Below are 288,232 nucleotides of genomic sequence, written 5' to 3'. Positions count from 1 at the left end.
CCCAATGTGCCATTCCTTGGTTATGTTATCTCTGGCTCCAGTCTAGAAATGGACCCCAAAAAGGTGCAGGCAATTTTGGATTGGTTCCGTCCTCAAACTTTGAAAGCCATCCAGAGATTGCTTGGGTTTGCCAACTACTATAGACGTTTTATTAAAGAATTTTCATCATTATTGGCTCCCATTACCGCGTTGACCCGAAAAGATGCTAACCCTGCCCTATGGCCACCTGAGGCAGAGACTGCCTTCCAACTTTTAAAACAGGCATTTATTTCAGCTCCAGTCTTACGACAACCAGATTTGGATAGGCCGTTTCTAGTGGAAGTGGATGCGTCTTCATAGGATGTGGGTGCAGTTCTTTCCCAGCGTTATGACGATAATCGAGTTCATCCCTGTGGGTTCTTCTCCAAGAAGTTTTCTCCTGCCGAGAGAAATTATGCCATTGGTGAGCAAGAACTTTTAGCAGTAAAGTTAGCATTAAAAGAATAGAGATACCTGCTGGAAGGGGCCAAGTTTCCCTTCACTGTCTTCACGGACCATAGAAATCTTCTCTTCCTCAAGAATCTTCAGTGCCCTGTCCAGATCTTTCCGCTGTAATGACAAATCAGAGAATCAACAAAATACCCCTGTTTTGGAGACAAGAGTCTTCGCCACCTTACAGCTACAGCCTCCTACAGGGAAGTCCTTTGTGGCCCCGGAGTTAAGGAAGCAGCTCCTCACCTGGGCTCGTTCCTCTCACATTGCAGGTCACTCAGGTACACGGAAGACCTTGGAATTTTTAAAGAGAGGCCATTGGTGGCCATCCATGAAAGCAGACGTGTCGGAATTTATTTCTTCATGTTCTTCCTGTGCCAAGCATAAATCTTCACGTCAGGCAACAGCTGGTGAGTTATTGCCACTACCTATTCCATCACGTCCATGGACGCACCTCTCCATGGACTTTGTCACGGATCTGCCGAATTCTCAAGGGTTCACTACCATCTGGGTCATAGTATGATTCTCTAAAATGGTCCATTACATACCACTAAAGAAATTGCCTTCTGCCCTTGACCTGGCTCACTTGTTCGTTCAACATATTTTCCGTCTCCATGGTCTTCCAGCTGAGATAGTCTCTGACTGTGGTGTTCAGTTCACAGCAAAATTTTGGAGAGCCTTATGTTCTGTATTGCAAATAAAGCTAAATTTTTCTACGGCTTATCACCCACAAAGCAACGGTTCCACTGAGAGGGTTAATTAAGACCTTGAGACCTTCCTGAGGATTTTTATGACATCTTCCCAAGACAATTGGTCTGCATTGCTGCCATGGGCTGAATTTGCTCATAACGCCTCCTACCACTCTTCCACGAACCAAACACCATTCCAAGTGGTCTACGGCCTTTATCCTCGGGTCCCTGAATTTCAAAAGACGATGGAAAATGGTATGTGCGCTCTAATGATCAATCCTGGTAGTATTAATGGGAGCAGCTTACTGGTTGGATCACCACTAACCCAAAAGTATTCACATAAACAAATAAGCATAAATGCTTAGACCAGCGAGCGCTCAATACTAAACAATAAATGATGTAACACTGTATAAAAGGTCAACCCTATGTCTCTAGCAATTCCCCACAATAACCAGCAAATTGCCAGTGCTGAAATAAATGTGGTGTATATTGATAACAATAACTGATCAATCAAGAGTACTAGAAAGAAAACACATTTATTTCTATGGTATGTTCACTAATGGTGGGTTGGTCCAAATGTACAGTACTATACAAAGATTAAATAAATAATAAAATAATTAAAATAAGCAGACCAAACTAAACAGAAATAAAAATATAGCTAGCACAATCTATTCTGGTTGTAGGACTAATCGATGTATATCAATCTACAATGTGAATATCAATAAAACCAATGAATAATATAAAACAAATAAATACACATGACACACTAGGAAAGGGGGAGGGGAGTGAACAAGTGGGGGTGATATATTCGATTATATATCGGGGAGCAAGTATTTAAATGATCCAAAATTGATTGCAATTTTTAAAATATTAAAATACCGAAGATAGTTGTGGTGTAAAAAATGGTAATCAAATAACCATTAATCTGAAAAAATCTAATTGTTGGAGTGCTGCATGAGTCTTAATACATGGTATGGTATCAATGTCCTGTAAAGGTCAGGCTGATGTGTCTAGCACAGTCCGACGTGAACATAAAGGTCAGTCCTGAGTGGCACTCTGATCCGGATTGCCTGGTCTGTGAGATGGTGAATGAGGATGACCTCGGCTCTGCAGTAGCCATGGCCCACACAGAATCGGCTTCACTGCTGCCCGGATGTGTGCTGGAGGTGCCCTAGGGCAGGAGCATTCCTGGTCAGCCTGGAGCAGTCGCGAGTGGGAACAGCCCTCCGACACCCTCAGTCGAGATGGTGCGCCCGCTGATGGTGCGGTGGACGTTCTCACTCACCTAATCCCCCGTGTGCGTACAGGCTGCTGGGGTGCACCAAACGCCGCCACAGCTGAGGGGATGAGCCTCAGCGGCCGCAGGGCAGGCGGGGACCGCAAGCTAAAGATGGAAGGGGGATATGCTTACCGGCTGATGTGGTAGTACACACCGCTACTAGGGGTCCTTACCGGCTTCCTCCGGCAGCTGGAGGCGATGAGCATGCGACACGATGTTCTTTCCTATTGCAGGATCCCACAGAGGCTGATGTTGGCTTGATGATAGGTGTGTTATCCCCAACGCGTTTCGGCTGGCAATGTTGGCCTTTTTCAAGGATATTCGTCAGTTGCACTGTCTGTTTTTGTGTACTTGGAAGACACTCCTCCAGTCTTCCAATTGCAGGAAGCTACTAAGCTGCGCCTCCTGTCATTGTTCTGGAAGCTTTCTCCAATTAGAAGACTGGAGGAGTGTCTTCCAACTACTCAAAAACAGACGCAGTATCCTTGAAAAAGGCCACCATTGCCGGCCGAAACGCGTTGGAATTAACACACCTATCATCAAGCCAACATCAGCCTCTGTGGGATCCTGCAATAGGAAAGAACATTGTGTCGTACGCTCATCGCCTCCAGCTGCTGGAGGAAGCCGGCAAGGACCCCTAGTAGCGGTGTGTACTACCACATCAGCTGGTAACGTATCCCCCTTCCATCTCTGGCTTGCGGTCCACGCCAGCCCTGCTGCCGCTGAGGCTCATCCCCTCGGCCGCGGCGGAGTTTGGTGCACCCCAGCAGCCTGTACGCACATGGGGGATTAGGTGAGTGAGAACATCCACCGCACCATCAGCGGGCGCACCATCCCAACTGAGGGTGTCGGAGGGCTGTTCCCACTCGCGACTGCTCCAGGCTGACCAGGTATGCTCCTGCCCTAGGGCACCTCCAGCACGCCTCCGGGCAGCATTGAAGGTGATTCTGTGCGGGCCACGGCTACTGCAGAGCCGAGGTCCAGGGAGACTGAAACCCCCCCTGCATTTGCCTATGCAAGTGCCTCAAGTGTGCAGGTCTGTGATATAATCCACTGCTTAAAGGGAAAACTTTCAATTGGATTCTCTTCTAGTATATTTTCCAATATGGTCCTCAACTGACCACATCCTGGGCATTCAACACATTCTTGGAAGAAACACTCTATTTTGAATGGATTGTATATCATATTTGCCAGATAGTGTTGGTAAGTGGGTAGGTGAAAATCCTGGTCCTCCATTAATCTATTTAATTTGTACTCTTCTATTAACAGTTTCACATTCTGATGTTGAGCACAAACACATGTAGAGTGTGTACCATTTGCTCCCACAAGGACACTGTTTGGGATGCAGAGAAACAAATTTTGAAAACTCCACTTTTATATCAGAATGCGAATGTTGGAAGTGGGCATACATTTCTGAAAGGTTATTCAAAATTACCCTCTTTTGTATGTGTTCTCTTTGATACCACCACTTCTTACTGTCACAAAGATTTTTTTTACCAGGCATAATCCTGCTGACATCATCACTGCAGTAGAAGTTCTTCACAGTCTCAGCAATATCTGGGTCCAAGCTTCTACCTGGTTTAGTATTTAGACAAAATTCCAGACTCTCGTACTAATTGCTTTGCTTTTCTTATCATGTAGTTCCTTGCCTGAGGAAATTGTTGTTCAATTTTTCTAATACTCCAGTCATTTGGAAGAAGTGTCAAAATAGTAACTTTCTCACAACTTATTGTGGTCTCCATCACAACATTAACTATTATCAGGCACAGGCTCCTCAGCTGGAATATGGAATATTATTCTATTTTACAACTTCTGCAATTTTTACAGCTTTCCTTTTGCAATAGTTTCCTTCTTTCCTTCTTTTTCTCTTGATAGGTCATGCTCCCACACTACTTAAACTTTCATTTAATGACTGCAAAGCTGATTCAGTCCTGCATGTTGCTACTTCTGTGTCACTTTCCTCTTTAATTGATGTGCTTGGTCCTTCCTCAGCAGTTAAAAAAATCCCTTTTAATTTGTTTCCTACAGTTCTCACATATCATTTCATCACTATTGACATGTGGCAGTATTTCAATCATCTATGGTAACACCTTCCTTAATTGTTTCCTACTGCTACTTTGTCCTTAAATATCAAATGGGTTGCAGCACTGAGTCGTAATGTACTCATAAATTTGTCACGCTTTTTTATCAAACTACCACTATTCACTGATAAACTGTAATAGATAAACTGTCTTAGTCCCTTGTATTACTAGTTCTCAATGCAGAAGCTGCAGCCAGACTGAAAAGAACACAGGGCCTGATTCAGAACCGCTCGCAAGCATGTTGCCCAAGTGCGCATGCGCACAACGGAGGCGGCTCCGTCGTGCGCATGCGCTAGACCCGAATAACGACGGCCAAGCCGTTGTTATGGGTCTCGCACCAAAGGGGGCATGCTGTCGATGGTGATTGACAGCACACCCCCTTTGGTGGGCATGCCGGGGGCGTGGCTGCCCAGACGGAGGCGTTCTCAGTGGGAGTGCTTTTGAACGGATAGAGCCAAAAGCACTCCAGGGCTTGCGGCAGCGAGACCCTACCGCAAGGGTCTCGTCGCAAGCCCGATGGTCTTTTTTTGTCATGTTTGCAACCCTGTAGCATGAACACCGTGTTTCAGTGAGGGCTACAATTTTACATATGATACTTTGTCATCTATCATCCTACCAAATTTCATGAAAATCCGAGACGGTCGGTTTGCAAGCTGTGATGATTTGGCATGGAATGACTCTAAATTGTAAAGATAATATAAATGTTTTAATAACAAAAATTGTTACAAAATCTGTGTTCAATTTTAAATAAGTGACTACAGCTGGCCACACAATAGACCAACTTTCATCCAACCAGCCAACTAGTTGATTGGTTGGAATGAAAATCTGGTAACGTATGGGAGTAAATGATGATCAGCAATTTGCTCCTAAATGCCAGAAAACAGATGAAAATGGTCGTTAAGACAAGTTTGTTAAATGTTTGATCTAAACAATTTGTTCAAACAACAGTTTTTGTCCATTTTCCGGCGTTTGGGAGCAAATTGCTGATTGTCATTTGCTGTCATACCTTACCAGATTTTCATTCCAACCAATTAACTAGTTGGCTGGTTGGATGTAAGTTGGTCTAGTGTGTGGCCAGCTTAAGACAGAGGTTCCCAAACGCAGTCCTCAAGGCACCCTAATGGTCCAGATTATAAAGATAACTAGCTTGGGCACAGGTGAATTAATTAGTACCTCAGTCTTTTGATTTAGCAACCTGTGCTCAACTATGACTATCCTTAAAACCTGGACCATTAGGGTGCCTTGAGGACCGAGTTTGGGAACCTCTGGGCTAAAACTAAATTTAATATCCTTGTCAAAATTAACACTGATTAATACATACACTACTTTCTATTTTTGAAGTAGGGTTATTTTACATTTTTAAAGAACAAGTTTGTTCTAGATATATGCAGAAAATAACTATAACCTTTATGAAGGAAATATGATTGTGTATTCCACTTGTTCTAACAAACTTAAGGCATTAATTTGGAAATGCTATATGGGAGTATGGTAAGTCAGTATGTATATGATATATGGGAGTATGGTAAGTCAGTATGTATATGATATATGGGAGTATGGTAAGTCAGTATGTATATGATATATGGGAGTATGGTAAGTCCGTACGTATATGATATATGGGAGTATGGTAAGTCAGTATGTATATGATATATGGGAGTATGGTAAGTCATTATGTATATGATATATAGGAGTACGGTAAGTCAGTATGTATATGATATATGGGAGTACGGTAAGTCAGTATGTATATGATATATGGGAGTATGGTAAGTCAGTATGTATATGATATATGGGAGTATGGTAAGTCATTATGTATATGATATATAGGAGTACGGTAAGTCAGTATGTATATGATATATGGGAGTACGGTAAGTCAGTATGTATATGATATATGGGAGTACGGTAAGTCAGTATGTATATGGGAGTACGGTAAGTCAGTATGTATATGATATATGGGAGTATGGTAAGTCCGTATGTATATGATATATGGGAGTACAGTAAGTCAGTATGTATATGATATATGGGAGTATGGTAAGTCAGTATGTAACACATTCTCACAGCCTACTGAGCCTAGATTTCTAATTGCATAGGTAAAGGTATGCTGGCTTTAAGTTCTCAAGGGAAATTTAAAGAATAGTTCTTCAGTAAAATCCATTATAGTATAATTAAACTATTTGCAAAAATTATGCCTAAAACATTGACTAAAATGAAAACTGAGGTCCACTGACTAAATATGGACTAAAACAAAGCACAAAAGAGAGATTAAAATATGACTTTAAACCAACTTTAAATAAGCGACTAAAACCGGGTACACACTAGACAATATGTCATCCGATCCAGCGGATCGGATAAACATATCGGGCACATCGCCTAGTGTGTACCCACTATGTCGCTGACAATGCGTGCTGCCGCGCATCGTCAGCTGCATCCTCTGTCAGCCCTGCATGTAGGTCCGACGGGCGATATAGCTAGCATTCTGCAGCATGGCCCCCGCCGTCTTTGCTGGCATCGGCAAAGGTGTATGCACTTGCCGATGCCGGCACCCCTGCCGGGTCCCGTCGCTGCTGAGGTTGGACGATGTCTAGTGTGAACCGGCCTTGAGACTAAACTAAATTTAAAATCCTTGTCAAAATTAACACAGATACTGACAAAAACACAGATTGTGGTTAGGCAAGACACATTTACTTAACACATTACAACAGAGGTTGTTAGCCTGTTTTGTTAAAGTTGTGATAGAATTTACTTCCTTTCAATTATATTGCTGTTTTCTACGAGTTAAGCAAGATTTGTTGTTAAGTTGGGAACAGCAACATCTCCATTGAGAAAGAGATAATTTGTAACTTTTAGGATAGGGAACATTGTTTATTTTCCTCAAAATTACATTAGTTTATATATATATTCCTAGTTAGGAAAAAAAATATTAGTTTACAAGCTATTCAATGCTTAATTATCACTTTTTCTTGTTTTTCAGATTTGGCACAATCGTCTACACACTATCTGCTAAATCACCTTGCTTAGATTTTTTTTTTAATTCAATAGTTTTTATTGAAATTTTAACATCTAAAAAATAAAATGGTACAGAAAAACATAAAATATTTGTTCACAGACATATTGGCATGTAATAAAAGAAAATATATAAACACCAGAATGTGTGGTCTCGTTCCTAGCTTCACAAGCATTAGACATAACAAACATACAATAATGTAATTCGATATGTCATAGTCATAACAAAATATAGAAGAAAAGTGTGACTTACATAGACAATATCATATGGGAACAAATAGCAGGGCAAATGATATACAGTACCCACAGTACAAAAGCATATACAAATCTATCCTATGCTACCAATAGCATATAGATTAGGATCAGAGGTCCCTCACCCTTGACGATAGTAATGGTGGGTACACACTATACAGATATATCTGCAGATGATGGTTGTTCGTACACACTGAACAACCATCATCTGTGTCTGCCTGCAGTTCGTGATGTCTAGGAGGCATGTCCGGGCGGGGGCATGTCCCGCCCCCCTCCTCACAGCTGCCGCTCTGTGTGTATGGGCGGTCTTCCGACCGCCCGTACACACTTGCCGATGGACAGATATGTCTACAGACATATCTGTCCATCGGCTGTGCAGCACAGCCAATGCGATATGTCTGTGAACGCCGATCTTCACCGACATATCGCGGGTACACACTGCCCGACGGGCAGCAGATACATTGGCCGATCAATTGATCGGCCAATGTTTCTGTCAGTGTGTATGCAGCTCAAGGCGAGTCTAGCCACCTTGCCCAGATGTCAAGATATTTTTTCACTGTTTTTCTAGCCGCATACACATATTTCTCATGGGCAGCGTCTGCGTTAACCAATGAAAGCGATGTCCCTAGGTCTGGGCCATTTGTCGCCATCCACATTCTTGTTATACACACTTTGGCAAGCATACATAGAATAATAACGTAGCGTTTGTGTATTTGTCAACTACATCATCATCTATTACAGCTAGTATACATGCCAGAGGGGTAAATATGTCCTGAAGTATGCCTGTAGAAACAATGACACAGAATATTTCTTCCCAATCGAAGGTAACTAAAGGGCAAGACCATAATTAATGCCAAAAGGTTCCATCAGACTAATTGTATTTAGGACAGTTTGAATCCATCCTTCCCCCCCATTCTCAGCAAACGTTCAGGTGTCATATATACCCTGTGGACTAAAAATAATTTAATCTGCTGGTATCTGACAGCTGTGGTGGCTGATCTGGGACTAACTAAGGCTTCCGTCCATACATCTTCTGTAATTACCCCTATATCAGCTTCACATTTCAATTTAATAGTCAGCAAATCCGTAGTATGGTGCAAATGTCTAGAGCCAGCAGATTGTAGTAAACTTTCAACAGGGAACTCCAGTAGAACCAGAGGAGCATCTGTGAATTGGGCACTAATAGCATGTCTGAGTTGGAGATAGTGATAAAAAAATGTTTTGGGTATATCAAACTCTTGTTGGTGTTGCTGGAAGGACTTCAAATAGAATGTAAGCTCTTATGAGCAGGGCCCTCTAACCTCTTGTACTTCTCCCTACTTTAGTTTCATCTACTTCTTACTCACCACTAGGGCACCTAACACTTGGCTGCTTACGCTCTGTTGCTTATCTGGGTGTTATGGTCACTAATGTAGCAATATATATTATCCATGTCCTGGTCCTGTATTGTATTGCTCTGTAAGTCGCTTGTCTACAACTTGTTTATGTGCTTTGTATGGCGCTGCGGAACATTTGTGGCGCCATATAAATAAATGATAATAATAATAATCCCTGTATGGTACAGTTGTCCAAGCGACACAACACCACATTTTCCCCAGGCCTCTCTAACTTTCAACAAAGAAAGTTCCTTAAGTCTATGAGCATGAGAGAGGGGTGTATCTGGGTCTTGGCCCTCTGCTTGCATTATACACGAGACCAGCCTCCAGATAAGAATAGCCTGTCTAATCAGCGGGATATCGACTATCTTTAAATTATCACTTAGCAGTAATTGACAAGGTGATAACCCTGATGAGGATTGTGCTATCAAGAGAGCAGGTAATGAGTCAGCTGCAGTATCATTAATCGATTCCCATAGATGCGCTAATTGTGCAGCATAGTAATAGAATTTGGGGGAAGAGGGGAAGCGCCATACCTCCTAAATCGCAAGGACCTAGTGAGAGTGTCTAACTTGATTCTAACCCTTTTTTAATCCAAAGCAATGAAGACAGTAATCCATCTATCTGTTTAAAGACCGTCTGAGGAACATATATTGGGGAGTGCTGAAGCACATACAAGAGCTTGGGCAGCAAAACCATTTTAACAAGATTAACTCTGCCCATTAGGGTCAAGGGTAATTTTCCCCATATGGTAATACGAGATCTGAGATAATCTACCTGAGGAGTAATATTCTGCTATACATAGCGTTGGGGAACATTGGATATCCAAACCCCCTAAATATTTAAATGAATCCACCCATTACAATGGAAGAACTACAAGGGCATTAATAGGGCATGTTCCTCTGATGGGAATAATTCACGAATTATCCCAATTAATCAGTAATCCTGAATACTGGCCAAATGAGTCAATAATATCCAGGACTTTAGGCTTTGAAATGTCATATTTTGTAATAAAAAGTAATATGTCATCGGCGTATAGTACAATTTTATCAATCCGAGAACCCAATCGGAATCCAAAAATATCAGGACTAGATCTAATAAGATAAAATTAGTGGGAAGGATGAGGAGATAAAGCCATTTACAGATACTCTCGCCACCAGAGTTGAATATAATAACTTGACCCACCTCACATAGCCTGGACCAATGCCAAAGCAGTCCATAGTCTCCCACAAAAATGCCCATTCCACAGAATCAAATGCCTTGGCGGCATCTAACGATACAATAATAGAGGTCTGAGCATCCTCGTGGGAGACCTGCAGCTGAGTAAACAAACAATGGAGATTAACCAAGGTGGAATTACCCATCATGAAGCTTGTCTGATCAGAGTGGATCAACTGGGCTATAACCTGAGTAATCCTAGAGGCCAGTACTTTTGCAAGTATTTTAACGTCCGTGGGGAGAAGAGATCTGGGGCGATAAGATTCAGTCCGTGTAGGATCTTTGCCTGGCTTTGGTAAAACAATTATTAGTGCCTCTGACATAGAACTTGGGAGGGTGTTACTTTCATAAATTTTGTTAAAGAGCTCAAGCAACTGGGGTACATAAAAGTTTTCGTGTTTTTGATATAGCTCTCTAGTGGAATCCCATCGACCCATGGGGCCTTTCCATTGGGGAAGGAATTTATGGCCAAGTCAATTTCCTCAAGAGTTATAGGGAGTCAAGAAACTCTCTTACCTCTGGGGAAAGTGTTGGAAGAGCTATATTCTGCTAAAAAGTTCAAAAGTCAACGCCGTTCCTGTTGAGTACAAACTAATCTAGCACTATATAGTTGTTGATAATATCTCACAAACTCCGCTGCTATATCCGGAGTCCGCACATGAGTGAAATTGTCAGCCAACTATTTCGAGCACCGTATTCGACAGGCACGCAGCCAGTGCCAGATGGGCCAAATTGGACCCAGGTCTATCACCAGACACATAATGCAAATGTGAGTTAAATTACAATTTATATTGTATATTGTCAGTTAAACAGTACTTCCATGCCTTCTGGGCAGCTAACCAAGCCAGCCTATTTAAATCTGAATTTTCAGAGATATAAGCTATTTCTAATGATCTGCAAGAAGCCTCCAGCTCTAACTCACACTTTTTATAGAAAGACTTCAGGCCAGCTACTCCCTGAATTAAAGTCCCTATGAGGAATGATTTAAAGGTATCCAAAAGAATTTAAATAGAGGTAGTGCCGCTATTTAAGTAGAAAAATTATTTCCAAGCTCGGCGCCAGTGCTCATACGCGTCAGCCAAAACTGATTGAGCTTCCAAAAAGATTGGTCCCTTTGGCCTTCTAAATTCAAGCTAACCGTCAGTGGGGATTGATCGGAAATACCCCTAGTTTCATACTGAACCCTCGGGAGTAGGTCACGCGTGAGCAGTGCCAGGTCAATCCTAGAGAACGAGAGATGAGTATGTGAAAACATGAAAACTGTTTCACAGCAGGATATCTCACCCTCCAGGCATCGACCAGGCACAGCCCATCAACCATACCCGGAAAGCCAGAACCCTTCACACGAACCCCATCAGTGGACACACTATGCTTATCTAATACTGGAATATAAACAAAAGCAAAAAAGTTCCAGCGCTTCCTTCTAAGCTAATATGGAAAATATGTTTCCTTCTTGAAGATTCTTTTTTATGGCGTAATTCTTCTCTTTTTCCACAGTGGTTGCCACCAAACGTATATCAAGGGTGCATACAAAGAGATATATTGCCAAATATAGTGAAGTACAGTCTTTTAATATTTAAAAATAAATTCAAATAGAACACAGTATGCACCAGCACTAGGGGTATAGGCAGCGTACCAGATATAGAGATGTATGTGTACATCAGCAAACTCATGTGATAACCGGGAACAATCTCGGAAAAAGCACCTTTTTTGCTTTTATTTGTATTCTTGTGGTTATAGAGTTTGTGACCTCTATTAATACTGTTCTAGCTGCATCGAGTATTGAAGCGCATTTTTATATATAGCTTTCTTTGGTTTATCTAATACTGGGTCCAGGACATTATTAAAATCTCCTACACATATTGTGGGTGCCCCCGGTGACAAAGCCAAGAACTCAGCCACCTTTTCAAGAACATCATGAGAGTAGGGGGGAGGAATATACACCCCCAAAAACAGTAAAGAGATCAAATTAATCCTACATTTTAAAAACATATCTACCCCAAGCATCGCATTGCACTGGGTCTACGGCAAATGGAACAGATTTACGCACTAGTATGGACACACCCCTAGACGCCGAAGTATGCGTCGAGTGATATGCTCAACCAATCCAGGGGTTTTTAATGACAGTAGTTTCCCACCGACCAGATGAGTTTCCATAAGACAAATTATATCAGATGCATACTGCTTGACATGTCTAAACCAGGCTTGCCTACCCTCCCGATTTTCGGGTGCCGCTCCCGGCCCCCCGGAAAGGCAGGCAAGCCTCCCGGCATCCCCCAGCATAAACCTGAAACCCTCGCAGCAGGGGGGGCAGTGACGCGATTCTCGCTGAATCGCATCATCGTGGCACCACCCCCTGCTTCACAATGCCCCACTCCCTGCTTCACAATGCCAAAAATAACTGACGCGATCGTGCAGCCCCGCCCCCGGCTCCACCCCCAATGTGATGTCAGTGACCGGCCCCCCAGCTGTTAGCCGACAATCAGCTCCCTCCCGGAAGGAGGGAGCTGATTGTCGGCAAGTATGGTCTAAACACTAAATATGGTTGAACCTTGTCATTCAATCCCCTCATGTTCCAAGTGAGACACATTAATATTGCTTGACACCAAAACTTAATATCATATCTTGGACATCGTAGCAACCAGGAGAGCCCACACCATATCCAAATGTAAATAAAATTGGACCATATCTTTGGCCCTCCACTATTTCTTCATGATTGAAGTGCAGTGCCAGAACAAAATACAGGTGGATTATATTCAGCCTTAAGCACTTGGAATGCTAAAGACTGTGTGAAACCAATTGTCCCAACTATTCTTATGCCTGCTTGAAACTCCACAATTTTGGATACAGTGGAAGGAGCCCTAGGTCCCTTATGTACTTATTCTCAATACACAGGATCAGAGATTTTTATTGTGCATACTACTGTCTGGAACTTAGACAATAAGATTGTTGGACATTCATTTATTATGTGTGGCCCACTGCTGAATTTATTGGCTTTTTTATGAATAAATGGTATTTATTTTATAATCTACAGAATAACCGTCCATCTATTTTAGCGCTGGTTTTTGTGTGTTTATAAAACCATACCATTTCAAAAACAGTGGAATCAGAACAAAGTAACCTCCCCTAAAAAGGAACCGTGTAGTCCCACCCCTTAAAACACCCCCACCCTGTACACCAACCCCTACCTTGGCATACCTTTCACCTAACTACCTTTATCCCTTACAAATAAAGTAAACTAGGCAAGATAAATACAAATTACCTTACCTTAAACAAAATGTCGGAGCAATATATACAGCGACTACAGAGCATGACGCAGGGAGCTCTCCAGATAGGGATTCGCTCCCCGGGCCCAACACACACAAATCTGAAAAACTTTATAAAGTATATATTAAGCATTCAAAAATGTGTCATACAGTATTCCCACCATATATAAACTTTTAGCAGATCAGCCAGTAGACCACAATAAATGTAAATATGCAGTGTGCACTCAGGATCAGACATCAGAAATAGCAGCCCTGTGCTTACATAGTATTCCATTAACTTTTTTGGCAGATGTAAAATACCAACATAGAATAACTCACATATATGGGTACCTAGGGCAGTATAACAGCTGAAACAACAATACACATGACCCATCACAAAAATGAAATAAAAGCACGAAAATTGCTTATTAGCAAACTCTGGAAGCAAAGGTGAGAATTGGAGCATCAATCATTGGCCATAGCAAGCCTAGACGGCCTGCGGTGATCCAGCCAAAGCTCCGCTTCTCTCGGAGTCGTGAAGAATTTGGTTTCTCCGTCAGCAACTACTCGGAGCTTAAATGGATATAGCATGGCGTAAGAAATGTTCAGCTCACGGAGGCACCTTTTAATTGGGAGAAATTGGGCCATGTCCTTCTGGAAAATAGAATTATTTACAGTAACTTGCCGGCCGCTAGCTTAGATCCTCCGCTAGCTTAGATCCACCCTGTCCAGGAGGAGAATTTAAGCTAGCGGCCGGCAAGTTACTGGGAGACACGAGGTTGTGGGCGGAAGAGAGGATCACATGAACTCTGGAGGGTACTGGGCGGAAGTGACCCCTATGCTACACGCACAGACAGCGCTTGCAGCAGATGATATCCGGCAGTGGAACCTTATAGAAAAATGGAAGTGACACTTGTGAACTGGCATCGTCCGCAAACCGGAAGTGACACTCCGCCGCCGGGCAGACGTGACGTATACTGAAGGACCCGGGCGGAAGTGACGTCACCGGAAGCTACCGAACGGGAAACCGGCGGAAGTGAGGGGGAGGACCCCACAGTCAATAGGTACTTAAGGAGGAACAGAGGGATGTTCTCACCATGCTGACGAAGCCCGAGGTGCGGGTGAAACGCGTAGATCAAGTGAGGTAAGGGACATCTAGAGACGTGGTTCACACGTTCTCCACCCTTACAAGTTTGCCGGCAAACGACCTCTACCTCTACAGACACCCCTGACATACAAGGCATTGGGCTGTTTAGCCCCTGATTAAGGTACCGCTTTTATTGACTTTCTTTTACAATAAGACATTGGACCAATACACCCCCGGAGGGTGTTACACACTATCTGAGAGACCAAGAACTTAGCGCTATAAGCGCACTTCCTCATTGCCGACCCACTGAGGGCTGCAACTCATAATTTTTGTTTTATGTGGTTTGTCTTTATATGTTGTCTACTAGTAGTAGCTGTTTTATATATTTACTTATAATTTTTGAATGCCCTTCTATCTAATTGTGTAATAAATTTCATATACATTTTTATTTACGGTTACTGATTCATTTTTTTACGATCCTCATACTGAAGCGCCAGGGATAATTCTATTTACCAATTAATTCATACAGGGAAGGTGAACCCCTGTTATTTCATCCCCAGGCAGCATCCCAGAGGTGTTTAGGGGTTATAGCGCAGCCATATCAACCCCTATTTTTGTTCTCATGTCCTTCTGGATCTCTATAGTAAAGTCAGGGAGTACCGATATCCGGGTCCCATTCCATTGTAGAGGACCATTAGTGCGGGCCAGTCTAAGAACAGAGTCATGATCACGGTAGTGAGGAATTTCGCTATGAGAGTGCGCTGCGGGGCTTCAGAAGGTAAGACTCTGGAGGGCACACGGTGAGCTCTTTCCACAGCAAAGAATGATGAAAAGGAATCAGCCCCAAAGGTGTCAATCAGCCAGTTTTCTAGGAATTTCTCAGGGTTTGTACCTTCTTCCTTGCCCAACAAATCTTACATTATTTCACCTAAGACGCCCTTCCATATCGGACATTTTCCTCTGTATAGATAGTAGTTGAGAATCGATGGAATCAACACAAACACCTAATGGTGAAATTTTATCCTCCACTCTCTCCCTAACACATTGTAGATCATGTTGTCTAATGGAGAGATCCGATTGTATTTTGCCAATTTTGTCTGAAAGCTATTATCAAGCTGTCACTGCTTCAAGAACATGCTGAAGTACATCCTCAGAGGAATCAGCTGAGGCTGAGGATTCTGAAGCAGGTGCAGGAGGAGAATTGTCATCCTGTCCAGCGGATGCAGACTGGTTCCTTGGTGTTCTAGAACATTTCTCGAGCTTGGCTGCAGCAGCAGGGTGGTGATGTTTCACCATTGTGAATTATATACGACTCCCCAGTGGTATAGAAAATAAATTGCAACAGTAGAATATAGCAGAGAATGTCCCCTGTATCTTCAGTACAGGCACTGTATGACTGAGCACAACACTCTGGGAATAACTAATGTCACCAGCAATAAAATGCAACACTGCTTAAGATCCAGAAATGGTGAAAGCTGCAGACTCCTCATGCAGATATGTAGGAGACCACCAGTAAAACAAGCAGGAGGGGGGGAGTGAGTGCACTCATCAGGCTGCAGGCAGGATAACTGGACTCTGAGGGCACAACAGAGCTTATTTCAAGCCTCCGGAGACCAGCTGGTAGATTAGCACCGCACCGTGTGGTAAATCCACAGCCCTCTGATACAGGACAATGGCGCCAGCGTCCCACGTGATCAGGACCTGCCGCCAAAATCTCCCCGCAGCCACAGCTCCTGGCCACAAAGCTAGCTGATCACCATATGCACTCACAGCGGTAGGCTGAAATCTGGCCCCAGAGGAATGAGCAGGATATATAAGCAGGATGTCCGTGCCAGAGAGCACACTGATATGCGTGTTACTCCATGCTCTCCGTGGCCATGCTCCCCACCTTGCTTAGATTTGATACATATTAGTATGTCTGCTCCATTGTCCTCGCTAGTAGTTTCTCCGTAATGCATTCAACAGTTGGGCCTTTGGAAGTTTTTATGTAAAAATGACCCCTGTTGGACTTCAAGATATACATTTCCATCCCAAGATTACTAATATGTGGAAGTTCTCTATACATTCATTACCAGTCCCTTTTACAGCAGGTTTTGGACAAGTTCAGCACAAGACCTCTCCCACTTCTTAGAATCTAAGTTTATTACAGTGGAGTCTTATTCTGTTGGACAATTTCACAGAAACAGGGTACTTTCCCCTAGTGCTGTCCACCTTTTACCTGGAGAAGAGGGGAGGGTATTTTACTGTCCACATAGCTTGTATACATTAAACATTGGGCCTGATTCAGACCCACTCGCGAGCGGCTGTCCGCTCGCAAGTGGGTTGATGGTGTGCACTGCATGCGCGAGACGCATGTGTCTGATCAAAGGGGGCGTGCTGTCGATGCGTGCTGTTGATTGACAGCACGCCCCCTTTGGTGGGCGTGCCGGGGGCGTGCCTGCCAGACGGAGGCATTCCCAAGGGAACGCCTACCGTCAAAAGCCGGCCCCACTGACATCACTAGTGATGTCAGTGGGAGTAATTTTTGCTCTGATAGAGCCAAAATCACTCCTGGCCTTGCGGTTGAGAAACTCAACCGCAGGCTACTGCTCGCACTGGCGATGGTCGCGATGGTCAAGACCATTGCGACCATCATCCTGCACGCTCGTATAGGCTGTGGGTGGTGACCCACAGCTATACGAGCGTCCAGGAGGACGCTCCATATTTATGGAGGTGGGCCCTGATTCAGAGCGAGCGCTCTGGTCAGAGCGTCCGGCTCTGAATCAGGGCCTTTGTTTTTACTCTTTTTATAGTGAAAGTGATTATTAAGATGTAAACCTACATCAGTGAGTTTAATGCATACAGCACTACAATATGCAGCTATTATATTCCTCGCTCCATACTAAAAGTAATAGAAATTTATTTTTTTCTTAAGAACACTGGAAAAAAATTGTTTTCAATGGCTTACAAAAATAGTCTTTTTAATTTACAGATGGGTCCTCATATATCTAGCCTCAAAACGCCACACAGCGCGACTTGCCTGGTGTGAGTGAGCCGCCAGGTCCTGTGGAACTTGGAATGAAGATAGAAAGAACCAAAGAAATACCCGCACCGATAGATGTATAGCATACAAAGGTCCTTCCTTATAATAGCCACATCAGTTTACATCTTGCGTGATATTGTGCAAGGAGGTGCACCCTTGAATAATATAATAGTATAAGAAACAAACAAAAAGACACAGTATTCCTTTATGGGGCACTCTCAGACCTATGTCAGTTCAATATGACAAAACCCTTTTGATACACTATGGATTATTAAATTGTCACGACATAATATTCATATGAATAATACGTACTTGATGTGGTAACATAATTTTTATTAACTGATTTCATTTTATACTATTTTATTTTCATTGTATACTTTATATTTCGCGGACAACATTTTGTATACAATAATATGAATAAAGGTTATATTTTAATATAATTTATATTTTCCCAAATACTGGATGACAACATTTTGTCATATTGAACTTGGAATGAACAAAGCTGCGGCCTCTACATTGTATACAGTGTAATATTGTTGGATATTTAGCTCGGTAGATGGGTCAGTGGTGCAGTGTTAGGTGCTTGAATTAGGGTCCACACATAGCTTTTCAAGTTATAAATAAAAGAAATGTGCATTTTTTGTCAGCATAGAAAGATTTAATAAACGCCTAGCCGCCATTCAGGGCACTGACCCACTTCTTCGCCCCTGACTAACCTTGGGCAGCTATGGGCAGCTAGTCTACAAAATAAAGTCCAAAGTCTCTCAGCCTCACACTCTGCTTCCTGCAGAGTAATACTGGGATAGTTAGCCTGGCCTGGCCTCTGGCTTCTCAACTATCAGCTGTCCTGACACAGGCTCCGGCCTGGTCTTTAGCTGGTTGGCTGCCACAGCCTCACAGTTGCAGTCTCAATTCACAGTCTTTTATAAGTTTAGGGTTTTCCCTCCTGCAGGTCTGAACCCCGGCTTCCTAGCCACCAGTGGCTTCTCGGCACACACTGGTCTCCAATTACAGTCCTACCTGGACTGTCTAACTGCTCCAGCCAAACCTGGGCTCTGTGCAAAGGGCAGCAATTAGGTGCGCTCACACCTGGCTTTTCTTCCCTGTGTGGGCAGATCCCTTCAGCCCCACGCAGAATCCATGGCTCACTATCGCCATCTTTGGTGATACTGCCACAACAGGTACAGAGACTCAGTCGCACACAGATATACAAGTTGATAATGTAGTGAAACCACTACACTTCCCGGCACTAATAATATATAAATTTGTATAATTGGATACCACCAGTTGCAAGTAAAGGGTCTAGTTAGGACCCTGGGGAATAAAAAAAAATTAAAAAATCTTTATTTAATGCGCATAGTGGTATAGAGTAGTCACATTCAATACTTAAAATATATCAGTTTTTGCTTTCTATTTAAACACAGGAGGCTTGTATATAATTACACAAAAATAGTTTTAATCACAAACATCTAGACTATAAAATCATTGATAAAATCACAATTAGTATAGCAGCATACTTCATAGGAAAACAATGTTAATCCGAATATAACAAAATTGCCATATAAATACGGATTGAATAAAGAACTTTACATACAGGGAATGGGTATGAAATACCGCCGGCCGCATGGCCGGTGGTTCGATTCCCGGCAGTGACAGCCTGACAGGAGCAGAGTTCGAAGCAGCGGAAGCCCTACAGCGCTGGAAATCCCGATCATGGATAGGTAAGTATACACTAACCTAACCCCCCTAACCCTCCTTAGGGGTGCCTAACCCTAACTTCCCCCCCAAGTGCCTAACCCTAATCCCCCCCTCTAAGTGCCTAACCCTAACCACCCCCTTCCCCGCTGCCTAAACCTAAGTCCCCCGGGGGGGTGCCTAACCCTAAGTCCCCCTCCGGGGGGTGCCTAATCCTAACCCTCCCTCCCCATAGCCTAACCCTCCCGGGGGGGGTGCCTAACTCTAAGTCCCCCCCCGGGAGCCCTAAACCTAACCCTCCCCCCCCGCGGCTGTCCGCTCGCGGCGCCCGGCATCAGTACGATCGTGATGCCGGGCGCCGGTCTCCCGGCGTCGGGGAAATGCGAGCGTCTACATCTAGACGCCCGGCATTTCACCATTGCCGGGAAATGACAGTCGGGAAGCCGGCTGCCGGTATTTAGGCAGTCGGCTTCCCACATACAGATCTGTTTAATCACCACTCCTACAGTATGTGGAAATAGTCAATGTTCCCAGCTCATTAGGTGCTAATTGCTACAAGTGAATCTTTAAACCATATAGTTGAAAGCAAGTAACCATTAAGTTGCAATTTTAATGTTCTCACAGAACAAGCCTGAAGAAATACACTCCGTAGCTGTAAAGGTGCCCACACACATAGCGATGTGTTCCCGATCAACCGATGTACATGATTTCCCCCTGAACTCTTCCCGGGAGCTCCCCGGCAGACCTGCACACTATTTGGTATGAAAAAGCTGCCAATGTGACACACCATCTATCGTACCTCCTAACTACTCCAGTGCATCCTGACTTGAAATTGTCAGATCTGCCCTACAGCACGGCAGATCTGAAGATGCGATGTGCGACCTGCGGGGACGCGCATTGTGATTGTGAGTGGGGACTCACGATTTCCTCACGATTTTGGCATATTTTACATGATCTGTCGTTGGAATGCGTCGGAATCGGGCAGATCGGGTAAAATATCGCTTTGTGTGTGGGCACCTTTAGTGATAAACTGACATCCCAGTTGTAATCACATTAATCCTGCACCTTGAATATAAATATATTAACGATACTGCCTTTGAACCTTATAAATACCCCTGCCTATACCTTCTAATATCCTTCTTATAAACCTCTAAGGATGACGCTATTTTGGGTATGCAGTCATAGGGTAAATAAAGACTCCAGACCTAGAACCTGTGGTTCCAAAGCACAAAGTATTATTCAAGTAAAAGTACAGCAGTTACACGCTATGATCCTCATATAATCTTAGCGCAAAGAAATTATACAGACCCAAGTACAGTTATACATACGCAGCGCTCTCTGGTCCAGATGTAGGCATCAGCAAGAAACCCCCGTCAATCAGCATTCAGCACGAAGACTAGGAACCCAGGGTCAGAGCACACATATTTATACCCCCAGGAATAAACAATGCAATAGAGAAGTTTGTTGCTAATACCATTGGTCCTAAAGGAGAGGGCATATGTTACAAGGGATTTAACAGGTTGGTTCAAATAGACACAGTCCAGCCTCTAACAACTGGTGGGTGGTCTCTGGTTTCCAGCCTCATTCAAATCCTAACAGCTGTTCATATAATGTACATTTTGTTGCTTGAAGTCTCTGCGGTCCATAAGTTGAGAATGCATGTTGCGATCTCTCCATCGATATTACCAGAATACTGTTGAGAGAGTACGCATCAGTACAATACCAAACATGGCTTACTTATCACGTATAAAACCTTAGTTACGAAATAATCTTTATTTCATAGCAATTATAGTAAATGTGCATACTTGAATCTTATACCTTAAAGCTTATGGAACTTTGTATGTGAATATGTAATGTGTGAGTATGTGGGGTTTGATGTAAAGACGCTAGTTAACTTGGGGCAGATGCGTGTGCATGAAGCTAATATTCAGCGTTTTCATACAGGATCTTATGCATTCGCTAATATGCGACTAGTTAACAGCGCAATTGTGCGTATTAATGTGTGTATGAGAAATGGTGAAAGATGCAATCGCATGATGCTAATAGTAATATCGCCTCATGTACTAAAGTGTGAGTTTATCTAAAATGGCGCTTAGGCGGCCATTCGCAAAATGGCGTCTTGCGATCTCATTTCCAAGATGGCATCTTGCGGCCAGTCGCAAGATGGTGTCGCTGCGATCCAATTTTAAACTGATCTTGTCTCAGCCAATTATCCAGCTTCGACAGTCCACCCTTTGATAGCAAACAACATGCTATCACAATCTGATTTTAAAATATAATTTAGGCTTACATTTATATACTATTTAGTGTTATTATGCGATGGTACAAGGTGGTTCTTAATCCATCAATAATGTGTCTCTGAGTGGGGACATAAAACTACTATTATACGCACACCGCGGATCTTGGAAGATCATGTGAAAGGTGTGAGGATACACCAGTCCTATAAAGGCAGTCTTGAAGAGGAAATTTGAGACTTTACATTATCTGAAGTGTTTTAAAAAATAACATTTCAATAATACATTCTATGCAGGTCTAAATATAATACATTATTTGATGGTATTTCCTAGTTCCGGGTTGTAATGCAGTTCTGTACTTACCTCAGTATTCATACTGACCACCATCATAATTTTGTTCTTTCGTTTTACTCTATTTTTACATTTTCCACACTTCAACACAATAGGAACACACCGGACACATATACCAATTATTATGATGAAAATCAGTATAAGGATTAAGAATTTGCCTATGCTGGTGATCACTTCTTGGACCCATTCCCCTAGACCTGAGAACCATTTCACTGGGTTCAGCCATGAAACCCATCCTTCTATCTTCTCCCCTACTTCAGCCACTGAAGCATTATGGTTCTTATGAAATTCCCATTTTAGCTGCAGAATTTCATCCATCTTTCCGTCTATCACCTCCTTGGGGTCTCTGGTATCATTGGTGACATAGGTTCAACATTTTACTCCAAATTGGGTGGCCAACATTACGTAATACCCTCCAGTAACAGCAGTTAAATAATTTAACACTAGCCTGTGTTGCACCAGTTCTTTCTTGTACGCTTGCAATTCTCTCTCTGTATACCTGAATGTGTCATCGTACATCTCGGTTATATTATCTATCAATTTAGCAAGTTCCTGAATATATCTGAAGTTTAATGTACCCCGAGCGATCCTGGTGGGATCCAATGCGACTAAAACTTGAAAGCCAGTTGTCTCACTAATTAACTGAGTGGCTTTGTGCACGTCACCAGGTATCATATTTCGTTTGCCTCTGTGTTCATATTGTGTGTGAAGATATGGTGATGGTGTGTTTTTATGTATACCAAGCATTTCAACATGTGTGAGGGTCATAACTTCTGGGACTACTCTTCCAAGGTAACACAAACCTTCGGAACTCGGGGAGAGCCACTTATACGCTTTTCTTCCACATATAAAATATACATTATCAGGAAGAACATAAGGAATGGTATGCATCATTATCATTAAGCACATTTCCCTTGCAAACAATCCTATTTCTGGGTCTTCCATCTGGTACATGCAAGTCTCTGGCTGTATTATTTTAGCACAATAACCATATGGCACCTTACCAATAATTTCTTTGGTGGCACTCAATGCATACCGGTACCTAAAATGTCTCCCACTAGATTTAATTGAGCGTAACAGATCATGGTTTATGGACTCATTATCAGCTCTTTGTGAGAAGGTCATCGTCTGATTATTCCCTGTCACTTCCCAACTCCTGGATTTATTGGGGTTGGTTATGTTTAAACACAAAAGTGATCTATCTACTTGGAATTGATAGAGTTTGAAATGAGGTGGTTTGGATGAGAGGAATTTTCCATCCAATGTTATCCCTTTCTGTAATTCTAAAATTTCCATGATATTCAGCGGAAATGGCACCAACCCTACATTATGCTGTCCCTGTGGCACATGTGAACACACCCAGCAATTAGTTTGATTTAACACTTTGCCTACCATGCTATGATAATCCTCTAAAGGATACTCACCCCAGTACGGGTTATATTTAGGCTGGCACCATTGGATACAATTCTCATCAACTGATGAGACCCACAAAGCTCACAAATACAGGAATCTTCAGACGATAAACCTCCACACCATCCCCGAGTATCCGGAATAACAGCTCTCTTAACAATAACAGTACTAAGATTGGTCAGACACTCCCCTGATTGGCATTGCACTCCTTCTGACGCCACTCCATCAGCACTGCCATCAACTCCCCTCTCCACAATCGGTCCCGCTTCACAGAAACCGGACACTCCCGAACCGACCAGGATCGTGAACACTCTAAAAGAGAACATGAAAATGAACACAGCAGGCCCGTCCATTGCCATAACAAGACCTGCAGATTTCTATTAGTTCAGGTATCTCACTACGACCTTTTCAGTCCTCCCCAAACAAGATCGTGAGCGACAGGTCCACGCTATCAGCCTTGTCTCCGACTTGTTTCTCCACCGGTTGATTGACCTTTTTGCAGTGAGTGGAATGGACCCAGATATCTCTCTCAGCCACCTTCAAAGATGTAGTACTTGTCAGCAGCACCTGGTATGGACCTTCCCACCGATCAGTCAAACAACCTGAATGCAAGAAATTTCTGATCATAACATATTCTCCTGGTTCAACATCATGACAGTTAGTTTCAGGCATATCAGTGGACAACAATTTCAGTTTCTGCTGCTGTTGTTTTAACTGCTTACTCATTGATATAAGATACTTTACAGTTACCTCGTTGTTACCCTTCAAGTCTTCCTGTGGACTTATAATCAAATGAGGTTGTCTACCGAACATACAAATTCCTGAACTATTTTCTTGGCAGTAAATGCAGCAGTATTAGTGGCCGCTGGGTAGGCCTCAACCCAATTAGAAAATACATCAGTGCACATTAATACATACTTGAGATTCCTGCAGGGTGGTAATTTGATTAAATCAATTTGTATCACCTGGAAAGGTCCATCAGTCGGTGGAATGTGGGACGGTTCGGTAGGGATCGCTTTCCCTATGTTCTTCCTCAAGCAGGTCAGACAGGACATTGCTATCTTTTCTGCTTGTGAAGAAAAACCTGGTGCACACCAGTATGCTCTCACCAACTTGCACATACCTTGCTTTCCCAGATGAGTCAGACCGTGTGCTGCCTCAGCCAGGCTGGGGTAATATGCCTTGGGGGCTACTGGCTTACCTTGTCCGTCCCTCCAGAGCCCGGAGGACTCTTGCCCACATCCCTTGGACTTCCAAATGGACTTTTCCTGAATTGAGCACAAATTTTGCATCTCAATTAATTTCAGCATATCAATTGTTTGGAAAGACATAATTTTTTCAGTGGGAGAAAACATTTTTAACCCTGCTGCCCATTTTGCAGCTTCATCGGCTCTGTTGTTGCCCAGTGACACCGGGTCATCGTCACATGTATGGGCTTTACACTTGATTACTGCCACCGCTTTGGGCAGTTGGATTGCTTCTAAAAGATGTTTTATGTGTCGGGAATGTGCAACTAGTGTGCCTGCTGCTGTCATAAAATTTATCAGACTTCATAGAGCCCCGAAATCGTGCACCACCCCGAACGCGTACCTCGAGTCAGTGTAAATGTTAGCAGATTTGCCTGCTGCCAGTTCACACGCTCTAGTTAGTGCTACTAACTCTGCCACCTGGGCTGAGTGAGGAGGACCAAGAGGTTTGGCTTCTATGATGTCTGTGTCATTTACAACAGCATAACCTGTACATAATTCACCTGTGTCACGGCCAGGGTATTTCAGCATGGCGCTAGGCGTGTGTTACCTGTGAGGTCATTGTGGTGCAGTCTGTCTGGTGGCGGAGCTGGTGTCTGGCGGGGGGCTTTGGCTGCGTGCATTGTTGTGCGGGCCTGTTGTCACTCTGCACTGGTAAGGCCTGGCGGCGTCTCCATTCCGTTTGGCATGGGCGCCGCCATCTTGCCTTCTGGCCATGTGATGCAGCTGGCCAATCCTGGTGAGTCACATGTTCCCTCCGGACAGTAACAGCACGGCATGGGGTATTTAGGAAGGGTCAGTGCCTTCCTTCTTTGCCAGTGCAACGTGTATCTCAGCCTAGCTGAGAGGGAGTTCTTTGTGCTTATTCTGTTCCTGTGAATACGCTGTCTGCCAGTCTGCCAGTCAGCTCCTAGCTCCCACTGGACTACCCCGCTTCCTCCATCACCCTTGCCCATACCTGAGTGACTGAGCCTGCTGACATCCTGCGCTTCAGTTCACTACCTGCATACCTGGCTTGATTATTTTCAGTTTCACTACCTGCACACCTGGACAGCTCTAATTGTTTCTACTTGGACATTAACCCTTTTACTCCCACCACAGAACTCTTGAGCACATTTATATATTCCTGGACTTTTATTTACTGCCACATTATATGTCTACTCAAGCACTTATTAAAAATCCTAGTTTTATTTTCAAATCTGCTTCTGTGATTGCTCCTGCTACCACCCCGGGTCCACAAACAACCCAGAACATAACAGTTTGCACTGGCTCCATGGAGCCGGCCACGGATCAGGAGTCAGGAGTGGATTTGTTCCGATGCATTTCTGGTCGTTTAGAAAATCTGGAAAACATGCAGCACCAGATGGCTCAATTTCTGCAAGAGATGTCCAAGCGACAGGATAGTTTGCAAACTTCCTTTTCTACCCCTGGAGTACCAGCATCTACATCCGCTTTAGCGTCTGGGAATACAGGAGGCAGATCATCTCCCCGCTTACATCTTCCTTTACCAAGTAAATTTGACGGCAACCCTAAACTCTGCCGAGGATTCCTAAATCAGTGTGACATACATTTTACCCTGCAGCCTGACAACTTTCTAACTGCAAGAACTAAAGTGGCTTATATAGTCTCCCTGTTATCCGGTCAGGCCTTGGAATGGGCTTCCCCACTCTGGGAGCGCTCTGATCCGCTGCTGGATAATTACGCAGGCTTTGTGTCATCCTTCAGGAGGATTTTCGATGAACCTGGGCGTACTGTATCAGCATCATCAAACATCATGACACTGAGACAAGGGGTCCGTCCTGTCAGTCAATATGCCGTGCAATTTAAAATTTTAGCATCAGAGCTGAAATGGAATGAGGAAGCCCTCACCTCGGCCTTCTGGCATGGTTTGTCAGACCGACTAAAGGATGATCTAGTCACTCGAGAGCTTCCTACAAATCTGAACGACATGATTTCGTTGTGTATCAAAGTTGACCTACGCTTCAGGGAACATCAGGCTGAAAAACACAGAACTGACCGGCAAAGGTCATTTACCCCCTCCATTTCTACCCGTCCCATTCATTTTCCTACTGAAGAGGAGCCTATGCAGGTGAATCATACACACCTCTCCAAAGAAGAACGTCAAAGAAGAATGCAAAAGAACCTCTGTCTGTACTGCAGAGAGTCCAGTCACCTGCTGATCTCCTGCCCCCGTAAACCGGGAAATGCCAAATCCTAACTGACCCTGGAGACATCAAGTTAGGAGTTATGAGCCCGTCTCCAAAAATTAAAGACTTCACGATTACCCTAGCTTTGGATCTTAAACCCAAACCTGTCTTTGCTACTGCTCTCCTTGACTCAGGAGCAGCCGGAAATTTCATAACGTCTAGTTTCTTAGATAAATTTAAGATTCCTTGTTTGTCTCTCAACCATGCCATCTCTCTGACCTCTATAGACGGACGCCCTCTAACTAACGGGATAGTCACCAAAGAGACTCACCCAGTATTGGTCTGAATTGGGGCACTTCATTCTGAGTCCTTAAAATTCCTGGTGATATCAGAGGCCTCTCAAGAAATTGTTCTTGGTCTACCCTGGTTACGTCAACATAATCCCAGGATTGATTGGAGTTCTATGCAGATTCTGTCATGGGGCATGGACTGCCAGAAATCCTGTCTTCCAAAAATTCGACCTGTGGGAAAGACAGTTCCATTAGTTTCTTCTGCCATTCCCAAGGAATATCAGATGTTCGCCGACGTGTTCTCTGAGCAACAAGCAAATATCTTACCCCCTCATACGGAATGGGACTGTCCAATTGAATTGATACCTGATAAGATACCACCTCGTGGTTGTACCTATCCGCTGTCCTTGCCTGAGACTCAAGCCATGATCGAGTACATCCGGGACAACCTGGCAAAGGGGTTCATTCGCCCCTCTACTTCACCTGCCGGAGCTGGGTTTTTCTTCGTTGGCAAGAAGGACGGTGGTCTAAGACCATGTATCGATTATCGAGGCCTTAATGACATTACTGTAAAGAATCGATACCCTCTTCCCCTGATTACTGAGTTGTTTGATAGGGTCAAGGGCTCTGTCATTTTTTCTAAATTAGATCTGAGAGGGGCTTACAACCTCATTCGTATCCGAGCTGGTGATGAATGGAAGACCGCTTTTAATACCAGAGATGGACATTTCGAATATTTAGTAATGCCTTTTGGATTGTGTAATGCCCCTGCTGTCTTTCAAAGTTTCGTTAATGAGATTTTCCGGGATCTGTTATATGTTTCGGTTGTTGTCTATCTGGATTACATACTGATTTTTTCACCCTCTATGGCTAAACATCAAGAACATGTTAAAGAAGTTCTGACCCATTTGAGAGAAAACCACCTTTACTGCAAACTGGAAAAGTGCATCTTTGGAGTGCCCATTGTACCTTTTCTCGGCTATGTAATATCTGGCTCCAGTTTAGAAATGGACCCCAAGAAGGTACAAGCAATTCTGGATTGGACCCGACCTCAGACACTGAAGGCCATCCAGAGATTGTTGGGCTTCGCCAATTATTATAGACGCTTCATTAAGGGATTTTCTACACTGCTGGCTCCCATTACAGCCTTGACCCGCAAAGGTGCTAATCCTGCCCAATGGTCACCTGAGGCAGAGTCTGCCTTTCATCTTCTAAAACAGGCCTTTATCTCAGCACCAGTTCTTTGACAACCAGATCTGGACAGGCCTTTTTTGTTGGAAGTAGACGCATCATCTGAAGCTGTGGGAGCAGTCTTGTCTCAACGTTATGAGGACAACCGAGTCCATCCGTGTGGGTTCTTTTCTAAAAAATTCTCACCTGCCAAAAGGAACTATGCCATAGGTGAGCAAGAACTACTAGCTATAAAGTTGGCGTTGAAGGAATGGAGATATTTGCTAGAAGGCGCCAAGTTTCCATTTACTGTATTTACGGACCATAGAAATCTCCTATTTCTCAAAAACCTCCGATGTGTGAGTCCTCCTGCTCTGATTCCTCTGTGTGTATGACATGATCGGACTTTGAGGAAGAGATTAAGGGCCTCATTCAGAGGCGGTCGGAGGATGCAAGCGGTCACTCAGAAACTGGGCGGCCGCTTGCATCCTGACCGGCCGCCTCTGTTTCGGTCATTAGGCTGTGGGTTAACACCCACAGCTCTAACGACCGCTAGGGTGATGGTCGCGATGGTCAGAGACCATCGCGACCATCGGGGCTTACGACGAGACCCTAGGGTAGGCTCTCACTTGTCTTAAGCCCCGGAGAGCTTCTGGCTCTGTCAGAGCCAGAAGCTCTCCACTGACATCACTAGTGATGTCAGTGGGGCCTCCCCCAAATGGCCCACCACCCCCCCGGCCTGCCAGTGGGGCTGCCACCCCCACGGCCCACCTTCCAAACGGGCGAGCTGTGAATCAACATCGACAGCTCGCCCCCTTTGGAAAGAGACCCGCTACGACCGGCGCTGTCGGTCGTAGCGGGTCTCACGCATGCGCATGAAGGAGTCGGCTCCCTCGTGCGCATGCGCACTAGACAAACATCGAGGTGGCTGTGCGGTCGTAAACCGTCCGGCCGCCTCTGAATACAGCCCTAAGTCCTGTAAAGGCAAGGCCAAAATAGAAAAACCTAGGATCCACATTCTACAGTATCCACACATTCCCAAGAAGGTATGAATTTGCTGTTGATTCTGTGGCAGTGTCATGTTCTGTATGGCCTGGATTCTATCATTTGTGAGATGTCTTAACTTTTGGGTTAGGCAGTGTCCCAAATATTTTACTCTGGACTGGCATGGCTGTAGTTTGTCCTTAGCCACCTTGTGTCCTGTATGCGAGAGATGAAGCAATAAAAGTTTAGTATCATTCAAACATGACAAACGAATCAGAACACAGCAATAAATCATCCACATATTGAATTAGAACAGATCCATTTGCAGGTTGAAAAGATTGTAAACAGTCATGCAATGCCTGGGAAAAGATACTAGGGCTGTCTATGAAACCTTGGGGCAACCGTGTCCATGTATATTGCACACCTCTGTATGTAAATGCGAATAGATACTGACAGTCAGGGTGGAGAGGCACAGAGAAGAAAACAGAACAGCGGTCAATGACAGTGAAATGGGTTGCATTTGGTGGGATCTGCATAAGAATGACAGCTGGATTTGGCACTACGGGGAATTGGCTCTCTACTACCTAATTAACACCTCTAAGGTCCTGTACCAGCCTATAACCCCTCCCACCACTCTTTTTCACTGGAAAGATGGGACTGTTGGCTACACTAGATGTATGAACTAAAATTCTCTGTTGCAATAATCGCTCAATTATTGGAAAAACCCCTAATTCTACCTCCTGTTTTAGTGGGTACTGGGGAATTTTTGGAGCTTGCCTACCACCTTTTAAATTCACCATTACGGGGCTTACGTTTGCCATTAATCCAGTGTCCTCTCCATCCTTAGTCCAAAGGGAATCTGGAATTTGGGACAACATTTGATCTACCTGAGATGGATTTTCATTTAAACTGGTAGAGTGATACATTATCCTTTGGGGAGTGTCCAACATATCCCGCACCTTGTGCGCAACTCTCTCTGGGATATCTAGAAATACACCATCAGGGGTGCAATATATGACACATCCCTCGTTGCATAACAAATCTCTACCCAGCAGGTTAGTAGGAGCCGCAGCAGTCAGAAGGAAAGAATGCCTGGTATGCAACGGCCCAATAGTAACCTCTGTGGAGTTTGTTAAAGGATAATGTTGCACTTTACCTGTTACACCCATTGTTGGTACTGTCTCGTTGGTCACCTGTAAATTAACGGGAGATTTTATCACTGACCTGGTCGCCCCGTGTGTCTACAAGAAAAGGATATTCAGTACAAGCTACATCAACCATTATGACCGGTTCTTCCCTAGTACTTCCCGTTAACCTGACTATCTGTAGACTACAGGTATGACCTGACCCCTAGCATTGGCTACCATTCTCCAATAAAGCATTAACGGCCACAATTGGAGCTGGTGCTTGCTGGATATTTGCTGGTCTCTGTGCATATCCCTTATGGCAATATCCAGGTACTCTCTGGTTTGGGGGTCCTACCCTTTTTACTCTGCAGGTTCTACTTAAATGTCCTGGCTGGTTACAATTAAAACATATTCGTGGATCGGATGAAGACACGGGTTGTTGTGAGGTTTGAGCAGGGGGAAAAGGTGGTGGATATGGAGGATAAGGGTATTGTGGGGGATATGAAGTTTGTGAGTAGTGTAGGACCTGTGGTTGTGTAGGGTTAGTAGAATAGAGCTGTGTTTGCTGTTGCGTGGGATTAGTGAGGGCATATAACTGTTCAGGTGTAGGTGTGTGTGTAGATGCAAGTGTGTCTGTTGGCTGTGATGTTACCGTCATCCCTTCCAGAGCTTGAATACTGACAGCCATTAGTTTTTCGCTCTGGGTCTCTCTCTTCTTTGAGATGTTCTTATCATGTTCGATGGCAGATTCTATTGTGATTCCCCTCCAGCCAGGTTGTGAGGTCTGAACCCGAGTCTTTAAGTTTTCCTTAAGACCGTCCATGAGTACCGTGACTATCATTCCCCTGTGGTGAGTGCTATCTTTAATATCTTCTATCCCAGTGTACTGGGTGATAGCCTGCAGAGCCCGGTCGCAATACTCTTCTGCAGATTCACTCTCCTTTTGCTTTATGGTGAAAATTTTGTTCCAGTTAACTACTACCGGAAAATATATACCCAATTGAGTTACGATGCGGGAAATGTTACCTTGGTTCACTTGGTCCGTTAAGGGAACGCCACCATCCAATACACAATCCGTGATAAATTTTGTCACGTCGGTATTGTGTGTACATGTTGTCTTTGTTGTAGAAAGGTGCGTGGAAGTAGCCGACTTAAACTTCCATAGGTGTGGAAGTTGCCTTCTTAAATCTTATCCGGGTGTGTGGAGTAGCCTTCTTCAAATCTTCACAGGTGTGTGGGTGCTGCCGTTTAAATCATTCACAGGTAAGTGAAAGTATCTTGACTGTCTTTCACCAGTTTAAATCTTTATTGAAAAATGTAGGAGTTGTCTCAGAATGGGAGCCATGCAAACAATAGAGATGTTAGACAATGATGTGCTGCTAATGGAAGCGCCGTTTTGATCGGCCCATTGTATTATGCATACTAAGTACGGTACTTATGCAATAAGGTATTGTGATGTATGGTTTAAAATGATGATGAAGAGTGTTAGACCGTTTCCCAGAATTGGCAGTTTTGATAAAGATGTATTAGATAATGTCCGGGATCACATCAGTCTGATGCGCTCCCGAGAGAAAAAGGTCAAATATTATGAATGTTTAAAGTTGTGGCAGCATGAAGGGGATGCATGGCTTAAAAATGCGCAAGCGACGCAAACTAGCATTGCGAGCGCATTGCCAGAGAATGAATCTGTGACACTGAATTGCAATGCAGGCGAGCCGCAAAATGGCGTGTACGTGCAGCAAGGTAGTGTTGCGGAAGATATTGCCAGCAGTTCACACGCACCACCCCCACCTTATGTGGATGGAGGTGCAAGTACAGTTATCAAAAATACCCATAACAATGTAACAAGCAATTTGTACCCTCTCTTAAGCAACTATAAAGAAAATGTTCATGATGTGGATGATGAGCCTATTGTAATGTCTGCCATTTCCCATGCTGTACAAATGGAAGATGGTACGCCACGACAATCACGAGTGGTGCTGCCATCTCCATCGGTAACAGCAAGGGAAGTGCTAACACACTCTACACCCATAGAGGAAGTTGATAATACCATACGTAGCAGCAACAGATTAAACCCCCAGCCAGGTAACAAGGTCAAAGGTAGCAGCGCTACCGGTCTGCATCCCATTCGGACAATAACTGTTCCGAATGGAAATGCAGATGCGAACGGTGTAGTGCCCACGAGGGAAGTGGTAATGCATTGTCCTTTGACAAGAGCAGAACTAAATTCCATCATAAATGATTTCCCTGATCCCAAAAAGGAACTAGCCAAATGTCAGAGTTTTTTGAGGAATTTGGGTAGTTCTAATGAGCCAACTAATAAAGATTGGCATGTGGTGTTAAGGGCCTGTCTACCACACAATACCGACGTGACAAAATTTATCACGGATTGTGTATTGGATGGTGGCGTTCCCTTAACGGACCAAGTGAACCAAGGTAACATTTCCCGCATTGTAACTCAATTGGGTATATATTTTCCGGTAGTAGTTAACTGGAACAAAATTAGAAGATATTAAAGATAGCACTCACCACAGGGGAATGATAGTCACGGTACTCATGGACGGTCTTAAGGAAAACTTAAAGACTCGGGTTCAGACCTCACAACCTGGCTGGAGGGGAATCACAATAGAATCTGCCATAGAACATGATAAGAACATCTCAAAGAAGAGAGAGACCCAGAGCGAAAAACTAATGGCTGTCAGTATTCAAGCTCTGGAAGGGATGACGGTAACATCACAGCCAACAGACACACTTGCATCTACACACACACCTACACCTGAACAGTTATATGCCCTCACTAATCCCACGCAACAGCAAACACAGCTCTATTCTACTAACCCTACACAACCACAGGTCCTACACTACTCACAAACTTCATATCCCCCACAATACCCTTATCCTCCATATCCACCACCTTTTCCCCCTGCTCAAACCTCACAACAACCCGTGTCTTCATCCGATCCACGAATATGTTTTAATTGTAACCAGCCAAGACATTTAAGTAGAACCTGCAGAGTAAAAAGGGTAGGACCCCCAAACCAAAGAGTACCTGGATATCGCCATAAGGGATATGCACAGAGACCAGCAAATATCCAGCAAGCACCAGCTCCAATTGTGGCCGTTAATGCTTTATTGGAGAATGGTAGCCAATGCTAGGGGTCAGGTCATACCTGTAGTCTACAGATAGTCAGGTTAACGGGAAGTACTAGGGAAGAACCGGTCATAATGGTTGATGTAGCTTGTACTGAATATCCTTTTCTTGTAGACACACGGGGCGACCAGGTCAGTGATAAAATCTCCCGTTAATTTACAGGTGACCAACGAGACAGTACCAACAATGGGTGTAACAGGTAAAGTGCAACATTATCCTTTAACAAACTCCACAGAGGTTACTATTGGGCCGTTGCATACCAGGCATTCTTTCCTTCTGACTGCTGCGGCTCCTACTAACCTGCTGGGTAGAGATTTGTTATGCAAGATGGGATGTGTCATATATTGCACCCCTGATGGTGTATTTCTAGATATCCCAGAGAGAGTTGCGCACAAGGTGCGGGATATGTTGGACACTCCCCAAAGGATAATGTATCACTCTACCAGTTTAAATGAAAATCCATCTCAGGTAGATCAAATGTTGTCCCAAATTCCAGATTCCCTTTGGACTAAGGATGGAGAGGACACTGGATTAATGGCAAACGTAAGCCCCGTAATGGTGAATTTAAAAGGTGGTAGGCAAGCTCCAAAAATTCCCCAGTACCCACTAAAACAGGAGGTAGAATTAGGGGTTTTTCCAATAATTGAGCGATTATTGCAACAGAGAATTTTAGTTCATACATCTAGTGTAGCCAACAGTCCCATCTTTCCAGTGAAAAAGAGTGGTGGGAGGGGTTATAGGCTGGTACAGGACCTTAGAGGTGTTAATAAGGTAGTAGAGAGCCAATTCCCCGTAGTGCCAAATCCAGCTGTCATTCTTATGCAGATCCCACCAAATGCAACCCATTTCACTGTCATTGACCGCTGTTCTGTTTTCTTCTCTGTGCCTCTCCACCCTGACTGTCAGTATCTATTCGCATTTACATACAGAGGTGTGCAATATACATGGACACGGTTGCCCCAAGGTTTCATAGACAGCCCTAGTATCTTTTCCCAGGCATTGCATGACTGTTTACAATCTTTTCAACCTGCAAATGGATCTGTTCTAATTCAATATGTGGATGATTTATTGCTGTGTTCTGATTCGTTTGTCATGTTTGAATGATACTAAACTTTTATTGCTTCATCTCTCGCATACAGGACACAAGGTGGCTAAGGACAAACTACAGCCATGCCAGTCCAGAGTAAAATATTTGGGACACTGCCTAACCCAAAAGTTAAGACATCTCACAAATGATAGAATCCAGGCCATACAGAACATGACACTGCCACAGAATCAACAGCAAATTCATACCTTCTTGGGAATGTGTGGATACTGTAGAATGTGGATCCTAGGTTTTTCTATTTTGGCCTTGCCTTTACAGGACTTAGGGCTGTATTCAGAGGCGGCCGGACGGTTTACGACCGCACAGCCACCTCGATGTTTGTCTAGTGCGCATGCGCACGAGGGAGCCGACTCCTTCATGCGCATGCGTGAGACCCGCTACGACCGACAGTGCCGGTCGTAGCGGGTCTCACGCATGCGCATGAAGGAGTCGGCTCCCTCGTGCGCATGCGCACTAGACAAACATCGAGGTGGCTGTGCGGTCGTAAACCGTCCGGCCGCCTCTGAATACAGCCCTAAGTCCTGTAAAGGCAAGGCCAAAATAGAAAAACCTAGGATCCACATTCTACAGTATCCACACATTCCCAAGAAGGTATGAATTTGCTGTTGATTCTGTGGCAGTGTCATGTTCTGTATGGCCTGGATTCTATCATTTGTGAGATGTCTTAACTTTTGGGTTAGGCAGTGTCCCAAATATTTTACTCTGGACTGGCATGGCTGTAGTTTGTCCTTAGCCACCTTGTGTCCTGTATGCGAGAGATGAAGCAATAAAAGTTTAGTATCATTCAAACATGACAAACGAATCAGAACACAGCAATAAATCATCCACATATTGAATTAGAACAGATCCATTTGCAGGTTGAAAAGATTGTAAACAGTCATGCAATGCCTGGGAAAAGATACTAGGGCTGTCTATGAAACCTTGGGGCAACCGTGTCCATGTATATTGCACACCTCTGTATGTAAATGCGAATAGATACTGACAGTCAGGGTGGAGAGGCACAGAGAAGAAAACAGAACAGCAGTCAATGACAGTGAAATGGGTTGCATTTGGTGGGATCTGCATAAGAATGACAGCTGGATTTGGCACTACGGGGAATTGGCTCTCTACTACCTTATTAACACCTCTAAGGTCCTGTACCAGCCTATAACCCCTCCCACCACTCTTTTTCACTGGAAAGATGGGACTGTTGGCTACACTAGATGTATGAACTAAAATTCTCTGTTGCAATAATCGCTCAATTATTGGAAAAACCCCTAATTCTACCTCCTGTTTTAGTGGGTACTGGGGAATTTTTGGAGCTTGCCTACCACCTTTTAAATTCACCATTACGGGGCTTACGTTTGCCATTAATCCAGTGTCCTCTCCATCCTTAGTCGAAAGGGAATCTGGAATTTGGGACAACATTTGATCTACCTGAGATGGATTTTCATTTAAACTGGTAGAGTGATACATTATCCTTTGGGGAGAGTCCAACATATCCCGCACCTTGTGCGCAACGCTCTCTGGGATATCTAGAAATACACCATCAGGGGTGCAATATATGACACATCCCATCTTGCATAACAAATCTCTACCCAGCAGGTTAGTAGGAGCCGCAGCAGTCAGAAGGAAAGAATGCCTGGTATGCAACGGCCCAATAGTAACCTCTGTGGAGTTTGTTAAAGGATAATGTTGCACTTTACCTGTTACACCCATTGTTGGTACTGTCTCGTTGGTCACCTGTAAATTAACGGGAGATTTTATCACTGACCTGGTCGCCCCGTGTGTCTACAAGAAAAGGATATTCAGTACAAGCGACATCAACCATTATGACCGGTTCTTCCCTAGTACTTCCCGTTAACCTGACTATCTGTAGACTACAGGTATGACCTGACCCCTAGCATTGGCTACCATTCTCCAATAAAGCATTAACGGCCACAATTGGAGCTGGTGCTTGCTGGATATTTGCTGGTCTCTGTGCATATCCCTTATGGCAATATCCAGGTACTCTCTGGTTTGGGGGTCCTACCCTTTTTACTCTGCAGGTTCTACTTAAATGTCCTGGCTGGTTACAATTAAAACATATTCGTGGATCGGATGAAGACACGGGTTGTTGTGAGGTTTGAGCAGGGGGAAAAGGTGGTGGATATGGAGGATAAGGGTATTGTGGGGGATATGAAGTTTGTGAGTAGTGTAGGACCTGTGGTTGTGTAGGGTTAGTAGAATAGAGCTGTGTTTGCTGTTGCGTGGGATTAGTGAGGGCATATAACTGTTCAGGTGTAGGTGTGTGTGTAGATGCAAGTGTGTCTGTTGGCTGTGATGTTACCGTCATCCCTTCCAGAGCTTGAATACTGACAGCCATTAGTTTTTTGCTCTGGGTCTCTCTCTTCTTTGAGATGTTCTTATCATGTTCGATGGCAGATTCTATTGTGATTCCCCTCCAGCCAGGTTGTGAGGTCTGAACCCGAGTCTTTAAGTTTTCCTTAAGACCGTCCATGAGTACCGTGACTATCATTCCCCTGTGGTGAGTGCTATCTTTAATATCTTCTATCCCAGTGTACTGGGTGATAGCCTGCAGAGCCCGGTCGCAATACTCTTCTGCAGATTCACTCTCCTTTTGCTTTATGGTGAAAATTTTGTTCCAGTTAACTACTACCGGAAAATATATACCCAATTGAGTTACGATGCGGGAAATGTTACCTTGGTTCACTTGGTCCGTTAAGGGAACGCCACCATCCAATACACAATCCGTGATAAATTTTGTCACGTCGGTATTGTGTGGTAGACAGACCCTTAACACCACACGCCAATCTTTATTAGTTGGCTCATGAGAACTACCCAAATTCCTCAAAAAACTCTGACATTTGGCTAGTTCCTTTTTGGGATCAGGGAAATCATTTATGATGGAATTTAGTTCTGCTCTTGTCAAAGGACAATGCATTACCACTTCCCTCGTGGGCACTACACCGTTCGCATCTGCATTTCCATTCGGAACAGTTATTGTCCGAATGGGATGCAGACCGGTAGCGCTGCTACCTTTGACCTTGTTACCTGGCTGGGGGTTTAATCTGTTGCTGCTACGTATGGTATTATCAACTTCCTCTACGAGTGTAGAGTGTGTTAGCACTTCCCTTGCTGTTACCGATGGAGATGGCGGCACCACTCGTGATTGTCGTGGCGTACCATCTTCCATTTGTACAGCATGGGAAATGGCAGACATTACAATAGGCTCATCATCCACATCATGAACATTTTCTTTATAGTTGCTTAAGAGAGGGTACAAATTGCTTGTTACATTGTTATGGGTATTTTTGATAACTGTACTTGCACCTCCATCCACATAAGGTGGGGGTGGTGCGCGTGAACTGCTGGTAATATCTTCCGCAACACTACCTTGCTGCACGTACGCGCCATTTTGCGGCTCGCCTGCATTGCAATTCAGTGTCGCAGATTCATTCTCTGGCAATGCGCTCGCAATGCTAGTTTGCGTCGCTTGCGCATTTTTAAGCCATGCATCCCCTTCATGCTGCCACAACTTTAAACATTCATAATATTTGACCTTTTTCTCTCGGGAGCGCATCAGACTGATGTGATCCCGGACATTATCTAATACATCTTTATCAAAATTACCAATTCTGGGAAACGGTCTAACACTCTTCATCGTCATTTTAAACCATACATCACAATACCTTATTGCATAAGTACCGTACTTAGTATGCATAATACGACGGGCCGATCCAAACGGTGCTTCCATTAGCAGCACATCATTGTCTAACATCTCTATTGTTTGCATGGCTCCCATTCTGAGACAACTCCTACGTTTTTCAATAAAGATTTAAACTGGTGAAAGACAGTCAAGATACTTTCACTTACCTGTGGATGATTTAAACGGCAGCACCCACACACCTGTGAAGATTTGAAGAAGGCTACTCCACACACCCGGATAAGATTTAAGAAGGCAACTTCCACACCTATGGAAGTTTAAGTCGGCTACTTCCACACACCTTTCTACAACAAAGACAACATGTACACCTGCTACTGTGTATAGAACGCTAAGCTGCTTATCGAGCGGCTAGCACTTAGCCCTTAAAGGTCATACGGTACCTCTAACTTTAGGGAACAAGTTACCCCTACCAACAAATACTCACTGTTACACACTTTTTTTTCCTGCACAGAAAAATACACTTTAACCCAGATATTGACAACAATTGAAATGAATGTAAACCTCAAGGGCTTTGTTTAAACATGTGGCAGCACAACCGGAAGTACGTATACGCTATTGTGCGACCATTCGCATACAGAATAATGCAACTACCACACAACCGTATGACAACCTTTAGCTGCGTACACAAAAGTGCGTCTTTACTGTGGGCAAAACTGCGACTCAGCCGCGTGTTCAGTACTGCGGCACCCCTTTAAATGTTAGGTTCTATCAACAAAGGAAAATAAACTTTTTCCTCTCTTGTCCCTGGATTCTAGTCAGCGTCCCTGTCTCACACGAAAACGGGTAGTGATCTCTCAGCACCGAGCAGTTGCAGGTAAACCCTGCATGTGGCCACTCCACCCTTTGGTGAGAAATCGATAACCGTAAGTGCCGTGTGAGTGGGTAAGTGACTTCACTACGAGCCCCCAACTAACGATACTGCCTTTGAACCTTATAAATACCCCTGCCTATACCTTCTAATATCCTTCCTATAAACCTCTAAGGATGACGCTATTTTGGGTACGCAGTCATACAGTAAATAAAGACTCCAGACCTAGAATCTGTGGTTCCAAAGCACAAAGTATTATTCAAGTAAAAGTACAGCAGTTACATGCTATGATCCTCATATAATCTTAGCGCAAAGAAATTATACAGACCCAAGTACAGTTATACATACACAGAGCTCTCTGGTCCAGATGTAGGCATCAGCAAGAAACCCCCGTCAATCAGCATTCAGCACGAAGACTAGGAACCCAGGGTCAGAGCACACATATTTATACCCCCCAGGAATAAACAATACAATAGAGAAGTTTGTTGCTAATACCATTGGTCCTAAAGGAGAGGGCATATGTTACAAGGGATTTAACAGGTTGGTTCAAATAGACACAGTCCAGCCTCTAACAACTGGTGGTCTCTGGTTTCCAGCCTCATGCAAATCCTAACAGTTGTTCATATAATGTACATTTTGTTGCTTGAAGTCTCTGCGGTCCATAAGTTGAGAATGCATGTTGCGATCTCTCCATCGATATTACCGGAATACTGTTGAGAGAGTACGCATCAGTACAATATCAAACATGGCTTACTTATCACGTATAAAACCTTAGTTACGAAATAATCTTTATTTCATAGCAATTATAGTAAATGTGCATGCTTGAATCTTATACCTTAAAGCTTATGGAACTTTGTATGTGAATATGTAATGTGTGAGTATGTGGGGTTTGATGTAAAGACGCTAGTTAACTTGGGGCAGATGCATGTGCATGAAGCTAATATTCAGCGTTTTCATACAGGATCTTATGCATTCGCTAATATGCGACTAGTTAACAGCGCAATTGTGCGTATTAATGTGTGTATGAGAAATGGTGAAAGATGCAATCGCATGATGCTAATAGTAATATCGCCTCATGTACTAAAGTGTGAATTTATCTAAAATGGCGCTTAGGCGGCCTTTCGCAAAATGGCGTCTTGCGATCTCATTTCCAAGATGGCATCTTGCGGCCAGTCGCAAGATGGCGTCACTGCGATCCAGTTTTAAACTGATCTTGTCTCAGCCAATTATCCAGCTTCGACAGTCCACCCTTTGATAGCGAACAACATGCTATCACAATCTGATTTTAAAGTATAATTTAGTCTTACATTTATATACTATTTAGTGTTATTATGCGATGGTACAAGGTGGTTCTTAATCCATCAATAATGTGTCTCTGAGTGGGGACATAAAACTACTATTATACGCACACCGCGGATCTTGGAAGATCATGTGAAAGGTGTGAGGATACACCAGTCCTATAAAGGCAGTCTTGAAGAGGAAATTTGAGACTTTACATTACCTGAGGTGTTTTAAAAAATAACATTTCAATAATACATTCTATGCAGGTCTAAATATAATACATTATTTGATGGTATTTCCTAGTTCCGGGTTGTAATGCAGTTCTGTACTTACCTCAGTATTCATACTGACCACCATCATAATTTTGTTCTTTCGTTTTACTCTATTTTTACATTTTCCACACTTCAACACAATAGGAACACACCGGACACATATACCAATTATTATGATGAAAATCAGTATAAGGATTAAGAATTTGCCTATGCTGGTGATCACTTCTTGGACCCATTCCCCTAGACCTGAGAACCATTTCACTGGGTTCAGCCATGAAACCCATCCTTCTATCTTCTCCCCTACTTCAGCCACTGAAGCATTATGGTTCTTACGAAATTCCCATTTTAGCTGCAGAATTTCATCCATCTTTCGGTCTATCACCTCCTTGGGGTCTCTGGTATCATTGGTGACATAGGTTCAACATTTTACTCCAAATTGGGTGGCCAACATTACGTAATACCCTCCAGTAACAGCAGTTAAATAATTTAACACTAGCCTGTGTTGCACCAGTTCTTTCTTGTACGCTTGCAATTCTCTCCCTGTATACCTGAATGTGTCATCGTACATCTCGGTGATATTATCTATCAATTTAGCAAGTTCCTGAATATATCTGAAGTTTAATGTACCCCGAACGATCCTGGTGGGATCCAATGCGACTAAAACTTGAAAGCCAGTTGTCTCACTAATTAACTGAGTGGCTTTGTGCACGTCACCAGGTATCATATTTTGTTTGCCTCTGTGTTCATATTGTGTGTGAAGATATGGTCATGGTGTGTTTTTATGTATACCAAGCATTTCAACATGTGTGAGGGTCATAACTTCTGGGACTACTCTTCCAAGGTAACACAAACCTTCGGAACTCGGGGAGAGCCACTTATACGCTTTTCTTCCACATATAAAATATACATTATCAGGGAGAACATAAGGAATGGTATGCATCATTATCATTAAGCACATTTCCCTTGCAAACAATCCTATTTCTGGGTCTTCCATCTGGTACATGCAAGTCTCTGGCTGTATTACTTTAGCACAATAACCATATGGCACCTTACCAATAATTTCTTTGGTGGAACTCAATGCATACCGGTACCTAAAATGTCTCCCACTAGATTTAATTGAGCGTAACAGATCATGGTTTATGGACTCATTATCAGCTCTTTGTGAGAAGGTCATCGTCTGATTATTCCCTGTCACTTCCCAACTCCTGGGTTTATTGGGGTTGGTTATGTTTAAACACAAAAGTGATCTATCTACTTGGAATTGGTAGAGTTTGAAATGAGGTGGTTTGGATGAGAGGAATTTTCCATCCAATGTTTTCCCTTTCTGTAATTCTAAAATTTCCGTGATATTCAGCGGAAATGGCACCAACCCTACATTATGCTGTCCCTGTGGCACATGTGAACACACCCAGCAATTAGTTTGATTTAACACTTTGCCTACCATGCTATGATAATCCTCTAAAGGATACTCACCCCAGTACGGGTTATATTTAGGCTGGCACCATTGGATACAATTCTCATCAACTGATGAGACCCACAAAGCTCACAAATACAGGAATCATCAGACGATAAACCTCCACACCATCCCCGAGTATCCAGAATAACAGCTCTCTTAACAATAACAGTACTAAGATTGGTCAGACACTCCCCTGATTGGCATTGCACTCCTTCTGATGCCACTCCATCAGCACTACCATCAACTCCCCTCTCCACAATCGGTCCCCCTTCACAGAAACCGGACACTCCCGAACCGACCAGGATGGTGAACACTCTAAAAGAGAACATGAAAATTAACACAGCAGGCCCGTCCATTGCCACAACAAGACCTGCAGATTTCTTTTAGTTCAGGTATCTCACTACGACCTTTTCAGTCCTCCCGGAACAAGATCGTGAGCGACAGGTCCACGCTATCAGCCTTGTCTCCGACTTGTTTCTCCACCGGTTGATTGACCTTTTTGCAGTGAGTGGAATGGACCCAGATATCTCTCTCAGCCACCTTCAAAGATGTAGTACTTGTCAGCAGCACCTGGTATGGACCTTCCCACCGATCAGTCAAACAACCTGAATGCAAGAAATTTCTGATCATAACATATTCTCCTGGTTCAACATCATGACAGTTAGTTTCAGGCATATCAGTGGACAACAATTTCAGTTTCTGCTGCTGTTGTTTTAACTGCTTACTCATTGATATAAGATACTTTACAGTTACCTCGTTGTTACCCTTCAAGTCTTCCTGTGGACTTATAATCAAATGAGGTTGTCTACCGAACAGTATTTCAAAGGGAGACAGATTTAGAGGGGGTCTGGGAGTGGTCCTTATACTCTGCAGGACCAACGGTAATGCTTCTGGCCAACCTAGTCCAGTCTCTGCCATGATTTTACTTAACTTATTTTTAATAGTCCCGTTCATCCTCTACCTTGGCACTGGCTTGCGGTCGGTAGGGGTGTGAAGTTGGCTATTAATACCCATCAGCTTACACATATTTTGAAAAACATCACCTGTGAAATGGGTACCCCTGTCACTCTCGATGATTTTAGGGATACCGTATCTGCATACAAATTCCTGAACTATTTTCTTGGCAGTAAATGCAGCAGTATTAGTGGCCGCTGGGTAGGCCTCAACCCAATTAGAAAATACATCAGTGCACATTAATACATACTTGAGATTCCTGCAGGGTGGTAATTTGATTAAATCAATTTGTATCACCTGGAAAGGTCCATCAGTCGGTGGAATGTGGGACGGTTCGGTAGGGATCGCTTTCCCTATGTTCTTCCTCAAGCAGGTCAGACAGGACATTGCTATCTTTTCTGCTTGTGAAGAAAAACCTGGTGCACACCAGTATGCTCTCACCAACTTGCACATATCTTGCTTTCCCAGATGAGTCAGACCGTGTGCTGCCTCAGCCAGGCTGGGGTAATATGCCTTGGGGGCTACTGGCTTACCTTGTCCGTCCCTCCAGAGCCCGGAGGACTCTTGCCCACATCCCTTGGACTTCCAAATGGACTTTTCCTGAATTGAGCACAAATTTTGCATCTCAATTAATTTCAGCATATCAATTGTTTGGAAAGACATAATTTTTTCAGTGGGAGAAAACATTTTTAACCCTGCTGCCCATTTTGCAGCTTCATCGGCTCTGTTGTTGCCCAGTGACACCGGGTCATCGTCACATGTATGGGCTTTACACTTGATTACTGCCACCGCTTTGGGCAGTTGGATTGCTTCTAAAAGATGTTTTATGTGTCGGGAATGTGCAACTAGTGTGCCTGCTGCTGTCATAAAATTTATCAGACTTCATAGAGCCCCGAAATCGTGCACCACCCCGAACGCGTACCTCGAGTCAGTGTAAATGTTAGCAGATTTGCCTGCTGCCAGTTCACACGCCCTAGTTAGTGCTACTAACTCTGCCACCTGGGCTGAGTGAGGAGGACCAAGAGGTTTGGCTTCTATGATGTCTGTGTCATTTACAACAGCATAACCTGTACATAATTCACCTGTGTCACGGCCAGGGTATTTCAGCATGGCGCTAGGCGTGTGTTACCTGTGAGGTCATTGTGGTGCAGTCTGTCTGGTGGCGGAGCTGGTGTCTGGCGGGGGCTTTGGCTGCGTGCATTGTTGTGCGGGCCTGTTGTCACTCTGCGCTGGTAAGGCCTGGCGGCGTCTCCATTCCGTTTGGCATGGGCGCCGCCATCTTGCCTTCTGGCCATGTGATGCAGCTGGCCAATCCTGGTGAGTCACATGTTCCCTCCGGCCAGTAACAGCACGGCATGGGGTATTTAGGAAGGGTCAGTGCCTTCCTTCTTTGCCAGTGCAACGTGTATCTCAGCCTAGCTGAGAGGGAGTTCTCTGTGCTTATTCTGTTCCTGTGAATACGCTGTCTGCCAGTCTGCCAGTCAGCTCCTAGCTCCCACTGGACTACCCCGCTTCCTCCATCACCCTTGCCCATACCTGAGTGACTGAGCCTGCTGACATCCTGCGCTTCAGTTCACTACCTGCATACCTGGCTTGATTATTTTCAGTTTCACTACCTGCACACCTGGACAGCTCTAATTGTTTCTACTTGGACATTAACCCTTTTACTCCCACCACAGAACTCTTGAGCACATTTATATATTCCTGGACTTTTATTTACTGCCACATTATATGTCTACTCAAGCACTTATTAAAAATCCTAGTTTTATTTTCAAATCTGCTTCTGTGATTGCTCCTGCTACCACCCCGGGTCCACAAACAACCCCGAACATAACAGTTTGCACTGGCTCCATGGAGCTGGCCACGGATCAGGAGTCAGGAGTGGATTTGTTCCGATGCATTTCTGGTCGTTTAGAAAATCTGGAAAACATGCAGCACCAGATGGCTCAATTTCTGCAAGAGATGTCCAAGCGACAGGATAGTTTGCAAACTTCCTTTTCTACCCCTGGAGTACCAGCATCTACATCCGCTTTAGCGTCTGGGAATACAGGAGGCAGATCATCTCCCCGCTTACATCTTCCTTTACCAAGTAAATTTGACGGCAACCCTAAACTCTGCCGAGGATTCCTAAAAAGAACTAAAGTGGCTTATATAGTCTCCCTGTTATCCGGTCAGGCCTTGGAATGGGCTTCCCCACTCTGGGAGCGCTCTGATCCGCTGCTGGATAATTAGGCAGGCTTTGTGTCATCCTTCAGGAGGATTTTCGATGAACCTGGGCGTACTGTATCAGCATCATCAAACATCATGACACTGAGACAAGGGGTCCGTCCTGTCAGTCAATATGCCGTGCAATTTAAAATTTTAGCATCAGAGCTGAAATGGAATGAGGAAGCCCTCACCTCGGCCTTCTGGCATGGTTTGTCAGACCGACTAAAGGATGATCTAGTCACTCGAGAGCTTCCTACAAATCTGAACGACATGATTTCGTTGTGTATCAAAGTTGACCTACGCTTCAGGGAACATCAGGCTGAAAAACACAGAACTGACCGGCAAAGGTCATTTACCCCCTCCATTTCTACCCGTCCCATTCATTTTCCTACTGAAGAGGAGCCTATGCAGGTGAATCATACACACCTCTCCAAAGAAGAACGTCAAAGAAGAATGCAAAAGAACCTCTGTCTGTACTGCAGAGAGTCCAGTCACCTGCTGATCTCCTGCCCCCGTAAACCGGGAAATGCCAAATCCTAACTGACCCTGGAGACATCAAGTTAGGAGTTATGAGCCCGTCTCCAAAAATTAAAGACTTCACGATTACCCTAGCTTTGGATCTTAAACCCAAACCTGTCTTTGCTACTGCTCTCCTTGACTCAGGAGCAGCCGGAAATTTCATAACGTCTAGTTTCTTAGATAAATTTAAGATTCCTTGTTTGTCTCTCAACCATGCCATCTCTCTGACCTCTATAGACGGACGCCCTCTAACTAACGGGATAGTCACCAAAGAGACTCACCCAGTATTGGTCTGAATTGGGGCACTTCATTCTGAGTCCTTAAAATTCCTGGTGATATCAGAGGCCTCTCAAGAAATTGTTCTTGGTCTACCCTGGTTACGTCAACATAATCCCAGGATTGATTGGAGTTCTATGCAGATTCTGTCATGGGGCATGGACTGCCAGAAATCCTGTCTTCCAAAAATTCGACCTGTGGGAAAGACAGTTCCATTAGTTTCTTCTGCCATTCCCAAGGAATATCAGATGTTCGCCGACGTGTTCTCTGAGCAACAAGCAAATATCTTACCCCCTCATACGGAATGGGACTGTCCAATTGAATTGATACCTGATAAGATACCACCTCGTGGTTGTACCTATCCGCTGTCCTTGCCTGATACTCAAGCCATGATCGAGTACATCCGGGACAACCTGGCAAAGGGGTTCATTCGCCCCTCTACTTCACCTGCCGGAGCTGGGTTTTTCTTCGTTGGCAAGAAGGACGGTGGTCTAAGACCATGTATCGATTATCGAGGCCTTAATGACATTACTGTAAAGAATCGATACCCTCTTCCCCTGATTACTGAGTTGTTTGATAGGGTCAAGGGCTCTGTCATTTTTTCTAAATTAGATCTGAGAGGGGCTTACAACCTCATTCGTATCCGAGCTGGTGATGAATGGAAGACCGCTTTTAATACCAGAGATGGACATTTCGAATATTTAGTAATGCCTTTTGGATTGTGTAACGCCCCTGCTGTCTTTCAAAGTTTCGTTAATGAGATTTTCCGGGATCTGTTATATGTTTCGGTTGTTGTCTATCTGGATTACATACTGATTTTTTCACCCTCTATGGCTAAACATCAAGAACATGTTAAAGAAGTTCTGACCCGTTTGAGAGAAAACCACCTTTACTGCAAACTGGAAAAGTGCGTCTTTGGAGTGCCCATTGTACCTTTTCTCGGCTATGTAATATCTGGCTCCAGTTTAGAAATGGACCCAAAGAAGTTACAAGCAATTCTGGATTGGACCCGACCTCAGACACTGAAGGCCATCCAGAGATTGTTGGGCTTCGCCAATTATTATAGACGCTTCATTAAGGGATTTTCTACACTGCTGGCTCCCATTACAGCCTTGACCCGCAAAGGTGCTAATCCTGCCCAATGGTCACCTGAGGCAGAGTCTGCCTTTCATCTTCTAAAACAGGCCTTTATCTCAGCACCAGTTCTTTGACAACCAGATCTGGACAGGCCTTTTTTGTTGGAAGTAGACGCATCATCTGAAGCTGTGGGAGCAGTCTTGTCTCAACGTTATGAGTTATGAGGACAACCGAGTCCATCCGTGTGGGTTCTTTTCTAAAAAATTCTCACCTGCCAAAAGGAACTACGCCATAGGTGAGCAAGAACTACTAGCTATAAAGTTGGCGTTGAAGGAATGGAGATATTTGCTAGAAGGCGCCAAGTTTCCATTTACTGTATTTACGGACCATAGAAATATCCTATTTCTCAAAAACCTCCGATGTGTGAGTCCTCCTGCTCTGATTCCTCTGTGTGTATGACATGATCGGACTTTGAGGAAGAGATTAAGGGCCTCATTCAGAGGCGGTCGGAGGATGCAAGCGGTCACTCAGAAACTGGGCGGCCGCTTGCATCCTGACCGGCCGCCTCTGTTTCGGTCATTAGGCTGTGGGTTAACACCCACAGCTCTAACAACCGCTAGGGTGATGGTCGCGATGGTCAGAGACCATCGCGACCATCGGGGCTTACGACGAGACCCTAGGGTAGGCTCTCACTTGTCTTAAGCCCCGGAGAGCTTCTGGCTCTGTCAGAGCCAGAAGCTCTCCACTGACATCACTAGTGATGTCAGTGGGGCCTCCCCCAAATGGCCCACCACCCCCCCGGCCTGCCAGTGGGGCTGCCACCCCCACGGCCCACCTTCCAAACGGGGCGAGCTGTGAATCAACATCGACAGCTCGCCCCCTTTGGAAAGAGACCCGCTACGACCGGCGCTGTCGGTCGTAGCAGGTCTCACGCATGCGCATGAAGGAGTCGGCTCCCTCGTGCGCATGCGCACTAGACAAACATCGAGGTGGCTGTGCGGTCGTAAACCGTCCGGCCGCCTCTGAATACAGCCCTAAGTCCTGTAAAGGCAAGGCCAAAATAGAAAAACCTAGGATCCACATTCTACAGTATCCACACATTCCCAAGAAGGTATGAATTTGCTGTTGATTCTGTGGCAGTGTCATGTTCTGTATGGCCTGGATTCTATCATTTGTGAGATGTCTTAACTTTTGGGTTAGGCAGTGTCCCAAATATTTTACTCTGGACTGGCATGGCTGTAGTTTGTCCTTAGCCACCTTGTGTCCTGTATGCGAGAGATGAAGCAATAAAAGTTTAGTATCATTCAAACATGACAAACGAATCAGAACACAGCAATAAATCATCCACATATTGAATTAGAACAGATCCATTTGCAGGTTGAAAAGATTGTAAACAGTCATGCAATGCCTGGGAAAAGATACTAGGGCTGTCTATGAAACCTTGGGGCAACCGTGTCCATGTATATTGCACACCTCTGTATGTAAATGCGAATAGATACTGACAGTCAGGGTGGAGAGGCACAGAGAAGAAAACAGAACAGCGGTCAATGACAGTGAAATGGGTTGCATTTGGTGGGATCTGCATAAGAATGACAGCTGGATTTGGCACTACGGGGAATTGGCTCTCTACTACCTTATTAACACCTCTAAGGTCCTGTACCAGCCTATAACCCCTCCCACCACTCTTTTTCACTGGAAAGATGGGACTGTTGGCTACACTAGATGTATGAACTAAAATTCTCTGTTGCAATAATCGCTCAATTATTGGAAAAACCCCTAATTCTACCTCCTGTTTTAGTGGGTACTGGGGAATTTTTGGAGCTTGCCTACCACCTTTTAAATTCACCATTACGGGGCTTACGTTTGCCATTAATCCAGTGTCCTCTCCATCCTTAGTCCAAAGGGAATCTGGAATTTGGGACAACATTTGATCTACCTGAGATGGATTTTCATTTAAACTGGTAGAGTGATACATTATCCTTTGGGGAGTGTCCAACATATCCCGCACCTTGTGCGCAACTCTCTCTGGGATATCTAGAAATACACCATCAGGGGTGCAATATATGACACATCCCATCTTGCATAACAAATCTCTACCCAGCAGGTTAGTAGGAGCCGCAGCAGTCAGAAGGAAAGAATGCCTGGTATGCAACGGCCCAATAGTAACCTCTGTGGAGTTTGTTAAAGGATAATGTTGCACTTTACCTGTTACACCCATTGTTGGTACTGTCTCGTTGGTCACCTGTAAATTAACGGGAGATTTTATCACTGACCTGGTCGCCCCGTGTGTCTACAAGAAAAGGATATTCAGTACAAGCTACATCAACCATTATGACCGGTTCTTCCCTAGTACTTCCCGTTAACCTGACTATCTGTAGACTACAGGTATGACCTGACCCCTAGCATTGGCTACCATTCTCCAATAAAGCATTAACGGCCACAATTGGAGCTGGTGCTTGCTGGATATTTGCTGGTCTCTGTGCATATCCCTTATGGCGATATCCAGGTACTCTTTGGTTTGGGGGTCCTACCCTTTTTACTCTGCAGGTTCTACTTAAATGTCTTGGCTGGTTACAATTAAAACATATTCGTGGATCGGATGAAGACACGGGTTGTTGTGAGGTTTGAGCAGGGGGAAAAGGTGGTGGATATGGAGGATAAGGGTATTGTGGGGGATATGAAGTTTGTGAGTAGTGTAGGACCTGTGGTTGTGTAGGGTTAGTAGAATAGAGCTGTGTTTGCTGTTGCGTGGGATTAGTGAGGGCATATAACTGTTCAGGTGTAGGTGTGTGTGTAGATGCAAGTGTGTCTGTTGGCTGTGATGTTACCGTCATCCCTTCCAGAGCTTGAATACTGACAGCCATTAGTTTTTCGCTCTGGGTCTCTCTCTTCTTTGAGATGTTCTTATCATGTTCTATGGCAGATTCTATTGTGATTCCCCTCCAGCCAGGTTGTGAGGTCTGAACCCGAGTCTTTAAGTTTTCCTTAAGACCGTCCATGAGTACCGTGACTATCATTCCCCTGTGGTGAGTGCTATCTTTAATATCTTCTAATTTTGTTCCAGTTAACTACTACCGGAAAATATATACCCAATTGAGTTACAATGCGGGAAATGTTACCTTGGTTCACTTGGTCCGTTAAGGGAACGCCACCATCCAATACACAATCCGTGATAAATTTTGTCACGTCGGTATTGTGTGGTAGACAGGCCCTTAACACCACATGCCAATCTTTATTAGTTGGCTCATTAGAACTACCCAAATTCCTCAAAAAACTCTGACATTTGGCTAGTTCCTTTTTGGGATCAGGGAAATCATTTATGATGGAATTTAGTTCTGCTCTTGTCAAAGGACAATGCATTACCACTTCCCTCATGGGCACTACACCGTTCGCATCTGCATTTCCATTTGGAACAGTTATTGTCCAAATGGGATGCAGACCGGTAGCGCTGCTACCTTTGACCTTGTTACCTGGCTGGGGGTTTAATCTGTTGCTGCTACGTATGGTATTATCAACTTCCTCTATGGGTGTAGAGTGTGTTAGCACTTCCCTTGCTGTTACCTATGGAGATGGCAGCACCACTCGTGATTGTCGTGGCGTACCATCTTCCATTTGTACAGCATGGGAAATGGCAGACATTACAATAGGCTCATCATCCACATCATGAACATTTTCTTTATAGTTGCTTAAGAGAGGGTACAAATTGCTTGTTACATTGTTATGGGTATTTTTGATAACTGTACTTGCACCTCCATCCACATAAGGTGGGGGTGGTGCGTGTGAACTGCTGGCAATATCTTCCGCAACACTACCTTGCTGCACGTACACGCCATTTTGCGGCTTGCCTGCATTGCAATTCAGCGTCACAGATTCATTCTCTGGCAATGCGCTCGCAATGCTAGTTTGCGTCGCTTGCGCATTTTTAAGCCATGCATCCCCTTCATGCTGCCACAACTTTAAACATTCATAATATTTGACCTTTTTCTCTCGGGAGCGCATCAGACTGATGTGATCCCGGACATTATCTAATACATCTTTATCAAAACTGCCAATTCTGGGAAACGGTCTAACACTCTTCATCATCATTTTAAACCATACATCACAATACCTTATTGCATAAGTACCGTACTTAGTATGCATAATACAATGGGCCGATCCAAACGGCGCTTCCATTAGCAGCACATCATTGTCTAACATCTCTATTGTTTGCATGGCTCCCATTCTGAGACAACTCCTACATTTTTCAATAAAGATTTAAACTGGTGAAAGACAGTCAAGATACTTTCACTTACCTGTGAATGATTTAAACGGCAGCACCCACACACCTGTGAAGATTTGAAGAAGGCTACTCCACACACCCGGATAAGATTTAAGAAGGCAACTTCCACACCTATGGAAGTTTAAGTCGGCTACTTCCACGCACCTTTCTACAACAAAGACAACATGTACACCTGCTACTGTGTATAGAACGCTAAGCTGCTTATGGAGCGGCTAGCACTTAGCCCTTAAAGGTCATACGGTACCTCTAACTTTAGGGAACAAGTTACCCCTACCAACAAATACTCACTGTTACACACTTTTTTTTGCACAGAAAAATACACTTTAACCCAGATATTGACAACAATTGAAATGAATGTAAACCTCAAGGGCTTTGTTTAAACACGTGGCAGCACACCCGGAAGTACGTATACGCTATTGTGCGACCATTTGCATACAGAATAATGCGACTACCACACAACCGTATGACAACCTTTAGCTGCGTACACAAAAGTGCGTCTTTACTGTGCGCAAAACTGCGACTCAGCCGCGTGTTCAGTACTGCGGCACCCCTTTAAATGTTAGGTTCTATCAACAAAGGAAAATAAACTTTTTCCTCTCTTGTCCCTGGATTCTAGTCAGCATCCCTGGCTCACACGAAAACGGGTAGTGATCTCTCAGCACCGAGCAGTTGCAGGTAAACCCTGCATGTGGCCACTCCACCCTTTGGTGAGAAATCGATAACCGTAAGTGCTGTGTGAGTGGGTAACTTCACTACGAGCCCCCAACTAACGATACTGCCTTTGAACCTTATAAATACCCCTGCCTATACCTACTAATATCCTTCCTATAAACCTCTAAGGATGACGCTATTTTGGGTACGCAGTCATACAGTAAATAAAGACTCCAGAGCTAGAATCTGTGGTTCCAAAGCACAAAGTATTATTCAAGTAAAAGTACAGCATTTACACGCTATGATCCTCATATAATCTTGGCGCAAAGAAATTATACAGACCCAAGTACAGTTATACATACACAGCGCTCTCTGGTCCAGATGTAGGCATCAGCAAGAAACCCCCCTCAATCAGCATTCAGCACGAAGACTAGGAACCCAGGGTCAGAGCACACATATTTATACCCCCCAGGAATAAACAATACAATAGAGAAGTTTGTTGCTAATACCATTGGTCCTAAAGGAGAGGGCATATGTTACAAGGGATTTAACAGGTTGGTTCAAATAGACACAGTCCAGCCTCTAACAACTGGTGGTCTCTGGTTTCCAGCCTCATGCAAATCCTAACAGTTGTTCATATAATGTACATTTTGTTGCTTGAAGTCTCTGCGGTCCATAAGTTGAGAATGCATGTTGCGATCTCTCCATCGATATTACCGGAATACTGTTGAGAGAGTACGCATCAGTACAATACCAAACATGGCTTACTTATCACGTATAAAACCTTAGTTACGAAATAATCTTTATTTCATAGCAATTATAGTAAATGTGCATACTTGAATCTTATACCTTAAAGCTTATGGAACTTTGTATGTGAATATGTAATGTGTGAGTATGTGGGGTTTGATGTAAAGACGCTAGTTAACTTGGGGCAGATGCGTGTGCATTAAGCTAATATTCAGCGTTTTCATACAGGATCTTATGCATTCGCTAATATGCGACTAGTTAACAGCGCAATTGTGCGTATTAATGTGTGTATGAGAAATGGTGAAAGATGCAATCGCATGATGCTAATAGTAATATCGCCTCATGTACTAAAGTGTGAGTTTATCTAAAATTGCGCTTAGGCGGCCATTCACAAAATGGCATCTTGCGATCTAATTTCCAAGATGGTGTCTTGCAGCCAGTCGCAAGATGGCGCTGCTGCGATCCAATTTTAAACTGATCTTGTCTCAGCCAATTATCCAGCTTCGACAATATTGTTACCTAAGTGAGCAGGTATAATTCCACCTTTTGATATCCCCAGCTCACTGTGTAAGCGTGGCCACACAGAAATATCCAAAACCGGATACTTTCCTCCATGTGAGGTAATGGATTTCTAATAATGGACAGTGGTAAACGCTGTGTGTGGTGGTAAGCAGCGCTGCTGTTAGTGTTCCTGCGGACCAGATGGTACTATCCGTGCAGGAACAAATGACCGGCAACAGTGAAGGGGAGCGGTGTTTGCGGCAATGGTGTCCGCTGTAGCAGTTGTTCTCAGCCCATGGTGAACAGACTCTTGAGTATGCAATGGCTGTTATGGCTTGTCTGGAGCAACGAACGTAGTTGGAGGGTGAAAGGTCATCATGTTTCGTCCCGTAGGATGCCAGGTCTTTCTCAAGACTTGAGAAATGCAGGGAGCAGCACACTTGCGGCAGTCACCATGGTGCAGGAGACCACCACTAGTGCTAGTTGTGAAGGCACTGGTTGTCTCCACGCCACTCACTAGACCACCAGGATTGTAACTGGAATGGGACACTGTTTAATAGTTGTGCTGACCAATACCATGGGGTCCATGCTAGACTGGTGTTAGAGACTGTGTTATGTACCCGGGGTGGTAACAGGAGTAGACACCAACACAGGTTTGAACTGAAAGGTGGGTTGTTTAATGTGAATGTTGGTAGACATGATGTCACGGCCAGGGTATTTCAGCATGGCGCTAGGCGGGTGTTACCTGTGAGGTCGTTGTGGCGCGGGCTGTCTGGTGGCGGAGCTGGTGTCTGGCGGGGGGCTTTGGCTGCGCGCGTTGTTGTGCGGCCCTGTTGTCACTCTGCGCTGATGAGGCCTGGCGGCGTCTCCGTTCCATTTGGCATGGGCGCCGCCATCTTGCCTTCTGGCCATGTGATGCGGCTGGCCAATCCTGGTGAGTTACATGTTCCCTCCGGCCAGTAACAGCACGGCATGGGGTATTTAGGAAGGGTCAGTGCCTTCCTTCTTTGCCAGTGCAACGTGTATCTCAGCCTAGCTGAGAGGGAGTTCTCTGTGCTTTCCTGTTCCTGTGTATTCGCTGTCTGCCAGTCTGCCTGTCAGCTCCTAGCTCCCACTGGACTACCCCGCTTCCTCCATCACCCTTGCCCATACCTGAGTGCCTGAGCCTGCTGACATCCTGCGCTTCAGTTCACTACCTGTATACCTGGCTTGTTTATTTTCAGTTCACTACCTGCAAACCTGGCTTGATTATTTTCAGTTTCACTACCTGCACACCTGGACAGCTCTAATTGTTTCTACTTGGACATTAACCCTTTTACTTCCACCACAGAACTCTTGTGCACATTATATATTCCTGGACTTTTATTTACTGCCATTATATGTCTACTCAAGCACTTATTAAAAATTCTAGTTTTATTTTTTAAATCTGCTTCTGTGATCGCTCCTGCTACCACCCCGGGTCCACAAACAACCCAGAACATCACACATGAGCAATAAGATAAACTAAAGTCCAGTAATAACAAACTAATATATTTGGTAGGAGGGAACTGTAGTGAGTGGGAATAAACAAATGTCCAGATCAGTGACAGAGATGAATGAGGTGAATCCAGTTAGACTGTAAGAGTGAAGTGGATATCCTGGTATGCTGAATAGTGGCTAAGAGAGATATCCGGAAAAGCTGTGATGATGGCTGAAAGGAGAATCCGGTAATGCTGTGATGATGGTTAAAAGGAGAATCCAGTAATGCTGTGATGATGGCTGCGCAGGAATGGGTTAACTGCGGAGACAGGTTCAGGCAGGAGTGGGTCTGGTGGAAGGTGCAGGGCTGATCTCCAGCGGAGTGCAAGGCAAGGCAGAGCGGTGCAGGGAAGTACTGTGCCACAGCGCCCTCACCGGTAAGGACTGCAAACCTCCACGCTGCGAAACCCTGGTAGTGACAGTACCCTGCTCCTTACGGGTGGCCTCAGGACACCTAGGCTTTTTGGGATGAGCCAAGTGGAATTTTCTGATAAGTTTGGGAGCATGGACGTCCTCCGCTCTGGTCCAACAACGCTCTTCCAGACCATAGCCTCTCCAATCAAGCAGGTATTGCAAATGACCATGACGGATACGAGAATCCAGAATCTGAGACACCTCAAATTGCACCCCCTTTTCAGTTTGGATCCTGGGGGGAACAGGGAGAACACTGAGGAGTTTATTGAGAACTAATGGCTTAAGCAGAGATATATGAAATGAAATAGGAATTTTTAAATAAGACGGGAGCTGAAGACGATATGAGACTGGATTGATTATCTCTGTAATGGAGTATGGTCCAATAAATCGGGGAGCGAACTTCATAGACTGTACCCTGAGGCGAAGATTGTGGGTAGAAAGAAAGCCATACTTTATCCCCGACCTGCATCTGAGGAACTTTTCTTCACTTCCTATCAGCCTGATCCTTGTACCGCAGGGAGGTTTTAACAAGAGCAGCCCGCACTTGAGCCCAAATTGAAGCAAAGTTCCGTACAGTGGTATCCACAGCTGGTACATCAAAGGAGGGTAAACTTCGGAACTCAGGGACCCTAGGATGAACACCATACACGATGTAGAAAGGAGTTTGGTTAGTAGAAGAGTGGTATGATGCGTTGTACGCAAATTCGGCCCAGGGAAGGGATGCAGACCAGTTGTCCTGGGATGAGGACATAAAGATTCTCATGAAGGTCTCGAGATCCTGGTTCACCCTCTTGGTGGAACCATTACTTTGAGGGTGATAGGCCGAAGAAAAGTTATGTTTTGTCTTGCAGAACAGAGCAGAGGGCTCTCCAGAATTTTGCCACGAATTGGACACCCCGGTCTGAGATGATTTCTGAAGGAAGTCCTTGAAGGCGAAATATATGGTGAACAAATATGTGAGCCAAATCAGGTGCCGAGGATAACTTTTCTAGTGGAATGTAATGGACCATCTTTGAGAAATGATCCACTACAACCCAGATGGTGGTATATCCATTAGAATTTGGCTGGTCTGTCACAAAATCCATGGACAGATGTGTCCACGGATGAGATGGTACGGGAAGAGGCACCAATTCACTGGCTGGACTCTGTCGAGGAGATTTATGCTAGGCACACAGGGTACAAGACGAGATAAACTCGGTTACCTCGGTTTTCATCGATGGCCACCAGTAGGATCTCTTCAGGACTCCAAGGTCTTATGAATGCCTGAATGACCTGCAAAACAAGAAGAGTGGGCCCATGTCAGCAACTGTTTTCTCAACTCCAGGGCCACAAAGGTCTTCCCAACAGGTGGTTGCAGTTTTATAGTGGCGAAAACCTTTGACTCCAGCACGGGATTATTCAGAAGGGTTTCTGGACCACTATCAGTGGACAGTAACCATGACAAGGCATCGGCCTTCAGATTGAGAGCCCCAGAGCAATAAGTCAGGGTAAAACGAAAACGGGCAAAAATATTGCCCATTGGGCCAGACGAGGAATTACACATTGAATATTTTTTAGGAAAAGAAGATTCCTGTGGTCTGTAAAAATGGTGAAAGGGAACTTAGTGTCCTCTAGGAGGTACCGCCATTCCTCTAAGGCCAGTTTGACAGCTTTTTTGCTCCTGTTGCCTATGGCATAAATTCTTTCAGCAGGGGACAATTTCTTTGAGAAGAAATCACACGGGTGAATCCAGTTATCCTCGAGGTGCTGGGTCAAGACAGCTCCCACTGCCTTAGATGAAGCATCCACTTCCAGTGAAAAAGGCCTGTTGACATGCAGTTGTCTCAAAACTGGAGCTATTATAAAGGCTTGCTTGAGAAGTTGAAAGGCTGTCTCCGCCTCAGGAGGCCATACAGCAGGATTGGCACCTATGAGTTAGGACCGTGATGGGATCCATTAAGGAGGAGAATCCCTTAATAAAACCTTGATAATAATTGGAGAAACCGAGAAGTCTCTGGATGGCTTTCAAAGACGTGGGACGGGACCAATCCAATATTGTTTGGACTTTCTTGGGGTCCAAGATCCTGAACTGATATATTCAAGAAATTGAATACTTGGTACACCGAACACACATTTCTCCAATTTACAATACAGTTGGTTCTTCCTCAGATGAGACATGATTATGGTGTTCCTCAGGAGAGCATGAAAAAATCAAAATGTCATCTAAATAGACGACAACTGAGACATATAAGAGATCCCTAAACATCTTGTTAACAAAACGGTAGGTGCATTATACAGCATGATCAAGTATTCAAAATGACCGTCCCTTGTGTTGAATGCTGTTTTCCACTCATCACCTGCTCGGATACGGATGAGATTGTATGCACCTCGGAGATCTAATTTAGTAAATATAGTGGATCCCTTGACTCTGTCAAATAATTTGAAGATCAATGGTAGAGGGTATCTGTTCTTTACTGTAATATCATTCAGGCCTCTATAATCTATACACGGTCTCAGGCCTCCATCTTTTTTAGGAACAAAGAAAAATCCCGCTCCAGCAGGTGATGTAGATAGTCGGATAAATCCCTTTTTTAAATTCTCTTGGATGTATTCCGACATGGCGTTGGTTTCTGATAGGGACAACGGATAGGTCCGACCATGGGGAGGCGTCTTCCCAGGTAACAAATTGATAGTACAATCCCATTATCTATGACAAGGTAAGACGTTAGCTTGTCTCTCAGAGAAAATTTGGTAAATGATTGATATTCTTTAGGTATAGATGGAACCTCTAACGTCTGAATTTTTCTCACAGGTCGGATTTTCGGGAGACAAGACCCCTGGCATTCCTCACTCCATGACTGAATCTGCATAGTGTTCCAATCAGTTCTGGGGTTGTGTTTATGCAGCCATGGGTATCAGAGTATAATCTCATGGGAAGCCTTGGGTATGACTAAGACGCTGATATGTTCAACATAAAGGGCTCCAATACGAACTAGAATAGTTTGGGTTATTTTAGACACAGTTCCATTAGAAATAGTTCTACCATTGATAGAGGTCAAGGAGATAGCATGATTCAACGTGACGCAAGGAATTTGTAATTTATCTGCCAAACAAAAGGACATTAAATTTTCTGCTGTCCCAGAATCCAGGAGGGCAGATATGAATACAGGACTAGACTTAATGTCCAGAGCTATGGACAAGACAGAGTCGTTCTGCTTTGGGGACGGAAGTATTACTCCTGAATGTCCCCGGGACTAGTTAGGAATGGGTGTTTCCCAGCTTACGGGTACAGGAAGCCACCAGGTGACCCGTGTCTCCACACAATAGAAAAAGATTCTTTTGAATGCGTCTCTGTCCTTCTTTAGAAAGACAGGTATGATTAACCTGCATGGGTTCTTCATCTGTAAGAGAGGGAGGAGAATTGGTAGGAGAAGGTTGAGGATGCCTAAAACGATCAGCTCTGTGCTTCTCAGCCTTGCACTCTCTAAAGCGTATATCAACCTTGTTGCAGAGGGAAATTAGATAATTAAGACAAGAGGGTAAATCACGAGTGGCTAGATCACCCTTTATACGATCCGATAATCCATGCCAGAAGGCCTATGTTTGGGCTTCTTCGTTCCATCTGAGCTCTGATGCCAATGTCTGGAACTGAATGATGTACTGACAGACAGGACGGATACCTTGTTTCAGATTCATAATACTGGATGAAGCAGAAGTGGTTCTTCCGGGCTCATCAAAAATCCTCCTGAATGATGTTAAAAATTCTGGATAGTTATCCTGTAGCAGATCTGATCGCTCCCAGAGCGGAGAAACCCAATCTTATGCTGGGCATACACGGCCAGATAAAATGTCTGTCAGACCGACACACATTTTATCTGGCAGCCTGCCAGCCGCAGACGTCGCCGGCATACACTGTGAGATTTCTCTAACAGTGTATCAGCCCGACATCCGCGCTCCATCCCCGGGGGAGGAGACATTTCCCTGTTCCTTCCGTAGGAAGGAACTCAGGAAATGTCTGTCTGTCGGCCGCGGCTGGGCATACACTGCCCGATGCGGCCGACAGTTTACCGGTAAACATCGCATCGGACGGGCATGCTGGACAATCCGGCATGCCCGACCGAGCAATATTTAACCCTCTGTCGCCCCCCACACGCTACAATTATCGGGGCGATCCGCCAATATCAGGCGGATCGCCCCGATAATTGTAGCGTGTATGGCCAGCATAAGGCTGAGATGGACAACAACACTATATAGGCCACTTAGGTTTTAGGAGTAGCGAAATTGGGCGGTTGTAAGGTAAAATGTACATCACACTGGTTGAGAAATCCACGACACAGTTTAGGATTGCAAGCAAACTTGTCAGGTGTAGGTAAATACAAACCCCAGAGGCAGATTCCACAGAAGTGGAGACAGAAGTAACTGCAGGCATGCTTGGAGTAGTTTGTGTAGCTTGTAAGGTCTCCTGACGGAGTGCCATTTCTTGTACATACTGTGCTATTTGCTGTTGCATTGCCTCCAATCCTTCCAGGCAGGAAGCCATGCCATGAATTAAATCTGTTCTGGACTCATGTTCAGTAGCCCGAATCCACTGGACCAGTGCAAACTGTTAGAGACTGTGTTTGTTGTGGACCCGGGGTGGTAACAGGAGTAGACACCGGAACAGGTTTGTACTAAAAGGTAGGTTGTTTAATGTGAATGTTGGTAGACATGAGCAATAAGATAAACTAAAGTCCAGTAATAACAAACTAATATATTTGGTAGGAGGGAACTGTAGTGAGTGGGAATAAACAAATGTCCAGATCAGTGACAGAGATGAATGAGGTGAATCCAGATAGACTGTAAGAGTGAAGTGGATATCCTGGTATGCTGAATAGTGGCTGAGAGGGATATCCGGAAATGCTGTGATGATGGCTGAAAGGAGAATCCGGTAATGCTGTGATGATGGTTGAAAGGAGAATCCGGTAATGCTGTGATGATGGCTGTGCGGGAATGGGTTAACTGCGGAGACAGATTCAGGCAGGAGTGAGTCTGGTGGAAGGTGCAGGGCTGATCTCAGCAGAGAGCAAGGCAAGGCAGAGTGGTGCAAGCTATGCAGGGAGCCGGAGGCTGACTAGGAGCTAGGGCAAGCACCGGAGCACAGGTCTCAGGTTCAGGAGCGCAGAGAACTCGCTCACATCTGACGCTGTGAACATGTTGCACTGGCAACTACAGGGCGCTCCAAACACCTTAAGTACCCAGTAACAGAACGTGATAGGCCAGAGAGAGCAGGTAACCCACAGATGATTGGCCTGCTATGTCACATGGCCAAAGACAACATGGTGACGCCCAGATAGCCAGGACTGGCAGACCTCTGCATACACGCAATGCCAATCTCCACATGCCAGCTCCCACAACCAGAAGGACCGCGCCACAACGCCCTCACCAGAAAGGACCGCAAACCTTCATACCGCAAAACCCTGGCCATGACAACTGGGAAGCAGAGCTCCTCCTGTTAGTCCCTTCCCCAGTCCTGGCCGCGCTTCCTCGCTGCATACAGCACATCCCAGGTTCAAGTCTCTCCCTCTCCACATCCTAAGGCCAGTTTGTGTTGCCCGCCTCAGCACAGCTCAGGAAGAGACATTTGGGTTTCTGTCTCCTCTATATCTTGTTTTTCTAAGCCTGATTATGTGTTTAGCTCCTGCCTGCTATTAATAAGCTGGTTTGTTGAGCATTATTAACCCACTTATTTCTGCGACTCTCAGGATGTCCAGAAATAATACTACCAAGGAGGTAGGTGCTACAGTATTGCGCACATATAAGAAGTGTCTTACTGTCATTTCTCCTCAGGATCCAGAGCATGATGGCCTTTATGTCTGCTGCTTTACGGCCCTGCAACAGCTGAATTCGCCCATTGAATGCTGTCAGGAACCAGTTTGGGTATCCAAGTAACACTGATAATGTTACAGTTTGTAGACAGAATGGCAGTTTCAGTGCTTCCTATCCCTGTCACTGGGTCTCAGCTTCCCATGGCTGAGCCACCCTGGATGCAGACTTTCCACAGTCAGTCCAGGGGTCAACTAACGTGTCCACATCCTTTCAGCAGATGCTAGATAAGGATAAGGCTCCTAGACGTAGACCTACTGCATGCGAAAGCCCTACTCCTTTATCTGGGTTATGTCCCCAGTACACGTAGTGGCTCTTGTCAGAGCAGTACAGTCCCTTCTCCTAGTGGAGGACTCAGAGCAACCTCCCAGATCCAAAGCACCTGTATTTAGAAGGCAGAAGAAGACGGTTATAGAATTTCCGTCTTCCGCTCAGCTACAAGACCTCCTAGAGGAGGCATTGCTACCTTTTGCCCTCTCCCTGCAGCGGATAGGGCAAAGTAGGAGTCTCCTCCCCCTTGGATGCCCATATTACTCATCTAATTCGGTCATCCCTCCTTAATACAGCATCTCTTAATGATCCTACGGATAGGAAGCTAGCAAATTTATTACTATTTATGTGAATGCAGGAGCTCTAGCTCGTCCTGCCCTTGCATCGGCTTGGGTGGCTAAGCGGTCGGCCGCTAGGCAGGTGCTTTGGAGGAAGGGCTTTCCTCTGGCGCACACAGAGGTGACTTGTTCATTATGGTTACAACGTTAGAGAAGCAGCTTCTTATCTCTCTGAAGCAGCTATACGTTCAGTAATGTTAACTTCTAAAAATTCAGCACCTTTCTAATGCAAGGGAAATTAAAATGTCAACAGTTTAAACAGCTATTTATGTACTTTTTCCTACTGATTTATGGATATAAGTTTATAAACATGTTGATGGTTAATTATAATTGTCAAATAAGACACTACTACTCGAGTAGATAGATGGAGTTGTTTAATTACGTTACAACAGACTACCACAATGTCTACTGTTTCTTTAACACAAAACCTATGCAATAATAATATATTGTACAAAATAATTTTACAACGTTGTAATTCTTTGAACTGTGTCAATAAATAGAAAAACTTTATTAAAAAAAAAAAAATCAGCCCTCTGGCAATGCACCGGACACAGAGGGCCTGATTTTGACCCGCTCGCGAGTGCTGGGCGCTCGCAAGCTGGTCGATGGTGCCAAAGTGCGCATGCGCACGACGGAGGGAGCTCCATCGTGCGCATGCGCGAGACCCGGCGAGCGACGGGGAATCCGTCGCTCCGGGTCTCGCTACAAAGGGGGCGTGCTGTCGATGGTGAGTGACAGCACGCCCCCTTTGGTGGGCGTGCCGGGGGCGTGGCTTCCAGATGGAGGTGTTCCCATGGGAACGCCTACTGTCTGAGTCCAGCCCCACTGACATCAGTAGTGATGTCAGTGGGAGTGATTTTGGCTCTGATAGAGCCAAAATCACTCCTGGGCTTGCGGCAGCGAGACCCTACCGCAGGGTCTCGTCGCAAGCCCGATGGTCGCGATGGTCTTGACCATCGCGACCATCATCATGGACGCTCGCTATAGCTGTGGGTGGTAACCCACAGCTATGCGAGCGTCCATGAGGCCGCTCCAAAATGAGGTAGGAGGGCCTTGATTCAGAGCGTTCGGCTCTGAATCAGGCCCAGGGTCCAGAATTGGGCAAGATAGTGGCCACGTTGGCAGCATCTAAATCTGCTTTCTTGCCATCTGTTGCCATCTCGAGTCCTAAATCTTCAGTATCTTGTTCCTTTCTTCCTCAGGGGAAATCCAGAGGTCAGCCTTTTTCCAGAAGCCAAGGGTCAGACTCTAATAGCTCCAAGCCCAGAGGTAAGCAACCCTGGTCCACTAAACGTCCAGCTGCCAAGCCAGCAAACAAACCTGCTGAATGATGGGGCGAGCTTCCTTCCGCGAGACCTCGGTGTGGGAGGTTGGCTTCTTAATTTTCGGCAGTGTGAATGCAGACAACTAGACACTTGGGTCAGAGATGTTGTGCCTCAGGGCTACTCTCACTTTCAAAAGCGTTCACCCTCCCGGTTCATTTCCACCCGCCTTCCAACACAGCCAGAAAAGACAGAAGCTCTCAAGGCATCTATTCACTCTCTCATGGCCTCAGGGGTCATCATTTGGTTCCCCATCCCAAAGAGGTTTAGGCTTTTACATAAATGTTTCTGCTTCAGAAGCCGGACGGCTCTTTTTGACCCATTCTCAATCTGAAGCACCTGAACAATTTTCTCCGGATTACCAAGTTCCATATGGAATCCCTTCAGTCCATCATTCTAGCATTGGATGCTGGGGATTTTATGGCATTGTTGGATATCCTGGATGCCTATTTAAAATACGCCCCAGTTACCATCGCTTCCTCAGGTTTGCAATACAAACCAGCCATTGTTGGTTTCAGGTGTTACCCTTTGGTCTGTCCACGGCCCCTCGTGTGTTTACGAGGGTCATGGTGGTAGTGGCAACAGTCTTCGATGCAAGGGTGTCAGAATATTACCTTACCTGGATGACTTACTTCTCCTGGCTTAGTCTCCGACAGTCCTCACAAATATCCGTCTGACAGTAGAGCTCCTACAGTCCCACGGCTGGGTACTCCACTGGAGGAAATCTCTGTCCCTGGAGATGCTCCACCTGAGTGCCTTGTTGGATTCCAGAGCATAAGATTTTGACCTTACAAGCCAAAATACGCACCTTTCTCAGTCCATACACTTGTGCATGCAAATTCTGGGGTAATTCGTCTCAAAGTTCGACATGGTGGAGTACAGTCAGTACCACTCCCAACCTCTCCAAACAGTCATTCTGAAGTGATGGTTTAAGTCTCATCCCAATCTCTTATTCTTCCCAGGAGGTAAGTCTCTCCGTGCTGTGGTGGTCCAGCTCTCACATCTGGACAAGAGACATCCCTTTTGGATCCTGGACTGGATCCTAGACTGGGTCCTACTTACCACCGATGCAAGCCTTTGGGGTGGGGGGCAGTAACTTGTTATCTAACTTTTCAGGGTCGTTGGACGCGTCAGGAGAGCCATCTTTCCATCAACATCTTGGAACTTTGTGCGTATACAGGGCTCTGTGTCAGACACAGCCCCTCCTTCAGAGACGTCCGATGACTGTACAGTCAGACAATAAAACAGTGGTGGCCTATATAAACCACCAAAGCGGCACTCATAGTCAGGGAGCCTTGTAAGGAATCAGCCAAATTATTCTCTGGGTGGAACGTCATCTTCTAGCACTGTCCGCCGTTTTCATCCCGGGTGTTCAAAATTGGGAAATGGACTTACTAGGTGGTTAAGACATCCATGAAGGCAAGTGGGTGCTGCATCCAGAAGTCTTCCAAATATTAGTCTGTCACTGGGGCCTACAGCACATCAACATGATGGCGTCTCGCTACAATCAGCAGCTTGTCATTATTGCTCCTGCACCAGGGATCGAGAAACTCTCCTGGTCGAAGCACTAGCGATTCCTTGGACCTTCCCTCTGATTTAGGTCTTCTCTCTCTCCGATCTCAATGATTCCTTGGGTCCTTTGCAGGCTCAAACTAGAAGAAGGCACTCTGATCCTGGTGGGCTCTGGATTGGCCACGGCGGGTGTGCTGGGCCTCACCATAGATGCCCCTCTGCGTCTTCCACTGCAGCCAGATCTGCTGTCTCAAGGCCCATCCAGATCTAGCCCATCTTGCTTTGACGGGGTTGCTCTTGGAATGTTCATCCTAAGAGCCAAACGATTCTCCAGGAGGGTTATTCGGACCACGCTGCAGGCTAGGAAGCCTTCTTTGGCACGTATTCATCACAGGGTTTGGCTTACCGATTTTTCTTGGTGTTTGACTAGGGGTTTGAACGCCAGGTCTTTCCGCCTTTCCTGTATCCTTTCCTTTCTGCAATCAGGTCTGGATTTGGGCCTCCGGCTCTCATTCTTCTAGTTCCAGGTTTCGACCTTGTCCTTCCTTTTCAAACGGAAATAGCTCTGCTACTGGAAGGGCAAACCTTTTCCAGGGGGTTCTTCATGTACAAATGCCATTCATTTCTCCTGTGGCTCCCTTGGATCTTTCTTTAGTTCTCTGAACTCTCCAGTCGGCTCATATTGAACCGTTACAGATGATGGATTTGCGTTTGCTGAGGGAGAAAACTGTGTTTCTACTAGCCATCGTGTCATCCCGGAGCTTGTCGGAGTTGAGCTCCCTCTCGGGTCGCGCCCCAGTTCTGCTGTTCCTTTCCCGACAGGGATGTACTACGGACTCGCCTGGGTTTTACCTTCCAAAGGTGGTATCCCGCTTCCACATTAATCAAGATAGTAGTACCTGCAGTCCAGACTACGGATTCTTCTCAGCCGGAGGCTTCATTGGATGTGATGAGGACTCTGTTTCTTATAAGATGTCCATAACAGAGGCTGGCCGGCTGCTCAGCAGACCTTGGCCTGCTGGCTTTGCCTTACCATTCGCCAAGCTTACTCCATGGCGAACCTTCCTACCCCCTGCCATGGTGACGGCCCGGTCAGCGGGGACTTCGTGAGCAGCACGCTGTGGGGCTTCTGCAGAACAGCTCTGCACAGTGCTTTGTTGATAACTGGGGTCCATGGGCTCACGGGGTCTGCACTATGCCCAAACCCTGCCATAAGCCCGAAACAACTGGGAACATGACTCATCGGACCACGACACGTTGCCAGTCCTCCAGGTTCCAATTAGCGATGTCACGAGCCCAGGTGTCCAGTGTCGCAGTGTAAGCAGGGGCACTCTGGTGGCTTTTCTGCTCCTATATCCCAAGCAAGCTAAAGAATACTGCACTGACCTGCTGGATTTGCGTCTAGTAACTCCTGCAGTGAATGTGGATGTGATTTGAATCCGTGTCGCTTGTAACCACAGACAATTCTGGCCAGACGCCGCTGGTCACAATCATTAAGCACCTGTGGTCGGCCACTGTGCTGTCCAGGGTGGGTGGTAACGCCTTCCATGAGGTATTCCCGGCATATGTGACACCATCATGGCCGGTGCTAGGTGTCTAGGCGCCCTAGGCAAAGCTTCACTCTACCACCCTGTTTACCCCAGTGCATGTGCTGTAGTCATGTACCACTTATCTCCCACCCGGCAACATAAAACAGTATTTCCCACACACGTCTTCTGCATGCCTATGGATGCCAACACACTTGGCAAACAGACTGACTACCAGCAGAATCACGAACAATGGTGCCACCAGTGTATAACAATCACAAAAATAATTTGCATAAATTTAGCGGCAACCTCTCAACCAGGTCCCCTGTATCAAGCTGAAGTTGTGAGTAACCCTTTATCAGACAGAAGCAGGTTTGAGCTATCGATGGACATGCTACAGAGGGGGTAGGGGCCATAATAGACACTCATACACATTCATATATGTGTACATAGTTACATATATTCATATAGATAGATACACACACTCACATTCCTTCTTATAGTGAAAAACATGCTGCCACTTGTTTATACTGTACAGCATAGGTACAAATACTAATATACATACACTTATATACAAAGATAAACACCCGCATAAAGATCGTCATATACATATTTGCACATATACTGTAAACAGATGCATAGGTACATACTCAAACATATACATAGAAATACACACACTAATTATATATATATATATATTATATATATATATATACACACACACACCTGTGGCATATGCTGTATATCTATCTATATAGTGTCCAACATGCTTCTGCTTGTTTATTTATTTATACTTTAGTACATAGATAGGTACACAACTCCTACTAAACATATGTAAACACACACACAGAGTAGATACTCACATACTAAATATAAGTACACATACACATATATTTACAAATACAGAAAGTTTGAAACACTTTATGCAACGGGTATGTACTTATGTAAATGCCAGCTTTTCATTCTCATCCATGCCTCTCCTCCTCGTTGTCAGTTATATTTTCCCCAAAGAAAGGGCAGAGCTGCCAGGGAAGGACGCCCACACTCATATCACAGCGGATATAAGCGCTATGACAGTCTGGCTCTAAGGACAGACGTGTGATGTGATGGGTCATAGTGTAGTCAAACAGGGCCACAGCCGTCGCTGATAAGACATTTAGCCGCCACCAATGCCATGTAAAGGAAAGATGTTTCTTTCAGAGACATTCTTTATTTTTGCTGAGTGAACTATGCGGCGCCCTCTGGTAGCCACATCATAGGAAGCTACCCAATGGTAGCGCTGGCTCTGGACACCGTAGATCGAGGAATGTTGCATGTCCTAACAACTTCAGAAATGAAATGTCCCATCCGTTGGGCACCCACTATCATGCCCCATTCGAACTCCAATAATTCACGCCACCTTACCATGAGTGTTCAAACTGACTCACAAGATGTCAGATTACAACTGCTGCAGGTCTGGGTATTTCTAAGACGTCACAGATGAGCAGTTCAGTTTTACTGGAATCTCAAAAACAGCAACATATTGGCTATTTGGCTCTCACATATTTTGCATAGCCAATAAGATAAATCTGAACTAATCCGAACTTGCACTAATTTGGCGGAAAGAACAGTCAAAAATGAACCGCTCATCTCTAAAGGGGGCACATCCACTAACAGACTGTGAAAAGATTGAACGATTACGACATTGTAATCATGCAGTCATTTCAGTCTGTGCTGTGCCTACACTGAACATTCAGTCGTTCAGTGCAGGCACCCTCCCTCATCCCTGAACATGGCCAATCTGTTATCGGCAGATTGACCAGCTGTTCAGGCGATGATAGATGTCAAAAACGACGAGCGGGAGTCAGCATCGCTTGTCGTTTTCGACATTTTCATGGCCGAATTTGTGAATGATTAATGAACGATAACGTTATTGTTCAATCGCTCTTTTTATTTGGGTAGTGGATACCAGCCTTCAATCACAGTATGGTATTCCATTACATACTGCTATCCCATGACTTTTGGAACTTCAGTGGAGATATGTGTATATAAACATGCCAACTCCACACAGATGTAATTCACACCCCATAGCCTCTTACGAGTGTGGAGGTGGTAATATATTTTCACGAGCTTGACTAACCAAACAGAAGTTAAACTATTGTTTGGAATGTGTGTTTATCTTGGTTTGCATATGTTGTGTGGTACAGTGGTTGTTGTGTACAGATGCCACTGTTTCTTACACAGCAGTGCTATGTCTGTGTATAAGTGGCTAGTCACGCCCCATCAGTGGGCTCCTGCCTTTGCATTCCCCTGGTGGGCCCTTCGTGCCCTAGTCTGACAGGATGGTACCCCTCCCTCCAACTTTTCTTCCCTCTTCTCTTTTAAAGGTTTTTTTTTCTCTTGTTCTTTTAAACTTTTGTCCATCCTCTCTTTTCCCAACATACAGTAACTAGAAATCTTGTACATATAGCCGTAGGAACATAAAATGCTTATATCTTAATGTCATTGTTATTTCACTGAATAACCAATACTATACGAGAACTCTTGAATAAATAATTAAAAAAGCAATGTAAGGTTACAGAACGTAAGATGATTAGACAAATACTACACAGGAGAAAATTTAGGTATGAGTTTATTACAAGTTGCTTCATTCTATAAACAGATAGCATATGTCATTAAAAATAGTCTACTATTGCTCTTTCTATTTAGGACATTAGGGGGTAAGTTTATTAAAAATAGTTTCTGGCCAAGATGCCATTCACAGGGGAGTTTAGCTTGTTCTTCTGACACGGAGATTTACTAAAGGCAGTTACGGGAATAAAAAGACTATTCAAACTGAAAAACACAGGAAACAGAATTAAATACACCATCGGCCAAACTCGGAAGTAACTTCCAAAGAAATACTTCACCGGGAAGTTACCAAGAATCACGTTTTTAAACACGTCCATAAATCGCTATACTTGGGTCAAAACACACTTTTCAAACACACTGCCCAGTGAGCAGCGTGTATGCAGAAGCCTGCACAGATCAGCGCGATCTGTGCTGGCTTCTGCGTGTGTTTCAGTGTAAAAAATAGAAAACAGCGCGGGGTCCCCTTCCAAAGCACTGCCAACACCGGGCTTTTAGAGCTGATCCTAAATACTGGGGAACAACGGGATGGGGGTCCCCTGTATTTCAATAAACCAGCACAGGACTCCTGAGCCGGTCTTGGTTGAGAAAATATGGGAAAAAAAATGCATAGGGTTCCACCATATTTCCTTTAACCAGCACCGGGCTCTTACTAGCAGGGGGATAATGCCACAGCCAGGGGACACACTTGACGAGGTCCCCCGGCCAAAGCATAAACCCCTCTAACTACTCATCCCAGGCTGGGAATTCCTGGGGAAGTGGGGACCCCCAGTAAAGGGGTGTCCCCTCTCCAGGTAACCCCAGGCTATTGCTGAAGATCGGAGCTATTCCCCGCACAACTGGGCGGTGGGTGTGGGGTTGATAGCAGTGTTGCTAAAGTTAGATTTCAAGTTATATTGAAATCTAACTTTAACATACTTTACTTGGAGATCCCAAGTACCAGCATGCGGGGCATTAAGGGGCCGCTGGTACCTATAGTCCTCCTGTAAAGGAAATATTAAAATAAAGACAATACACGCACACTGTACAAAGTAAAAATGTAAAACATACTCACACTACACTCACCTTGTCCTCGTTGCTGATCGGTCCTCTTCTCCAGTAGAATCCACTATATGGTAAAAAAATAAATAAATAACATACTCACCTAACCCTTGTCACAGGTTGATCCTCTTCTCCAGTAGCAGTCTCGGGACATAAAAAGAAAAAAAAACGCAATCCCAATCCATCCGGACACAGAAGAGCTGTAGGTGTATACACATTACAGCTCTTCTTCGCAAGCGACAGGACCCACGATGATTGTTGCACTTGGAGGGCCGCCAGCCAATCAGCAGCCGCTACCATAGTAACCGGCCACTGACTGGCTGTGAGTAGCCTGGCTGTCAATCCCTCCAAATGCAGAAAACCTCTTGACACTTGCGGAGAAGAGTTGTACGTGTATACATATACAGCTCTTCTGTGTCCGGATGGATCGGAATTGCGGTTTTTGTATTTTTTTCTAATGGCAGGGGCTACTACTGGAGAAGAGGACCGACCTGCGACATGGGTAAGGTGAGATTTTTTTTTTTTATTGACCATATATTGGGATTCTACTGGAGAAGAGGACCGATCAGCACAGGGGACAATTTGAATATAGTGTGAGTGCATGTATTGAATATTTACTTTCTACGGTATGCGTGTACTGTCTTTGTTTTAATATTTCCTTTACAATACTATAGGTACCAGTGGCCCCTTAATGCTTTGCATGCTGGTACTTGTAGTTTTCCAAGTATATACATGTGGGGGAGGCTTGCAGGGACCTATAGTCCCTGTGTAAAGAACAATATTACTTGAAATCTAACTTTAACAAAACTACTATCAACCCTACTCCCACTGCCCAGGGGTGCATGTGATAGCCCTGGGCTTCAGCCCTGGAGAGGGGGGACCCCTTTATTGATGGGGTCCCCACTTCCCCAGAAAACCCTGGCCTGGGCTAACTAGTTAGGGGGTTAATGCAGTGGTTCCCAAACTGTGTGCCTCGGCACCCTGTGGTGCCTCGGGACACTTGCAAGGGTGCTTCAGGTTGGTGGTCCAGCACCAAACCAAATATGGTCAATGTAATTTTAAATATGTGTACAAAAAAGAAGCACAAACCTGTCCACCACTATATAACCAAACCTAAGGATGACAGGTAACCACAATTTAATTCACTGTACTACTTCCTTACATTTTTTTCTGAATTTCTCAATAACAAAGTTTTGGCTTAGGGGTGCCATGAAAACATTGCTGATGCACTAGGGGGCCATGATTCAAAAAAGTTTGGGAACCACTGGATTAATGCTTTGGTCGAGGGATCCCGTAAAGTGTGTTCCCTGGCTGTGACATTACCCCCCTGCTAGTGGAGCCCGATGCAAATTCTAAAAATACGGGGGATCCCTATGTCATTTTTCCCCGTATTTTTTAGAACCCTACACATTATGTTGCCTGCAATTTTTTTATTACGCAGTCAGACAGACAACACAGGGGAGAAAACAAGGTTAAACATGATTATATACACCATCGGAAAACACGATTCTTAGTAATTTGAGTGTTTGATCTTGAAAAACTCACAAATTCCAGCGATGGCAATCGTGTTTAAGCTCGGCCAAAACACAATTCTTATTAATTACCCGTAGGACTCAGACATCTAGGATCATAATGAATCAATGTTAAATCAAAATACCCATAATTGTATTCATAATTTCATATTTGCTCAGTGCACATAACTAGGAACTCGCATACAAATAATTTAATGTTGGATAATATGGGATAATGTATGCAGAACATTTAGGGGCTTATGTATCAAGCTTTTATTCATAAAATTATGTAGAAATTGCAGTTTCTGCATAATTTTATGAACTGTTTCTATGTACTATTAGCACAATGCAGGAGATTTCACAGATCAATGGGGACTACAAACTCAGCCCTATGTACCAAACTCCAAAAAGCAAAGCATTCCAGAGTTTGGCCCCATTGGTTAACATCATCTTCAGATGGTATAAACTGCTTTAAGCCTATAGAGGTTTGCGAGCAGGGAAGAGATCTTCCAATATCTCTCCCGCAGCGAAAACTGACACTGTGCATGCATGCATGACGCATGCACAGTGCCAGCTTCCCCCGGAGAGGTCTGTGACAAACTTCAACAAAATGCTGGGGAAAATACTCTGTTCCATGACTATTAATACATAGGCCCCTTAAGCGGCCCATACATGGTGCGATATGCATCGTGCAACGCGACGGGAGATCTGACGTCCGACATATCGGGCAGTCCCCACACATAGCGTTGCATGGGTTCGCACATCACATCCCCAGATCAACTGAACCTGCAGTAAGATCTAGGGGTGCCATGTATGACCCCACGGGTACGCGCATTGGCCGATATCATGCCCATACACGGTGCGATATAGCAGCCAAATTGTACCAATCCGTCGGATCAGCTGATTTATCGCACCGTGTATGGGCTGCTTTAGTTATACAAATATTGTAGTGAATGTACATGTGAAATTCATCTAAGAGTAGTGTGCAGCGAGAGGATTGCAGCTACCGTTTCCTTTACCACACCTCTCTCGTCATAGTCATAAAATACCTTTAATTGCTAGCACAGTATATTTCTTATAGGAGATGGGGTTTATGTATCAAGCAGGGAAAAGCACGGAGCAGTGGACCAGTGGAGAAGTTGTCCATAGCAACCAATCAGCTTTGCAGTAGCATTTATCAAGTACAGTTTATAAAATAATAGGTAGGAGCTGATTGGTTGCTATGGGCAACTTCTCCACTGGTCCTTTTCTCCACACTTTTTTCACTGCTGGATACATAAACCCCAAAATATTATGAAAAAATTAGGTGATGGTTTTAATGCACTAAATGATTTGAAGTAAAATCTCAGAAATTGAGGCCTTGGTTAATGCACATCTATACTGTTCGGGTGCTCAAGGTTTCTGTTTGTTTGAAAGTATCTTTTAAAGAGGATGCTGTTGGTCTTTTCTCATAATCTCTTGACAGTACTTGCTTGATATTCTTGTCCTGTGGAAGTAAATAAAAGTAATTATGAGAAGGAAATACATGATGAAGCGGAGAAGACTGAACTTGTAATACTGATATACCTCCATGGGGTTCTTCTCTGCAAATTGCGTAGGCAATTTACCTTCCCGAATTTCCTTCCATTTCTAAAAGTAAACAAGGAAATCTGCATGAAACACATCCCAATGACTATTGTGGACTAAGAGCATGAAGTGTGTGGGAGCATGTACTGTGTGGGAGCATGAAGTGTGTGGGAGCATGAAGTGTGTGGGAGCATGAAGTGTGAGGGAGCATGTCGTGTGTGGGAGCATGTCGTGTGTGGGAGCATGTCGTGTGTGGGAGCATGTCGTGTGTGGGAGCATGAAGTGTGTGGGAGCATGAAGTGTGTGGGAGCATGAAGTGTGTGGGAGCATGAAGTGTGTGGGAGCATGTCCTGTGTGGGAGCATGTCCTGTGTGGGAGCATGAAGTGTGTGGGAGCATGAAGTGTGTGGGAGCATGAAGTGTGTGGGAGCATGTCCTGTGTGGGAGCATGAAGTGTGTGGGAGCATGAAGTGTGTGGGAGCATGTCCTGTGTGGGAGCATGTCCTGTGTGGGAGCATGAAGTGTGTGGGAGCATGAAGTGTGTGGGAGCATGAAGTGTGTGGGAGCATGTACTGTGTGGGAGCATGAAGTGTGTGGGAGCATGTCCTGTGTGGGAGCATGTCCTGTGTGGGAGCATGTCCTGTGTGGGAGCATGAAGTGTGTGGGAGCATGTCCTGTGTGGGAGCATGAAGTGTGTGGGAGCATGTCCTGTGTGGGAGCATGTACTGTGTGGGAGCATGTCCTGTGTGGGAGCATGAAGTGTGTGGGAGCATGTACTGGCCAGTTGCAGATATAACATTTGACACCTTTGCACAAGACTATTATGTATGAACGTGGTCTTGTTTGATTTTTTTTTTTTTTAATTCCATCCATGTTCCAAGTGTTATGTGACAGCAAAATCAGGGTCGGAGAAAGAAATACTGAGGGACAATTCTGAAAATAGCTTTGGGTTACAACACATTTTTGCAACAATCATACATTTGTATTCATTTTGTAAACTGTATTAAAAAACAATACTTATAATGTGATTGCTTGGTATCTATATAATAAATCTCTAGGGTCTGTCCCATCTCCTACACGCATGCACAGTGGAAGCCCTGCTAGAGAGATGTGACAGGCCTAGCCAGAGAAGAGGGTGACCCTGGGGCAGGACGTGGCAAGTACAGGGGCAGGACAGAGCAGCAGAGGGGGGAGGTGGCAGATGAGGGGCAGAACTATAACACAACATACCCAACACTGATCTTTTTATTTCCCCAGGTGTCCTTATTATTTCGAGTTTGGGACACCCACTGCAGGGTCACATCATCTGAACTAATCTATGTGTGAACAAGATTTTTTATAGCTGGGGTATTTCTGTTTTTTATATATTTTATATATTGATTGTATATGATGTCTATTAGATAGAGTTACTGTGTGTGCTGTTTAATAAATATCTTAATATCCTATTTAGCTGTCTCTTCTAATGGGCATTAGGCAATCAGTAGTCATCCAATTTACTAACATAGATGTGTCCTGCTACATAGTTGTTGCGTACGCAGCAAATAGTGCCATGCATGGTGTGAGGCTTGCGCACTGATAGGCGCACTGCATTCGCACACGTGCCATGCAGCGCTATGGAGGGGGGGGTTTGGGGGCGGCGTGGCATACCGGGTGGTCGGCCACCCGATCGCACCGTGTGTGGGGACCGCCCGATGTCGTCCGTCGGTTCCCTCGTCACTTCGTAAGGTGCATATCGCACCATGTATGGGCGGCTTTAGAGCAGAGGTTCCCAAACTCTGCCATCCACATTTTATGGATATCCATGCTTGAGCTGATGTTCATTAAATTAATTTAAAATTAAAATAATAAAATTTACACTTTACTTCTGAAAAGTGTTCACACAAAAACACTTCCTTTCTTTTTGTATTATGTTTACACAAGTTGTATGTCTTAGCATCCCATTGTGCCATAATACGGTATATATGATTCTATGTATACATAGGGGTACCTAATGATGCTAGAACTATACACTGGTGCACAGGGTCACTCCACTGGTGTCCTATCATGCACAAGTTTCCAAGTACAAAGTACACAAAATTACGCAGCAACAACATTGCAATGAATATTGAATTATTGCAGCCATTTCTTTGCAGATGCTTGAAACACATATACATTCACAGCACAGAGGTAACGACTTTCACTGCTGGGAAAGGGGTAAATATTTATTTTTAAGTATGTTTGTAAGAAGAACCACAGATCGCAGAACGTTACATATATCTAATTTATTAGTAACCTACATCTGCTTTCTCATGTGTACTGCCAAATATCCACAGAAGTTCAAATACTATTAATCCTAAAGCATAGATGTCAACTTCATTTCCATAGTTTTCTCCCCTCTGTTGAAAAAAGCAAAGAGAATTTTATAAATTAGTAGACACGTACATTTTGTTCTGCTAACATGTAATAAAGAGATAGAAAGCAACTAGTCATCTCTTTTCTGTTATACATACAGGATATACAGTGCTAACTGCTTAATGCCCATCCAATGTAAATCTACATGCAGGGTTCTTTGGACATCACTACATGATGTAAGCTGCTTATGTATTATCCACTACGCCTCATTTAAAATTGATACATTTAAATAATGAATGCTTGTTAGAAACAGACAGCATTATTATTATGAGCCATGGATCAGGTCTTCTATAGAAAAGGTTAAGTAAAAACTTGTATACCTTAAAAAGGTAAAACAATGTATAAAAGAAAATTGCTTACAAAACAGTTTCTGTATTGTAACAGCTTTCTACCTGCACACAATGCAACTCATGTTAGCAAGGGCCTAGATGGCAAGGAAATGGATGGCCCCTGCTTTTCCCACTATTATGGACTGGATAGCATTAATAAATAACACGGTCGTGCATGAGCGATTTGTTTACAGGGGGGAACTGAACTGTCTACTCTTTACTCGTGGGTTCAGAAAGTCGTAATTTTATACAGATATGCCCTCACTTGTCTTTGATGCAGTCTCACCAAAAAGCCCCTCTTGGTGTGCCTGGTCCCAAGAAACTCTGTTAGCTGGGGGACTTCTTTTGCCAAAAATGCGTCTAAGGGCCGTATTCAATTAGGTGCGAAATAGCGGTAAATTATCGCACCAGCGATAATCGGATAGTGTAAAACAGGCGAAAATGTCACATACAGGAAAAGGAGACTTATGTCTTACCTGTTAAGTCCTTTTCTTTGACCTCCATAGAGAACACAGGGACTACACTGGGGTATAGGGTGGCAGGTGGCGTCTGGGCACCAAACAGTCCATTTCTTCAGAGATGTGCAGCTCAGGCTCATCCTCCTCTATACCCCAGCCCAGGTAGGCCAGTCAAGTTAGCAAGCCCAAGACAGGAGCGGGAAGAAGGAGAAGGAAGACCATCACACACAGAAACAAACACCCAAAGAGACAGGGAAACCAGAAAACGAGGAAAAAAACCCAGCCAGTCAGACGCGTCAGGGTGGGCGCCCTGTGTCCCCTATGGAGTTCGAAGAGAAGGACTTAACAGGTAAGACATAAGTCTCCTTTTCTTCTTCATCCTTTCATAGGACACACAGGGACTAATCTGGGGATGTCCCAAAGCAATCCCCCTAAGGGAGGGGACGCTCCTGAGCTTCACTGAGTACCCATCACTCAAAGGCTGCATCCGCAGAGGCAGAGGTATAAAACGCATAAAAGCGAATACACGTCTGAACAGAAGACCACGTGGCCGGCTTGCAAAACTGCTCCGCAGAGGCGCCGAGACGAGCTGCCCAAGAGGTACCAACTGACCTCGTGGAATGAGCAGTCACCACAGCCGGGGCCGGAAGCTTCGCCGCCACATACGCGGGGTGGATAGTTAAGCGGAGCCACCTGGCTAAGGTCTGTTTCGTAGATGGCCAATCACGGTTGTGGAAACCATAGAGTATGAAGAGGGAATGAGACTTCCAGATATCCCTGGTACAATCAACATAGATGTGAAGGGCCCTTACAACATTTAAAGAGGCCTCCTCCGCCGTATCCTCTAGAGACTGAAAGGCCGAGACCACAATCTCCTGATTGAGGTGGAATCTGGAAACCACTTTCGGAAGGTAAACTACTGTAGTCGAGTCTGAAGAACGGCCCGTTCCGAGTGAAAGACCAGAAAAGGAGAGTGACACGACAGTGCACTCAGGTCTGACACACTCCGAGCCGAAGCAATAGCCAGGAGGAGAATAGTCCTCCACGTGAGCCAACGAAGGCCCACTGAATCCAAAGGTTCGGAGGGAGGTGCCTGAAGAGCCCGAAGCACCAGGGACAAGTCCAACGGAGCCACCGGAGAAATAAACAGAGGCTGCATGTGGAGAATACCCTGAAAGAAGGTACGAACATCCGGCATCAAGGCAATCTGTCTCTGAAAGAGTACCGAAAGGGCAAAGACCTGTACTTTTAAGGAAGACAAACGAAGACCCAAATCCAGGCCGGACTGTAGAAACAAGAGAACTCTGGAAAGCCGAAAGGATCTGGGCTTAAAACCTCTGGAAAAACACCAGGAGAAGCAAGTGCGCCAAATCCGATTATAACATTTGGTGGAAGGTTTCTGCGCATTCATCATGGTGCGAATAACTGACCACGAAAAACCTTTAGCTTTCAAGACGGATGTCTCAAGAGCCACCCCGTTAAAGTGAGGGGAGTCAGATCTGGGTGGAAGCACGGCTCCTCAGACAGAAATCCGGCCATGGAGGAAGACACAGCAGGGCATCGATGGAGAGGCTCAAAAGATCTGCGTACCAAGCCGTCCGCTGCCAATCTGGAGTTACCAGAATCACTGTGCCACCTTCCAACTTGAACTTGCGGAGAAGCCTCGACAGAAGTGAGATCGGAGAGAATATATACATTAGATTGAAAGTCCACCAAACCGTCAAGGTGTCCACCAGAAGAGCCCCCGGGTCTGTGGTGCGAGATCTGTACTTCGGTACCTTTTGGTTGTACCGTGACGCCATCATATTGACTTCCGGCAGGCCCCAACGATGAACTAGATGTCTTCACGACTTAGAAAGTCCACTTCCCAATTTTGGAACCCCCGGAATGAAAACTGCCGACAGAGCTGGAACATGATGCTCCACCCAACGGAGTATGCGCCTGACCTCTGATGGTTTATGTAAGTGACGGCCATCGCATTGTCTGATTGTACTTGGACTGGGCAATGCTGAAGTAATTGCTGAGCCTGACAGAGGGCTCTGAAGACAGCTCGAAGTTCCAGGACATTGATCGGGAGATGGCTCTCCTGAGCCGTCCATCGACCCTGGAAAGACTGCTAGCAGATTACAACTCAACACCCGCAAAGACTGAACCCAATCCAGAAGGGGTGATTCTTGTAAAAATGGGAGCTCTGAAGCCACCACGCAAGGGAGAGACTAACCTCCCGAGATAGGACTATTGTCTGCAGCTTGATCTGGAGAAGGGATCCGTTCCAATGAGTCAAAATCTCCGCCTGGAGAGGCCAGGAGTGAAACTGGGCGTACTCCACCATGTTGAAGGTGGAGACCAGAGATCCTGGGATCCATATGCAGGTGTGAATTGACACCCAGCGATGAAGTAAGAACCCTCGAATCCTGTCCTGCAGATCACAAATCTTGTCCACTGGGAGAAACACTCTCTGAACTCATGAATCTAACAGGGTCCCCAGGTGGAGCATCTCCTGGGCCGGAGTCAGGCAGATTTCTTCCAATTGATAACCCACCCGTGCGACTGTAGAAGATCTATTGTGAGGCAAAGGTGCTCCCTGAGCATATCCGGAAATCCGGCTAGGATAAGAAGATCGTCCAGGTAAGGGAGAATTCTGATACGCTTGCACCACAAGTGAACTTCCATGACCTTCGTGAACACACGAGGAGCCGTGGAAAGACCAAAGGGCAAGGAACAAAACTGGTAGTGCTCCTCCTTGACTGCAAACCGGAGAAAAAGCTGGTGACCGAGGGCCTGATTCAGCAAGGAACGCAAAGGAGAGAATGTGCACACTTGGCCGATGTGCAAACTAGCCAGTGCGATCGGGTTATGGGACACAGACTACACGCAATGTGTACACAAACCCTTCCGAAATTGATTGACAGGAAGTACAGTATGTGGGTGGTGATGGGGAGTGGTCAGGAGAACGCAGGCGTTATAACGCCGTTATAGGGGCATGCATAATTAAGGCAGTGCGGTGGCATACGCAGCCATACCATAAGCTGTACACAGGAAGCAGCCAAAATCCTGTGGCAGGTCAGGTCAACCACTATTGTGTGTATGGGTCCGATGGTTCTCGATGTTACTGATGTTTACTCTATCTTGCGTGTTGATCAGGCTGTGAGTAAAGGGAGACAGGCAGCTTAGTATGGGGCTGGGCATCTGCATCTTGTGCTGCAGTCTCCATGCGTATGCATTGATTAGCATATTCTCGTATCGGACGGGTGTGTGCGTCTGCTAGCGTGCATCTGCTAGCGAGTGTTCCTTGCTGAATCAGGCCCTGTCAGATAGGCACATGTAAATAAGGATCCTGGATATCTAAGGAGGCCATGAAATCTCCCGGTTCCAATGCCAAAATGATTGAGCGCAAAGACTCCATACAAACGTGGGAACCCGCAAATACTTGTTGAGGGATTTGAGGTTGAGAATTGGGTGGAAGGAGCCTTTCGGTTTCTGAACCAAGAAGATATTGGCGTAGAAGCCAGAGCCCCTCTGATCCTAAGGGACAGGAACTATAAGAGAGCGAGTTGACTCCCGCAGTGCTTTTGCTTTTCCCGGATTTCCCAGACGGCCTGTGGTAAAAAACAGTGCTGGTGGAAGCCTCCTGAAAGTCAGAGCGTAGCCCTGCAAGACTGCACCGCAAACCTAGGCATCTGACGTTGTTGCTATCCAATTATCAGAGAAAAGCAGAAGCTGGCCTATCTGTAGGCTTGTTGGCTGGTTTGGCAGCCGGGTGTCTGGTAGGCCAGGACTGCTTGCTTCTGGGTTTGGAGGTCTTAGCAGAAGAATTCTGGGACCTACAAAAAGACTGCCCCTTGGCTTTCCCTTGCGAGCAAAACGAGTGAAAAAGAGGATGATCGAGCTACAGGGGCTACTGCTGAAGGCAAAAATACTGTCTTGGAAGCCGCCACTGTGACAACAATTTTATCCAATTCTGGTCCAAACGTCACTGGAATAAGGAAGGGCCTCTAGGGCCTTCTTAGAGTCCGAGTCTGCGTGCCAGGAGTGCAGCCAGAGGGCCCTTCTGTCCGACATTGAAGCTGACACCTTGGAAGTTAAGATGCCGGTGTCAAGAGCCACTTTATCCATATAGGAAGCAGCCTCCTTGATATGCGCCACTAGGGATGTAGTTAATATACCGGCGGACTAAAGTAGGTTAGGGTTGGGCACCCCCCCCTGGGAGAACTAGGTTTAGTATGAGGGGGAGTTAGGTTTAGGCACCCCCGGGGGGGAATTAGAGTTAGGCACCACCCCGGGATTTTCGGGTTAGGCACCCCTAAGGGAGGGTTAGGGGGGGAGAGGGGAGGGTTAGGTGACTTACCTGCTGCTGTTGGGATTTTCTCCTGTCGGGCTGACGTTGTCGGGATTTGATCCAGCATTTAAATCCTATTCCGCGCCACCATAGGTAGTAGCTGATCGCCATGGGCCCCCGACGTAGGGCCCTCCTCCAGGGCATCTGCCCAAGCGCTAATTGTCTAAGCCACCCATGCAGATGCCATGACCGGACGTCCGATAGCTCCTGCATGTGTATAAATTCCCTTAAGGAAAGTTTCCAACTTCCTGTCCATTGGATCATCGAGGGAATCCGTATTGGAAATAGGAAGGGTAGAACGCTTGATGATACGGGCAATTTGCACATCAACAGGAGGAGGAGGAGACCCTCAGCAGGGAGTGGGTAACAGGATGCAATGCGCTTGGATGCCCTTGTTAGGAGTGGTCTAAGCCTCCGCAAGAATTTCCTTAAGTTCAGATTTAGGAAACTCCACTGAGACCTTTATCTGATGTTTGAAAACCGGTGCCTTGAGTCTAGGAGCCAGTTCCTCGTCTTCAATAGAAAGGACTGATCTGACCGCCCTAACTAAGGTAACAACAACTACTTGAGGGGGAGGCACCTCCTGAACGGACGAGGTTTCATCCTCAGAGGCACCGGAAGAATCCTCCTCTTGGTCCGATGAGAATTCTGAATGAGAAACCTCAACCTGCCGGGGGACAGAGCCTTCACGCCTGGATGGTTTGCATCCGGAAGTGCGGCCCCTATCCAGCATTTGCTGAAAGGAGGCAGACACCTGTGCTAAGCCCTGCACCGATTGTGAGGTGGTGCTCATCCATGGGGGTGCGGGAGCCAACAACTGCGATATTACCTGCAACATTATTTGCCACAAGTTGGCAGCCCATGTCGGTTCCTGGTTGGAAGCAGTAGAAGGGACAACTCGCTGCGTGTCTGAGTAACACCGAATACAGAGGCCATCCTGGACTGCATCCTGTGGGAAAGTTTGTCTACATGTACGCAGCACTGGAGCCTCCTTCTCCTTGGGCGTTTTTTTCTTGGAAGACGTTACCGTGTTCCAAGAAAAGTCCCACACACCAAGGGGTGTGCAATAGGGAACACTGAATGTAGGGGCCACACAAATTTAACAATGAGTGAGGTAACAGAGGGGGAGACAACCACTTTCACAGCTATAGAAAGAAAGACAGAGACAATAGTGTGAAAAATGAGAACAAGCACACAGTCACATTCAATGCAATAACAACAATAGGCAAATAATGCTCAACAAACCAACCCCAGTCGGTTGGATGGAGCTAGACTGTATAATCCTCTCTGAAGACTAACTGCAGGCAGCACAGCTTTTAAATGGCTGCTCAGCATCTGTGCAAGGGTGGAGAGAGGAGGAGTAAGCCCATGGCGGGAAGCCTGTACATCTCTGAAGAAAATGTTCCACCCCCACCCTATACTCCAGCGTAGTCCCTGTGTCCCCTATGGAAGGGTGAAGAAGAAAATGCATTGAAAGAATACCTGCTGCAACCTCGTGCAATGTTTAAAACACCTGTCGCATCCATACAGCCCCCCACACACGAAATACCAGACCCAATATGGTAAACGCATTTTATTTTGTTCAGCAAAAACTTGACCGGTCGTTTTTGCACAAATTACAAAAAACTTTAGGGTTCATTTATCATCAGGGGTGGTGTCCAAAGGGTTCTTGAAAGGGAAAATAGGGATTTAGCATTTTATTTCACCTGGTCTGAGATGGTGAAAACGTTTCGCCTGTTTTACACTATGCGATTATTGCGGGTGCAAAAATTGACCACGATATCACGGGTGCGATAATTTATCAAGCAAAATAGCGGGTGCGATAATGACAGTGATTGTCACTTACCGCACCTAATTGAATACGGCTCTAAGTCACAAATGCCACTAGGACGCACCAGGAGATTTTGCTGACTAATTTAATATGTGACACTTGTATATCTGTGTGCGACGGAGTCTCTCAATCAGCATACATATGATGCAGCCTTTTTTCCAGGCCAAGTTACACTGCATCACACTGCAACTTAGATGCATTTTCGGCAAAAATAGACGCAAAAAAGATGCCCGGCGCTAGCAGAGTCTCACAGGACCAGACGGCCCACTCACGCCAGGCATATCGCACTCCATGGTGTATTGACATTAGACGAGAAAAGACACATCTGTATGTGTTCCCATGTTAATCTGTTATTAGACCCTATTGGATGGAAGATGGAAATGTTTAAATCTGCTGTTAATGACAACTTCATTGTTTGCCTTTATTCTATGAGAGGTTCTCTTGTGTTTGTTTATTAGAGACCTTAGCTGTAGTTAGCCATAATCAGACTTACTATTTCATTAGAATCAGCAGGGTCAGCTGGACGTGGAAAATACAAAGTGTGGAAAATACAAAGTGTGATTTGCATAACAGTTAATCAAACAGTTGAACAGTTGAACAAACATTGAACAACATCTGGGCCCAGGTAATATCATCTAAATCATTGTCATTCCAGAGACGCCGGCAATACGGATCCACATTCATTCATATGCTGAAAATAACGTTTAAGGGTACCCGCAGAGATTGATTCACAAGTGCAACAGCACAATTAACAGGGGTGTGTAGCCGCAGTAAGCTGTTTGCTTGGAAGATCCCCAGACGCGGCAGACTTACATCCCGGTAAAAGGAACATTTTCTATCTTCTTTTTATGCTATACTCCTTTTTATTTTACATGGCCATGTTGGACATAAGATCAAGATTCTATTATTCATTTTTTGAGAGGAATCCCTTGGCTCTAAACGTAGCTTAAGGCTCATGAAGGAGTGTGAATTGAGTGTACCTATAATAGCAGGGAATAATACTGCTCAAAGGAACAAACATACTGTTCAAATATATATGTTTCTGTTTTCAAACTAAAGAGTATTTTTTTGGAATGAAGACTGTTAATAGTCTAAAATAATATATATATTTTTCTTTTCAACTAAGGAGTATATTTGAATCAGGACTGCTGAAACAACACACTGCCCAGAAACTGATCTTGACAGTGAGGTTATATGCTGTGTATCAATTTGGATTTGAATACATGATTGTTACAATTGTATCTGTATAACTATACAAACAGTGGAGGGTTCCCTTCTGAATGAACATCTATGGTCTAGATCTAAGACAGATTTAAATGATATGTGCACATTGTTTTATGATACAGGTTAGATTAAGGTTTAAATTCATTCTTAATATTTTATATGTGTTGTGGGCCCATTATTTGTGATGTATGTTGAAATAATGAATATATAATTGTCGGCTTATATCTGGTATATGGTTGTAACACCATTATATATTTTTATTTGAACCAATAGGGATATATTAAAATTTACTAAACTTTTTAGCTGATTCATCGCTTTCTTTTATATATATTTTTTTTATTATGGAGTCATATCTTGGGTATTCTCCCCAACTGGACCTCGGTGACCTGACCCTAAGTATCTGTCCACGTACCCTTTCCCGAATACCAATACCCAAACATTCTTAACCCTCGACCCTAAGAAACCTTTAACCCTATTACCTTAACACTAACCACTAACTCTAATACCCAAACAACCTTAACCCCCAACTCTAATACCCTAACTCCCTAGCACTAACACTAATACCCAAACAACCTTAACCCCCAACTCTAATACCCTAACTCCCTAGCACTAACTCTAATACCCAAACAACCTTAACCCCCAACTCTAATACCCTAATTCCCTAGCACTAACCCCTAACACTAATACCCAAACAACCTTTAACCCCTGACCTTAACCTAACCCATCCCTAACCCAAAAAGGGCAGACTAGATGGGCCATATGGTTCTTATCTGCCATAAACTTCTATGTATCTGTGTTTCTTTTCTTTTTAGTGTAGGAACTGTGAAGTCTCCTGTTTAAAAAGAAATCTTAATAGACATTATTGAATAAAAAAAAAAAAGTTGTGCAAATAAAATAAGTATTTCACCTGCTCTGGGGCCATATAAGACGATGTGCCAATGGCTTTAGTTCGTTGAAGTGCTGCGCCATCTTCCCCAGTCATCCGAGTCACCAAGCCAAAATCTCCTATTTTCACTATCATTTCTTTAGTAAATAATATATTTGAAGGCTGTAACACAAGCGTAACCAAAGATAAAAAATAATTTTGACCCGCAACAAAGTATTATCTTGACAAATGAAAGCACTAGCAGCATTTTGTTACACCACATAATGTGACTGTGAAATTTCTGTAATAGTAGAAAGCCTCTTATAGGTGTGCAGTAGTGTAAATACTGATACTCAGAAAGAAAGATGGGATAGATGAATGGCAAGCTTCATGCAGGAGCATCTTGCAAAAATAACCCTTTCCTCACTTGATATAAATGGACACTTACCACAAAAATGTCTATTTATTTGTGTCTAGCACAGCGCATATACTTCACGTAGTGGTAAGTTTACTAAGCGCTGGTTTTGGGTTATCCAGTGGTTTTTCAATCCACTGAGGTATCAAAGGCAAAGTGGTCAGGAATCCGCCAAAAATACAGACTTTAGAAAATTTAGAAAATCGTCTCACTCACTGTCTATTTTTTTTTTTTATTAGAAGTATAGAAACCACTGGATTTACTAAGCGTAGGGTGCAGAACCCACCACAAAACCACCCGAATAATTGACCTGTTTCTGGCAGATGAGTTTGAGTCAAGCACTGCACAGATCACTTGGATCTGAGCAGACGTCGCTGTGTAAAAAGTGTATAACTGAATAAAAAAAAAAATGTGTTGGGTTGCCCCCCCCCCCCCCATCAAAATCATAACCAGCCTCAGGCCTCTTAGCCTAGAGCCGTAAATAGGGCTCTGAGTGCCCTGTGTCGGCCCCGCCCCTTTGCGTGTGACATCATGACGTTGCGCATAAGGGGACGGGGCCGCTGGGACCTAAAGCTGCAGCAGTGCCGCAGCTGTAATTATGGTAGGGTGCCTGCCTGTAGCAGCCAATGGACGCCAGAAGCAGGGGCCGTAGGGTGGCAATGGTGCCGCCCCCACAGAGCACTGCACTCTGTGCGGCTGCACCAGCCGCACACCCCTAGTTACGGCTTTGTGTTAGCCTAAGCTGGTCTTGAAAAATAGGGGGACAAACTGCTCAGCCTAGGAAAGTGAGGGACAAAAAAATAAGGTCCCCTCTCCCGAAGGATAACACAGGCCAAAAAAATATATATATATATAATTGCCAAATATATTTGAACAAATTCAGGGTATTTTGAGGCTGCTTATTTGAAAGTATTTATTCAAATTGGCTGTAGTTCTTGAGATAATGGATATTCTCAACTAATATGGAATTTAGCCATAACATGCATATATGGGAATCTATTGGAACATTCTAGAAGGTGAGACACGCAAATATTCTAGGTGCTCTCCCTCTGTATACAAATGATCGGCGCCCCCAACCAGAAGTCAGTTGTCTACTTTGTTCCTCTTGTTTCTTGTGTATCTGAAAATTGAAAACAAATCTAGCAAAATCAAAGTCATATTCGGAATCAGCACCACAACGTTACCCCAAAATCGCTCTAATATGATTGGTAATGCAAGTATGGATCAGTGTAATCAGCCCAGGGATCTTTTCTCTCCCCCCAGGCTTTGGATGTGGAGGTAATAGTGAAGAATATTTATAAATAAGATTGCTCTTTACAGGCAGAGTACCACACGTGCCAGCATGCCCTTGCATCAACAAGCTACTGGCACTTCTACAACAAGAGTTGACCTATAAGCAAATTCTCAAGCCAGGGCTCCGTGAGGTACAATCACATCTTCTGAAGTGGTTATAATTTTGCCAAGACCAGTGGATTACCTACATGAACCCAAGAAGACGCATCCCTACGGATTGCGTGAGTAATAAATGGGATCTGCTAAAGCTGGGTACACACTGTGCCGACGGATCCGCCGATCAGGTAAGTTTAACAGACTAATCAATTGGCCACTCGATGTGTTCTTGACATCACAACTAGGTGGGCATTTGAATTTGCTGCCCAGTTGAGTTATCAGTCACCAGAGGTCCTTGCTGCAACCGTACGGCAATCGGTTGACCGCCCGTACACACAGCTAGATGCACCTATACACTACCATTTGGGGTCACTTAGAAATTTCCTTATTTTTGAAAGAAAAGCACTGTTTTTTTTCAATGAAGATGATAATATATTAATCAAAAATACACTCTATACATTGTTACTGTGGTAAATTACTATACTAGCTGCAAACGTCTGGTTTTTAAAGGAATATCTACATAGGTGTATAGAGGCCTATTTCCAGCAACCATCACTCCAGTGTTCTAATGGTACATTGTGTTTGCTAAGCGCGTTAGAAGACTAATGGATGATTAGAAAACCCTTGTGCAATTATGTTAGCACAGCTGAAAACGGGTTTGCTTGTTAGAGAAGCTATAAAACTGGCCTTCCTTTGAGCTAGTTGAGTAACTGGAGCATCACATTTGTGGGTTTGATTATACTCTCCAAATGGCCAGAAAAAGAGAACTTTCATGTGAAAATCGACAGTCTATTCTTGTTCTTAGAAATGAAGGCTATTCCATGCGAGAAATTGCCAAGAAACTGAACATTTCTTACAACGGTGTGTACTACTCCCTTCAGAGAACAGCACAAACAGGCTCTAACCGGAGTAGAAAAAGAAGTGGGAGGCCCCGGTGCACAACTGTGCAAGAAGACAAGTACATTAGAGTCTCTAGTTTGAGAAATGGATGCCTCACAAGTCCTCAACTGGCAGCTTCATTAAATGGTACCTGCAAAACGCCAGTGTCAACGTCTACAGTGAACAGGCGACTCCAGGATGCTGGCCTTCTAAGCAGATTGGCAAAGAAAAAGCCATATCTGAGACTGGCCAATAAAAGGAAAAGATTAATATGGGCAAAAGAACACAGACATTGGACAGAGGGAGATTTGAAAAAAAATGTTATGGACAGACGAAGTTTGAGGTGTTTGGATCACACAGTAGAAAATTTGTGAGACGCAGAACAAGTGAAAAGATGCTGGAAGAGTACCTGACGCCACCTGTCAAGCATGGTGGAGGTAATGTGCTGGTCTGGGGCTGCTTTGTTGCTGGTAAAGTGGGAGATTTGTACAAGGTAAAAGGGATTTTGAATAAGGAAGGCTATCACTACATTTTGCAACACCATGCCATACCCTGTGGACAGCGCTTGATTGGAGCCAATTTTCTCCTCCAACAGGACGATGACTCAAAGCACACTTCCAAATTATGCAAGAACTATTTAGGGAAGAAGCAGGCAGCTGGTATTCTGTCTGTAATGGAGTGGCCAGCGCAGTCACCAGATCTCAACCCCCATTGAGCTGTTGTGGGTGTGCTTGACTGTATGGTACGCAAGAAGTGCCCATCAAGCCAATCCAACTTGTGGGAGGTGTTTTAGGAAGCGTGGGGTGACATTTCTTCAGATTACCTCAACAGATTAACAGCTAGAATGATAAAGGTCTGCAAATGCCAAAGGTCTGCAATGCTGTAATTGCTGTAAAAGGAGCATTCTTTGACGAAAGCAAAGTGTGAAGGACAAAATTATTATTTCAAATAAAAATCATTATTTCTAACCTTGCCAATGTTTTGACTATATGTTCTATTCATTTTGCAACTCATTTGATAAATAAAAGTCAGTTTTCATGTAAAACACAAAATTGTCTGGGTGACCCCAAACTTTTGAACGGTAGTGCATATCGGCCATCTGCTGTGCTGCAGAGCAGATGCGATATGTCTGTGAACGATGTAATTCACAGACATATATGGGGTACACACCCGCCGTTGCGCTCACAATATATTTGCCATCCAATTAAAAGGCCAATATATCTCCCAATGTGTTACCCAGCTGAAGGCAAGGTAGGGACAGACAGTAAAGAATAAGAGCGCCAATCCTGTATTGGACCAATAAGATACACAAATATTAAGATATAAAAATATATTTATTAAATCACAAAATTTATTTTGTGGTTTAAAAACAAACCAGGAACCAGGTGAGCCTGAATAGCCTATTTACGGCTTTGTCTCAATGCAAGATCAGACACGCTGGTCTCCAGAGGCCCTATTAACAACGGGTCTCCCGTCACTGTTAACGATGTAGGAGGACTATTGCGGCCAACATCAGTGGAACAGCATACATCTATTTAGGAGCCGCTCACAATATAATACACACATTGTGTATATTTTTATTAAAGGCACTGGGAGAAGAATACTGTAAATCAAACACCAATGTTGGGAGGATAAACTTGTGGAACTTTTGTATCCATTATCGACTGATTTGAGGTTTACACTCCAATTCATTGTGAAAGGCTACTTTGTTCATTTATTTGATCAGATACAATGTGTATGCATATGTTATTATGAGCTAACAGTAGCCAGACAGGTACTACTGAACAGTTATAGCAATAAGGATTGCATCAGTAGGGACAACTGTTGTTTTTTTTCTAGTAGAGGATTTTATTGTTCAGATAAATTAGTTTCTGCATGCAGATTATACCATATGTCATTTTATGATTATTATATTGATTGGAGCATCAAAATACATTTTGTGATTTAATAAATAAATTTTTATATCTTAATATTTGTGTATCTTATTGGTCCAATACAGGATTGGCGCTCTCATTCTTTACTGTATATTGCCTTTGGTTTAGGGTGTTGGTGGACCCCTGAGAGAGCTACCAAGGTAGGGACAGACTTCTACACGTACAGCCTGATGTAGGTGGGAGGGCATCGCACTCTCTCAAAAATGAGCTATATACATTCTTTAGTTTCTCATGTTCATTCTTCTGATTTAAATATTTGTTTATATTTAACAACCACTATAACTAATTGCATTGTAAATTCATTTGCAAAGTTTCTTCTTTATAGTAACTTTTCAGCTCTTTCATCTATGTAATTATCAATTTACATTGATATTGAAAGCTGCTTAGATTCTTAGGGGAGCTTTTAGGTTAATTTACATATTCATACAGGACACAATCGAGATTCTTAGCCATGCACAAATATAAATTGAATATTGCAGTTGGACAAATCAGTCCTCTACAGCAGTGGTTCTCTAACTTCTACAGCAGTGGTTCTCTAACTTCTTTCTGCCGTGACATGCTGACGAGTGACAACCACATACGTGACACACAATTCAAAAAAATATAAAAATGCATGCAAAATAACCTTATTGTATTAATAAAATATGTTAGACATACCTGAGTAAATATATTTCAAGATATAAACATTTACATTTGTGAATTTGACATATACAACCACATCAAAAAACCCCACTTACCTACCTCCCACCCTTACAATCCAAAACCCATACTCCCAGTATAAAACGCCTATCCCCCTGGTCTGAAAACTGTAAAAATGGTACTGCTGCTCTCAGTATTTGGAGTACTTTGTACAGATGTGTCCTCATACACCTAACCTCGCCATACGGTGTGTGACGTCCAGCGCAACTGAGCCAATGCGAGAGATGTAGCGTACAGTCTTCTTTACATTTTGTGGCTTATTTGCATCACAGATGCAGCGAAAAGACGCTCTGTGTACCAGAGACGCTGGGCTGTGACTGCACAGGAATTAGTTTTAAACATGTACAAAGTGGCAGATGAAGCACAACAGGACTTGGCGTGAGAATAAGCTGCTGCATCGTAGCACTTTGTATACAGATTGAGACTCATTTTGAGCGAAAAAAGTAGCTTGGCGCAGCCAAGTCGCCCAGTACTTGGTGCGTCAAGAGGGGCTGAAGCCACAGTCTATAAGGACACATCTGTAGGTGATCAGTCTCATGTGTACAATGACACGGATCTGAAACAGTGCCAGTTTTTTTGTTAGACCTCATAAAGGAATGTATAGATTGTGAGAGAATCATCACACCTCAGTGTTACAGTTCCCTAGGCTGCTCCATGTAAACCTCCTAGAACCCAGGGTAGCGAGGTCTTCTGCCACTAACAGCCACCTGCTGTTCCCTTAGAACTAGAAACATTCACCGGTACTTAAGTAGCCGCCTGGACTTAAAACTCGGAGTAGTAGTAGTTTACACAAATTACCTATGGGAACCAGAGAATAGCATGAGATACTGGATACCAGTAAGATAGTGTCACAACTCCCGGATGGTTATGGATGCGGCCCGTATTAGGGAGTTGGTTAGACCTAAGCCTGAAGCGCGGAGTCTAATGTGCCGGCGGTATTCACCAGGGACCCTCGCAAGAAGGTATGGGCTTGGCTGCGAACGACACACAGGTCGCGGCCCTCAGGATAGGCTCCCTTATACAGGTGCTGGTAAACTCTGGATGAAGCGGAGAAGACGTATAGCTTAGTCAACAGGCCGGGTCAGAACCAAACGGACTTAGACGGTACCAGGGAGCAGGCGTAAACAGGTCACAGGGAATAGCCGAAGTCAAAACCAGATATCAGATGAAGTTCCAGGGGTCAGGTGAAATCAGGGTCACAAACGAAACCAAGGTCAGGAACAGGTAACGGAGTATCACAGGAATGCTGGAGTCTGGTAAATGAGCCTGATAGCAGTGGTGGTTTTCTGCACAAAGGAGCCACAGATTAGAACTGAACTCTAGGAAGCAACACTTTGCTCAGGCACCAGTGGGAGTTCTCAAAGGGGATATGACTCTGCTGCAAGTCCCTGATAGGCTGCTGAGGTCAGCTGAGGCAGGAGCACTCTCACTGGAAGAATGCTATCAGCTGACATAGTGCATGATGGTGATGTCACTGCATGGTTCCCGAACAAGGTCAGACAGAAATCCTGACCTGCATCAAATGACAAGGTAAGTCACACAATTTGTGCAGAGTGTGACAGATAGTCAGTGGAATGACAAGAGCTGGTAGTACAACTTGGAGAGCTGGCGGTGCGGCTTGAGAGAAGTTAGTGCAGCTTAGAGCCGGAAGTACAAGTTGGAGAACTGATGGTGCAGCGTGAGAGCCGGTGATGTGGCTTTGAGAGCCGATGGTGTGGCTTAGAATCGGTAGTACAAGGTGGAGAACTGATGGTGCGGTCAAGAGCCCGTTGCAGTTTGCAAGCTGATGGAGTGGCTGGATGGCCGATGGAGTGGCTAGGGAGCCTGTAGCAGTTTGCAAGCTGATGGAGTGGCTGGGGAGCCGGAGAAACAGGGTTCATTACAATCTGGAACAACAGGAACGCTGACCATGCAGCAGAGCCATAAGGAGCGCTATAGTCAACGAGGCGGCAAAAGGCCAGCGTGCACAAATAAGAGAGGGAACCAATCATGCAGTGTTGTGGATAACACGTGACACCCTGCGGTGTACGGATCGCCTAGCAACCGACGGAACTCGAACAATACTGCCAGAAGGAGGTAAATTGCTTCAGAGGAACAAGTCCTGACCGCGACTTGTAACAGTACCCCCCCCCCTTTGATGCGGAGGGAACCGTCCTTCTTCTCAACAAAAAAGAAACCAGTCCCGACTGGCGATTTAGAGGGGCGGATAAATCCTTTTGCTAATGCATCCTCAATGTATTCCTTCATAGCTCTGTCTTCAGAAACGGACAAAGAATACAACCGGCCTTTACGTAACTTGGCACCAGGGACTAAATTTATGGTACAGTCATATGGGTGAGGAGGAGGAAGGGCATAAGCCATTTGTTTTGAAAATACATCAGTGAACTCCCGGTACTGGATCAGAATGGCGGAAGGAGTTTCGGCACCTGCAGGTTGAACCGCTTGAACTGGTGAAGCAAGACAACGAGAATGGCAAGCATTATAATTTCCCCAGAGGACCAGTCAAAAACAGGATTACGATCCCTGAGCCAAGGGTGACCAAGAACGATGTGCGCTAATGGACACTGGAGAAGAAAGAACGAGATGACTTCCGAATGTAGAAATCTTACTGACAACCGGATAGGAGGTGTTTTGAATTTAATAAGACCGTTGGAGATAGTCCTCCATCCAGTCCGCAGATGGGGATGTCTTGATCCAAAGGGACAGCAAGAACACCCAGAGCTTAAAATAAAGAACAGGATTTTGGTACTTACCGTTAAATCCATTTCTCCGATTCCACAGGGGACACTGGAGCTTCATGACAGTGGGGTATAGACGGTGGGTTGAGTTGAGCCTGGCACTTTCAAAATCTAAAAGTGTAACTGGCTCCTCCCCGTCTATGTCCCATCAGCCCCAGTTTTAAGAACTGAGCCTGAGAGGAGACGGAGAACAGACAGAACGACAGAAACAGGAAAAAGAAACGCAGTCCAACATACTGACGCACTGCAGGAACACAACAGGCTGCAGGAATAAACAGTCACACAACTAGAACAGACCAAAACTGCAACAGAACTGAAGCAGAACAAGGAACTGGTAAGCAGGCAAGAAGCACTGGGCGGGCGTCCAGTGTCCCCTGTGGAATCGGAGAAATGGATTTAACGGTAAGTACCAAAATCCTGTTTTCTCCTTCATCCACTAGGGGACATTGGAGCCTCATGACAGTGGGGACGTCCCAAAGCCACCCTCCTGGGGGGGGGGGGGAGAGAGTGCTGAACGCCCTGCAAGACACTGCGACCAAAACTCGAAGCAGAAGCTGCAAAAGGGTCAAATCTGTAGAAACGTACAAAGTATGTACCGAAGACCACGTAGCTGCTTTACAAAGCTGTGAAGCCGAGGCACCTCTACGTGCCGCCCAAGAAGTACCCACAGAGCACGTAGAATGCTCAGAGATGGATACAGGTGGAGGTCGAGCAGAAGCAACATATGCCTGACAAATAGTCAGACGAATCCACCTGGCCAAAGTCTGCTTAGACGTAGGCCAGCCACGCCGATTGGCGTCATAAAGGACGAATAAAGCCTCTGATTTACGTAGTCCTTCAGTACGGGGCACATAAATTCGAAGTGCCCGAACAACATCCAAGGAGTGAGAATCCCCGGAAGAGTCCGACAAGGCTGGCACCACAATCAGCTGGTTCAGGTGAAATGCAGAGACCACCTTGGGCAAAAAGAAAGGGCGGGTACGAAGTTCCACCCGATCATCGTGAAAAATTAAGGGGAACGGCAGGACAAAGCTCCAAGTTCCGACACTCGTCTAGCCGAAGCCAGGGCCAATAAAAGGATCATCTTCCAAGTTAAATACTTCAATTCCACGTCCTGCAAAGGCTCAAACGTGGACGACTGAAGGAAGGATAAAACTAGGTTCAGGTCCCAAGGAGCCGTGGGTAACACAAAGGGGGGCTGAACTATAAGCCCCCTCTTGAAAAAAGGTATGAACCACCGGAATCAGAGGTAGGCGACACTGGAAAAAAATAGAAAGAGCAGAAATCTGCACTTTAAGCGATTCCAGACGTAGGCCCGAAGAAAAAGAAGAAGACGCGGTAAATGAAAGGATGAAGTGGAAGATCCACGACCTTCACACCAGGAAATATAAGCCTTCCAAATGCGATGATAATGCGATGATGTCACCGGTTTCCTAGCCCTAAGCATGGTAAGAATGACCACCCGAGGGACACCATGGCTTCTTAGGATGGCGGTCTCAATAGCCACGCCATCAAACGAAGCCGCCGTAAATCCGGGTACACAAACGGACCCTGCTGTAGAAGCTCCAACCGCAGTGGAAGAGGCCAAGGTTCGTCTGCCAGAAGGAATAAGAAATCGGAGTACTACACCCGACGAGGCCAATCCAGAGCCACTATGATGATGGTGGACGACTCTCATTTGATCCGCTTGAGAACCCAAGGGAGAATCTGAAATGGTGGGAACAGGTATACAAGGCTGTACGGCCAAGGAAACAGTAAAGCATCCACTCCCACCGCTGCCGGATCCCTGGTCCTGGAGCAGTACAGGGGTAGTTGATGATATATCCGGGACGCCATCAGATCTATCTGTGGACTCCCTCATCGGTGAACTAGTTGAAGGAAGACCTCGGGATGAAGGGACCACTCCCTGGGGTGAAGATCTTGACGACTGAGGTAATTCGCTTCCCAGTTGTCGACTCCCGGAATGAATACTGCGTTGATGGCCTCGACATGTTTTTCTGCCCACAGAAGGATGCGGCTGGCCTCTCTCATTGCCAGATGACTGTGGGTTCCCCCTTTTCGATTTATGTACGCCATGACCTTGGCGTTGTTGGATTGTATCCGAACCAGAAGTCCTCGTACCAGAGGACCTGCTAACAGATGGTCCGTCCGGAGCCACCAGAGCAAGGATATGCGGGTCAGGGGAGACAGACGCACCAGCCGATGCATCTGTAGGTGGGACCCGGACCATTGAGATAGAAGATTCAATAGAAAAGTTCTGGAGTGAAATCTGCCAAATTGGTTGAAGGAGGTCACCATCTTCCCCAGGAGACGATTGCAGAGATGCACAGACACTTTTCTGGGTCTGAGCACCAAACGAACCAGCTCCTGTATGGCTATGGCCTTGTCCATTGGCAGGAAGATACGAAGCAGAACAGTGTCTAGAATAATACCCAGGAACTGAAGTCTCTGTGACGGCATCAACTGAGACTTCTGGAAGTTTACAATCCAACCGTGTTGTATGAGAATCTGATGTGTAAGGGACACTTGGCATAGAAGGACTTCTGCTGTCGGAGCCTTGATGAGCAAGTCGCCCAGGTACGGGACAATCGTCACCACCCGAGAGCACTTGGTGAGACACCATGACGGCCATCACCTTGGTGAATACTCTGGGAGCTGATGAGAGACCGAACGGCAGGGCCTGGAATTGGTAATGAGTTTCCTTGATGGCAAATCTGTGGAAAGCCTGGTGAGGCACCCAAATCGGAACATGCAGATAGTCGTCTTTGATGTCTATCGACACCAGAAACTCTCCTGCTTCTAGTCCCGCAATCACAGAATGGAGGGACTCCATCTTGAACCTGTGACAGGAAAGATACTGGTTCAAGGATTTCAGATTTAGAATGGGTCTGACTGACCCATCCGGCTTCGGAACCACAAAGAGGTTTGAGTAAAACCCCTGTGTTCTTTGAGCAGTGGGAACCGCAACTAGAACCTCGGCCAGCAAAGTTTGTCGATCGCTTGACGCAAAACTAGTTGCTTCAAAGGATCGACAGGAAAACCTGTTATAAAAAAATGCACTGGAGGAGTGAAGGCGAACTCGATCTTGTATCCCTGAGATACCAGATTCCGAACCCAAGTGTCGGGACAAGTCTGCCTCCAAGCCTCCGAGAAACGCTGGAGACGAGCACCCACCTTCGGATTTCCGAGATGAGATGGGAACCTGTCATGCCACAGGCTTGTCTGCTGGCTTGGGATCTGGACGGCGGGCATTAGTCACTTGACATCTTCTAACGCAACCTCCTCGCCTTGCTGAAGACGAAACTCACGGTCGACCCTGAAATCTCGCTGGAGCTCAAAAGGAACGAAAGGAAGGTCCTTTAAACGATCAACGTAGAGGAGGTGCTGGTGAAGATAGAAAAGTACACTGGCCAGCGAGATCCACTTGTCCAACTCCGGACCAAATAAAATATCACCTGTGAAAGGAAGAGCTTCAACCGCTCTTTTGGACTCAGCATCCGCTTGCCAGGCACAAAGCCAAAGGGCTCGGCGAGCAGCGACTGCCTAAGCAGAGATCCTAGCGCCTACTTGGCCGCTATCTCTGGAGGTGTCTCTCAAGTATACTGCGGATTCCTGAATATGCTCTGCCAAGGTAATCAGATCTGCCCACGAAGTGTTGGACTTTAGACCCTCGGTCAATTGTTCTGCCCACTTCTCCTCTGCCTTGTTGACCCAAGAGCCTTCCAAGGCCGGCCGGAGAAGTGCACCTGCAGCCGTATAAATGGATTTCAGAGTGGTTTCTAATTTTTCGCTCTGAGCTCTCCTTCAACGTAGTAGCTCGTGGAACGGGTAATGTGGTTTTCTTTGACAACCAAGACACCGAAGAATCCACAGGTGGTGGAGTCTCCCATCGTTTTCTATTTTCCGCTGGAAACGGATAAAGGGAGAAAAAAAAAATCCCTAGGAATCTGGAATTTACGGTCTGGTTTCTGCCAGGCTACCGTCATCTGTTCGTCTAACTGGAGAGAAGCAGGGAATGTGACAGAAAACTTCTGTGTCTTGGCAAACAAGGAGTCTTCTAACGATTCTGGAGCTTCAGGGCCAGAAATCTTAAGTACTTCCCTCACCGCCAGGATGAGTGCATCAATACCCTGCATTGCTTCAGGTTCCGGTGAGGAAGTTTTATATTCTTTTTTTTACTATTATTAGGGCTGGAGACAGCCCCATGTGCACCGGCTCTACTCGGGCACATTCTAAAAACTGGGGCTGATGGGGCATAGAGGGGGAGGAGCCAGTCACACTTTTAGATTTTTAAAGTGCCAGGCTCAATTCAACCCACCGTGTATACCCCACTGTCATGAAGCTCCAGTGTCCCCTAGTGGATGAAGGAGAAAAAAAGATTTCTATAAAATTGCCGTCTGCACCACTATCCAATAATGCAGAAGTAGCCAGGGTAGAATTGGAGAGTTGGATAGCTGCAGGAACTAGTACGGAATTCTTGCAGGAAATGGGAGCCAGGCCTAAATGGAATTCCTCCAGATCACTTAAGCCTTGCCTTTTACTGACTTCAGTAGACAATTACTCAAGGAATTTTCTGCGTCTCTCTTCTGGAGGTAAAGAAAAGGCACCAATTTTCATAGGTTCCTCCGGGTCCGAAGATGGAACCCAGATGGGAGACCGAGGCGATCTTGTAGGAAGATTCTTTTCCCGTCTACATTCACGGAGAAGACGATCAATTCTAATTGATAAGGATGCATGAGATCATCCAACGACTCAGATGGAGGATGCAGGACGAGAATATTTTTTATGGCCTCAGAGAGTCCGAGATGGAATTAGCTGCGCAAGGCATTCCAACCAGAGTCCACTGCCCACCTACGAAATTCAGAAGAGTAATCCTCCGCTGCCTTTTGCCCTTGCCTGAGGGACCGTAATTTTGACTCATACAAAGCAGTTCTGTCAGGGTCCTCATACAATAGCCCCATAGCGGTAAAGAAGGCATCGACAGATTGTAGAGCTGCATGTGTTGGGGGTACCGTAAAGGCCCAAGTCTGAAGGTCTCCCTTGAGAAGAGATATGACCAGACCCACTTGCTGAGACTCAGACCCAGAGGAGACAGGACGTAACCTGAAGTAAACTTACAACTCTCTCGGAAATTGAGGAATTGTTTGCAATCCCCAGAAAATTGGTCCGGCAAGTTCATCTTAGTTTCTTTTAGAGCAACTGGAGCTGCAGGCGACAAGATATCCCCGACTCGAAGAGTAAGCTCTTGAACCTTTTGCGTGAAAACTTGAATCTGTGCAGCAAGCACTTGCAGTTGGAGGACTGATGTGCGGCTTGAGAGCCGATGGTGCGGCTTAGAGATGGTAGTACAAGTTGGAGAACTGATGGTGCGGCTGAGAGCCGTTAGCAAGCTGATGGAGTGGCTGGAGGGCCGATGGAGCGGCTAGGGAGCCTGTAGCAGTTTGCAAGCTGATGGAGTGGCTGGAGGGCCGATGGAGTGGCTAGGGAGCCTGTAACAGTTTGCAAGCTGATGGAGTGGCAGGGGAGCCAGAGAAACAGGGTTCACTACAATCTGGAACAACAGGTGCTGACCATGCAGTAGAGCCGAGAAATCCACAAGGAACGCTATAGTCGGCGAGGCGGCAAAAGGCCAGCGTGCACAAATAAAAAAAGGAACCAATCATGCAGTGTTGTGGATAACACGTGACACCCTGCGGTGTCCGGATTGCCTAGCAAACGACGGTACTGGAACAATACTGCCAGAAGGGGGTTAACTGCTAGAGAGGAACAAGTCGTGACCGCGACTTGTAACACTCAGACTGACAGAAGACTGGGGAGGACAGATATAGTAATTACTTCACAGGTCGAATGCTTATATATAGGACACAGAAATTACATTCTAATGTATAAAATACATATTAATGAAATGGACCTCATTCAGAGTTGTACATAAGTGCAAGTTGCAGGATTTTTATGTACATAAGCCTATCCATTCGCATTGTGTGTCTTTTGCCCTACTGCATTGTGTACTTATGGGTGCCTGCACCAAGGGGGCAGAGATGGGTGTTCGAGGGGGCATGTGGACGCAAACGAAATACAGTAAGGGTGTGAAGATGCAAACTGTTTCCCTAGATGACCACCTGATATGCAAATTCACCTGTTTGGAGGGGGATGACTTGCGGGTCCTCGACCTTCAAGTTGCAAGCAAATCATGATGATGATGACGTACAATTCGGCGAGCATATGTAAGATATTTGTTTACCTGCATTTTATTGGAATTTACTCTAGAGGGTGCCATTTCTAACTTATTATTTTCATCCCTTAAGAAAATAATTTACTATCAGATAACTAACAGACTTTAGAAGTGTATGATTATCACTGCTCTCTCTCTCTATATATATATATACACACACAGACACGTATACCTTTTCAGAATTGTTAATTCAATGAATCAGAGGCGGCACTATGGGTCTTTAATTAAAGTAACAACGTGTTTTTTTTTAGTATAAAAACTTTCACCATTTCACCAGGAATATGTCTGTTATAACTGTCACAGTGACTTCAGATGATGTAGTGAACATTGGTAATTGGTTTTATGTTGAAAATGATGGAAAGATTTACCCAAGTGAGATCAAGGACATCAGAGATGGTGAATAATTAGTGACCACAATGGAGCAAGCTGGCAGCAACTAGAAACAGCCATCATCACCAGATGAAACATTTTCTACATCTACACAGTTGATCAGGAAGATAAACAGACCTATTTTGATTAATTCACATGGATTTTACAGGTTTGAGTAATTTGTATGGGGACATAAATGTAAATTGAGTCACATTTGTATGTAACATGAGTCATATGTTAAAATTGATTTTCAATATAGGTTGGTTAACATCACTGGCGGCTCCAGAGGTGGGGATGCAGCACAGTCCAAAAATCAAATAGAGGAGCCACACCAACTGTCACCCGAAACGCTGCTAAACATCCCCAATCGGGACTCACTGGCAGTTGGTGTGGCTCCCCTATTTGAATTTTGGACTGTGCTGCAGCCCCACCTCTGGAGCCGCCACTGGTTAACATTCAGTTTTTTGTTTGTGTGTCAATCATAAGTTTTGGGCCTTACAAGTGTATAGTATAAGAATCATATTGTAAAAATAATTAGGAAAGCAGGTTTAAATAAATATGTAAGTACCCTCAGTTCCTATGTCCATTCTGTTGTGATATGAGTCACACATATAAACAATAAAATGTAACTACTACTAATGCTGGGCATACACGACAAGATAAAATGTCTGGCAGACCGACAGACATTTTATCTGGCCGGCTGCCAGCCGCAGATGTCCGCGGCATACACTGTGAGAAAAATCTCACAGTGTATAGCCCGACATCTGCGCTCCGCCCCCGGGGGAGGAGACATTTCCCTGTTCCTTCTGTAGGAAGGAACACAGGAAATGTCTGTCTGTCGGCCGCGCTGGGCATAAACTGCCCGATGCGGCCGACAGTTACCGGGTAAATATCGCATCGGACGGGCATGCTGGACAATCCAGCATGCCCGACCGAGCAATATTTAACCCTCGGTTGCCCCCCCACGCTACAATTATCGCGGCGATCCGCCGATATCGGGCGGATCGTCCCGATAATTGCAGCGTGTATGGCCAGCATAAGAATGTACATTTTTTTCCTATATTATTGTCATATTTTTCAAATTTTTAATTTCAGCTTCATTTTTGTGTGTGATGCATTTAAACTGCTAAAAATTAACATGAAATGTAACGTGAGTCACATGGAATGACCCATATACTCACTTTCAGGTCTCTGTGAATATATTTTTTGTAATGAATATATTCTACTCCATCAATTATCTGCCGAAATATCTCAAGACTTTTGTTCTTGTTCACAATCTTAGCTAAATTCCTCTTCTTGATCCATTTTTCCAAGGTCCCATTCTCGCACAGTTCCATTTGAATAAAGAGAGTCTCAGGGTTTTCACCCAAGTCACTGCCAAATACCAAGGTATATATATTACATTTTACAGTAATACTGCCTGCTGATTATAATCTTACAGTTAGAATGGCATTTTCAATTGTATCCATAAGCTGCTATTTTGGAATTCAATGTACAATTGTGAATGTATGTATTAGAATATCACTTCTTTACAATGAAATGTAACACAATGGGCCTGATTCGCGCCCAATGCCGATCTTTACGGAATTCTGTTACTTTTTGCTACTTTGCATTATGCATCTAAGGGGTCTATTTACTGAGCAGTGTTAGGAGAAGTGAAGAGTGAAAAGTGATAAGGTGCCAGCCAATCAGCTCCCAACTGTCATTTTTCAAGCACAGCCTGTGAAATGGCAGTTGGGAGCTGATTGGCTGGCACCTTATCACTTTTCACTCTTCACTTCTCCTAACACGGCTTAGTAAATAGACCCCTGTGTCTCAATGCACTCCATTTGTTACACAAACCTTTCATTCGTAATCCTACTTTCTTGGATGGCATGGCTGCTCACCCTATCACTATTTGGAGAATAGTTAGCATCTCTAAATTGTGCTGTGGCCCTAACAGTTCTAGTTATGCCCCTGCCTCTCCCAAATATAATTTAGGAATATCTGTGGATCATAGACTGGATGACTCTGTCCCTGGACTACTATGTATACTTCTGTGACTATTTTATTTTCCCTTGAACTTCTTATTGAAAACACACATGGTTTCTTGTATAGGTTTTTCTTTACTATGTGCATGTTTTGATTTGTATATTTAAACTCATCTACTGAAACATATTTTATAAGATGATGTTTTTCTCAATAAAAGATAAAAAAAAAGACAAAATTCAGTTATATAACAGTTTTAAATACAAATCACATATTTTCTAAGAGTGCCCCTCAAAAGTCTTTTTTTTTCTCTCTCTCTCTCCTTCTATTGCGACAGTTACAGTAACTTGACTCTGCGGAGCACCACCAACCTATGAAACATTTAACTATTGATTATATGCTTCCATTGTTGGTTTTAACTATCTTTATCACTATTATTAGTCCTGTGCGGTTTTCTTAATCCCAGAATATTAACCCAGACTGCTTTGTGTCTGTAAAAAAAACAGGAATACCCTTTTCTTTTGCTTCCCATCCAAGCACTGTCTACTAGACATAACTGGGATCTCTAGTTCCCAAGCAAAGTGCGAATATCTTGGTGCTAAACACAGCAGCTAGATAACAAGCAGATGCGATAATCAGCCGATAAAACATATTTAAATTATTTAATTAGACTAAAGACTGCAGAGTGCACAGAATTGTTAAAACATGAAACAGGACAAGAGATTAAAGGAAAAATAATCTGTATCTCGGCAAGCTGCTTATAATACATTGTATAGCACATTGAGCACATCATAGCAGCAGGGCAGTAGAGCCCAGGGGACAGGGATGACTGTCAAGGTTGGTATGTTGGTCAGCCAGTGATCACCCAGGTTTCAGGGATATTCTCTCTGGTAACCTTACTTTTCCCAGGTCACTAGGAGCTGGTACGTGTACAGTGTTCTCCCTAGAATTTTTTTTCCAGCCGGGTGGCATCCAAAAGTAGCCGGGTGGGGGTCTTCACAATTATGCCTACGCCGGGAAAAGGGGTATCTCCCTTACCAATCCAGCCCGACAGGTCTCAGGCTGCTCCCCCACTGGATCTCAGTCAAAAGTGCTCATTATACAGTGCCCCCTGTAATTTTCCCCTTTATGCATTGCCCCCTGTAATTTAACTTTGCCCTTGTGCATTGCCCCCTGGCTGAAGTAGTTCCCCTATGCAGTGCCCCCAGGCTGGCCCCTTATGCAGTGCCCATAGGATTAATAGTGTCCCTTAAGCAGTGCCCCCAGGCTGGCCCCTTATGCAGTGCCCCCAGGTTTAATAGTGTCCCTTATGCAGTGCCCCAGACTTAAATAGTGCCCCCAGACTGGTCCTGGCCCAGGTCCCTGCCCCAGCCGAGCACTTACCTTTACTTGATGGCCATGGCCGCTCCTGCTGCCTCGCGCTGACTGGATCTAACTAGATCCAGCAGGCGATGCGCCCGCAGAAAACAGCCTGGGGAGAACACTGGTGTACATCCCTATAACACTTCAAAGGATCATAAAAAGGTAAAGGTAGGTTCACACTAGGGTGACGGATCAGCCGTCCTGCTGATCCGCCATTCTATTTGAGTAAGTGTGCATACACACTTACCAACCATCGGCCCAATGTGTCGTGTCGGACGTCACAACTGGGCTGCTATTTACATATGCCCACACAGTTGTGGTGTCAGTCACCAGCAGCCTCTCCAGCAAGTGCACTGGCGGTTGTCTGAACGCCAATACACACAGCACGATGTGCAGAAATATCAGTCTTCAGCTGTAATGCACAGCCAACACGATATGTATGTGAACGACGTTGTTCACAGACATAGATTCTGTACATACGGGCCGACACACACATACTGTACATGATATATCGGCCGATCAGTTGAACAGCTGAGATGTCGGCCAATGTGTAACCAGCATAACACTTGCATAGGAGGAAAAACTAAGTTTTGTACAGATGTCAGACACAACAGGGGACTTTGGTAGTTATCTCATGTCTTTGTAACAAACCAGAGACAATGAGCTGATGCAGAGTAAATACTAGCCAATTGGCATAACATAACTTGCTTGAAATCGCTTTGTGCATTCCTAGAACAGTATGCAAATGCATATGCGCTCATGACCATTCCTATCATTCTGCAACTGATGCCTGCATTAAGTAGCCTGCGTCTTGATAGTAGGAATGGGGCATTCTACTGTAGGCCAGAAAAGCTGTTGTCAAGGGCTGTCACAAGTACCAGATGATGATGACCGGCACTGGGACTAGCGAATCAAATGTGATTGGCTTTTTACAAAACACTCTGCAGACACTGATTGGTGCTTTCTTTATCACTCAGGCATAGGATATGCTTTTGGCACCAGACAAAGTTGGCCCCTTTCTCCATTAAATTATTTGCATTAGGATATGCTTTTGAGAGCATGTTTAAGTATTTTTATTTGTTTTTTAGTGTGCACAAGACGTGGGTTGTTTCTGCTGTATTAGAGAGTTTTTAGCAATTTAAGTGATGTCTGAAAATAAATGCATTTATTACACATAAAAGATTGGTTTAAAACATGGAAACAAGTACGTTTTAAGTGTCTGTGACTTGTAGCTAGCGCAAAACATATGCTAATGTTGCCAACCGGAAAGCATCTCTTTTGCATTAACAGCTCTGCATATAATTGGAAATATGCTCTTTTTGCACGTGCTTCTTTTTAGAGTACTTCATCTCCCTGTGCCTTTTACATTCCCAAATCAATATCCAAAAAACACAGCGCTGGGAAGAATCTCTTAATCCCTTATTAGTGGGTGTGGAACTAATCCAATGTACACATCACTACAATAAATTAATAAATAAATGAATCAGTAAAAATGAATATTAAAATGCAAATGTGCTGTTAATAATTTAATAAATCGATCAATACAAAATAGTGAATATTGTGATAACTTGGGGTAATTAGCTCAGCAGATTGGGGTCAGTGCTGCAGTGATTAGCTGCAGAATTAGAGGCCACACATGGCATTCTAGTAAAATAAACGCAAATGGTGCTTTACTTCAGCATGTTAATCACACAGAAAAAAAAACCTACAAATTGATTAGAGAGTCATTTAGACAAGGAACAGAGGAAGCAATAAGAGAAGAAAAGGAAAGTCACAAAGACCTCATGAAAAGAACTGAAAGAAAAGGACAAGAACAACAACAAGAAGAACAAAAAAAGAAGTCACAAAAAAGATCTTATCAAGATAACTTATACAGTGAAGATGAAGACGATGATGATTTTTTAGACATAGTATGGGGTTCAGAGAAACCACCAGACTTCGTAATATCAGCACAGAAAAAAAAGAAAGAACAACCCCAATTCGCAAACGAGGAACAAGGGGGGGCAAGAAGAAAAATAAAACAATAACAACAAATGGTAAAGAAAACGAAGCAACAGAAACTATCTTCAATCTGAGCAAAAGAATTTTAGAACCGGATGAAATACGGGTTTTGAAGAGGGATTAAAATTTGCCCCACAAGCAAACTTAAACAAATTTGACATATATATATATATAGATACTCAGAAATTTATACAGAAACTATGTATCAAGAAATTCTTCATGAAAGACCCAATAACAAGACAAACTACAGCATTTACAACAGGATATAAACACACAAATCTGAAACCAACATCTACCTTCTTTCCTAGTCACATAAAGGGAGCAGCAATTGAAACATTTCAACGGCTGGTCGAGAATGACATCACGAAGTTACCAGAAAAATGTAAAACTATTTATAAATTCACTCTAGGAGAAAAGAAAGCATTGAATAAACTAAATAAGTACACATCCATAGTGATTAAGCCTGCAGATAAAGGAGGTGGAGTAGTAATTCAAGATAAAGAAAAATATGAGGAAGAAGCGTTAAAATTATTGAGTACAAAGAAACCTACATCAAACTAAAACAGGATCCAACAGAAGAGTTCAAGAAGACCTTAACTATACAATTAAAAGAAGGTTTAGAGATGGGTATACTCACAAAGAAAGAACATGATTTTATTCAAATAGAACACCCACGGATCCCAACATTTTATCACCTGCCTAAAGTCCATAAACATGAAAAAAACCACGAGGACGACCAATAGTATCAGGGATTGGATCAATAACAGCGAACTTGTCAAAATATATTAATCTTTTTCTAAAAGACTTAGTAGGAAAACAGAAAAGCTATCTAAAAGACACAATGAGTATACTACAGGTGTTGAACAATACAGAATGGCAAGACAACTACAGTCTGCACAAGTGATATAAAATCATTATACATGGCAATAGATCACGAGGCAGGATGTGAAGCAGCCTGCCATTTTTTATCAAATCAAAAGGACATTTCAAATAGTCAGATTAATTTTATTATGGCCAATATTGATTTTATCCTGACGCATAATTATTTCTGGTATAGAGGAGAATTTTATCTACAGAAACGCGGCACCGCTATGGGCACACCTTTTGCGCCAAATTTAGCAAATGTGTTCGTGGCATGGTGGGAGGACTGCAATATCTGGAACAATAACGAATATATCACAAAAATCATCAGCTGGCACCGTTATATAGATGACATCTTTTTTATTTGAAAGGGTACAAATGAAGAATTGAAAGATTTTATGACACACATGAATAATAACAACATGAATCTAGAATTCACAACTACCAATAGTGCAGAAATGGTTGTATTCTTGGATCTAGAGGTATATATAAAAATCAACACAAGAACCCATATAAAAAAAGGTTAATGGGAACAATATGTTGGCATACAACAGCAACCACCGCAAGCAGTGCATAAGAAATATACCCGGAGGCCAATTCCGTCGATTAAAAATAAACTGCACAGAAAATTCCATTTTTGAAGAACAAAGCAATGCAATGAAGAACAAATTCATACAAAAAGGTTATAGAGAAGAATACCTCGACGATCAGTTAAGCAAAGTGATAAAACTTGATAGAAATGACCTCATAACCTACAAAACACCTAAACCATTAAGAACGGAGGATCAAGTTTCATTCATTACCCAATATAATAACAACTTTAAAGAAATAGAGAAAATCCTGAATACTCATTGGCACATGTTATTACTAGATGAAGAATTAAAAAAGGGAATTCCACAAAAACCAAAAGTGATTTATCGGAAAGCGAAAAAGCTTGAACAACATTTAACACAAAGTTACATCCCCCCACAAAAAGAAAAAGTCCAAAGAGAAAGAAAAGGATTCTACTATTGTCTTAATTGTCCTGGATGTAAAAATCAGAAAGCAAATACTAAACCAATCCCATGCTTTAAATCAAAAATTACAAATGAAGAATTCAAAATCAAGGACAATATAACATGCAACACGGAAGGTGCTGTCTACCTATTAGAATGCCCTTGTGGAAAACAATATATAGGCCAAACAAAAAGGAAAATCAGAATTCGGGTGGCAGAGCAACTCTACAACATCAAAAGAGGACTCCAAGCTCATAGTGTATTGGCCCATTTTGCAGAGAAGCATAATAAAGCCACTCCGGTCTGAAATTCATAGAATTCCAAAAAATCACGCCTAATTGGAGAGGAGAAGATTTGGTAACAACTTTAAAACGTAATGAAACAAGATGGATCTACCAAATGAAAACCTTAGAACCGGAAGGACTAAATATTGATATTGAGCTCAAAGCTTTTTTAGAATTATGTATTACACACACAACAAATCTTATAATTTTTAAACCTTTTATTATTTATTTTTTTTAACTTTCTATGTTTTATTTTTTTATTTATTTTATATTTTTATAATTTAATTTTTTATATTTTATGTTAAAAGTCAAGCCAGTTTTTATTCCCATCCTTCTCCCCCCCCCCTTTTTCCTTCATTCATACTTTTCTATTCTACCCTATTCATTTCTAAGAGACCTTAATGACGTGACTAATTGGAACATATGGTTTCCGCCAAATATAGGTCACTTCCTGTTCCGGCCACCATTTTTAATTTCAATAAAGTTTGCTATTTAAACAACACCCATTCATTAAAAAAATATCCTTGACAAAGCGTCTTGAAGGACGTGAAACGTTGGAAGACAGAGCAGAGCAGTGTACAACTCTAAGCAGGACCAAGAGAGCAGCAAGCCGCCGGCAAGTGATGTCATCACCAGCCGCTGTGGCATGCTCCAGTCGGATCCCCAAGGAGTATTCTGGACAGCAAAGGTGGAAAAGATCGCATGCTGCAAGAGTCCCAGAGTAACCCACAGGTAGGGGCAGTCAGGGACAGTAGCTAAAATATCTCGATCCCTCCTAATCATCTGGACATTGAATATCATTTCACCTCCTGCTCTAACATTGTTTTTAAAAGAGTTTTAAACATTGGAGTCTCTCTTTTTACCTATCCTAATACCCTCTTCCCCTCCCTGCTTGTCTTGCTGGTGCATACTGTTTTTATTTACTTCATTATTTATTTTACAAAAGGAAAAGAGAAAAAAAAAAAAAAGTTTTTAAAAGGGTTTTTTTTTTTAAAGGCTTTTTTTTCTACTATTTTTAACATAGATCAACAGGAACTAACAATAGTACTTAGCGCTCAGTCATCCTATTACCTTGTCTAAATCGAACTACACTGAGCTGCTTACATATACACAGTGCAGGATACTATTATCTACCTCACTTTCACAAGATGCTACCTTCAGCTGAAATAGAGGCAGCTACACTGTGCTTGTCCTGCGGTAATAGAAGCACCCGCTTTGGATGCCTGCGGAGTCCTGTGTAAAAAGCACAGTAATAGCCGGGCTGGAGAAAGTGTCAGCAACCGGTCTCCAAAATTTCACAGCATGATGTTCTCTAACGCGTTTCTTCCTTGATAGGATTTCATCAGAAGGGTGTGTCCAGACCATTGACCTGCTGCATTTATATACAATACTTCATTAAGGTTAATGAGACACCTGTAAAGCATTCTTAGTAATCTAATCCTGGATGTGTCTCATGCTTTATACTATAGCTTGTATCTTCAAATGCAACCCTTACAAGATACAGTATATAAAAATGTTTATCTCAAAAACATTATAAAATCATTGTCTGCAGATATATCTAAAGCAGCTCATTTGCATACAAATAAAAAATGAATAATTAATTAAACCATACTTCAGATAGAATATAACAGCACATTTGCATATAAATAATATAACCTATAATAGTGTATGTATATAAAATCAATGAATAAAAAAAAATAACTAGGTAATTAATAACTAGTAATAGAAAACATATATATATATATATATATATAGAAACAGTCTATGAAAGACATATATTGTGACATATGTCTAAAAAACACACACATACATGGAAAGCCTGTGTCCATACATGTGTGTAAAAAACCTAGGAGGATGGCATCTTATTTGTTATCTTCAGTATAATCAAAATATGCATATACATAAAGCTATGGAACATAAAATCTATTTAAACATATATCCCAAAGCAACATTATAGTTATAGTCTCATGGTTGTTAAATCCATTTGATCGATATACAATTAGGCAAATTTTTTTTTTAAATTTAGTTATATATTCTCCTATACATTTTTCTCCTCCGACTGAGGAATAAACTAAGGAACCAATGGAAAACAAAGAATCCCCACAAAATATACACATATATGGACACATATATACATACACACACATATTTATATATCATCTACTATATATATATATATATACATACACACACACATATACATACATACACATATACATACATACACATATGCATACATACACGCGTACACACATGCACACAGATGTACATTCCAACCCCACCCACGATGACACAGAATATAAGAAACAATGACCATCCATGGTTGAATCATTAACCCAATCAAATTAACGCAACATAAGGAATAAACACAGATGCACCGAAGGTCATCTGCCTTATCCTATTATAAGAAAAGACACCTGAAAATATCTGAACTACATTTGATATACAGGTTGAGTCTCCCATATCCAAAGTGCTTGGGACCAGGGGTATTTTGGATAATGGAATATTCCATATTTTGGAAACAGATGGATGCATTTTACATTATTAAAGTGCACATTATAAGCCCTGGAGGGATAATATCCCAAAAGGACAACTGATGAGGCTCAAGAGGAATTGTAGTTTAGAATCCACATTTAAAACTCAAGCCAAGGAAATGTTGAAAAACTTTTCTGATAGGGACTATCCTGTTTTATTATTATAAAAAGTATTTTCAGATGTTCTGTATGCCAAATGACAAGGGGGGACTTATTAAGGCCATCTCATAAGAAAAGTACACTTAACCCCAAAATAAATACTTGTTCTGATATTAAAAATGAAGAAATTCCATATGTATGTAAATTTAATAAATTAGCATACCAAATTAAAAATCTTATTAAAAGAAATTATCCTATGTTGAGGAGAGACCCTATTCTGAGAGATATCATTGGGGATAATCCAGTTGTCATTTTTGAGAAAAATAGAAATTTAAGGAACATCCTGGCCCCCAGCTTTCTTAAATCAGAGAAGACTAACAATGATTTAGGGTGTACAACTTGGCTCCCCAATCCACCTATAGGTTTCTACAATTGCGGTAGGTCACGATGTATCATGTGCACACATGCTAAAAATAAAACAAAAAAAGTATTTCTGCCATTTTCAAAGAAAGACTACAGAATTTATCAATTGTAAAACCCAGTACGTGATTTATTTATTACAATGTAGTTGCAACTTGTTATATGTAGGACGAACTATCAGAAATCTTAAAGTTAGGTTTGGTGAGCATAGAAGAAATATCCTCAACAAAGTCATGACACATAGTGTTTCCCGTAATTTTACTCTTTGCCATAATAGTAATCTGGATTGTTCCATCACTGATATAGAACACATTAAAACAGACAAGCAGAGGAGGTGATAGATATAAACAGATGGGCAGGAGAGGGGTATATTGGATCCATGAATTCAATTGCCTTTACCCTGATGGTTTAAATGAGACACTTGACCTCAATGAAGTACTGTGATTTTTAAGGGTCTGGTCTATCCTCCATCAGGTTTTGATATTTTTTTTTCTATTTTTTCTATATTTTCTCTATTTTTATTATTATTTCATTTTTTTAATTATCCTTTTTTTGTGTCCCCTCCTCCTTTTTTTGTTGCTGTTGTTTCTCTACGCAGGGCAGTTCCCCATCATCAGGCTGTGTGACCAAAGGTGCCAGGCTGTTTTAGTGGGATAACATCTCTGCCTGCATGCAGAATTGTATCTTTTGACTAATTTTAAAGAGACACATGTATAAATAACGGTACCATTCCAAATATGTAATTGGACATGTCATGGCCTATTGAAAGCAACTACTGTATAATAACCTTGTATACCAAATGTAGGTATAGTTTGTAGGCTTATAATGTGCACTTTAATAATGTAAAATGCATCCACCTGTTTCCAAAATATGGAATATTCCGTTATCCAAAATACCCCTGGTCCCAAGCATTTTGGATATGGGAGACTCAACCTGTATACTAAATGTAGTTCAGATATTTTCAGGTGTCTTTTCCTATAATAGGATAAGGCAGATGACCTTCGTGCATCTGTGTTTATTCCTTATGTTGCGTCATTCTGATTGAGTTAATGATTCAACCATGGATGGTCATTGTTTGTTACTGTCTGCATCATTGTGGGTGGGGTTGGAATGTACATCTGTGTGCATGTGTGTATGTATGTATATGTGTGTGTATATATACTGTATAATATATATATATATATATGTGTGTGTATATATGTGTATATTTTGTGGGGATTCTCTGTTTTCCATTAGTTCCTTAGTATACTCCTCAGTCGGAGGAGAAAAATGTATAGGAGAATATATAACAAAATAAATTAAAATAATTTGCCTAATTGTATGGGGATCAAATGGATTTATCAACCTACATTTATCAACCTACATTATGCATGATTATGTATAAATCTTTATTATTATTTTTTTTTTTTTAACTTTTTTATCATATATATTCATTATTTTGTATTGATCAGTTTATTAAATTATTAACAGCACATTTGCATTTTTTATATTCATTTTTACTGATTCATTTATTTATTAATTTATTGTAGTGATGTGTACATTGGATTAGTTCCACACCAACTAATAAGGGATTAAGAGATTCTTCCCAGCGCTGTGTTTTTTGGATATTGATTTGGGTCTTTTGCTGGCAACTTTTATGACAGCAGCTAGGTGTATCTGTTGCTCTATATTTAATTTAAACCTCAATTTTACATATTGGTTTCCATAGCACCATAGGTTATTTTCTTTCTTTTGTTGCCTTTTACATTCCACTGACAAAGGGAAAACACTGGGCTGTTCTGAGATATAAATAATATTTAAAAGGCACGAACTAAAGAATATGTTTAATTTTCAAGTTACAGATTACAACTTCTATGGGACTTCCTGCTGGTTGCTACGGGAAAAGTGTTTCCTCTGTCACGCACTGTATATACCAGACTGTTACCCTGACCTTAGAAGGTAAAGTGGAATGTAATTCAGTTAAAAAGACATATTCTCTATTCATCAAAAACATATCCCTATCACATAGATTTCAGATAATACAATGTATCCAGATCGATAATTCATACATTTTGTTTTTAAATATTCAAATGGGGCACAAAAATACACAATGGGCTTATGTAATAAATAAATGAAATAGCCTGCAAGATGCATGCGTAATTCCTTATTTTTAAAATGATAATAATTTAAAAGGCAAAACCAACCTGGTTTTGCTTTTTAAATTATTGCCTCTTTAAAAATTCAGGCATAGTCATCTAATTGCGGCCGTGCCTTTATCTCGCAGGCTATAACAAAAGGCCCAGTATCTTATTTAATCAAGGAAATAAAAGGGAAATAAAATTAAGGTTTACCTGGAATAACTACTACAGCTCTCGCTGCTGTCTGAGAAATCCCCCTGTTCCAACCAAGCAGTGAAGTAACGCACAATGTTTTTATGTACAAGGCTAGCCAATGCCTTTACTTCTGCTAAATATTTTCTGTGCAAAGGATAAATATAGAACTTAGTGTAACAATGCCATCATAAATACTATAATAGTAAACAAAAAATAATCCATTTGTTAAAAGTGAGGTAAAATAAACATCAACATATTCAAAGAACAGAGGACAAGAAGTACCAACACTATTCTACTCCCTCTGTAACCAACACTTCCATCATTTTGTTGATGATATTGTACTAGACCAAGGGGTATATTTACTAAAGTGCGGGTTTTTAGAAGTGGAGATGTTGCCAATAGCAACCAATCAGATTCTAGCTATTATCTTCTAGAAGGTGCTAGATAAATATAAAGTACAATCTGATTGGTTGCTATGGGCAACATCTCCACTTCTAAAAACCTGTACTTTTTAAATATACCCCCAAAATGTATGTTTCCCACTATGACTTTGCTATCACATTTGAACAATCAAGAATATTTTACAACTTTGTACTTTTTAATTGATCTGCTTTCCTTGTATTTTAAATCCTTTTCCAATCGTGGAAAATTGCATGGCCGTCACAGATGCTAAAAAGAGGCCAGGAAATCTCCGTCAGTGATCCTGGCTGCGTCACTCCCCCACAACAGCGGCAAAACACCTCCGTTTCGGAAATTGGAGGCCATCGTTGCCCCCTCCCCGCCCTGAAACAACAGCACACTCTCAATCACTTCTGTCAAACTGCGAGCGATATCGCAGGCCCGTACTGCACATGCGCAGTGTTGCGTTAACAGATCTATGTTATTCTGAGTCCTGCGTAAGGTAAAGGGAAGCCAGTTTCTGATTAATCTCTTGCATCTAACATGAGGTTTGTGCAAGCAGGACTGAAACGATGATTTTTTGTCACCCAGAGCAAGGCCATAATTTGGAGCCCCCCAAAAAAATACAGCATAGAGGACGAAAAGGGTGTGTGGTTTTGTGACACAGTAATGCCCCTTATAACACATTATGCCACACATTAATGACCCTTGTAACACATTATGCCACAGTAATGCCCCATATACATTATGCCACACAGAAATACCCCTTATACATTATGCCACAGTAATGCCCCTCATACATTTATGTCACAGTAATGCCCCATTTACATTATGCCACTGTAAAGCCTCTTTTACATTAAGCCACAGTAAGGCCTCATCTCCCTTCTCTTACCTTGCCAGGGCCGTGTGGTGGGTGAGCTCGGGGTGGCGTAGGACGGGGCTTCCACACGCTGAGGAACTGTCTGTACAGCCATTATTGTAATGTGGCGCCGCACGGGAACCAATTGGAGCTCACGGACCAGCAGCCTTTGCTGATTGGCTGCTGGTCTGCGAGCACTGATCGGCACCACATTAGACTGAAACCCACAAGAGCTGCAACCTAGCCTCCCTGCAACCTCTCCCCGGCACCCCCTGAAGTCTGGCAAACGGGTCACGTGCCCCCTTAACCCCCTAGTTGCGGACCTGTTGCAAGTACAGATACTTATGATGACTGTTGCGACAGCCGGCATGGATTCAATGGGCGGCCCGGGTTTACACTTGCACAAGTATGAACCCCCGCATTAGCTGAACGGATACTGGCATTAGAATAAGGTAGTAGATCAGGCTTCCGTGACTGCCCGGATCTACAGTCAATGTAATGTAATGATGTAACAGGTTACATTTTATTAATAGAAATTCACAATTAAAGTTTATATATGTAACACGATGGAAGTGATTTTTAGCTTATTGTAATACAAGATTTTACTGTATCTCTCTCACATTAAATAACAAGTCAATTATAATGAACATGTTAACACACATATGCCAGTGTGTATGAGTTACTGGGTTGTGAATGTATGTTTGAAAGACAATGTTGTACTAAACATACAGTAGACTAGATAAGACAACCTAAATTGTTTATTGGTTCTTGTCTTATATGCACAAATACAGCTTTCTAATATTAGCTTTTACATTTACTTGTATCAACAGAAAATGAGCAATTTTATCAGTAATGTAACAAAGTTCACCTCTCTATAAGATGGGCCAGCTTCTCCAGCATCAGTCATCCCACCTACAGGAAAAGCACCTGTATAAGCCCTAAGCTCCACTCCAGCTCCATCCAAAATGGCTGACTATAAACCCATGTTATATTTTCCCTTAGGGGAGATTTGTCACATCTTGGTGAGTGATAAAGTACCAACCAATCAGCTTCTAACTGCCACTTTACAGGCTGTGCTAGAAAAATGACACAAGCTGTTTGGTCGTTACTTAATCTCTCTCCACTTTATCTTTCTCCAAGATTTGATAAATATCCCCCTGAATCTGACAACTCTCTCCTTTCCTATTTACAGCTGAGGTGTTCTGTTGACTTTTCTGACACCAGCCAGCAGTAGGAGAGCAAAAACTTCTCTAAACACATGATAAGTCCCACATCAGATATCAAAACTCCCCCTCCTCGCAGCCGCCGCTGTGTGTGTACGGGCGGTCGGCACCGATGGACAGATATGTCTGCAGACATATCTGTCCATTGGCTGTGCAGCCCAGCCAATGCGATATGTCGGTGAACGCCGGCGTTCACCGACATATCGCGGGTATACACTGCCCGTCGGGCAGCAGATACATTGGCCGATCAATTGATCGACCAATTTATCTGTCAGTGTGTACCCAGCTTTAGATCTCACCTAGAAGTTTTATTATTGACATACTTGCCGACTCTCCCTGAATGTCAGGAAGACTCCCTAAAATAGTAGCAATCTTCCTGAAAAGTGTAGCAATTTGCTTGGTTGCAGCTTACCCCCATTATGTAGCTGATATATACTTAGAAAACAATAAATAAATCAGTAATATATACATTCAAATGGGATCATCAGTGCAATGTCCCTGCATTGGTTTTAAGTCACAATGATCCTTATGGCTACATGCATTTTCATATACGGTTTCTCATGGCAACTTTTATGGAACCACTTGTAAAACACAATACATGAACAAGCCCTGAAAAGTATCAGTATGTTTTCATCTACAAGTAGATCTGAAGCTACGTACACTGGATGATATTGTAAACGATAACAATATCGTTCAACCATTCGCAATATCGTCCAGTGTGTATGCAAGCTATCATTAACGATGCGCGCTCACGCAGATCGTTAACGATATCTTTCATCGTTTCAACATGCAGGCCAACCTGATCTTATCGTCAGGTTGTACATGTTCAGGTATGCTGCCGGTGACGTCATTGAACGATATCGTTCAGTGTATAGGCTCAATGTCGTTAGCGACATTGAACCCGGCAAACACTTAACGATTCGCTCCATGAGCGATATCTATAAGTGTGTATGTGCCTTTACATGCAAAGCTCATAGGTGTAGCTTTCACAATCTCCCTGAAATGCTTTTTCAAAAGTAGACTAGTATGGTTAACACATCCAGACTAAAATCATACTGGTGTATTTAATTGAATGATTTTGGGTACATGCCTGTACCTATCTCAACAGCCGCATATACACCTCTTATTTACTTGTTCCGTGTTCATTTTCTATGTTCTGCACTGCACAGATTTGTGCCAAACAGACGATGATGATGATGATGATGATGATGATTGGATTACATTAATAATATTTCAATAAAATGCAGAACTATTAAATACTGTTGTACAATACTTACTTTTTTGTCACACGTACTATTTTCACAGCATAATAGGCATCATCCATACGTTTATAAGCTTTCACCACTTCTCCATATGCTCCTCTGCCAATTCTAGTGTTGTTGGTATACTCATTATGAAAGCTAGGAAAACTTAAATGACAGTTACTTATTAGCTTTTAATAGTGACAAAAACATTTTATTAATTAAAAAAGTTTAAAAGTGTAATCAACAATGCTGTACACGTTAAGCAATACACAACTACATAGCATTGCAACACTAACATTTGAGATATAGTTATATAGATATCATTTTATTTGTAGAAGCAGTATTCATAGGTCATGAAAAGATATATTTCTCAATACAAAGTATCTGTAACATAATATTAAGCAAAGAACAAACTGTAGACACGGTAGGGGCTGAGAAACCTGCTCAGAAAGGATTAATGTTTTTATACTGATGCTATATCTAACGTCAATTTGTGACTGTTACCAAATTCAATTTGAAGACAATGTACTGTATAGAATCTATCTACAGAATCTGTAATTGAATGCTTTCATATTCTGCAAATATAAGTCCCCATATATCTAGATAAGTTACAGTAAAGCTGGCCATACACTGATAATCTTTCAAATCAGGCCGATTAACAACTGTACTGAATGATTGTCTTAAGGGTATGGACATGAACGATAATTGGCAAATGCTGTCATGATCTCTTGATTTCATTTTCTAGCATGTTGGATCTGCCAGACCATTTTTCTGAAGATATTTTTAAATTGTATAAGCGCATGGCAAATATGTCAAGTGTATTGCAATTTCCAATGATGTGGACGATTCTCTTTGTAAGATGGACATATGTAAGTGTCTGCCCTAGTTCAAAAGTATTGATTAAGTAAATAACTAAATAACAGAGCTTCCAAACTGGGGAAAAACCTAATGTAGAGTTCCCCCTTCTTTTAGGGCAGCCAGCACTAGGCTTTACCAGCCATGGCTGGTGGAACCATGAAGGGGTCCTTTAATATTTCTAAATAGTCATTGTTTGTAGTAGGGTCAACATCAGGCATGTCAAACATGCGGCCCAAATTAAACTTTTATGTGGCCTGAAAATGTGGGCCCAAATAATAAGAGATATGGTAAGAGCTTACCCTTGTTATCCCTATTTCTACGAAGTCCATAGGGTTCCACAGGAACCTTGGGGTATAGGTGATGACGTCAGGCATCAGGCACCACAGAGTTAAGTTTTTCATACTCCCAGGATGCATTGGGGTCCCTCTCCTATACCACGCCCCCGAGCCCCAGGCAATCAGTTACGTCACAAGCCATAAGCCGGAGGAGGACAAAAGAGAGAGAAGAAAGATATGGAACACACAAGAAATCACATTCTCACCAGAGGAGACGAAAAAAACGGTGACCAGAGCAAAAAGCCCATCTGCAGTACAGGTGCGACAGGGCGGGAGTCCTGTGGAACCCTATGGACTTCGTAGAAATAGAGATAACAAGGGTAAGTTCTTACCATATCTCTTATTTTATACTTCAGGGTCCATAGGGTATCCATAGGATACCTTGGGGATGTCCCAAAGCAGTATCCTGTAAGGGTGGGGACGCTCCTGTGCTGAAAGGAGAATCCGCCGCCTGAAGAAAGCATCCTGAGAGGCGTAGGTATCAAAGGCATAATACCGTATGAAAGTATGGACAGATGATAAACGTGCCTGCCTTGCAAAGATGGACCGCTGAGGCGCCACGTCGAGCTGCCCACGAAGGACCCACAGACCTTGTGGAATGAGCCCTAACAGAAGATGGAACAGGAAGGCCTTCATGAACATAAGCTTCAGAAATAGCCAGGCGAATCCATCCTGCCAACGTTTGCTTAGTGGCAGGCAAACCCTTCTTCTGGAAGCCATAAAGGACAAACAAAGAGTCCGACTTCCTAAAAGAAGCAGTGCGGTCAACATAACGTTTTAAGGCCCGCACCACATCCAAGGTGGCCTCACCAACCGAAAGGTCCGGTGAAGTAAAGGCCGGCACAATATTTTCCTCGTTGATATAGAAACTAGATACCACCTTCGGGCGAAGACCAGGGCGAGTGCGAAGCACAGCCCTGTTTCTATGAAAAATGAGAAATGGAGGTCGACATGATAGAGCCCCCAATTCTGAGACCCTTCTGGCTGAAGCAATGGCCAGAAGAAACACTGTTTTAAGGGTAAGCCATTTCAAATCCACTGAGCCCAGTGGTTCAAATGGCAGTCCTTGAAGAGCTCTAAGGACCACAGCCAAATCCCATGGCGCCACAGGTGGAACATAGGGAGGCTGAATACGCAGTACACCTTGCATAAAAGTACGGACATCAGGAAGTGTAGCAATCCTACGATGGAACCATATAGATGGGGCAGACACCTGCACCTTCAGAGAAGCAAGGCGAAGACCTTGATCTAAACCTGCCTGTGGGAAAGCCAGCACCCTGGATAACCGAAAGACCCGAGGAGCATAGACTCTTGGGTGACACCACTGAAAGAAAGCCCACCATATCCGATGGTAAATGCTGGCAGATGAAGGCTTCTGAGCTCGTAACATGGTGTTAACCACAGAGCTGGAAAACCCTCTGGACCTCAAGAGGGCAGTCTCAATAGCCACGCCGTCAAAGACAGCCGACCCAGGTCCGGATGATGACAAGGATCCTGAGATAACAAGTCCGTACGTTGAGGCAACAGCATCGGAGTGTCCACTGAGAAACTCTGAAGGTCTGAGTACCAGTGCCGTCTGGGCCACGCTGGAGCTATCAGTAGGAGCGTGCCGCCTTCTTGCTTGAATTTGTGTATCACTCAAGGAAGAAGGGAGAACGGAGGGAAGAGGTACGCATACTGGAAGGTCCAACTGACCGACAGGGCGTCCACTAGATAAGCTTTTGCATCTCTTGTTCTTGACCCGAACACCGGCAGTTTGTTGTTGTGTTGGGAGGCCATGAGCTCTATCTCCGGTAGGCCCCACTTGTTCACCAGTAGCTGAAACACCTCCTGGTGAAGAGACCACTCTCCTGGATGCACGTCCTGATGGCTAAGAAAGTCTGATTCCCAGTTGAGGACTCCTGGTATGAACACTGCCGATATTGCAGTGAGATGTCTTTTCCGCCCAAGCTAGAATGCGGGACACTTCTGTCAGAGCCGCCTGACTGCGGGTCCCTCCTTGGTGGTTTATATAAGCCACCGTGGTGGCATTGTCTGACTGAACCTGCATGGCCCTCCCGTGCAGGACCTGTCTTGGCTGCCAGAGAGCCTTGAACACTGCCCGAAGTTCCAATATGTTTATTGGAAGAGCAGCTTCTGACAGCGTCCACCTTCCCTGGAAGAATTGAGGACCCGTCACTGCTCCCCAGCCTCGGAGACTGACATCCGTCGTCAGAAGGACCCAGTCTGCAATCCAAAAGGGGCGCCCCCTGTTCAGGTGAGTAGTCTGCAGCCACCAGGCCAGAGACAGACGTAGCTCCGACGGAAGCACCATTGTATGTGACTTTATCCACTGGGGCAACCCATTCCATCTGGAGAGGATCAACTTCTGCAGAGGTCTGGAGTGGAACTGGGCAAACTCCACCATGTCGATCATTGACACCATGAAACCCAGTAACCTCATCGCCAACTGAATAGACACCCGGCAACTCCGCAGGCAAATGCGAACTTAGTGATCAGTTTGAGATTGCAGTGGTTGCTTATGCAGCTGTAATGATGACTCCCCCTGTAATACGTCCGACATGTGTTGCACCATAGTGGACAGGGAGCTAACCCACGCAGGCTCTTGAGTGACCTGGGGGGGCGAAAGTGGAAGACTCTGGGGTACCACTAACTGTCTAGGAAAACCCTGTATGGGGGACGATACCATTTACTGCTGTGAAAACCCCATCTGGGGCAAAGCAGGGGGCGTCGCTAGTTGTCCCACCAGGGTTGTAAGCGCCTTAGTGAAACAAGCCCAGGGAGGTTCCTGCACAGGTGCAGAGACAGTCTAGGGCGTGAGAGGAGAAAACACGCCTTACATAATCCTTCAGAGTGTCCATCACCCTCCACCAATTGTACATGACATACGGTACATTTTGGATGCAGGGGAAAATCACGATCACTGTCAGACAGGAGGAGTGACACTTAAAAAATGTATGTGACACAGCTCACAGACAACACAGTAGTAGTGAGGTATAACCCTCCTGCGACACCGCACCGCAAGGGCTTTAGCAGAGAAGAACAGGGATATGTAAAAAGGCTGACAGACAGAAATACAGTACAGGCAGCAGCGCTAGCATAAAGTCACATACAATGCAGAATTCAACCCTGCACTATTAGCGCTGAGCTCAACTACCCAGACACAGAGTCTGGTAGTAAACAGCACTACATACTCTGACATGCTACTGCGGAGGAGAGGTATGCAGGGGGGACCCGGACCACGATGCCAGCGTTCAGCTCCAGCGTTTGCCACATGTAAAAAGATGGCCGCCGAGGAGCAGAGAGGAGGCGGAGTCCGAGGGAGGAGCGACTGCACTGGCTCAGACCACTGTGGAGAGGCCGTGTGCAGCGGGGGAGGTGCCGGCTGCTGTGCAGGGAAGGCGCGCTCCCCTGGCCTGCATTTAACCCCTGGGATGCCAGAGCGTTTCTGCAACGCCGCGGCCCGCTGTCCCGGGGGGGGGGGGTAGTGGAAGCGCAAGTGCAGTACCTGGCTGCACGCTGTGGCCAGTCCCCAGGGAGCCCCCTGCCTGGGGACTCAGGACTGTATAGGAGAGAGACCCCAGTACATCCTGGGAGGATGAAAAACTTAACACTGTGGTGCCCGATGCCTGACGTCATCACCTATACCCCAAGGTATCCTGTGGATACCGTATGGACCCTGAAGAAGAAATATATATTATGTAGAGCCGCCCTACATTCATCCCCTGCCGCGATCGGAGCTCAGCTCCGATCTGGCAGTGTTACTGCATTCCCAAAAACATGGCCGATGGGGGAGCTGCGGCAGCATCTCCCATAAGCTTTTGCTGAGCCATCAGTCACCACTAAGGGTCCCATCCGCAGCTCGCTTACAACCTGTGCAAACGTTGCGCTGTGCACCATTGTGAGGAAGAGAGGAGAACGCCGGCAGGAGAGGAGACGTGAACTTAACAAAGGAAAAAATGTAAGTGCGCGGGCAGGCAGTCGCAGTGTGATCTCTGAGGGGGAAAGTGTGATGGTGCAGCGTGAGGGGAGGCAGTGGGATTTGTACTGGTGTGATGGTGCAGTGGATCTGTGAGGGGAGGGGAGTACTGGTGTGATGATGCAGTGGGTTCTGTAAGGGGGTGTATTGGTGTGATGTTGCAGTGGGATCTGTGAGGTGGTATACTGGTTTGATGATGCAGTGGGATCTGTGAGGGAGAGTACTGGTGTGATGGTGCAGTGTGATCTGTGAGGGGGTATACTGGTGTGATGATGCGGTGGGATCTGTGAGGGGAAGTACTGGTGTGATGGTGCAGTGGGATCTGTGAGGGGGTATAGTTGTGTGATGATGCGGTGGGATCTGTGAGGGGGAGTACTGGTGTGATGGTGCAGTGGGATCTGTGAGGGGGTATAGTGGTGTGATGATGTGGTGGGATCTGTGAGGGGGAGTACTGGTGTGATGATGCGGTGGGATCTGTGAGCGAGAGTAATGGTGTGGTGCAGTGTGATCTGTGAGGTGGTATACTGGTTTGATGATGCAGTGGGATCTGTGAGGGGGTGTACTGGTTTGATGATGCAGTGGGATCTGTGAGGGAGAGTACTGGTGTGATGGTGCAGTGGGATCTGTGAGGGGGTATAGTGGTGTGATGATGTGGTGGGATCTGTGAGGGGGTATACTGGTGTGATGATGCGGTGGGATCTGTGAGGGGAAGTACTGGTGTGATGGTGCAGTGGGATCTGTGAGGGAGTATAGTGGTGTGATGATGCGGTGGGATCTGTGAGGGGGAGTACTGGTGTGATGGTGCAGTGGGATCTGTGAGGGGGTATAGTGGTGTGATGATGTGGTGGGATCTGTGAGGGGGAGTACTGGTGTGATGATGCGGTGGGATCTGTGAGGGAGAGTAATGGTGTGGTGCAGTGTGATCTGTGAGGTGGTATACTGGTTTGATGATGCAGTGGGATCTGTGAGGGGGTGTACTGGTTTGATGATGCAGTGGGATCTGTGAGGGGGTGTACTGGTGTGATGATGCGGTGGGATCTGTGAGGGAGAGTAATGGTGTGATGGTGCAGTGTGATCTGTGAGGGGGTATACTGGTGTGATGGTGCAGTGTGATCTGTGAGGGGGTATACTGGTGTGATGATGCGGTGGGATCTGTGAGGAGAAGTACTGGTGTGATGGTGCAGTGGGATCTGTGAGGGGGTATAGTGGTGTGATGATGTGGTGGGATCTGTGAGGGGGAGTACTGGTGTGATGGTGCAGTGTGATCTGCATATAAGACTTTTTTTTTCTTGCGGCCCACACTCTCTTAGACCTTGAATATTTGGTCCGGTTGGTATTTTGAGTTTGACATGCCTGGTCTACATAATCACAAGATGGTTTAGAGAGTGTCTGTGGCTATTGCTGCAGCATTCTTACCCATTATATTCTCAGAGTTATGAGATGCTTGTAGTGTTTACCTTTCATAACTCCTTGTATGACATAGAAGGCCTCAACGTGATTGTCAGGAATAATTAGCTTCCGTTTTGGTACTAACATATGATGGACTGTATACGGTCACTTGGGTCACTTCCCCAAAGGATTACAGGTTCCTCGTTATTCAGGAGAGGTGGATTGTATATTATAAGGAGTTCCTATTCTTTATCATAGTATTTTTGAGAAGACTTAACTAACCAATGTGTGACCAACATAATGATTTTTGAGATATCAGATTTCAATCCTGACATAGGTTGTTATATCTAATAAGTGCAATATGCTATACTCAACTGGAATGAGGTTTTGGATAGCCATACCAGTTATTAAATAGGGTTGTCTAATCAAGTGTAATCTTTTTTGGTTAATGGGTATGAATCTAACGTAATAATTGTATCCAATGATGTTATGTATTCTAATACATTGATTAAATAACTTTTTACATCACATTGGTTTTTTTTATCACTAAAGAAGACATGACCTTGGAAGTAAAGGACAAGTTTAACAATATCCTTTACTTCCAAGGTCATGCACTGCTTTACTCAGAAGATAACAATTTATCCTACCCCAGCTTGACCTGCCATGCAAACTATCAGTCTCCATTCTTCTTCTAGTCTGTGGATTTAAGGGGGTCAGCAGAAAACGAAGGATGAAAACTTTAGCGTTTCTCTTTACTAAACTTGTAGCTGCTATTATATCACTGCCAGACTCATCAGAGCCCCCTGAAATCTTTGGTCTATTGGCCACAAGGGAACAGGCAATTGAAACTCAGCTATGCAAGCTTACATGGCTGAGGAGCTGAGCCAAAGATGGAGTTAAAAGTAACATTTTGACAAATTAAACTCCAGTGTATAAATATTTTTCTTATTGTAGAACACTTCTGTTCCCTATGTTCAAGTACCGTGTGCAGCAAGGAGATATATACTTCTAGAAAACAGATGCAATCACTTCCTTGCAGTATACTAAAGAAACTTGGTACATGAAAAAGTGAAGAAAAAAAATACATCTCTGGTTTAGCATAAGAAGGTCTATGATATAGGTTTGTGCTACTCTCTTAACTCACGCAGAGGATGGCGACAGTGATTCAACTTCCGTTTTATCTTCAGTGGCCACTTCATTTGCTGGCTTGCACTTTGCGAAATTAGGTGCTAATTCAGTTCGTCTGCAAACAAAAAACAGGATTTTGATACTTATTGATAAATCAATTTCTCTGATTCCACAGGGGACACTGGAGCTCAAGACACTGTGTATAGACGGTGGTACAGTAGAGCCTGGCACTTTAAATTAATTTAGAAGTGAGGCTGGATTCTCCCTCTCTATACCCCATCAGCCCCAGTTAGAGAAACTGAGCCCGAGAGAAGACGGAGAGCAAGACAACAGAGAAAGACAACAGGAAGGAGGAACCCACACATAAGCAGTCCAAGACCGAAGAGAAGAAAAATAATTTAACAAACTGCAGACAAACAACATGAAGTCACACAATCAGAACAGAACGACTGCAACAGAACAACAGCAGGTAAAGCAGCGCTGGGCGGGCGTCCAGTGTCCCCTTTGGAATTGGAGAAATGGATTTATTGGTAAGTACCAAAATCCTGTTTTCTTCTTCATCCACTAGGGGACACTGGAGCTCAAGACAATGTGGATGTCCCAAAGCTTGCGGGGTGAGAGAGTGCTGAGAAACCTGCAAAACCTGGCAGACAAAACTTTAATAAAAGGCCGCAAAGGTGTAGAAACAGTAAAACTGAGCAAAGGTGTGTACCATGGACTAAGTAGCCGCACAGCAGAGCTGCGAGTCAGAAGCACTGCAGCACTCAGTCCAAGATGTTCCCACCAAGCGCATAGAGTGCGCCAAAATGGAAACAGGTGGACGATGAGCACTGGCCACATAAGCCTGACGGTTAGTCAGACAGATCCATCTGGCAAACATCAGCTTAGACACAGGCCACCTGCACCCTGCAGCATCATAGAGCACAAAAAGGGCATACAATTCGCACAATGCCTCTGTTCGGGCAACATAGACTCAGAGAGCCCAAACTACATCCAAAGAATGGGAAGAACCTCAGTCATCAGACAAGACAGGGACTACAATCGGCTGATTGATTTATGGGGCAGACTAGATGGGCCAAGTGGTTCTAATCTGCCGTCAAATTCTATGTTTCTATGATTGATGTGGAAGGCTGAAACCACCTTTAGCAGAAAAGGCGGTAGATCAGGTAAGGAGTGCGGCAAGATAATGCCCCAAGCTTGGACACCCGCCAGGCCAAAGATAACAGGAGAATTGACTTCCAGGAGAAGTACTTGAGATACACCTCCTCTAGAGGCTCAAAAACAGCTGCTTGGAGGAAAGCTAAGCTCCCAAGTAGGCAGAACAAAAGGTGGTAGGACCCAAAGAACTTGCTGAAGGAATGTCTGAACCTCTAGAAGCAGGGCCAAATGAAGAAGATGGACAAGGCAAACAAGTGTACCGATCCTAGGCACAGCCCAGCATCCAGCCGCCTTGAAGAAAAAGGAGCGGACAGGGAAGATGGAAAGAAGAAGTGGGAAGACCACGACCTTCACACCACGCCACGTACGACATCCATATACGATGGTAGTGGGTGGATGTCACTGGCTTCCAAGCACAAAGCTAGTGGGAACCACTGCTTCTGGAATACCTTTGCGTCTTAAGATTGCGGCTTCAACTGCCATGCCGTTAAATGCAGCCATTGTAAGGCGGGGTACACGAACTGACTTGCTAAAGAATATCCAAGCATAGAGGTAACAGCTACGGATTGTCTGCAAGACGTAGTAGGAGTTCCGAGTACCATGGCCGATGAGGACAACCCGGAGACACCAGGATGACTGTGGCGACTGAGATAGTCGCCATGATATCCTGGCGACTGAGATAATCCGCCTCCATCACCTCAACGTGTCACTCTGCCCACTGTAGTATGCGGCTGGATTTGCATATGGCCATGGGACCTTGCGTTCCCCATTGTCGATTTATGTACACCATGATCGTGGTGTTGTCCAAACTGCACCCAAATGGGCAGTCCCATCAAAAAGGGAGATGCTGCTAGAAGGACATTGTAATCCGCCATGAGCTCTAGAAAGTTGAATGGTAGGAGGGTCTCCTGGCGTGACCAGCGGCCCTGAAATTAACTGTCCAATACCACTGCACCACAGCCGCAGAGACTGGCATCCGTAGTCAGAAGAATCCAGTTCCAAATGCGGAAGCGGTGACCCACCAATAGATGGTCGGTCTTGAGCCACCAGAGCAGAGAAATGTAAGTTCCAGGGGACAGACGCACTAGACGGTGCATCTGAAGGTGCTACCCCGACCACTGAGACAAGAGATCCAACTGGAACAGTCTGAAATGGAACCTGCCAAACTGGATGGCCTTGTAGGAGGCCACCATCTTACTCAGAAGGCGAATACAAAGGTGAACGGATGTCTTTTGTGGCCTGAGAACCATTCTGACCAAGGCTTGGATCGCATGAGCCTTGTCTGCTGGAAGAATTACTCGTTGTAGGGAAGTATCCAGAATAATTCCCAGAAACTGAATGCATTGAGATGGCACCAGGTTGGACTTCTGGAAGTTGACGATCCAGTCATGAGAAACTGATGTATGAGTGACACATAATCCAGAGGTTTTTCCACTAACGGAACCTTGATGAGAAGGTCATCTAGGAAAGGGACAATGGTCACTCCCAAAGATCTGAGGTGAGCAATCACTACCGCTATCACCTTGGTAAAAAAAACCTGAAAGCCAACGACAGTCCGAAGGGCAGCGCCCAAAATTGAAAACTGCAGCCTCCAGCCTAGCAATGACCAAGTGTAGGGATTCCATTTTGAACATGTGGAACATTAAATAGTGATTTAACGATTTCAAATTCAAAATAGGCCAGACTGAACCATCCGGCTTCGGAACTACAAACAGATTCAAATAGAATCCCCGAGTTCGTTGGTGCACTGGAATGAATACTTTTGAGGTCAAGAAATTGTTGATCGCCTGCTGCAACACTACCCGTTTCTGCTGTGCAACCGGCAGACCTGTGGTGGAAAAACGAACTGGGGGGAGGAAAAACAAATTATCTTGTATCCATGGGATACAAGATTGTGCACCCAAACATGGAACCAGTCCGGAACCAACCTCCCTGAACTGTAAGAGACTAGCATCCACCGTGGGAGCCCCGAGGTGGAATAGAAGCCCCTCATGCCATAGCCTTGTCGCCAAGCTTAGAGTCCGCACGAAGGGCAGCACTGGGTTGGTGAACCCTGGACCTTCCACCTCTAACTGCCAACAAGGTACCTCTAGCCCGTCCTGGAAACCTGGTGGGGGCCCAAAAGGAAGGCACTTTATTCTTCCTTTCCATAGGGGAAACTGGGACAGTGCTTGGGTATAGGCTGTGCAGACTGTACACCAAACAGTTAAAGTCTTTAACTCCCTAGGCCAGGGGTTCCCAACCACGGTCCTCAAGGCACACTAACAGTCCAGGTTTTAAGGATAGCCATACTTGAGCACAAGTAACTTAATTAGTGCCTCAGTTATTTTGATTAAACCATCTGTGCACAATTATGGATATCACTAAAACCAGGACTGTTAGTGTGCCTTGAGGACCGAGTTGGGAATCACTGCCCTAGGCAGTGCAGCCTCCTTCTTCCCTATACCTCACCCCCAGTCAGGGGAGTTCTTGCTTGGTGCTGGCAGGAGATGCTCAGTTATGCCGATCCACTGGCGCCGGTGGCCGCGGCACTGGTAAAAACATCAATCTCCTTTTTGCTGCCCGTGGCCCAGGAGATCCTTTAGTCCAGCTCTGGACCAAACAGGATATCCCACAGCCCGTTCAGACTCTGCATCTGCCTGCCAGGCCCGAAGACATAGGGAGTGGCAGGAAGCAACTGCTGAGATCTTGGGATATACCTGACCAATATCTCTAAATGCCTCGACCAGGAAAATAGCAGATTCCCGGATATACTCGGCTAGAGGGATAAGATCAGCTCAGGGTGTGTTAGCCTGCAGCCCTACTACCAATTGTTCTGCCCATTTTTAACTACCATGTTTACCCAAGAACTGAAGTGGGTCTGAGTAAAACACCAGCTGCCGAACACATGAACTTGAGGGCAGTTTCCAACTTACGCTCTCAGGTTTCTTTAAAAGTCGTGGCCCCTGAGATAGGCTGTGTAGTCTTCCGAAAAGCCGATGGATCTACTGGTGGAGGAGTTTCCCACTTGACCCTATTTTCTGCGTGGAAAAGGGAAAGGGAAAGAAAACACTTGGACATCTGAAGCTTCTTATCCAGATGTTTCCAAGCAGCAGCCAACTGCTCATGAAATTGGAGAGAAGAAAGGAAAGTACCAGCTAGTCTCTGTTTCTTACTGAATAATGAGAAATCCGGAGACACTGTCGGCTCTGAATCAGATATCTGAAGGACATCACAAACTCAAGAAAAAGGGCTTCAAATGTCCTATGTACCCTTATCTGGCTCCTGCGAGAAATCCTCTATGTCTGATTCTTCAAATAACTCACCATCGTCCTCCTGAGAGGAGTGATCCATGTTCGGATACATCCTCCGACATAAGTACCGGCGGTAGGAGTCTCTTCTTAGATAGGTGTTGTCACATTTGGGCTATGGAGATCCTCTACCGAGGGATTGGAAGTCGAGGTCCCAGGTTGGGAAAGGAACTGGAGGCGAGGGGCCTGGATATATGCCTTCCTCATCCACAAGTACTGGATGTTGGCTAGACCTAACCAAAGGCGTGGAGTCTAACTTACTGGGAGGTGTTTACCAGTGACCCCACCAATTGGGATTTGTGTTTAAGCTGCACCCAGCAAGCAGGTCGCGGCCCTTTGGTCAGGTATCCGGCACAAGTGGGAAATGGAAGAACACAATCGCAGGGAAAGCACAGGAGAATGATACTGGGTGTTTGCACTTGGGTAACGTACTGAGTAGGTACACTGTGGATCCAGACGCAGAACTGGCACAGGAGAATGACACTTAGGAGATAGTACTTGGATGACGTACTGAGTACACACACTGTGGATCCAGACGTGGAACTGGCACAGTGGTTTGACACTTAGGAGATACACACACCGCAGATTAACATTAGGAATATATCACTAGAAGAAAGGAACTCGGAACCTTGAACGCTGCAACAGCAAATATACACTGGAAGTAACAACGTTGTACAGGCAACTTCCTGTTGTCCAGAGCCCGGCTAAATACCCTAAGGTAGCAGTCCATTGGAGGACAGTGTCAGCTGACTACAACCAATGCTACCATTGGGTAAAGAGCCAAATCAGGGGATGTAGACTGTCATGGCTGCCATGACAGTAACCGCAGGAACCAAATCACGGAGTAGCACAAGGATGTCCTAGCAGACCCCAAGCGTAATCCTCAGTGCGTCACTTGATGCCGCACCTGGCATTTGACCGCTCGAGAGGTCAGGGGAAGCCGACAATGAGGTGAGTAATGACAGGCGTCCTGCATCTGTAGTTCTATAAGAGGAGCCCATTATCTGTACCAACCCCTGAGCCCAGGCTGGTTCCCTTGAGAAGACAAAATAGTAGTACTTGAACCTTCCCCCCCTTGCAGGTTCACTTTCCCTACGGGAAGCCGCCAACTCAGTAGTTAAATCGGACATGACACCTGCTAAAGTGGCTACCCAAGGTGGAGTTACGATCTGACTAGTATCAACCCCCATAGGGACTGAACTCTCAGACTCACTGGAGTCAGGCAAACACCTTCTATGAAACCCCCTTATCTGAGGCTTTCCTGTCATTGTGCCACCAGGTAGATATGCTGTGGAACACACACATCCATACACACAGATATCCCCCTTTTTTTTTTTTTTTTTTAGTAAAGAGCAATGTAGGCAGAGAAACGAAGGCACCAGGAGAAAATAACACAATAATAAGAAGCTATATATAAACACAGGAAGGGATAATACAATAATATCTCACCAGCACCCTGTGATGGACTCACAGTCCCCAGGTACACCTAGTGCTCAATGCAACAAGGTAGGTAACAGATTCCTATTAGATGTGCGCTGTGCTGCAGGAGAAAATGGTGCCACTCCCATGTGTGAAAAGTGCACCTAACGGGAATGGAGGACTCCCTCCCCCCTCCTGGTAATATTCAATAGAGCGCTGTGTTCTAACCAGCACTGAACAGAGAGGAAGAGGCAGCGCTGACTAGGCACCTGTTTAAGCTCCACCCCTCCAGCCCGAGTAGCTGTGAGCAGTGAGTGAATTAAGCTGTCAACTAATGCAAGCGCTGTACAGGAGGAAATAACCCTTGATTCTAGCAAGGAGCAGAATACACTCACGCCTGTGGTAGCCCTGAAAAGTCTCTGCCACTGCAGACTAATGCTGCTTTAAGCCGCAGTAAGCTGTGTCAGGTCCCCAGAGTCCGATGGCTCTTTTGCATATAGCACTTCTCAGAGCCCCAGGGAGCCGGAAACTGACCACTTTAAGCCGTGGGGGGTCCCTCCTGGTGGCTCCCACGTCGCTGGCAGACTGCTGCAGCCTACAGTCTGCCTGTCCTAAATGTAAATGAATAATATTAAAAGGAAAAGAAATTAAAAAATAACCATAGTTAACAAATGCTGGAGACAGTCTAATGTGCCACCGTCTCTCTCGGGCACATTTCTAAAACTGGGGCTGATTGGGTATACTGGGGAGGAGCAAGCTGTACTTCCAAATCAATTTAAAGTGCCAGGCTCCACTCTTCCACCGTCTATACCCCAGTGTCTTGAGCTCCAGTGTACCTTAGTGGATGAAGGAGAAATGTATGTATGAGAAATAGTACAAAAAAGGAGAGTTATGGTAAAACTTACCTTTGTTAACCTCTTTCTTCAAAGTCCATATGGTCCACAGGGAGACATTGGGATGTAGGTAGGACCTGGAAGACCGGACACCAACAGCAAAGCTTTTCATTCCCAGGACGCTCTGGTCCTTCCCCCTATACCCCGCCCACAGCCTGAGGGCACTTCGGTTTTGTTAACAAGCCCAAGGCAGGCGCAGGACAGTAGAGAAGGAAGACTGGTACACTGAAAAATCACATTCTTATGCAGAGAACGAAACAAGTGACTAAGAAGAGAAGCCCATAGAAGCTAGGTGTGTCAGGGTGGGTGCCCTGTGGACCCTATGGACTTTAAAGAAAGAGTTAACAAAGGTAAGTTATACCATAACTCTCCTTTTCCACTTCAGGGTCCATAGGACTCCACAGGGAGACATTGGGGATGTCCCAAAGCAGTTGTTCAATTGCAGAAAAGCTCCTGAGCTAAACTCTACACCCAAAGGTAGCACCCTGATAAGCAAATGAGAGGCAAATGTATCAAAGGCATAAAACCTAAGAAAGGTGTGGACAGAAGACCAGATGGCCGCCTTGCATAGCTGTTCAGCTGAGATGCCACGCTGGGCTGCCCATGAGGGACCCACAGAGCGAGTAGAATGAGCACTGTAGTCAGCACAGGAAGGCCAGTCTGCGTGTAAGCCTGTGAGATAGTCATGCAAATCCATCTGGCCAGAGTCTGTTTGTTAGGCTGGCCATCCCTTCTTATGGAATCCATACAGGACAAAGAGGGAGATCCACGTAGATATTCAGAGCACAGACCACAAAGAGGCCTCACCTGCCGAGAGGTCGGGTGAATTAAAGTCCGGAACCACAATTTCCTCATTCAGGTGGAAGTGAGAAACCACCTTGGGAAGGAAGCCTGGGCATGTTCAAAAAACAGCCCTGTCCTGATGAAATATTAAAAAGGGGGAGTGACAGGAAAGCACCCCTAAATCCGATACCCTACGGGCAGACGCTATAGCCAGAAGAAACAGAGTCTTAGCAGTGAGCCATTTCACATCCACTGATTCCAGGGGTTCGAATGGATGTTCCTGAAGTGCTTGAAGCACCAGTGACAAAATCCCATGGAGCAAAAGGAGGGACAAAGGGAGGTTGTATACGTAGAACACCTTGCATGAAGGTGTGAACATCTGGTATAGGAGCAATTCTGTGCTAAAACTAGATAGACAAAGCAGAGACCTGCACTTTGAGAGATGCTAGGTGGAGGCCTATGTCTAGTCCAGCCTGAAGAAAGGCAAGAATACGAGAAACTTTAAAGACTTGATGGCCATAGTCTGTGGTAAATCCAGGCTGAGGCCGGTTTACGTGCTTTGAACATGGTCTGGGCCACAGAGATGGAGAAACCCTTAGCCGTTAGGAGGGATGTCTCAAGACCCACACCATTAAAGACAGACAGGCCGGGAAGAACGGAGTACCAATGATGTCTGGGCCACCCGGAGCTATTAACAGGATTGTGACCCCTCCTGTCTGAACTTCTGAAGCACTCGAGGAAGCATGGATATTGGATGGAAAAGATATACCAACTGGAAGTTCCATTTTACCGATAAGGCGTCTATGAAGGCCGCGTCGGGGTCCTTTGTTCTGGCTCCATAAACTGGAAGTTTGTGGTTTTGTCTTGAGGCCATGAGATCCACATCTAGAAGACCCCATTTGTCCAGCAGAAGCTGAAAGACTTCTGTATGTAGAAACCATTCTCCTGCGTGCACGTCGTGACGGCTGAGGAAACCAGCTTCCCCATTTGAGAATCCCCAGGATGAACACTGCAGAGATGGCTGGGAGATTGTGGTCAGCCCATGTGAGAATGCGGGACACTTCTGTCATTCCTGACTGACTTCGAGTGACCCCTTGGTGACTGAGGTAGGCCACAGCTGTGGCGTTGTCGGTCTGTATTTGTACTGGCCTGTTTTTCAGAATGTTCTGAGCCAGAGTGAGAGCTCTGTAGATGGCTCGAAGTTCCAGGATATTTATTGGTACCTCGACTGGGGACCATCGGCCCTGGAAGGAGTGCTGGCGGGTTACTGCGCCCACCCTCGGAGGCTTGCATCCATGGTGAGGAGTGCCCAGTCCGGGATCCAAAAGGGATGACCCTTGTTCAAATGGGAGGTGTGTAGCCACCAGGCTAGGGACAGGCAAAACTCTGGCGGGAAAGGTCATCGTCTGGGATCTGAGCAGAAGGGGTAGCCCGTTCCACCTGGAGAGGAAAAAGTGTAGTGGCCTGGAGTGAAACTGGGTGAATTCCACCATGTCAAAGGTGGACACCATTGATCCCAAGGCCTGCATTGCAGAGTGAATTGACACTCTGCGATTGTGGAGCAGTCTGAGTAGCCTGTGCTGCAGAGCTGAAATCTTGTCCGATGTTAGGGAGATTCTCTGAAATCGAGAGTCCAGGAGGGCTCCCAAATGTACCATCCTTTTAGAGGGTGTCCGGGAAGACTTTTTCCAGTTGATCAGCCAACCGTACATTTGAAGAGTCTTTGGGGAGCTGGCCAACAGCAAGAGATTGTCCAGGTATGGGAGCAGTCTGATCCCTTGACAACGAAGAGAGGCCGCCATAACTGCCACGATCTTGGTAAAGACCCGAGGAGCCGTTGAAATGACAAACGGCAGAGCCTGAAATGGGTAATGCTGCTGCAGTGTAGCAAACCAGAGATAATGTTGATGAGAAGGCGCTACAAGTACATGTAGGTAAGCGTCCTGAATGTCTAGGGATAACAAAGGGCCTGATTCAGAGCCACTCGTAAGCGGCAGCTCGTTTGCTCCGAGCGATGTTTGCCCAACTGCGCATGCGTACGGATTGTTATACACATGCGCGAACCAGTCAGTGCGGCCGAAATTCATGTGCTCGCAAAATAGCGAATGCCTGCTAATTTGAGTGACAGAATGAGGCGTATGTGGGTGGTAACAGGGGAAGTTGCTTGAAAACGGGGAGTGGAGATCCGATCGCAGGCGTGCTTAAAGGTCAAAACGAGCGTTTTATGGGTGTGCATATTAAAAACAGCAGCGTCATAGACCACGTCACTGGGTTATTTTTTACCAAGAACTGCTCGCAAAATTGTGGTAGGAAAAACCAACCCCAAGAATAGCGAGCAGTTCATACCCTGGTCGATGTACTCGATTAATCTAATAAATAGGGGACATGACGTAGGATGCGAGCGGCCAGGGGGTGTAGTTTCCCAAAAAACGACCGCAAGTTTTGTTCACTCGTTCAGACCTAGAGGCGTGAACAGACCGCAAACAGCGAACGGTTAATTTGAATAGCCACCCCTATTTTCTGGACGAGCGAGCGCAAATAGCGTCCGGGTCTGAATCAGGCCCAAAATCTCCAGGTTGCTCCATAGCTAGGATAATAGAACGGAGGGTTTCCATACGAAACCTGGGCACCCTGATAAACTTGTTCAGAGACTTGAGGTTGAGGATAGGCCACTGAGACCCATTGGGAAAAGGGTAGAATAATAGCCCTTGCCCTGCGGTGAGGAGGGGACCCAAATTATTACTCCTGAATTCAGTAAGGACTGAATGGTTTTTTGGAGCAGCAGGGACCTAGTCCGATTTAGGTCCTATGCAAAAGAACTGTTGAGTGGGTCACCTCAGGAAGGAGAGGGCGTATACGTGGAAGACCACTTCCCTTACCCAGGCATCTGACGTGGTTTGATGTCAAACTTGGGTGAATTGAAGAAGTTGGCCTCCCACCCTTGGAGAGGCCCGCCCCATCAGGCTGCAAGCGTGTCCTCAGACTTGGCAGGTGGACGTCTAGTAGCCGAGGCTTATTTGGCCCTAGGCTTGGAGGCCTTGGCTGAGCTGCTGTCATGGAAAGGACTGACCCTTGGCTTTACCCTGAGGGTGAAACGACAGAAAGGATGACATCCGCGGCTTTGTATTATATGCAGAGGGCAGGAAGGCCGTCTTGTTAGTTGCCAAAGTAGTCACAATTTTATCTAATTCTTGACCAAATAGGATGTCTCCTGCATAAGGCTGAGACTCTAGAGCCCGTTTTGATTCTGAATCTGCTTTCTAGAAATGTAGCCAAAGAATACGTCAGGCCACAACCGCAGTGGAAGATATCCTGGAGGCCAGGAGAGCCGTATCCATAGCTGCTTCACAACTAAGTAGAAGGCTGCATCTCTAATGTGAGATATATAAGACAGCTGTTCCCTCGAAGCATCAGGGGAAAAGTCTCTTCTAGGGCCTTTGCCCAACTCTCAATGGCTTTTGCCACCCTGGGCGTAGCCCTAGCAGGACGAGTAATAGCTCCTGTAAGAGATTATATAGATCTATACGTCTATCTGTAGTCTCCTTCAAGGAGGTTGCAGTATAAATGGGTAAGGTGGCATTTTTAACCAGACTTGTTACATGAGAATCCACTGTTGGGGGAACTTCCCATTTAGTACAATTAATAGCTTGAAGCGGGTAAACGGAACTGAAACGTTTTGGAATTTGAAACCTTTTACCGGGCATATTCCAAGCTTCACTCATGTGATGAGATAGCTGGTCAGAGTGAGGGAACTCTGGTAAAATCACCTTTTGTCATTTGAAAAGTGCGTGTTTTTTCTTAGGAGCGGATTCATCCTCTTTTATTTGTAGATTAGTTTTAACAGCTCTCACAAGAGCAGGTATATTTAGTTTAGAGGGTGGCTCCTCTTCTCATGAGATGGTTTCAGAGTGAGAGAGATGTGACTCTTCTGCCTCCCCCGATATCTCAGAATCAGATAACTGTGTGGATTGGCACACGTCATAGCACGTTTAGTAGGCTGGGGGGTCTATTTACTAAGCAGTGTTAGGAGACAGAGTGAAAAGTGATAAAGTGCCAGCCAATTTGCTCCTAACTGCCATCTCACAGGCTGTGTTTGAAAAATTACAGTTGGGAGCCGATTGGCTGGCACCTTATTACTTTTCACTCCGTCTCCTAAAACTGCTTAGTAAATAGACCCCTTAGTGGGTAAAGGTTTATCTTTTTGCAGCATTTGCTGGAAAACCGTAGAGGTATTAGCCAAACTCTGTACTGAGGTAGACAGTACGTCTATCCATGGGGGAGGCAAAGGATTTGCAGGGAGTAGCTGCTGTGGCAATCCCATAGGGGGAGCTACCACAGGGACCGCTACTTGGTCCGCAAGTTTTGCCAGCATTTGTGAAAATGCAGCCCAGGGTGGGTCCTGAGGGAGAGACACTGGGGCTGATGGGCCTTGGGCTGTGTAACAATACAGACACCATCCTGTATGAGGCCCTTTGTGGCTAAGTTCGCAGAGCAGGACTTACAAGACACTAGAGTAGGAAGAGCAGCATCAGGCTGCTTGTTATTCTTTCTTCTGACAGCCATAACCACAAGAATAATAGAATACACAATATGAAACAATGCAGTGAACACCTTGCAGGATGTATAATATGGTACAGTGTAGTGTGCTAGTCCACACTATATAGTATGTGATAGTCCACACAGTTAAATAGCAGATGTGAGGTACAAGGAACCCCCAATACTTTAGTATGTCAGGGTATAGTAGAAAAATAAGGGAGAGGTATAACTGACAGTATAGAAAGTAGAGAACTAGCACAAGTCACATACAAACGCAAAAAATAAAAACATTAAATGTCAGCAATGGGCACTAAAATCTACTAGATCACAGTGGTTGGTAGGATATAGCGCTGTATAACCTGGCTCGTGGGAGAAGTATACAGGGAGACTGGACCCAGCATTTTCCGGAGACCTGCTTGCCTAAAATGGTTTCCGCGTGTCTCTGAGGGGGCGGAGGGTGAGGGAGGAGCAGCTCAGGGAACGCCAAGACTGCAGTGAAAAGGCGCTCTGAGCTGGGGGGAGGGGCTGCAGGGAGAGCACCTTATCTTCTGGCTGACATTAACCACCAGGTCCCCTGGCCTTTAAAATATGCCTCTGCGCCAGTAACATTTTTGCCCCGGTGGTCTAGTGGAGTGGTGGGCAAAGCCAGTGTCCACATCAGCGCCTCCGGTCTGTCTCCTGAGACCGAAGGCAAGACTGCACTAAGACGTGGGTCCCAGCAAACGGGGTTCCACCTTACCTGTCCCCTGGATTCCAGGCTGCAGTCTGGGGTCCGGGGAGCCTGCTAGGTAGTCCTCCTCTGAGCCCCGCCAGGAGTACCTAGCACTAGCTTGGTGTCATGGCGCCGCGGAGGGCGTTTGTAAAAAAAAAAAAAAGCATAAAAGTAAAGCTTGGGCTGCTTAATACAGCCCTGTTATAATGGTGGTCCAGCTCCTGCCGGACACCAACAAAACTGGAGTGCCCTTGGGCTGTGGGCGGGTTATATGGGAAAGACAGGAGTATCCTGGGATTGAAAAGCTTTGCTGCTGGTGTCCAGTGCTCCAGGTCCCACCTACACCCCAATGTCTCCCTGTGGAGCCCTATGGACCCGGAAGAAGAAGGTAGTATTAGAGGTAATAGTGCCCCCTGTAAGAGTCCCGCGCACACACAAATACAATACTTACCTTAAGCCCTGATCCTGTGTCCGCTGCTCCTCGGAACTATGGGAGAGACCGTCATGAAATCTCTCCCATAGTGCCCGTGGGGAGGGGGGGGGGGAGCCGGGCGCCCGCTGGTAACAAAAATCTCAGCGGGCGCCCGGCAAATGGAGCATCCCATGTGACTGTGCTGCTCTGCTCCCCATGCATTTAAAAAGGAATTTCGCCCTGCATGGTATGTAGTGACGACGTTCAGAATGTCAACGCTATAATGTCGGCATTCAACCAAATGTTGACATTATGCATGTCTACATTATGAACACAAGAGCATCAGGGTTAGGCTGCATTTAGGGTTAGGCTGCAGTTAGGGTAAAATAGTACAGTCGACATTGACATTTCTCAGTGGGTTCCTGCAGAAGGATGGGCAAAAAAGAAACCTCTTTGTGGGGCATTCTTCTATAGAAATAGTTTTGTTAAAATCTAACTTTTATTGGAAATGCATTAAAAAGGGTCAGCATGCTTAAAACAGTAAGGAAGTGTGGCTGTAGATGCAACAGCGCGGGAACGGAGGACCTATATATAACAGTTAAAGGTAATAAACAAGATTACATTTTGCCCGTGAAAAAGTCCCGGTAAGAGAAGAAACGCGTTGGGCCCAAAAGGGAACCTGGAGGTACTGATGTGACTCAAGCAGCAGACTGGGACATCCTCATAATAGAAGAACAACCTGCCTAAAGTTTTTGCTCACCAGAAACTAAGACAACAACAACACATAGACTTTACACAACTATTCTAATCACTGAAGATTCAGCCGAAAGTTTTTGCCTACCAGACATTTAATTTAAATATAGACTATATACTATAAGGACCTACCTAGAAGCTTAATGTCGATAACATATTCATCAGCCTACAGTTATTGCCCACCTGGACTTTCAATCAGTAACTACACAAGAAGTTAATAACATAATATTCACATAATAACATAATATTCTCCCAATCATTAATATATAACTAATAGTAATAGAAATAGTATCCCCAATTGCAAATTAACATACACTGGCTATCACAGAGCGCTTTTCCCTAATCCCCTCTTTTTCCCAATCTGACCCGTCCATATCCCTATAATATATCCCCTTAATTCCCCCCTCCCCCACCCCAAATAACTAAATAACTTAAAACAGTAAGGATCAGTACTGATCCCAGTACTTTTGATGTAAAAAATATAGTACGATCATAAATAGCAAAAATAGCAAGTATCAACGAGGCAAAAATCGGTTTTCTTGAACACTAGTGTTCAGTTGCTTGTGTTCAGACAGGCACACCAGCACCACTTACCAAATTCTTGTAAGTACACTCAAAAACAGAGAGAAGTATAAATAAGTCAGACTATACTTTTTACTTTTCTGATGTATCTATCGGAATACCGTGGTGCCTATTTCATTTATACATCTGATATGTTATTAATGTGTCCATTATATTGAGGTCTCCTATTTTTGTGACCCAAACTAATAAGGCAATTGATTGTACCTGAATATTTATCTGTCCCCATGTATTTTATAACTGTTGCTGTCTCCTGAATGGGTGACTGCTGCTGCTGCAAGTTTTCCATTAACCCTGAGTTTTTGGTAATCCACTTGGGGTACAGTGCTATGGGGTTTAGTACAACCTTTCAATTCAATGGTAGTGAGAAATATATTACATAATGGATCATGCATAATTTGTGATATGGTGATACTAGTACTAATAGCAAATTACTCTTTGCTGTGACAGTCTTTTTTTGGTTAGACTGAGATATACAGTATATTATACATACCTCTCAACATTTCAGTTTCCCAAAGAGGGACAGGAGGTGGAGCTTCATGCAAAATGGGTGGGGCATTGGGAAAATGGGGAGGAGCCTCACAGCACACCCGTTTATGTCACTGTGGGGGCGTGACCAACACTCTCCGAGATGCTGGGCAGACCCCAGGATTTCCCTAGACTGGTGAACAGACCACCTCTGCTCCCCCAATTCCCCCCCCCCACCACAGGACACTGCAGCCAGTGGGTGAGACAGTCCACAAGTTGGGAGGGAATTGGCATGTCGATGAAATACTGACGCCAGAAAGCCGGCAGGAGAAGTTCCCTGACGGAGGTAAGTAAACCACCTAACCCTCCCCTCTCCCCCCCTTAACCCTAACCCTCTTTTGGGGGTGCCTAACCCTAACCTCCCCCCTAGTACCTAACCTCCCCCCTGCAGTGCCTAAACCTAACTCCCCTCCCCGCACCCTAAACCTAACTCTTCCGGGGGGGGGTGCCTAACCCTAACCTCCCCCCCCTAGTGCTTAACCCTAGCCTCCTCCCTGGAGTGCCTAAACCTAACCCCCCCTTCCCCTATCATGGCCCTAACCCTCCCGGGGAGGGGGGGGGGGTTTGCCTAACCCTTAGTCCTCCCGGAAGCCCCTAACCACCGCCCCCCGCGCTGCTATCCTCTCCTGACGCCCGGCTTACCTACGATCGGTAAGCCGGGTGTCGGGATTTTGGCGTGGGGCTGATAGGCGAGATTTAGACCTCTGTCATTAGTTTCTTGCCGGGATTTCACAATCGGGAAGCCGGTGGTTGGCATTTCGACTGCCGGCTTCCTAACTACATCCCAGTTGGGAGGTATGTATTATATGCCTGATGCACAGAGACACATTTTTTTATTATTTTCCCTGGTTAAGCAAACATTAATGTACAACACCCAGCTTCACTATTTTAAGTATGAGCAGTATAAATCTGATGGTAATTTGATCTGTTGACTTCACTGCCTGTTGTGACTATTGTTAATACCCTCTGATAGTGCACTATCAGTCAGAATGTGATCTACTATATAAATGAAGTACTGAGACAAACTTATTTATACTTCTCTGTTTTTGGATGTACTTATAAGAATTTGGTAAGTGGTGCTGGTGTGCCTGTCTGAACACAAGCAATTGAGCACTAGTGTTCGAGAAAAAATATTTTCGCCTCGTTGATACTTGCTATTTTTGCTATTTATGATCGTACTGTATTTGCTGCATCAAATGGACACACTGGGGTCAACAAGGGAGCAACTATTTTGCTCCTCACTGTTTCAAGCGTGCTGACCCTTTTAACTGCATTTCCAATAAAAGTTAGATTTTAACAAAACTATTTTTCTAGAAGAGTGCCCCCACAAAGAGGTTTCTTTTCTTGCACGTCCTTCTGCGGGAACCCTTAGAATTGTGATCATATTTTATCTTGGGGTGTACCACCAACATAGAGATGCAATATTAATAAGATACTTTAGTGAATGTTGGTCTCTACATTGTTTGGCTTATGTAATTGTCTTGTGCAGGATCGCCCTTCCACTACAATTTAATGACATGTTGACATTGCAAATCTGAACATTTAGACCATGTCAACATATACCACACCCATGTATTTCATCCTTCTTGTGATGTAGAAGCCGCTGACATAACTGACAATTTTGCTCCCCAGAATGCTGTGCGAATGGCATCAAGTGCAAAGAAGGGAACTGAAATAATGCAATTGGGGGATCTATTGTCATTGAGGGCTGGGGGGGGTAATGTTGCAATGGGGACCTATAGTACCCTGGGGGAGAGGGGGTGATAGACACCCCTAGGAATATTTTCTTTTTCACTAAAATATTTAAATACATTTGAAAACATTTGGAAATAAAAAGTGGTTAAGTAAATACTTTAATAAAAGAGAGACTCATAAAAATGAAGCCTACCTTTGTGATCTCCTTGGTGTAGCCGGGGCTCCACTATCTGAAGAGCGACATGCTATCTAAAGAAAAAGTAGGCAACAAGTTATTTTAAATATTCAGGCAGTTTATATAACAGAACACTTGCTTTTACAAACCACTTTGTGTCTGATTCATAGGGCTCTATTTATTAACATTATTTTTACTAAAATAATATGAAAAAATATGAGATATGGTAAGAACTTACCCTTGTTATCTCTATTTCTACGAAGTCCATAGGGTTCCACAGGATACCTTGGGGTATAGGTGTGACGTCAGTCGCAGGGCACCAAAGAGTTAAGCTTTCAGCCTCCCAGGATGCACTAGGTCCCCCTCCTATACCCCGCCCCCGGGCCAAGGCACCTCAGTTAGTTACCAAGCCATAGGCCGGAGGAGGAGAAGGAAGAGAGAGAACAAAGATCTGGACACATACAAGAATCACATTCTCACCAGAGGGAGACGGAAAACCGGTGACCAGAGCAAAGCCCATCTGCAGCACAGGTGCGACAGGGCGGGAGTCCTGTGGAACCCTATGGACTTCGTAGAAATAGAGATAACAAGGGTAAGTTCTTACCATATCTCATATTTTCTACTTCAGGGTCCATAGGGTATCCACAGGATACCTTGGGGATGTCCCAAAGCAGTATCCTTTAAGGGTGGGGACGCTCCTGTGCAGAAAGGAGAATCCGCCGCCCGAAGGAAGCATCCTGAGAGGCGAAGGTGTCAAACCTGTAATACCTCACGAAGGTATGGACAGAAGACCACGTAGCAGCCTTGCAGATCTGAACTGCCGAGGCACCACGTCGAGCTGCCCACGAAGGACCCACAGACCTAGTGGAATGAGCCTTCAGAGAAGGAGGGACCGGTAGGCCTTCATGAAGATAAGCTTCAGAAATAGCCATACGGATCCAGGCTGCCAAAGTTTGCTTTGAAGCAGGCCAACCCTTTTTACGGAAGCCAAAGAGGACAAACAAAGCGTCCGACTTCCTAAACGAAGAAGTGCGGTCAACATAAGTCCTTAAGGCCCGCACAACATCCAAAGAGGCCTCACCCACGGAAAGACCCGGTGAGTTAAAGGCCGGAACAACTATTTCCTCGTTAATATGAAACTGGGAAACAACTTTGGGAAGAAACTCGGGCCGAGTGCGGAGCACTGCCCTGTTCCCATAAAAAACCAAGAAAGGGGGTCTACAAGAAAGAGCCCCTAACTCAGAAACACGTCTGGCCGAAGCAATGGCCAGAAGGAAAACAGTCTTAGCTGTTAGCCATTTAAGATCCACTGAGCCCAGTGGTTCAAACGGCGGTCCTTGGAGAGCCCTCAGGACCACAGCCAAATCCCAAGGCGCCACAGGTGGAACAAAGGGCGGCTGAATGCGGAGAACACCCTGCATAAAGGTGCGCACATCCGGGATTGTAGCAATCCTACGGTGAAACCAGACAGATAGGGCCGAAACCTGTACCTTCAAAGAAGCAAGGCGAAGCCCATGATCTAGTCCCGCTTGCAGGAAGGCGAGAATCCGAGACAGATGAAACTCCCGCGGTGCATAACCTCTCGGTCGACACCACTGGAAGAACGTATGCCACACGCGATGGTATATCCTCGCGGAAGACGGTTTCCGAGCTCGTAACATGGTACGCACCACAGAGCTGGAAAACCCCCGGGACCTCAGCATGGCCGTCTCAACAGCCACGCCGTCAAAGACAGCCGAGTCAGGTCCGGGTGAAGGCAAGGACCCTGAGACAGAAGGTCCGGTCGTAGCGGCAACCGCAGAGGAATGTCCACGGACAGACCCTGAAGGTCTGAGAACCAGTGCCGTCTGGGCCACGCGGGAGCTATCAACAGGAGCGTCCCTCCTTCCTGTTTGAATTTCCGGATTACCCGTGGAAGAAGGGAGACCGGAGGGAACAGGTATGCGAACCGGAACGTCCACCGGACGGACAGAGCATCCACCAGAGACGCCCCTTCGTCTCTTGTGCGAGACCCGTACACCGGCAACTTGTTGTTGTGCCGGGACGCCATGAGGTCGATTTCTGGAAGACCCCACCTGTCCACCAGTAGTTGAAAAACGTCCGGGTGCAGGGACCATTCCCCCGGATGAACGTCCTGGCGACTTAGAAAGTCCGCCTCCCAATTGAGCACTCCCGGGATGAAGACCGCTGATATGGCCGGAAGATTGCGCTCCGCCCAAACCAGGATCCGAGAGACCTCTACGAGAGCCGCCCGACTGCGAGTTCCTCCCTGCCTGTTTATGTAGGCCACGGTGGTAGCGTTGTCCGACTGGACCTGCACCGGGCGACCCTGGAGAAACCGCTGTGCCTGCTGGAGAGCATTGAAGACCGCACGGAGTTCCAAGAAATTTATTGGAAGCTCCGCTTCTGTCGGCGTCCACCTGCCCTGGAACAAGTGTGGACCCGAAACTGCTCCCCAGCCCCGAAGACTGGCGTCCGTTGTCAACAGGACCCAATTTGGAACCCAGAACGGACGTCCCTTGTTGAGGTGGGTCGTCTGTAACCACCACGTAAGGGACAGGCGAACCTCCTGGGTGAGCACAATCGTCTGGGACTTCAGAGACTGAGTCAGCCCGTTCCACTTGGACAGGATCAGGTGCTGCAGAGGTCTGGAGTGAAACTGGGCGTATTCCACCATGTCGAACACCGACACCATGGAGCCCAGTAACCTCATCGCCGAGTGTAAGGACACCCGGCGGCTGTGCAGACAACTGCGCACCCTTGACTGTAAAGCAGAGATCTTGTCCTCCGTCACGAAGATCCTTTGCTGTCCCGAGTCCAATAAGGCTCCAAGATGCAGAATCCTCCGAGACGGGATTAGAGTGGACTTCTGCCAGTTGATTAGCCAGCCGTGCCGTTGCAGCAGTGCAATGGTCAGGTCCAAGTGGCGTAACAGGAGCTCTGGAGATCCTGCCACCAATAACAGGTCGTCCAAATACGGCAACATGCGGACTCCCTGCAGCCGCAGAGAAGCCGCCATGACCGCCATCACCTTGGTGAAAACACGTGGTGCTGTTGCCAGGCCAAAAGGTAACGCCCGAAACTGGAAATGGTCGCTGCTGATTGCAAACCTGAGGAACTGTTGATGGCGCCAAAGAATAGGGACATGCAGGTAAGCGTCCTGTATGTCCAATGACACCAAGTAGTCCCCAGGTTCCAGCGCCAGAATGATGGACCGTAGGGTCTCCATCCGAAACTTCGGGACCCGCAAAGACTTGTTGAGTGCTTTGAGGTTGAGAATCGGACGATATGACCCATTGGGTTTCTGTACCAAAAATAGATTTGAATAGAAACCCTGGCCCCTCTGGGAGAATGGAACCGCCACTATAACTCCAGCCTGGAGCATAGTGTGCAATACCTTCCGCAGCTCCGTAGCCTTGTTCCGGTCTGATGGGAGACCCGTGGTGAAGAAGCGAGCCGGGGGTCTGTGCCGGAAGGAGAGGGCGTATCCGTGGGAAACCACCTCCAGAACCCAAGTGTCTGTCGTAGTGGTCGACCAACACTGGGCGAACTGTAGCAGGCGGCCTCCCACCCTGGGATCCCCCAAAGGGAGGCCCGGACCGTCAGGCCGCAGGCTTGTCATCTGGCTTGGGGGCCGGACGTCTGGTACTCCATGCCTGCTTCCGGGGCTTGACCGATTTCTTAGGGCCAGCCTGTCGAGGAAACGACTGTGGTTTGGGCCTGCCCTGGGCCCTAGATGACCGAAAGGACGATGGTCCCGAACCAGAAGGAGCAGCGGCCGACGGGAGACAGGCAGATTTGGCTGCCGCCAGCGTGGCCACAATCTTATCCAGATCCGGACCGAAGAGAACTTCTCCGGTAAACGGCAACGCTTCCAGACCTTTCTTGGAATCTGCGTCCGCCTTCCAGGATCGCAGCCACAAGGTGCGACGAGCAGCTACCGCTGCTGAAGAAATTCTAGACACCAGAGTACTAATGTCTAGAGCCGCCTCGTTGATGTAGGTGGCCGAATCACGGAGATTGCCAATCAACTCCGCCTGATCGGCCGGACAGTCGGATTCAAAAGAAGCCTCTAATGAATCCGCCCAGCGCTCCATCGCTCTGGCAACCCAGCAAATGGCCATAGCCGGCCGTGCTGCCCCCCCTGCAAGGGAATAAGCGGACTTCAGGCAGATTTCTACCTTGCGGTCCGTAGCATCCTTAAGGGAGGACATGGATGGCATCGGCAATGTGGCACTACGGACAAGACGGGTCACGTGAGAATCCACCTGTGGAGGGGATTCCCACTTCGCAAAATAATTATCCGCAAACGGATAAGCCACCGCCAGGCGTCTCTGCGGCTGGTATCTTTTGCCAGGTTGTTTCCACGCCTCCTCTAAATGGTCCACCAACTGACCCGAAAGAGGAAAGACTGTGGCATCGCCCTTCACATCTTTGAAAAAGGCATACTTAGATTTAGCCGCTGGGGGAACTTCGTCCTCAATCACCAAGGCTGTGCGGACCGCCCGAATAAGTCCAGGAATATATACTTTGGACTTAGCATCAGCGTCCTTAGTATGGAGAGGTTCCTGATCGTAAGGATCTAGAATCTCCCCATCATCAGACGTCCCTTCGTCATCCTCATAAGGAGCCGACAGAGACGCCACCGGCCTTTTATGAGACCGCATCACAGACTCCCCTTGCAACACATCCGACAAGTGCTGTACAGAACTCGTCAGGGAGTTAACCCACGCTGGCTCCTGAGAACCCGGGAGCGGGGAAATAGGGAGACTGTGGGGTACCACCAATTGTCGTGGGAACCCCTGCATGGGTGACGACACTACAGACTGCTGGGACAAACCCATCGGAGTAAACGCGGGCTGCGGAGCTAACTGGCCCACTAAAGCTGTTAACGCCTGAGCGAAACAAGCCCAGGGCGGCTCCTGTACCGGTGCTGTAACCGTAATAGGCCGCGCCATGGACAAACACTGCCGGCAAAGGCCCTCCGCGCTACCCTCCCCCTCCGCTAACGGTACTTTGCACGTGGTACACTGTAGCCGGAGGGGAAAATCACTTTCAGACATGATGGCACCACGTATGTGACCTCTCTCACCAATTAAGTATTAAATAGGCGAGAGACCACCCTGCAGCACCGCACCGCAAGGGCTTTAGCAGAAAGAACAGGGACAGTAATAAAGCTGACAGTTTAGAGAAGAAAAGATTACAGGCAGCAGCGCTAGCACAGTCACATACAATGCAGAAAAATAACAATTCCTGCACTAACAGCGCTGATCACTCAACTACACAGACACAGGGCCTGGTAGGACACAGCGCTGCATACACAGACCTGACCACAGCGGAGGAGAGGTATGCGGGGGGACCCAGACCACGATGCTTCCGTCCAGCGCTTCCAGCAGCGTTCACCATGCGTTCTGGAGAAGATGGCCGCCGAGGAGCAGAGAGGAGGCTGGCCTGGGGGAGGAGCGCTGCCACAGGACCAGTCGGCAGCATGCAGAGAGGGCTGTGTGCAGCGGGGGAGGCGCCGGCTGTGAGACAGGGAAGGCGCGCTCCCCTGGCATGCATTTAACCCCTGGGACGCCGCAGCCTACCGCTCTGCTGCGGTCCGCTGTCCCAGGGGGTAGTGGAAGCGCAGGTTGGTCGCCTGGCTCCACGCTGCAGCCAGTCCCCAGGGAGCCCCCTGCCTGGGGACTTAGGACCATGTGATCAGCGGGGACCCACCGCGGGACCCCGCTGCTTACCTCTGTCCCCCTTGAATCCGGCCATGGTCCGGAGCATCTGGGGTCACCGCTAGCTGTGACCCCAGACGCCCACCAGCATCCCCGGATCAGTACCGGCGTGGTGTAGGGAAGACAGCATGGACGTCAGGACTGACTGTCCATGCTGTTCATCCAGTTGTGCAGCCACAGCTGCATGAAGAATAAGCTTCAGGGGCTCTTCTAGCCCCCACTCCAACAGGTGCACCCGACTCCGGCCGGGCACCAAACTAAACTGAGGTGCCTTGGCCCGGGGGCGGGGTATAGGAGGGGGACCTAGTGCATCCTGGGAGGCTGAAAGCTTAACTCTTTGGTGCCCTGCGACTGACGTCACACCTATACCCCAAGGTATCCTGTGGATACCCTATGGACCCTGAAGTAGAAAGGGAAAAACCCCAAACTTACCTGAGTCCAGGGACCGGAGTTTGGGGTTCCGGTGATGTCCTCCCTCCGGTCAGCTGGTCTCCCATGGTGCACTGGGGCCCAGTCGTCATCTGACAGGGTCCCAGTGCAGTATGGGGTGTCACCTGCCCGGAGCGACAGAGGATATCAACGGAGGCCCGATAACTGTGTAATTAAGGGAGGAGGGTTGTGGGGGGTCCGCGATCGCGGGGGCAGGGCTTAGCGACAGGTGGGGGGTAGCAGCGGCGGCTGGTCGGTGCATGCGCGGGTACTGGTCATGGTATTTTTTGCTAAATTACCGTGATAAGGCTCCGGAGGGGATTCGCAGGGACAGAGCTTTCTCGCAAGCTCTGTCCCTGCAAGGGATTTGTAGTAAATCCCTGTGATATTGCCTGAATTAGCAATGCGAATTCAGTCAGTAATATCACACTACAATCTGCATTACAAATGCGGATTATAGTAAATAGAGCCCTAAGTCACACTATGAGGCCTTTAGCACATCTTAGTAAACTGCTCTCTACTGGGTGTCTACTGGGAATAAGGAAGAGAACAGTCTCAGGGGAGTTTCATGGGCGTGTAGCCAGAGTTGCATCATATTTTGAGATGTACATATGCAGAGGAGCTGCCTATTTCACATAGATCTTTTTCACCTAGCATAGGGTTGGTGTAAGTGGCAATACTAGTGAGGACAGCTGCGCTAACAAACGGAAAATACTGGGGCAGTGCAATGCGTATGCATTAAGACATACGTATGCACCCAGCCGCATAACATTAAAACCACTGCCTAATATTGTGTAGATTCCCCTTGTGCTGCCAAAACAGCTGTGACTCGTCGAGGCATGCACTCCACAAGGTGTCCTGTATCTGGCAGCAAGACCTTAGCAGCAGATCCTTTAGGTCCTGTAAGTTCTGAGGTGGAGCCTCCATGGCTCGGACTTGTTTTTCCAGCACATCCCACATATGCGCGATTGAATTGAGAGCTGGGGATTTCATGGCCAATTTAACACCTTGAACTCTTTGTCATGTTCCTCAAACCATTACTGATCAATGGGCCTGATTCATTACCGATCGCAACTGCGATTACGCATGCAATCGGCCAATTGTTGGGTTCTGCGCATGCATCGCAGTGCGCATGCGTGAACACCCTACTGCGATCGGGACTGCGGTGACTACGCAGACCCATCGCAGAGTGATTGACAGGAAGTACCGTTTGAGGGTGGCGAGGGGGGGGGGGTGGTCGGCAAAACGCAGGCGTGCCAGTGTGTTTGAACGCCGTTGCAGGGGCATGCATAAATTTGCCACTGCAATGTCATACACAGCTTAGGCTTTCACTGCATGCAACGAGGTAAGGTCAGACCTTGTGCAAGTGTGTGTGAGGCTCCGATTGTACTCAATGTTCCCGATTGTTTAGCAGACTTGCTAAGAATTACGGATGTGGGTAAGGTGAAATGGGCGTCCTTATGTTAGGCTGCGACGGTATTGTGATTGCAATCATTAGCATATCTTCTAGTGAGACTGCGTGCGTAATCACTATTGCGATCACAATAGCATCCTTACTGAATCAGGCCCAATGTTTGCAGTGTGGCAGGGAGCATTATCCTGCTGAAATAGGCCACTGCCAACAGGGAATACTGTTGCCATGAAGGGTTGTGCTTGGTCTGCAACAATGCTTAGGTAGGTGGTACATGTCAAAGTAACATCCACATTAATGCCAGGAGCCAAGGTTTCCTAGCAGAAGATTGCCCAGAGCAACACACTGCCTCTGCCGTCTTGCCTACTTCTTATACATAGTGCATCCTGGCAGTGGCGTAACAGTAACAACAGTCCCCCAAAGACCCTGCAGGGGCTTGGGGACACCGGCAAGAGGGGGCGTGGGGGGGGAACAGCATAAGGTAGATACTAATCCAGGCTTACCACTGGACGAGGGATGCTGGCAGAGGAATCTTTCTCAGGGGAGGATTGGGCCGCCGGGAACTCAGGAGAGTTCTCGCTGGGCCGGTTCCGTCCTTAAGTGGCTTGCTGCAGGGCTGATTGGCTTTGCTGCGGGGCCAGCTACCGTGTGATCGGAGCTCAGCTCCGATCAGCAGCATTTCCTATTCAATCTCCAGGGCACCTTCTGCCATGTGCAGAAGCTCTCTATGAAGCCAAAATAAAATGGCCAAGGGGGAGCTGCTGCGCATGCCTGACTATAGTCATTCCTCCCATGGGCTATTGCGGAGCCTCCTCACGGCTCCGAGTCCAGCTGGCATCCCTGCCTCAGCTCGCTCCTGTCGCTTCTGTCAGCACTCAGCAACAGAAGAGGAGGAGGTAAGGGACAACTAAGACTGGCACTGGCAGTGACGAAAAATGACTGAGTCACACAGGAACAGTAAGTAAAAGTTAGATGTACATTGCGAGATGTATATATATATATATATATATATATATATATACATATACATATACACACACACAGTGTAAAAGTTACATGTACATTGATGAGATGATCTGTGTGAGATGATATCTAATATATATCATCTCATCAATGTACATACAGCTTGTAATGTACATGTAATTTTCACTTTTACACTCTATACTCACATATATATATATATATATATATATATATATATTAGCAAAAGCGTAGTACACGGCGCTAAGTCTATTCAGTCAGATCAATTTGTTAGTGTTCATCAACTAACGCACTCCCCAGATATTAAGGGTGGCAGCTCCTACTCCCGTGAACTGTTGTTCAGGCAGCATACAGATCTAAAAAACAAAAGGAGGAGAAAGATCGCCGCCTGCTGCAATATTATTACGTATCGGTAACCTTCACCAGATGTGGTCATCCTCTGTGTGAATGGGTGGAGGCGCTCTTTCTCCACCTTTTTTTTTAATATATATATATATATATATAGATATATATTATATATCTATATATATATATATATTAGGGATGTGCAGGCTCGGATAGGTTCGAGTTTGCACGTGGAGTTCGGATTTTTCCCTCCAAAAAAACGGAACTCAGAAAGAGGCAAAACGTCATCTTGCACGGACAAACATCATCATTCCTGGAAGTCCAGGAATGATGATGTTCGTCCGTGCAAGATGACGTTTTGCCTCTTTCTGAGTTCCGTTTTTTTGGAGGGAAAAATCCGAACTCCACGTGCAAACTCGAACCTATCCGAGCCTGCACATCCCTAATATATATATATATATATATATATATATATATATATATATATATATACACACACACACATAAAAATACATTATATATAATATATATATATATATAATCATCTCACAATGAACATCTAACTTTTACTGACACTGTATACAGTATATAGAATATTCCATAGATAAAAAAACCCTACAGTTTCACACATCCATTAAGGCGTAAACCTTTTTAAGTTGATTGGAAGAAATTCTATAGGTTTTGTGAAATTTCAGATCATGTCTAAGAAGCCTTAATGGGACATGTGAAATCGTAAGGTTATTGGTCTATGGAATTTCATTGCTTTTTTATAATTTATTAACCATCAGGTAGGGGAGAAGTGAACCGGGCGCTCCTGCAGGGGAGAAGGGCAGGCTGCAGTCCTGCGGGGCAGTGGCAGCAGTGGGGCAGTGCACAGGGGCAGCAGCAAGGGACAGAAAGGCTCACTGGCACTGATCATCCCAGCCTTGAACTGCTTCTTAAGACCCCTACACACGAAACGATGTGCTCATGATTTCTCTTGAACACTCCCTGGCACTCCAGGACACGATATGGTGCTTAAACAGCACATTTTGACTTGGGAACTATCGTGCAAGATCTAAAGATAGCTGACTGCATACACGGATCAGTGAGATCCGTGATGCAGGCATCTGTGTAAAATAAATTATTCAGAGATGCACGCACGGATCAGTGCGATCCGCGTGCTTGCATCTGAAGGAAAATCTATTAGACATGCATCTGTGTTAAAAAAAAATTAGTGCAGCCCCTCCCCCCCCCCCCCCCCGAAAAACCAGCCCCGAGCTCTGGAGAAACAGTACTGGTTGTGCTATATACAGGGGACAAACAATGTAGGGGTCCCCCGTATGAGGCACAACCAGCACTGGGCTCTGAGCCGGTCCTAGTTCTGGAAATACAGGGGAAAAAAATGTAGCACCGGATTTTTTCTAGTAGGGGAGTAATGCCACAGCCAGGGGCCCCAGCCGAAGCATCACCCCTGACCGCTAGTCAGCCCAGGCCGAGGGTCCTTGGGGAGTTGGGGACCCCCATAAAGGGGTCCCACTCTCCAGGGTACCCCCAGGCCCGGGGCTATCACCGGCACCCTTGGCCAGTGGGTGTCGGATTGATAGTATAGTGTGGTGAATATGAAAGTAAAAATATTGTCTTTTGCAGTAGGACTACAGGTCCCAGCAGGCCTCCCCCGCATGCTGATACTTGGAGAACCACAAGTACCAGCAAGCGGGTATTAAGGTCCTGCTGGTACCTATAGTACCCCCTGTAAAAGAAATATTAAAATAAAACAAGGACACCGATTGTTCTAATATTTTATTTTTCTGCACCTTCACCTGGGAGGCGGCAGCCTTTAAGCTCTTTTACATAGCTGCCGCTTCCCCCAGGACTTCCACGGCGTCTTCACCTGGAGGGTGACGGCCTTTAAGCGCTTTTGCATGGCCACCGCCCATTCAGGACTTCCCTGGCGTCTTCTTTCTTCGGCAGGTGTTCACTGCTGCCCCTCCGCCGACGCACTGCCATGCCGTGTCCTCGCACAAACTTATATAAGCCAACCGAGGGGGCGAGCCGTGATTGGCTTGCGGCTGCCATCTTTGAATTTCAAAAATGGCGCGCGGTTCTCGCCATTAAAGTCAATGGTAAGAACCGCTCATTGGCTGAGAGGCAGAAGGCTTGCCTCTCTCAGCCAATGAGAAATCCACACCAGGATTTCTGTACATGAAATCCCGCGGTGGAGCTGTCACTCGGGTAGTACTGTTCGTGGGTCTGGGTATTTTTTTTTTTTTTGCCAAGACCATGGATTGCCTACTTTGGAACAAAGAAGACCTGATCCACGCATAGGAGGTGAGGTGAGTATGGAGTATTTTATTACAGGTACACCATTGGATTATCTACTGGAGGACCAATGGGCTACAGGGATACATAGGTGAGTACTGTATGTGAGATAGTGTGTGCATGTATGTTTTAATAAAATTTTACATTCTACGGTGTGGTTTTTAATATTGCTTTTTCTGTGGAACTACAGGTACGAGCGGGACCACAATGCCGCACATGCTGGTACTTGTGGTTCTCCAAGTACCAGCATGCGGGGAAGGCTTGCTGGGACAATATTTTAACTCTTTACTTGCACCACACTTTAAAGGGGTGCCAGGGATAGCCTCGGGCTATCAGCCTTTAATGGGGGGGGTGGGCCATCTCCCCAGGGATTCCTGGCCTGGGCTGACTAGTGGTCAGGGGTGATGCTTCAGGTTGGGGGGCCGGTGAAAAGGCTCCCATGGCTGTGGCATTACCCCCCCTTCCCTAGAAAGAGTCCGATGCTGCTTCTGGTAAATACAGGGGGACCCTACGCATGTTTTCCCCCTGTATCTCCAGAACCAGGACCGGCTCAGAGCCCAGTGCTGGTTGCGCTGAATACGGGGGATTTAGGGTACAAAATAGACAATTTTAATCTAACAGTGAGGATAATAATTGTAATCAAAGGAGCTATATTTAAATAGCTATGTAGGTAAAAGTATAGCTTCCTGGATTACAATTATTATCCCCTTGATGAAGTCTGATTATTGAAGGACGAAACGCGTTGACCCTGTATCCCTATTGATGGACAGATGAGCCTTTTTTTATTGAAATCTTGTACGTGTGTTTTTTAGCCATTTATGTCACTGCTAGATTAAAACGGTCTATTTTTTACCCTAAATCACTTGTGATTGTGAATTTCATATGGAGCAAATATGCTCCTAAAAAGGGTATATGATAAATTCTTATTACGTATACAGTGTTGAAAAATGGTACACACTATGTTGCACTTTTCTCTCTTCTGTTTTATGAAACCAATAAGGGTCATTTGACAGAAAATACAACTACCAGATAAGTTGTCATTTATTATCAAGACGGGTATATTTATATGTATACACTTCACAAATGTTCTGATTTCCAGACATATTTAGGCGCTTATACTTTTCACTATTAGCGTTTTACTTTTTATGTGATCACCAGCACATTCTTTTATTGAGTTACTAGCAGCCACTCATTTATTGAGGAGTGTCAAATATTAATTTTGGGCGTAGAAATTAAGTTCTAGTTGCACTTTCACTTGTGCGCCTCCACTTTCACTATTAGATATATTTATACACACAATGCAGAATCAAGGTGGCACTCAGAGGCTTGTAACCAGTGAAACAATATGTGGTTTATTTGTTCAAAGTTTTGGGGTACGAAACCCCTTCGTCAGGATGCAACCAAAAGTACAATACAGTGAAACAAACTTAAATATGTCCAGGGCCCGGTTTGTATATATACAAACAGCAGCACCCTGTCTCATAGGGATGTAGTCAGGATGCCAGCGGCCGGAATGCCGACCGCCAGAATCCCGACACTGAAAGCCAAGCATAGGACAAAACATAGGCATCTAAATACCGACGCCTATCATTAGCCCCACGGCGAAATCCCGACACCTGGCATACCGAACGTAGTTAAGCCGGGCGTCGGGAGCTGTTAGCCGTGCGGGGGGAGGGGGGGATGGTTAGGTTTAGCCACCCCCGGAGGGGATTAAGGTTAGGCAAGGGGGGGTTAGGCTTAGGCACCACCGGTGGGAGGTTAGGGTTAGGCATCGCCCCCAAGAGGATTAGGTTTAGGGTGCGGGGAGGGGGTGTTAGGCACCATAGGGGGGACTTAGGGTTAGGTACCACCCCCGGAGTCTTAAGGTGCCTACACACTGCCCGATTCCAACGCATCGGAAAGACAGATCATGTAAAATATGTCCTAATTGTGAGTGTCCACTCACGATGCCGATGCGCGTACATCACATCTTCAGATCTTGCATGCTACAGGCAAGATCTGAAAATCTCAGTCAGGATGCACTGGAATAGTCAGGATGCACGATAGATCGTAGGTCAATTTGGATAGTTTCTAACACAAAATCGTTCCCACGACTGTCGGGGAGCTGTCGGGGGAGAAATCGAACACGATATCGCATCGTGACCAGGATGCCTAGTGAGTAGACACCCCAAAAGGAGGGTTAGGGTTTGGGGGGGGGTAGAGGGGAGGCTTAACTATAGTTACCAGCCAGCGGCGGGATTTCCAGTGTCAGGATTTGAACCGGCGGCTTTTTATACCCGACCCGGTCTCATATATGTATATTGCCATCTTTTCCCCTGGTAAATGTGATACATGCACCCGGCCATCCACATTTCCACATTATTCAACAGACTAGGCTACCTTCTTCCATTGCTCCATGGTTAATTTCTGACACTCTTGTGCCATTTGTAGGTGCTTTTGACAGTAGACAGGGGTCAGCATGGGCAGTCTGACTGGCCTACAGCCACGCAGCACTGTATGTTCAGACACATTTCTATTATAGCCAACATTAACCTATTCAGCAGTTTCTGCTACAGTATTTCTTTTATGGGATAGGACCAGACGGGCTAGCTTTGGGTGCCCATGACCCTGTTGCAGGTTCACTGTTGTCCTTCTTTTCTACTTTTTGGTTCTAACCACTGCATAACACCCCACAAGACCTGCTGTTTTGGAGATGCTCTGATCCAGTCGATCTAGCCATCACAATTTGGCACTTGTCAAAGTCACTCAGATCCTTGAACTAACTAGTCACTTGTTGTCTTATATATCCCGCCCCTTGACAGGTGACACTGTAACCAGATAATCAATGTTATGCCACTTCATCTGCCAGTGGTTTTAAAGTTATGGCTGATAGGTGTAGTCGCATTAGCATTCCGCATTCTGAGCATTCAACACTTAAGGCTGAATGGTTGGTATTTGGGTGGTCACACAGAGGGCAAGTCTTCTGAGGGTGTGTGATAGTTGTGTAGGCAGAATTGGGTGCTAAGCTGAATTAATTGAACACAGAGATCAATCTGATTTCAGATTGATGTCTTGAATCAAGTATAGTGCTTATAAAGATGTACCCCGATAGTGATGATGGCTACTGTACTTTAACAAGAGAATGGATGGTGGCAGTGTGGCCACATACAGTAGATGCATGCAGCTCTGCATATTGGCGAAAAGTTGTAACTATTTCTGTGCACACAATGCTTACACTTGTGACCAACTTGTGTGCAACACTCAATGAGCCCCTATTTATACAAATGCAGACAGAAGTCCTATTGCATACAAGGTTAACAATACCTGTGAATCATTAGATTCCAACTGTGGATATCCACTTTCTGGCTTGAATGAAGAACGGCTACTAGTGCTACAAGACATTAACATGTGTTAGTATTCAATTTTCTGCAAGAAGTCCAGAGTTTACTGGTCTGCAAGACTGCTACTATATCATTTATGCAGTGATCCTTTCTTAAAAAAAAAATAAGAGACCTGTTAGGTCTCTTTCTTCGACTCCATAGGGGGCACAGGGATGACAATAGGGTATAGCTTGGAGAGGAGAGGCGGGGCACCAAACGGTTGATGAAATTTACCCACAAGCCCAGGCTCCTCTCCTCTATACCCTGCAAGAGGCCATCAGTTTAGTTTGCAAGCCCATTGCAGGATCAAGGCAGAGGAGAAGGAAGGCCGGCTTACATACAGAACCATCCACGCCATGGAAAGTACAGCTGGACTGGTCACCAAGGAAACATCCCCCGGCAGACAGGTGTGTCAGGGTGGGCGCCCTGTGCCCTGTGACACAGAACAGTATCAAAAGCATAAAACCTGGCAAAAGTATGAGCAGATGACCATGTGACAGCCTTACAAAACTGTCCCGCAGAAGCCCCACAGCAGGCTGCACACAAAGTCCCTATTGACCGGGTGGAATGGGCCGTCACCACGGCAGAGGTAGGAAAGTTCGCCAAGGAGTAAACCTGGCGAATGGTAAAGTGAAGCCAGAGGGCCAAGGTCTGCTTAGTGGCCGGCCACCGCTTATGGACATTATATAAAATAAATAGAGTCCGACTTCCGAATCTCCCTGGTCCTCTTGACATTAAGGCGAAAAGCCCTCATCGCAGCAAACGAAGCCTCCGGCTGAGATGAATCCGTAGTCTGGAATGCAGGAACTACTATTTCCTGAAGAAAATGGAAGCGGGATACTACCTTGGGAAGGTAGCCCAAGCTAGAGCAGCCCTTTTGGAAGGGAACACAAGAAATGGGGAGCGTCATGAGAGGACGCTCAAATCCGACACCCTGCGGGCTGACGCGATGGCTAGTAGAAACAACAGTTTTCCACGTGAGCCAACGCAAGTTTATCGTCTGAAATGATTCAAATGGAGCCGACTGGAGAGCTCAGAGAACGAAAAAAGATCCCAGTGAGCCACAGGTGAAAGGAACGGAGGTTGAATATGGAGAAGCCCCTAAAAAAGGTTTGCACTTCCGGAAACAGAGCCATCTGCCTTTGAAAAAGGAAGACAAGGCAGAGACCAGGACCTTCAAGGATGAGGCCGGAGGCTCCAATCCAGACCCGACTGCAGAAAGCAAAGGATCCAGGAAATGCGGAAGACCGGGAGTAAAACCCCTGGTTGAACAACAAGAAATATAGGTACGCCACACCCGGTGAGAAATAAGTGCTGAAGAAGGCTTCCTAGCCTGCAGCATGGTCCGAACGACCCTCCTGGAGAATCCTTTTGCTCTTAAGATGGATGTCTCAAGAGACACCCCGTCAAAGCGAGACGGGCCAGATCCGGATGGAAGCAGGGGCCCTGAGACAGAAGATCTGGCCACAGTGGAAGACGCTGCATAGCACATTTGCAAAGGCCAATCCGGAGCCACCAGGTTCAGAGTGCCTCCCACCAGCTTGAACCTGCAGAGGACCCGAGGAATCATCGAGATCAGAGGGAAGACATAAACCAGAGAGAAGGTCTAAGGAACCGCTAGTGCATCCACCAGGAGAGTTTCTGGATCCCTGCTGCGAGAGCAATACCTCGGAAGCTGATGGTGGTGGCTAGACGTTGGGATGTAGCGTCCACTCACCTGCATGGACATCCTGATGACTTTAGAAGTCCGATTCTTAATCCTGAACGCCCGCAATTAAGACTGGGGACAGTGCTGGAAGTTGACATTCCGCCCAGCGAAGAATTCTGCTGACTTCTTGCATGGCTCCAGGATTGCAAGTGTTGCCCTGGTGATTTATGTAGGCCACCGTGGTTGTGTTGTCCGACTGTATCTTCACCAGACGCCCCTGAACAAGGTGCTGTGGCTAATACAGAGCCCTGTACACGGTATGAAGTTCCAGGATGTAGATGGAAAGCTGGCTCTTCTGATGTGTCCAACGGCCCTGAAAGGTTAGCTGCCCCCCACACCCCAAAGGCTTGCATCGGTGGTGATAAGAACCCAGTCTTGGATACAAAAGGGACGTCTCTTGTCCAGATGTGATCGCTGATGCCACCATAGTAGGGAGAGACGTACCTTCAGGGAAGAATTAGAGCCTGAGCCTTGAGGTTCTGGCATGACTCGATCCAATGCTTCCGAGTGATTCCCTGGAGGCCAGGGGTGAAACTGACCGTACTCCACCATGTCAGATGTTGAAACCAATGACCCCAGAATCTGCATGCATGAGTGTATGGACATTCAACGCTGACTGAGAAAGGTGCAAATTCTGGCTTGTAATCTTGTCCAGAGGGAGGAGACTCTCTGAGCTCTGGAATCCAACAAGGCTCCCAGGTGGAGCATCTCCTGATGGAGATGGATGGATAATCAATTGGAAGAAATCCACGCTGCGTGACTGAAGAAGCTCTACCGTCAGATGGATGTGATCTCTGAGAACTGCTGGAGATTGTGCTAAGAGAAGCAAGTCGTCCAGGTACGGTAAAATTCTGATGCCCTTGCAGTGCAGATGCTGCCATGACCTTTGTGAACACACGAGGGTCCATGGACAGTTAGTGGTTGGTTTGGATAGTAAACCTGAGAAAAAGCTGGTAATTGGCTCGAATAGACATTTGCAAATAAGCATTCTGTATATCTAATGATGCCATAAAGTCCCCCGGTTCAATGCTAGAATGATAGACCGAAGGGACTCCATGCGGGAAGAAATTTGTTTACAATTGAGAATAGGTCGAAAGGTAAACTACTGCCCAAAGTGGTGCTCTAACCCATGACCCTGAGAGCAAGAGCCTCATGCTCTACCAACTGAGCTAGCCGGGCTTAGCTGTCCAGCTTCTGAACCAGAAATAAATTGGCGTAAAGCCTAACCTTGACTGGGACGGGGGAACAGGAATAACGACCACTGAGGCCAAGAGAGAGCAAAAAGACACCTCGAAAGCTTGCGGCTTTTCTGGCTGTATAGGAAAGCCAGTGGAAAAAAACTTGGAAAGCAGACACTGTCAAAGATGAGAGCGTAGCCTTGAGATATGACACCTTTGACCTAAGCGTCTGTTGTGTTCTGCTTCCACACTGTTGAAAAACGAAGAAGCCGGCCTCCCACTCTGAGGTACCTAGGGAAGAGGCCCGCCCCATCAACCCATCAGGGTTGCTTAACCCTGGGCTTAGAATTTCTAGGGGCTGAACCCTGGCTTCTGTTGAAATGACTGACTTCTGGCTTTGCCTTGTGTACGAAAGACAGGACTCGATGTGGCAACGGATGGTAAGAAAGCAGATTTAGATGCTGCCATGTAGTCCCAATCATGTCTAATTCGGGACTGAACAGGATGTTTCCGAAAAAGGGAAGGGTTTCCAGGGCCTTTTTTGGATTCCGTGTCCACCTTCCAAAGTGCTCTTCTGGCTGCAATTGCAGAAGCCAAAATTTTAGAAGTTAAACTTCCTGAATTTATGGTTTCAGAGATATAAGAAACTGCCTCTGTGCAACCATGGAGTCCAGGACACCTCTGAGTGTGCTGGAGGTAAGTCCTTCCTCCAAAGAGTCTAACCAGCAGCCGACAGCTTTTGCCTTTCATGCTGAAATGAGGGCTGGATGAGCCTGAGCACCTGCATTGACATAAATTTCCAGTTTCCAGTCAGCCGTAACGCTCAAGCTGTTCCTTGGTTGGAACCCGTGGGCAAAATCACCTGTTGCAGGGCCCAAAGCAACTGACACACAGGCCATCGTGCTCCAGATCCTTAGGAGAAATGACATTGAGTCTATTTCCCTGGTAGGCTTGTTTCTGGACATCTTGAGTGTCGCAGAAAAATCCCACACACACCAATAATAAGTCGGTGACCAGTAACTAAAGCAGGTACAGTGACACAGGCAAGGTACACTTACATACAAACACACAGACCACTGAATGCAGAATATGGGCTAATGAAGCTCAACAAACCAGCCACAAGTAGCAGGGAGGAGCATTTTAACCAGCTAACTGCTGGGAGCAGGCTATGAGGAAAGACTTGAGCCCAGCTTCTCTCTCCGGCGCTGAGGTAGACATTATAGTAAAATGGACGATCAGTGAGAAGAGGAGGAGAGAGTATCTGCCTGGGGCTTGCTGGCCACAGAGGGAGGGGCTACAGGGAAGTGCTTGTCTCCCCCAGCTGAGATAACCCAGGGAAATGGGCCACCGCTGCTTTTAAGCAGCCCCCTGCCCACGTAATATTCCCTGGTGGTCTAGTGGAAAGTGCGGTCAGACCGGGAGCCCCCACTGTCAGCACCACCGGAGGTCACCTGCTCCGGCGGTGAAAGCCACAAATCCGTGTCTCCCTGCATGCATGGAGCTGCCTTACCTTCTCCCCGGTGAGCGTCGGCAGCGGCTTGCAACTCCGGGAGTAAAGGAGACCACGGCCGAAGTCACTGGCGCTGAGTCACCAGTGGGGGCATCCCGTAGGACGCCTTACACTACCCCTCTATAGTAATAAACACTATATCAAATAAAAGTAAATAAAATTACATAAAATATGGGGGGACATCTAACATATCCCCCTTGAAAATGGTGCCCAGCTCTTGGCACCAAACTCAAAACTGATGGCCTCTGGCTGGAGGAGGGGTATAGAGGAGAGGAGCCTGAGCTTATGGGTAAATGTAATTAATGTTTGGTGCCCAGTCTCTTCTCTCCAGGCTATACCCTATTGTCATCCCTATGCCCCCTAGTGTAGGAAGAAGAAAAATGGGTGAAAAATAGAAAGGTGGTACTGCCCACAACATCCAATCAGATATGTCCTATTTTTAGAGCAGTTATTAAAACAATATCAACTCAATGATTATTTCTTTGCACCAGTTTTCAAAAAATGTCTGTATGTTGCATGAGCAGAGTCAATTGTCATTATTGCAGTTAGCGAAAATTCTGTTATGTATTTTGTTTTTTTTAGTCAAGTTTATTTGAGTTTTCAGAAAATAAACACATATATATGCACACAAACAAATAAAAGAAAACAATTGACAATAATATTGCAGTGCACAATGAGACTATCCAATAAATCAAGAATGAACAAATAACAAGTAAAGAAAAGAAAAAATAGAGAGACAGAACAGCAGATAAATGTTAATAACAAACATGGGGGTATATTTACTATAGTACAGGTTTTTAGAAGTGGAGGTGTTGCCTATAGCAACCAATCAGATTCTAGCTATTATCTTCTAGAAGGTGCTAGATAACTGTCAAGTAGAATCTGATTGGTTGCTATGGGCAACATCTCCTCTTCTAAAAACCCACACTTTAGTAAATATACACTATAATGTGCTAAGATACAAAAATGTAATGAGGCGACAGGAACATCAAGAGAAACAAGGTAAACAATTGCCTTTTTTTGTTTTTAAGATGTGGAAACAGAGTTTATGGCGTAACTGGTGCACTGCTACAGGACCATACCCTACCAAATTTTAATGGAGACAATGAGTTACATCATGAGAAATTGTAATGTCAAAGTAGTGTTCATTGTAGGTCCGGTGCGGGGCAGGGTGCTGGACCATAGGAACGGCATTCTCTTGTGCGTTTGAAAAGGGGCATGGCCATGAGAAAAGGGGGCATGTCTTTAAGGTACTCCCCCTTTTAATCACACTTACGAACATGCTGGGCTGCCCCCACGCTATTACCTCACTGTGAATAGATGCCTTGCACATGCGTACAGCATCTATTCACCAGCAGTGAGTGCTACACCGCAATTTTTCCCCACTGCAGGTGGGGATATCTTTGGTTAATAAAGAGTTATCTCTATAGGAGTATGGGTAAAACAGTTCATTTCCAGGCTTGGGAAGGTCCATAATCAGAGCCCCTTCCATGCAGGGGCGTCTTAAGAAAGGAGGGGGCCTGTGTGCACTCCCCATGCGGGGCCCCCTCCTCTCTCCCCGGTGGCCAGCAGCCGACTGACGCGGCTGGCCAGCCACCGGAGCATTAGTAGACTCCGGGCACTAGAGTCTACTAACTGGAGTCTACTGCGCATTCGCAGATCTCCGGAAAAATGGCCGCAGCGGCCATTTTCCGGTGTTCTGAGTAGCGCTGACACCCGACGAGGGACCACGGACAGGTGAGTTTAAAATTATATGGGAAACTGACACTACGAGCGCGGCCGTTGCCAGATGTTCTGGTGGTTTCTTTCGAAAGAGTGAAAGGCTCCTCCGAAGTGCCCAGGATATATAAATTTTTGTTCACAGAAGGGGAATTTTTGTTAAAAATGAAAACGTCTGTTAATAATCACAATTATTAATACAAAGGCCCTTAAGAGTGGTGATTTGCTGTTATGTTGCATTTATTATATGTAGCTCCATACACCCATAGTACTGGATGATATACTGGATAATCTATCTATAACTTAAACAAGACAAACTGATGGCAATGGGTAAAAATGTTAGGTGGCAGAACACAATGTGGCTGAGGCAGAACATATGTTGCATGTTTCCGCACTGTGCATGCTCCAGAAATAAGTGTACAAAACTAGGAGTGATGCAAAGTGAAACGCATCTCATCTTGCAAAGGAGAAGTTGTAATTGGGTTGTAATGGAACATTCTCAGGTAGGTAGAGCAGAAGTGCCAATGGAATGGTATGCTATGCAGAGGCGAGTGCACGCGGAATTACACATTAGTGTTGCTACTGCGTAGGGACAATGATAAGGGCTATGAAACTAAGCATAAAGATAGGGTCTGTCTGGCTGCAAAGATGCGTACAAATCTGCATGTGGGTGAAGTTCCATTGATTACTTCCGTGCCCGCAATGCATGCACTTGTGCATCTGCATTTAGTTTCGTGCATGCCAAGCCTGCATGCATTCCAATCTGCATCAGCCCCAATGTGTAGTGTTATTTAAATAAATAACATTTGACGAAAAAAAATTCACATCAATTAAAATGTTTTAAAAGAATCATTTAAACCACATATTGTAAATGTGAAAAATAAATTACCTTCCAGATTCAGAAGTATTTCCAGTTTCTTCCACGTCTGTATCGTCCAGACCCGGGATCTGCCGTAGCTGTGTAAATCAATAAGTTACAAGTTAGAAGTGTTACAGTATGATTGTGTTGTTGTGTATTATTGCAAAACTTGAGCTCCGTACAGTTTGTGACTTTGCATAGAAAGCTGAGTCAGTGTGCCCCATAGACCACTGCAGATCACAAACTTACCTTTCTGCTGATTACCGCTACGATTTTGTGGATAATTAAATTCATTGTGTATTTATCTACTGTATACTCCATACTATTCCATTCAGCAGTTGAAAAAATAATTGTCTCTGTATAACATTGTAGGAGAGTAGGACTTGTACCCCTCCACAATGTCTTTATACCTCTACTTTAAAAATTTTTATGCTGGGTCATTTATACAGAATACAAAAAATTGCAGCATATAAGGACACATTTGTTAATATTTTCAAATTCTTCTTCACTGTCAAACTAAAGAAGGATGTAAGAATTAAGAAAATGAGACTTCTGTCTTACCTGTTAAGTCTTTTTCTTCGAAATCCATAGGGGACACAGGGACTACGCTATGGTATAGGCCGCCCCCAGCCCAGGCAGGCCAGTCAAGTTAGCAAGCCCAAGGCAGGAGCAGGAAGAAGGAGATGGAAGCCTGGCACACACACACAGACACAAACACCTGAAGGGACAGGGAAACCAGAAAACAAGGAAAAAACCCGCCAGTCAGGTGCGTCACGGTGGACGCCCCGTGTGTCCCCTATGGAGATTGAAGAAAAGGATTTAACAGGTAAGACATAAGTCTCCTTTTCTTCTTCACTTGTCCATAGGGGACACAGGGACTATGCTGGGGACATCCCAAAGCAATCTCCCTAAGGGAAGGGACACTCCTGAGCTGCACTGAGTACCCGTCGCCCAAAGGCCGTCCCCGCAGATGCAAAGGTATCAAATGCATAAAAACAGATAAATGTGTGAACAGAAGACCACGTGGCCGCCTTGCAAAGCTGCTCTGCAGAGGTGCCACAAAGAGCGGCCCAAGAGGCGCCAACCGACCTTGTGGAATGAGCAGTCACCACGGCCGGGACCGGAAGGTCCACTGCCAAGTACGCGTGGCGGATGGTTAAGTGGAGCCACCTGTCTAAGGTCTGCTTTGCAACCAGCCAGCCACACTTGTGGAAACCATAGAGAATGAAAAGGGAATCCGACTTCCAGATATCTCTGGTACGTTCTACACAGATGCGGAGGGCCCTCACAACATCTAAAAAGGCCTCAGCCGCCGGATCCTCTGAAAAGCCAGGACCACAATCTCCTGATTGAGGCGGAATCTGGAAACCACTTTCGGAAGGAGCCTAGTCGAGTCCGAAAAACAGGCCGGTCCGAGTGAAAGACTAAATGGTAAATGGTTGCTCAGCATCTGTGCAAGGGAGGAGAGAGGAGGAGGAGAAACCCTATGGCGGGAAGCCTCCGTGAGGGGTCACACCAATGGCCCCTGCTGACACAGGGCCTGATTCAGAGCCGCTCGCTCACTCCGAGCGATGTTCGCACATCTGCGCATGGGTTGTAATGCGCATGCGCCAACCAGTCAGTGCTGTCCGAAATCGTGTTGCTCGCAAAATAGCGAATGCCTGCTAATTTAAGTGACAGGATGAGGCGTTTGTGGGTGGTAACAGGGGAAGGTGCTTGAAAACGGGTAGTAGAGATCTGAACGCAGGCGTGCCAAACGGTCAAAACGGGCGTTTTAAGGGTGTGCATAATTAACAAAGCAGCGTCATCTACCACGTCACTTGGTTGTCTTTTAGCCTGAACTGCTCGCATGATTGCGGTAGGAAAATGCTACCACAAGAATAGCGAGCAGTTCATACGCCTTTCGATGTACTCGATTAATCTAATAAATAGCGGAGATGACGTATGATGCGAGCGGCCAAGGGGCATCTTTGCAAAATAGCGAGCGCATGTTTCGTTCGCTCGCTCAGACATAGAGCCGTCAACAGACCGCAAAGAGCGAGCGCTCAATTTAAATAGCCAGCCCCTTTTTCAGAACGAGCATCCGCAAATAGCGTCCGGCTCTGAATCAGGCCCACAGATCCCTCCGGGCAATGGCCGCCTATATACTCATAGTCTGCCTTACCACGCTGTAGACCCCCTGCTGCCTGTATGCCCTGGTGGTCTAGTGGGGCTGCGGGCGCCCCGGCCTCCCGCTTGTCAGCACCTCTGGTGGTCTCTACACAACGGCGGTGACAGCCACGCTGATGATCCTTACCTTCCTGCTGCCCCTGGCGTCCGGCTGCGGCTGGGGTACACAGTGTGCAGATAGGACCCAGCCGAGGTCGCAGACACGCTCGCTGGCGCCGCAGCCACCAGCGCCAGGGGGTTGGTGGAGCGGCAGCGCAGGCATCCAATAGGATCCCCGGCGCTGCCTGCTCAATAAAGTAAAAAAAAAAAATGAAGAAAGAATGAGGCTGCATTAGCAGCCCCCACTGTATAGATGTACGCTCCTGCAGCACCAAACGCAAGGTGCCTACACACTTAGCGATATTTTACATGATTTGCCCAATTCCGACACATCATGACGACAAATCGCGTACAATATGCCCAAATCGTGAGTGTCCATTCACGATCACGATGCGCGTCCCCGCAGGTCGTACATCGCATCTTCAGATTTGCCATGCTGTAGGGCAGATCTGGCAATCTCAGTCACAATGCACTAGAATAGTTAGGAGGCACGATAGATCGTTTCTCACATTGGACAGTTTTTAACACCAAATCATGCCCACGACTGCCGGGGAGCTGCTGGGGAGAGTTCAAGGGGAAATCGGACACAATGTCGGATCGTGAGCACATCGCCAAGTGTGTAGGCACCTTTAGACTGGCCTGCCTGGGCTGGGGGTGGGGTATAGAGGAGGAGGAGCCTGGGCTGCACTTTTCTGAAGAAATTAACTGTGTGGTGCCCACTCCATCTGCCAACCTATACCCCAGCGTAGTCCCTTCACAAGAAGCACATTTCTAGATGCACTTTGCACATTGTAGTAACAAAGAGAAAAAGCTTCAAACATAAAAAACATCATATTTAATGAAGTCAGTATCCATGTCCCTCACTCATGACTATGGGCCTGATTCAGCAAGAAACGCAGTTGCTTATAAGCACGCAATCTGACGATTGTTGTTTACTCCGCATGCATTGCAGTGCGCGAACCAGACGCTGCGCTCAGGACTGTGATCGCAGAGGCTACGCAGACCCATGGCAAAGTGATTGACAGGAAGTGCAGTTTGTGGGTGGTGCTCGGGCGAATGCAGGCGTGCCAATGCCTTTCAACGACGTTGCATGGGCATGCATAAATTAGCCACTGCGATACCAGACGCCGTTTGAGGACTCAGAGTGTACTAAAGTAAGCAATTCCTGAGTGGGGTCTGACGATTAATCTAATAAATAGCGGAGATGACGTATGATGCGAGCGGCCGTATGTGCACATGGGTCTGATGTTACCAATTGTTTAGCTATGCTGTCAAATTATACTGATGTGAGTAAGGGGAAGTGGGCGTCCTTATATCAGGCTGCAAACACAATGTGAATGCAAACATTTACATATCACATCGCTGATATTAGAAACTGCATTGCATGCGTATAAGCAGAATAACGATCCGTAGTGAATCAGACCCTATAACATAAATGAGGTTACACTGAGCATTGTTTAGAAGAATGGTCGTCTTATTTCATGAATCATAGGCTGGACTGTAAGGTAATGTTTGCACAGTGCACCTCTACAGATTTACCAGCTTGCCCACACACCTAGGTGGAGATGTCTTCTGAATGATTTGATGTAGGCATGCACTTAATACATGTTGGGCTGCCCAGACTGCTGCAGTAGAACCATGACAAGGCCATATGTAGTGCACGGAATGGGATTTGTAAAGCCGGTGGCTGTTTAGCTGCCAGTTCAAATCCCGTCAAAATGAGGCTGAAAGGAGGAAATCCCAACAGCGGAGGTACTGCAAGTAACGCTAACCCTCCCCTCTCCTCGCCCTAACCCTAACCCTCCTTTAGGGGTGCCTAACCCTAACCTCCCCTGCTAGTTCCTAACCCTAACCTCCCCCCAGGGGTGCCTAGACCTAACCTCCCCTCCCCCTAAACCTAACCCTGCCAGGGGGGGGTACCTAACCCTAACCTCCCCCTGGGGGTGCCTAACCCTAACCCCCCCTTCCCCTAGCCTAACCCTAACCATCCCAGGGGAGTGCCTAACCCTAAGTCCCCCCCGGGAACCCTAAACCTAACCCTCCCCCCCCTCCCCTGCGGCTGTCCGTAGCGGCACCTGGCCCCTTACCCTCCCCCCCCACCGCGGCTAAGAGGACGGGCCACCGGACTTACTTCATTTGGTCCCGCGTCGTCATGGATTCCAGTCAGGATAATAACAGGCGTCGGTATTTCGACGCCTGTCATAAATCCCTAGCTGGCATTCTGGCATCGGGACTATGCCCGGCGGCCGCACATAACTACATCCCGTAGTGCACATCCTGTACGTGTTCTTAATTACCTCCATACACTTGTTTAAAATAAAAGTTGGGTATTTGGTTAGGAAGAATTTGTTATTTGTTTAGCATAACTACTCTGGATTTACAGCTAAAAATAAAAACATAAACACTACACACAGGGACAGCCAACTATGCCACCAATTTTATGCACCTATAACAATTGTGACTGTCCCACCAGTAAATGAATAATTAGAGAATATGCTGCAGGTGTAAGGTAAAAGAAATATACCTCAGGATTGCTGGGATTTTCCTTCTTAAGCACTTTTAATGCCAGCTGTGCAGCATTCTTTTTTGCCTCTTTCTTGTTTTTTCCTTTAGCTTCGGGAAACTTCCTGTCATCAATCAAAGCGCTACAGAAAAATCTACAATATAAGAACAATATTCAGTCACTATAGAAGTCAGATCAGGTCACAAAGGCAGTGGGCAGAGGAGATAGGCTCGGATTATCAATTAAGCAGTGCAGACCCCCTTCCAATGGCCTTGAGAAGGGGTATTCAACATGCGGTCCTCCAGCTGTTGTGGAACTACACATCCCAGCATGTACTGCAACAGTTTTAGCATGCCCTGATAATAAAACTGTTGCAGGGCATGCTGGGATGTGTAGTTCCATTGCAGCTGGAGGGCCGCATGTTAAATACCCCTAGACTAGAGGATCCTAGGAAGTCTGCCTGCTAACCGCTGCTCACAGCAGTTAACATCCTTTTCTTAAATGTAAAATATCATTAAAGCAGGGCCTAGATTTTGGTCAGGGGGTTACAGAGAATGCACCACTGGGTCGACTCCTGAAAGGTTAATTAAAGAAACTGGAAACCCAGCAAGTATGCAAACAGTGCCCCTCTCCTGACAGAGCACAGAAAGGACATCCTGCTATGATGTGACTGTCATGGGAAGCAGACTATCAAGGATCACATGATGGAGGCTGAGTGTAAGGGTTGTTGCAATTTCCCCTACTGCTAAATCACCTTCCAATGTCAGGAGCCTCCAGCAATAACATGGAATACAGTTTAGGCTGATGCTGCAAGCATTAATGTTCCCAGAGAGAGAAGGTGGCATGTAATAGATTGGGCAGTAAATGAACTCAAAATTGAAATAAAATGTTATCAATATAAATAAGAAGCTAGGGAAGGGGAATAGGGCCAGTTGGAGCTCTCCTAATCCATTAATGATTAGATTACATGGCATACTGTATAATGCTCCAACTAGATTTACAATGAAATTGAGAAGTTTAAAATGTACAATGTTTCAGGTGAGATGTTGCAAAATGATATTGTGTTTCTAGTTGTACCATTTATTACTAGCTATTGGGGTATATGTAGTGTAAGGTGTAGGCAGCAACCCAGGGCCGGCTCCAGGGGTCTGAGCACCCTATGCCGGCCAGGTAAGGTGCACTCTGCAAACAAAATTGGGATGTTGGGGAGGGGTGCGCCCTCTATGGGTGGTGCCCCTGTGTGACCACACTGGTCGTACACCCCTAGAGCTGGCCCTGCAGCAACCCAACCTGGTTTTGCCTTTTAAAAAAAATAAGATTTTTACTCACCGTAAAATCTCTTCCTTGGAGTCCCCATCTGAAGGATGCCATTACTTCTGGGTTATGCACAGTGAGGTGTGGAGTCGACACTAGCTAATTGAAAACTGTCTCCCACCCCTATATAACCCATCCCCTTCTATCCTAAGCTGAGTCTTATGTTTAACAAAGCTGGAGAAAGACCCATGGAAGAACTGAGAAAGCAGAGACCACAGGTATCTAGTATGAAATCAAACAAGGGAGGGATCGCTGCATCCCCCAGATGTACTCCAAGGAAGAGATTTTACAGTGAGTAAAAATCGTTTCCTTTTTCATCCATCTGGGGGATGCCATTACTACTGGGACATACCAAAGCAGGCCAATTAAGGGGGGGGGGGAGAAGCGTCGAAACTGACCGCCCTAAGAATTTTCCACCCAACACTGACATCCCTTGCGCCAAATGAATAGAAGCTGTAAAGTTTAGTAAAAGTGTGTGCAGATGACCAGCTAGCTGCTTTGCACAGCTGTTCAGCAGAGGCCCCATGCCGTACAGCCCAAGAAGCCCCGATAACACGAGTCGAGTGGGCCCGAATTGATGCCGGACCAGTCACATTCGAGGACAAATATGCCTGCTTAATAGAAGAAGTGACCTATCTAGCGATGGATCCTTTCGAGGCTGGCCAGCCTCTTTTTGGTAGGAATGGGGGGTTACCTCTGGTGCTTTACTGACAGACCAAATGAATTAAGAAATCATAACAGATAGCTATTATAAAGAAATGTATCTTTATTTAAAACAACAAATTGATATGACAGCAAAAATAAATTGTACTGTTAATACCGGTATTCTATACAATAGGACATAGACAAACAAGTAAGGCCACCATATAAACATAAAGTGCAGTCCCTACTGGTTATCAGATAACATAATTGGGGGAGAGATACGCCTCTGAGCTTTTTACTCTAACCCCCCCATAGTCAGGGTAATCACAGTTCTCTTGTAAGTGAAAGTTCACGAAGAAGCACCTAAAAGTTGAGATAATGGTGCTGGTAGCAAAAGCCAGGTGATTTCACCGTACCTGGTTATGTCCCTTTGGTGCTTGTGAGTAGATAAAGTAGAAGTCGTTTACCGGCAAACTTGTGGGGCGTCTGTCGCGGTGCAGATGTCAGCAAGGTCCCCTCAACTCACTCTCATCAACGCATTTCACCCAGGTGCTGGGCGTCATTAGGATGGCGAGGTGTGTAGTTTATACTCCATAAATACCCACTTAGTGGATCACACCGTCTGCGTCACTTCCGCCCCGGCTCTTGCGTGGTCACTTCCGCCCGTTTTCTGTGCCGCTACTTCCGCCCACTTTTGGATAGTGCCGTCTGCGTCACTTCCTCCCCAGCTCTTGTACAGAGATACATCAATTAGAGAGGAAATCCCTTCTTATATCATAAGGCTGTGTGGACACCATTATCCACATGTCTGGATATACACTGACAAGGTTGCCAGAGACTCCAAGTTCTGCTAGGGGAAAGAGGAAATGAGCCTCTTTTTGGTGCATCAATCAACACCAACAAGGAATTTGTATGCCTCAAAGACGCAGTACGGTCCAAGTAAATGTGTAACGGACGTACCACATCTAACAGTACTAAGGAATAATCTTCACTAGTTACTGAATCCTGGCAAAACGCTGACAGGACAATATTCGGGTAATGTGGAAAGCCGATACCACCTTCGGAAGAAAGGAAAGTTTAGTGCGTACCACTACCCTATCCTTGTGAAAAATGAGAAGTGGAGATTTACAGGAAAGAGCCGTTAACTCGTATACCCTTCTGGCCGAGGCAATTGCCAAAAGGAAAACAACCTTCAAAGTAAGATATCGCAATTCTACAGTTTCCAAAAGCTCAAACAGTGCCTTTTGAAGTGCCTCCAAAACTAAATTCAAGTCCCAAGAGGAACCGGCAGGACATAAGGAGGTTGTATACGAAGAACCCCCTGCAAGAAGCTCTGAACTTCAGGAATGGTGGCCAATTTCCTTTGAAACAGGATCGACAGGGCCGAAATATGTCCTTTAAGAGAACAATCTAAGACCCTTAACCAACCCCTCTTGCAGAAAAGACAAGAGACAAGATACTCGGAACCTTTCAGGTTTGAACTTGTGTTGTTCACACCAAGAAATATATATCTTCCATATCCGATGATAAATCTGGGACGTAACTGGTTTGTGAGCCTGTATCATGGTTTCACCACAGATTCTGAAAACCCCTTGGCCCTCAAAATATTGGATTCAAGAACCATGTCATCAAAGCCAAGTGAGACAAATTGGGGTAACGGCATGGACCCTGAAGTAGCAGATCTGGACGCAAGGGCAAACTATATGGAACATCTGCCAACATGGTCCGAAGAATTGTGTACCAATGACAGCGCGACAAGTCTGGAGCCAACAGAATGACTGGCTGTGCCACTGATCGAATCCACTGAATTACCTTTGGTAACATTACCAGAGGTGGAAAGATGTATCCCAGCTGGAACACCCAAGGTGCTGTCATGGCATCCACCAGAGATGCCTGAGGATCCTGGGACCGAGATCCGTACCTGTTGAGATGAGAAGCCATTAGATCTATGTCTGGAGATTCCCATCTGGCAACTATTTCCACAAACACCTCCTGGTGTAATTCGCATTCCCCTGGATGAACACTGTGGTGACTTAAGAAGGTGCCAGCCAATCATCTTATAACTGCCATCTCATAGGCTGTGTTTGAAAAATGACAGTTAGCAGCTGGTTGGCTGGTACCTTATCTCCGCTCACTTTATCTCCCCTAGTGGATGAAGGAGAAATGTCTGTGATCGACGTCGTTTACAAACATATCAGGTTGGCCCTGCAGCACAGCCACTGCTGATCTATGTGAAAGGTACAAATTGGGTACTCGGACGGTGGATTGGTCTGCTGACTGATCCGATGTTTAAGTGTGTACCCAGCATAAGGGATGGTGTCATAAGGTTGACATTCACAATGTTGACAATCATAATGTCAACACCACAATGTTGACAGTTATGATGTCAACATTGCTGAAATGTCGACAGGCAACATGATACCATCATCATGTAGACATCTGAAATGTCAAGATGTGAAATCCCATCATTGTCTACATTAGCGTTAGCCTGCGGGACGGGAGGAATAGGCACTAGACGGAGGCTACGTTTAGGCACCTTCAGGTTAGGATTAGGCACTAGAGGGAGAGTTATGGATAGAATACTTATTGCAACTGCCGCTCCAATAGATGTCTGCGCCAGTACTATTCCACGCGTGACCACCAGGACCCGGAAGCCGCCAGAGGTGCTGCCGTCAGGAGCATAAAATCACCACTAGATTATGTGGTGAATGATGACATGTCAACCTTATATAACACACCCATTAGTAAAACTCATTTGTGTATGTAAAGTGTCACTTACTGAGGAATATGTGAGGGTCCTGTGCGATTATCAACAAATCTGTATCCCAGGCTTCCAATTTTCTGGCAATATTCATTGAATTTTCCAACATAATTTGGGTCATACTAGAACAGAGAACAATAGCATTACACTCCTTCTAGCCATCCCATACTTTTTAAAACAAATTAAATTAATTTGTTCCTAAAAATATCTTGTTTGCTAAACTGGTCAAAAACTACTGAAAATTAATTGTATTATACAGTACAAGACTCACAATATCATTTTTCTATGAGAGACTATTAAAGACGTGATTCCCTTTTTAGGACTCTTTTGTCAGAGAATGTATTAGCCTATCTGACCAGTCAACCTGTTAACGTTACTTCCTTAATTTTGCTTAACATTTTTTTTACTTTTAAAACATAATGCACAACCCCCATAGTTAACCATTTTATCTGTTTGCATGCTGAACTAAACCACAACCATATCATATTTTTCTCCTTCATCCACTAGGGAACACTGGAGTATATACAATGGGCTATAGACGGGTGAGAGAGTGGTGCCAGGCACTTTACATTTCTTTAGAAGTGCATTTGACTCCTCCCCGTCTATACCCCACCCAACCTTTGTGCCAGAGAGAAACCGGGTGCACAGACGGCTGATTTTTACATTTTATTTTGTTCTTCAATGACCTTCACAGGCAGACTGCTTGCTGTAACAGTCTGCCTACACCATTGGCAGCCGCTCAGAAGAGACCCACCACAGCTTACTGCGGCTTGTGTCTGGGTCTCTGGTCACAGGGTCACCGGATCCTGGGGACTCACAACAGCTTACTGTGGCTGGTGTCCAAGTCCCTGGCCATGAAGACCGCATTGCTGCGTGGCTCTGCAGCGGTAAGTATAACCCACACCTCTGGTTAGCAGGGGTGCTGGGCATTCAGACGCAGATTCCCCAGCCCATTTAGAGGACCCTTACAGGGTTAGAGTTAAGAGCGCCCTGTTAGCATGTATCAGTATGGAAATTAGAAGACCTGCTGGTAGTAACAAAGGGCACAGAACTCAAAGGCACTGCATCCCTGATGTCCCCTAACAATCCCTTATATGTCTGGGGATCATTACAACGCTCACCGCTGTAAAAATTTGGAGGTCCCAGGCTGGGGGCATAGCTCCCATAGCTGGGTGCTCACACTCCCGCTCAGGGGGCCTTGTAGGGGGCTTCTGTTGCGTATGGAAGCTCACTTGTCTACCGGCCACTCTGGATTCTCATACAGGGACTGGGATCTGCCTCCCCTGCGCAGGCTGGACGCTGCCACGTGATCTGCACTGTGCGCCCAAACGGCGCTATGCACCTGCAGGCTCATGTTTCTGTTTAATTAATGTGATTCCCTCTCTCCTGTACTGGGAAGATAAGTCTGTAGGATCTCTCCTTACAAGGAGATCCCATAGCTGCCTATTTGTAAAGATAAGCTGCTGCTGACCATAGCTCCCCCTCCTCTCGCAGACACTTAAGCCCCCCACACACGGAGCGACATACTGTAGTCGCCGATCCAACGGATTTCAAACGATATCGCAGCTATATCTTTTCGTGTGTGGGCATATCGTCCGCTGCGCGCTCCCGTGGGGTCGCCCGTCGCTCCTCCAGATCTTTCTGCATGCACGAGAGATCTGGAGAATTGATGGACAATCTCATGCATGTCTATGGGGGTGGGGTCGGCATATTGGGGGGACAGCCCGATATGTCGGCCGTCGGATCATGGATCGCATTGCTGGGTACACATCGTACCATGTGTTCCCAGTTTAACGGGGGAGTGTTTGAGTGAAATCTGATACATTAGATTATAATCCTGTTGAGCACTCTGTACATTCAGTGCCTCAAATCAGGTTATTTTGCTGCTTGGTAGACAATTATAGCAGCTGCTGATCACAGTGATCCATACCCTGCCTGTTGGGTGACTGCTGTTGTGAGACCTTACAGAAATACTAACTGATAGATCAGGCAGGTTCATTTTCCAAGACATATGTTTTTTATAATAGGAATGGGCAGCATGGATGGGAAATGGTTAGCATTACTGTCTCACAGCACTGAGGTTGTGGGTTCGGTTCACACCACAGCCCAAACAAAAAAAAGTGTGGAGTTTGTAAATTCAGGAACTTCAGTACAAAAATATACTTGAAGAATAATTGGCTCATGACACAAATACTCCGAGACCATAGCTCGGGGTCATATGTTACAAAATGTCTATATTGCTGCATTTTTTACTATATGGCTAGCAGAATGCTTTTCCACGTCTGTAGATGGAAGCATTGAAGTGTTGCATGGCTACACCCTACACAAGAACCTTGTAAGAGTGATGCAGAGTACCTAACTCAAGTTAGTATATTCTCTAGGTACTCCGGTTTAACCACTATGCATGCCCAGTACCATTATACAGGCAGGCGGCAGTTATTGTCTGCGTCTGCCTGCCATGTAAATAGACCAATATATATGGGGTATTGGTTTGCATTGCCGCCTCACTGCTCTGAAGTCATGAGGTTCATCTCACTGCATTCCTTGGTGTGACAGTATTTTTTAATGTGCTCTATAGACAAAATTATCTTATCTTTTTCGACATGCCTGGATGTACAAACGCTGCCTTTACCTGAAGGGGGTGTTATGAGTATTTTCCACCTCAACTAGGTCAGTGTCCCTCTAGGTTATTGGTTAAGTATTCTATCCCTATCCCTACCTCTCCCCCTAGTGCCTATTCCTAACCTGCAGGTGCCTAAACGTAACCTCCCTCTAGTGCCTAACACTCCCGTCCCGCAATCTAACCCTAATGTCGGCAATTATGGGATTTCACATTTCAGATGTCGACATGATGATGGTATCATGTTGCCTGTTTAAATGACCAAGAGGTAGAGCGTAGGGTCTCCGACCACCTACGGAAAATATTGGTACTCTACCTAGTCAGAGTGTTGGTGTCTGCGACTTTGAACATGGGTCAGTAAAACTCTCTGAAGGACTCAGACGGCTACTGGTCGCTCGCAGGTAAGGGGGTTTGCTCCACATCCCTAGGCAGACGTTCTTAACACAGATCCCTTTAGTAGGGTAACAGGTTCTCCAAACGCAAGTGCACACCTCACATAAGCACTTGCACAGATGTAATAGCAGACATCTGTCCCTATAGGGTACCTCCTATCACGTCACTACTCCTTGAAAAGGTTCATGGGTGTGCATAATTTAGCCACTGCGATTGCATACGCATGACGAGAGCTCTCTGCGTGTGAGGAGACTTGCAGTGTCTGCGGCTGGTCAAACTTGTTGTAATGCTGCGTGACTGGCCGATGCGCACCGATGGTACAAATGTTTATGCAGAAGAGCGACATTGGACGCAAACGAGAAAGCAGCAGAGGGCGTCTTTATGCTGGCTGGGCTTTGGCAGGCATTAGCACATTTTCGCAGCTGCGTTCCGAGCGAAATCACAGCTGTAATTGCATTAGCGTACACTGCTCAATCAGGCCCTAAGATCACATGTTCACATATCACAGGAGATAGTGTGTATTCCCAAAAATATCCATGATGTTTGATTATAGCCTTATTGGCATGCTGAAGATAATTATCATGCATGAATGTAAAGCTGGGTGGATGAAGACTGCTACCAGTCTGTTTATGTGGTCATCCTTTGACTACACTACCAGACTGCAGTGCTTGTGTGATTTGGGGGTCTATTTACTAAGCAGTGTTAGGAGACAGAGTGAAAAGTGATAAGGCGCCAACCAATCAGCTCCCAACTTTCATTTTTCAAACACAGCGCCTGTGAGATGACAGTTGGGAGCCGATTAGTTGGCACCTTATCACTTTTCACTCTGCCTCCTAACACTGCTTAATAAATAGACCCCTTGGTCACCTACGGCTGTGTCCAACAATCCTTTTACATGACACACTGGTCTAGTGCAGTATCTGTACATATGTGGAAACCTTACCACTCTATAGACAATATTTTGGTAAACAGCTGCTCCTCTGTTTCATCTACTTGACTTGATAATCACTGCTTCAAAATAAAAATGCTCTTGATACTGGTAACCACAGGCATTGGCTAAAAAGCAACATAATTTTCTTTGTGCATGGATTTAACATACACAGCGCTTTTTTATGTACTGAACTGTTTATTCTTTAACATACTGTATGATTTCTTTAATGTGTATAATTCTGGCAGCACCAGTTTTATGTTATAGCAATGTTATTGCATTTTTATTGCATTCCTACTTTTTAAATGAGAATGAAAAACAAAGACCATTGTTAATGTCATAACTTCTATCAATTTGAGGACCTTCTAGGTATTTATGAATCAATACACTATAAATTCAACAGTAAAAACAGATGAATTAGAAGTGCAAAACTAAAATAATATATAATAAAAAATAATACCTCAATTGTATTTGCAGCACCATTAACTGGTGATGGACTTTGTGTAGAACTGTAAAAATAAAATAGCATAAAAGTACAGTAATAGCAAATGCTCATTATAAATAAAGTTCAGATGAATCTTATCTCACTAAAATTATCCTTGTATACTTGTACAGTGATGTAAGTATTGCCGTTACAGGGTGAGGAGGAATCTCCTCACAAATCTGGGAGAGGCGAGTGCAATGGATTTAAGTACCTGTTTATTTGGTTCATTTCTCATTAACATTTTTGTGGTCACAGCTTTATCATGCTCATGTAGGCTCATTTATTTTGACCTTTGTCAACTGTTTTCTTGGTAGTATTACAGCAGCTATGTTTGGCGACTATCTCACCTTTAAAAGCCATAAGTTAGTTGGCAGGTGAGCATTAAACCAGTGTGATAGTAGTTACCAGGTTTTCATAATAATGATTGATAGTGTAGGACCTGCAGAGAAATGGGGTCTTGTGATCAGGACTGCCATCAGAAAATATGAGATATGGTAAGAACTTACCCTTGTTATCTCTATTTCTACGAAGTCCAGAGGGTTCCACAGGATACCTTGGGGTATAGGTGTGACGTCAGTCATCGGGCACCATAGAGTTAAGCTTTTCAGCCTCCCAGGATGCACTAGGTTCCCCTCCTATACCCCGCCCCCGAGCCAAGGCACCTCAGTTAGTTACCAAGCCATAGGCCGGAGGAGGAGAAGGAAGAGAGAGAAAAAAGATCTGGACACACACAAGAATCACATTCTCACCAGAGGGAGACGGAAAAACCGGTGACCAGAGTAAAGCCCATCTGCAGCACAGGTGCGACAGGGCGGGAGTCCTGTGGAACCCTATGGACTTCGTAGAAATAGAGATAACAAGGGTAAGTTCTTACCATATCTCATATTTTCTACTTCAGGGTCCATAGGGTATCCACAGGATACTTTGGGGATGTCCCAAAGCAGTATCCTTTAAGGGTGGGGACACTCCTGTGCAGAAAGGAGAATCCGCCGCCCGAAGGAAGCATCCTGAGAGGCGAAGGTGTCAAACCTGTAATACCTCACGAAGGTATGGACAGGAGGACCACGTAGCAGCCTTGCAGATCTGAACTGCAGAGGCACCATGTCGAGCAGCCCACGAAGGACCCACAGACCTAGTGGAATGAGCCTTCAGAGAAGGAGGAACCGGTAGGCCTTTATGAAGATAAGCTTCAGAAATAGCCATACAGATCCAGGCTGCCAAAGTTTGCTTTGAGGCAGGCCAACCCTTTTTACGGAAGCCATAGAGGACAAACAAAGCGTCCGACTTCCTAAACGAAGAAGTGCGGTCAACATAAGTCCTTAAGGCCCGCACAACATCCAAAGAGGCCTCACCCACGGAAAGACCCGGTGAGTTAAAGGCCGGAACAACGATTTCCTCGTTAACATGAAACTGGGAAACAACTTTGGGAAGAAACTCGGGCCGAGTGCGGAGCACTGCCCTGTTCCCATGAAAAACCAAGAAAGGGGGTCTACAAGAAAGAGCCCCTAACTCAGAAACATGTCTGGCCGAAGCAATAGCCAGAAGGAAAACAGTCTTAGCTGTTAACCATTTAAGATCCACTGAGCCCAGTGGTTCAAACGGCAGTCCCTGGAGAGCCCTCAGGACCACAGCCAAATCCCAAGGCACCACAGGTGGAACAAAGGGTGGCTGAATGTGGAGAACACCTTGCATAAAGGTGCGCACATCCGGGATTGTAGCAATCCTACGGTGAAACCAGACAGACAGGGCCGAAACCTGTACCTTCAAAGAAGCAAGGCGAAGCCCATGATCTAGTCCCGCTTGCAGGAAGGCGAGAATCTGAGACAGACGAAACTCCCGCGGTGCATAACCTCTCGGTCGACACCACTGGAAGAACGTATGCCACACGCGATGGTATATCCTCGCGGAAGACGGTTTCCGAGCTCGCAACATGGTACGCACCACAGAGCTGGAAAACCCCTGGGACCTCAGCATGACCGTCTCAACAGCCACGCCGTCAAAGACAGCCGAGTCAGGTCCGGGTGAAGACAAGGACCCTGAGACAGAAGGTCCGGTCGTAGCGGCAACCGCAGAGGACTGTCCACGGACAGACCCTGAAGGCCTGAGAACCAGTGCCGCCTGGGCCACGCGGGAGCTATCAACAGGAGCGTCCCTCCTTCTGGTAATTTCCGGATTACCCGTGGAAGAAGGGAGACCGGAGGGAACAGGTATGCGAACCGGAACGTTCACCGGACGGACAGAGCATCCACCAGAGACGCCCCTTCGTCTCTTGTGCGAGACCCGTACACCGGCAACTTGTTGTTGTGCCGGGACGCCATGAGGTCGATCTCTGGAAGACCCCAACTGTCCACCAGCAGTTGAAAAACGTCCGGGTGCAGGGACCATTCCCCAGGATGAACGTCCTGGCGACTTAGAAAGTCCGCCTCCCAATTTAGCACTCCCGGGATGAAGACCGCTGATATGGCCGGAAGATTGCGCTCCGCCCATACCAGGATCCGAGAGACCTCCACGAGAGCCGCCCGACTTCGGGTTCCTCCTTGCCTGTTTATGTAGGCCACGGTGGTAGCGTTGTCCGACTGGACCTGTACCGGACGAGCCTGGAGAACCCGATGTGCCTGCTGGAGAGCATTGAAGACCGCACGGAGTTCCAAGATATTGATTGGAAGCTCCGCTTCTGTCGGTGTCCACCTGCCCTGGAACAAGTGTGGACCCGAATCTGCTCCCCAGCCCCGAAGACTGGCGTCCGTTGTCAACAGGACCCAATTTGGAACCCAGAACGGACGTCCCCCGCTGAGATGGGTCATCTGTAACCACCAGGTAAGGGACAGGCGAACCTCCGGGGTGAGCACAATCGTCTGGGACTTCAGAGACTGAGGCAGCCCGTTCCACTTGGACAGAATCAGGTACTGCAGGGGTCTGGAGTGAAACTGGGCATATTCCACCATGTCGAACACCGACACCATGGAGCCCAGTAACCTCATCGCCGAGTGTAGAGACACCCGGCGGCTGAGCAGACAACTGCGCACCCTCGACTGTAAAGCAGAGATCTTTTCCTCCGTCACGAAGATCCTCTGCTGTTCCGAGTCCAATAAGGCTCCGAGGTGCAGAATCCTCCGAGATGGGATTAGAGTGGACTTCTGCCAGTTGATTATCCAGCCGTGCCGTTGCAGTAGCGCAATGGTCAGGTCCAAGTGGCGTAGAAGGAGCTCTGGAGATCCTGCCACCAATAAAAGGTCGTCCAAGTACGGCAACATGCGGACTCCCTGCAGCCGCAGAGAAGCCGCCATGACCGCCATCACCTTGGTGAAAACACGTGGTGCTGTCGCCAGGCCAAAAGGTAACGCCCGAAACTGGAAGTGGTCGCTGCGGATTGCAAACCTGAGGAACTGTTGATGGCGCAAAAGAATAGGGACATGCAGGTAAGCGTCCTGTATGTCCAATGACACCATGTAGTCCCCAGGTTCCAGTGCCAGCTAGATGACCGAAAGGACGATGGTCCAGAACCAGAAGGAGCAGCGGCCGACGGGAGACAAGCCGATTTGGCTGCCGCCAGCGTGGCCACAATCTTATCCAGATCCGGACCGAAGAGAACTTCTCCGGTAAATGGCAACGCCTCCAGACCCTTTTTGGAATCTGCGTCCGCCTTCCAGGATCGCAGCCACAAGGTGCAACGAGCAGCCACCGCTGCTGAAGAAATTCTAGACACCAGAGTACTAATGTCTAAGGCCGCCTCGTTGATATAAGTGGCCGAATCACAGAGATTACCAATCAACTCTGCCTGTTCGGCCGGACAGTCGGAATCAAAAGATGCCTCTAATGAATCCGCCCAATGCTCCATCGCTCTGGCAACCCAGCAAATGGCCATAGCCGGCCGTGCTGCCCCCTCCACAAGGGAATAAGCGGACTTCAGGCAGATCTCCACCTTGGATGGCATCGGCTATGTGGCACTACGGACAAGACGGGTCACATGAGAATCCACCTGTGGAGAATACTTTGCAAAATAATTATCCGCCTCCTCTAAATGGTCCACTAACTGACCCGAAAGAGGAAAGACTGTGGCATCGCCCTTCACATCCTTGAAAAAGGCATACTTAGATTTAGCCGCTGGGGGAACTTCGTCCTCAATCACCAAGGCTGTGCGGACCGCCCGAATAAGTCCAGGAATATATACTTTGGACTTAGCATCAGCGTCCTTAGTATGGAGAGGTTCCTGATCATAAGGATCCAGAATCTCCCCATCATCAGACGTCCCCTCGTCATCCTCATAAGGAGCCGACAGAGACGCCACCGGCCGTTTATGTGGCCGCATCACAGACTCCCCTTGTAACACATCCGACAAGTGCTGTACAGAACATGTCAGGTAGTTAACCCACGCTGGCTCCTGAGAAACCAGGAGCGGGGAAATAGGGAGACTGTGGGGTACCACCAATTGTCGAGGGAAACCCTGCATGGGTGACGACACCACTGACTGCTGGGACAAACCCATCGGTGTAAACGAGGGCTGCGGAGCTAACTGGCCCACTAAGGCTGTAAGCGCCTGAGCGAAACAAGCCCAGGGCGGCTCCTGTACCGGTGCTGTAACCGTAAGAGGCCGCGCCATGGACAAACACTGCCGGCAGAGGCCCTCCGCGCTACCCTCCCCCTCCGCTTCGTTACTTTACACGTAGTACACTGTAGCCGGAGGGGAAAATCACTTTCAGACATGATGGCACCACGTATGTGACCCCTCTCACCAATTATATATTAAATAGGCGAGAGACCACCCTGCAGCACCGCACCACAAGGGCTTAGCAGAAAGAACAGGGACAGTAATAAAGCTGACAGTTAGAAGATAAGTTACAGGCAGCAGCGCTAGCACAGTCACATACAATGCAAAGAAATATCAATTCCTGCACTAACAGCGCTGATCACTCAACTACACAGACACAGGGCCTGGTAGGACACAGCGCAGCATACACAGACCTGACCCAAATCGGAGGAGAGGTATGCAGGGGGACCCAGACCACGATGCTTCCGTCCAGGCTTCCAGCAGCGTTCACCATGCGTTTCAGAGAAGATGGCCGCCGAGGAGCAGAGAGGAGGCTGGCCTGGGGGAGGAGCGCTGCCACAGGACCAGTCGGCAGCGTGCAGAGAGGGCTGTGTGCAGCGGGGGAGGCGCCGGCTGTGAGACAGGGAAGGCGCGCTCCCCTGGCATGCATTTAACCCCTGGGACGCCGCAGCGCTACCGCTCTGCTGCGGTCCGCAGTCCCAGGGGGTAGTGGAAGCGCAGGTTGGTCGCCTGGCTCCACGCTGCAGCCAGTCCCCAGGGAGCCCCCTGCCTGGGGACTTAGGACCATGTGACCAGCGAGGATCCACCACGGGACCCCGCTGCTTACCTTTGTCCCCCTTGAATCCGGCCATGGTCCGGAACATCTGGGGTCACCGCTAGCTGTGACCCCAGATGCTCACCAGCATCCCCGGATAGGTACCGGCGTTCTGGTACCGGCGGGGGTGTAGGGAAGACAGCATGGACGTCAGGACTGACAGTCCATGCTGTACATCCAGATGTGCAGCCACAGCTGCATAGAAGAAAGCTTCAGGGGCTCTTCTAGGGCCCACTCCGACAGGTGCACCCGACTCCGGCCGGGCACCAAACTAAACTGAGGTGCCTTGGCTCGGGGGCGGGGTATAGGAGGGGGACCTAGTGCATCCTGGGAGGCTGAAAAGCTTAACTCTATGGTGCCCGATGACTGACGTCACACCTATACCCCAAGGTATCCTGTGGATACCCTATGGACCCTGAAGTAGAAATAACATTCCCCTCTGTCAGTGAGCCCCCCTCCCCACACACACATTCCCCTCTGCCAGTGAACCCCCCTCCCCACACACACATTCCACTCAGTCAGTGAGCCCCCCACACATTCCTCTCCATCAGTGACCTCCACCCCCAACACCATACCTCCCAGCTGTCCCGCTTTGGGTGGGACAGTCCCGTTTTTCTGGGCTGTCCCGCCATCCCACCCGTGGGCTGCAGTGTACCGCGGTGTGGGGGGAAGTTGGGGAGAGCGCACACCGCACGGCATCTTTACTGCGGGCTAATTCTCTGGGGGAAGCCCAGCATCTTCGGGACTGCTGGACATGCCCCCAGTGACGAAACGGAGGTGCAAGGTGAGACCATGCCCACCCACACTAAGCCATCCCCCCCTCAATGGTAGGCCCACCCCTTTTTCGGTGGGGTCTCCCGTTATGTCCCTCTTAAAGCTTTGTCAATGTTGGGAGGCATGCCCAACACATTCCTCTCTGTCGTTCTGTGCCCCCCTTTCCCATTTACCTCTGTATGTCAGTGTGCTGTGGGGCCCTCACTACAGCCTATTGCAAGGGGATAGCATATATTGATTCCCTTCAGCAGAGCAGCAGAACCACTGGGAGGAATGGAGATCAGGCATGTACTACTCTTGGCTGCTCTGAGCTCATGGTAAGATGGATGGTCCGGGGGAGGGGCCAGCCACCAGGAAGTATAGCTACTGTGTAAGCTGTCAGTGACAGTCGCTGCGGATCCTCACTGATGAGCCGGTATGCATCGGGATCCCGGCCGCCGCCAGCCCATTACTCCACAGGCCCCCCACTCTGTCTCTCTGGCCCGGGAATACAGGCCCGGCAGTCCCCCCCTGATGGCAGCCCTGCCTGTAATGTGGGCTGCAGGCTTAAATTAATTGATCAATCCATGAACTCCGTTATTCATGTACTTTGGTGTATGAGTTTATGATGTGAGTGCTGAGCTTTGTGTTTTATTTATTTCAGCAATGTGGTAACAAGCCATTTTGCACCCAAAGCCTGGGAATGGTGAGTGCAGGTTTGCACCCCAAATCTAGGAGTGGCGAGTGTGATGGATTTAAGTCTTTCTCTCTGTAATATATATATATATATATATATATATATCACTATCACCCGGCACTCGTGGCCCAGCGCTGGGTAACCTGCTCCGTTGCCTTCCTAGGAGGACAGTACCCCCTTCAAATAACCATACTACAACAGGTGGCACTCGGAGACTTTGACATCAGTGAAACAAGAAAGTGCTTTGATTAAACGTTTCGAGGAGCGAATCCCCATCCTCAGGATATATAAAAATAAGATTAATCCGGCACTCACAAATCTTCATCCAGCTACCCGTGTGCCTTTATTATACGTAATACATGAGCAGCCTACCAGTTGTCCAGTAAGAGACACGGGCACTCCAGGATTTGTGCAAGAATGATGAATGACTTTATATACCATATGTTTTAAAAATACATCGTAATCCTCATATTAACAGTCAGGCAGCTCACATCATCATCCCTGCGACGGACGACTTCCGGGGCGGCTCTCCGCAACCTCCGTGACTGGTCACTCTCATTTTTTTGGGTTGTTGAAAGGTAAGCACATCACGGTGAGTCTTGTTTCTGTTTGTAGTTCACATTTGTTGAGGGCTCTGTTTTGTACATCTCCTCCGTCCTGATGACAAGGTCCGGTGAGGCCCAGAAACGTTGACTGTTAATATGAGGATTACGATGTATTTTTAAAACATATGGTATATAAAGCCATTCATCATTCTTGCACAAATCCTGGAGTGCCGTGTCTCTTACTGGACAACTGGTAGGTAACTCGTATGTATGTATGTATATATATATATATATATATATATATATATATATATATTATCCGATAGAGGCGCACTCAGTATAAATATGGACTCAGAAACAGGTCACGTAGTTAGTCCAATGTTGCGATATTTACTATATCGTCAACAGGATACATCAATCGTTGGACTAACTACATGACCTGCTTCTAGGTCCATATTTATACTGAGTGACGCTGCTATTGGATATTGTATGTGGCCTTCCTTGTTAGCATATGCGGAGGGCATCAGGACAATTTGTTAAGCACAACTTCATAGGTTTGGTTATACAGTCTTAATATAGGTAACTGGCTTGATTGATACCCTGTTCAATACTGCTCCTTCATGTGCCGTGAACGTTATATGTTCTATTTTATTACAAATTTGTATCCATTGATTATTTATTACAGGTTGAGTCTCCCATATCCAAATATTCCGAAATACGGAATATTCCGTAAAACAGAATTTTTTTAAGTGTGACTGAGATAGTGACACCTTTGCTTTTTGATGGTTCAGTGTAAACAAACTTTGTTTAATGCACAAAAGTGTAAAAAAATGTTGTATAACATCATCTTCAGGCTCTATGTATAATATGAAACATAAATGAATTTCATGTATGTACACAAACTTTGTTTGATGTTCAAAATTATTAAAAATATTGTATAAAATACCTTCAGGATATGTGTATAAGGTGTATATGAAACAAAAAAATGCATTCTGTGTTCAGATTTGGGTGTCATTCTCAAGAGATCTCATTATGGTATGCAAATATTCCAAAATACGGAATACTTCTGGTCCCAAGCATTTTGGATATGGGAGACTCAACCTGTATTCGCACTCTCCAACTAGTTTTATTTGTAAAGTGATATCTAAGCAAAGATAACTTATGATTTCATAAGCAGCGACAAAGTATAGCAATATAAAGACAAAAGCAATATCAAAAGTACCTTGTATTTGATACAAGAGGTGTGGTGGGTGGTGAGGCGATTTCTACAGGTGGCGGGGCCTGAAAATGAAAAGTAGTAATGACCAGTAGGTTCTAACCAACATGAATACATACATTCTTGTCTGCAAAAGTAATTTTTTGCCTACTGAGATTAAATATTGAAACAGGCAAACCAAGCCTCAAATAGCTTGGAAAAGTTGGATTAATGCAGTTTACAGATATGTAACTTAGCCTGTGATTGCTTGGCAGAACAATGGTTATTGCCATGATTATATACTGATTCAATAACTATTTATTAAGATTCCCTATACAATTTCTGATATGTGAAACCTGAAGGGGACACTTTTTTTCTGTGTTGAAAGAAACAAGTTAATTATTGTTATAAAATAGTTTTATGGTATCTATTCTTATAAAGTCCAGCACAGGTCAGGAAGCGAGATAACCACTTATGGTACCTAGGCAGAGTGTCTATGTTTTTGTGTAGCCATGAACGTCACAGCAAGAACCCATGGAGGTACCCCTAACTGAGGTTAGGAACAGTTGATCTAGATCAGACCTGGCCAACCTGTGGTCTCCAGCTGTTGTGAAACTACAAGTCCCAGCATGCCCTGCAACAGTTTTAGCATTTCCTAATAGCAAAACTGTAGCAGGGCATGCTGGGACTTGTAGTTTCACAACAGCTGGAGAGCCACAGGTTGGCCAGGTCTGATCTAGATCAACTGTTCCTAACCTCGGTGATAATTGGTTAAGTGTACTTGCACATGGGACCTGGAAAGCTTAAAAGAATTCATGACACACTTTCCCACACCCATGTGCCTTCTGATGAAGCCGCTGAAGTCATAGCAGGCAGGGAAACACGTCCAGACACTGCCAGCTATTCAGCAAACAGCCGGTTATTTATCCTGTTCTCTGGAGACTTGCGCCAGTAAAGACCCTCTGGATATAGCTGCAAGATATAGGACGTTGACAGCAGCTCGGAGGATATACTGTGCCTTGCTCATTACAACACAGAAGACATCAATTACCATTGAGAGTTTTATGGAAAGTATTCCACCAGGAATAAAGTGTTAAAAGTTGATTGGGATACTTCCTCTATTTCAAGCTGTGTTGGGAACTGTTTATAAACATCCATACAAAGTATCCGTAGTTGGATATAAGGTTGGCTACAAGTTAACAGACTGCCTTCTACCTCTACAAGAATGTGTTGCTAACAATGTACTCACAGCTTTACTAACAGCAATACTGCTTAATCAACTGCATGAATTACAGCTATACGAACAAAACATTGGTGCTTAAATAATCCTTTTATATGAGGAATGCAAATAATACGAGATATGGTAAGAACTTACCTTTGTTATCTCTATTTCTACGAAGTCCATAGGGTTCCACAGGATACCTTGGGGTATAGGTGATGACGTCAGGCATCGGGCACCATAGAGTTAAAGTTTTCAGCTTCCCAGGATGCACTAGGGTCCCCCTCCTATACCCCGCCCCCGAGCCAAGGCATCTCAGTTACGTACCAAGCCATAGGCCGGAGGAGGATAAGGAAGAGAGAGAAAAAAGATCTGGACACACACAAGAATCACATTCTCACCAGAGGGAGACGGAAAAGCCGGTGACCAGAGTAAAGCCCATCTGCAGCACAGGTGCGACAGGGCGGGAGTCCTGTGGAACCCTATGGACTTCATAGAAATAGAGATAACAAAGGTAAGTTCTTACCATATCTCATATTTTCTACATCAGGGTCCATAGGGTACCCACAGGATACCTTGGGGATGTCTCATAGCAGTATCCTTCAAGGGTGGGGACGCTCCTGTGCTGAAAGGAGAATCCCCCGCCCGAAGGAAGCATCCTGAGAGGCAAAGGTGTCAAATGCGTAATACCTCACAAAGGTATGGACCGAGAACCACGTGGCAGCCTTGCAGATCTGGACTGCAAAGGCACCACGTTGAGCAGCCCACGAAGGACCCACAGACCTAGTGGAATGAGCCCTCACAGAGGATGGAACCGGCAGGCCTACATGAAGATAAGCATCAGAAATTGCCATATGAATCCAACCTGCCAAAGTCTGCTTTGAAGCAGACCAACCCTTTTTACGGAAGCCATAGGAGGACAAACAAGGCGTCCGACTTCCTAAACGAAGAAGTGCGGTCAACATAAATCCTTAAGGCCCGGACAACGTCCAAAGTGGCCTCACCCACTGAAAGGTCAGGTGAGTTAAAAGCCAGCACAACGATTTCCTCGTTGATGTGGAAACTTGAAACGACTTTAGGAAGGAAACTAGGACAAGTGCGCAGCACCGCCCTGTTCCTATGAAAAATCAGAAAAGGGGGTCTAAAGGAGAGAGCCCCTAAGTCAGAAACACGTCTGGCCGAAGCAATGGCCAGAAGGAAAATTGTTTTAGCTGTCAGCCATTTGAGGTCCACTGAGCCCAGTGGTTCAAACGGCGGTCCCTGGAGAGCCCTCAGGACCACAGCTAAATCCCAAGGCGTCACCAGTGGAACAAAAGGTGGCTGAATTCAGAGAACACCTTGCATAAAGGTGCGCACATCAGGGATTGCAGCAATCCTACGATGGAACCAGACACCTGCACCTTCATAGACGCAAGGCGAAGCCCATGGTCCTGTCCCGCCTGTAGGAAAGCTAACACCCTAGACAGACGGAACTCCCGAGGAGCATAACCTCTCGGTCGAAACCACTGGAAGAACGTATGCCACACACGATGGTATATCCTTGCAGAAAATGGTTTCCGAGCCCTTAGCATAGTTTGCACTACAGAGCTGGAAAACCCCCTGGACCTTAACATGGCCGTCTCAACAGCCACGCCGTCAAAGACAGCCGAGTCAGGTCCAGGTGAAGACAAGGACCCTGTGACAGTAGGTCCGGTCGTAACGGCAACCGCAGAGGAATGTCCACGGACAGCCCCTGGAGGTCTGAGAACCAGTGCCGCCGGGGCCGCGCGGGAGCTATCAACAGGAGCATCCCTACTTCCTGTTTGAATTTGTGGATTACTCGTCGAAGAATGGAAAACGGAGGAAATAGATAAGCAAATCGGAACGTCCACTGGACGGACAGAGCATCCACCAGAGACCCGTACACCGGCAACTTGTTGTTGGGCCGTGACGCCATGAGGTCGATCTCTGGAAGACCCCACCTGTCCACCAGAAGTTGAAAGACGTCCTGGTGCAGAGACCATTCCCCCGGATGAACGTCCTGGCGACTGAGAAAGTCCGCCTCCCAGTTTAGGACTCCTGGGATGAATACTGCTGATATGGCCGGGAGATTGCGCTTCGCCCAAACCAGGATTCGGGACACCTCTACGAGTGCCACCCGACTTCGGGTTCCTCCTTGCCGATTTATGTAGGCCACAGTGGTGGCGTTGTCCGACTGGACCTGCACGGGGTGACCTTGGAGATCCCGATGTGCCTGCTGGAGAGCATTGAAAACCGCGCAGAGCTCCAAGATGTTTATTGGAAGCTCTGTTTCCGCCTGAGTCCACCTGCCCCGGAATAAGTGTGGACCCGTGACTGCTCCCCAGCCCCGAAGGCTGGCGTCCGTGGTCAACAGGACCCAATTCGCCATCCAGAATGGACGACCCTTGTTGAGATGGGTTGTCTCCAACCACCAGACTAGGGACAGGCGAACCTCCGGAGTGAGCACCATCGTCTGGGACTTCAGACTCTGAGGCAGTCCATTCCATTTGGACAGGATCAATTGCTGCAGAGGTCTGGAGTGAAACTGGGCATATTCCACCATGTCGAATACTGACACCATGGAGCCCAGTAACCTCATCGCAGAGTGTAGAAACACACGGTGACTCTGCAGACAACTGCGCACCCTCAACTGTAAGGCAGAGATCTTTTCCCCCGTCACAAAGATCCTTTGCAGTCTGGAGTCCAATAAGGCTCCAAGGTGTAGAATCCACTGAGATGGGACCAGGGTGGACTTCTGCCAGTTTATTAACCAGCCGTGCCATTGCAGTACCACAAAGGTCAGGTCCAAGTGGCGTAGATGGAGCTCTGGAGATCCTGCTACCAACAGAAGGTCATCTAGGTACGGCGACATGCGGACTTCCTGCAGCCGCAGGGAAGCCGCCATGACCGCCATAACCTTGGTGAACACACGTGGTGCTGTCGCCAGCCCAAAAGGTAATGCCCGGAACTGGAAGTGATCGTTGCGGATTGCAAACCTGAGGAACTGTTGATGGCGTATAAGAATAGGGACATGCAGGTAAGCGTCCTGTATGTCCAACGACACCATGTAATCCCCAGGATCCAGCGCCAGAATGATGGACAGTAGGGTCTCCATCCGAAACCTCGGCACCCACAAAGACTTGTTGAGTGCTTTGAGGTTGAGGATTGGACGGTGCGACCCATTGGGTTTCTGCACCAAAAACAGATTGGAATAGAAACCCTGGCCCCTCTGGGAGAATGGAACAGGCACTATAACTCCAGCCTGGAACATAGTGTGCAAAACCTTCCGTAGTTCCATGGCTTTGTTCCGGTCTGATGGAAGACACGTGGTGAAGAACCGGGACGGGGGCCTGTGCCGGAAGGAGAGGGCATACCCGTGAGAAACCACCTCGTGAACCCAAGTGTCTGTCGTGGTTACCGACCAACACTGGGCGAACTGTAGAAGGTGGCCTCCCACTTTGGGATCCCCCAAAGGGAGGCCCGGACCGTCAGGCCGCAGGCTTGTCATCTGGCTTGGGGGCAGGACGTCTGGTACTCCAGGCCTGTTTCCTGGGCTTGGCCGATTTTTGGGGGCCTGCCTGACGGGGAAAGGACTGTGCCTTTGGCCTACCCTGGGCCCTGTAAGGCCGAAAGGACGACGTACCTGAACTGGAAGGAACCACAGCAGACGGGAGACAAACGCCGATTTGGCTGCCGCCAGTGTGGCTACAATTTTGTCCAGATCTGGACCAAATAGGACTTCTACATTAAAAGGCAAAGCTTCCAAGCCCTTCTTGGAATCAGCATCCGCCTTCCTAGATCGCAACCATAAGGTGCGACGAGCAGCTACAGCTGCTGAAGAAATCCGAGAAGTCAGGGTACTGATATCCAAGGCCACTTCATTGATATAAGTGGCCGAATCCCGGAGATTGCCTATCAACTCGGTCTGTTCAGCTGAACAGTCGGAATCCAAAGACGCCTCCAAACTATCAGCCCAGCGCTCCATAGCTCCGGCTACCCAACAAATGGCCATAGCCGGCCTGGCTGCCCCCCCCCCCCCCCCCGCAAGGGAATAAACGGACTTTAGGCAGATCTCCACCTTACGGTCCGTAGCATCCTTCAAGGAGGACATGGAGGGCATGGGCAATGTGGCACTTCGGACTAGGCGTGTCACATGAGAATCCACCTGCGGAGGGGATTCCCACTTAGAAAAATAATTGCCCGCAAACGTATAAGCCACCGCCAAGCGTCTCTGAGGCTGATACCGTTTGCCAGGGTGTTTCCACGCCTCCTCTAAATGGTCTACTAACTGACCCGAAAGAGGAAACACTGTGGCGTCACCCTTAATATCCTTAAAAAAAGCATATTTTGACACCGGAGGATCATCATCCTCAATCACTAAAGCTGTGCGGACTGCCCGAATAAGTCCAGGAATATAAACCTTGGACTTAGCGTCCGACTCTTTAATACGGAGAGGTTCTTGGTCAGAAAGATCCAGAATCTCCCCATCATCGGACGTCACGTCTTCATCCTCATAAGGAGCGGACAGAGACGCCACCGGCCGCTTATGTGGCCTCAACACAGACTCCCCTTGTAACACGTCCAACAAATGCTGTACAGAGCTTGTCAGTGAATTAACCCACGCAGGCTCCTGAGAGACCTGAGGAGGGGAAATAGGGAGACTGTGGGGTACCATCAATTGTCGCGGGAAACCCTGCATGGGTGATGACACCACTGACGCTGCAGCCAGTCCCCAGGGAGCCCCCTGCCTGGGGACTCTGGACCATGTACTCAGTAGGGACCCACCGCGGGACCCCGCTGCTTACCTGCTGCCCCCTTGAATCCGGCCATGGTCCCAAACATCTGGGGTCACCGCTAGCTGTGACCCCAGATGCTTACCAGCATCCCCGGATCAGTACCGGCGTTCTGGTACCGGCGGGGGTGTAGGGAAGACAGCATGGACGTCAGAATTGACTGTCCATGCTGTACTTCCAGATGAGCAGCCACAGCTGCTTTGTTGAAGAAACTTCAGGGGCTATCTTAGCCCCCCTCTAAACAGGTGCTCCGACTCCGAGCCGGGCACCAACGAAACTGAGATGCCTTGGTTCGGGGGTGGGGTATTGGAGGGGGACCTTAGTGCATTCTGGGAGGCTGAAAACTTTAACTCTATGGTGCCCCATGCCTGACGTCATCACCTATACCCCAAGGTATCCTGTGGATACCCTATGGACCCTGATGTAGAAAAATCATATGCGTGCTGCAGTTTTAGAAATTAATTGCTGCTTGAATAACCCTGACATGTTAAGGACTGCAAATAATTTATATGCATGATTGCAAGATTAAGATTGTGATATGCTGGTGTTGGAAAAGTTTTTTAATGAACTGAGATTTTTAATGTATTTACCGGCCGGTATTTGTATGAGTGATATTTATATATTTTATTGAATAAATAGAGTCATTTAGTCTGACAAACAGCGCTTCTATTTGTATTTATAGCCTCTGAGGATACCACTAAGTAGAGACATGCATCAGGTCGGGTGAGCGGTATGAATAAAACCATGGGTGTAACTACCATAGGTGCAGGGGGTGCAGCTGCTATGGGGCCCAGACCGTGTCAAAGTTACATGTGATATATACATTTTTCACCATTGGGTGGTACATAGAGGCCCATGCAAACTTTTGCTATGGGGCCTTCAAATACCTAGTTACGCCCCTGAATGAAACGTGTATTTGTTTGAATCTCTGACACTGCTGACAGACTTCATATAGGCTGCTGATTACTGGAGACAGCTACATTATGTTGGGTTCTGTACCCCCATGCATCACAGCAGGGCCCTGATAACAGGCAGAATACAGTGACGGATCACTGGTGTTTACTGCATAAAAGAAATTCTCTCGGTTTAGCGAAATTCAGATAATTTCTGATACAGGGAACCCAGGAGCTCATTCAGACCTGCTCGCTAGCACCCTGCGTATGCAACTTCTGCGCATGCCCAGCAAAGCAGGCGATCGCACGGCAAGGCATTAGCACGCCCACTATGTCTTGCCGTGCGATCACTTAGTGTATGCAGACGCCCACCAGTCATTCATAAGACGCCCACTTGCGTACGTCATCTCCTAGAAGTGCTTGAAACCATTGGTACATCGAGCACCATTGGATGCGATTGCAGCGCTTGAGGTTGACTATACCCTACCGCAAGCACTGCGATCACTTCAGTGTGAAATACAACCAGGTGACGTGTACAATGACGCTGCCTGTTAGTTATGCACACCTCTGAAATGGCGTTGAGACTCTCAGGCACGCCTGCGTTCGCACCTCCACTCCCCACGTTTCTAGTGGCCTGCCTCTGTTACCACCCACAAACGGCCTCTCCTGTCACTCATTCAGCTGGGCTGTCTATGCTGGGCGAGCGAACGCTTCCCGATCTTTCACAGTGGTTCACACATGTGCATTGCAATGCATATGCATGCGCACAATGCGGACCATCAGCAGCTACGAGTGAATGCATCCTAGTGTCACAACTTGTGCCTATGGGCCTGTTCCAGAGATGGACGATAATGGCGCCACTGCTGCGAATTTGGACACAGCAGGTGTGCAAAAATATGCAAATGTCGCAGCCGCCAGGATTTGTATTGAGCCCACCGGCAGCTTCGCAAATCCAAGCGATTGCATACAAAGATGCATCATCGGATGCAGATCAGCCGATTTTCAAAGTTTTGAGTAACCCTATGGTCATGCAGAATGGTAACGGAGATACCGGAGCCATATTATCTGTGTATGGTATAGCAAGCACAGTCTGCAACCCGCCCCCAAAATGGTCGCAACATGCCTGCGCCTGAGCAGTCACTGCCCCGTTACCTCCCACAAATGGTCCCCGACTGTCAATCACGCTGCGGCCAAATCCTCACTGCAACCACCGACGGTAATGTAACTTAACACATGCGCAGTGCGACTCAAACACGTGCGCAGACCACTGATAATCCACTCAACTGCGTGAACCTTGGAATTGCGTCCATCTCTGAATCAGGCGCTAGGACATATGATTATGATATTGCATGTTAGTTTATTAGTTTCTATATGATACTAAATAGTAAAGTTGTAAAACAAATATAATTATTAAATATAAAAATTATAAAGTCTATCCCTGTAATTGTCAGAACTGACCATGCCGCTAATGGTTTCTGGACATCACACAGAATAAACCTCACCATAATTCTGTCCTCCATACCACCAACAGTGGGGCTCTAGGAGCACTAAAGTTTTAGTAGCATAATAAGTTTGTATGTACAATTATAGGGGTCTATTCATGAAAGCTTGGGGAGAGAGAAAATTGTGAAAGATAAAGTACCAACCAAACAGCTCCTAACTGCCATTCTTCAAACACAGCCTGTGAAGTGAGTTAGGAGCTGATTGGTTGGTACTTTATCTCTCACAATTGTATCGCTCTCTTAGCTTTCATGAATAGACCCCTATGTGAGCTAATTAACATGCATTGGTTAATACATATGCTCATGGGAACTCACCGCTTGATGGTTTGCCTGCTCTCGATTTTTTATGCATAGAAAAGCCATTTTGGATGCAAGGTTTTCAGCTGTTTTTTTCCTTTTGTCTTCTCCTTCTCCGAGTTTCTCATTATTAACGAAAACCTGATAAACAAATCTAAAGAAGAAGACTTCATAAAGATCTCATTATTAACGGAAACCTGAAAAACAAATCTAAGGAAGACTTCAGAAAGATCTGATTATTAACGAAAAACTGATAAACAAATCTAAAGAAGAAGACTTCATAAAGATCTCATTATTAACGAAAACCTGATAAACAAATCTAAAGAAGACTTCATAAAGATCTCATTATTAACGAAAACCTGATAAACAAATCTAAAGAAGACTTCATAAAGACCTCATTATTAACGAAAACCTGATAAACAAATCTAAAGAAGATGACTTCATAAAGATCTCATTATTAACGGAAACCTGAAAAACAAATCTAAGGAAGACTTCAGAAAGATCTGATTATTAACGAAAACCTGATAAACAAATCTAAAGAAGACTTCATAAAGATCTCATTATTAACGAAAACCTGATAAACAAATCTAAAGAAGACTTCATAAAGACCTCATTATTAACGAAAACCTGATAAACAAATCTAAAGAAGATGACTTCATAAAGATCTCATTATTAACGGAAACCTGATAAACAAATCTATGGAAGACTTCATAAAGATCTCATTATTAACGAAAAACTGATAAACAAATCTAAAGAAGAAGACTTCATAAAGATCTCATTATTAACGGAAACCTGATAAACAAATCTAAGGAAGACTTCATAAAGATCTCATTATTAACGGAAACCTGATAAACAAATCTATGGAAGACTTCATAAAGATCTCATTATTAACGGAAACCTGATAAAACAAATCTAAAGAAGACTTCATAAAGACCTCATTATTAACGAAAACCTGATAAACAAATCTAAAGAAGATGACTTCATAAAGATCTCATTATTAACGGAAACCTGATAAACAAATCTATGGAAGACTTCATAAAGATCTCATTATTAACGAAAAACTGATAAACAAATCTAAAGAAGAAGACTTCATAAAGATCTCATTATTAACGAAAACCTGATAAACAAATCTAAAGAAGACTTCATAAAGATCTCATTATTAACGAAAACCTGATAAACAAATCTAAGGAAGACTTCATAAAGATCTCATTATTAACGGAAACCTGATAAACAAATCTATGGAAGACTTCATAAAGATCTCATTATTAACGGAAACCTGATAAAACAAATCTAAAGAAGAAGACTTCATAAAGAAGAGTAGAGTTCTTTGTTAGGGCGCACACAGCAGTGACATTAATTTAAAATATATATATATATTTTATTAATATAATGTACTAAAATGGTGAATTATAAAACCCTAAGTGATGTATATTATGTAAAGTAAAAACAAAATAAAATTTATGTCTGTTAAAAAATGCATATAGTGACCTTTATAAAAAGATAACAATATCCTGATACCAAAAGTTCCCTGGATATTCCCCCCCCCCCCTCCTCCGCCCGAGCCTTGGCAAGTTTTCCAGAGAATTGGCCGAACACATTTTGACTTCTCCCCCACCCCTCTCTGCTCTTAAGTCCCAGATTTGGCATGTCCTCTTTACTTCTTCACTTCTTCTGTTTCCACAGTCCTCTGCTGTTGTTTCCTTCCATTTTTGGATGCCTTTTGTATGTTTGTTTTTACTATACCGGCATCCCCCCGCCAGACGACACATCGGCTGGGGACACATCGTTAAGTGTGTACCCACCTTTAGACGCAACTAAATGCAACTAGGATGCACCAGAAGACTGTGCTGATTAATTTCATATGCAACACTTGTATATTGTATACGAAGAACAATGGAACTTGGCATGTAAATAAGCCATGGTCTGGTCGCTGCATTGCAGCACTTTGTACTTCATATACAGATTCAGAGACTCAGTCGCACACAGATATACAAGTGTCACATATCAAGGTAATAATCAGCACAGTCTTTTGGTGTATCCTAGTTCCATCACATTGCGACTAAGATGCATTTTCAGCAAAAAAATGGTCAGCGCTAGCAGACTGCACAGGACCTGGCTCACTGAGAGGGGCTGTTTGGCACGAATGAAGCAATGATAAGTGAGGACACATCTGTAGCTCATATTAGAGAACAACATAAGACTATGATTGTATCAATCCTTGTGCAGTGCTGAAAATAAAAAAAATTTAATTTGCAACTACCTAACCTGACTTGCTACATGTAAGATAAGTAAGTAGCACAAAGGAGATCTATCTTGTACAAATAAAAACACCATAGGGCAGCTCATTGATATGGACTACAAAGGTCCTGTTGCTACTCTATAGAGGTGGATATGAAATGAATATTACATATATGATACAAGTATATGCCTTATGGTCAGCTTATTATAGGGAAGTAATAATCTTGACACTATATCTGATATTAGGTATTGAAAAGAATAATTTATCTCTTAAGTTTAGAGGAATATTAACATAACTTTCATGAAAAAGTGGTAAATACTGTCCACATATTAGTAGTAATTCTGATGTTTTAACATTAAAAGTTACTATCAGATAGCCAGATGAGTAGAGGTAATAGATCTACAAATTATACAAAACAGGTGAGCTGTATCATACAAGTATTTATCCTTAGCAATTAAGTGACCTCGGTACATATACTTAGATTCCTTTTCAGTACCTCTTTCTTTTTTCTAGCCCCAAGTACAACGCAACAACACTATATCCAGAAGGCCAAGATGTTTAACTAGTCAAATATATGGTATAATATTTGATATGGTAGTGGATAGATCCCCCTTCAGTAGATGTACCCTGACATCATCAGTTACAGTCCAAAGTCATTAGTTACTATACACATGGACATAGAGGGGGAATATAAACCTGTGGCCTTGCGAGGTGTGGCGAGGGAAGCGAGCCCGCGAGGGGACAAGTTTCTTCTTTTGGTGGCCTTTATGGGCATGGCACCGCACTTCCGCCCTCACTCCACATCACTTCCAGGAACATCTAGTGAAGCGGATCTATACATTACCTATTTGATATTGTGTCTTTGTAAATGTCAATATACCAGTTTTTTAACTGACACATATTTCATTTTGTATTTACTTTACAGAATATACATTACGTTTTTATAATTTACTGTTTCAGTACATCATATGAATAAAAGTTATATTTTAACTACAGATCACTGCTGAAAGTATGTGCCCCAATAATACTTCCCTTCTTTTCCTGTATTTAATCACTTTTATTCTAGGCACTGACTCCCGTAGGCCAATATTATAGAAGATCTCAATTATGTTGTTATGGTAGCAGTGACACACCATATAATAATGACTGAAGTCTTGTGCGGTTTTCATCCTCTACCCCATATAAGAGGCTGGATCTGTAGGTAATTTGGCAACACATAAGAGTGGTCGCACTGCTCATACCTGGCTGTTCAGGAGTCAGGACAAGCACCCAGATCTTACTCTGCATCTAATTGCTAATGACAGGAACTCACTACAGAGTGTACTGTACATATACTGTATTGTTATCTGTTGTATCATAGTGGCCTGTCAAACAGTTTTACATACTGCAAATGAGAGAATCCAAGACAAAATGATACAATTATTTATTGTATGCAGGAGCAGAAGTAGATATTTGTTGGCCCTACTTTGTAAGGGGCCCCATGCACATGATGTACCATGGCATGCTGCTTAAGGGGGAGTGATCATCACTTGCACAAGGATGAAACAAAATATACTGTATATGTGGGCAGGGACATATATAAAAATTACTGTGCCCCATAGCAACATTTTTAGGGGGCCCCAACGCCTTTATTCTATTAATACAGGTTGAGTCTCCCATATCCAAATATTCTGAAATACGGAATATTCCGAATTATGGAACATTTTTTGTATGACTAAGAATGTGACACCTTTGCTTTCTGATGGTTCCATGTACACAAACTTTTTTTAAAGCACAAAATCATTAATATACAGTATACAATAACCTTCAGGCTGTGTGTATAAGGTGTATATAGAACATAAATGCATTCTGTGTTTAGTTTTGGGTCATATACCCAAGAAATGTCATTATAGTATGCAAATATTCCAAAATACGGAATATTCCGATATCCAAAATACCCCTGGTCCCAAGCATTTTGGATATGGAAGACTCAACCTGTAGTGTAATACTCAAACAAACTGCAACCTGCACCTCCCACCACTCTCATACACACATCTTGCATTACCCTAAATGAAAACCAAAACATTTTGCAATATTATTGCAAGTTTCAGGGTTAAGCTCTCGTCTTCACCCTGTGATTCCTTTACCACGGTCATTTCAGTAATCATACTAATGCCTCAGCCACTTTACATATCTCTTCTATATTATATATCATCATATCACCACTGCCATACCTACAGTTACAGATCAGAGACATCTACATACAGACATTACTATATCAATTAAAAAAACAAACACTGCTTTATTTTCAGATTTTAAAAAACATCTCATATGCACTATTATGATGTTACCACTCCTAACATTCACCATTACTGCACTGTCACTCACAGCATGCACCATCACTCACAGCATGCACCATTACTGCACTGTCACTCACAGCATGCACCATTACTGCACTGTCACTCACAGCATGCACTATTACTGCACTGTCACTCACAGCATGCACTATTACTGCACTGTCACTCACAGCATGCACCATTATTGCACTGCCACTCACAGCATGCACCATTACTGCACTGCCACTCACAGCATGCACCATTACTGCACTGCCACTCACAGCATGCACCATTACTGCACTGTCACTCACAGCATGCACTATTACTGCACTGTCACTCACAGCATGCACCATTACTGCACTGCCACTCACAGCATGCACCATTACTGCATTACCACTCACAGCATGCACCATTACTGCACTGTCACTCACAGCATGCACCATTACTGCACTGTCACTCACAGCATGCACCATTACTGCACTGTCACTCACAGCATCACTATACTGTCACTGCCAAAGCATGAGCGCCCATTGAACTGCCAATAACACCCATGCTTGCTGTCTGGGAGACTCACAAATTCCAGGGAGTTCTACCGAACTACCATTAGAATAGACTAGCCACCTGGAGAAAGTGGGCAGCAAGGTGCTTGATTACTCACAGCTTGCACTGTTGCTATCCTCTCATTAAAGATACAATAAGTCCCTTTTCAGCAGGTCAGTGGTTTTACACCAGTATGAAGTATTATCCCTTGTATTAGATACACTAGAATGTACTCTGTATTGGACAGGGCTCACTAGAACAGAAAGTATGATGGAGGCAGAGGCTCACTCACACGGCTGAAACAACCAATCACATAGCACAGGTAGGAGCAGCCAGTATGTCATGAATGATAGACTGTAGGAAAAGGACCACTACATGCACCATCTCTTCAATCAATCATCGTTAACACACCCCACTTGTTGTTTCACTCAATTGTCACAAGCTTACCTCTGTGCAGGACACCTGAGATCATGGCAGGTAGCAGAGTGTAACGCTCTTTTGAAATAATTCCCTCTCATCACTGTGGGTTGTGTTCTAACAAATATATGTGATGATAATTTAATGTGTAATAAATAGTGTAATAAAGTAAATGATGAGTCCACCCTTTTGTGAGGGAGGGGAGAGGAAGTTACAGGGTTCATTTCATCCGAGTTCCCCGTACAGTCACTTTTAGGGTGATTTGAGTGTTTTCACTCTGTTACATGCTGGGTTTTTTTTTACCATTACTATGTAAGTGGACACATTACAAATTCATCCTTTATACTTACTGGCAGTGTTACACTAACTTTTTTTTTAATATTTTTCACATGCTTGATATTACTTCTCATTAGACAATAATCTTGGAAGACTGAGACATGTTGATATGTTTCATTTGAATTTAACTCAAGTAAAGGTAGAAAAACAAATCGGTATCTGGATACGCTCCTGCTATTTTTTTTTTTTTAATTGAACACATTTTTTCATGTGTGTTTTTTTTCCACATAAGGGTCCACTTATTAACTTTTATACATATGTACAAAGCTCTGAAAAGTAATAAAGTGGAGAGTGATAAACCACCAGCCAATCAGCTTCCAACTGTCATTTTTCAAACACAACCTGTAACATGACAGTTGGGAGCTGAGTGGCTGGGGGTTTCTCTCTCCTTTTTATCACTTTTTAGAGCTTAGTACATCTGGCCCATGAATGTTTTTTTTATGAGTTATGTATATAATGAATTGTCATCACATACTTGTGAGAACACAACCCATAGCGCTGAGAAGGCGTACCTTCAAAAGAGCCTCAATCATTCATAAAGGTGTATAGTGTCACATACAGATTCTCATTATAGCTGCGGTGGTCAGTCGCGCTGTTATTTTCAGCTATTAGTTAAAATTTTGAGGTAGCAAAGTTTGAAAGATGAAAGGAACTAGGATTCTGGTCATAACTGAGCCCCTATTACAGTAATGCTATTATGCTAAAGGTGATAGGAAGAAGGGGGAGGATATCCATTAACATATGAAAGTATCAAACAGTATCTGTGTTAGTTCCACCTTTGTTTCTATATCAGAAGCTTCCCTGTACCTTGGATCATGAGATGGTCCTGTTGTCGAGACTTCTTCAAACTTAACAGTCTGCCCTGTCTTTAGACAGAGGGCTATAAGATGGCCTTTAAAATTTGTTTCTTCCATTTTGTCGATAACTTAAGAACACTGGGGGAAAAATGAAAATACGGTAACTGAACAGAACAATTTTTCACATTTTCCAATAGTTAGATTGGTTGATATAAATGTATTTACAGCATGTTAGTAAGTATACAATATACAAGTGATGCTATTATATGTATAAACTCCAGTAACCCTTATCTTTGTAAACTGAGATATCTAACGTCATTAAAATTGACGAGATGTTATATCATTACTTTAGTGTTCATTAGAAAGTTTTGTATTATTGTTTATTGTACCACAACCCTAATTTAAATTATTAGGAAAAGTTTAAACACCTTTGACTTTTTTGTAGAACCATAGCTAGAGATGTGCAACTGTAACCGCCACCCAGGATGCAAGGCTTGTGTGGTGCCTTGAAGGACACCATGCTGCCTTAAGAGGTGGACAACATGTCCTTAGGCTGCGCCCATCTACCAACTTCCTACTTGGGGGTAGGGGGTGGTGGGGGCCAGACTAGAGCGCTGGAATTTTTTTGTTACCAACTGACTCATTCTTTTGACCGCAGAATTGATCAGTGAGTTGAGGATTTAAAAAAGCAATTTGCATGTGTACAAGACTAAAGCTGCCCATCGACTACAAGATGCGGGGACAACAGCATGATTACGATATCATAATCGCGCCGTCGTCCCCCTACGAGTGAAGTGCATGCACTGAACATTCAGACGTTCAGTGTATGCAGATCAATCATCCCCGAACATGGCAACCTGACGACAGTCGCTATGTTGACCGTCATGTTCGGGCAATGATAGATGTTAAAAAAGACCAGCGGGCACGCGCATCGCTGGTCGTTTTTAACATTTAATTGCCCGATTTGCGGACGATTTGCAAGCGATTGCACGATAAAGACGTTATCGTGCAATCGCCTGTCAAAATCGCCTAGTGGATGGGCAGCATAACCCCACCCTTTAAATAAAAAATTAATTCAACTCTGCCATTTAAGAAATAACCTCGTCTCTTCCTTAAGGTGCGTATCCACTAGCACACTGTGAAACGATTTAAATGATTACGACATTGTAATCCTGCAGTCGTTTCACAGTCTGTGCTGTGCCTACACTGAACGTTCAGTTGTTCAGTGTAGGCACCCTCCCTCATCCCTGAACATGGCCAATCTTTCGTTGTTGGCAGATTGACCAGCGTGTTCGGGCAATGATAGATGTAAAAAATGACCAGCGGTCGTTTTCAACATTAAGCTGCCCGATTTGTGCCCGATTAACAATGTCGTTATCGTTCAATCGCTCTGTTTAATAGGGTAGTAGATTCCCGCCTTTAACGCTTCTCTAAGTGGTTGATTCTATTGCGCTGGTGAATAGGAACACGCACCTGCAGGGACAGTTGGCTTGGACTACTGAACATGAAAACTTTGTGTTATGACATCTGCAGATCTACTAGCATACACTTAAGATTTTACAACCGATCTGATTTTGGATTTTAAATTGAGGTATGAAGAATATGTATTAATGAAAGTCCCTGTAAAATATCTGAAAGAGCTATAGAAGAAATTTTATACAGGCTCTGTTTAATTTTAAAGTTTTAACCCCTTCTTTGCGGAGGGTTTTCTCAGTCCTGTGCTGAGTCCATTTTTCGACATTTGCACTTGTCACATCACATCATCACATATTTTATTATGCAGTACCCACTCAAATGATACCTTGGTTTCTTCAGAAGACAATGCAATTGCAGAGATACCTTTAGGGCACAGGTTCTCAAACTCGGTCCTCAGGACCCCACACAGTGCATGTTTTCCAGGTCTCCTCACACTCACAAGTGAAATAATTAGCTTCACCTGTGGATCTTTCAAAATGTGTCAGTGAGTAATGAATACACCTGTGCTCCTGCTGTGTGACCTGGAAAACGTGACCTGTGGGGGGCCCTGAGGACCGAGTTTGAGAACCACTGCTTTAGGGGGTTATGTAATAGGTTCTGAGATTAGTGAACCTGCATGATTTTAGCAAGTTTGTTGCTAAATTCAAAGTGGCGAAAAATTAAACGGCAAAACCAGCCTTACAGTATATCTGATTGCCACTTTTAATTTAGCCAAACTTATGCTGTAATCTCAGACTGCATTACAAAAACCCCTTATTACATTTTCTACCTCGAGTCTAACACAATGAATAATACTGTATATTGCCACAAATAAAAACTGTATTTTTTGCTTCGGCATTAATCCACCTTTCCAAAATTTCATAAGCAGGACTGTATGTGGAAGTTTTCATATAGGTTTTATGGGGGCAGCTTAATTAGCAAATTTACCAAGCTCCAGAACATGAAGCCCCGTAAACTAACGCGTGGCCATAACTAGAGTGGTGCGACATGTGCCATGGCACAGGGCACCGCAGGGCAGGGGGCGCTGTTTGGGCCTGTCAATTTTCTGTCCCATCTCCTCCCTGGATGACTACCCCTCCATCTGGCCACCTCCTCAGGCACCTTCAATCACATCCTCTTATTCACACACACATTTTAAAATACCCGCTACTCAAACCCATCACCTCTCACATGGCAGTCAGACTCCTTACACATGGAGCCATCTGCCCCACAATTTCTGACGGCAGCCCATAAGGCTGCCGCCAGAAATTGTGGACATTTTGGATTCGCGTCTTATGTCCCATTTGAAAAACGGGGAGGGGGGCCGCCAAAACTCTTTCTGGCCCAGGGCACTAAAAAGTCTAGTTACGGCATTGAGCTAACGCAGTGGTACCAAAACTTATTTGAACCACGGCACCCTAGTACATCAGCATTGTTTTCACGGCACCCCTAAGTCAAAAGTTTGTTATTGAGGAATTCAGAAAAAAAATTATTGTAGTAAAGTGAAGTAAATTGTGCTCCTGTCATCCTTAGGTTCATTTATGTGGTGTTGGACAGGTTTGTGCTTCTGTTTGTCATTAACATTACATTGACCATAAATAATATGATTTGGTGCTGGATCACCAACCTGAGGCACCCCTGCAAGTGTCCCGAGGCATCCCAGGGTGCGCACAGTTTGGGAACCACTGAGCTAACGCCATCATCAAATTAAGCAAATTGCGGCAATAAGGGACTTTTATCTTCGGGGCAAACCGCAAATATAAATAAATATGCCCCATAGAATTTCAAGAATATTATATGAATAGCATAGTTGATTTCAATCTTGTTGTAGCTTCCCAGCTGCTGTGGAATTACAAGCCCACAGCCAGTTTACAGATATTACCTACCTACCATAGTCCAGCACCAGTACAGCCACATGTCACCTACTATGGTATGGATAATGACATTTTAATTAACGTGCTGCTTATTAATTGACATGTACATGTATCCACAATGTGCTATAAGCAATATCACTGGGATGCGATAAATGTAATATACCCACCAGAGCCCGGATACACCGGTTAATGAAAGCGTGTGTTGAGTGCAGAAAATACTTATTAAAGCGTTATTAGTCATAGCAAACAGCAAACATACCTGTCCCTGTGTGATCTCCGATGTGATATCAGGGTCTTCCCAGCACTGCAGGTAGCAGGGCGTAGATCCCCTGCTCTGTGCTGTATGTAGCTGCCGGTGCAGTCAGGAAGGAGAGGCGGGCGGCGTGGAGGGAGGGAAGGGAGGCAGAGTGTGGACGCGGCTCGGACAGAAGTGACAGCTGCTACTTTTAGTTTCGTTTCTCCCTGGATTTCTGATCATCTGATGAAACTGAAACATGCACGCACCCACCTCTATGTACATCCACCATAGCTGCACATCTACCTATATATACATCTATCATAGCTGCACCCATCTACCTCTATGTACATCCACCATAGCTGCACATCTACCTATATATACATCTATCATAGCTGCACCCATCTACCTCTATGTACAGCCAGCATAGCTGCACATCTACCTATATATACATCTATCATAGCTGCACCCATCTACCTCTATGTATCCACCATAGCTGCACATCTACCTATATATACATCTATCATAGCTGCACCCATCTACCTCTATGTACATCCACCATAGCTGCACATCTACCTATATATACATCTATCATAGCTGCACCCATCTACCTCTATGTACATCCACCATAGCTGCACATCTACCTATATATACATCTATCATAGCTGCACCCATCTACCTCTATGTACATCCACCATAGCTGCACATCTACCTATATATACATCTATCATAGCTGCACCCATCTACCTCTATGTACATCCACCATAGCTGCACATCTACCTATATATACATCTATCATAGCTGCACCCATCTACCTCTATGTACATCCACCATAGCTGCACATCTACCTATATATACATCTATCATAGCTGCACCCATCTACCTCTATGTACATCCACCATAGCTGCACATCTACCTATATGTACATCTATCATAGCTGCACCCCTCTACCTCTATGTACATCCACCATAGCTGCCTGCACATCCACCTCTATATCCATCCTGCATGGTTGTAGTGAACCAAGATTCCCAGACTCTCCTACATAGGGTTCCTATATTAAAAAAATGAAAACATCGGGGATGGGAATCGGGATGCATCAAAGGCAAAAATGCGGTCAAACCTCCAAAAATATTGTGTTCTGAGTTTTGGCATATGCACCAGGCTCCGGAAAACAAAACTTTCCGGCGCTTGGTCCCAGTAGGCAACGGCATCTAAAGTTTCCAATAGGATCCCTCCCAGGGTCCGCCATGGCTCGCACATACACAGAAGGACACCAGAGCCTACTTTCCAGCTTTGGGAGAAGCCTAGAGGAGAAATGCTGACTGGAAGGGGGGCAGGGCCAGGCACTGCGTTTCGTTAGGCCCCGCATGAGAATGCGATGATTCACGTGTTCGAAAATTAGCGGGTGGGGCCAATATGACGTGACTTGCATCATTCCTTTATGTTTACCCACGATTCACCACAGTATGCTCCCCATAGTGCCCACTTCATTAGGAAGTGGGCAGGATGCGGGAGGACGCATCCGCCTACTCTTCCGGGACTTCAGGAGACTGTCCTCAAATTCGGGTGTCTCCCGTAACTTCCGGGAGAGTAGAAAAGTATGCACCAGAGGGACTTCTGAATAATAACCCAGTGTTAACGTTTCAGTCCCGGAGGACCTTTGTCAAAACTTCAACATAGCTGCAGAGTCAAATTCCAAGGTCTACATCAACTCTGCAGCATCTGCTGCTATGTTGAAGTCTTGTCAAAAGTCCTCCGGGACTGAAACGTTGACGCTGGTAACCTGGCTCTGAAATGATGTTGGAAGCAAATAGCGTGAAATTTATTTCTCTGGTGAGTGCCCTCCGTTTCTCTTTTGGGAAATGATGTTGGACTTATAATTGTACCAAGTTATTGTATTTTGAGGAAGCACCCCGAATTTGAATGAACACTATGCAATGTGAATGCAGGAAGATTGGTTTATTATACTACCCACCATTGGCGTAACTAGGGGGGTGTTGAGCAGGGTGAGTTATAAGCCCATACATTGAGGCTGGTTTTCTAAGTGACCATTTTTTATTACCTTTTTTTCTTCACTGTCGGGTATCCAGAAGGCCGTATGGCTATGTGCATTAGCACTATTGACATTTGTGTCTATTTCTTCACACAGGATACATTGTTACTATGCTATAGCTACTGTCACAGTTTTTGGCAACAAGTGGAGTTCCTATTATCATACGTTTTTTCCTCCAAGGAACTAAACTACCAGTAATTGGATAGCATTTATCTAGTGTCATGACACTCAGCCATTATTAGATACATCTGCAGATTTAGGACCATTGTTGAGGTTTATTGTATGTACATTTATTTGTATTGCCATTATTGTTTTTTTTAATAATTTTATATGTGCATTTGGCCATGTCATTTATATATTAAATATTGTCTTTATTATTATTATTTAGCAGTGCACGTCCAGTGTGTGTTTTTTGTTGGGTGTTGAGCAGGGCTTGTGCCCTGGGCACCGTCGCAAGCCCTGCAGAGGGGGGCGCTGCCGCCCAGGGCATCATACCCGCACGCCAGCCTTCCCCCCCGCCACCATTGTGTCTAACTTCTTTAACGAGCAGTCAAACACAAAGAAAAAAGTAAGGCTATTTGTTGGGGCACTCTTAGAAAAAATATTCAAAGATATTAAGTTTAAAATTTAACTTTTAATATATATATTAAAAATAATATTTAGAGGTACCAATAATGACAAGTATAAATAAATTGGCGAAAATATTTTCTGAGACAATTTCTGCAATTTCACATATCACACAAGAAAAATAGTGAATATATTTTAATGAGATAGGAAAATACCACGGATATTGGTATACAAGTTACACCATGTGCCGTCCTATTAACCCCATTGAAACAGTGCAGATATTTTTATCCTACAGTACCAGGTCTTCCTAGACGGTCTGCCATACTAGTACTAACCAGGCTTATACCGTATCGCTTACAAGATCAGACGGGTTTGGGCATAATCAGTAAAATATGACTGTAGGTTTAATTGGTGCCACTGAAAGTAATGGGGATCTGCCCTATGCACATGATATATACTTGAACTGTCTTTTGTTCCCCACATTCAATCTGTCTCTAAATCCTGTTACATACATCTAAGAAACATAGCCAAAATTCGATCATATCTTACTCAAGACACTGCAAAAACTCTTATACACGCACTCATAATTTCCCGCATTGACTATTGCAATAGTCTCCTTATTGGTCTTCCCAAAAACAGGCTCTCCCCACTACAATCCATTTTGAATGCAGCTGCGCGGTTGATCTTTCTCACCAAACGTTCAGTGTCTGCTGATCCACTCTGTCAGTCCCTCCATTGGCTGCCAGTCTTCTACCGTATTCAATTTAAAATACTTACACTCACACATAAAGCTATTAACCAAACCACACCAACATACATCTCTTCACTTATCTCAAAATATCTTCCAACCCGACATCTCCGTTCTGCACAAGATCTGCGTCTCTCATCCCCGCGCATTACTTGTTCCAATGCACGGTTACAGGACTTTTTTCGGGCTGCACCCACCCTGTGGAATGCCCTCCCATGCACAATAAGACTTTCCACTAGTTTCCAAACATTCAAGCGTTCTCTGAAAACTCACCTCTTTAGACAAGCTTATCAGATTCCAGGACCGCCCACCTAACCTTTTATAGCTCCCTATCTAACTCTCTTCTTATAGTAAACACCTATCACATCTTCTCTTTCTTCAATTGAACATCCTCCTAACCCTAGGCCAACTTTCCAGTGTGATTGGATTATACAGCCCAACAAGAATATCTGCAATTGGGCTGGACCTATTTGCAATAGCACCTCTCCTTGTGTATCAACACCTATTTCCCTATAGATTGTAAGCTTGTGAGCAGGGCCCTCTTACCCTTATGTATGTCATGTATGTATGTCTTTTATAATGTTAATCTTGATTCAAATTGTAAAGCGCAACGGAATTTGCTGCGCTATATAAGAAACTGTTAATAAATAAATAAATAAATACTTGTAAGAAAAAAATGTAGGACTGTTTACACCAGAAACGTCCAATTGATTGGTGATAAATTTCAAAAGAAGGAGTGCAAAAGCATACCTTACTAATGATGTACACATTACATAGTAGATAATATGACTGAAAATAATGAAGATGACATCGGTGTACAGCACATGTGATAAAGATCCTAAATCAAATGGTATTAAGAAATATAAGAAGAAAGAAAACATTGGTAAAAAGACTGCGTATGTTAACCAAAATAAATTGACAGCAGCACCCAAATGTATCTCAAGCTACACATATGTACTCAACACAGAGGATATCAACACCCTGTTTATGCTTGGTAACGAGTAATAGGGTTAAATATCCCCCATAAATCTCAGGAATACATATTAAAGTTAGAGCAAGAAATATTGACATCCAGTCAGCATGAAAAATGAAACATCATATATCTAGTTATATTGGTTCATCAAATAACAAACTCAACCTCAAAATTAACCAAATTAATGATCTGTCAGTATATTGCAAATTGATCTAAAATACAAGGTTATCAGATCAGGTAATCAGCTGTTGGCTGAACAGGTACAATGAACCATAAGTAGTGTATTAATATATAGATACAATGTAAATCCCGCAAGCTGACAAAGGAAGGTATGAGCTGGAAATATTTGCTGCCCTAGTAGTAAATTGCAGGTTAATCAAATAAAAATAAGATAAGCATTAATTGAGGCTACTCATTAAAATATATTCACTATTTTTCTTGTGTGATATGTGAAATTGCAGAAATTGTCTCATAAAATATTTTCGCCAATTTATTTATACTTGTCATTATTGGTACCTCTAAATATTATATTTAATATATATATTAAAAGTAAAATTTTAAACTTAATATCCTTGAATATTTTTTCTAAGAGTGCCCCAACAAATAGCCTTACTTTTTTCTTTGTGTTTGACTATATACTGTTTTAGGCTGTGGGAGCACCACCAACACTGAGTTATGATGATTTATATCTATAATTACAATATGGTTGGTTATAATATTTTCTAATATTTTCTAATTTCGGTTCTGTGCGGCATCTCTCCTTTCCCCTTTACATTCTTTAACGAGCAGGCAAGTGTGCCTGCTAGCCTGGTGCTGGCTGGGCTGCCTGTAGGGGGAGCTGAAGTGGAAGCGCGCAGCCCCTCCCAGGGAGTCTTCTTACAAAGTAGGGATGGGCAGAGCGAATCAGCGTACTGAGTTGAGTCACATTGTTCAACTCAGTGGAGTGTCTTGAGACAGTGTCTCGGGACACGGCTCTTTAGAGCTGCAGTAAGCAGGGGTGCCAGCGACTCTGAGTGAGTTGCTGACAGCTCTGCACCCCCCGCAGCACAGCAATGCAGATTATGCTGCACACACCCCGAGCCCTTGCAGGAGCAGCGCGACTCTGAGTGAGTAGCTGACAGCTCCGCACCCCGCAGATTAGCAATGCAGATCATGCTGCACACACTCCGAGCCATTGCAGGATCAGCGCGACTCTGAGTTAGTAGCTGACAGCTCTGCCCCCTACACTGCTGATCCAACCTGATCACACTTCTGCACTGACTCAGGGCCTGATTCAGAGCCGCTCGTAAGCGGCCGCTCGTTCGCTCCGAGCGATGTTCGCACAACTGCGCATGCATACGGGTTTTAGTACGCATGCGCGAACCAGTCAATGCGGTCGAAAAAACGACCGCATGTTTTGTTCGCTCGTTCAGACATGGAGGCGTCAACAGACCGCAAAGAGCGAACGGTCAATTTAAATAGCCAGCCCCTTTTTATGAACGAGCGAGCGCAAGTAGCGTCCGGCTCTGAATGAGGTCCTCAGTGCAGAAGTATGATCAGGTCGGATCAGCAGTGTGGAGGGCGAAGCTGCCACTGACTCTAGCTCCCACTGACAGAGAGGCTAGAGAGGTGGGGGTCTCGACACACCAATCATTGAGTGACTCAAATCATTCGAACATCTGATGATTCAAGTCATTGTGTTGAGACAATAGGCAATTAAATTAAATTAAATTAAATGCAAAGTGAATAGCACTGGGAATGAGCTCCCGGAGCTATTCAATCCATCGCGATGTTAGGTCGGGAAAGGCTCGTTCTCGCACCTTAAACAGGGTGTTAAGGTGCAAGAACGGGCATTCTCCGACTAAACTTCCCGGCGCGATGCTGTTTTCCCGGTGCTAAGGACAGGAAACAGCATCGCGCCTGGACTTTTGTCGGATTTCTGCTCGCATCCCCGGAGGGATGCGAGATGAAATCCTTAGTCGGGCTTAGCAACGCAATGGATTGAATAGCTCCGGGACCTCATCCCAGCACTATTCACTTTGCGTTGAATAGAATCGTGCCCACTCACTCAGTAGCCATCTCTATTACAAAGCTCTATCCTAACCTGGACTAGAGCTGCCGTCTGTGCCGGGTGAGGAATGATTCTTCCTTCCCCGGCACTCTCTGTCACCGCTCACCACAGGTGGGATATTGGGGGAGCAGGTGAATGGCTAAGCTGCCGTGGGAGGGGGGTGTGTGTGTGTTAATTTTTCATGTGTTGTGCCGGGGGAGGGGGGATGGGGTGGGGCTGCTGGCTCAGAGCTGTCTTAACAGCATTGCAGGCCCCTGGGCAAAGCAATGCACTGGGGTCCCTATTAAACAATCCTCTGCCAGGGATGGGATGCTATCGGTGGCGGCTGTGCCAGGGGAGAGGGGGGTGTTGGCTATCGGCAGAAAAACAGAAGTCAATTTTGTTTGTATACTGTGTAGGGCAGACCGCTCTCACTGCAGTCTGCCCTACACTTGGGGCCCATAAGACACTAGCGAGGGTGCAGCGGCGGCTATGGGCCCCTGCACCACATCAAGCCCCAGTGCAATGCACCGGCTGCATCACTGCTAGTTCCCCCCTGGCTAGTTCCCCCCTGAGCCAGTACCTGCCTCTGCCTCCTCCCCATGCAGGACTATCAGCGGTTGCAGCTATGCGATGGGGGGTGAGGGTGCTATCGGCCATGGGCCCTTGGAATCCTGTCAGTGTGTGTGTGTATATGTGTCAGTGTGTATGTGTATGTGTCAATGTGTATCTATGTCAGTGTGTTTGTGTGTACGTGTCACTGTGTATCTATGTCAGAGTGTGTGTGTGTACGTGTCAGTGTGTATCTATGTCAGTGTGTATGTGTTTATGTGTCAGTGTGTGTGTGTATATATGTCAGTGTGTATGTGTATATGTGTCAGTGTGTGTGTGTATATATGTCAGTGTGTATCTGTGTCTGTGTGCTGACAGACAATGTGGGAGGGAGATGATGGGATGACTGAGAGACGATGCAGGGGGGGAGCTGATCGCATGACTGAGAGACAATGTAGGGGTATGTGATGGTGTTCTGAGAGATGACATGGGGGAAGTGAAAGTGTGTTGAGAGTTGACGCAGGGGGGGTGGTGATGGTGTGGCTGAGTTGCCACAGGGGTGGAGATGATGGTGTGCTGAGACTTGACGTAGGGGGGAGATGATGGTGTCCTGAGAGTTGACGTAGGGGGAGCGGAGATGGTGTGCTGAGAGACGATGCAGTGGGTAGATGACGGTGTGCTGAGAATTGACATGGGGGGATGATGGTGTGCTGAAAGTTGACACAGGGGCGAGGTGATGGTGTGCTGAGAGATGACGCGGTGGGAAGATGATGGTGTGCTGAGAGTTGACGCAGGGGGAGAGGCTGAGGGTTGACACAGGGGGAAGTGATGGTGTGCTGAGAGATGAAGCAGGGGGGAGATGATGGTGTATTGAGAGTTGATGCAGGGGGGGTGATGGTGTGCTGAGAGATGAGGCATGGGGAGGCAATGGTGTGGCTGAGAGATGATGCAGGGGGGGAGCTGATCGCATGACTGAGAGACGATGTAGGGTGAGGTGACGGTGTGCTGAGAGATGACATGGTGGAGGTGAAAGTGTGTTGAGAGTTGACGCAGGGGGGGTGGTGATGGTGTGGCTGAGAGTTGACACAGGGGGGGAGATGATGGTGTGCTGAGACTTGATGCAGGGGGGTGATGATGGTGTCCTGAGAGTTGATGTAGGGGGGGCGGAGATGGTGTGCTGAGAGACGACGCGGTGGGTAGATGACGGTGTGCTGAGAATTGACATGGGGATGATGGTGTGCTGAGAGTTGACGCAGGGGGGGAGGCTGAGGGTTGACATGGGGGAAAGTGATGGTGTGCTGAGAGATGAAGCAGGGGAGAGTTGACGCAGGGGGGGTGATGGTGTGCTGAGAGACAAGGCGTGGGGAGGCAATGGTGTGGCTGAGAGACGATGCTGGGGTGGAGCTGATCGCATGACTGAGAGATGATGTAGGGGGAGGTGACGGTGTGCTAAGAGATGACAATGGGGGAGGTGAAAGTGTGTTGAGAGTTGACACAGGTGGGGAGATGATGGTGTGCTGAGACTTGACACGGGGAAGGTGATGGTGTCCTAAGAGTTGATGTAGGGGGGCGGAGATGGTGTGCTGAGAGACGATGCGGTGGGTAGATGACGGTGTGCTGAGAATTGACACGGGGGGATGATGGTGTGCTGAGAGTTGACGCAGGGGGGAGGTGATGGTGTGCTAAGAGATGACTCGGTGGGAAGATGATGGTGTGCTGAGAGTTGACGCAGGGGGGAGGCTGAGGGTTGACGTGGGGGGAAGTGATGGTGTGCTGAGAGACGAAGCAGGGGGGGAGATGATGGTGTGTTGAGAGTTGACGCAGGGGGGGTGATGGTGTGCTGAGAGAAGAGGCGGGAGGAGGTGATGGTGTGGCTGAGAGACGATGCAGGGAGGGAGATGATGGTGTGGCTATTAGACGATGCAGGGGGAGATGGTGTGGCTGAGAGACACAGGGGGAAAGAAGTTACACAGGGGGCATGATGCTGGTTGAACCGCTGTCATATGATGATGACCTTGTTAATATTCCTACACAAACAGGCATCTTCCGGACGATGTGACCTACATGAATAGTGAATACAGACTGAAGACACCATCATCCCAGGGAGGATATATTTCTTCAAAGGTTCCACATTGTGAGAAACCACCTTATAGGTAAGGTGCATATGGAATGGAAAGTAATGTTCCCAGTGTGACAAGAAATGGGTGGCGTGTCTTGTTGGCACGCCCCATTTTCAGTAGACACGCCCCTTACAGTATGTGACCACACCCATTTTTGTTGCGCAAAATATGTTTTGCTGTATGGTGGGGAGGAGGGCGCCAATCTTAAACTTGCCCTGCGCTCCACAGACTCTAGTTACGCCACTGCTAACCACATCAACTGATTTATGTCAAATATTAAACATTTTATAAGAAGGATTTAACCCATTATTTGACAATAGTAACCTCATTTTGGACACACTTTATTGCACAAGCACTTGATGCACTTAACATACTTGGATTCCTCCTCACTTGAAGGCATTTATATCTTCATTAGCATTTTCAGATTGTAGCACTGACACTCTATCTTGCACATGATACCTTATTGAACATAAGGTTATTTTTATATTGATTTTAAGCACTGTTTGGCAATGGTTAGCAAGTCCACTGCTCACGATATATATAGATAGATATATATATATTATATATATGCACAATATTTGATCGGCACCCTGCCCTCCACGTAGGACAATGCCAAGCGATATACAAGAGGCAATTAGGCGGCACTCCTGGGACTCTCCAAATTGGTGTAAACAACCGTGTTTATTCAAACACGGCTGTTTACGCCAATTTGGAGAGTGCCACCTAATTGCTTCTTGTGTGTATATATATATATATATACACAATACTGTGGTGCAAAAGATCTAGGCAGTTGTGTAAAAAATGCTGCAAAGTAAGAATGCTTTCAGAAATAGAAGTGTTAATAGTTTATTGTCATCAATTCACAAATTTGGTGTGAAAAACCCTTTGCCTTCAATACAGCATCAATTCTTCTAGGTACACTTGCACAAAGTTTTTGAAGTTTTAATCATACACCTGACAATTATCTTATCTTCAGAGTAAAGAAGAACAAGGAGTCCTGGAAGTGATGATATGGCCAAGACAGAGCCCTGATCTCAAAATCATTGAGTCTGTCTGGGATTACATGAAGAGACAGAAGGATTTGAGCAAGCCTACATCCACAGAATATCTGTGGATAGTTCTCCAAGAGGATTGGAACAACCTCCTTGACGAGTTCCTTCAAAATCTCTGTGCAAGTGTACCTAGAAGAATTGATGCTGTTTTGATGGCAAAGGGTGGTCACACCAAATATTGATTTGATTTAGATTTCTCTTCTGTTCATTCACTTTGCATTTTGTTAATTGATAAAAATAAACTATTAATACTTCTATTTTTGAAAGCATTCTTACTTTGCAACATTTTTCCACACCTTCAGAGACATCCTCAGTGCCGCCCCCTCATAATGTTATAAGGGGCATACAGTGAAAGGACCATTACTTTGTGGCCTTATGTGTAAGGGTTGTTATTTTGTGCCAGAATGTTATCAAAGGCATTACTGTATGTGGCATAATGTTATAATGGCCATTACTACGTGTGGCATAATGTTATAAGGGGTGTTACTACATGTGGAATAATGTTATAAGGGGTGTTACTACGTGTGACATAATGTTATAAGGGGCATTACTGTGTGAGACAATGTTGTAAGGAGCATTACTGTGTGGCATAATGTGTTATAAGGGGCATTAATGTGTGTGGCTTAATGTGTTATAAGGGACATTACTGTGTGACATAATGTGTAAGGTGCACTGCTATTGCATGGCATAATGTGTTATAAGGGGCCTTACTACTGTGTGGCATAATGTGTATAAGTACTGCTGTGTGACATAACGTGAATGGGCTCTGTGTGGCAAAACGTGAATGGCCTTTGTTTGGCATAACGTGAATAGGCTCTATGTGGCATAACGTGAATGTGATCTGTGTGGCATAACGTGAATATGGGGCACTACTGTGTGACGGAACATGAATAAGAGATACTACTGTGTGACTAAACATAAATAAGGGACACTACTGTGCATTGTAATGTGACTAAGGAGCACTACTGTCTGATGTAATGTGAATAGGAGACACTACTGTGTGACGTAACATGACTAAGGGACACTACTGTGTGGTGTAATGAGACGAAGGGGCACTACTGTGTGGCATCATTTGAATGGAGGGTACTGAACAATTTTATGTTACCCCCCAACATAAAATTTGTTACGCTCTGGGTTATTTGTGGACCCGGGGTGGTAGCAGGAGCGATCACAGAAGCAGATTTGTAAATAAACCTAGGATTTTTAATAAGTGCTCGAGTGGACATATAATGTGGCAGTAAATAAAAGTCCAGGAAAATATAAATGTGCACAAGAGTTCTGTGGTGGGAGCAAAAGGGTTAATGTCCAGGTAGAAACAATTAGAGCAGTCCAGGTGTGCAGGTAGTGAAACTGAAAATAAACAAGCCAGGTTTTCAGATAGTGAACTGAAGTGCAGGATGTCAGCAGGCTCAGGCACTCAGGTATGGGCAAGGGTGATAGAGGTAGTGGGGTAGTCCAGTGGGAACTAGGAGCTGACAGGCAGACTGGCAGACAGCGGATTCACAGGAACAGGAAAGCACAGAGAACTCCCTCTCAGCTAGGCTGAGATACATGTTGCACTGGCAAAGAAGGAAGGCACTGACACTTCCTAAATACCCCATGCCGTGCTGTTACTGGCTGGAGGGAACATGTGACTCACCAGGATTGGCCAGCCGCATCACATGGCCAGAAGGCAAGATGGCAGCGCCCATGCCATACGGAATGGAGACGCCGCCAGGCCTTACCAGCGCAGAGTGACAACAGGCCCGCACAACAACGCGTGCAGCCAAAGCCCCCCGCCAGACACCAGCTCCGCCACCAGAGAGCCCGCGCCACAATGACCTCACAGGTAACACTCGCCTAGCGTCATGCTGAAATACCCTGGCCGTGACAGTACCCCCCCCTTTTGGGGTGGCCTCAGGACACTCACCAGGCTTCTCCGGATGGGCAGAATGGAATCTCCTGATGAGCGTGGGAGCGTGGACATCACAAGCATCGGTCCAGCAACGTTCCTCTGGACCGTAACCTTTCCAGTCCAGCAAATACTGTAGATGACCTATGCGTAGACGAGAGTCCAAGATCTGGGTGACCTCAAACTCAACTCCTCTCTCCGTCTGGACTCGAGGAGAAGCAGGTAGAGCACTATGGAATTTATTCAGGACCAGGAGCTTCAATAAGGAAATATGGAAGGAATTAGGGATTTTTAGGTATGGGGTAACTGTAGACGATAGGCCACTGGATTAATGACTTCTGTTATGGAGAAGGGACCGATGAAGCGTGGTGCAAATTTCATAGAAGGAACCCTCAGACGAAGATTCCGGGTGGATAACCAGACCTGGCTTCCAACTTGCATGCGTGGAACTATTCTACGCTTCTTATCGGCCTGGGTCTTATAGCGAGAGGATGCCTTCAACAAATCAGACCGTACTTGAGTCCAGATGGCAGCAAAATTCCGCACCATGTCCTCCACGGCCAGAACATCGAAAACAGGCAGGCTTCGGAATTCGGGAACACGAGGATGAAGGCCATATACAACCTGAAATGGCGTTTGGTTAGTTGACGAGTGGTAGGAAGCATTATGTGCAAACTCAGCCCACGGCAGCAAGGCAGCCCAATTGTCCTGGGAAGATGACATAAAAATTCTTAAGAAAGTCTCTAGATCTTGATTAACTCTCTCGGTGGAGCCGTTGCTTTGCGGATGGTAGGCCGTGGAAAAGTTTAACTTCATTTGAAGAACAGAACACAAAGCCCTCCAGAATTTTGCAGTAAACTGCACACCACGGTCAGAGACAATTTCAGCAGGAAGGCCGTGTAGACGAAATATGTGTTGGACAAACAACTGTGCCAGGTCAGGGGCAGAAGGTAACTTCTTCAACGGTATATAGTGGACCATCTTAGAAAATCGGTCTATTACAACCCAGATAGTGTTGAAACCTTGAGAGACTGGCAGGTCTGTGACGAAATCCATGGAGAGATGCGTCCATGGACGTGATGGAGTAGGTAATGGAAGCAATTCCCCAGCTGGAGCTTGTCGTGATGATTTATGCTGGGCACAGGAGGAGCAGGAAGAGATAAACTCCATTATGTCTGCCTTCATAGAAGGCCACCAATAGTGTCTTTTCAGGAACTCCAAGGTCTTCCGAGTGCCTGAGTGCCCTGCGAAGCGAGAGGAATGTGCCCAAGTGAGAAGCTGCTTCCTTAATTCCAGGGCCACAAATGATTTTCCCGTAGGAGGCTGAAGTTGTAATGCGGCGAAAACTCTTGATTCCAAGACAGGGGTATTGCTTTGATTTTCAGATTGATCATCACAGAGGAGAGATCTCGATAGGGCATCAGCCTTCTGATTAAGTGCTCCAGACCGAAAGGTCAGGGTGAACTGAAACCTGGCAAAGAATATTGCCCAGCGGGCCAAACGAGGACTCACACATTGGTGGTTTTTGAGATATAGGAGATTTCTATGGTCCGTAAATACAGTAAATGGAAACTTGGCACCTTCTAGCAAATATCTCCATTCTTTCAACGCCAACTTTACAGCTAGTAGTTCTTGCTCACCTATGGCGTAGTTCCTTTCGGCAGGAGAGAATTTTTTAGAAAAGAACCCACACGGATGGACTCGGTTGTCCTCATAACGTTGAGACAAGACTTCTCCCACAGCTTCAGATGATGCATCTACTTCCAACAAAAAAGGCCTGTCCAGATCTGGTTGTCGAAGGACTGGTGCTGAGATGAAGGCCTGTTTTAGAAGATGAAAGGCAGACTCTGCCTCAGGTGACCATTGGGCAGGATTAGCACCTTTGCGGGTCAAGGCTGTAATGGGAGCCAGCAGTGTAGAAAATCCCTTAATGAAGCGTCTATAATAATTGGCGAAGCCCAACAATCTCTGGATGGCCTTCAGTGTCTGAGGTCGGGTCCAATCCAGAATTGCTTGTACCTTCTTGGGGTCCATTTCTAAACTGGAGCCAGATATTACATAGCCGAGAAAAGGTACACTGGGCACTCCAAAGATGCACTTCTCCAGTTTGCAGTAAAGGTGGTTTTCTCTCAAACGGGTCAGGACCTCCTTAACATGTTCTTGATGTTTAGCCACAGAGGGTGAAAAAATCAGTATGTCATCCAGATAGACAACAACCGAAACATATAACAGATCCCGGAAAATCTCATTAACGAAACTTTGAAAGACAGCAGGGGCGTTACATAATCCAAAAGGCATTACCAAATACTCGAAATGTCCATCTCTGGTATTAAAAGCAGTCTTCCATTCATCGCCAGCTCGGATACGAATGAGGTTGTAAGCCCCTCTTAGATCTAATTTAGAAAAAATGACAGAGCCCTTGACCCTATCAAACAACTCAGTAATCAGGGGAAGAGGGTATCGATTTTTTACAGTAATGTCATTAAGGCCTCGATAATCGATACATGGTCTTAGACCACCGTCCTTCTTGCCAACGAAGAAAAACCCAGCTCCGGCAGGTGAAGTAGAGGGGCGGATGAACCCCTTTGCCAGGTTGTCCCGGATGTACTCGGTCATGGCTTGAGTCTCAGGCAAGGACAGCGGATAGGTATGACCACGAGGTGGCATCTTATCAGGTATCAATTCAATTGGACAGTCCCACTCCCTATGAGGGGGTAAGATATTTGCTTGTTGTTCAGAAAAAACGTCGGCAAACATCTGATATTCCTTGGGAATGGCAGAAGAAACTAATGAAACTGTCTTTCTCACAGGTCGAATTTTTGGAAGACAGGATTTCTGACAGTCCATACCCCATGACAGAATCTGCATAGAACTCCAATCAATCCTGGGATTATGTTTACGTAACCAGGGTAGACCAAGAACAATTTCTTGAGAGGCCTCTGATATCACCAGGAATTTTAAGGACTCAGAATGAAGTGCCCCAATACGGACCAATACAGGTTGAGTCTCTTTGGTGACTATCCCGTTAGTCAGAGGGCGTCCGTCTATCGAGGTCAGAGAGATAGCATGGTTGAGAGTCAAACAAGGTATCTGAAATTTATCAATGAAACTAGACGTTATGAAATTTCCGGCTGCTCCTGAGTCGATTAGAGCAGTAGCAAAGACAGGTTTGGGTTTAAGATCCAAGGCTAGGGTAATCGTGAAATCTTTAATTTTTGGAGACGGGTTCATAACTCCTAACTTGATGTCTCCAGGGTCAGTTAGGATTTGGCATTTCCCGGTTTACGGGGACAGGAGATCAGCAGGTGACCAGACTCTCCGCAGTACAGACAGAGGTTCTTTTGCATTCTTCTCTGCCGTTCTTCTTTGGAGAGGTGTGTATGATTCACCTGCATAGGCTCCTCTTCAGTGGGAGAAGGAATGGGACGGGTAGAAATGGAGGGGGTAAATGACCTTTGCCGGTCAGTTCTGTTTTTTTCAGCCTGACGTTCCCTGAAGCGTAGGTCAACTTTGATACACAATGAAATCATGTCGTTCAGATTAGTAGGAAGCTCTCGAGTGACTAGATCATCCTTTAGTCGGTCTGACAACCCATGCCAGAAGGCCGAGGTGAGGGCTTCCTCATTCCATTTGAGCTCTGATGCTAAAATTTGAAATTGCACGGCATATTGACTGACAGGACGGACCCCTTGCCTCAGTGTCATGATGTTTGATGATGCTGATACAGTACGCCCAGGTTCATCGAAAATCCTCCTGAAGGATGACACAAAGCCTGCGTAATTATCCAGCAGTGGATCTGAGCGCTCCCAGAGTGGGGAAGCCAATTCCAAGGCCTGGCCGGATAACAGAGAGACTATATAAGCCACTTTAGTTCTTGCAGTTGGAAAGTTGTCAGGCTGCAGGGTAAAATGTATGTCACACTGATTTAGGAATCCTCGGCAGAGTTTAGGATTGCCGTCAAATTTATTTGGTAAAGGAAGACGTAAGCGGGGAGATGATCTGCCTCCTGTATTCCCAGACGCTGATGCGGATGTAGTTGCTGGTATTTCAGGGGTAGAAAAGGAAGTTTGCAAACTATCCTGTTGCTTGGACATCTCTTGCAGAAATTTAGCCATCTGATGCTGCATGTTTTCCAGATTTCCTAATCGACCAGAAATGCACCTGAACAAATCCACTCCTGACTCCTGATCCGGGGCCGGCTCCATGTGGCCAGTGCAAACTGTTACGTTCTGGGTTATTTGTGGACCCGGGGTGGTAGCAGGAGCGATCACAGAAGCAGATTTGTAAATAAAACTAGGATTTTTAATAAGTGCTCGAGTGGACATATAATGTGGCAGTAAATAAAAGTCCAGGAAAATATAAATGTGCACAAGAGTTCTGTGGTGGGAGCAAAAGGGTTAATGTCCAGGTAGAAACAATTAGAGCAGTCCAGGTGTGCAGGTAGTGAAACTGAAAATAAACAAGCCAGGTTTTCAGATAGTGAACTGAAGTGCAGGATGTCAGCAGGCTCAGGCACTCAGGTATGGGCAAGGGTGATGGAGGTAGTGGGGTAGTCCAGTGGGAACTAGGAGCTGACAGGCAGACTGGCAGACAGCGGATTCACAGGAACAGGAAAGCACAGAGAACTCCCTCTCAGCTAGGTTTAGATACACGTTGCACTGGCAAAGAAGGAAGGCACTGACCCTTCCTAAATACCCCATGCCGTGCTGTTACTGGCTGGAGGGAACATGTGACTCACCAGGATTGGCCAGCCACATCACATGGCCAGAAGGCAAGATGGCAGCGCCCATGCCATACGGAATGGAGACGCCGCCAGGCCTTACCAGCGCAGAGTGACAACAGGCCCGCACAACAACGTGTGCAGCCAAAGCCCCCCGCCAGACACCAGCTCCGCCACCAGAGAGCCCGCGCCACAATGACCTCACAGGTAACACTCGCCTAGCGTCATGTTGAAATACCCTGGCCGTGACAAAATTGTTCTGATGCCTCTGATTGGGTCACACAAGCCAGGCCACCGCAGATGAGTAAAAGTGGCCAGGAAATATCCGTCAGCCAATGGCCTCTCCCCTCCCCCCAGAAATGTTCAGCAGACTGTCAATCACTGACAGTCTACTGCTGCTTGTCACTACTCGGGCTTGTTAACCCTGCCGCTGGGTTACTTACCGCTCCTGTGGCAAGCCGGTTAACTCCCTGAGCTCAGTTAATGCGTCCCTGTGAGAGGCAGGCTTCATTGTTTCCGGCCTGCTAGGCCGCAGCTCACATCCAGCCAGCCCCGAAGTACTGCTGTCCTGATCACCTGATCTTTCTGGCCAATCACTAGCCAGCCTAAGTCAGCCAGGAATATCTGATGCTGCTCATCCAATCCTGGGTATATATTGCAGCTTCTGGCTCTCAGTCATTACCAGTACAATGTCTAGCTTAGGGCCTGCTTCATTACAGAACGCAACTGCAATAGCGATTACGCACGCAGTTCAACTGCGATAGTATGCTAATTCATTGCGATCCCAATGCCGCCGCAGCACTACATAAGGACGCCCACTTTACCTTACACACCTCCGTACTGTTTAGCAAGACTACAAAAACATTGATACAATCGAGTATCATCGCAGCCTCTCGCACATTTGCACAAGCTCTGACCTTACTCAGAAATTGCTAACTTCATTGCACGCTATCAGGCCTCAGGCTGCGTAGGGCATCGCAGTGGCTAATTTATGCACGCCATGCAACGGCGTTCAAACGCACTGGCACGCCTGCTTTTCCCTGACCAACCCCCGTTAACACCCACAAACGGCACTTCCTGTCAATCACTCTGCCATGGGTTTGCGTAGTCATTGCGATCTCAGTCCCGATCGCAGTGGTGGGTGTTTTAGCAACTGCGATCCTTGCTGTATCAGGCCCTCAGTCCTTACTGAGTGAAGCTCAACTGTGCTCCGTTTATATTTGTTTGTTATCCTGCTGGTGCAAATACAATGTAATATATGGATGTATGTATGTGTAGTATGTAATATGTGTATTATTACATTAAGTGGCAGTGTAATGTATGTATGGAATCGGATGTATGTAGTGTGTAATATGTGTATTATTACAGAGAGAGGTAGTGTAATGTATGGGTTATGTTGCATATAGTATGTAATAAGTGCAGCATAATGTAATGTATGTGTATGTATACTGTATATACCAGGGACAGCCTATGCACCGGGACACAGAGGGGTATGAGATTCCTGGAGGGGAGGGAGCCTCCAGACCAGAGGGAACTGGACACAAAGGGGCAGCTGGGCCAGATACTTACCGAGCTGCTTCCCCTGGCTACCCGCACTGCAGCTCCTTTGCCGGTTTCGACTTAATCTGGCTCTGTCCTGTGTGCGGTGATGTCAAGTGGCCTGTCTCCGCTTAAGAGGCCAGGGAGCTGAGCCTGGGAGAGTGGGGGAAGACGGAGGTGTCAGATCGCAGGCACCATTTCATCTACGGCACAGACTAAAGAGCTAAATGAGGTATCGCGGATACGTTCCAGAGTTTTTCCTGCCTTTCCATGGGGCTAGGAGTGGCACCTGAATTTTGGGAGGCTCCCGGCCTAGGCAAGTATGACACACACACCTACACACACACCTTGACAAGTGCTATCACCAACACCTAAACCACCTAAATAAGCACGTAAATAGCCACATAGTTTTATTTGTCTTCTTTAGCATGTTTTTATATGCTTATGTCAAATCTTTATTTATTACAATCTATTCACATTTGTTGGATTGGTTATCTCTATAGACCTGCAGACAGTTATATGGGTCAATTTAATAATAATAAAAATAATAATAATAATAATAAATAATAATAGTAATGTTATTTATATAGCGCTTTTCTCCTAAATGACTCAAAGTGCTTTACATTTGCCTTTACAGCACAAAATACAAAACAAGCTTAACAAGAGACATTAGTGAAATTATTGGGTGAATAGGTGAGTCTTGATTCTATTTGTCAGGATGCGGCCTGGGATCAGCCGCTACTCACATCCGCGCTGGCGTCCTTGGGCTTAGGTGTCTGAGTATTCTCCCTGGGGTCTGCTAGGGCTTTCGTGTGTGCGTCCTGGTTTCCGGGGTGCCGGGCATGCGCAGCCATGTTGGTCCATATCACCTGACTAGTCTCTCCCAATGGTAGTCCTGTGGTCACTCAACTGATCCTCTGATTCAATGACCAGCTACCCTATTTAAGTCTGACTCCAGGAATAGGTAAATGCTGTTCAACTACACTGTTCCAGTGACTGTGAGACTCACCAGTGTTGCTCTGTGTTATTTCCTGCAGAGTGTTGCTTCAGCCTATTCACAGTTTTCCAGCGTTACCTGTATTAGCTTCCATGCTAATTCTCAGTCTAAGACTTTAGTTCTCTCTCAGAATCCAGTGTTTTATGTTTTTTTCCTGTGTGTCTTGTAGTGTGCTGCTAGCTCTACTGCAGCTTCCCTGTGTTACTGAGATGTCTGGTTTCCTGCTAATTTCTAGATAGTTCTCAGCTGGATCTATAGCAATCCCCAGTACATGTCTGTGTGCACATCTCTCTGTGTCTCTCTGTGCAAATCAGTACCTGAATCTGTAGCAGTTCCCAGTAAATTTCCCTGTGTTCTCAAGCAAGCCTGCGACTAGGATCTCTTGATTCTCAAGTTCAATTCCAGTGTACAAGTATTCCTTTCATCACCAGTGTTCAAGTATTTAGTTCATCACCAGTGCTCAAGTATTCTGTTCATCACCAGTGTTCAAGTATTTAGTTAATCACCAGTGTTCAAGTTTTCCGTTTATCACCAGTGTTCGAGTATTCTGTTCATCACCAGTGTTCAAGTATTTAGTTTATCACCAGTGTTCAAGTTTTCCGTTTATCACCAGTGTTCGAGTATTCTGTTCATCACGTGTTCAAGTATTTACTTAAGCTCCAGTGTTCAAGTGTTCAGTGCATCGCCAGTCTTCAAGTATTCTGTGCATCTCCAGTGTTCAAGTATTTAGTTAATCTTCAATATTCAAGTATCCAGCTTATCTTCAGTATTCCAGTATTAGTTTATATACTATTCATTTAATCTAGTTCCGGTCTTTCTGCCATTCCCAATGTACCTGTCCAGAGGGCCACAACCTGCCCATTTGGTGCAGCAAACCCAAATCCCGACTGGAGGGGTCACTGGTGATGACCACCAAGTGGGTTACACTCTGCACCTCTGGGCAGGTCTAGCCAAACCTGGGTTTGGCTGCAATAAGGAGACCTAGCTGTCACTCACCTTCTTGTTCCCTAGTCACCGTACCCCCTGGCTTCTTCTCTACAGTTTGTGAACAGCCAATATGCAAGCCGCCGGGTGCTAGGGTGAAGCGAGTTTTCAAGATCTATTCCTTCGTGTGACTGCACAAGAGACAGCACAACAACTTATGGATCTACAGTTACAAGAATTTTTTTCTCAATTAAGTTCCATTCCTTCTGTTGTTGCCACTTCATCTCCAGCCTCATTTCAAGTTCTGTCCGTAAATTCTTCTGGATCCCTTCCTCCTGAGCCAAATTACCAAGAAATTTCTACTCCGACTGCAAAATTCCTTTCTAATTGTACAACCCAACCTTCCAGTAGTCCCCTAGCCTCTGAATCCTCCAATTTCTGTACTTCAATGCAGTTTATTTGTTTCTACCAGCTTCTAGTGCAACTTCAAGAACTCCTCCCTAAAGTTTTCCAAATATTTCCCAAGCTGTCTAGTGTCATTCCTGTTTCAACTGAGCCACCTGTGCTTCCACTCTTATGAGGAAAAGTAAGACATCGTAGTTTCCCACGACCGAAGCTTACTGAGGCAGAACGACAGCGACACCGAGAATTTTTTCTTTGTTTATATTGTGTAAAGGCGGATCACTTTATTAAGGACTGTCTCATTCATCAAACCAGTAGGGATAATTATAGTAAGACTTACTATGACAACACTCTCGGTTCGAGCCCGCAGCCTTCTGCAGTTTCAATAACTTCTGCTCTGGGTAAGGAGGTGATGTAATCTCCACAGGATAAGGTTCGAATTTACAATTGGGGTCCTGTTAGAAGACGCTTGCACTCTCATCTTGGGAAGTTAGGCAGCATATTCCAACCTCCTAAAGCTAGTATATCTCCTCCAGTCTGTTCTGGTCTCAGTCCGGGTAAAGCTTCTTCTAGATGTGACTCCCGTGATGATTGTGTTTCTCTCAGTTTCTTTAAGATGTCAGTTTCTTTTGCTATGGGAGAAGAATCTGATTGAACAGTTTTGGAGGAGACATCTGAGCTGACATCTTCTGTGGGCAAATTCGTTCAGCTAACTCCAGGAAACATTCCTGTGTCCTGACCATCAGAGGGGGTTTTTAGTTGCTTACCCCAGAAGGAGGTCTCAAGCTTCTCACCCCAAGAGGAATTGTCTGAAGTTGTACCCCAGGAGGGGTTTTCAAGTGTCTCACCCCAGGAGGGGTCTATTGGTATTATACCCAAGGAGGTGTTTTCAAGTGTCTTACTCCAGAAGGGAGTCTCAAGTTTCTTACATGCACAGGGGGTTTCAAATCTCATACCCCAAGAGGGTGTCTTAGGTCTTTCACCCCAGGAGGGGGTTTCTAGTTTCTCACCCCAGGTTGGGGTCCTAAGTCTCTCACCCCAAGAGAGGGTTACAAGTTTCACACCCCAGGAGGGGGTTTCTAGTTTCTCACCCCAGGATGGGGTCTTAAGTCTCTCACCCCAAGAGGGGTTACAAGTTTCACACCCCAGGAGGGGGTTTTCATTTCGAGTTTCACACCACAAAAGGGGGTCTATGATTCAAGTTTCATACCCCAGGAGGGGATTTCAAGTGTCGTACCCCAAAAGGGAATTTCAAGTCTCACACCCGATGGAGCTTTCGAGTAACATACCCCAGGAGGGGGTTACAAATTTCACACCCCAGGGGGGCGTGTTTGTTTTGAGTTTCATACCCCAGGAGGGGGCCTTCATTTCGAGTTTCACGCCCCAGGAGGGGGCCTTCATTTTGAGTTTGTAACCCCCCAGGAGGGGGTTACAAGTTTCACACCCCAGGAGGAGGTCCCTGTTTCGAGTTTTCACACCTCAGGTTGAGGTTTCTAGTCTCAGGCCCCAGGAGGGGTTTCCTAGTGTTATACTTCAGGTAAAGTCTTCAGGTGTTATACCCAAGGAGGGGGTTCCAAGTGTTGTTCCACAGGAGTGGATTTAAAGCGTCTCTCCCCAGAAGGAGGTTTCAAAGAGACTTGTCCTTTCCAGTCTGTATGTCCACTGTATGTCCACTTTGTCTGAAAGGGTTCCAAGTTAAGGACCAAGAAAATGTCATGTTCTGCATCAGATCTTTCTTCTAAAGATAAAACTAGTTCAACTGCTAAAGCCTTCGACTTCAAGCAAATTCCCCGAGGTGCAGATAAATGCTTGGAAGGTTTAACATTCATGTTTACTGGAGTTTTGTAGTCTAGAACGAAAAACAATGCAATGACATTACTAGAAGGCTATGGAGGCAAAGTCTTTGAAAATATTAGCAGTAAGATCAATTAACTCATCTTAGGCTGTGATGGTGGAGAGTCCAAACGAAAGAAAGCAAAGAGCTTAGGGACTAAAATTATAGATGAAGTAGACTTATTTAAATTAATAAATACCAACTCCATTCTGCTTTCTCTGTTGATTTGAGTGAGGAGCTTCAATCAAGTTTAGTTAAGCCACCCAATCTTTGGTCTAAGGAATCTCTGTGGTTTTGTCTCTAAAGAGAATTCTCTAAAGAGTGTCTCAAGTTTCAAGTTTTTTGGAAGCTTTCTTGTATTTCTGGAATTTTTCTGTAAGGAAATTTTTTTTGTGTGCACATTTTTGGTGTTCGGAGTCCACCTGGAAAGGGGGGGTACTGTCAGGATGCGGCCTGGGATCGGCCGCTACTCACCTCCGCGCCAGTGTAGTTGGGCATAGGTGTTCAGTTGCTGGGAGTGGAGGTGAGTGGTGTCTGAGTATTCTCCCCGGGGTCTGCTAGGGCTTTCATGCATGTGTCCTGGTTTCTGGGGTGCCGGGCATGGGCGTAGCCATGTTGGTCCATATCACCTGACTAGTCTCTCCCAATAGTAGTCCTGTGGGCCCTCAGCTTATCCTCTGATCCAATGACGAGCTACCCAGGGGTATTTAAGTCTGACTCCAGGAACAGGTAAATGCTATTCAATTACACTGTTCCAGTGACTGTGAGACTCACCAGTGTTGCTCTGTGTTATTTCCTGCAGAGTGTTGCTTCAGCCTATTCACAGTTTTCCAGGGTTACCTGTATTAGCTTCCATGCTAATTCTCAGTCTGAGATTTTAGTTTTCTCAGAAGTCCAGTGTTTTATGTTATTTTTTTCCTGTGTGTGTCTTGTAGTGTGCTGCTAGCTCTACTGCAGCTTCCCTGTGTTACTGAGGTGTCAGGTTTCCTGCTAATTTCTAGTTAGTTCTCAGCTGGATCTATAGCAATCCCCAGTACATGTCTGTGTCCACTTCTCTCTGTGTCTCTCTGTGCAAATCGGTACCAGAATCTGTAGCAGTTCCCAGTACATTTCCCTGTGTTCTTAAGCAAGCCTGCAACTAGGATCTCTTCATTCTCAAGTTCACTTTCAGTGTTCAAGTATTTCATTCATCACCAGTGTTCAAGTATTTAGTTAATCATCAGTGCTCAAGTATTTAGTTCTTCACCAGTGTTCAAGTATTTCATTAATCGCCAGTGTTCAAGTATTCTGTTCATCACCAGTGTTCAAGTATTTTGTTAATCTCCAGTGTTCAAGTGTTCAGTGCATCTCCAGTCTTCAAGTATTCTGTGCATCTCCAGTGTTCAAGTATTTAGTTAATCTTCAAGTATCCAGCTTATCTTCAGTATTCCAGTATTAATTAATATACTGTACTATTCATTTAATCTAATTCCAGTCTTTCTGCCATTCCCAGGTACCTGTCCAGAGAGCCGCGACCTTCCCACTTGGTCCAGCGAAACCCAAATCCTGACTGGAGGGGTTACTGGTGAACACCGCCAAGTGGGTTTTACTCCACTCCTCTGGGCAGGTCTCGCCAAACCTGAGTTTGGCCGCAATAGGGAGACCTAGCTGTTACTCACCTTTTTGTTCCCTAGTCACTCTACCCCCTTGGCTTCTTCTCTATGGTTTGTGATACTATTTTTGAAGGATTCTAGAGTAGAGGCCTCTTGAACTGTGTGGGGAAGCAAGCTCTATAGAATCGGAGCCACAAAGCTGAAAGCTCGACCCCCAGACGAACTCCGGGAGATTCTAGGTACTGATAATAGTCCTACATCAATGGATCGCAGTAATCGAGTGGGACAGTAAGGAATTAGAAGCTGCTTCTTGGGCCCTGGTCATGTAGGGCTTTGAAAGGCATTAATCCAATCTTGAAAAAAAATTGCCATCTGACAGGCAGCCAGGGAAGGGAGTAGAGAATGGGTGTTATGTGGCTGGAACGGGGCTGGTTGGTTAATAGCCTGGCAGCTGCATTTTGTACCATCTGTAAGTAGTACAATTCTTTTGCTGGGAGACCCAGGTGGAGGGCATTGCAGTAGTCTAAGTATGATGATATAAATGCATGTATGACTTCAGACAGATCTTCTGAGGGAATTAAGTGCTTGATTCTGGCTATGTTCCTCAGATGAAAGAATGAGGATTTGATTGTGGCTGATACCTGATGTTTAAGTGTCAAGACACTATCCAGGACAACACCATGATTCTGCACATGTTCAGTGTTTTGTAGTTCTAAACCCCCAAGCATAAGTCCTGTTGGTTGGCTATGCTGTAGCCTTAACCTGTGACCTATCATAAAGACCTTTGTTTTATCAAGGTTCAGTCACAGCCAACTGGCACTCATCCACTCCTGGAGCACAGCTAGGCAGCCATTTAGGGTTGTTACAGGGTTCTTAGTACCTGGAGCAAAGGACAGGTACAGTTGTGTATCATCTGCATAGCAGTGGTAGACCAGGCCATGACATCTGATTATTTCACCCAATGGTAGTGTGTATACTGCAAAAAAGCATGGGAGCTGGTATAGAACCCTGTGGGCCACCGCATGGAAGTGGCACTGGTGATGAAGAGTTTACTGCAGAAGAATCTCTCTGTGACCTGCCGGTGAGAAATGATTTGAATCAGCTAAGGACTGTGACATCTAGTCCAAATTAGAATCTCGTGGTCCATGGTATCAAATGCTGCAGAGAGATCCAGAAGGATTAAGATTGAACAATCACCTCTGTCTCTTGCCATTAGAAGATCATTAAGCACACATACCGGGGCTGTTTCAGTGCTATGTCTTCTCCTGAATCCTGACTGGAATGGATCATAAATATCATGGATAGACAGGTGGGTTTCCAGTTGCATTACCACCACTTTCTTAATGACATTTCCTAGAAGAGGAAGGTTTGATGGCTGTCTGTAGTTGGTCATGTAGTAGGGGTCTAAATTAGTTTTTTTAAGAAATAGTCTAAAGGTGCCCATACGTGGTGCGATTTGCATATGATCCAATGTCGTATGCAATCGCCCTTGAACTCTCTCAGGCAGGTGAAGTGAACGATGTGCAGCAAAAGCTGCACGATGTTCACCCAATCTATCGTGCATGATCTAATGACTTGCATATTCATTAGATCGAGTGCAATATGACACAGATGTATGTGGCACGGACCAGGGAGATCCATGCCGCGTGCATCTGTGTCATTGACACAGAAGCATGGAAGGGATCAGTGAAATCTGTCTGTGCTGCTGTGTATTTCAATGACATAGATGCACGCACGAAACTACTAATATATATCACATGTAGTGGAGACTTAATAATACTAAGTGTGTTAACCAACTATATACTAACATAATTTACCTGCTGTGTGGGATTAAACCTTATAGCTAAGAGACTTAGAACTACAACATACAGTATATTTGTGTATACTGCATAGCTAAGAAATATTTACTATAACCATTGCATGGCAATACATAAGGATAAAACATCTAAGCATAGGAAGAGAAGACACTGAATCAGTTTGGAATACTGACTATACACAATATTAGTCACTGCATTGTTTGATACAGTTTGCTACTTCCTTCCAGGAGCTGATGAAGGCATTTAGCTTTAAAAAATAATTATTTGCAACATAAATAACAGAATATACTATAATAAGTAATGAACCACTGTGTTACTAAACACTGATATTCTTTCAATATTGAAAGAATGACAAATTGACAATGGTTATGTTTTGCATATTTTATTATACACGTTAATTTTCATCTCTTTTGCACAATTCTATCTTTTTTATATTTCACCATCTTAACAAATTTAATACAGTGAGATATTTTAATGCATAGCTATTAAAAATATAAAATTTTAAATTTCTAATGTGGGTCCCAGTGCACCCATTAAAACTACTTACTTTTCTTCTTTGTATATGTGATTTCTATAATGTTTAAGTAGTGGGTAGCACCTCAATAACCTTTATATTTAATCTGTAGATACAGATGAACTGAGTAACAACTAATTGGAGAGAGGACAAACAAAACTGTAAACTATAAATTACATAATAGATGGCTGGTTCGGGATTGGTGCTCTATTTGTAAAGATGTGTGGCTTACCTCGGTAGCAGGGCTGCCATCAGGGGGGGCTGCCAGGACTGTAGTCCCGGCCCAGAGAAATAGGGAGCCCGGATGTTAGCAGTGAGGATTAATCATTATACCGGCAGCCAGGAAGAAGACTCGGCGCAGGCAGCATTCCAATTAAGTTGCCAGCCGCGAGCCAATTAGAGCTCGCGGAATGGCAGCCAATCAGTAGCAGGCTCTCCTGATTGGCTGCTCGCAGACCGACAGTCAATCAGCAGAGGCCACTCTCGATTGGCTTTCGGTCCGTGAGCTGTGAACCATATTCAAAATGCCACCGGCACTGTTTCTTTTCCCTGGCTGCCGGTGCAGTACACACTGCTGACATCCTTGCCTGGTTTTCCATGCCTCACTGGTTGCCAGTGACAGGTATGTACACTGACCCTTCTCTGCACCCCCTTTCTAGTCCTTCCCAGCCCTGTGCCCCCCTAGTCCAGCTAGTTTTCCCAGCCCTGTCCCCCCCTAGTATAGCAAGCCTTACCAGCCCTGTGCCCCTCCAAGAACAGCCAGCTTTTCCAGCCCTATGCCCCCCTAGACATGAGCCAAAAAGTGGGTGTGTTCACTTGCCACAAGGGGCATGGTCACTGAAAATGGGGGGGGTGTCAACATGATACCCCCAGTTTTTCATCACTCTGGGAACATTCCTTTCCATTCCAAATGCACTTTAATACCCCCAGTAGTAGTGTCCCTCTTGCAATGCCCACTGTAGTAGTGCCTCTTACACAATGTCCACAGTAGCAGTGCCCCATGTAATAGTGCCCCCAGTAGTGCACCCTTATTCAGTGCCCCCAGTAGTGCCCTTTATACAGTGCCTCCAGTAGTTCACCATTATACAGTGCCCCCAGTAGTGCCCCTTATACAGTGCTCCCCTATGCAGTGCCCCTTATACAATCCCCCTATGCAGTGCCCCCAGTAGTGGTCCCTCTTATGCAGACTTATACAGTACCCCAGTATGCAGTGCCCCCAGTAGTGGTCCCCCTTATGCAGGCCACCAGTAGTGCCCCTTACACAGTACCACCAGTATGCAGTGCCCCCAGTAGTGGTCCCCCCTATTCAGTGACACCAGTAGTGATACAGTGCACCCTATACAGTTCCCTCAGCCAGTAGTGCCCTTTACATAACACAGACATACATACACAAAACACCTGAATTCCCACTCCTGCCGCACCCGCCATTGTCTGCTCCTCTGTCCTCCTGCTCGGTACTATGGGAGCGACATCATGACGTCTCTCCCATCACCCACTGCAGAAGCCAGAAGGCGGAGCTCATGAGTGATCTCCAGCCCGGCTCCGGCAGTCGGCGCAGCAGCCAATGAGAATCTGTCTGACTCTAATTGGCTGCTGAAACACACACCGCTGCCGGGTAGTATGAGTGTACTACCCAGCACCGGCGGTGATGTGTGTGTTACTACACTGACGGAGTGACTTTATCAGACCTGGACGCCTCCAGCCACATGCAGCCACTGCCGGGACAATTAAAACAGCCGTAATGTAGTCGATATCCCGGCGTGCGATATACCGACGGTCTAAATCCCGGCGCCAAAATCCCGACAAGTTCCCGGCACCAGTATCTGACCATCGGTATCCTGAAGGTAAGTATCGGGGTATAGGTGGAGGTTAGCGTTAGGTAGCGGGGATAGGGTTAGACATTAGGGGGAGGGTTAGGTACCGGGGATGGAGTGTTAGGATTAGGGTCCAGGGAGGTTAGGTTTAGGCACTAGGGGGGAGGTTAGGTTTATGCACCGGGGAGGGAGGGAGGGTTAGGGTAGGGGTAGGGAGAATACTTACGTGCGTTCCTATGGGTGTTGTGATTCTGGCTGTCGGGATGCCGCTGTCGGTATTCTGAATAGCGGCATTGATTTCATACCCAATTCGACTAAACAGCTGCACTGCACACTGCACACTGCACCCAGGGATGTCGCCATAGTCCCATAGAGACCATTGAGGGTATGTAATGTAACTGCTGTCTATGACACAAATGGTGGCTCGCATTCATTCTGGAGAAAGATGACAACATCCATGAATTGTAAGTGACATTCCTCCATCCAGCTGGTCCATCACCATCTTTTTCATACCAAAGGAGGCCAGATGTTTTATGAATTCCTATGGTAGATGTTCTGTGTAAGGTGAATCTATTAACTCCAACAGGTGGAATGTACACCCTTTCTGAAATGGAAATACTCAAAACAAATGAAACCCTCAGCCAGTTCCAACCCATTAAGTAGCACCATCCATCCATCCAGAGCAGCAGCACCAAAAAGTAATGATCGGTAGTAAGCTTTCTTAAAATATGTGAAAGAGATAAAATTATAATAATATTGTATACATCAAAGGGATTTTTTAAGGAAAAAAATAAAAGTAAAGTACATGCCTAGATAGTTCTCATTTTCATTATTTTAACAAACAGTCCAAAGTGAAAACCTCATGTAGCAGATGATCCCATTATGATCCCAAAATAAAACTTTTGAGGATTTATTAACAACAGTGTTAACAATTTAGATTTTTTTCAAAAATTTTAAAATATGGATTTTTGAGAAAATCAAAATGTTGATTTAAAAAATGTTACATTTTTATTTTTAATTGAGACATACTGCTATGTTATATACCATATGAAAGCTAATAAAAAGATTTTATTGATTTGGTGTGGAATCCCGGACCCAAAAACAGTGGCAACTGAGATAGCAGGACCATATAGAAGGCGGCTCGAGGCCATAAGTAAAGTACTGGGGGTAAACTTATTAAAGTGAGAGTTTTTAGAAATGGAGATGTTGCCTATAGCAACCAATCAGATTCTACATATTATCTTTTAGAAAGTGTTAGTTAAATGTTAAGAAGAATCTGATTGGTTGCTATGGGCAACATCTCTATCTGTAAAAATTTTCACTTTAGAAAATATACCCCCTGGTATCAAATGAATGATTTTTAAATTTTTAAAGTGTATGTAACATTGAAGCAGTTGACAAAGTGTGGGATAGGAAAGAAAAAACATGTGTATCATTTACAGCAATGCAATGTATAGCAATGCATTGTTGTATTTGATTTTACGATCACTCAAATTTTAATAGTCTTCTTCCTGATAAGTGTAGAAATAATATGAATGGTGTGAGTACACTGTCTATGCTCTGACTCATTTATTTTTTAGGTTTATACTGTATATATATATATATATGGGGTGTGCACCGGCCACTTTTCGTGTTTTGTGTTTTGCTTTTGGATCTGGATCTTTCTTCGTGTTTTGGATCTGGATTGGTTTTGCCAAAACCACCCTTCCGTGTTTTGGGTTCTGGGTTTTGTGTTTTGGATCTGTATTTTTTTTTTAAAAAAAAGCATAAAAACAGCTAAAATCACAGAATTTGTGGGTTTTTCTGCTCCTATGCTATTATTAACCTCAATAACCTTAATTTCCACTCATTTCCAGTCTATTCTGAACACCTCACACCTCACAATAGTGTTTTTATGTCCAAAAGGTTGCACTGAGGTAGCTGGATGACTATGCTAAGCGACACGAGTGGCCGGCACAAACACGTGGCCCATCTAGGAGTGACACTGCAGTGGCAGACAGGATGGCAGTTTGAAAAACTAGGCCCCAAACAGTACATAATGCAAATGCAAAGAAAAAAAAGAGGTGCAAGATGGAATTGTCCTTAGGCCCTCCCACCCACCCTTATGTTGTATAAAGAGGACATGCACACTTTAACAAACCAATCATTTCAGCGCCAGGGTCTGCCACACGACTGTGGCTGAAATGATTGGTTCGTTTGGGCCCCCACAAAACAAGCTGGCAATTAATCTGTCCCTGCACAAACTGGCTCTACGGAGGCAAGATGTCGTCCTCATCCTCCTCATCCACCGATTCCTCACCCTCTTCAGTGTTGTGTACATCCTCATCCTCACAGAGTATTAACTCGTCCCCGCTGGAATCCACCACCACAGGTCCCTCTATACGTTCTGGAGGCTGGTCTACCTGGAAGAGTTGATAATTCATTTTTATGAACATCATCTTCTCCACATTTTGTGGAAGCAACCTCCTACGCCTTTCGCTGACAAGGTTCCCGGCTGCACTAAACACTCTTTCGGAGTACACACTGGAGGGGGGGCAACTCAGGTAAAATAGAGCCAGTTTGTACAGGGGCCTCCAAATTGCCTCATTTTCCTGCCAGTACAGGTACGGACTGTCTGACATGCCTACTTGGATGCTGTCACCGATGTAATCCTCCACCATTCTGTCAATAGTGACAGTATCATATGCAGTGACAGTAGACATGTCGGAAATTGTTGCCAGGTCCTTCAGTCCAGACCAGATGTCCAAACTTGGTCCTGCCTGCCCTGCATCACTGCCAGCGGGTTGCTTAGGATACCTAAGTTTTTTCCTGGCAGCCCCAGTTGCGGGAGAAAATGAAGAAGGAGCTGTTGACGTGTCACGTTCTGCTTCAGCTGACAGTGTTTTCACCAGCAGGTCTTTGCACCTCTGCAGGCTTGTGTTGGCCGGAAAGAGAGACACCACATAGGCTTTAAACCTAGGATCAAGCACGGTGGCCAAAATGTAGTGGTCTGATTTCAACAGATTGACCACCCTGGAATCCTGGCAAAGCGAATGAAGGGCTTCATCCACAAGTCCCACATGCCGAGCGGAATTGCTCCATCTTAGCTCCTCCTTCACTTTCTCCAGCTGCTTCTGCAAAAGCCTGATGAGGGGAATGACCTGACTCAAGCTGGCAGTGTCTGAACTGACTTCATGTGTGGCAAGTTCGAAGGGCTGGAGAACCTTGCACAACACGGAAATCATTCTCCACTGCGCTTGAGACAGGTGAATACCCCCTCCTTTGTTTATGTCATAGGTGGATATATAGGCTTGAATGGCCTTTTGCTGCTCCTCCATACTCTGAAGCATATAGAGGGTTGAGTTCCAACGCGTCACAACCTCTTGCTTCAGGTGATGGTGGGGCAGGTTCAAGAGTGTTTGCTGGTGCTCCAGTCTTTGGAACGCAGTCACTGAATGGCAAAAGTGGGCAGAAATTTTTCGGGCCACCCAAAGCGTCTCCTGCACGCTCCTGTCGCTTCTCAGAAAATTCTGCACCACCAAGTTTATTGTGTGAGCAAAACATGGGACGTGCTGGAATTTGCCCAGATGTAATGCCCGCACAATATTGGTGGCGTTGTCAGATATCACAAATCCCCAGGAGAGTCTAAGTGGGGTAAGCCACTGGGCGATGATTTCCCTCAGTTTCTCTAAGAGGTTGTCGGCGGTGTGCCTCTTACTGAAACCGGTGATACACAGCATAGCCTGCCTTGGAACGAGCTGGCGTTTCTGAGATGCTGCGACTGGTGACGCTGCTGTTGTTGCTGCGTAAGGTGATACATCTACCCAGTGGGCTGTCACAGTCATATAGTCCTTAGTCTGCCCTGTTCCACTTGTCCACATGTCCGTGGTTAAGTGGACATTGGGTACAACTGCATTGTTCAGGACACTGAGGACACTTTTTCTGACGTTTCTGTACAGTCTTGGTATCGCCTGCCTAGTGAAGTGGAATCTAGACGGGATTTGGAACCGGGGACACACTACCTCCATCAATTGTCTAAATCCCACTGCACTAATGGCGGATACCAGATGAACGTCTAACACCAACATAGCAGTCAAGGCCTCAGTTATACGTTTTGCTTCAGGATGACTGCTGTCGTACTTCATCCTCCTCGCTAAGGACTGTTGGAGGGTCAATTGTTTAGTAAAAGTAGTGGTGTTCCTACTTCCTCTCTGGGATGATGAACGACTCCCAGCAGCAGCAACAGCAGCAGCGGCAGCAGGAGGTGTAGCAATGCAGGATCCTCCGGAGGAATCCAGGATAGGAGAGTCAGTCATGCCAGTGACATGGCCTGCAGGACTACTTCTGATCCTGACTAAGGAGGAAATTGATGAGGAGGGAGTTGATGGTGTGGTTTGCAGGCGTTTGGATACAACAGGACAACGGGATTTAGGTGTCCCTGGACTGCTTACGGTCTTAGCCAAAGTTTCTGAACTTGACAGTAACTTTTTATGAACGCGCTGTAGGTGCCGTATAAGGGAGGATGTTCCTAGGTGGTTGACGTCCCTACCCCTACTTATTTCACCTTTACATATGGTACATATGGCAAGACAGTTGTTGTCCGGATTTGGATAGAAATATTGCCAGACCAAAGAGGTGGAATGTTTGGTCTTCTGCCCAGGCATGACCGTGATGGGCTTTTTCATTCCACGGACAACTGTCTCCCCCGGAGCCTGATTTAAACAAACCACATCACCATCAGAATCCTCCTCGCCAACTTCCTCCTCAGTGCCAGCTACACCAGTATCCTCATCCTGTTGTACTTCAACAGTGACATCTTCAATTTGCATATCAGCAAGTGGACTGTGGGTGCTCCTTTCAGCACTTGCAGGGGGCTTGCAAATGGTGGAAAGAGCCACCTCTTCCCATCCAGTGCTGGGAAGGTCAGGCATCGCAACCGCCACCACACTTGGACTCTCCTTGGGGATTTGTGATATCTTCTTAGAACGCACAGTTCTTCGCTGTGCTTTTGCCAGCTTAACTCGTTTGATTTTTTTAGCGGGAGGAGGGCTTCCATCGTCATGTGAAGCTGAACCACTAGTCATGAACATAGGGAAAGACCTTGCCACTCCGTGTCGTAAATGGCATATTGGCAAGTTTACGTTTCTCTTCAGATGATTTAAATGTTTTTTTCAAGGTCATTTTCCTGAACTTTGGGCCTCATTCAGACCCACTCGCAAGCGGCTGTCCGCTCGCAAGTGGGTCGATGGTGTGCACTGCGCATGCAGTGCACACCATCGACTCCGTGAGCTCCGTCGTGCACACCATCGACTCCATGAGCTCCGTCGTGCGCATGCGCCAGACGCGACGAGTGAAGGACTTTCCTTCGCTCATTGTGTCTGATCAAAGGGGGCGTGCTGTCGATGTTGATTGACAGCACGCCCCCTTTGGTGGGCGTGCCGGGGGCGTGCCTCCCAGACGGAGGCGTTCCCAAGGGAACGCCTGCCGTCAGAAGCCGGCCCCACTGACATCACTAGTGATGTCAGTGGGAGTGATTTTGTCTCTGATAGAGCCAAAATCACTCCAGGGCTTGTGGTCAAAAACCCCGACCACAGGCTTCTGGTCGCACTGGCAATGGTCGCGATGGTCAAGACCATCGCGACCATCATCCTGCACGCTCGTATGAGCTGTGGATGGTGACCCACAGCTATACGAGCGTCCAGGAGGACGCTCCATTTTTATGGAGGACGGCCCTCATTCAGAGCGAGCACTCTGCTCAGAGTGTCCGGCTCTGAATGAGGGCCTTTGTCATTTGGGATTGTATGTGCCCTCTACTATGACATTGGGCATCGGCCTTGGCAGACGACGTTGATGGCATGTTATCGTCTATGTCATGACTAGTGGCAGCAGCTTCAGCACTAGGAGGAAGTGGTTCTTGAACTTTCCCTATTTTATTTTTATCGGAGAAAGTTTGGTCCTCCATTTATGTTATATTGATATATACGTGCGGCTAAGGCGCACACAAACACAGAAAATAATTTTTTATTTTTATTGGAGACTAGTGCACTTTGTGGGTTACACCACTCTTTAAGGAATGAGCCAGCCGGCCCTTTACTCATGGGACACAGGCGCACGCTTGGCGCTGCTCCTTTGTTGATGCACGTGCAGCTACAGCCCACACAATTCACAAACACAATAAATATTTTTTTATTTTGTTTGGAGTGCCCTTTGGGGGTTACAGCACCCTTTAACGGACAAGCCAGCCGGCCTTTTACTTATGGGACACAGGCGCAAGCTTGGCTCTGCTCCTTTGTGAATTGTGTGCACTGTGGCTGCATGTGCATCAACAAAGGAGCAGCGCCAAGCGTGCACCTGTGTCCCATAAGTAAAGGGCCAGCTGGCTTGTCCTTTAAAGGGTGCTGTAACCCCCAAAGGGCACTCCAAACAAAATAAAAAAATATTTTCTGTGTGCGCTGCTCCTTTGTTGATGCACGTGCAGCTACAGTGCACACTCATTAGCATATTATCACAGCAGACCTGCGTGCGTAATTGCAGCTGTAACCGCAATAGTGATCCGTAGTGAATCAGGCCCATTGGCAAGACAAAGAACTCTCAGGTGTATATGTAATAGGCTCTATTTTGTCAGAATCAGTATTTTGTTTTAAGGCAAAAACCACCTTGATTTTGCCATAAAACAAATTTACAGTTTAAACGAAGTGGCTATAGCACCGAAATCAGGCTGGTCCCTACAAATCAGAATCATTGTGCAATAATGCTTAGACACTGAATAGTTCTGCTGGTTGGTGGAAGGTTGATGGTTGTTAAAAAAAAAAAGAAATCTTAAGCCGCTTATACACTTGCCAACTGAGGTACGTTTCAACGATTACGACATTGTAATCGGTCAGTTATTCCTCATCCTGTAGATGCCCACACTGAACGATATGTCGTTCAGTGTAGGCACCCTCCCTCATCCCCGAACATGGCCAATCTGACATTATCGGCAGATTGACCGTCATGTTCAGGCGATGATTGATGTCGAAACTGACCAGCGGGAGCGCGCATCGCTGGTCCTTTCTGACATTATGGGGGAGATGTATCATCGGCGACATCGCCGATGCGGTACTTCCCCCCGGCTTTGCGTACATACCGTGGTTAATTACCGTGGTATGTACCAAGAATATCGCAAAGAACAGCTCTCTCGATGAGAGCTGTCCTTTGCGATGCTGCCGGGCAGAGGGACTTCCGGGTTTAACACCCAGAAGTCCTTCTGCGCATGCGCAGAAGGACACGGGCCGCGGGGGCTCATGGGAGGGATAGGCTTCTAGCAACGCGAAGCAGCAGAATGCAGCGCATTCTGCTGCTTAATACATACGGGGAATGCGGTAAAACCCCCGAAAACTGCATTTTCGGGGGTTTTACCGCATTTTCACCGATGATACATCTCCCCCTATATTGCCCGATTTATGCACGATTAATGAGCGATTGAATGATTACGATGTCGTAATCATTCAATCGCTCTGTTTAATCGGCAAGTGGATACACGTGGCTTTAGGGGAGAATTTTAGCCTTTATAGTATAACACATAATTGTATATGTGCACACAGACTTTTATTTGGTTGGTTCCTTATGTGTTTGAGACATGAGTGGAACATATATAAAATAGACCTTTATGAGATAACATAGATGTCTACGGGCCTGATTCAGACCCACTCGCGAGCGGCTGTCCGCTCGCAAGTGGGTCGATGTTATGGACTGAGCATGCGCACGACGGAGGGAGCTCCGTCGTGCGCATGCGCCAGACGCGACGAGCGAAGGAAAGTCCTTCGCTCGTTGTGTCCGATCAAAGGAGGCGTGCTGTCAATGTTGATTGACAGCACGCCCCCTTTGGTGGGCGTGCCGGGGGCGTGCCTCCCTGACGGGGGCGTTCCCACGGGAACGCCTCCCGTCAGAAGCCGGCCCACTGACATCACTAGTGATGTCAGTGGGAGTGATTTTGGCTCTGATAGAGCCAAAATCACTCCGGAGCTTGCGGTTGAAAACCTCAACCGCAGGCTCCGGCTCGCAAATTCGATGGTCTCGATGGTCTCGACCATCGCGACCATCACAATGCACGCTCGTATAGCCTGTGGGTGGTGACCCACAGCTATACGAGCGTCCAGGAGGACGCTCCATGAAAATGGAGCCCGGCCCTCATTCAGAGCGTGCGCTCTGCTCAGAGCGTACGGCTCTGAATGAGGGCCTACAAGTACATTTACAGCACAGTGTGTTGCCTTTGTGCTCTATAATCTACCTGAATGGGCCATAGATACTTGTTAAATAATGACCTACTGTATCTGAATACACATATTATGTTACTTTATTAAACATATCAACCTGCGCTGGAAGATACTAAACTCACAGAAATTAATGTAAATGGCTGTTTGAGGTGAACAAGGTGGGCAGTGTGAAAGATGGGAGTCAAATAAGCAGATCATATAGCACCACACCAGCCTCCACATGGCATTAATATACACCCATTTTCTTTTCGGAAGATTTGCAATCATCATGAAACACATTGAAGTAGTCTGAGTGTCCAGCAGGATAGAGGAAGCTTTATTCTGCCCATTGGACAGCAGGTAAATGCTCCAATGTTTAAACTTTTAATTTGACTGAAGATTCATTCTAAGCCATGTGAATACAGATACTTATATTTACACACATATTTGGTTATTATTGCACTGTTATTTTTATTGTTACAGAATAAAATAATATAATACATCTCGTGCCTTGATATTTCCCTGTACATTTTAATATGGACTATTTCATTCATATAATTAGGTATTTTTACACTTTGTACAGTATGAAGGTTCTTCATTCATTTGAACACGTATCCATGTGATGGTTATTCCTAAATTGTGACTATCTCCTAGATCTTTATTGGAAATATCACAGAAAGGTTCCCGGAGACCCACTCCTTCCTATGGGGCAGCTGCGCACATGTGTGAACTCAGGTCACACATGCACAGTTGGCCGGATGGGGCAGTGGTAAGTGTCACTGTTACTTCTATAGCAGTGCTAGGGATCACGGGGACAGCTGCTTTTCAGAGCATCTGCCCCTGCACTGATACAATACTGAATTACTCAGGTAGTTAAGTATCCACCACTGCAACTTATGGCAAGTTGGATACATAATTATCGAGATCCCCTCTTCTCCCATGATGAATAAGTCCATATATGTCCTAATGTTGAACATGCCCTCTTTATCCATAGTATTCCCCTAAAACCATTAAATTTCAAGGTGAATATCAACATTATGGCCCCTATTTACTATTAGTGGGCAAAAACACAGATTGTCTTTTGCAGCTCACCACAGTGATACAACATCAGATACCTCCACAATTTATGATTATAATATCCTCAAAGCAACCCAGTGATGCTGGCTGGCAGCGGTAATGCTGGCCATACACTAGCACGATTTCGGGTGGCCGATTGCCCGATTTTCAACACTTTGTAAGATGAATCGTGTAGAAATCGTGTATTTTTTAAAGTAGGATATGATCCGATGCGCGCTCCCACAGCTCCTAAAATGTATTGTATGATCGGATGTGCAGCCCATTTGATCCGTCGTATTCGTATGCTGATAGTGCCGTCTTTTTCACCATGCGATGTATCGTGCGTCCGACCACTGTCATTTCAGTGACATTTTGAAGAATGATGATCAGTTTTTCAGTAGGCACACGATCGATCGTAACGTTAGATTGTACGTACATCGTGTGTCCAAAGTGCGCTCGGGACTGCCAGGGAGCTGCCGGGGAGTTCAAGGGAAATCATAAGATGAATCTTATCTTATGATGGTCGTACTAGTGTATGGCCAACATAAGAGCACTGTTACAGCTTCACCAGTCAGTCCTGATGCTTCTGCAAATGAACTGATCAGTTTCAATTCAATTATTATTGGGCTTATTTGGGTACCATCACAAGAGGAAGTGTTTACTTATGACATTGCATAACAAGAAACAGGAAGTGAGTTATCACACAGAATACAGTTTGGAGTGTACTAGGTTAGAGCAGAGTTTCTTTGATTGTGATTTTCTATAAATGTAACGATTCCTGGAGGGAATCACCAAGGTTATGTAGAGTAACTGATGACAGCCTTGAGGGCTAGAATGTATTGTACTAGTTGTGGCCAAGGGTTAAGGAATTGGTTGCAGCCTTTGGGCTGTTGATGCCGCCTTTGGGCTGCTTTGCTTTGACTAGTTGTGCAGAGGACAGGAGGTGTGATGCAGCCTTTGGGCTGTTGGAGCAGCCTTGGGGCTGATTATGGCCTTTATAGTCGTGGCCGAGGGACTGATGGTGCGACGCAGCCTTTGGGCTGTTGGAGCAGCCTTGGGGGCTGATTGTGGCCTTTATAGTCGTGGCCAAGGGACTAATGGAGTGAAGCAGCCTTTGGGCTGTTGCAGTAGCCTTGAGGGCTGATAGTGACCTGGGGCCCCAGGACTATTGCAGCCGTTAGGCTGATGAGACTCAGGAGAGGTATGCAACAGAGAACGTGGGGCTGCTACCAGTGCCGCCGAGGTGACACTGGTGATGGTTTGCTTAATAGTGCACCAGGAATGCTGAGTTGCTACCAGTGTCGCCGGGATGACACTGGTGACAGTGTGCTAGATAGCGCACCTGGAATGCAAAGCTGCTACCAGTGTGCTGGGATGACACTGGCGACGGTGTGCTAGATGGTGCACCTGGAATGCAGAGTTGCTACCAGTGTTGCCGGGATGACACTGGCGATGGTGTGCAGGATGGTGCATCTGGACCACAGAACTGCGACTAGCGCCACCGGGTTGACACAAGCCACTGGATGGTGACAGGCACTTCGGCAGTAGGAAGCACTCCGTGTGCTGCCCAGATGGTACAAGCAACTTGCATACATGGAATACAGGTGGAACCGCCTGAATGGAACAAACGGCACACAAGGAACACAGCATGACTAACTCTGAACTCAACTGACTCACCAGCTTGAGTAAGGAGAAGTGAAACGTATTGCTAATCCTCAGGTTAGTAGGCAGCTTTAGACGGAATGCCACATGATTGATTTGAGAGATAATTCTATTTGGCCCAATGAACCTGGGACCCAATTTCTGCAACTGCTGACGGATATTGATATATTTTGAGGACAGCCACACCAAATCTCCCACTTTAAAGTTGCATGGTTGCCGATGCTTTTGTGCCCAAGTTTTGGCACGATAGGATGCTTTGACTCTGAACTCGACTGACAAGCAGGATACTGGAAACTGGAAGTACGAAGAAACTCTATCACTGGCATGGAATGAAGGACTGCCCAAGTTTTTACAGGAGCAGGCTCCAATCAGAGCAAGCCACCCTTAATGATGCAGCTGTGCTGTGCACAAACAGGAGAATTAATTAGCGTGCACCTGACATTGCTCACAGACAGGCAGTAATTAATGCAATGCCTCAGGCTGGACGCTGAAAACAATAAGATCTTCTGAACCGCAGATCCTGACCATACTGTAGCTGCCATAAGAAGAAGATGGGCTAAACCTCAAGGCTGAGGGCTGGCTTGTGTGTATCTGTCAGGTGTATTTTTGTGTTAGGGGGTGTGGTTTTGAGTGAGGTTATTTAAAGCTGTGGCTTAAAGGCCCAAGCCTCTCTGATTGCTGTTTTTCTCATGATACTTCCCATTTATTGTCGCTGTGTTTTTTTTTGGCTAGTTTAGGAGGAAAGAACCACAGATACAGTAATCAGTCCAGGTGCAGTAATGTAATATTGGTTGAACTCAACTTCGCTAAGTGGGTAGTTGGCTTTACCACTCTAACAGGGCAGCGTCATTACTTTACCTGGTTGGTAGTCATGTGACAAAGTTCTGTTGGATACTCTGGAGTTTGTGTTATTGATTGTGTAAGGCACCCTGGGCAGTTCCTACCTGCTGTGTATGTTAGTTTGTGCTACATTGATGGGCTGTACTGATGCTGGCTGTTCTTTCACTGTAGATCTTATTTTATTAAATAAGAATTTTCTGCCAAAATGTATGGACACCCGCAGTGGGAGTATATTAGTCCTCTACTGGTATATAAACAAATGGTAAATCGTAAAGGATTCATCTGATAAATGAGCATTGTGACTTCACTGACATATAATTAATAAGCAATTTCCCACTATAACAGTGCCAGGATTTCTTTTCAGCACTCTCACACGGCTGCAATTTTACAGACTTGCATACAACACATACAGTTTATAGTCACACACATAGACACATCCAGCATATTTCCCTCCTCCCAACCCCCCACCACTCCCCCTGACGTATACCCCATTAGCTGTGCTGTATCAGCCACTATAAAAATCTTTATGTATACTATTTATTGCTGTTTGACTTTATGACATGTACACATGACATCTTTCAGCCAATAGAGAATGTAATGGCGTGTTTTCACCATTACATACAATATTATTGTTATTTTATATTCTGATGGCAAAACCGCCACAAATCAGCATATTTGAAAATCATCAGCTTAGTAAATACAGCCCAAGGACTCAAACAAATCTGTAGAAATGATGTGTATGCCCCTGGACGGCATTCAGCAATAGACACAATTTATGAGCCGTATTCAATTGGAGACGAAAAGCCGTAATAGGCGAAAAAGTTTCGCATATAGACGCTTTTCGCCTGGTCGGAACTTAGGCAAATTCCGTCTGGAATTGAATTTGGAGATAAGTGGAAATTCAATGCAATGTACTGTAATAGGCAAAAAGTTTCTCCAATAAAAAGAAGTGCAAAATCTTTATTTTGGGGTGCAAACGTGAGGCAACGACCCAGAACCCTTGGGACTGTCCCCCAAAGGACAAATCTGGGGGGAAAAAAAAAAAAAAAACCTAAGAACACCTCAAAAAAGTACTTTCATTTTTGGGGCGAAAAAGTAAAAAGTGGAGGGACAAGCATAAAAACTAGCGAAATAGACTTCTTGGGGGTCTGCAATAATGGGTCAGGTGTGTTTGGGATTGCAGGTGTATGCTGCAGGTGCGTTTTTTACATTTTTTAAAAGTTCATTTTAGAAACATTAAAATATGCTAGCACCCATTTGCAAGTACCCCAAATTTGACTGGACTGCTTATTTTCACCAAAAATTACTGCTTTATGCCATTCTTCACAACTTTTGCAAAGACACTAATAAGAAGCAATTTAAACTACTTAAGTACCCCAAACACTTTTATTAGGGCTATTAGTACACATCTACAGTGATTCCCTATGTTAGTGCATCTTTTTTGGGGGTACAGACTGATTTCCCCACTGCTGACAGTACTTTCCGCCGGTTCTGAATTCGCCGCTTTCCGTTTTCATGTGTTTAGGAATTGAATAGGGCGAAAAGCGGGGACGCGCAGGAAAAGTTTTCGCCTCTGAAACAGGCGAAAGAGACGGAAAGTTGGACAGGCGACACTTGTGTGAGAATCTGGATGTGGGTATATGGGGGCAGAGGGAGGCAGGTTGAAGCCTTGCCTAGTGTGCTGAGAAACCTTGCACCAGTCCTGCATATCCAAACTTAAATCTAAATTGCAGTCTGTCATTTGTGGACTACATGCAAAAGTAGACAGTATTTAACCTGAACGCAAGAAAAAAAAATAATTTCACCCTTAGCATTGCTTATGGTTTATCCAGGTGCAAAGGTGCAAAGTTACTCCATTTATTATAAGGGCCCTTATATTAAGGCTGACTCGAAAAAAACTGAATTCTCCCATAGAGAACTCCTGAGGGGTGAGGGGGAGGCATGGTGTTTAAGGGGCTACACCTCAAAAGCTATTGGAGGTACCGAGCTGAAATTTGGCATGGATGGGTAGAACCATCGCTCGGTGCTGCATGCCAAATTTCAGGGGTTTTGTTATTGTTGTGGAACTACAGGTACCAGTGGGCCCGTAATGTGCATGCAGGGGAGGCTTGCTGGGACCTGTAGTTCCACAGCAAAAGACAATGTGCCTGATTCAGAGCCGCTCGTTAGCGGCTGCTTGTTCGCTCCGAGCGATGTTTGCACAACTGCGCATGCGTTAGGATTGTAATACGCATGCGCGAGCCAGTCTGTGCGGCGGAAAATTGTTTGTTCGCTAGATAGCGAGTGCCTGCTATTTTGAGTGATAGAATGAGGCGTATGTGGGTGGTAACAGGGGAAGGTGCTTGAAAACAGGGACTGGAGATCCGTACGCAGGCGTGCTTAAAGGTCAAAGCGGGCGTTTTATGGGTGTGCATAATTAACAAAGCAGCGTCATCAACCACGTCAGTTGGGTGTCTTTTAGCCAAAACTGCTCGCAAGATTGCGGTAGGAAAAACCAACCACAAGACTAGCGAGCAGTTCATACGCTGTTCGATGTACTCGATTAATCTAATAAATAGCGGACATGACGTATGATGCGAGCGGCCAGGGGGCGTTTTTAACAAATAAACGAGCGTATGTTTTGCTTGCTCGTTCAGACATCAACAGACCGCAAGGAGCGTACAGTTCATTTGAATAGCCACCCCCTTTTTCTGAACGAGCGAGCACTAATTGTGAGTGGCTCTGAATCAGGCCCAATGGGCCTGATTCAGAGCCGCTCGTTAGCGGCTGCTCGTTCGCTCCGAGCAATGTTTGCACAACTGCGCATGCGTACGGATTGTTATACGCATGCGCAAACCAGTCTGTGCGGCGGAAAATTGTTTGTTCGCTAGATAGCGAGTGCCTGCTATTTTGAGTGACAGAATGAGGCGTATGTGGGTGGTAACAGGGGAAGGTGCTTGAAAATGGGGAGTGGAGATCCGTACGCAGGCGTGCTTAAAAGTCAAAGCGGGCATTTTATGGGTGTGCATAATTAAAACAGCAGCGTCATCAACCACGTCAGTTGGGTGTCTTTTAGCCAAAACTGCTCGCAAGATTGCGGTAGGAAAAACCAACCTCAAGACTAGCGAGCAGTTCATACGCTGTTCGATGTACTCGATTAATCTAATAAATAGCGGACATGACGTATGATGCGAGCGGCCAGGGGGCGTTTTTAACAAATAAACGAGCGTATGTTTTGCTCGCTCGTTCAGACATGGAGGCGTCAACAGACTGCAAGGAGCGTATGGTTCATTTGAATAGCCACCCCTTTTACTGAACGAGCGAGCGCTAATTGCGAGTGGCTCTGAATCAGGCCCAATATTTTTAACTCTTTCAAATGTACCACACTACATCAATCAACCCGGCACCCACCGGCCAGGTGTGCCAGGGTTAGCCCCGGGCTATCAGCCTAGGCCTGTGGTGCCCTGTAGAGGGGGACCACTTTATTGAGGGGGGTCCCCAGCTCCCCAGGGATCTCCAGCCTGGGCTGACTAGCGGTCAGGGTTAATGGCTCAGCTGGGGGACCCGGTGAAAGAGCTCCCCTGACTGTGGCATTAGCCCCCCTCTAAAAAAAAGTCCGGTGCTGGTTCTGGAATTACAGGGGGACCCTACTAATTTTTCCCCCTGTATTTCCAGAACCAGGACCAGCGCTGGTTGCGCTTAAATACAGGGGACCCCTAAGTTGTTTTTTCCACGTATTTTGCACAACCAGCACTGGGTCACTAAAAGCCCGGGGCTCGTTGCTCTTTTATGTGGGAGGGTCACGCCGTTTTTTGTTTTTTTTTCATTTTACACAGGTTTTTAATTTTAAGGCATAGATGCATGCATCTGTGTCTTGATGCTTGCAGCACAGATCTCCCTGATCCATGTCTACAAGCATCATATGCGGATCCGAACGACATATCGTACAGACATAAACACTGAGCGATATGCTGCTGGATCGTGTACAAGATTGGTAGATCTTGCCCAGGGCCGTAACTAGGGTAGTGCGACCAGTGCCGGGACACATAGCACCGCAGGGGGCACTGGGCCAGACCCACTCACGAGCGCTGAGCGCTCGCAAGCGGGTCGATGGTGCCCTAATGCGCATGCGCACGATGGAGGGAGCTCCATCGTGCGCATGCGCGAGACCCGCATAGGAACGGCCAGCCGTCGCTATGTGTCTCGCACCAAAGGGGGCATGCTGTCGATGGTGAGTGACAGCACGCCCCCTTTGGTGGGTGTGCGGGGGCATTGCTGCCCAGACGGAGGCGTTCCCATGGGAACGCCTACCGTCTGGGTCCGGCCATCACTAGTGATGTCAGTGGGAGTGCTTTTGGCCAATAGAGCCAAAAGCACTCCAGGGCTTGCGGCAACGAGACCCTACCGCAGGGTCTCGTCGCAAGCCCGATGGTCACGATGGTCTTGACCATCGCGACCATCTTTTTGGCCACGCGCATAAGCTGTGGGTGGTCACCCACAGCAATGCAAGCGGCCAGGAGGCCACTCCAATTTTAGGCAGGAGGGCCCTGATTCAGAGCGAGCACTCTGGTCAGAGCGTCCGGCTCTGAATCAGGCCCACTGTTTGGGCCTGTTAATTTTCCTGTTTATTATCATTCTCACTTGTAGCTTCCTCTTATTTTATCCCCAGCAACTCCTAGCCTATTCTATCTCTTCCCTGGTCCTTCCCCATAAGGCCATGACCTTTTTTCAGGTGCACTTTCTTATGTCCCTATTTAAAAAATGCACTCTCTGGCACAGGGCACCACAAAATATAGTTACGGCTCTGATCTTGCCTGCTGTAGGCAAGATCTGCAGATGCGATGTACGACCTGCGGGGAAGCGCATCTTGATCATGAGTGGACACAATTTGGACATATTTTACATGATTTGATGTTCCAATGTATCACAGTCGGGCAAATTGCGCAAAATATCATCTAATGTGTACGCACTTTAAGGACAGTACTACCCGAATGACGGCTTAGTGGCGGGATTTCACTGAAATGAAATGTCAGAAAACCTACTGAATTTCTTCTACTCAAACCTAAAAAAGCAATGAAATTCTGATCATTAAGGCTGATGTCTTGATGGACGTGTTCCTTGCGCAATACAGATATGGTATGCCATCACACCCTGTGGTTAACTGCAGATTCAGCACTCTCACAGAGTGAGATTGCTGTCACTCACAAAATGGTAGAGCTGCTAATTCACAGAATGGAATGCTCATTGGAATACACACATGCAGTCTATGCAGCTGAGGTCTGAGCAGAAGATAGAGCTGCACAGATGGGATAAGAGTGGAGTGGATGAGGGAAGAGACAGAGCGGTGTGGATGGGGACAGATAGGCGTAGAGAGGGGGGGAAGATTAAGCAGCACATATGGAAAGGTGCCAAAGTGATGCAGATTGGGTGGAAAACAGTGTGGCAAAGTGATGCAGATGGGTGGAAACAGTGGTGTGGATGCAGGGGAGACAGAGTGGCACGGTTTGGGTGAACAATGCGACATGGATGGGGATACAGATGGCATGGATTTGGGAACATAGAGCAGCACAGATGGGTAAAGACAGATTGGTATGGATGAGGGAATACAGACTATGGGAGAACACACATAAATAGGGATTGGGGAAGACAGATTGGTGCAGATGGGGGGAAGACAGAGTGTCACGGTTGGGTGGGCAGAGTGGTGTAGATGGAGAAAGAAAGAGTGGCAGAGATGAGGGGAAGACAGAGTGGTGTGGCTGGGGGGAAGGTAGTGGTGCATATGGACAGGGTTGGACTGGTCCACAGGGGTACAGGGGAAATCCCCGGTGGGCCCCACTGCCTAGGACCTACCCCCTCCTCTAGGTGTCATGTTCCACACTGTGTACTGAATTGTACATTGTTACTGTATTAGATGGTCAGTTACCTTGTAGAGCAGGAACATGGATGAACATCAGTTATTGGTTTGCTTCTATAGAATCTATACCAAGACTTGCTTGATAGTTAGCCAAGCATCTGTGGTGGCTGGCCACACCCCCTCTGGTGGATGACCACACCCTTTAAGCATGGGCTCCTAACACTGCATTCCCCTGGTGGGCCCTTTATGCCAGCAGTAGGGATTGGGGAAGATAGAGCAGCATAGAGGCACAGATAGTGTAAATGTATAGATAGAGCAGGATAGTTTTAAAAATTATGGAGCTGAATGTGTATTCTGAATGAGATGGATGTATGGAGTGAGAAGGATGTTGGAACCCAGTGGGATTGTTGTGGTGAATGAATGGGAAGATTGTGGGCACTGAGTGCAATGTGTGTGCCACATAACTGCTCAGACCTCAGTTGCATAGACTGTATGTGTGTATTCCAATGAGCACACAAATCTGTGAATTAGCAGCTCTACCATTTTGCGAGTGACAGCAATCTCACTCTGTGAGAGTAATGAATCTGCAGTTAACCACAGGTGTCATGGCATACCATATCTGTATTGCGCAAGGAACACGTCCATTAAGGCATCAGCCTTAATGATCTGAATTTCATTGCTTTTTTGAGTTTGAGTGCCAGAAATTCAGTAGGTTTTGTGAAATTTCAGATCATGTCTAATGAAGCTTTAATGGGACATGTGAAACCGTAAGGTTTTTTGTCTATGGAATTTATTTATTATTTTTGCTGTTTTGCTCCAAAATCAGAAACAGCCCCTAAGGGCTCTATTTACTACAATCCGCATATTGAATGCGGATTGTAGTGTGATATTACCGAGTGAATTCGCATTGCGAATTCAGGTAATATCACAGGGATTTACTATAAATCCCTTGCAGGGACAGAGCTTGCAATAAAGCTCTGTCCCTGCGGATCCCATCCGCACTCTAGTCGCGGTATTTTCGGAAAAAATACCGCGACTAAGAGCCCGCGCATGCGCCAACCGACCACCGCTACTACCCCCCCACCGACGCTAAGCCCCGCCCCCGGCGCTAATCCCCGCCCTCGCGATCGCAGACCCCCATGACCCCCCCTCGACCCCCCCTCCCTTCATTACCCTTACCTGCATCCTCCTGGCCTCCGGTGGTCTTCTCCGGGCTTCCCGATCAGGTGATCTCCCATACTGCACTGGGGCCCGATCACCTGATGACCGGGCCCCAGTGCACTGTGGGAGACCAGCTGACCGGAGAGGAGCCATCACTGGAGGCCCGATCACCGGTCCCTGGATTCAGGTAAGTGAAAAAAAAAATGTTTAATTTTTTTTTCTTTTTTTTACAGCAATCAGCTTGCGGTCTATTTAGACCACACAGCTGATTACTGGTACCGGCTCCCGACTCTGCTCTCCCCGTTAGAGCAGAGTGGGAGCCCGGTAACCGGGGGAGACTCTGGATAACGCCACCTCCAGGTGGCGTTATTATCACAGGGCTTCCCGTGGTATTTTTTTACAATTTATTTTTAGTAACTTGCACACAGATCACATTTCCCATTACAATTATGGGAAATGCGATCTGCTTTACTAAAAATAAGTGATACTGGGGGTTGGAGTAGAATTTTACTAATTCTACTCCAATTGCCCTGTAATAAATACAGGTGAAACTAAAATAATGTGAAAAGGGTGTGAAAACACCCTTTTTCACTTTATTTTAGTAAAAATAATGTTAATAAATAGAGCCCTAAATGTTATACAGAATCCATTAAGGCTATTTTGCACAGTAAAGTTATTAGTTTGGGCTTGTGCTTTTTGTCTTACTACTTGTTTTGCTATTATGTTTTTACTTTTTAATAATGTATTAACCTTGTTTTAAAAATATAAAAAATGTCGGATTGGACTGCATGTAGGGAAGATCAGATGATGCGACCAATGACCCCACAGAAGTGTGCACTGCACACAATATAGTGCATACACACTGGGCGATTTTAATGATTTGTCGTTCCGACGCAACGGAATCAGGTCTAGTGTGTAGGGGCCTTTACAATGCATTAATATAAGCTTAAACACTTTATAAAGCTCTACTTAGAAGAACATACTTTTATAATAGTCACAAGCAGCACTTTCAGTGGTCATATTACACCAATTAGTTCTCATCTACAGTTGGGCAGGGTGGCATCTGCCCCCTGGCCGATACACTTTTAAGGATTTAGGAGCTCGGTCATGAGGCAGGCAGAGGATGCTGCCAGGCAACAATTAGAGCTGACAAGCAACATTCTCTGCCTTTCTAACGGCGCCTGTCATGTCCGGACTTCAGTCCAGAGTCTGTCAGACTGTCACTCTAGGCACACGCACCGAATCAGCGATGCAGCCTGAGCGGGTGCCGCCTCACTAAACTGTTAGCTGCTAGCATTATTGATTGGTGGATGGTGCTAGCCATCCACCAATCACAGTTGTGGGAGTATCTAAATGCTGATTGGTGAATGGCTGGAGCTATCCACCAATCAATGGAAACTACAGTGCAAGTGGCCAATAAGGCTCAGGTTAAGAGCGAGAAACAGAAGAACACAGAAGGGACTGCAGCAGCAGGAGCCTGTACTAGGGTATGTAAATGTAATGGGCAGTCCACATAGAACTGAGGTTTCATTTAATATTGATCTTTTATCAGCAGTTGGGGCATGATTTTAATTGAGGGGGAAGAGGGGTTGTCACTTATAGGGGTGTTAATTGACAGGATTTCAATTGACAGAGAAGGGGGAGGTTGTTAGGTCTGCGGGGGGTGGGAGGGGACAGTTCTAGAATATGATTGCAATTCTAGGGGAAGGGGTTGTTAGATTTATGGGCAGTTCTGGGACATGATTTTAATTGAGGTAAAAGGAGGGGTTATCAGGTTTAGGAGAGGCAGTTCTTTGACATGGGTCGGGGCCCGACTTGGGGGGCAGTTCTGGGGTATTATTTACATTGAGGTAGTTGTCAAGTTTAAGACTGATTATAAAGTAATTGAGGAAGGAAGGGTGATTGTCAGGTACAGGGTATGTTTGCAATTGAGGGAGGAGGGTTGTTTGGGGTATGATTATAATTGGAGGAGTGGGGGAGGTTGTCAGGTATGTGGTATGATTATAATTGAAGGAGTGATCTGGGGTCTGACTTTAAACTAGAGAGGAAGGGGAACTGACCTGTCAGATCTGGGAACTAATTTTTAATGAGGAAGGGTGGTGTCAGATTTGGGATCTACTTGTTAATGTATAAAAAATTGGGAATGATCTATTTCTTTTACCAATATAAAATAGTCACTGTTTTGTTTGTGTTGTTGGTGTATATGTAGCAAATTGTTTGTTTTAAGGGCTAAATGTATGTTTTAATATCAAGTCAGTAATATTCTTATTTATTTTTACCTACAGGGGTCGATTCAATTAGCCATGAGGTGGCTTGCCCCGTAAGTGCAGCTATATACCGCAGTTTTGGTGGCTCTGAACACGCAGCTTTTTGTTTGCAGCGCTGTGTACAAAAAAATTGATATCTGGGGCGGTATTGAGCCAGGACTGGGCAAGTTCAGCTGCCATTGCTGACGTTTCTACACCATTTCAACTGAAGCTTTCTTCTCTTGCGACTAATTGAATTAACCCCATAGAGTGGCACTTTACTAACTCCATGTATTAGTCGTACTATTAATTATTTATGATTTGTCCTGGTTTGTGTCAGTGCCAGCGCTCACGTTTGTATGTTGTACATGTTGTGGTACACCTAACCACTACGTATATGTTTAGCTTTTGATAATTATTATCATCGTACATCTGTCTACACTTGTTGAAGAAGATGCACCAGGCGTATTTACACTTAGGACCAACTCAGTGGCTGCAGTTCCATCAGTACGCCCTCACTGAACATTATCTACATGAAATTGCTCATTACAGCCCAGTTACGCCTCCTCAGCCATTAGTGGAGATTCACTTGAAATGCGTACTACCCTGTGTCAGTTACACTTGCATATGCCTGGTTTGTGCCTATTTTTCTTTTGCTGTATGCTGGTAGAAAGCCAGGGCCACTTGCTTGTATTTTCCCCCCAGGCTAAAAGCTGCCAGACCCTGACTATTACCATTCACCAAATAATGTAACAAGTAATCCCAGACCAAACATTTTTTTGTAATTGCCATTCTGTAGGACTTTCATAATGCAGATTACTTGCAAATGTACATTAATTAGTAACACAGATATGAAACATAATACACAAGAAAAATAAAAGAATTGTCTAATATTGGTGAACACTTGAATGGAAAAAAGGAGAGAAATTCCTCTTAAAATATAACATTTATTGGTACAGTATAAAACATTATACACATTAAAATATAAAAAATATATAAACACGTAAAAAAGTGATACAAAGTTGGAAATGTGAGGTAATAAAATGTCACATTGAATGCTGCTATTTTTGTATTAAATTATACAGTACTGTACTAAATTGTTTGAGTAACCATGACTATAAATAGAGAATAGTGTTAGTAAGGTAAGTCCATATAACCCATAGAGAGGGAAATCCCCAATAAAGTATATAATAAAAAAAAAAGAAAACATATATAATTATAGAGAGATAGAGATCATATATGGTTTATATACTGGAAATAGCACAGTTTAAACTTATAGCTAATAATAAAATGGCCCCCATTCAAGACCTATTCATCTTCCTCCTCAACATCACTAAAACCTGGCTTTCTCCCACAGCTCTCTACTACAGTGACCTCTTTTCTACTCACTCAACAGGTGATGGTGTGTTCTTCAAGGCTTTCATCTCCTCCAAATCCTCCAACTACAAGTGTCTCATCACCAACTTCTCTGCCCTCCCCCACTCCTATATCTCCTTCCCTATCTGCCTATATTCCTTCCCTATCTGCCTATATCTCCTTCCCTATCTGCCTATATTCCTTCCCTATCTGCCTATATCACCTCCCCTATCTGCCTATATCTCCTTCCCTATCTGCCTATGTCTCCTTCCCTATCTGCCTATGTCTCCTCCCCTATCTGCCTCTGACTTTTGTCATCTATTCACCTCCAATATAGAATCTATCAGACAGGAAATCTCTACCTGCCAGACACCTTCTGCCCCTGTCTCCTATCCTAGTTCTTCTCCCTCTAGCTATTACTACTTTTACTCCTTCATCCTCATCATAGGGAACAAATCCAAGTTCTTCTCTCTTCTCCCCTGGTCCCCCTAACTCATCTCTCCCCTATTCAATCTACCCTTAGGGCCGTATTCAATTGCCGGCAAAAAGTTCTCACTGGTGATGTCATTTCTTTTCCCCGTATTCAATTCTAAAGACTTTTTGCCAGTGCGAATAGTCTGTGCCTTGTAACCAGCAGGAAAGATTCACCTCTGAAAGGAGGCGAAAAAAGTGCAGAATTGGGGGTTTGGGGTGCAAAGTTGCGGGAACACACCTTTAGCCTTGGGACAGTCCCCCAAAGGTAAACTGTGTCCAAAAAAAGCTTAAAAAATATTTTGTTTTGGGGGCGAAAAAAACTAAATTTGGGGGACAAACTTAAAAACTAGTGAAATAGACTCCAGGGGGTCCCCCAAGTATTCACCATGTGTTTTTTGGATTGCAGGTGTTTTCTGAAGGTGCATTTTTTATATTTTAAAAAAAACGCACTTTAGCGATTTTTAACCATGCTTGCACCCATTTTCATGTACCCCAAATTTGTAGGGACTACTTATTTTCTCCTTAAAAACCTGCTAGATGCTATTCTTCACCACTTGTGCAAAGACGCTAAATAGCACTAATTGAGAGCATTTAAGCACCCCAAATACCTTCAGCAGGGCTATTCGGGGGGATCCATAGTGATCCCCCATGTCAGTGCATCTTTTGGGGGGTGTCAGGATGATTTCCCCATTTCTGACAGGACTTTTCGCCGATTTGAGTTTCGCCGGGAAGCGTTCTCGCGTATTTTGCAATTGAATAGGGCGAAAAGCGAGCGTGATACTTTACCGGAGGCAAAGCAAGCAATGACGGCGAAATCTCCGGCATGCGAAAAGTCCGGGACTTTTCGTCGGCAATTGAATATGGCCCTTAATGTTAAGTAATATTTATTTCAGATAATAATAATAATAATAATAATAATAATAATAATAACAGTATCACTGATTTGTACTGTCAATTAAAAAAAAACTGTAATACAAACTGTTTGCTTTATAATACCATGTTTTATTTAATCCGGCCTCCACCACACCCTAAATAGCCGGCAGTCACACTCCTTTGATACTGTTATTATTATTATAATTGTTATTATTAGTTTTAATAGCAAGTTTATATACTGGAAATAATACATTTTAAACTTTTAGCTAATAATAAAATTGCCCCCGTTCATGACCTATTCATCTTCCTCCTCAACATCACCAAAAATTGGCTTTCTCCCACAGCTCTCTACTACGGTGACCTCTTTTCTACTCACTCAACAAGGTGATGGTGTGTTCTTCAAGGCTTTCATCTCCTCCAAATCCTCCAACTACCAGTGTCTCATCACCACCTTCTCTGCCCTCCCCCACTCCTATATCTCCTCCCCTATCTGCCTATATCTCCTCCCCTATCTGCCTCTGACTTTGTCATCTATTCACCTCCAACATAGAATCTATCAGATAGGAAATCTCTACCTGCCACCTTCTAACCCTGTCTCCTATCCTACTTCTTCTCCCTCTAGCTATTACTCCTTTTACTCCATCATAGGGAACAAATCCAAGTTCTTCTCTCTTCTCCCTTGGTCCCCCTAACTCATCTCTCTCCTATTCAATCTACCCTTAACATTAGGTCATATTTCTTTCATATGCTAACAATAATAATTGCAATAATAATAGTAATAACAATAATGACAGTAACAGAGATATGTACTGTCAATTTTTTTCTTAACTGTCAATTTTTTTTTAAAATAACTAAAATACAAACTGTAGGTTTTATTTTTATATGGACACATCTGTACCATGTTTTAGTTAAAACCCGGCCTCCACCACCCCTACATAGCTGGCCAGTCACACGCCTTTGATATTTATTATTATTATTATTATTATTATAGTTATTCGTTTAAATAATCTCTCTTCTCCCCTGGACCCCCTAACTTTTCTCTGCCCTATTCACTCTCCCTTTAACCCCTACCTTCAGCAATAATAGCATTAGTAGTAGTAATAATAATAAAACCCGGCCTCCACCTCCCCTAAATAGCCGGCCTGTCACACTCCTTTGATGTTTATTATTATTATAATTATTGTTATTAGTTTAAATAATCTCTCTTCTCCCCTGGTCTCCCCTAACTCCTCTCTCCCTTATTCAATCTACCCTTAACCCCTCCTTTCAGCAATGATAGCAGTAGTAATAGTAATAATAATAAAACCCGGCCTCCACCTCCCCTAAATAGCCAGCCAGTCACACTCCTTTGATGTTTATTATTATTATTATAATTATTGTTATTAGTTTAAATAATCTCTCTTCTCCACTGATCCCCCCTAACTCCTCTCTCCACTATTCACTCTCTCCTTAACCCCTCCTTTCAGCAATAATAGCAGTAGTAATAGTAAAAATAATAAAAACCGTCCTCCATCGCCCCTAAATAGCCGGCCTGTCACACTCCTTTGAAGTTTATTATTATTATAATCATTGATATTAGTTTAAATAATCTCTCTTCTCCCCTGGCCCCCCATAACTCCTCTCTTCCCTATTCACTCTCCTCTTAAACCCTTCCTTTAGCAATAATAGCAGTAGTAGTAGTAATAATAAAAATAATAACAATAATAAAACCCGGCCTCCACCACCCCTATATAGCCGGCCAGTCACACTCCTTTAATGTTTACTATTATTATTGTTATTAGTTTAAATAATCTCTCTTCTCCCTTGGTCCCCCATAACTCCTCTCTCTCCTATTAACTCTCCCCTTAAGCCCTCCCTTTAGCAATAATAGCCATAGTAGTAGAAGTAATGATAATAATAATAATAATAATAAAACCCGGCCTCCACCTCCCCTAAATAGCCGGCCAGTCACACTCCTTTGATGTTTATTATTATTATAATTATTGTTATTAGTTTAAATAATCTCTCTTCTCCCCTGGTCCCCCCTAACTCCTCTCTCCCATATTCACTCTCCCCTTAAACCCTCCCTAAAGCAAAAATAGGAGTAGTAATAATAATAATAATAATAATAAAACCCGGCCTCCACCGCCCCTAAATAGCCGGCCTATCACATTCCTTTTATGTTTATTATTATTATAATTATTGTTATTAGTTTACATAATCTCTCTTCTCCCCTGGTCTCCCCTAACTCCTTTCTCCCCTATTAACTCTCCCCTTAAACCCTTCCTTTAGCAATAATAGCAGTAGTAGTAGCAATAATTAAAATAATAGCAATAATAAAACTCGGCCTCCACCACCCCTATATAGCCGGCCAGTCACACTCCTTTAATGTTTATTATTATTAGTTTAAATAATCTCTCTTCTCCCCTGGTCCCCCCTAACTCCTCTCTCCCCTATTCACTCTCCCCTTAACCCCTCCCTATAGCAAAAATAGCAGTAGTAATAATAATAATAATAATAATAACAATAATAAAACCCGGCCTCCACCACCCCTAAATAGCCGGCCTGTCACACTCCTTTGATGTTTATTATTATTATAATTATTGTTATTAGTTTATATAATCTCTCTTCTCCCCTGGTCTCCCCTAACTCCTCTCTCCCCTATTAACTCTCCCCTTAAGCCCTCCCTTTAGCAATAATAGCCATAGTAGTAGAAGTAATAATAATAATAATAAAACCCGGCCTCCACCTCCCCTAAATAGCCGGCCAGTCACACACCTTTGATGTTTCTTTTTTTTATTATTATTATTAATATTAGTTCCCTCCTAACGCATCTATCCCCGATTAAATCTCCCCTTAACCCTTCCCCTTAGCAATAATAATAATACTAGTAATAATAGTTAAAATGATAATAAAAATAATAGGAATAATAATAGTAATAACAATGAAATAATAATAATAATAGTAATAACATCTAATGTATCTAAATTATTTGTAGAAAATTTAAAAATACAAAAAATATAAACATGTTTTAAAAATTCTAAAAACATAAACATGTTCTTCTTTTCTTCATCATGGCTCTGAAGTGCTGTATAATAACAAAAAGAAAAAAGTAAGACTTTAATGTGTGTTTTCTATGGTAAAAAACACACACACTACAGTATCTTATTCTGTTTGTTGCTGTGCGAACCTGCACTATGGATGCAGAAGGCCTCCAACATGCATTGTCATCTCCTGCCAATATGTCTTATTTCTATACCCAGCACCTTCATCATTAGATCTCTCATATTGTGACTATTCATGATATTAATTATCAGGGTTCGGACCCCGATAATTAACATTCTAACTCGATGCAAGCACCGAAGCAATTCATCATTGCTCCAGCGTGGAGACAGCTGATCCGAAAATCAGCTGTCTCCCCGAACTGTTTCACTGTTCCTTTCAGAGTAGTGAGACAAGTGCACATGCGTAACCTACAGGTCACGCATGCGCTCAAGAGCCCCGTCATCTGGAGAAAGGAGTCAGACAGGGGTGGAGGGATCCGAAAGAACCCTCTTTGCTATCCGGGACTCCTTCCCATAGGGAAGGAGTAGGTTGCAAGCCCGGAGCCGGAGCTAAAGATGGCGAATGCTCCCGCACTCAAGCCCCGAAAATATTGTATTTTCGGAGCTTGATTAATTCTGACCCCATACTAGTGTATGGGGACAGTGGCCCTTTTAGCGAGAGGAAGGTAAGCAGGAGATATCACAGATACCTTCTTGATGAATGGCCCGATAACTTAATTTCTACAATTGCAGGTGAAAATGTTCATTTTCCCCTGCTTTTGTAGAAATTAAGTGATGATGAATAGGCCCCTATATGATGAAATAAGAGATGCACAGGATGTTATTGTTCATTTACTCATTTAATCAGTATGTGAGGTAATATATTATCCTGCATTACCTATTATCACATAGACAGCAGGCGCATAACCAAATGGCATAGGCCATCCCCTTCCCCAAGTGCAGTCATACATTGTGTGGCTGCATAGTGACTGGGTATGAGATCATCTTACACAGTATCAAACTGATTGGTGGATGGTGCTGGTCATTCACAAGATGGAGTAGCTGGAGGTCTCCATACTTTAATTAGTGAATGTCTGAAACTATCCACTAATCAGAGTGCAGGCTGCTGTCACATGGCCTGTACAGTGCACAGACAGACAGCAAGACACTACAGGAGGGGCAAGTTATTTAATTGTTTCACCCTACAGATATGTGATCTAATTCCATAATAATTATACCAATAAACTTTTGGGAGTGGGCTCAGTCCAGGGGCCTATCTATAATGGGTGCAGGGTATGCGGGGAACATGGGCCCCTGGGTCCAAGGGGGCCACGCACCGCACACCCTGCACCCATAATATTACGTACCTTTCCGGAGTCCCACGTCGGTGCGCGGGTCCTTCGCTGTAAAACGACTAGACAATGGCCACGGTGGCCATTTTCCTGTTTTTTGCTCATGCGCAGTACAGGGAAAATGGCCGCCGCTGCAGTGCCCAGAGTCTGTAACTCCAGCGCTGGCCGCGCATAGCTCAGTGCACTGCCGGGCGGAGAGGAGGGGGTCTGTGTCGGAGACTGCACACGGGCCCCCTCCTCTCTAGAAACGGCCCTGGCTCAGTCTCATAATTACTTCAGAGATCTGATTTTATATTATATTATATAGAAGGCAGATTTAAATTATATTATACTGTATTATATTATGTATATTATATTGTGCTGCTAGAGATCTACGGTCTCATTTAGCATTATTGCAGAGATTGGTAAGGAGGGGAATATTCTACATTATAATGTCATCAGAGATATTGGGCCTGATTTTGAATTACAGAGATTGAAGTATGGGGTACTCTATATTAAAATGCCAAAAGAGATCTCATGAACAACCATGGCTGTGTATGAATCTAATAATTAAGACACTTTCATAGAGGAGCTGACTATAAAAACTCAAAGTTCAATATTATCATCAGCATCAATCAACTGATTTGCTGAGTGACAGACATGAGCCCTGAGATGTATAAGTCACCCTCTTAGAATTTACCTTCTTCATCCAGCGAGAAGTCTAAACTATTCCTGCTGGGAGGTGGTGACATAATCTGTAGAGCACATCCTCAGAGGTGACCTCAGAAGAATAGAAAAGAAAATGTGTTAAAATTATACTCTTAACTCATAAAGAGAATATACACATAAAATATAAACATGAATACAAAAACCATCAGCCTAAAACCATCTCTTCGTTCCATAACCATCTTCCAGGTGTTAGGCCATCTCGCTCCATGCAGGTGGAAGGCTGGTGTTCTGGGGATGGTCCTCCAGTTGGAGCCCACATATGAGAACCCTCTGAACAGCTCCTGGTCTATTGAGCTCAGTGGTGTTATCTGAGCCTCTGCTGCTTCCATCTCCTCGATGTTACATCCTCGGGAGCTGTGTTCAATGGTGGGCTACAGGAAGAAGAGACAAATAAACATCCATGTACTAAAATCTGATTTCAAATTCATAAAAGCTAAGAGTGTTAGAAAAAAGTAAGATGTGACATGTATCTATGGATCCGCTGATAGCACAGACTAGTGTAGTGTGGTTCTGCTCAGTGGCCTCTCTATAAAGGGTGCGGGGTGTGCGGTGCATATATTGTAGGCTGCAAAGTCTACTGGGGCCCAAACCATACCAGGGCCAAAACTAGGATTTTTCTCACCTGCGGGAAAGCAGTAATTTGGCCCCTCCCCTACAAAAAAACAACAAAGAAGAATTTTTTTTTACGTGCAATGCATGTGCACTCCTGAAAAGGGTGTGTGGTTTCATGTATTACATTACGCCACACAGTAGTGCCCACAACACATTATACCACAGTAATGTCCCTTACAACACATTACGCCACACTAATGCCCCTTACACATTATGCCATAGTAATGCCCCTTAAACATTAAGCCACCTTAATACCCCTTACACATTATGCCATAATAATGCCCTCTTACACATTATGCCACAATACCCACCATAATGCACCTTACACATTTATGTCCCCCTTCCTTCACCAAAGCCTCTCACCTTGTTCCCAGGATTTGAAGCCCCTCACCCTAAAATTTGGAGCTGCATGCCGCATTGGCAAGCTTGCTTTCCAGCTAAGGATTTGGGGCCACATGCCTGCATTGGCAGGCAACCGTCCCCAGCCCTTGAGAGACAAACCACCATCATTCTAATGTGACACCGGTCACAGGCCAATCAGAACTTGCAGACCGGCAGCCACTGCTGATTTGCAGCTGATCCACGAGCTCTGATTGGCTCTCGATTGGCGCTACATGAGAATGATTGCAGCTCTGTGTCTCTGCAGGGCAGCGGGCAGCTGCCTGCCAGTCCCGGCATGCGGCTCCAAACCCACACTAACAGCCAGGTACCTAGATCCCCGATCAGCAGCCTGTTCTCAGTGCCCCCAAGACCAGCGTCAAGGGCACGTGCCTCCCTAGTAGCTGCCGTGACCATACACCCTGCACCCATGTTCAATACTTAGCTCTCTGGAGTTCCATGTTTGCAGTGGCTGGACTCAATATAATAATGTACATGAAATCACGTACTACATATGGGTGCAGTGTGATTGCAGTTATTTCACTAGCTAAATAAAGCAAGTAATGCTACAGTGATCACCATGTGGATAGGCTGAGCGATGTCCTCTCATCATAAAATGATAGTTGACCTTTATCTTTTTATTATATTTGTAAATGACCCTTATTATCTTTAAATGCATTAATTGTGCAAAACTGCTTTTTTTCCTATACTTACTAGGTCAGGGACATGTGGTGGTGGGAGTCTAAGGGCTTCCAGCAAGACCCAATCCATACGCTGGAACAAAGGATGCTGGCGGATGTTTCCGTTGACTCCCAAACGCCTGGATGGATTTTTACACAGGAGCTGCTTAACGATGTCTTTAGCCACAGCTCCTGCCTTGTGGAACCGTCTGGGATGGAAGCGACGGGTTCCGGTAATCATTTCATTAATGATGACACCAAATGAATACCAATCCACTCCAGCGTTGTAGTCCTCTCCTGCCAGCATCTACCATAAGAGAGAGATATTATAGCACACTGTTACTCTATCATTATCTACTATATGCCATGTGTCTGTGTCTCATTGGCACTAGTTCTTTGCTATTATCATCCCACCTCTTTCAGTAGGTAACACTTTGGGCAGCATTCTATTAGCTGAGTCTTTGCCGCAAATTGCTCAAAGTGGCTAAAAACTAGGGATGTGCAGGCTCGGATAGGTTCGAGTTTGCACGTGGAGTTCGGATTTTTCCCTCCAAAAAAACGGAACTCACAACGAGGCAAAACGTCATCTTACATGGACGAACATCATCATTCCTGGTCTTTTGTCCAGGAATGATGATGTTCGTCCATGTAAGATGACGTTTTGCCTCGTTGTGAGTTCCGTTTTTTTGGAGGGAAAAATCCGAACTCCACGTGCAAACTCGAACCTATCCGAGCCTGCACATCCCTACTAAAAACATCACAACCGTGACTAGGAATGGTCATATAGGGCTTTCTATTGATGGTCACCTTCCATGGTACCATCGATAACCATCAATGGTGCAAAACAAAACATCTATGGAAAACCATTGATGGTTTGCACCACTTGATGGCCACTGCTGCCTAGTAAATAGTGGGTCGCGTGCCAATATAAAACATGGGGTGGGACTTAGCAGGCTACCATGGGGCGCAGCTAAGTTCCTTGTCTCTCTGTAGAAGAAAAAAACATTGAGCTCCATTGGCTCTCTGCAATTGATATCAAAACCATCGCCCATCGGTAGTAAACCATTAATGCTTGTTAAATATCGATGGTCGATGGCCATCCTTAGCCGTGACTTCCACAGACAGAACTCACAGTGAATCTGCCACTCAGTGATGTCACTAGGGAAGTGTGAGCAGTGTCATTGTGCAGGGCCCTTGGTATGGCACTGTCTCTGTCCCAGGCTCCTGTATTTGGCTTGCAGGGTGCCTGGTCACTAGAAAACACACCCTGCAGCATGTAGAGCTGCCTGGAGTGTCGTAACACCATGAAGTCACATATGCAGGGGCAGGGCTGGCACAGGGTGCCACAGAGTACTTCCCCAGCACTGCTGTCACACATGCTTGCTCCTGGGTAGGCAGGTCAGTGATGCTCTTATTAAGAGTACAATAAAGGTGTGATGACACAGCTATGAATAGATGGAGGCCAGAATTATTATTTGGGGTAGGTCAGGGACGTGTGCACATTCACTGATGATGATGATCACCAGCACTAGCGACCCACTTGTCAATGAATGATGGCGAATGCACCACTTATGCTGACAGGACATATAGGGCCTGATTCTGAATTGGACGCAATGCTGATGGTCACAGAGTTGGGTAATGTTTTGCTACTGCGCTTACCCGAAAATCCCTAAAACTCCTACGGTGCATGTGTTACACAGTGTGTGCGCACAAAGACACTGATGAGCCGCACACCATCAGACATGTCTAGGAGAAGTGCTTGGCATTCCTGGGTGGTGACTGGGAGGTGGCTAAACAGATGCACATAGATGGGCTGTCTTATGGGCGTGTCAGTAACGTGTTTGTGTACATGGGTGCTCAATCACTCACAGTGAGGCCATACTTGTATAATCTGCACCTGCCATAGGGCTGGTATAAGTTTCTATGGTGTGACCGATGGTGGTGACTACAGATGCACCAGGCAGTATTACAGTATCTACATATGCCCATAGTGACGTCTCAGTCCTTGCACACACAGATGTACACCAGGGAAGGGCTGTGTAGTGGCATTACATAGTATCACATATGGGCGATCACCAAAGACACAGACACGTCTGCTCCCACCTCTGACTTAGGCCCATAATGTTTTATTTGTGTGTGGTGTAACCATTTTTTTCTCCATATGGAGAGTTTTTTCTATGTTTTAGAAAAGATTTTTACATTTTATGCCTAAAAGTGATGTATACACTGTATTTTGCAGTCAAAACAAATGGCAAAAAACATTGATTAATAATGTAATAAATGTATGTGACATCTGCCAGGCGTAAGCCGGAGCATATGCTGCTGATAGTAATAATATATTTTACCCCTCACCTCTGGTGCCATATATCCAGGGGTTCCAGCATAGGCTGTGGCTGTCTGGTCACCAAAGATGTTATCGATTGCCAGGCCAAAATCAGCAATTTTCAGATGACCAGACTCTGCCATCAGGATGTTATCTGGCTTTAGGTCTCTATAAAGAAAGATTTATGATAAATGAGAACTGTATTGTCTAGTGAGAAATATATACTGTACATGACTTAGTATTACAGGAGTCACATTTTGCAGACAGCCCCACCTAGTGATTTCAGTTCTTACTTTAAGCGTAATAAGAAAGTGCACATCACTGTGACCTGATTATGTATGAAATTGGAATTATTAGTATAATTACCGATGGATGACACCCTTAGAGTGCAGGTGTTGTACACCACATGTGATCTCAGCTGCGTAGAACCTTAAAGAGAAGAGATGATTGTAACTTGTTGACATTAGAAAAAGGTAGAAAACCTGATATCCCCACTTACCCCCTTATGTCATAACACTGCCCCTGTCACATGACACCCTGTTATCACTGACACATTCTCACAACTATGCCCTCACATGATCAGCACATTGACATATATGCAAGACATTCCATGATCTAATAGAACATATGTTAGCAGGGCTATCAAGACAATGGTGGGACCAGGTGATATATAGGGGGTGTGGTCAAATCCCCCTGAAAAAAATTACTGGAAAATACTATGTGCACCTGCAAAGGGGGGTGTTTATCCCTCTCGACAGCTGGCCCAGGCACCCCGCCAAGCCCCTCAAACAAGTCCAGGCCCCGGTAATTAGTATCTGCTCCCCCTTCTCTCTGTGCCCCTGCATGTTATTCTATCCATACTCACATTCAACATAAAGACCAAATTGAGGTGATCAGACCATACCTTAATGAAAAGATTACATTGAACATTTGCCATTCCCTGGAGAGGATGGCCCAGGTATATGGGATGGGGGCATGTACATTAAAGTCTGCATTTTATTTAAGTCTAACTCCTTTCAATGCAGATATAATGCAGCTCAAAACTGAGTATTATTGTCTTAAACAAGCTCTAGTGATAAGGACAAGGTACCCCAGTAATGTTAGCTGCTGGGCCATCTAGCATCCCAGCTTTGGGTAAAGGTGTAGGGGTAGGAAATATTAAGGGGAATTTACAAAAGGTGTACAACCCTTATACTGTCCCTATCTCTGCACACCCTGTTACAGTTCATTTCAGTACATGTCTGCTGTATTTGAGGTGCTTACGTTGCACTGGTGATGTCCAAGCAGCCTTTCCTCTGCAGGAACTGGTATAAGTCCCCGCCACTCGCGTATTCCAGACCCAGAAATAGATGGTTCTGTTTGATTGGACACACACAATAGTCATATAATACATTTTATTAGGAGAACATGGCAACAACTCCAAGTGAGCGTACTGGGTCATAGTAACATTATTACCCAAGAAGAGATGAAACCTGTATTTATGTTAAATGTGTAAATATAAACAAAGAATTCTAACTAATGATCTTTGTCTAAAATACACTGTACCATGGTCTGGAAGGCAAGGTGACCATGGATGAGGAAGGCACTACCAGACGCAACCTCTAGCACCCTGCGCTCCACAAACACCAGCTCCGGGTCCTTCAATAGCAGCTTTCTCTTCTTGATGACCTTCACTGCCAGTCGCTGACCAGTCAGAGAGTCCTCAGCCAGCAGGACCTACAGGTGATAGAGGCATACACACACAATCATATTTCTACTTACATTTTATTACCTCCATATGCATCCAGGTAGCTCCATATCTTTAGAGGTTAGCGGTATATAGTAAGGCCTACCCGCCTACTTTCCTGGAATGAGACTCCAGAATATTCCCAGATTAATGATGTGACTGAGGGGAATAGTGCCATTAAGTCCTGCCACCACTGCGGGGCCGGATTAAGGGGGGGCAACAGGGGCGGTTATCCCTGGGCCCCACACACAGAGGGGCCCCCACATAGGATCAGTGTGACCCTGGCAAGAACAGGTGTCCAGTGACAGTGCCGCTGCATACAGCTCAGAGCGGCTCCCGAGTCTTCTTCTCACCAGCGCCACGTGACACAATACGTCCGTGACACCGATTGGAGGACCAGGCAGCAGCTCTGCTGGGAGGAGGTCACGCCCGCACGCTGTCACTCAGGTAAGTCAGCGGCAGAGGCTTTGGGGGTAGGAGGGCAGAAGGCTTAAGGGGAAGGGGGGAAGCTCCATGTGGCTTGAAGGGGCCCCCGCAATTTATGGGGCCCCCACAAGCCTTAATCTGGCCCTGCCCCACTGCTTTATGGTGATGCTTAATGACGTACATGGAGTGACAATGATAATATATTCATGATGCCTCCTTTACTACAATGTCTGAGTCACACAGTTGTTACCTGAGTTATGTAACCACAGTCACATGACTTACCTTCCCAAAGCTGCCCTGGCCCAGTAGATGGCAGAAGGACAGCCTCTTGATGTATGTAGAGACTGTTTCTCCAGGAGCAGCTTCCTGAACACCACTTCCTCCTTATAGGGATAACAAAGTGAACAATGTAACATTTACTATTCAGAGTTAGGGCTCTATTTATTATCATTAGTTTTACTAAAATTAAGTGAAAAAGGGTGTTTTCACACCCTTTTCACATTATTTTAATTTCACCTAAAGCTACTACAGAGCAATTGGAGTAGAATTCGTAAAATTCTACTCCAACCCCTACGTATCACTTATTTTTAGTAATCAGATCGCATTTCCCATAATTGGAATGGGAAATGTAATCTGTGTGCAAGTTACTAAAAAAAAATTGTGAAAAATATACCTGGGAAGGCCCTGTGAAAATAACGCCACCTGGGGGTGGCGTTATCCAGGGTCTCCCCCGGTTACCGGACTCCTGCTTCGCTCTAACATGCAGAGCCCTGAGTCGGCCCCAGTGATCAGCTGTGTGGTCTAAACAGACCACATGCTGATACACTGCAAAAAAAAAAAGTAAAAAAAAAATTTTCTTACCTGAGTCCAGGGACCGGTGTTCAGGGCTCCGGTGATATCCTCCCTCCGGTCAGCTGGTCTCCCTTACTGCACTGCGGCAAGGTCATCAGGTGACCGGGTCCCAGTGCAGTATGGAATGTCAGCTGACCGGAGTAATATCACACTACAATCTGCATTCACAATGCGGATTGTAGTAAATAGAGCTCTTAGAGGCACATGTAAAATGCATGTACATTATTGTATTGTATTACACCATTATGTAACTGTAATGCAGTCAGAATACTGTTGTGTACAGAGAGAGCACATAAACTCAGCCATACAGAGGAAAGTGGGTCATCAATTGCTACTGTTGGAAAAATGGTCAGGGATGGGCTGTGGAGGGGTATTTGCACCTCAGGCTGGTGTCATATTGCATCACCTTTTGCCGATCAGTTGCTTAATATTATTTGTATAATAGCTGGATGGGCTGACCATCAGTGTGTCTGGGATATCCTCAGTGGGCCCCATTGCTTAACCATTTAATTGGCTAATATTTTCCAAAAATGACCCCAAAATTATTGATTTTTTTAAATGATCAAATTATGTAAATAACTATTTACACCTGATTTGGTAAAACGTAATTAATAAATATGTAGATTATTAATGACATTATATTGAATAAGGGTAATAGTTCTTATTTACATAATTTGATTATTTAATAAATCAATAATTTTTGGAACAATTTAAAAGATAAGTTTTATACAGGTAAAAAATACTTTTTAGTGATATATAGTGTGTATATATATATGTATATATATTAGGGGTGTGCACCGGCCACTTTTCGTGTTTTGTGTTTTGGTTTTGGATCTGGATCTTTCTTCGTGTTTTGGATCTGGATTGGTTTTGCCAAAACCACCCTTGCGTGTTTTGGGTTCTGGGTTTTGTGTTTTGGATCTGTATTTTTTTGAAAAAAAGCATAAAAACAGCTAAAATCACAGAATTTGTAGGTTTTTCTGCTCCTATGCTATTATTAACCTCAATAACCTTAATTTCCACTCATTTCCAGTCTATTCTGAATACCTCACACCTCACACCTCACAATAGTGTTTTTATGTCCAAAAGGTTGCACCGAGGTAGCTGGATGACTATGCTAAGCGACACAAGTGGGCGGCACAAACACGTGACCCATCTAGGCGTGAAACTGCAGTGGCAGACAGGATGGCATTGAAAAACTAGGCCCCAAACTGTACATAATGCAAAGAAAAAAAAGAGGTGCAAGATGGAATTGTCCTTGGGCCCTCCCACCCACCCTTATGTTGTATAAACAGGACATGCACACTTTAACAAACCAATCATTTCAGCGCCAGGGTCTGCCACACAACTGTGGCTGAAATGATTGGTTCGTTTGGGCCCCCACAAAACAAGCTGGCAATTTATCTGTCCCTGCACAAACTGGCTCTATGGAGGCAAGATGTCATCCTCATCCTCCTCATCCACCGATTCCTCACCCTCTTCAGTGTGTACATCCTCATCCTCACAGAGTATTAATTCGTCCCTGCTGGAACCACAGGTCCCTCTGTACGTTCTGGAGGCTGGTCTCCCTGGAAGAGTTGATAATTCATTTTATGAACATCATCTTCTCCACATTTTGTGGAAGCAACCTCCTACGCCTTTCGCTGACAAGGTTCCCGGCTGCACTAAACACTCTTTCGGAGTACACACTGGAGGGGGGGCAACTCAGGTAAAATAGAGCCAGTTTGTACAGGGACCTCCAAATTGCTTCTTTTTCCTGCCAGTACAGGTACGGACTGTCTGACATGCCTACTTGGATGCTGTCACCGATGTAATCCTTTAACAGACAGACGCACGCTTGTCGCTGCTGCTTTAAGGATGCAGGTGCGGCTACAGCCCACACAATTCACAAAGACAGAAAAAAAAAGAACAATATTTTAATTGTTTGTGTAGCACACTTTGAGGGTGTCACCACCCTTTAACAGACAGACGCACGCTTGTCGCTGCTGCTTTGAGGATGCAGGTGGAATCTAGACGGGATTTGGAACCGAGGACACACTACCTCCATCAATTGTCTAAATCCCACTGCACTAATGTCGGATACCGGACGCACGTCTAACACCAACATAGCAGTCAAGGCCTCAGTTATACGTTTTGCTTCAGGATGACTGCTGTCGTACTTCATCCTCATCGCTAGGGACTGTTGGAGGGTCAATTGTTTAGTAAAAGTAGTGATGTTCCTACTTCCTCTCTGGGATGATGAACAACTCCCAGCAGCAGCAACAGCACTAGGAGGAAGTGGTTCTTGATCTTTCCCTATTTTATTTTTATCGGAGAAAGTTTGGTCCTCCATTTATGTTATATTGATATATATACGTGCGGCTAAAGCGCACACAAACACAGAAAATATTATTTTATTTTTGCTGGAGAGTAGTGCACTTTGTGGGTTACACCACCCTTTAAGAAATGAGCCAGCCGGCTCTTTACTTATGGGACACAGGCGCACGCTTGGCGCTGCTCCTTTGTTGATGCACGTGCAGCCACAGTGCACACAATTCACAAACACAGAAAATAATTTTTTTTTTGGTTTGGACTGGAGTGTACTTTCGGGGGTTACAGCACCCTTAACGGTCAAGCCAGCCGGCCCTTTACTTATGACACAGGCGCACGCTTGGCACTACTTTGTTGATGCACGTGCGGCTACTGCGCACACAATTCACAAACACAGAAAATAATTTTTTTTTTGGTTTGGACTGGAGTGTACTTTCGGGGGTTACAGCACCCTTAACGGTCAAGCCAGCCGGCCCTTTACTTATGACACAGGCGCACGCTTGGCACTACTTTGTTGATGCACGTGCGGCTACTGCGCACACAATTCACAAACACAGAAAATAATTTTTTTTTTGGTTTGGACTGGAGTGTACTTTCGGGGGTTACAGCACCCTTAACGGTCAAGCCAGCCGGCCATTTACTTATGACACAGGCGCACGCTTGGCACTACTTTGTTGATGCACGTGCGGCTACCGCGCACACAATTCACAAACACAGAAAATAATTTTTTTTTGGTTTGGACTGGAGTGTACTTTCGGGGGTTACAGCACCCTTTAACGGTCAAGCCAGCCGGCCCTTTACTTATGACACAGGCGCACGCTTGGCACTACTTTGTTGATGCACGTGCGGCTACTGCGCACACAATTCACAAACACAGAAAATATATTATTTTTTTAGCACTTGGGGGGAGCACCCCTGATGGACAGAGCACCCCCTGGACAACACTGCAGCACTCCTTTAGGACTGGGACACTGCACAGGACTTTGGAGTGGACACAGCCCCTATGGAGAACTGACTGCACAACACAGTCCAGCCAGCCCCTATGGACTTTGAAGTAGTGGACACAGCCCCTATTAACAACAGCAGCACAGCACAACACAGCCAGCCCCTATGGACTTTGAAGTAGTGGACAACAGCAGCACTACACTACACTACACTACACAGCCCTAACTCCCACCCTCCCTCTTCACTGTCCACAGCCGAGTGAGAAAATGGCGCCGACGTGGGTACCTTATATAGGATCCAAAACCCGCGAGACTCGGAAGGCGGGATGATGACGTTTTGCCTCGATTTCAGATCCGAGTCAGGCGGGAAAAGTCGAGCCTGATTCGGATCGGACTCGGATCGGGGGGGCTCGGGGGGGTTCGGATTTCAGAAATCCGAACCCGCTCACCCCTAATATATATATATATATACCATTTTTATAACTGTATAAAACATAATTTTACTTACACTTATCAGCCCTGCAAAAGGCCAGCAGCAGCAGTGAGTGGGCAATCCTGCTGGGCTGGCCAGGTGAGCAGTGCATGTAAATGGGGAGAGATGAGAATACACAGCATCCCTGAGCAGTGGATGGGAACTGTTCATTTAATGATGAGGGATATTAATATAATAGTGGCATCTTGGCAATGTCTATTCATTTAAGGTGGGGATGAGGGTTATTTATTAAATATTGATGTTATTATGGGCTTTATAGGATGGAAGGTATATTTATTTATTGGGGATGGCTACATGGGATCAACAGTGGTTATGTTTATTATGTTGATCCCAGAATGGGAGATGTGAAATGACTGAGCAGTGAGCGCTGTATACCGTGATCACTCGCACCGCTGGTATTCTGTGCTGACTGCCCCAAGTCCTGACAATGCGCCTGTGCTGCTGCGCAGTGTGTAACTTCCCGTATCCCCACACAACTGCATGCCTGAAAACTCTCTGTAACCCTGGTTCTCTCTAGAATATGTGTTATTTATTAATGGCAATGTGAAGGCACAATTGTCCCCTGTGGGCTATATTGCACTTTATACATTATATTGTGTAGGAATAATGTACTATAACTGTGAGGGGGGAGTGCTAGTCCCTTATTTTGCCAGGGACCTTCGACATATAAACTGTAGGTGGGGCCAGGGGTGTAACTAGGTATTTGAAGCCCACATAGCAAAAGTTTGAGAAGGCCCCTATGTAGCACCCAATGGCAGTGTAGGACTGGCCCACAGGGGTACAGGGGAAACCCCTGGTGGGCCCCACTGCCCAAGGGCCTATCCTCTTCTCTATTGCTCAGGTTCCAGACTGTACACTTGAATTATTAATTATACATATGTTAACTTATGCTGCACAGGACTATGATGTATTTTCTACAATGCATTGCTGTTATTAATCTTGTACATTATCTTGCATGCATTAGCCAGTATTTACTATATAGATTCTTTAAGGGACCCAGACCATGCACTCTTAATGGTTAGCCAAGCCTCTGTGGAGGCTGGCCACAACCCCAAATATGGGCCCTAACACTGCATTCCCCCAGTGGGCCCTTCATGCTCCAGTCCGAGACTGCCCAATGGTAAAAAAATATAACACATATAACTTTGAAAAGGTAGATCAGCCCCCCCTCAGCACTGGGCCCTAAAGCAGGTGTACCCCTTGCACCTATTGCAGTTAGTTGGGATTAGCACAAGATGAGAAGTCAAGGCTAAAGCAACATGCAGGGCCGGCACGAGGCATGTTCAACCATTGCAGTCGAACAGGGACGCCACCCCATTGAGGGCACACCCCTGCCAACCTTCCCAATTTTCAGCAGGACAGCCCATTTCTTGGGCACTGCCCCGCTGTTCCACCCGCGGCCCGAAGTGTCCCGCTGGTGGTCGAGAGGTTGGGTACTCCCACCGCCGCAGCTGTGCCGGCCCCATAGAAAAGTAATGGACAATTCAGTGCAGCAAGAGGGCTGGGGGCAGCCCAGCTACTGAAGGAGTGCTGGGCTTGCCCCCAGCCTGACGTTAAATGGGAGACGTGCCATACAGGCACGTACCCAATTAGCGTCACTTAGGGGGCATGTTCTACAATAATTAGGCCATGCCTCTTTTTTGGGCATTAACGACTTCACCGAGTACAGGGTGAGGGGCATCGTATTCCCTCTCCACACAGGGCGTAACTCCTCCTCGAGCTGGCCCTGGTAACATGCAATAGTATGTGGAGTTGCAGCAACTCAAGGGGGAGCATATTACAGTAAACAGACCTAAATACATAAAAAATGCTATAAAGTATTCAGTTGTACCCCAAGTATTTCATTAATGTAGAGCAGGCTTGCCTACCCTCTTGATTTGGCCGGGAGCCTCACGATTTTCGGGTGCCGCTCCCGGCCCCCCGGAAAGGCAGGCAAGCCTCCTGGAAGTCGCTGACCCTCCCTACCTCCCCCCTGAATCAACTAGAAACCCCCACAGCGGGGGGGGCGGTGACGCGATTTGCGCTGAATCGCGTCATCGTGGCCCCACCCCCTGCTTCACACCACCGAAAATAACGGCATTGTGAAGAGGAACAACCTGAGAAACAACCTGACTGGCCCTGCCCCGGCTCCGCCCCCAATGGCCAGCCCCGTCCCCCGCTGTTAGCCGACAATCAGCTCCCTCCCGGAAGGCTGGAGCTGATTGTCGGCAAGTATGATGTAGAAGTCAGATTGTATGCTGTGCTCCATTTTGTTGTGGCTAAAGGGTATTGACATTTAAAATACTCCCTGGAACTACAATGAAACATCTTACAATGGAATTGTTTCCTCTATGAGTAACAAGTAGACATAGCTTATTAGGAGCATCTCCACATAATTGTGGGCTATGCAGGGATTGTGCATATGTGTAAATACACCTGTATATTCAGGAGGATCTCTTGCACCAGGGAAAGGGCTGACGCAAGTGAGAACTGAAAATAATGACAGCTATGAAGCCAAGCATACAGATTGTAGCAGTCCAGTCACAAGGATGCATACAACTCAGCTTGTGGGTGATATCTGTATTTAGGGCCTGATTCATTACAGATCGCTATTGTGATCGCAGCTGCGATTATGCATGCAGTTCTGCTGCAAAATATGCTAATGTTTGCAACCACTCAGCCAGCATAGAGACGCCCACTACCGCTTTCTCACATCCGTAATACCTCTCAGTCCTGCGTATAAATTGGTAACAATGAGTAACATCGGCCCCTCACACAGAATTATAGCAGGTCGGACCTGTCTCAGGAATTGAAACAAACAGATCACAGGTGCACAACTCCAAATTACTAATTATATAGAGGTTTTTAGCATAATCATGGCCAAGGTTATGGGCCTACCCACCATATCCAGGTAACCTCTTTAGGGTAGGTCCCTAACATACTAGGGTTCAAATCCAGAGTGCAGGACCCCCCCAAACTAGCCCAGCTAAGCCGCCCTAGGGCACCACCATAATAGGAAAAGTGAAGTGTAAAAGAAATAGTTAAGAGCAGCCACAGCTGTATATATATATATATATATATATATATATATATTCAGGGTGTGCAGTCCAGGAATCTTTCCTATATACTGAATCTTTCCTGTCTCAGGAATTGCAAGTTCCGTTGCATGCAGTGAGTACTCAGGCTGCATATGTCGTCACAGTAGCTAATGTATGCACATCCATGTAATGGCGTTCAAATGGACAGGCACGCCTGGGTTTCTCCTACCACTCCCTCGTCACCACCCCCAAACACTGACATCCCATCACTCACTCTGCGATGGCTTTCTATCTGCGTGTATAAATGCAATGCTAACCTTCACATGCGCACTGCGGTGCATACGCATGCGCAGTATGCACCATTGACCGATATGCGTATGCAGTTGCAATTGCGATCCATGCTGTTTCAGGCCCTTAGTTCCATATATGCAATGCTGGAGCTATTATGGCCAACTCGCATTGCACTCTGCATTTAAAACCAGACACATGATCATTATCCAGCTGCATGCAGTCAGCTGTTGTCATGCTTGTAATTAACCAGTTTATTTAAGGTGGTAAAAGATTGTGGTTTTACAGATGCAGCAAAGTTTGTTGTAGCAAACAGAATGTATTATGCTTTTATTCATATAACCCGGGTTACTGACACCTTAACTCAGGCCCTCCAACGCATACTTGTCTACTCTCCCGGAACTCTCCCGATAATCGGGTGCTGCTCCCGGCACAATGGAAGACTAGGCAAGTCCCCCGGAATGGCCTCCAGCACCTTGCAAACCCACAAAAGTGGGCAGTCCGGGGGTGCGATGACGCGATTCGCGCTGAATCTCGTCATCATAGCCCCGCCCCCTGCCTTATAATGCCAGTAATACTGGAATTCTAAAGTGGGGAGTGGGGCCACTATGATGCGATCGCGTCGGCACACCCCCGCTCCGCCTACCTGAACCGCCCCCTCCCTGCTGGACGGGCCTGACAGCCCCCTCCCAAAGCCCCCTGCAGAAAAGTCGGTAAGTATGCTCCAACGTGACCATTCCATTAGGAATAAAATGCTCTGCTCCTGGACTTCCCTCTTAATTTATGATTGCAGACACCTGTGCTGAAACACCTTTCTCATCAATTACCTAGTTCAGCACAGGTGACTGCAATCATACATTAGGTGGGACCCCAGGAGCAGAGCGTTTTGTATCTAATGGAATGGGTCATGTTAACTGTGATTCAAGATATCAGAGGTTTAGTTGTGACAAACCATTTACTGCACTAAATCCTGCCCCATATGTAAATAACTGGATAAAACCACATACTCTTCAGCAGTAAACGTATACGTATTGTAGTCAGCTGTAAGGTGCCCATGCAGGAAAGCACAATCTCTTTCTCATAGTAATTATGCCTGCTGCCCCTTTAAATTAAGCATCATATTTCCATAGCCATGTAACAGCACTGGGTGTGGTTATCATCATCTAGTCCCCTATGCCCGATATCCCCTAACAATGCATGATAAAAGGGAAATGCTGCATTTTCTATCTAGAAGGAGTAATCACCCCTCCCCCGGACATATAGTGATTGCATTATGGCTGGTGGGGCAATTTAAGGCTAGGTGGTGCTAAGCAGCTGCAGAGGTGAGAGGACTGCAGATGAATAACTTAGGGATAAATCACATACCTACAGTATAACCTAAGGCCATCAGGCTGAGGGGGATGATATACAGATTGAGGGGACATGACAGCAGAAAAGAAGCTACAGAAGGTCACTAAGGGTATATCTTCAGTTGAGCCATGGGCAGGGCCACCAACAGAAATCTTGGGGCCTGGTACACTGATATCTCTGGGGGCCCCCTCGCCCCCCCTCGCCCACACATATCCCCCCTGCATTTGCCAAAACATGTGTTACAGCTATACATTGAACAGAGATACCCCCATATATATATTAGCTATACACTGAACAGAGATACCCCCATACATATTACAGAGACAATCAGCCTTTGTCACCCCTGTATTGCTACATAATGCCAACACCACTACTGCAAGTCATATGTTGCAGAAGTAACCACATTATCATCTATAACTTGCCCAGGACCCCACGATAGACAGATAGATAGATAGATAGATAGATAGATAGATAGATAGATATGATATAGGAGATAGATAGATAGATAGATAGATAGATAGATAGATAGATAGATAGATAGATGTGACATAGATAGAGAGATAAATATGATATAGGAGACATAGATAAATAGATGAGACAGATATGAGACAGATAGATCGATCGATAGATGTGACATAGATAGATAGATGCATACCTCCCAACATTCTAACTTAGCTAGGTGTCTATGGAAAATGGAAAAGAGCCTCACAACTTCCCCCGTTTTCATCACTTTGGGGGACGTGCTTGGGGAGAGCGGTTTGTGCTCTCCCCAACTTCCCCCAACTGCGGGACACTGCGGCCCACGGGTGGGACAGCGGGACAGTCCCAGAAAAATGGGATGTCCCACATCCAGTTGGGAGACATGTAGATGTGATATAGATAGATAGATATGAGATAGATAGATAAATATGAGATAGATAGATAGATAGATAGAGCAGATACTGTAGATAGATAGCTATGAGATAGATAGACAGATAGATATTAGATAGATATATATTATATAGATAGATTTGAGATAGATAGATATTAGATAGATAGATAGATAGATAGATAGATAGATAGATAGATAGATAGATAGATAGATAGATAGATAGATAGATAGATAGATAGATATGAGATAGATAGATAGATAGACCATTTTAAAGCCACCCTCTGCTTACACCCATTTTTTTATATTATATATATTTGGCAGTAGCAGCACAGCGTTTTTGTTTTAAATATTATCCCATAATATTCTATATGTAAATCCAATGCAAAATTAATTAAATTAATTGATTTTGCTTACCGCATCTCACAGTTAGTGTGTGTTTCAGTCAGCTGCTGCGCTGCCATTCAGTGACTGTCAGATGCTATGGACTGGTTGGGACTGCCAGCCAGGGAGGGTCAGGTGTCATAGATAAGTGTCATAGATAGGATTCTGTAGTGTGGAGGGACTGGAGTGGTGGTACTGCAGGGCTGCATATGGACAGTGGATATGGATTAGTTTTGCATTGGACACTACTGGGGACACCATTACTGGGGGGGAGCTACTACTACTGGGGACACCATTACTGGGGGGTAGCCACTACTACTGGGGACACCATTACTGAGGGGGAGCCACTACTACTGGGGACACCATTACTGTGGGGGAGCTACTACTACTGGGGACACCATTACTGGGGGGGACTACTACTACTGGGGATACTAGTACTGGGGGGAGCTACTATTACTGGGGACACCATTACTGGGGGGGACCTACTATTTGGGGCACTATATAAGGGGCTTACTACTAGGGTACCACTACTGGGGGCACTAAATAGGGAGAACCACTATAGGGGGCCCTGTATAGGGGGGATCGCTACTGGGGGCACTGAATAAGGGGAACTAATAAGGGGCTGCATAAGGGGGACCGCTACTGGGGGCATTGCAACCTGGGGGTACTGTATAATGGGAACTAATGGGGGGCTGCTTAAGGGGGACCACTACTGGGGGTACTGTAAAAGGGGCACTACTATGGGCCTGCATAAGAGGGACCACAACTGGGGACATTGTATACTGGGGGTACTGTATAAGGGGCACTACTGGGGTTAAGGTGCATATGGAAAGGAATGGTCAGAGTGATGATAAAGGGGTGTGTCATGTTGACACGCCCCATTTTTAAGTGACCATGCCCATTTTTCTGCCAATTTTAGCCTTCCCGGTGCTTCTCTGGCTTGAATACATACTGTTTATCTTCCCAACATGCTCCTCCATCTCCAAATTGGAGTTTCTATAGAGGAGTGTATAAAGAGGCGCAATATGAAAAAGCTCAGGGATGAGCTATATATAGATATATATATATATATATATATATATATATGCATTTTTTACAAATCTGTGTCATTATACTGCTGGGAACGGCTACAGGGACTGATTGTACAAGATCCCTCTACCCTGGTTGTTTTCAGGCTGAAAGGAGGATTTTTCTTCATATGACGCTATTCTGAGATGACATTATATAAAATAAGCGTCTACACCTTTATTTAATGTTTTGATGCTTGATGAGTTGCAAAAATGTTAAAGAGCTGTAGGGAGCAATGGCTTCTGCTCTACAGTGTGATACTGTGCGAGCTGGTATTAATGGAGAAGATAATTGCGTTATCTTCTCTGGTAACACTTTGCTGTATATTGGGAATAGTACTGAAAAATGTGGTAACACTCATATCCGCATTGTTTAGTAGAAATGTGTTTGCTGAATAGAGCCCCAACTGTGATATTTTTAGGAAAAGCAACAGAGATCATTATCTCCGTAAAAAAAAAGACTAATAACAGACAGTCCCAGGTAGTCCCTTGAACAGCAAAGTACATTTTTTGTATTTATTAATGCATATGTTTATCCATATAAATTAAGGTTGTTTATTGATTAATGCACATTTCATCACTGTAGTTCCTTTTTCATAGAATATATGAAACTCTTTTTCTTTATATACTACACTTTAGCATTAAGCAAGTTCTTGTTGGAATTACCACAACCCCACTAATGCCAGTATATCACCTCACTAGTGGTTGGCCTTACCCCTAAGTGGGACCCATGATTACATTCCCTTTAGGGACAGTAGATGTAGTCTTGGACCATGCTAACTTGAGCAAACAGTTAGAGACCCAAGAGATGAAAAATAACAGATAAAGAAGACTTATAGCCAAATTAAACACATATTTCTAATTATATTCATAATTTCAGCTGCAAATCCTGATATTGTTATACTGCATGTGATGGCCATAAATGATTACCTCAGATAATATTGAATAATTACTTCATAAAGGTTATCATATTTACCACCAGTTCCACTTTTTATAAGGCAAAAGGTACATAATTTGTCGAATGTGTGATTCTCATAGGAAATGGGTGTGGTAATTGTGGATAATGGGAGTGGACTAAACTGTCCAGATTGTTTTTGTTGTTTTCTTGTAAAGTTTGTATTATTCCAAATCTACTGGTTGTCATGTCTTATATATTGATACGGCCATACCTGCTCGTTCCTGTCTCCTTCTAGAGTCACCAAAGCGAATGACCTCCCCAGATGTTTTCCTTTTCTTCCTGTCTGCAATCATTCCACTGTCTATGCCAATTTCTTCTATCTGATCCTCTCTCTTCCTCCTCTTATCACTCTTTTGGTTGGTATAATCCACAGAAAAACTGTTCTGGCTCCCATCATCAGAGTTGTTTTTCACATGCAGGCACTTCTTCCTTCCTTTCTTGCGAGACTCGGTGGAAATCCTCTTTCTGGCCTTCTTGATGGCCCAAGACTCCTCCAAACTATCAGATATCTTTCTTTTCTTCAAAGCCATCATCTTCTTTCTTCTCTTGTAGATAGAAAACTCCTCATCCTCTGAGCTCCTGGCTTCCTCCAGATGTGACGCCATCCTGCCGACAGTACAACTGTCTCTGACTCCCAACTGCCACTCAGAGTTTTGAAAGTAAACAGCAGCAGGTGATCATGTGACAGCAGCATGGCAGCTGATGATGGCACCAGCTATGCTTTACCAGACAGCCCACCACCATAGATGATGCCCATCTCATGTAGCTACCTTGTAGCTGATACTGTTACTTCTCCTATTACAATCAATTGATGTTGACAAATGCTTGAAGTTACAAATCAGGGTAATTAAAAAAAAACATTCATTCATATACATTTTTGAGCTTGGAAGAGGGCCTCTGTGGCATCACTGACAAATCTCCTTGCTGGACTGACGCAGATGGTGTTTCGTTTGTATCTTTTATCATGGATGCTGTTTTATGCTAATTAACTATAGAAGGCTAGCTTGTATAGTAAAGAATTTAACCTTTCAGACCTAGAAATTGAATAAATTATAGAGGCTTAAGTAGAAGTACGTATCAGCAATAGCATGACGCACAGTCACAGTGTCCTCTTTAGGGCCATATTCAATTTGAAGAGAAAAGTCCGAGGTCAGACTTTTCGCCATCATCGTTGTTTTTTGCAGGGTATAGTATTGGGCGCGTGCCCGCTTATCCCCGTATTCAATTTGGATCCGGCAAAAACTGGACCCGGCGGAAAGGTAAGTATCGAAAAGTGCTGTTTGTTTTTGGGGAAATCATGCTGTCACCCCCCCAAAAGATGTTCTGACATGGGGGATCACTTTGGGTACCCCCAATTTGGCCTGCTGAAGATAGCCAGGTTTTTACATAGCCGTGGCAGGTGCATAAATGCGCCTGTGAAGAACTAGTGAAGAATAGCACTTAGATTTTTTGAGGGAGTAAAAATAACAATGCCTATCAAATTTGGGGCACATGAAAATGGGTACAAGCATATTTTTAAGTCCCTAAAGTTATTTTTTAAAATTCTTCAAAAATGCACCTGCCGCTACCAGCCGCATTCTAGAAAATGCACCTGCCGCTACCAGCCGCATACATGGGAAACCCCCCTGAATAATTTCCGGTAGTTTAAAACTTTTTTTTCGCCCCCAAAATGAAAGTACATTTTTTGGGGTGTCCTGAGGATTTTTTAAAAATGTTTTTTGACACAGATTACTTTTAGGGGACATTAAAAAGGCTGCAGGCTATTTTCTTTTATTCTGCACCCCAAAACCCCAATTCTGCACTTTTTTTCACCATGTATTACATTTTTTTTACAAAGACTTTTCGCACCGGCGAAAAGTCTTTGAAATTGAATATTGGGATAATTGAAACAGGCGAAAATGATGTCATCAGCGATAGATTATCGCCGATGACAGACTTTTCGCCCCATATTGAATATGGCCCATAGTTGTTGTTGGTGGTGGAGTTTTAGAACTATTCTGCTGGCTGCACCTGAAAAACTCTTGAAAACAGTAATTTCTCATCCCAAGGGTCTTTTTCCTCTAATATCGATAACAACAGTTTATTTTGTAAATAGCCTATACAGTAGTTATTATATTACTCATAAACATTTGACCTTCAGTTACCAGTGGTACACGCAGGGAGGTGCTTATGAGCACCCAAAAGTGTAAGACACCAGAGCGGGTATCATATTTTTAAGCCCTGGACCAATATGATGTGATTCCTTTCCTGCTAGGGAGAGGAGCCTAATGACATGGTGCCTGGACCTGTCTTCAACTATAACCCACAGCTGCTGAAAGGTATGTGTGTGTGTGTGTAATGCATATGCATGTTTAGATATATATGTGTGTATGTGTAATACACTGTACACGTGCGTGTATACACATATGTATGCTTGTATATATACTATATATATATATATATATGTCTGTGTATGAATATATATATATGTCTGTGTGTATGTGTAATATATACTGTACATGTATGTGGGTATATATGTCAGTGTATGAATATTTATATGTATATGTGTGTGTGTGTGTGTATATATATATACATTATATACAGTGGTGGGCAGGGTGCCATGTGCCCCCCGGGCCGCAGCGTCATGCGGGCCGCGGGCAGTCTGTGTCACTGTGACACAGACTGCAACGCGTGTGTAGCGCTGACCGGACGGAGTTCGGTCAGCGCTACACAAGTGACAAACACACAGCCGCCGGCTCCGGGAGCTGTGTTTGTTGTAAGCAGCAGCCAATGAGAGTCTGTCAGACTCTCATTAGCTGCTGCTGCGCCCACTGCAGGAGCCGCTCCATCTTCCGACTCCCGCAGTGGGCAATGGGAGAGGCGTCATGATGTCATATGACATCTCTCCCATAATGCAAAGCAGCCCAGCCTGGAAAGGACAGATGGAGGAGCGGATGGCGACGGCGGGAGCGGGGATTCAGGTAAGTGTTTTTTTTGTTTTTTTACTACGTGTGTCTACTGAGGGGGAGGCTGGCACTACAAGGGGGAGACCACTACTGGGGGCACCACAAGGGGGAAACCACTACTAAGGCACTGCAAGGGGGGGACTACTACTAATGGGGGCAATACAAGGGGGGGCTACTACTACTGGGGGCAGTACAAGGGGGGGCTACTGGTGGCACTACAAAGGGGGAACCACTACTGGACTGGGGGCACTACAAGAGGGAGGGACTACTACTGGGGGTACTACAAGAGGGAGACCACTACTGGGGGTACTACAAGGGGAAGATCACTACTGGGGGCACTACAAGGGGGGACCACTACTGGGGATTATAACTGGGGGCACTTCAAGGGGGGGACTACAACTGGGGGGACTACTACTGGGGGCACTACAAGGGGGGACTACTACTACTAGGGGCACTACAAGGGGAGGGGACTACTACTAGGGGCTCTACATAAGGGGGAGGGGACTACCACTGGGGGCACTGCATCGAGGGACCACTGCTGGGGGCTCTATAAAAAGGGCAATACTGGGGGTACTGCATAGGGGGAGACTACAACTGGGGCCACTATTTAAGGGGCACTGCATAAGGGTTACCACTATTGGGGGCACTGCATGGGGTGTGGACTGCTACTGGGGGCACTATATAAGGAGCACTGCATAGGGGGTACCACTAATGGGGGCACTATATAAGGGGCTTACTACTGGGGCACAAGGGGCACTGCACAGGGGAACCACTACTGGGGGCACTGCATAGGGGGATCACTACTGGGGGCACTACTGGAGGCCTGCATAAAGGGGATCCTCTCCTGGGGCACAGGGGGGCACTACATATGGGCACCATGACAGGGCTGTTCCTAATCTTTATTTTTACTGTACATTAATCCCATATGGACCTGCCTCCTCCCTGGAACACTTGAGGGGGGGGGGCGCCGTAGCACGCATATTCTTCAGGCACCCAGGCTACATGCTACCCCTCTGCCATGGCCACCTGCATGCATTTGCCCCCCAGGCTAAAAGTTGCCAGCCAGCCCCTGATTATATATATATATATATATGTGTGTGTGTAAACTGTGTATGGAACGTCCCAATTCGGGAGCAGACCTACTTATCAGAAAAGACCACTCTTCTCTCTATTCTGAAAACATCAGCTGAACCAATATAAATAATAGCATCGGGGTCTATGGCACAGAAATGAGTTTGATAAGTGAGACTGATTCAAGCGACTAGAGTGTCTTATGTATAATGGCGTTTTATAACCCACTGGGTCAAGAATGAAGTGCAGTAGTGTTCATCTATATATGTGCATAAATCTTGTAGCAAAGTGTAGTAAACTGCTTTGTGAAAAAAGTGCAGTGTGTGCAAAGGACCTGATTCAGAGCCGGATGCTATTTGAGAACGGTCGTTCAGAAAAAGGGGCCGGCTATTTAAATTGAGCGCTTGCTCTTTGCGGTCTGTTTACGCCTCTATGTCTGAGCGAGCGAACGAAACATGCGCTCGCTATTTTGTAAAGACGCCCCCTGGCCGTTCGCATCATACGTCATCTCCGCTATTTATTAGATTAATCGAGTACATCGAAAGGCGTCTGAACTGCTCGCAGTGCTTGTGGTAGGTTTTACTTCCCGCAATCACTGCGAGCAGTTCAGGCTAAAGACAACCAAGTGACGTGATCGATGACACTCCCTTACTAATTATGCACTCCCATTAAACGCCCGTTTTGACCGTTGGGCACGCCTGCGTTCGGATCTCCACTCCCCGTTTTCAAGCACCTTCCCCTGTTACCACCCACAAACGCCTCATTCCATCACTCAAATTATCAGGCCCTCGCTGTTTTGCGAGTGCACGATTTCCGACCGCAATGACTGGTTGGCGCATGCGCAGATGTGCGAACATCGCTCGGAGTGAACGAGCGGCGCTTACGAGCGGCTCTAAATAGACCAATAATTTAACCATTTAAAATGACCCCATCAAAATGGGGATGGTAAAGTGCGTCATAAAAACCAAAAGATATACCAGTGATATGACCAGAGGCCCTGATTCAGAGCCGGACACTCTGACAGAGCGCTCGCTCTGAATCAGGGCCGGGATTCTTGTTTTTTAGAGCGGCCTTCTGGCCGCTCGCATAGCTGTGGGTCACTTGTGATGTCAGTGGGGCCGGCCCCAGACGGTAGGCGTTCCCATGGGAATGCCTCCATCTGGGCAGCCACGCCCCCGGCCCGTCCACCAAAGGGGGCGTGCTGTCACTCAACATTGACAGCACTCCCCCTTTGGTACGAGACCCGGACCGACAGTTTGCCCGTCGCTATCCGGGTCTCGCGCATGCGCACGACGGAGCCGGCTCCGTCATGCGCATGCGCACTGGGCCACCATCAACCTGCTTGCGAGCGGGTCTGAATCAGGCCCAGAGTGCAATAAAGATATATATAGCAATTTATTTATACCTGAGCAAAAATCCAAAACACAGCCTAGCAATGATCACAACCTCTAATCAACCTTTAATGGGTTACCAGGTGGATACATTGCACTTTATTATCCACCTGGTTACCCCATTTTGATGGGGTAATTTTAAATGGTTAAATTATTGTTCCATTTCAGCACTTTAGTAGCACACTTTGCACATACTGCACTTTTTGCACAAAGCACTTTACTACACTTTGCTACAAGACTTATGCACATATATATATATATATATATATATATATATATGCATATATTTATATATAAATATAAAACCGTGTTCTCCCAAGGCTCTATTTAAAGGGCGGTCCGCCCGGCAAAATTATCTTGCAGCCCGGGACCTGCAGGATGCGCTGTTTGCGCAGCGCCGCAGAAACCAATAAGCCTGCGGCGTCTTCTCAACCAATCGCCGCCGGCAGATTCTCTTCACTACAGCTCGCAGAATCACCTTGGCGCTTGCGGCTTCTCCTCCCTCTATGTGCGCCTTCTGCAGCTGCCGCCCACTTGTCGCTCTGTGTTCCTGGCTTACTCAGCCTCACTCCGGTCCCTCTCCATCACACGCTGCTCCCGCCACAGCCACTCTCCATTCACTGTGCCTCAGTGGGGAAGTTGGACCCGGGCTGGGGAGGTGTGCAGACCAGTTGCCCAGGTGTAAACGGTGCTGGTAGAGGAGCACCCTGAATGGTAAGGACTCCTGTCATTGGTGTAACTGGCTGGCTTTGTGGCCCCTGTCACTCCCCAGTTGTGGCCCCTTCGCCTGGTATTAATTCCCATTTACCCTGACTGCTGTGTGCACCCCCGTCCTTACCCCTAGCACTGCCTGTCCCTAATCACCTCCTTGTCCACAATACTGCCATAGCTATCTACCCCTGTCCCCTCCCAACACCCAGGCCAGGCATAGTGTGCAATAAGGGGCCATACTGTGTGGGCATAATGTGCAATAAGGGGACATACTGTGTATATATTGGGCAATAAGGGGGCATACTGTGTACATCACGGGCAATAAAGGGGCCATATTGTGTGGGCTTAATGTGAATTGGTACTATTGTGTGGCCACGCCCCCTCCATGGAAAGCTATGCCCCTTTTTGCACGAAGGCTGCCACCCTGCTTCTACTTGATGCCACCCGGCTGCCAAAATTTTCTGGGGAGAACACTGTATGAAGACTACTGCACTTCATTCTTGACCCAGTGGGTTATAACACGCCATTATACTTAAGTCATGCTAGTCGCTTGAACCAGTTTCGCTTAGCAAACATATATATAGAGGTAAGGAAAGTGCGGCACTCAGAGGATTTGGTATGCATAAAAGGATTTTACTCCTGTGGTCCACGTTTCAATGATTTATCATTTTCGTCAGGACAAAGTTTACAACATAAGCTCACCTTTCCTTACTTCTATTATTGTCGGTCTGGAGTCCAGACGTACATGTGCAGGCAACGGGGTGCAGTTTGTATCTTTTCAGTGAGTGCCAGATCCCCTTGGAATATATATGAGTATATATATATATATATATATATATATATATATATATATATATATATACAGCGCTATTTTTCAGCAGGAACAAGCAGGAACTCTGGAGCTGATTCAGACCCGGACGTTAAGAAGTGTTCGCTCGTAGCTGGCCGATGTTTGCATTGTGTGCATGAGTATGCATCGCAGTGCACGTGCGCAAACCAGTGCGAAAGATCAAGAAGCGTTCGCTCACCCAGCATAGACAGACCAGCAGAGTGAGTGACAGGAGAAGCCGTTTGTGGGTGGTAACAGGGGCTGGCCACTAGAAACGGGGGAGTGTAGATGTGAACGCAGTCGTGTCTGACCGAAATAACGCCGTTTCAGAGGCGCGCATAATTAACAGGCAGCGTCATAGTACACGTCACCTGGTTGTATTTCACACTGAAGTGATCGTAGTGCTTGAGGTAGGGTACAGTCTACCTCAAGTGTTGCGTTCGCTTCTGATGGTACACGATGTACCCATGCTTGCATACACTTCCTGAAGATGACGTGCATTAGTGGGCGGCTTAAGACAGGCTACATACACAAAGTGATCACACGCCAGAACATAGTGGGCACGCTTAAGCCTTGCCGTGCGATTGCCTGCCGTGCCATCACTTGGCCAAATTTGCATACGCAGGGAGAGAAAGAACGCATCTAGCGAGTGGGTCTGAATGAGCTTCTTAGATCCTGATCCTCTCATTGACTATGACGTAATGTCCTGGGGCCAAAATGTATTTTGCATTAGGGGTGTGCACCGGCCACTTTTCGTGTTTTGTGTTTTGGTTTTGGATCTGGATCTTTCTTCGTGTTTTGGATCTGGATTGGTTTTGCCAAAACCACCCTTCCATGTTTTGGGTTCTGGGTTTTGTGTTTTGGATCTGTATTTTTTTGAAAAAAAGCATAAAAACAGCTAAAATCACAGAATTTGTAGGTTTTTCTGCTCCTATGCTATTATTAACCTCAATAACCTTAATTTCCACTCATTTCCAGTCTATTCTGAACACCTCACACCTCACAATAGTGTTTTTATGTCCAAAAGGTTGCACCGAGGTAGCTGGATGACTATGCTAAGCGACACGAGTGGGCGGCACAAACACGTGACCCATCTAGGCGTGATACTGCAGTGGCAGACAGGATGGCAGTTTGAAAAACTAGGCCCCAAACTGTACATAATGCAAAGAAAAAAAAGAGGTGCAAGATGGAATTGTCCTTGGGCCCTCCCACCCACCCTTATGTTGTATAAACAGGACATGCACACTTTAACAAACCAATCATTTCAGCGCCAGGGTCTGCCACACAACTGTGGCTGAAATGATTGGTTCGTTTGGGCCCCCACAAAACAAGCTGGCAATTAATGTGTCCCTGCACAAACTGGCTCTACGGAGGCAAGATGTCATCCTCATCCTCCTCATCCACCAATTCCTCACCCTCTTCAGTGTGTACATCCTCATCCTCACAAAGTATTAACTCGTCCCCACTTGAATCCACCACCACAGGTCCCTCTGTACGTTCTGGAGGCTGGTCTCCCTGGAAGAGCTGATAATTCATTTTGATGAACATCATCTTCTCCACATTCTGTGGAAGTAACCTCCTACGCCTTTCGCTGACAAGGTTCCCGGCTGCACTAAACACTCTTTCGGAGTACACACTGGAGGGGGGGCAACTCAGGTAAAATAGAGCCAGTTTGTACAGGGGCCTCCAAATTGCCTCTTTTTCCTGCCATTACAGGTATGGACTGTCTGACATGCCTACTTGGATGCTGTCACCGATGTAATCCTCCACCATTCTGTCAATGGTGACAGTATCATATGCAGTGACAGTAGACATGTCAGAAATTGTTGCCAGGTCCTTCAGTCCGGACCAGATGTCCAAACTTGGTCCTGCCTGCCCTGCATCACCGCCAGCGGGTTGCTTAGGATACCTAAGTTTTTTCCTGGCAGCCCCAGTTGCGGGAGAAAATGAAGAAGGAGCTGTTGACGTGTCACGTTCTGCTTCAGCTGACAGTGTGTTCACCAGCAGGTCTTTGCACCTCTGCAGGCTTGTGTCGGCCGGAAAGAGAGACACCACATAGGCTTTAAACCTAGGATCGAGCACGGTGGCCAAAATGTAGTGGTCTGATTTCAACAGATTGACCACCCTGGAATCCAGGCAAAGCGAATGAAGGGCTTCATCCACAAGTCCCACATGCCGAGCGGAATCGCTCCGTCTTAGCTCCTCCTTCACTTTCTCCAGCTGCTTCTGCAAAAGCCTGATGAGGGGAATGACCTGACTCAAGCTGGCAGTGTCTGAACTGACTTCACGTGTGGCAAGTTCGAAGGGCTGGAGAACCTTGCACAACATGGAAATAATTCTCCACTGCGCTTGAGTCAGGTGCATACCCCCTCCTTTGCCTACGTCATAGGTGGATGTATAGGCTTGAATGGCCTTTTGCTGCTCCTCCATCCTCTGAAGCATATAGAGGGTTGAGTTCCACCGCGTCACAACCTCTTGCTTCAGGTGATGGCGGGGCAGGTTCAAGAGTGTTTGCTGGCACTCCAGTCTTCGGCACGCAGTCGCTGAATGGCGAAAGTGGCCTGAAATTTTTCGGGCCACCCAAAGCGTCTCCTGCACGCCCCTGTCGCTTTTCAGAAAATTCTGAGCCACCAAGTTTATTGTGTGAGCAAAACATGGGACGTGCTG

At 45.4% G+C, this 288,232-nt stretch overlaps 2 protein-coding genes across 2 annotated transcripts; both read right to left on the bottom strand.

Annotated features, from left to right (window-relative positions):
• Nucleotides 1-71,730: 71,730 nt before the first annotated feature.
• EIF2AK2 (eukaryotic translation initiation factor 2 alpha kinase 2) lies at nt 71,731-203,206 on the bottom strand. Its single transcript, XM_088477658.1, has 18 exons — nt 203,032-203,206; nt 199,454-199,581; nt 192,818-192,953; nt 184,123-184,181; nt 175,519-175,567; nt 171,136-171,239; nt 166,422-166,554; nt 161,660-161,727; nt 154,600-154,666; nt 140,122-140,177; nt 123,187-123,285; nt 115,515-115,646; nt 111,775-111,900; nt 100,102-100,294; nt 84,308-84,448; nt 75,105-75,203; nt 72,830-72,892; nt 71,731-72,749 (listed from the first exon to the last, which is right to left on the bottom strand). Exons 2-18 carry the CDS (start codon nt 199,558-199,560, stop codon nt 72,639-72,641), a joined length of 1,743 nt encoding a protein of 580 aa, XP_088333784.1. The 5' UTR covers nt 199,561-199,581; nt 203,032-203,206; the 3' UTR covers nt 71,731-72,638.
• Nucleotides 203,207-260,034: 56,828 nt separating this feature from the next.
• On the bottom strand, nt 260,035-279,223 carry LOC148518670 (protein kinase C delta type-like). The gene is made up of 8 exons (XM_088477460.1): nt 278,830-279,223; nt 266,370-266,470; nt 265,481-265,651; nt 265,199-265,290; nt 264,302-264,364; nt 263,965-264,103; nt 261,647-261,919; nt 260,035-260,313 (listed from the first exon to the last, which is right to left on the bottom strand). The coding sequence occupies exons 1-8, from the start codon at nt 279,221-279,223 to the stop codon at nt 260,035-260,037; spliced, it is 1,512 nt and encodes a 503-aa protein (XP_088333586.1).
• Between the last annotated feature and the right edge of the window lie 9,009 nt (nt 279,224-288,232).

This window comes from Taudactylus pleione, unplaced genomic scaffold (assembly GCF_031769625.1).
Source record: "Taudactylus pleione unplaced genomic scaffold, aTauple2 ptg000201l, whole genome shotgun sequence".
Taxonomy (NCBI): domain Eukaryota; kingdom Metazoa; phylum Chordata; class Amphibia; order Anura; family Myobatrachidae; genus Taudactylus; species Taudactylus pleione.
This window is presented reverse-complemented; position numbering and strand designations above follow the sequence as displayed.

What these genes read in the sequence shown, in the direction of transcription:
- EIF2AK2 (XM_088477658.1), bottom strand. Translation starts at nt 199,560, where the DNA reads ATGGAAGAAACAAATTTTAAAGGCCATCTTATAGCCCTCTGTCTAAAG. An exon ending in GTACACATGAGAAAGCAGAT is followed by an intron (nt 72,893 to 75,104) that starts GTAGGTTACTAA and finishes GTTTACTTTTAG; the next exon opens with AAATGGAAGGAAATTCGGGA. An exon ending in CAGAGAAGAACCCCATGGAG is followed by an intron (nt 72,750 to 72,829) that starts GTATATCAGTAT and finishes TTACTTCCACAG; the next exon opens with GACAAGAATATCAAGCAAGT.
- LOC148518670 (XM_088477460.1), bottom strand. Translation starts at nt 279,223, where the DNA reads ATGGCGTCACATCTGGAGGAAGCCAGGAGCTCAGAGGATGAGGAGTTT. An exon ending in AAGGAGACAGGAACGAGCAG is followed by an intron (nt 266,471 to 278,829) that starts GTATGGCCGTAT and finishes TATCCCTATAAG; the next exon opens with GAGGAAGTGGTGTTCAGGAA. An exon ending in GCCAGGGCAGCTTTGGGAAG is followed by an intron (nt 265,652 to 266,369) that starts GTAAGTCATGTG and finishes TATCACCTGTAG; the next exon opens with GTCCTGCTGGCTGAGGACTC.